At 45.0% G+C, this 266,277-nt stretch overlaps 5 protein-coding genes and 6 non-coding genes across 17 annotated transcripts; 3 read left to right on the forward strand and 8 right to left on the reverse strand.

The window, feature by feature from the left end:
• The first annotated feature begins 7,159 nt into the window (after nucleotides 1-7,159).
• MAP2K1 (mitogen-activated protein kinase kinase 1) lies at nucleotides 7,160-85,642 on the forward strand. Of its 2 annotated transcripts, none has more exons than XM_036305550.1 (11): nucleotides 7,160-7,678; nucleotides 50,391-50,601; nucleotides 52,292-52,438; nucleotides 56,072-56,149; nucleotides 56,913-56,964; nucleotides 74,173-74,297; nucleotides 76,666-76,867; nucleotides 78,113-78,177; nucleotides 82,199-82,260; nucleotides 83,854-83,899; nucleotides 84,616-85,642. In XM_036305550.1, exons 1-11 carry the CDS (start codon nucleotides 7,599-7,601, stop codon nucleotides 84,727-84,729), a joined length of 1,182 nt encoding a protein of 393 aa, XP_036161443.1. In that variant the 5' UTR covers nucleotides 7,160-7,598; the 3' UTR covers nucleotides 84,730-85,642. The 2 variants fall into 2 exon arrangements, with proteins under 2 accessions (XP_036161443.1, XP_036161454.1); XM_036305561.1 differs by lacking the exon at nucleotides 7,160-7,678 and adding an exon at nucleotides 50,224-50,264.
• Nucleotides 70,827-90,866, reverse strand: SNAPC5 (small nuclear RNA activating complex polypeptide 5). Of its 5 annotated transcripts, none has more exons than XM_036305584.1 (4): nucleotides 90,730-90,866; nucleotides 89,188-89,277; nucleotides 88,280-88,417; nucleotides 70,827-70,916 (listed from the first exon to the last, which is right to left on the reverse strand). In XM_036305584.1, exons 1-3 carry the CDS (start codon nucleotides 90,817-90,819, stop codon nucleotides 88,298-88,300), a joined length of 300 nt encoding a protein of 99 aa, XP_036161477.1. In that variant the 5' UTR covers nucleotides 90,820-90,866; the 3' UTR covers nucleotides 70,827-70,916; nucleotides 88,280-88,297. The 5 variants fall into 5 exon arrangements, with proteins under 5 accessions (XP_036161477.1, XP_036161478.1, XP_036161470.1 ...); XM_036305585.1 differs by lacking the exon at nucleotides 70,827-70,916 and adding an exon at nucleotides 71,797-71,961; XM_036305577.1 differs by lacking the exon at nucleotides 70,827-70,916 and adding an exon at nucleotides 85,632-86,279.
• Nucleotides 90,867-92,417: 1,551 nt separating this feature from the next.
• RPL4 (ribosomal protein L4) lies at nucleotides 92,418-97,584 on the reverse strand. The gene is made up of 10 exons (XM_036305539.1): nucleotides 97,445-97,584; nucleotides 95,800-95,971; nucleotides 95,494-95,600; nucleotides 94,999-95,137; nucleotides 94,442-94,566; nucleotides 93,849-93,978; nucleotides 93,420-93,576; nucleotides 93,037-93,120; nucleotides 92,816-92,936; nucleotides 92,418-92,734 (listed from the first exon to the last, which is right to left on the reverse strand). Exons 1-10 carry the CDS (start codon nucleotides 97,445-97,447, stop codon nucleotides 92,504-92,506), a joined length of 1,269 nt encoding a protein of 422 aa, XP_036161432.1. The 5' UTR covers nucleotides 97,448-97,584; the 3' UTR covers nucleotides 92,418-92,503.
• On the reverse strand, nucleotides 93,720-93,789 carry LOC118661620. The gene has a single exon (XR_004969409.1). It is a non-coding gene; the product is annotated as a small nucleolar RNA SNORD18 (small nucleolar RNA).
• LOC118661616 lies at nucleotides 94,668-94,739 on the reverse strand. Its single transcript, XR_004969407.1, has one exon. It is a non-coding gene; the product is annotated as a small nucleolar RNA SNORD18 (small nucleolar RNA).
• On the reverse strand, nucleotides 95,194-95,292 carry LOC118661635. The gene has a single exon (XR_004969413.1). It is a non-coding gene; the product is annotated as a small nucleolar RNA SNORD16 (small nucleolar RNA).
• LOC118661625 lies at nucleotides 95,674-95,745 on the reverse strand. Its single transcript, XR_004969410.1, has one exon. It is a non-coding gene; the product is annotated as a small nucleolar RNA SNORD18 (small nucleolar RNA).
• Nucleotides 96,161-96,259, reverse strand: LOC118661640. Its single transcript, XR_004969414.1, has one exon. It is a non-coding gene; the product is annotated as a small nucleolar RNA SNORD16 (small nucleolar RNA).
• A 397-nt stretch (nucleotides 97,585-97,981) lies between the features above and the next one.
• ZWILCH (zwilch kinetochore protein) lies at nucleotides 97,982-142,390 on the forward strand. 2 transcript variants are annotated; one of them, XM_036305596.1, is made up of 20 exons: nucleotides 100,453-100,472; nucleotides 101,493-101,544; nucleotides 103,182-103,285; nucleotides 103,902-103,997; nucleotides 107,182-107,300; nucleotides 109,781-109,980; nucleotides 110,515-110,585; nucleotides 110,900-111,055; nucleotides 112,512-112,583; nucleotides 117,819-117,912; nucleotides 118,432-118,481; nucleotides 124,595-124,700; nucleotides 125,221-125,300; nucleotides 127,585-127,741; nucleotides 128,266-128,294; nucleotides 131,245-131,381; nucleotides 132,516-132,611; nucleotides 134,042-134,154; nucleotides 140,470-140,590; nucleotides 141,888-142,390. In XM_036305596.1, the coding sequence occupies exons 3-19, from the start codon at nucleotides 103,244-103,246 to the stop codon at nucleotides 140,562-140,564; spliced, it is 1,713 nt and encodes a 570-aa protein (XP_036161489.1). In that variant the 5' UTR covers nucleotides 100,453-100,472; nucleotides 101,493-101,544; nucleotides 103,182-103,243; the 3' UTR covers nucleotides 140,565-140,590; nucleotides 141,888-142,390. The 2 variants fall into 2 exon arrangements, with proteins under 2 accessions (XP_036161486.1, XP_036161489.1); XM_036305593.1 differs by lacking the exons at nucleotides 100,453-100,472; nucleotides 103,182-103,285 and adding an exon at nucleotides 97,982-98,071.
• LCTL (lactase like) lies at nucleotides 142,005-154,471 on the reverse strand. The gene is made up of 13 exons (XM_036305603.1): nucleotides 154,354-154,471; nucleotides 153,829-153,992; nucleotides 153,067-153,154; nucleotides 152,704-152,813; nucleotides 151,127-151,255; nucleotides 150,929-151,024; nucleotides 149,685-149,739; nucleotides 149,432-149,593; nucleotides 145,954-146,228; nucleotides 145,332-145,458; nucleotides 144,949-145,148; nucleotides 144,065-144,128; nucleotides 142,005-142,138 (listed from the first exon to the last, which is right to left on the reverse strand). Exons 1-13 carry the CDS (start codon nucleotides 154,469-154,471, stop codon nucleotides 142,023-142,025), a joined length of 1,704 nt encoding a protein of 567 aa, XP_036161496.1. The 3' UTR covers nucleotides 142,005-142,022.
• A 32,861-nt stretch (nucleotides 154,472-187,332) lies between these two features.
• Nucleotides 187,333-187,436, forward strand: LOC118661297. The gene has a single exon (XR_004969264.1). It is a non-coding gene; the product is annotated as a U6 spliceosomal RNA (small nuclear RNA).
• The last annotated feature ends 78,841 nt before the right edge of the window (nucleotides 187,437-266,277 follow it).

The raw sequence follows: 266,277 nt of genomic DNA on the forward strand, positions 1-266,277 counted from the left end.
ATACAAATTTTCCTCTAAAATAAAGCTCATAAATTGATAATATCATAAAATTAACTGATCCTGTAATATCAATAGTGTGTATGCCTAATATAAATACAGGACTCCATAAGTAAACAGAAGTTATCAGTGAGTAGTGTATCAAGAATGGTTTTTATGATCTTTTTTCTACTTTTCTAGTTTTTCCCCACAGAATAAGCTGGTATCTATATGTATAAAAGCCTAAGCAACTGTCTGACCATTCAACCATCTGACTGGTAGCTATAACACGCACTGACCACCAGGTGACTTGGCAGTTGCGGTTCTCAGGTGATGTACTCGGAACCAGAAAGGAGGAAGCCTGATTCTGGGCTGTGTCACCGGAGAACCACCCTCTTGCAATCCTGGACCCCTTGGGGGATGTCGGAGAGCCGGTTTGGGCCTCATACCTGCAGGCCAGGCTGAGGGATCCCACCAGTGCACGAATTCGTGCACTGGGCCTCTAATTAGTTATATATATATATTTAAAAATATATATATATTTAAAAACCCACAAAATTCTAAACAAAAACATAATGCTCAGAAAATGCAAATGTTTTAATGTAAGAAATACCTATATTATTCTTTCACTTTGAAAAGAAAAGCAGAACAAATAAAAATACATTTTGGTCATTCTGTCCTGTTTTCTGAGGGGAAAAAAGTCTTAGCATAAATTTCTTCTTCTTTTCTATAATAATTATTTTATTGAAAGGGTAACACATATCCAGAAAAGTGCATAAATCATAAATGGAAAACATACCTATATTTTTTTTAAATCCTCAACCGAGGACATACTTTCATTGATTTTAGAGAGAGAGAGGAAGGGAGAAAAAGAGAGAGAGAGAGGGAGAGAAACATTGATCAGTTGCTTCTTGTATGTGCCCCAACTGGGGATTGACCCTGCAACCTTGGTATGTGCCTTGACCAGGAATCAAACCTGCAAGGCAACCTTTTGGTGTATGGGATAATGCTCCAACCAATTGAACCACCTGGCCAGGGCAACACACCTGTATTTTATTGTATATAAAATTATAAAGTTGTTTTAGTTTCTTGCATGTAGTTTCTTCTACTCAAGAGGATGTATGTGAGATTCAATCATATTATTGAAAGTAGTTACTAAGTATTTTGCACAATGCTATGTATTCCATTTTATGAATTCACAACAATTTACATATCTATTTACTATTGATGGACATTTGGGTTGTTTTCCTAATAACTATTACAAATAGTGTTGCTATGAACATTCTTGTACATGTTTTCTGGAGAACATATATATTGATTCCTAGGAGTAGAATTGCTGAGTCTTGGGTAAATGTAAGTTAAACTTTAGTAAATATTGCCAATTTTCCTAACTAGCTGCATAAATTATACTTCCACCATAGTATGTGTGTTTTTTATTATAGTAAAATATACATAACAACAAAAATATACCACTGTGACCATTTTTCAATGTATAATTTAGTGGCAATAAGTACTCACATTGTAGCTCTAATTTGCATTTTCCTGATAAGTAGTTCAGCATCTTTTCAAGATTATTGACTCTTTGGATATCTTCTTTTATGAAATGCCTGTTCAAGCCTTTTGCCCATTTTTCTATTGGATTGTCTGCTTTGTTTTTCTTGTTAATATGTAGGAGTTCTTTCTACATTTTATTTGTGAGTTTTCCCCCCAATATATACATTGCAAATGTCTTTTCTCTTTTTACCTTTTTTTGAGGTCAGAAGTAATTAACTTTAATGTAGTCCAATTTATCACATTTTTCTTTTATTATTTGTTTGTTTTGTGTCTTGTTTAAGAAATCCTTGCCTACCCTAATGCCATGAAGATATTCAATATTTTCTTCTAAAAGTTTTACTTAGTTCCATAATCCATCTATTGTTGATTTGTTTTGTACGGTAAGAGGTCGGGTGCAATACTTATTTTATTCCTTATGGATATTTAATTGACCCAGCACCATTTATATAAAAGACCTTTCCTCCACTGTACTGTATTTTTGTCTTTGTCATAAATTGGGTGATAAAATACATATGGGTTTGTTTCCAGACTCTCAATTCTATTCCACTGGTCTGTTTGTGCTTGTGTCAGTGCCATATTGCCTTAAGTACTCAATCTTTAGATGGATTTTGATATCTGGTAGTGTAAGTCCTCCAGCTTTGTTCTTCAACACTGTCATGGCTATTCTATCTTCCCCTTTAATTTCCCTGTTCATGCTGTTGTGGTTGTTTTAATAACAGCTTAATTGACAGACAATTCACATACCATACAATTCACCCATTTATTTTTTTTTTAATATATTTTATTGATTTTTTACAGAGAGGAAGGGAGAGGGATAGAGAGTTAGAAACATCGATGAGAGAGAAACATCGATCAGCTGCCTCCTGCACACTCCCTACTGGGGATGTGCCCGCAACCAAGGTACATGCCCTTGACCGGAATCAAACCTGGGACCCTTCAGTCCGCAGGCCGACGCTCTATCCACTGAGCCAAACCAGCTAGGGCACAATTCACCCATTTAAAGTGTAAAATTCAATAGTTTTTTTTTGTTGTTGTTGTTGAAAGAAAGTGGCTTTCTTTTTCTTTTTAAAAAATATTTTAATTGATTTTTTTAGAGAGAGAGGATGGGAGAGGGAGAGAGAAAGAGAAACATCCATGTGAGAGTGGAACATTGATCAATTGCCTCCTGCATGGGATCAAGCTCACAACCTGGGCTGTGCCCTGACTGGGAAGCAAACTGAGCGCCTGGTGCATGGGTTGACACTCAACCACTGAACCACACCAGCCGGGCACAATTCAATAGTTGTAATGAATTCACAGAGATGTGCAATTATCACCACAGTCAATTTCATCACATCATAAAGGAACTTCATGCCCTTTAGCTATCATCCTTCTATCCCTCCTTTACCTGCCCCACCAAGCCCTAAGCAACCACTAATCTGCTTTTGGTCTCTATAGATTTGCCCATTTTGAACATTTCATGTAAATAAAATCATATAATATGTAGTCTTTTGTGACAGGCTTCTTTCACTTAGTATAACATTTTCAAGGTTCATCCATGCTGTAGCATGGGTCAGCACTTTATTCCTTTTCATGGTCTAGTAATATTCCATTTTATGGATAGGCCACATTTTGTTTATTCATTCATCAGTTGATGGACATTTGGGTTGTTTCCACTTTTTGGCTCTTCTGAGTAATGATGCTATAAACATTTGTGTATAGGTTTTTGTATGGATGTACATTTTCATTTCTCGAGTATATTGTTAGAAGTGGAATTTGCCAGGATATATGTTAACTGTACATTTAACAGTTTGAGAACTGCCAGAGTGTTTTCCAACTGTCTGCACTATTTTATATTCCCATGTTACTGTTTTCTTTTTTAATATATTTTTACTGATTTCAGAGAGGAAGGGAGAGGGAGAGAGAGATAGAAACATCGATGATGAGAATCATTGATTGGCTGCCTCATGCATACCCCCAACTGGGGACTGAACACGCAACCCGGGTATGTACCCTGACTGGGAATTGAACTGTAGCCTCCTGGTTCATAGACTGATGCTCAATCACTGAGCCACACCGGCTGGGCTTAATGTTTTCTTAAAATTTTTAAATTTTTTTTTAATCCTTACCTGAGAATATTTTTCTATTGATTTTCAGAGAGAATGGAAGAGAGAGGGAAAGACAGAGAAAAATATCGATGTGAGAGAAACATATTGATTGGCTGCCTTCTGCATGCATCCTGACCAGGGCCCAAGCCAGAGAGGAGCCTGCAACAGAGGTATGAGGTACACCCCTTTGACTACATTCAAACCCGGAACTCTTCAGTCTGCAGGTTGATGCTCTAGCCACTGAGCAAAACCAGCTTGGGTGAAAATTTTAATGTTTTTATTTATTTTATTTTTTAAAAATATATTTTTATTGATTTCAGAGAGGAAAGAAGAGGGAGAGAGAGATAGAAACATCCACGATGAGAGAGAATCATGGATCGGCTGCCTCCTGCAAGGCCCCCACTGGGGATCGAGCATGTACCCTTGACCGGAATTGAACCTGGGACCTTTCAGTTCTCAGGCCAACGCTCTATCCAGTGAGCCAAACTGGCTAGGGCAAATTTTAATGTTTTTAATTGAACATAATAAAAAATTACAACAATATTAAAGGCTAGCCCTAACTGGTTTGGCTCAATGGATAGAGTGTTGGCCTGCGGACTGAAGGGTCCCAGGTTCGATTCCAGTCAAGGGCATGCACCTTGGTTGTAGGCACATCCCCGGGAGGGGGTGTGCAGAAGGGAGCTGATCAATGTTTCTCTCTCATTGATGTTTCTGACTCTCAATCCCTCTCCCTTCCCCTCTGTAAAAAAACCAAAAATCAATAAAATATATTTTAAAAAAATACTAAATGCTACAAAATGAAAACTTATTCTGTCTCCAGATTTCTCAGGGCTCCTCCCAAAAGGTAAGTACTTTTAATAGTTTCTCTGTGTCTTTCCAGAAATTTTCTATTACATATAAGCATATATGCAGCTATATCAATTTTCCTATAACAAATAAGACCATTTTACACTGTTCTGCTCTTTTTTTGAAATTTCTTTATTGGTTAAGGTATTACAAATGTGTCCTCATCCCCTCTTTAACCCCCAACCTCCCCCCGCTCCACTCATGCGCTCATCCTCCTTCTGTTTTTTTTTTAACATTATACATTTTGGAACTCTTTCTATAACAGCATAGAAAAGCCTACCTAATTCTTTTAAAAGACTGTATAGTACTTCTTTCTATAAATGTATTATAACTTTTATATGTCATAATTTCCTTTCAATAGATCATTGCATTGATACCAGTTTTTAAAAATATTTTAAATATTGCTGGAGTGAACATGCTTTTAAAGATTTTTTTAAAAAAAATATTTTATTGATTTTTTTTACAGAGAGGAAGGGAGAGGGATAGAGAGTTAGAAACATCGATGAGAGAGAAACATCAATCAGCTGCCTCCTACACACCTCCTACTGGGGATGTGCCCGCAACCAAGGTACATGCCCTTGACCGGAATTGAACCTGGGAGCTTTCAGTCCACAGGCCAACGCTCCATCCACTTAGGCAAACCAGTTAGGGCAAGATTTTTTTGTATAAATGTCTAAGTAAATTTGTAGGAAAAATTCCTAACAATGGCATTTCTGGGTCAGAGAAGGAGAGAGAGGGAGAGAGGGAGAGAGGGAGAGAGAGAGAGATATCAATTTGTTGTACTTATTTATACACTAGAGGCTCAGTGCACGAAATTCGTGCATTTGGGGGGGCGTCCCTCAGCCCGGCCTGCACCCTCTCGCAGTCGGACATCCTTAGCACAGCCGTGGAGGCGGGAGGCTCCTGCCACCACAGCTGTGCTTGCCAGCCATGAGGCCTGCTCAGGGCTTCTGGCTGAGCGGCGCTCCCCCTGTGGGAGTGCACTGACCACCAGGGAGCAGCTCCTTTGTGGGTGTCTGCCTCCTGGTGGTCAGTGCACGACACAGCAACTGGTCGTTCCACCGTTCTGTCAATTTGCATATTAGCCTTTTATTATATAGAATTCCTTGGCCGATTCTTGCATATACCCTGATAGAGGACCAAACCCACAACCTTGGTGTAGCTAAGGCACTCTAACCAACTGAGCTATCCAGCCAGCGCCTCAATTAATTTTTCTTTTCAGTTCTCACCCGAAGATATGTTTTTATTGACTTTAGAGAGATAGGAAGGAAGGGAGAGAGAGAGAGAGAGAGAGAGAGAGAGAGAGATGGATGTGAGTGAAACATCCATCAGTTGCGTTTTGTATACCCCCTGATGGGCATTGTACCTGAAACCTAGGTATGTGTCCTGACTAGAGTCAAACCCATAACCTTTTGGTGTATGGGATAATGTTGCAACCAACTGAGCCACCCAGCCAGGACCTCGATTTTTAATGTTTATTATTGTACTCTGATATGAAGAATTTGCATGTTTAACATGCATAAATACAGGATCACACCTACCCACACACATTCACACATCTTTTTCTATATTTTGAAAACTATGAATTCACATCAATACCTTCAATTCCAATATAACATCACAGGATTTTCTTCATTTCCCTTTGCTTCCTTTCTTGATTTGAAACTTTTTATCACAGTGAGAAACCTGGCTCATATTATCCTTAATCACATTTAGGCTCCCATCTAAGCTGCCATGCTTCTCTCTCTGGAAGGCTTTGCCCTACCCACTTGGCTCTAGGGCTACAAGATCCAGTATAGGGCTGCCTCCTGGGTGGGCAAGCCCTCTTCACCCTCTGGGGTTTCTATAGCCTCCTTCTCTGCCCCTGACACCCTGCTCTGCATGGCCAGGTGCAGATGCTTACCTTGCTCTGCACACCTAATGCCCTTAGGACTGAATACTTGAGGAAGGGCAAAGGGGGTGAGGAAAACTGAATATATATATATATATATATATATATATATATATATATATATATATATATATATATATATATCAGGCTGAATGTGCATTTTGAATAGGCATTGTACCGCTCTTATTTTACTAAACTCCTTATTTACTAATACTTCAAGTTTCATAAGAGCTGGAATTATTGGATGAAATGGGTTTTTTTAAGGCTTCAAAAAATATTACTAATCTACTCTCAAAAATGGTTGCCCCAATTTACAATCTCATCAGCACTATCGTTCTCTCTGTACCCTCATCAGTCAATAGATCAGTAGTATTACCATTATAGGCAAGGAGTCTCTAAACAAGTTTTCTATTCCCTCACTCTGTCCTTCCTTAGGACAAGAGAAGGGGCCCTTTTCCTTATTTATTTTGTTATTTCACCTCCGGAGGACTCCAGTCACCACAGAGTGGGAGGCAGCGCGGTACCAGACCCGGACAAACTCTCAGCTCCTTGTGGCATCCAGGATGTACCACCTCCTCTCCCGGTGGGTCCACCTCGGCGCCTCCTGCCCGTAGAGGGCGCTGTGGAGCCCTCGCCGGACCCCGCCCCCAGGGCAGCGCGCCGCGCCCCCGTGACGTGTTTCCGCGTCATCTGCCGCGGAGGCCGGCTCGCATTGGCTGTCGGCGAGGCAAGCGGGCGGAGCCGAGTGGGCGTGTGGAAAAGGCCGCGCCCGGGGGAGGGAGCGAGGCATCCCCCTCCCCCGCCCCTCCCCCGCCCTGCAGCGCCTCCCGGGGACCGCTGCGCGGAGCGACTGGGAGCGCGGCGAGGAGGCAGCGGCACTTTCCCGGGCGGTGGCGGGAGCGGGGTTCTGTTTCGCGCGCTGCGGAGCCCGGAGCCTCGAGCCCGAGCCACCAGTTGACGGAGGGAGAGGGAGGGCGTCCTGGGCTGCCGAGCTGCGCCTGCTGGGAAACTCTGGGGTTCCCTGCGCGTGGAGCCCAGCCCCGGGCGAGTAGGGCGGGGGTCCCACGAGCCCTCCACCGCCCCGAGGCGCTAACGGGACCTCGCGGGGCGCGCCGTCCTCCGAAGGCAGCCCCCGGCCCGCGGCCCCCAGCTGGCCCCGCGCGGCGGGCTCGGGACTTGGCAGAGGGAGGAAGCCGAGGGGCCGCTTTCCCCGCGGAGTTGGAAGCGCCTTTCCCAGGTTCAAAATGCCCAAGAAGAAGCCGACGCCCATCCAGCTGAACCCGGCCCCGGACGGCTCCGCGGTTAACGGGACCAGCGCGGCGGAGTGAGTATGGGGGGCGGCGAGCGCGGGCCGGAGAGGGGAGGCCCCCGCGGGGCTGCCTGAGCCGAGTCGGGCGTGCGCCGCGCGCTGGGCTCCGCTCGAGTTCGTCACGTACGTCTCGGGCGGGCGGGCGGGCGGGCGGGCAGGAGCGGAGAAGTCCCGGCCGCCGCGATATCGGTGACTAAGCACTGATTGTGCTCCTGACTCAGGCCCGTCAGTGGACCCAGCAAGTCTGGAGTTTTACCCGCTTCCCGACCCTCTCGGTCATCCCAGGCCACAAGGAAAACCCCCCCCCACACACACACAAAAAACTGGTTCTTCCACTGCCCCTCCCCAGCGGGTTTCTAAGTGCGATCCTCTGGGATTCTGGCCCGAAGGGGACACAGGTCATGGAGAGAATTAAGACCGCATCTACTTGAGAGCGGCTCGAAATGCAGAGCGGAGTTGGGATCCACCGGCAGCATTCTCACCTGGTGCCTGACACCTGTGGGCCGGGAGCGCCTCGCTGCCGCCGCTGCCTGGCCAGCGGGGCGTGTGTGCACTGACTTCCAGGTGGCTCTTCCATTGCCGACTTGGGGGCTCCTTGTCCTTGCCCGTCTTCCTGGAGACTATCGGGTCTTATAAGGAGCGGCTCCTCTTCATCTGACTCCCTCCACCCCTCCATCCACCCATCCCTCCATCCCTCCATCCACCCACCCATCCATCCATCCATCCATCCATCCACCATCCATCCAGCCAGCCACCCAGCCATCCAGCCACCCATCCACCCACCCACCCATCCACCCACCCATCCACCCACCCATCCACCCCATCCACCCATTCATCCACCCATCCACCCATCCATCCATCCATCCATCCATCCATCCACCCACCCACCCACCCACCCACCCACCCATCCACCCACCCACCCACCCATCCATCCATCCACCCATCCACCCATCCATCCACCTACCCACCCACCCACCCATCCATCCATCCATCCATCCAATCTGATGAAATTGTTTCATGGGGGTTTCGGAGCTCTCACAATTCTTTTGGGCTTTGGGTAAGGGACAAAAAAGACTGTGAGGGAGAGAGACCCTCTGAAGAAATCACCGGAAAAGATTTGGCTCTTAATCTTTTACCTGAACACTGAAGACTTTAGGAAACTAACTAGCGGATGACGCGAATAGAGTAGGCCTGGATCTCCTGTCCTTTGGTGATTTCTCTGACCTTCCTCTCTCTGGATTTTAATATCCCAGGGACCTGTTGGCTTGGTGAATGTTCACCTCTGTAATGGTCATCAGGCCATTGTTGGACCTGTAGTGTGAGCTCAGACAAGTTCCTCACACCCGCTCCCAACAAAGGGTACCCTCTTCAATACTGTAGTGTCTGTTTTGCATGTTTTTGACTCGTACATTTGTTCAGTTTTAGTTTACAGAATTTTATCCCCTTAAAATAGACTGAAAAACCCCCAGAGGCAGAGATTCCTTAGTTACATCACTGCTTTCAGGTCAAATTTTTGACCTTTTGTTTTGACCACAGTGGATTCTGGCTGAATGTTGTGGCCTGGTCATCCTGCCCTGTTTGATTTGGAGGAAGGTACTAAGTGGAATTACCTGTGGTCGTTCTGTTGTTAATTGTAACACCACAGCTGTATTATCAAGGGGGAAATTTCATTAACAGAAAACAGTACAGGAAGGAAAAGAAGAAAGTACTCGAGTCGGTGGCAGAAAAATTTGGGTGGGACTAGGAGATTCTAAATAGTGGGGAAGAGGTTGGATTCTGAAGTCAGGCTAAGTTTGAAGCTTGGCTCTGTTACTTGTGGTTTTTGTGACTTGGGACAAATTTTTTAATCTCTCTAAGGCTTAGGCTTAGTTGTTTTTGTTGTGGTTTTTTTTTTTTTTCATCTGCAAAAATGGGGCTAATTATAGAACTGACTTAGGATAGTTATGAAGATTAAATAAGCTAATACATAGTAAGTTTCCCATAGAGATGTTAGCTCTTGGTGCCTTTGTTACTGGGTAAATGTTGAAAAGGCTGAAGGAAACTGGAAGGTAATTTTCATTCCTGGTGGGTATGTGTGTTAAGGTACCTTTGCTTCTGGGTAAATGAATCTCCCTTGCTTAGTTTTTGTGTGCCATATGCATCTACCTCCATCACACATTGCTGTGTTACAATAGGAGGCACCTTTATGTAGGCTGCCTGAGACAAGCAGGGACTGTCTCACTACGAACAGGAGTCCTGAAAGCTGTACACGTCTTCATCTTTCACCTTCCAGAGTGTTTCTCCAGCAAAGCTACAGTTCTCACCCGGCCCGCATGGCTCAGTGGTTGAGCATGGACCTGTGACCAGGAGGTCATGGTTCCATTTCCGGTCAGGGCACATGCTCGGGTTGTGGGCCCGATCCCCGGGGGCATGCAGGAGGCAGCTGATCAGTGATTTTCTCTCATCATTGATGTTTCTACCCTCTCCCTTCTTCTCTGAAATCAATAAAGATATATTTTTAAAAAAAAGCTACTGTTCTCATGATTTCTGTGATTTAGACCAGGTTACAGTTCTGAACATTATCATACAACAAGCATGTCAAACTCTCGGCCTGAAGGGCGCATGCGGCCCACAATGAATATTTTTGCAGCCCAGCCTATATAGCGGTATGTAAGAAACATTTTGATAAAAATGTTGTAACTTAATTTTTACAATATCCTGTTATATATAATTATTAATAACAAACTACAAATTCGCTGATGACTGATTACTGTAATCGTGTTGCATTCATTTCCCTTACTCGCCTTACCCGCAGGCACACCATTTCTCTCCACTAATACAAGCAGTGAATACTTTAGCAGCCAATGGCCATGTCATTAGTCTTGTACTGACTTGTTTGGTGTGCACAACAGGAAATATTTTGCTTTCGGAGAACAAGAAAAATAGGTTTATTTGTGTTACATTTACTAATTTGTTCAGTTATTCAGCGTCTGGTAAGTTAATGTTCAAGAAACAAATATTAATTTTTATTAAAATATTCTATTATTTTATGCTAATGATGACTCATTTATTTCAGCTCTTTGTATTCAGCATGTCTCTATTGAAATAAACCTATGTTTCTATGAAAATTGAAGTTTTTGTTTTTTTGTGGCCCACATAAACATAAACCTTGTTTATTTGGCCCGTGTTAACCATTGAGTTTGACATGCTTGTCATACAACGTAAACTAAAGAAAAAGGAACATTGACAGTAAAGAACTCTTGGTACTAAATTGGCAAGTTGATTCTCTTCTGTGGCTCCCTGGCACCTTGAGGTTTACCTCTAATGTATGGAGCTGGGTTATATGGGACCTGATGTTATGCAAGTTCTGGGAGGTTCCTTGAAGAAAACAAGTGCAAAAATACTTCTTTTTGCAAGTTTTGCAGAAACACGATCATATTGCAAGGATGCTAAGTGTTAGAATGAAATACATTGGAAATAAGATCATATTCTCCTGGTTTAAAATGTTTTTCATGGTCCTATTGCAGTTAGAATAAAACCCAAACTTCTTATATTGGGCTATGAGAATAGGAGTGATCTACCCACTGTGCCCCTCACCCCATCTCTTTAATCACATTTCCTGCCGCTTTTTTCTTCCTCCATACTAGTTGTCTTTCACTTCCTCCATAGGATGGTCCATACTCCCTGCAGGCTGTTCCTTTTCCTGGACTGACTCATCCCTCCCTCTTCCTTAGCTAGGAAGGAAGTAACCTTCACCTCTTAAATGTCATTTCCACAGAGATGTTCACAGACCATCTAATTCAGTGGTTCTCAACCTTCCTAATGCTGCGACCCTTTAATATAGTTCCTCATGTTGTGGTGACCCCCAATTTCATTGTTACAAATTGAACATAATTAAAGCATAGTGGTTAATCACAAAAACAATATGTAATTATATATGTGTTTTCTGATGGTCTTAGGCGACCCCTGTGAAAGGGTCGTTCGACCCCCAAAGGGGCCGCGACCCACAGGTTGAGAACTGCTGCTCTAATTTAAAGTAGATCCCTCTTTCTCATGTTACTTCCTTTTTTTTTTTTTTTTTTTTTTAATCCTCACCCGAGGATATTTTTCCATTGATTTTGCGAGAGAGTGGAAAAGAGAGGAAAGACAGAGAGAAATATTGATGTGGGAGAAACACATCAATTGGTTGCCTTCTGCACGTGCCCGACCAGGGCCTGGGCCAGGGAGGAGCCTACAACTGAGGTATGTGCCCTTGATTGGAATCAAACCCGGGGCCCTTCAGTCCACAGGCGGACACTATCCACTGAGGCAAACTGGCTAGGGCTTACCTCATTTTTAGATGACGCTCATTCACTTTCTATAATTTTTTACTAGGGTATTTAAAATATCTCTCTTCTGTACACCATAAACTATAAGCATAGTGCTGCCATTTTTTTATTTACTGCTCTGTAAATAGTTCCTAGAATACAGTACCTGGCACATAATAACTGCACCAGTGTTTGTTGAGTGAATCAGTGAGTGAATGAAGTTTCTAATATTTGTACAATGTGTTTAACAAACCTTTTTATATCTATTCATTATTTATTTTCCCTTTTACTCTCATTTCCCAATCCCCATCTTCTTTCACAGGCACCATTCACCCATTCTAGGATATTTAATATATGATCTTATAATTCCACCCATTATGTATATATGTGCTGTTGGGAATTAGATAGGTGTTTTGTGTGTTTCTGTGCTTAGAGCAGCCGTGGGCAAACTACGGCCCGCGGGCCGGATATGGCCCGTTTGAACTGAATAAAACTAAAAAAAAAAAAAGACCATACCCTTTTATGTAATGATGTTTACTTTGAATTTATATTAGTTCACACAAACACTCCATCCAGGCTTTTGTTCCGGCCCTCCGGTCCAGTTTAAGAACCCATTGTGGCCCTCGAGTCAAAAAGTTTGCCCACCCCTGGCTTAGAGTATAGCTGAATGCTATTGTGCTACTCTTCAGTCTTAAAAAGAAGGAGGTCCTGTCATTTGCGACAATGTGGAAAACCTGGAGGACATTATGCTAGCGAAATAAGCCAGACATAGAAAGAAAAATACTGCATGTTATCACATATATGGAATCTAAACAAGTGGAATACACAGATGTAGAGAGTAGAAAGGTGGTTATCAGGGGTGGAGATGTGGGGGAAATGGAGAGATGTTGGTCAAAGGGTACACAGTTGCAGTTATGTGGAATGAATAAGTCTAGAGATCTAATGTACATCATGATGACTATAGTTAATACTGTATTGACTACTGGGAATGTGCTATGAGTGGACTTTAAGTGTTCTTACCACATTAAAAAAATGGTAACTATTGCCTGATCTGTGTGGCTCAATGGTTGAGCGTCAACCCATGAAATAGGAGGTCATGGTTCGATTCTGAATCAGGATACAGGCCCAGGTTGCTGACTCCATCCCCAGTAGTGGGTGTGCAGGAGGCAGCTGATCCATGATTCTCTTTCATCATTGATGTTTCTCCCTTTCCCTTCCTCTCTCTCTGAAATCAATAAAAAATGTTTTTTAAAAAATGGTAACTATATGAGGAGATGGATATGTTAATTAACTTGACTGTGGTAATCATTTCACTGTATATGCATATATCAAATCATTATGTTGTACACTTTAAACATTCATTTTTATTGTGCTGTAACTCTGCATTAGTCAGGATAGACTAGGTTATATTGAGGTAACAGCACAAAAGTCTTAACTAATTTAACACACTTGCAGGTCAGTGGGAAGCTCTGTTGATCAGATTCCTTCAGGGACTAGACCAGTGGTCGGCAAACTCATTAGTCAGCAGTGCCAAATATCAACAGTACAACGATTGAAATTTCTTTTGAGAGCCAAATTTTTTAAACTTAAACTATATAGGTAGGTACATTGTTATTAACTTAATTAGGGTACTCCTAAGGCTTAGGAAGAGCCACACTCAAGGGGCCAAAGAGCCGCATGTGGCTCGAGAGCCGCAGTTTGCCGACCACGGGACTAGACTGATACGCTTATATGATAAGGGAATCTTGTGAACCACATTTTGGCTCTTAAGTTTCTGCCCACAAGTGATACATATCACTTTTGCCACCATTTCATTGGTTAAAGCATATCACATGGCCACACTGATCTTCAGGTGGGGGCCTTCTTGGAAGAGAACAAGAATATGTGAACAGACCAGATTTTTGAGTGCCGTATTTTTATTTATTTAGTTTAGTCCTACCTGGAGGATATTTTTTCCATTGATTTTTAGAGAGAGTGGAAGGGAGGGAGAGAGAGAGAGCCAGAGAAACATCGATGTGAGAGAGACTCATCGATTGGTTGCTTCCAGCATGTGCCCTCACCCGGGTTGGGAATCAAACCTGCAACCCTTGACCAGAATTGAACCTGCACCAAGCCATGCAAGCAGGGGCTTATCTTCTTATTTAAAAATCCAGACAGAATGTTTCTGAGCTCTATTCATGATGCTTTATGTGTATTTAGTTCATTATTTCTCTCATTTGCAGAGCAGTTAATCATGTGCATGTAATGCATTTTACTTACTCCTCCAGAATTAGACCACTTTGTTGTTTCCATTCCCTTGCTGCCTCAAATAGTTCGGCCAAGACTGTCTTTGTACCATAGCTTCTTTTGAATCCTTGTGAGAGTTCCCTGTGGAATGTACTAGTATTCAGAAATGGGATTGCTGGGTCTTAAGGTACCTTGCCTCTCCTTCCAAGATGAGGCACTTATTCTGTCTTTGTTTTTTAAAGAACACCTGTAGTCTCCACTGGGGAAGCTTGAGATCTGAGAAATCTCAGTGATAGCACAGGATACTTGTTAAAAACCTCACTTTTTAAAAAAAAATATATTATATTGATTTTTTACAGAGAGGAAGGGAGAGAGATAGAGAGTTAGAAACATCGATGAGAGAGAAACATCGATCAGCTGCCTCCTGCACATCTCCTACTGGGGATATGCCTGCAACCCAGGTACATGCCCTTGACCGGAATCGAACCTGGGACCTTTCAGTCCGCAGGCCGATGCTCTATCCACTGAGCCAAACCGGTTTCGGCTTTTTTTGTTTTTAACCTTAGCAAGTCCTTTATACCTTCTGACCTTTAGTTCCTTGTCTGTAAAGTGGAGATAATAATTGTTTACCAAATCTTTACCTTAATGGTTTACAAGGCCCTACCTAATCAGGTCCTTTGTTTTCTTCCACTGTCCCCTTTCACTCATGCACTCTAGCCACACTGTTTTCTGTGCTGTTCCACACTAGGGTTGGTCCATTCCCATCTCAGAGCCTTTTGTACTTGCCTTTCCCTCTACTTGGAATGCTCTCTCCCAGATACCCACATGACTTGCTTCCTCACTTCCTTCAGACCTCTGCTCAAATGTCTCCACACAGAGGACATCCTGATCACTCTAATATAACACTTCTTGTCATTTTTTTACTCCTTTGTTTTGCTCTATTTTTCTTCATAGCGTACCACTAAATATTATTGCCTTGTGTACAAGTATTTGTACCCTCCCACTAAAATATAAGCTTCAAGGGGGGGGGGGGCTTGGCTTTGTTTTTTGCTCAGTGTGTAGAACAGTATCTGGCCCCTAAGAAGGACTCAGTAGATACCTGTTGATTAAATACTCCTAACTTGAAGGAGTATTGTGAAGATTAAATACACCAAGTGCTTTGAAGGCTATAAGGTGCTGAATAAACAGGATGCATTGCTTGGCTTTGGTGGCATCCACAGATTTTGGATTTGGAACTGTTTCAAGGTAACCCTGAATCACTCAGACTTACTTAATTTTTGCATTCAGAGCACAGTTTGTAGCATCAGCAGTTCTGCCAGGTTTGTAAGGGACATACATCTGTTAGTGTGTGAGGCCTTTAAGGAAGGGACAGAAAAGTTGAGATAGACTAATGTTCTTTTTGGGGAGAGAGAGGCCTCTTAGGATCTTTTCAGGGCTGTGCACCATGATAACTAGGAGCCTTTGATGTGGTTGTAACTGATTTTGTAGTTTTGAACTTGGATGTTTCTACTAGTTTGTTGCTGCAATAACTAATGCTGGTGTTGTCTTTTGAGAACAGTTTCTGAAAAGTAAGACCAGCTGAAGCCCATGCCCTTGGGAAGACCATCTCTGCTTTTGATGCAGCAGGTACAGAAATGGCAATTGATTCATAAAGATGATTTAGCCCATGGCAAGGAGTTGTGTGTGGGGCTCTTGTTTGAACATAAACACAAAATTCTACTTTCACTTATTTATGCATATATATATATATATTTAAATATATTTTTATTGGTTTCAGAAAGAAAGGGATTGAGAGAGAGATAGAAACATCAATGATGAGAATCATTGATTGGCTGCCTCCTGCACTCCCCTAATGGGGACGGAGCCTGCAATCTGGGCATGTGCCCTGACCAGGAATCGAACTGTGATCTTCCAATTTATAGGTCGACACTCAACCACTGAGCCACACTGGCTGGGCTATTTACCCATATTTTAAAGAAAGGGAGAGGATACTTCAGTAGAGTAGCTGTTGGCCCTGCCTTACCCATCTAGTTTGATTTTCCTCCTTTTCCCAACTCACCTGCTTTGGTCCATCCTGATTCATCCTTTTACTGTCCTACCCCTGGCGGTAGCGTACTGCTTCTTGCCTCTGTCTAGTTTTGCTCACATGATTTCCTTTGTCTGGAATGCCCTCCTCTGCTTTCCTGTGTGACTTTATTTTTGTTTTGTACTTGCCACCACACTTTAGCTTCTGTGAGGGCAGGGACCGTGACTATTTTGTTTACTGAGATTTCTTCAGCATTTAGAAGAGTGTCTGGAATAAATGAATGTGACCCATCTTTAAAGACATAACATAAATCTCTTATGCCATCAGTAACTCCATGCTATTCGAGGATGTTGGTTCTAGACTTAATTATACCACTTAATTGTTGACCTTGTGCATATCATTTAACTTCACTGAATCTCAAGATTTCCTCATTAGTAAAGTAAGAATCTATAATAATAAAAGTGTAATATGCTAATTAGACCGGATGTCCTTCTGGACATCCTTCTGGACCAAGCCATGGCGGGCGGGGGCGGAGGCAGAGGCCACCGCCTACTGCGGTCAGGGGCCTTGGCAGCTGCAGAGGCAGAGGCAGAGGCCCCCAGCCTCCATGGTGGCTGAGGCAGAGGCAGAGGCAGAGGCAGAGGTCCCCGGCCGCCATGGTGGCTGAGGCAGAGGCAGAGATAGAGGCCTGGGTCCCGAGTGCCTGCTGGCGTCCGGAGGGGAGCCGGTGCCGACAGCCGGGGAAGGAAGGCCCACTCTTGCACGAATTTCGTGCATCAAGCCTCTAGTGATTAACAAACCTGTGAGGGAAGGTGGGCAGGTGAACATCATCCTATATAATAATCCTATATAATAAAGAGGTAATTTGCAAATTAACACTCCATCACACCATCACAAGATGGCTGCCTAGGAGGTGGAGCTTTTGATGCTGACTGGCATAGAAACCGACCAATCAGAACCAAATCTGGGTGAACTGTGAGGAGCCAATGACTGCCTAGGAGGCGGAGCTTTTGACACTGACTGGCATAGAAACCGACCAATCAGAACCAAATCTGGGTGAACTGCGGGGAGCCAGTGGCTGCCTAGGAGGTGGAGCTATTGACGCTTACTGGCATAGAAACCGACCATTCAGAACCTAATCTGGCCCTAGCCGGCTTGGCTCAGTGGACAAAGTGTCGGCCTGCGGACTGACGGGTCCCAGGTTCGATTCTGGCCAGGGGCACATGCCTGGGTTGCGGGCTTGATCCCCAGTGCGGGGTGTGCAGGAGGCAGCTGATCAATGATTCTCTCTCATCATTGATGTTTCTATCTGTCTCTCCTTCTCCCTTTCACTCTGAAATCAATAAAGAAATATATTAAAAAACAAAAAAAAAACAAAAACAACCTAATCTGGGTGAACTGCGAAGGCAGAACCTAAGGTGGGGGCTGAGGAGGGGTTTTAGGGCAACAGCTGTTTGGTGTAAGGTGTAAGAAAGCGGTTCAATTTTTTTAATGACCGGTTTGGCAGTATAGTGCATATGGCTATCAGTCCAGATATAGGGATTATGTATTTTTGTCTGCCAAGAGCAGCTCCTCCTGCAAAAAAAAGGCTCCCCCCACCATTTGAGCAATCCTATCCTATATAAACTATCTATCTATACTAATAAAAGGGTAATATGCTAATTAGACCGGGTCGACCAGCCATCTTCCTGATGTCCGACTTCCTTCTGGACAGAGCCGGAAGGTGGTGGGGGCCGAGGCAGAGGCAGTTAGGGGTGATCAGGCTGGCAGGAGAGGGCATTTGGGGGTGAGAACAGGCCTGCAGGGGAGGGCAGTTGGGGGCGATCAGGCAGGCAGGCAGAGGGTTTAGGGTCAATCAAGCAGGCAGGCAGAGACGGGTAGTGGCGATCAGGCAGGCAGGCAGGCGAGCAGTTAGGAGCCAGTGGTCCCAGATTGCGAGAGGGATGTCCGACTGCCGGTTTAGGCCTGATCCCACAGGATCCCGAAACCAGCAGTTGGACATCCCCCAAAGGGTCCCCGATTGGAGAGGGTGCAGGCTGGGCTGAGGGAACCCCTTCCCAGCCACACCCCCCCCGCCTCCCCCGTGATCTGTGCACGAATTTCGTGCACCGGGCCACTAGTCTGAAATAATGTTTATGAAAGCACTTTATGATTACTGGACTGCTATCTAAATCTGATTTCTTCTCAGAAAGCTGACTCCTACCCTTGTTCTTTTTTATTTTATTTATTTATTATTTTTTTAATCTTTATTGTTCAGATTATTACAGATGTCCCTTGTTTTTCCCCCCATAGCTCCCCTCCACCCAGTTTCCACCCCACCCCAGGCCCTTGCCACCCCACTGTCCGCGTCCATAGGTACTGCATACATGCATATGAGATCTTTGTCCAATCTCTTCCTGCACCACCCCCCACACCTTCTTCCCACTGAGAATTGTCAGTCCGCTCCATTTCCATGCCCCTGATTCTATTACATTCCCCAGTCTGTTCTGTTCATCAGCTTTTTTATTCATTTGATTTTTAGATTCACTTGTTGATAGATATATACTTGTTGTCACTTTGTTGCTCATAATTTTTTATCTTTATCTTCTTCTTCCTCTTCTTAGAGAATACCCTTCAGCATTTCATATAATACTGGTTTGGTGGTGATGAACTCCTTTAGCTTTTTCTTGTCTGTGAAGCTCTTTATCTGACCTTCAATTCTAAATGATAGCTTTGCTGGGTAGAGTAATCTTGGTTGTAGGTCCTTGCTATTCACCACTTTGAATATTTCTTGCCACTCCCTTCTCGCCTGCATAGCTTCTGTTGAGAAATCAGCTGACGGTTGTATGGGTACTCCCTTATAGTAACTACAGTGGGGCCTTGACTTACGAGTGTCCCGACTAACGAGGTTTTTTTGAGATACGAGCTGTCTCTCGGCCGATTTTTTGCTTTGAGTTGCAAGCTCAAAAAAACTCGGGTTATGAGCCAGCTTCAGATACCCCACCGCTAGTTGGCACAGCGAACTTCACAGTGATTTGACATGCGAGTAATTTGAGTTATGAGCTCCGTCACGGAACTGATTAAACTTGTAAGTCAAGGCCCCACTGTAACTGTTTTTCTCTTGCTGCTTTTCAGATTCTCTCTTTGTCCTTTGTCCTTGGCATTTTAATTATGATGTGTCCTGGGTGTGGTCCTTTTTGGATTCCTCTTGTTTGGGGTTCTCTATGCTTCCTGGACTTGTAAGTCTATTTATTTCACCAGGTAGGGGAAGTTTTCTGTCATTATTTCTTCAAATAGGTTTTCAATATCTTGCTCTCTGTCTTCTTCTGGCACCCCCATAATTCAGTTGTTGGTATGCTTGAAGTTGTCCTAGAGGCTCCTTACACTATCTTCATATTTTTGGATTCTTTTTTCTTTTTGCTCTTCCAGTTGTGTGTTTTTTTGCTTCCCCATTTTTCAAATCTTTGACTTGATTCTTGGGATCCTCTAGTCTACTGTTGAATCTCTGTATATTATTCTTTATTTCAGTCAGTGTATGTTTAATTTCTGACTGGTCCTTTTCCATTTTTTGGCATTCTCACTAAGATCCTTGAAGGTCTCATTAAGTTCCTCGGAAGTTTCTAGAAGATTCTTGAGTAACCTTATAACTGTGGTTTTGAACTCTATATCCAGTATTTTGCTTTCTTCCATTTCTTTCATTTGTGACTTGTTTCTTTGTCTCCGCATTTTGGCTGCTTCCCTGTGTTTGTTTCTATGTATTGTGTAGCTGCTAAGTCTCCTTGAGTTGATAGCGTGGCCTTGTGTGGTTGGTGTCCTATAGGGCCCAGTGGCTCAGCCTCCCCAATCACCTGAGGTGGATGCTCTTGGTGTACCCCTTTGTGGGCTTTGTGCACAGGCTTGTTGTAGTTGAGCCTTGATTGCTGTTATCACTGGGAGGAATTGACCTCCAAGCCAATTGGCTGGGAGGACCAGCTGTGTCTACAATGGAAGAACTGCTGTGCAGGAGACACCCTTATGGGGCAGGACTTGCTTCAATGGGGCTTTGGTGCTCACTGAGTCTGCTCCTTGAGTGTGTCTCTTATGGATGTGAAGAATTGTAATCTGGTGTGGTCTCACACTGACCACTGGGTACACTGGCTCTTGGATCTCCAAGGAGGTGCAAAGTCAGCCACTGCTTGGGGCCACCTAGCAGGAGCTACAGAGAGATCTGCAGATTCCTCCTCTTTGTATGGGGTTTGGAAGTGCCCAGATGAAGCCCAGCTGTGAAGCAAGGCAGGCTGCTGCTGCCGCCGGCCTTGGGCCTTCTTTTGCTAGCTTTGGGGCTTCCTGACCCAGCTGCAATTTATTTGACAGGTTTTAGGCTGAGAAAGGACAGACCATTCATATGCAAAAGCTGCTGCGCATAGCTTGGGTGGGGTGTAATTTGGTTTGGGCGGGGTCTCAGGGAATCTCTACGGTGGAGCAAACAGCAGTGGCTACCAGTCAGCCCTTCACCTGGGCGGTCCCAGCACAGGAACAATGACCATTGTGAGCACCTCTGTCTGGAAGAAAGCTGCTCCATGTTCCTGCCTCGATGCCAGACAGTCCAGTTTATCCCCATATGTGTCTGGGTTCCCCAGAGTCTCTCCCAGGACTGGAGCTCAGAGCAAGCGGCAGCTTGTATCTCCCTCCCGATTAAAAAAGCGGCACACCCGGGTGCCAGCCTGTTCCGCGCCTCCGCACCTCTTACCAGTCTCAATGCACTTTCTTCTTTACCCCTCTAGTTGTAGTACTTCCTCTCAGCCAACTTTCCCGCGGTTCTGGATGATAGTTCTGTATTGTAGTTGTAATTTTGATATGGTTGTGGGAGGCAGCAAGTACAGATAGGTGTTTACCTATGCTGCCATCTTGGTTCTCTTTATTTTATTTTTAATCCTCTCTTGAGAACATGCTTAGAGGAAGAGAGAGAGAAACATCGATCTAAGAAACATTGATTGGTTGCCTTCCGTATGTTCCCCTACCGGGAATTGAACCTGCAACCCAGCTATATGCCCTGCCTGGGAATCGAATCAGCAACCTTTCCATGCACAGGATGATACTCAACCAACTGAGCCACTCTAGCCAAGGCACCCTTTATTCTTAATACTAAATTGCAAATGTTGATAAATCATACAGATTTTGACATTAAAGATGCTGTCCATCCTTTAAAACGTAACCCAGTCCTGCATCTAAATAAGCCTTGAGACCTGACTTCCTATTTACAGCAAACACAGGGACAGAGGAACAAGTTAAATGACACCAAGAGGAAACAATCAGACAAATCCAGGATGCAGAACATTCTCCAGGACAACTGGTCCAGTCTATTTAAAAAGTCAAAGTCATAGGAAAAAAGGGGTGGGTGGGGGATGGGTAGTGGTGCTGTTCTGGAATAGAGACTAAGGAACATGCCAACTAAATGGAATGCATGAATCTCAATTGGGTACTGAGTCAAAAAATGAAACAGCTATAAAATGCATTCTTGGGTCAATTGGGGAAATTTGAATAGAGAGTTATTATTTTTTTTAGACATAGTAGTAGTATGATTATGTAGGAGAGTGTTGTGACTCATAGATGATGCATGAAACTTATTTTGAAATGGTTTCAGCAAAAAATACACATAGACACATAGTGGAAAAAGCAAATGGGGCAAATGTTCACAATTATTTAGTTAATTTATGAGTTTCGCTGTTTTTGTTTTTCCATTTTTCTGTATGTTTGGAAAAATTCATAATACATTTTTTTAAAGTACCCAAAGAACAAAATTCATCCTAAGTTTTATGCTCTTTGTATTTTTATTAACAAAAAATTTTTTAAAAAATTGATTTCAGAGAAGAAAGGAGGGGGAGAGATAGAAACATCAATGATGAGAGAGAATGCCCGCTTCTGGTGATCATGCCCACAGTTTGAGCATTTGCCCTGTTCGCACTGCAATCTCCCCCAGTCCATAGATTGATGTTCAACCACTTATGCCCTTTTTAATGTTAACTTGCATTTCTCTCCTTCTGAACTATTTGTGTAATATCACATTAAATGCAATATCATTTTTAATCATAACACTCTTTATTATTAGGGACCATACCATTTCGGACCCCTGAATCTTATAACACTGTTGATACCAATTAAAATTTTGGTTGAGTGGACAAAGCCAAAATAATCTTTAAGCAAACAGACTTCTTGCTAGCTTTAGTCTATATAAATTGATAGTTATTTCCAGCATATCCACAGGAAGCACAGGTCAAGCAATAGTGAATCTTTCTGACATGTTGAGAAAACAAATCCAGAGAACCCACAGGCTGGGAAGAGGAGGTGAGCCTCAGAAGAAAACTTAGGGTTTTGTTTCTGTTGTTTCCTTGCAGAAGTTGCCAGTTTTGAAAAATCATCCTTGATTCTTACTGACACTTGATTGTGGTTTTACTTTATGTCCTGTGTCCTGGTTCTGTTGCCTGAAAGCCCAGGAGACTGGAGGCTCACAAACCTGTTTATAAAGTTAACACCTCCCACAATGAATGGCGTTTTGTTTTAAAGTAGCAGGTGTTCTCTGAATCCTGGTGCAAGGCCGACTGCTAAAAATGCTGATCCTGCCTCCAATTTCTTTGGTGTAGATCCCAAGGGCATCGTGCTTTGATGTCAGCAAGGGCGTCAGTTTAAGAAGAGGTTACATGGGAGTTGAACAAAAAGTGCACAAGGATAGAGTGACCTCTTTTTCCCTCACTCCTTCTTTGAACCTGCTTAAGCACAACTTTCAAAAAACTTGAATGTATAAATACCTTTTAAAGAAAGAACCTACAGACATTAAGTTTTCCAGTTTAATTTGGTTTTTCCATTAATATACATATTTAGATAGTTGTGATCAGTTGATGAGTCCCCCCCACTCCATTTTTACACAGGGACATAATCCTCATACTTGTTTATTTTTGGCTGAAGAGTAGTATTTGATAGGGTCTGGCTTCACAAATGACACTTTGTTAATTATTTAGGTGGCTTTCAGATTTTATCAATATCAGTATTGTTTATTGATATTCTTCTAAATGTTCTGAACCAGTTTATGTTGTTCTGCTTTAGTTTTTACTTCATACACAGAATCAGAGGCAATGAACCATGTTACCGCTGTTGTAATTACCGCCTTACACATTAATAGAATATGTCCCCAGAAAAGATAGAACTGAAATTTACAATTAATTTCAACTGTTTCCTCCAGATTCAGGAAGTGTTTTGTGTGTGTGTGTGTGTGTGTGTGTGTGTGTGTGTGTGTGTGTGTTTTAAGTTTAGTGGTTTTTGATAGTTTAGTAGGCAGTACAAGGGCTCCTTTAAAGGTCAGTCTGCTTTTTGTTAATAGTTAGCCAGGCTGTATTTTTGAAATGGGATTATTTTTCTGTATTTCATCAATTCAGTTTCATATGTTTTGACTGTTTACTGAATGTAATTCACTATGCTAGAAACTGTAGGTCGGTGAGTAAGGCTGTCTTTGCCTCCCAAGATCTTAAAAATCCCATCTAGGTGGAAGAGGTTGCCAGGGGCACAAGAAGGAAACAAATGGCTGCAGAGTAAGAAAGGTGCCCTAAGAGAAGAGGCACAAAGAAAGTACTGTAGGAGCTATTGAGAAGAGGAAGACTCACGTCCAGTGGAGGAGATTAGGAGAGCCTTCTTGGAGGAGAGGACATTTGAGCTGGGTCTTGAAGGATGGCTAGGATTTCCATGGGAATGGGGGTGGGGGAAGCATGAAGAGAGAGAAGGATGAGCCACTTCACACAAGTGGGAAAGCTTGGGATGGGTGGAGGAGCCGGCAAGTAGTTTAGTGTGACCGGTGCATCGGTGCAGGTCACAGGAGATGAAGCTGGAGAGGTAGGTGGGACGGATTTTTGGTGCTAGCTGGACATTTTGAAAAGTCATGGGCAAACTTTTCTTCCCCTCTGTTTTTTAAAATATGTTTGAATAGTTTTTATTTGCTTTGTATTTTATTTATTTTTTCTTAGTTCATGTCTTTTATTAACCCATACACAATTGCTTGTCTTCTGACTTTGAAGCAATAGGTCAGTGTGCTTTGTGTTTTAAAGTTTTATAAATTATGTGGTTACTACATTGCCCTGTTGTGATGTTTTCCTTTTATGTTGTATTGCTTCAGAAAAAAATTATTTATTTTTCTCTTCAGAAGCATTCCTTTTTTATGGTATAGCTTCCTTTTCTTCATTTAGGCATCTGTTATCTCTTCATAACTAGCAGGAGTATGTGGCTTCATTTTCTTCCAGCTTTTTCTCTCCCTTATATGGTTAACTTTTTGTCCCATGTGGAATTAATGAATTAATGTATTTGACTTGAGGTATGGGGTCTAAGTTAATTTTCCTCCACAATGAGTTCTGGTATCTTACTGGAGTTAATTAAATACGATTTAATTATCCATTTGTTATATTTTCAGTTTACCTTTATTTGGTCTTTGTGGTAATTTGTTCTATTTATAAAATTGCCTTTTAACTCACTCTTATAGTTTTGGTACTTTTTTAATTTGGTAAGGTTATAGAAAACTTTAAGTTTTCATTGTATACTTTTCATTTATTAATGTTTCCTGTGATGGTGTTATAGTTTCTTCTGAATAATTCTCTTGTGTCCTGAGTTAATATATTTCAGATACTTAACACTTTGATGCTGTTGTGATTGAACCTTTTAAAATTTGTATTTCCAGCTTAACTATGGTTTGATTTGTATGAGTTGTTTTGCGGCTTTGTTAAATATACTTATTATATCTAGTAATATTTTGATTTGGATATATGTGCATTTCTAGATCTAGTGTCATCTGCAAAACATGAATTTTCCCTCTCAACATCTTTTATATTTTATAGCCATCTCATCTTTCATTGCTCTCATTAGCAGTTCTTGTGTCCCAAGGGAACACTAGTAAGTATGATGAAGCTTCCCAAGAACCTTCTGGCTCAGGGACTTTTCTACTCTTTCCAAGGAGCCATGAAAATAGGAAGCAGTGGCCCAGCTTTAGAGAAGTAGAGCCTGTTAGAGCTGGATGGGACCTTACAGATTCTCTAGCCCAGTGCCTTCGTTTATGAGACTAGGGAAACCCTTCTCACGGAGGGGAAGGAACTTCCAGGCAGTTCACACAGCTGGAGTGGAAAGAGGTGGCTGAGTTTTCATTCCCACTCATTTTCCTATGGTGTATATATTACATGTTGTCATTTGGTTTGAAAAATTTTCAAGTTTTTACTCAACCCTGAATTTTGGTAACTTTGTCCAATATCCTAAAAAATTTTTTAAAAACTCCTTTTCAAGTAGTAATCTGAAGCTCTGGAGAAGATACCTCTCTATAGTATCACTCTCCTAGGTGTTTGAGAGAAAAGGGAAATAAGGAAATGGGGGAAGGAAAGGGTATTTTAGGCCAAGATCCTTATTAAGAGGCCTATTTTTAAGCTTCATAATGTCAGTTTTAAAAGCAGTGGTTTTCAAAATAACCGCAGACAAAAATCCCTTAAAATGAATGCCTTTCTGGAATTGACCTATTTTGAGTTTAACTGTTACCAGGAAAAGTTCAGAATCTTTTGAATGCTCTTAAGTGCATTAACTTTTAGACAAAGTGGAACAATTGAGTGAATGAGCTACTTGGGTTCTAGATTCAGGTTAAATCTTGAAAATTTGGATGATGTAAGAAGGCATGACTAGCCAATCATATTGCTGTATTCACAGGTTTGTCTGGATCCAGGTTATGTTTCCTTCATTATTGAGTTATATACAGGTTAGTTTTAAATAATTAAATGAGACCTTCACTATATTTGAGAGTCCAGAGTCAAAATTATTTGTCTTATTTGATTTCATACCATCCTTCAGTAACTGATCCTTCAAGAATGTCTTTATTGGGGGAGGCCTTAGAAGTTAGCATGAATCCAAGCTGACTGTAAACCTTTGTCTAATGGCTTACTCAAATCCAGATGGAAATCCATCTAAAATGCCAGCCTGTATTTCAGCGTACCTCTTCCGTAGCCCCTCTTCTCCATCCCCTCTCCTCCAGTCTGAGGAATGAGGGTGGGAGGAGTGGGGGGAGGGGAAGGGAATAAGAGAGCAGCTTAACATTCTAAGAGTTATTAATAATAGATAATTTTTTAATATATATTTTTATTGATTTCAGAGAGGAAGGGAGAGGGGGAGAGAGATAGAAACATCAATGATGAGAGAGAATCATTGATTGGCTGCCTCCTGCACACCCCACACTGGGGATCGAGCAGGCATCCCAGGTATATGCCCTTACCGGGAATCGAACCGGTAACCTCTTGGTTCCTGGTTCGATGCTCAACCGCTGAGCCACACCCGGCTGGGCAGATAATTTATCCTGCTTACCTTGGTCATTTGTGTAAACTTGGTCATTTAAACCATGTAAAGGTTCCATTTACCAAAGGACGGACCAGTGGGATATTTGGAACAAGCCCTTAACACATTATATTAATTTAGATAAGAGATTTGCAACACTTTTACTATTTTAGTGGAACACTCTTTCTAAAACAGTCTCCTGTACCTTGTTTTATTTTGGTAACTAGACTAATGCTGGATTAGACATAAATGTAGTTTGCAGCATTTCTATTTCTGAGTATACTGAACAATTGCAAAAAAAAGATAGTCATAAGCTTTTCTAAATTTTAAAAAGGCCATAAAATATTTATTAGGGGAAGTCAAGGGGAGAGTTCATGAGGAAAGTACCGGAAACCAGCAACAGGTGCTTTAGTTACACTGAACAAAGTTTCAGCTTGATATGCAATCACAGGGAGGAGTTTTGTGAATTCCTGAATGCTGGTGTGAGCTGGAGGGGATACAGGATAAGCGGAAATCAGCAGTTCCGGAGGCACAGAGGATTTGAGTTACAGAGGGCTCGCCCATAGCTGAGGACCTGGAATAATTCCTGAGCATATTGTATTCTTGAAAGACAAGGGCTGCATCTGTAGGGGAAGCCTGGCTAGTGTGGCTCAGTGGTTGAACATTGACCCATGAACCAGAAGTCACGGTTCAATTCCCTGGGTTGCTGGCTCGATCCCCAATGTGGGGGGGGGGGGGTGGGGGGGGGACCGTGCAGGGACAGCCAATCGATGATTCTCATCATTAATGTTTTCATCTCCCTCTCCCTCCCTCTCCAAAATCAATAAAATATGTAGGGTAATAATTAAGTATGGGTCCTAGCTCAGGAAGGAACAGTAGGATGAAGTCAGAAGACATGAAACTTTTATCCCTGAAGGACATCATAACTGGAAAAATAACTACTGTTATGTAGAGTTTATCTGGTCCATTTACATCATTATCTTGAATTCGCTCTAAAATTCTGCAAGAAAGGTCATACTATTCTATTGTACAAAGAAGGAAAATGAAGTTAAGTATTTGTGCAAGGTTATACAAGTAGTAAGTGGTAGAACTAAGTTTAGAACCCGGGTCTGTCCTACTCTTAACACCCAGGCTTTTCCCACCACCCTCCAAAGATTGCATAAAATGTTAGAGGTCTTTTTAGAGCTTCACTCTCCAAAACTGTAGCTAGCCATATGTAGCTATATAAGTTTAAATTAATTAAAATTAAAGTTTAAAAATCAGTTCCTAAGTTGCACTAGGTGGCCCCATGTGGCTAGTAGCTACTGTATTGGAGAGCACAGATTAGAACATTTCCATCATTGCAGAAAATTCTGTTAGTGCCTAGAGGTTATACAGTTTTACCCTTTTATTAATTTATTTGATTTTTGTTTATTTTGTGAAGGAGAAAATGATGGACAAAGGCAGGAAGTAACTTGTTCATTGTCATATACCTAATTAATCCGGGCCTTTGGACTGGTGGCTTTTCCGTTGCTCCACACTCTCCCTTAAAGAAAAATTAACAAAATGGAGATAATGCAAAAGGAGTGACTCCCTGCTCTCACAGCTTTGCCTGGCCTTCAAACTAGGTTCTTCCCAAAGTACAGCCCTATGTTTTTCTAAGTTCAAAGGGCATGCTTAGATTGGGTTTCCCTGGGGAAATGAAAGATATTTGTTGGAAAGAAATTCCACACTTAATATGTGAAAGAACACATTGATTCCTCCGGTTCTTTCTCTGCCTTCCTACCAAGCACTTTGTAATTGAACTTGCAGCTGCTAAACCATTTGTCTTCCAAACAAGAAGACAACTTCAAAACAGGTCAAATGACAGAGGTATGTATACTTTGAATGCAAGCAGCTGCTTGTTACTTGCTGTTGACTCGAATGGCATTTATGTTGAGGTTAGATAGATTTAGATTATGACTAAAATTACAATAGATGTCTGACTTGTGTGTTAAGAGGATAAAGATGTATTAACATTGATTTAACTGATATTTAGTATGTATTTTATATATACCAGGCACTGGGCTGAGAGATGGATATAAAGGACTTTTGCTGAAAATTGAAAAAGATGCCATTGTTAATGGGTGAATTGAATGCATTTTAAAATCTTGTCAGAATTTTGTCAGCATTTGCCATCCACATATTTTCCTATTTAGTAAAAGCTGCAGTTTTCATCAGCGCTTTGAAGTAAAGTGAAGAATCATGTGCAAATGTCCTTTGAGTAGATGCTATTAAAGACATTTAAATTATACACTCCAGTGTCTAAATGACAGTCTAAAGTATATGTGTGTGCATTTGGGTGATGGGCATGTGGGAACAAAAAGACATTGTGCTGGGGTAATATTTTTAGGAAGACAAAATGTGATGTTTGATTTCATTATAATAGACTCATGGTTTAGAAAGTTGTCTTTCAGAAACTGAGTAATTAAAGTTTGGGGTTTTTTCCTAAAGAAATGTTAAAGGCACATGCATGAATATGCTCAGAGAGATTAAAAACAGAGAAATGGGAATGATGGCAGGGTGTCCAGGAAAGTGCCTGTGTTCCCTGCGAGCACAAAGGCAGGAGTGGAGAGGACTTCAGAGATGGTGGAGACAGCTGGGAGGGATCTGAAGGAGCTTGACCTCTATCTGGTCTTTCTAGCTGAGATTCTGTAGTGGTGGGGTGGGGCCGAGCACCCAGATGAATCCACGTGTTGTTTTGTAGAGGGGGGTCTAATTTCTAGGAAGTTGGATATAGGCTACGAGAGTTTTGGAGTGGACAGGCCAAATGCAGGATTACCGGAGGACATACTGTTCACGTCTCAGAGTGGTACTTGTTTTGGGTGTTAACAGTGCAGTGAAAAGAGCTCAGCTTCCTGATCAGATTTTGAATGAATGTTTCTGCCTCTCCAAGTGTTTCATTTGAATCCAGAGACTATCCTCTCTTCCACAGGGATCTGAGCGTCTGCAGGCTTCAGAATTTCAAGCTGCACTGCTTTTGAATAACAGTGCCTTGTGTAGAGGAAAAGTGTGCGATCTGAGCTGCTTCCCCGGTGCAACTGTTCACTCACCACATGGCCACTCTGTGCCTGCTGCTTCTCTGCAAAGTGGTGGTCATGGCAATGCCTTGCTACCATTTGAGGTTTATACAGTGAACTTCACATGATCATATAGTTCACCACTGGGCACGCATTCGAGCGCCAAGATATTAAGTAGATTAAATTTTATTGTTGAAAGGGATCTTGGAGATCTTTGTTGCTATCCTATCTTTTGGCAGAGAAAAGAACCCAGGGCTACAAAGAAGGGTTAGGGGAAGTTGGCCTCATTACACAGCAGGCTCTATTTTGAATCTTGAGTGTGACTTTTGAGAAAACATAGCCTGAGACAGTGTGGTATAGCGGAAAAGCTTTGGAGTCAGCAGACTTGGGTTTGTTTTTCGACCCTTTCTCTCACAATCTGAGTTATCTTATGTAAATTCTTTCAGATCTTTGGGTTTATTTCCACATTTGTAAAATGGGCATAATAACACCCGCCCAGGATTCATAGACACCACTTTCTAGGATTCATAGACACTGTAAACTTTTTATGATTAACAGGACTAATAGTAAGGGCCAGTACCAGATTCCCAACGTAGAGTGCCTTATTCTCTATCAGGTAAGAAGGAGAGAAAATTCTCACTTCCCAAAGAACTTCTGATGGGTTTTTTTTGCCTGTTCTTTATCTACACAGACTGAGAATGGAGACAGTGCCGGCCATACTTGCAATTTTGGGGGATGTGCAGGAAGCAAAAGAATTATTTTCAGTGCACAGGAGGCTGCAAATTCAGCTTCCTCCGAGTTTAAAGAGGGTTTCCTGGGTGGTGTGTGTGTGTGTGTGTGTGTGTGTGTGTGTAGGAAGGAATAGGGAGGGGTGGTCATTGACATAAAGGGAAGGTAACACACTCTTCCTGTGACCCTAGCCAGATGTTGGGAGTCAGGTCTAGGTAGATTTTGGATTCAACTTCTCCATGGTTCATCCACCCCTCTTTCCCAGTGGGCTCTGGCCTCTGCTCAGACTGCATTTTCTCCTGGGATTCCCTCCTCCATTCTCAGTGCATGTTGAAATCCTAATCTTACGTCAGAGCTTAACTTGTAAGTCACCGATTCTGTAAATCATCACAGACCTCTCCACCCCATTCCAGGCAGTGGTCATCTGCTCTGCCTTTAAGAGCTCTCTGTACATATCCCACTTAAATTGTTTGTGTGACTCTGTCTAGTTGGGCTGGACTTGGGGAAGTCTGGGGCTGGGTCTTATTCATCATTATCTCCAGTGCATAACATGTTCCTTGGCATCTAGTTTGGTAAAATTTTGTTGAATGACTAACCAAGCCTTGAGATGGCAGTAAAGGCAGAGGGCAGAAAATGCTGCGCTCCCAAAATCAAGGCTTTGCTAATCCCTGTGAAGGCTTTGACTTTATTGATGGTTGATTATTTTCAGTTTATAGTATCTTGGTACAAGAGGGTCACAGTGTTGGTAGTAATCATAGTATTTGTTTTGCAAGGCTCTGTATACTGTTCATTGTTTTTATATCCATTTACTTCCTAATTCAACAACATGAGGCATGCGGGATATGTGTTATCTCTACTCTGTAGGTAGGAAACGGATTCTGGTTAAGGGCCTCGTGCAAGTCATGCAGACAGCTAAGAATGCCGGTAGGCCTCTGTACTGCCCTTCCAGCCCAGGGCTCCTGCTAGTGCAGTGGCATTCTGTGGCGTTCCCTCTGCCCCATGCCTGGCACAGAAGAAGGCTCAGGGAATGTTTGGAGCCGGAAGGATTGACAAGCCCTTTTTGCATGCTGAGCTGAATGCTTATCCTCAACAAATGCAGGGCTCCTTGATAGATATGTGACATCATGGCTGAATATACATGGCACCTGTGGCTTTTCACACTTTCCCCCCACGCCTCTCCAGGGACTCGATAGGACAGATGGCCAGAGACATAGGATTCTCAGCGCTGCATCCTCTCTGCAAATCACATTTGGGGAAAAGTTAAGTTTGTGCAGTAACACAATTTCAGTACCACGGTTTCATACTGCTGGTAGTTGTTTAACACTCTGGATAAATCACACTTCAGCAGAACTCATTTGGGAACAGTTTAATTTCACTGTAGGTGGCTGTGATTCCCACCCACCAGTCCTCCTATAACCCTCCCTCTTCCCAATAAATCTAGGCTGATAAGGTGAATGTAGCTCTAAGCCAGGCTATTTCTGGACCCAGGATAGCATTACAATATGTTAATCATCATTTTCACCACCAACACCTTTCATGCTTTCTGCCCTGAGTATAAAGTGCCTGCTTGTCCTTAAATGCTAGGGATAGATCTTGATAGTTGAACCTGCTGGAAGTATGAAGAGATTAAGACCCAGAGAGGCTAGGCATTTTACTCAGTAAATGCTGCTGAAGGCCTGGATTGAGGTCCAGGGCCCTGACTTTCTAGCTAGGCTTCTGTTTTTTGCCCTGCCCTACTGCCTGCTTTTTGATCTGTCTTACCAAAAAGGTAGAATTTAATGTGTGCAGTTTAAAATGAATAAAGGTGACCAGTTCTTTGTTTGTTTGTTTGTTTTATTCAGTTGTTCATTGTTAAAGGCCACCAGCAGCTTTTCTGTTAACCCTTACAGCCTCTCTTTGACATATCTATAATAATAAAAGCATAATATGCTAATTAGATTGGATGCCTTCCGGACCTCCTTCCTTCCTTTCGGACAAAGCCACAGCAGGCAGAGGCGGCAGAGGCCCTGGCCACAGCTGCGGTGGGCAGGGACCAGGGTCAGGCCCTTGCACGAATTTCGTGCATTGGGCCTCTGGTCTTTAATAAGGGCCATTAAAGTCTTGACATGTTTCTATACAGTCAGCTGCAGCCTAAGGGTAACCCTGTGTGAATTTGATAAGATTTAACTTCTAGGTAAAAAAGAAATGGAAGTATAATAAGTATATGTAGAGGAAGAGAACAAGTATTGTTAATTTTTTTTCTTAGCTGTACTTTTAGATATAAAAATCATCAGATTTTGATGTTTCAAATAAGGCAGGTGTCCAGACTGCGATAGATTATTAAAATGTAACAATAGGTCCAAGTTTGAAGCTTGAAAAAATAATACTTCTCATTTGTCTTAGAAGCTTCAGTGTCCTATGTTCTCTAGCTAATGGGCTTGGGAGCTAAGCAACTGGGGTGCCATGAATGGTCTCTGGCTCTCTCCTGTTGGGCGTGGGCGTACTCTTCGTTCAGGTGCGAACTTTTGGGAGGGACACACATGCCTGGCCAGCCAGAAGGAGCATGATTAACCTACACTAGGGTGATATCTGTAACAAGAAGTCCAGTTGTAACACAGCAGATGATAACAATTCTTTGCACAGGATCTTACAGATAATATTTTAAAAAATATTCCTTTTCTTTCTTGACTACAAAAATTTCAAGTCTCTTTAATTAAGGGGGAAAAAGGAGCTAATTATGCCCGGTTCCTCTTCTAGTACCATGACCAATTCCCCCACAGATATAAACTCTGTTCTGGATCTTAGTGATATAGGAATGATCTGCGGAGGCAGACAGCTGAGGTTGGAGTCCTGGCTTCACCCCTAAACAAGTTGTGTCAATAGGGCTAGTTATTTAACTTCTCTCACACGTAACTTCCTCATTAGTAAATTAGAGGTTGATAATACCTAACTTGTAGGGTTGTTTTGAGAATTAAAGGTCTTGTAAATAACACCTAAATCACTCACGCAAGTTCCCAAAAGTTCCCACCTGAACAAAGAATACGCCCACCCCCAACAGGAGAGAGCCAGAGATCATGCATGGCACCCCGGTAAGCATTCAATAAAATTATTTATGTTTCATTTGGGGTTTCTCCTTCAAGTTTGTTGCCTATGTTTGGGAGTGTAGTTCTCCTTAATTTTTTTTTTTGACTGATTAAGCAAAAGCTGGGCTCGTGGAAGCCCAGATGGGACTAAGAGGTGTGGCTTCTACCTGACTCTGTCGTAGGTAAATTCTTAATTCAGTGCCTGGCATGAAGGAGTTGGGAGTATTATTTGGTCAAGTAGAGAGAGTCTAGTTCAGGGGTGGGCACACTTTTTGACTCGAGGGCCACAATGGGTTCTTAAACTGGACCGGAGGGCCGGAACAAAAGCCTGGATGGAGTGTTTGTGTGAACTAATATAAATTCAAAGTAAACATCATTACATAAAAAGGTACGGTCTTTTTTTTTTTTTTAGTTTTATTCATTTCAAACGGGCCGGATCCAGCCCGCGGGCCGTAGTTTGCCCACGGCTAGTCTAGTTACTAGACTGTATAAGTATGTTGGTTAGGGATGTCATAAATATACTTGTGGTCCAGGGTAGCGATTTTCAGTTTTTTAAAAAAAAATCTCATGGCACACATAAACGAATTACTAAAATTCTGTGGCACGCCAAAATACATATTTTTTGCTGATCTGACACACACAAAAAAAGGGGTATGCTCCAAAGTGACTTTTAAAAAAAACAGGTGCTGCCCTGCCTGGCATGGCTCAGTGGTTAGGGTGTTGGCCTGCAAATCAAAGAGCCACAGGTTTGATTCCCAGTCAGAGGCATGTACCTGAGTTATCCCTAAGCCCAGTTGGGGCTTGTGCGGGAGGCAATCGATGTGTCTCTTTCACTTTGATGTTTCTCTTTCTCCCTCCCCCCCCTTCCCCTCTCTCTAAAAATCAGTGGAAAAAATATCCTTAGGTGAGGGTTAACAAAACAAAACAAGAAAATCCAGTGCCTATACTTGTATATAAGGATTTTTGGTACTAAGAATTAACCAATCAGATGCAACCTTATGCAACATAATCAATAAGATACAACTCTAAAAATATGACCTATATATTTATGGTTCACAACAGGGCATTCACACCAGATGGCTATTGTGTTGGCTGTGTGTTTTGTTTTGTTTTGTTTGTTTTTTGACAGTCTAAGGGAAAAGAGGTTAGTGGCCCTAAGTAGTCAGATATTGCATGTTTTAAAAATTCTTGCAACCCACCAGTTGAAAATCGCTGGTCTAGGGGCATGAAGGTGTTAAAGCTTCTCTCAGAATAGCCCAAGCAGCTCCTAGGAAATAGCTTCACAGGCAGGATGTGGCAAACCAGTGCGAAAATGAGAGCCTTTCTCCTTTGGAAGAAGAGGAAGTGGGTGGGGAGAAGTGAAGAGGAAGAGCTTGGTGGACAGATCTTTTTATCTGCTGCTGTAAGAACATGCATCCCTTTTGAATACCAGGCAGAGCATGTAGAATTTTGACCCAAAGTGACCAAGGTCCAGTGGATGCTTAATAATGCTGGTTTTGCAAGTTTTCTTGTTTTTTCTCTACAGCTCAAGTTTAATAAACTCATTTAATGTGCAGTGGAATATTGTTTTGGTAGATTTTGTTTGTAATCTTGATCATTAGTATATTCTTTAATGCTCTTTGAGGACTCACAGTTAATGTGAAGTGTCATCCACAATCACACTCTTTTGTAACCAAGAATAAGTTAGAAGAAATGCTTTTTTTTTTTTTAGAAAAGTGTCTCTTCAGTGTGTGTACCTGCTTTCCTGTTTTAGAACATATTCTCACCCATTCTCTGACCAGGTGTTCATAACAGTCCTTTGTGATACAGGACAAGAGTCTGCTTCTATCTATCTATCTATCTATCTATCTATCTATCTATCTATCTATCTATCTATCTATCTATTTATTATTTATTTATTTTCCCAGTATTTCAAAGACAATTTTTGCTTTATTTATACTCTTCCCCTGCTTTTGTGGGACGATCTCAACAAATTTCAGAAGAATTGAGAAGACCAATTTCTACATCATCTGGAGTAATTAATTCTAGTGGTTGGAGTTAATCATGATGAGGTAATTCATGAAGTACACAGTAGAAAAAAAGCAGTTGATGAGACTTCATCCGCAGTGGGATTTTTTTAGAGGCATTCTTCTGGCAATGCCTTTCAAAGTTAAACATGGACTTTAATGGTGGGAAAAATTGTGAGGTTATCATTTGGTATGGTGTCAATTATGTGCAAGTGGCCCTAGGTATATTTTTGCAGATAGGATATAGACTTAATAGGTGTATTAACACAGGAGACTTAGTGACTGTAACAGACCTCAACTCCGTCATTTTTTTAAATACATAAACTATCATATATTTACAAAAATCCATTAGTAAAACAGCATAATATGAAAAATTAATATTATTATAAAAAATTAACAGGAACATAATGAATATAAAAATGGCAATTTGGGAAGAAGTGCACTTCCATTTAATGCAGATGAGGGATGTTCAGGGTAAGATGCTCAGTTATCAGCAGAACTCCTGACTTCAGGTTCAGGGTTATTTCTTTGACCAGGTAATGATAGGTTAATTATCTAAAAGATACCTGGGCTTCCAAGGATCTGGAAAGCTGAGCTCAGCAGTTTTTACACTTCAGATTTCTATATACTTTTTGTCTCAAAAAAGGCAGTAATTCCTGAGTTGTACACCTCTTGACTCCATCCCTATGAAGGTTCCAAATTGGAATTTGTTCACTTATCAAATGTCTGCATCGCATAAGCACATTTTAGGTGATTTGACCCCAAAACTGCATGCTTAAATTGCATCCCAGTCAAATTGTGATATCTTGCATGTATTTTAGATGTTTAAATATAGGGGTGGGAAAAAAGTAGCTTTGTTGTTGTGAGTATGTGAAACATGGAGTTTATTCTTGTATTATTATTTATTATTGTATTGTTTTCCATATGAACAATTGTAAACCTACTTTTGCCCACCCGTGTATTAAAACAAGTATTTTTATGGCATTTTTTAGAAGCTAAGATGTCAGGCTGCTCTTTGCTGAGCCTTAACCCTCCTGAGGCATTCTAGGCTGGTGTGCTATGGCCATCTTTTGTTTGTTTGTTTATTTGTTTTCCTTAAGATTTTAATTTATTTTGTATTAAGATATAATTGACATATAACACTGTGTGAGTTCAAAGTGTACAATGTGTTGATTTGACACTTTTTTCTGTTAATCCTCACATGAGGATATTTTTTTCCATTGCTTTTCAGAGAGAGTGGAAAGGAGGGAAGGAGAGAGAGGAGAGAAAGAGAGAGAGAAAGAGAAACATCAATGTGAGAGAGGCACATCAACTGGTTGCCTCCCGTATGTACCCTGACATGGGCGCAGGGAGCAAACCCAAAATCCAGGTACATGCCCTTGACTGGGAATCGAATCCTTGACCCTTCAGTGTGCCCACTAATGCTCTGACCACTGAGCACAGTGGCCAGGGCTGATTTGACACATTTATGTACTGCAGTAGGATTACCGCCATAGCATTAACTAACGCCTCTATCATGTTGCATAATTATCATTTTTCTTTTGTGGTGAGAACATTTAAGGCTCAGTCTCTTAGCACTTTGAAGTATATAATTCAGTATTGTTGACTATAATTGCTATGCTGTGCATTAGATCTCCAGAGCCTATCAGTATTCTAACTGCAAGTTTGTACCCTTTGATCAACATTTCATCAAAACCTAATTTCTTGGCATGGTGTACTGTGCCCTTAGTAGTACCCCGGCTTACCCACCAGCTCTCTCAAATGGGCTCTCTTCTGGATGCGTCTGCTCTCTGGCCACTTGGAACAGCTTGTAACTTTCAGTACCTTTTTGTTCATACTGAGGCCCAAGCCAGGGTGCCTTTTTCTCTGCTGCAAAAACTGATATCCTTCAGGTCTAAACTTGGGCATTACATATTCTAACTTTTACTTTCCCTTCCTCATCTTAGATGGAACTGGAGTCTTTTTTTTTTTTCTGTTCCCATAGCTCACTATGCCAACCTCTCTTTCAGCATTATGATCTACCTTACTCTGCAGTTGTTGCTGTACTTGATAGTATCTTTCCCTGTTTTTCTCTTTTTCATCTCTGTCTGTCTCCCTGTCTATTATACACACATAAACTGAGATTGCCTAGTGAGGGCAGGGACTGCATCTTTCTCATCTACAACTTCCTAGCCTCTAGCATAGATAGTGCCTCTTGCACAGTGGATGCTCCATAATAAATCTGCATTGCGTTTCCACAGCTGTAGGCATAAATGGGTGTAAGCCAGATGTCTGCTCAAGTTCCCCATCTCTTGTCCTCTTCTGATTTGGAGCAGTTTTAGAGGTTTACATTCTCATGGTTGCTTCTGCTTCTGTGGGACTCACGTTTCCCTTTCTGGGGTTTTTCTCTTCTTTTTTGCTCTGTGTTTGGAGTTTGGCCCCCTTTCCCTGCTTTCCACCAAACAACAGTAAGAACAAAATATACACAAAGCTATTCGTGTGCATGGCAGATTGGATTTGAAGTCTGGGGTGGGGAGAATTATTATAACAATAAAGACAACTTAAAATCTAGTATTAGATATTTTCGGTCTTAAATGACCTATGCCATTCTGCCATGCTGCATCCTTTCTTCCTCTCTTGCTACCTCATAGCCACTTCTAAAACAAGCTTCTCCCATTTTATTCTGCAGCATAATTTAGCTCTCCAGCTCTAACTCTACGTGCTGCTGCTCAGGCCTGCTTCTGCTTATGCCAAGACTCAGGGGCAAGCCCTTCTTAACTATGGACAAGCTTTCTGGCCCTTTGGTAGCCTCTGCTATGAGGTGGTTGGTTAGCACAAACATTCTCTACCTTGCACCTTCTTTCAGAAGATAGAAGCAAGCACTGTCAGTTTGGGTTTTAATTAAATTTTGTTTTCTCTGGTTCATGGTATTACTTCTGTTAGGTAGGTTTTGACCCTACCAAGCCAACTACTATTAATTTGAGGGCCTGACTAGTAGTTTTCCACGCACTAGAGTGAGGAGGTGAATTGCCTAGGTGAGCACTTATATGGATTTCTAGCCCTGATCCTGAGATCAGGACTCCCTGCCCATTGCTAGAGAGTGATCTAGGGAGTGGGATTTTCCCTAGAGATGAGGTTTGTTCACCCGTGTACTTTGGGCAAGGAGAAGGACCAAACGTGTTTTTGTATTTAAGGGAGTAAACAGTCCTGGGGAATTAAGATTCCTCAATACGGACTAGAATTGGATAGGTTTTGAGTGCTGTGATTCTTCTGACTGTATCTTCCTGCCCTTAGCTGTGCTTCTGGGCACCTACTGGGTATTGATCTTTTTGTCCTAGGGACTTGATTTTTCTCATAGTTTTGGATTATGAGGTCTAAGATTGTGGTCACATCGGGTCCTCTACCTCTTCCATCTGCATCTTTGATTCACAGAGCAGTATGGGCCATAATTACATAAGGTATTTCTAAAAGGTCGGATTCTCAAGAACAGGGAATGGGTGGGGTCAAGTACAGCATATTCCTAAGGCCTCAGTGAACCAGCTTGTTCTTTCAGGAGTAGCCAGCCGTGCTCATTCTGTGGCACCACCAGACCCAAGGCTCCCTTTGTCTTTCTGATGGTGACCACATATTTATTGTATTTTCTATCTAGGTTTTCCTTGGTGCTTTCTTCCTTTCAACACTCCCTGCCCTTCCTTTCTATCCTTCTCTCCCTCAGTAGTGCCCTGTTTTTTTATGGCCAGCAGAATTTTTATTGCTTTTACAAGTGCTTTTACCTGGGCAGTGTCCTGTCTCTTCCCTTTCTACCCTAATCAAAATATGTCAGCCTTGCTTGTTCCTCTGAAGGGAGTTCTTCTTTGAGTAGATTTAATTTGCTATCCTTACGGGAACTTTGACCTTTTAGTAGAACACAGTCCTTTACCTCAAAGACATAAGTCACTAATGGGTAAATACCTGGTTTTAGGGATGAGCTGGTGGGGGATTTGTTTGAAGAAGGTGAACTCTTCAGCAAGGTATAGAGAAAAGATCAAGCTTTGGAGTTCCAGCCCTCACCTTGGGTAAATTACTTAATTGCTTCTGGTCTCCATTTCCATATTTGTGAAATGGGAACGACATACCTATTTTTAAAAAAAGATTTTAAATTGATTTTTAGAGCAGTAGAAAAGGAGAGGGAAGGATGAAGGGAGGGGGAGGAAAGTAGAGAAAGAGAGATAAAGGGAGAAAGAGAAAGAAACACTGATGTGAGAGTGAAATATCAATCAATTGCCTCCTGCACGCCCCCTACCTGGGATAGAGTGCACAACCCGGACATGTGCCCTGACCAGGAATCAAACCGACAACCTTTCAGTGCACAGGATGATGCCCAACAAACAGCCACACTGGCCAAGGTACAACATACCTATTTTTTAATGTTTTGAGGTTTAAACAAGTTAAGTTCACCTCTTAATTATATCTCAATTTCATTACCAGACTGTTATGTCCCTCTTTGCCTCTGTTAGGTCTGATCAAATAATTGAATGGATACCCCCTCCCCTGGGAATTGACCTTTAGACCACTTCACAACCGACATTCCCTTTTGCTTAGACCACATTCCACTTGCTAAGACCATTATCTTTCCCTTCAGGACCTCCCCAGAGAATTCTCCACCTAGAAAAAGCCCACCTAGAGTCCTTTAAAATCTCTGATTCCCTGTCCCTGGGTTCTAGTGTCATTTTGGGGCTCACTCTATCTGGTTTTCCAGATGACTTAATAAATTCATAATTCTTTACCCCTTTTGGCCTCATGTGTTCCTACAGCGACCATAATAGCCCCTATCAAGTAAATGTGACATTCCATTTTGTCCTCTATCTTCTGATCTTTCCCCCCGCTCGTCAAAACTCCATTACTTTTCTTTTTTGTATTTCTAGGAAGACTGATCCTTTAGGAATTAATTCATAGGTGGCTAATGGGAAACAAGTTATGACCACTGGGGCAAAAGGAACCGTAGGATGTTGGTTCTTTCAAGTAACAATATGACACCCCCTCTCTGACTCAGGTTGTTGTTTAATATTTAAGAGGAGTCTATGTGAGTGGGTAGTCCTATCACTCCAGAGGTTTCTTTGTGTGTGTGTATGTGTGTGTATGGGTGTGTTTTTCAGTGAGTCTGTCTGCAGAAACATACTGTGGGAAGGTAATTTATTTGATTTCAGAAGGCTGTTTGATTCCAAGGGGTAAGTTGATTTTTATTTTTAAGGCTATTTTTATTCTTATTTATCTCTTTTTAATTAAACTGGTTTTCTTGACTTTTAATTTGTTTATTGTTTGGAAGCCATTTGATCTAAAGTGAAATTAAAGATAACCATCTGTCTTAAATTCTCATTTTTTCCTTTACTTTTGTTTTATTTCTCCAACACTTACTCTTTGCTTATAATATTCTTAATTCCAGTTGTATACCATTGTCTACAGAGTGGACCTTATTAGAATGACCTTTTTCCTTTTGAAAAATTTTTAAATTTTAAATTAAACTTACTGGGGTAACTGGTTAATAAAATATAATTTTCAGTTGTACAAGATTATAATTCAACATCTATCTAAAGTTTATGTATTGTTCTACACCAATTCAGGTTTAATTTCCCTACAAAACTTACTCTGATTACTCTAGCATATCCTGAATTACAGAGCCATCTGTCTCCTAGGCACTTTGTGAGAATTAGTGGACCTCTGGGACAATCTTTGTTCCATAGTCTTTTTTTGGGGGGGGGGGGGTGGTGGTGAAACCAATTAAAGGCAATAAAAGTAGTATTTAATAAAATTATACATTTTTTCAAATATTTATTGCATGAAAATGAAATTGTAGGAATTTCATCAGTAAATTGGGGCTAACAGTGGTACTCACATCATGTGAGTTGCCGGTTTGATTCCTGGTCAGGGCACATGTCTGGGTTGTGGTTGTAGGAGATTAAAGGAGCTCATCCCCATTTAAGAGAATACCTGGCACAGAGCAGGTATTTTATTAACGTTTGATTTAACTGTCAAATGTTATTCTTAACTAATAATTAGCTGACAGTAGAATAACTATTAAGTATTCGTTTAGCACTTTAAATGATTCTTTTTTTTTTACATTATACTCTGTCTCTATGTTCACTTTTTATTGATCATCACATCATTTCCCTCACTACCTCTCCTCTTCCCCATGTACATTTAAAAATATATATATTTTTATTGATTTCAGAAAGGATGGGAGAGGGAGAAAGAGATAGAAACATCAATGATGAGAGGGAATTATTGATTGGCGGCCTCCTACACACCCCCTACTGGGGATCGAGCCCTTGACTGGAATAGAATCCGGGACCCTTCAGTCCGCAGGCCGCCGCTCTATCCATTGAGTCAATCCAACTAGGGCCCTCAAGTACATTTTTAATGGGTGTGGAAATAGGACCAGAAAGGGAGGTAACTTGCCCAAGATATCACAAATGGGGAGTGGTATAAGATGTGGATCAAGAGTTTGCAGCCTTAGTCTTAGGTGCTGTTACCTCTTAGCTTGGGTCTTTCTGCCTTTACTTTCCTCTTTCTGCCTGAAGAACATTCCTACTTGTCAAATGCCCCAGGGGAGAGAGAACTTTATAACTCCCTGGGCTCTCTGGTGAGGATAACCACCTGCACTGGGGCCCTTTCTTTCCTTCCAGCACAGTGATTGGTTGTCATCCTCTATGCTCTCTCCTGGCAGAGACAGGGCTTGCCAGGCTAGAGCAAGGCTCAGGTTGGCGACAGCTGGCTTGTGTTTGGCATGCAATTATGGCCCATTCCTGTTTCGAGTTTGGCTGTTTGAGGACCCCATTCCTTTGTCTGACACCACCACCCTCCCCCTTCAGTCATTTCTTTAGTTCAGCTTTCCATTTCAGTGACTGTCAGGGTTGGAGGTGGCAGTGTGGGGCCTTGAAAGGAGTCTGTTCTGGGAGTTGGAAGATCTATCACCATTAAGCTGTATGACCTTGTCCTCTCTGGACCTGTTCTCTTTCCTGTAAAATGTGTTGAATCATGTTGTCTTTAAGGTCCCTGCCGATGCTACTGCTTTTTTATTTAAACCACTGAGCCACAAATAAAGGAATCCAGTTGTGGTAGAGTAATTAGGCTTAGCAGATGGGCAAGCTGAGAGGGGAGGAGATACTCTAGCCCATAGGATTTTCTTCTCCCCACCCACTTCCTTGTGCTTCCCTGGTGTTTTTAGAACACAAATGACAACCCTTGTTTTTTTTCATGTTCCTTCTTTTATTCTGTGTTCCCATTTCAAACCTATAATCTCCTTGTATCTCGATGAACTTGTGTAAGACAGCCATGGTGCAGAATTCACGGTACAGTGTGTGGTTTTCTCTCTGCTGTGGTGAACTTGATGGGGCCAGAGCTCATCACAGCTGGTCCCTGGAAAGGGCTGTATGTGTGTGTGTCAGAGATTTATTGTGCTGGGCTCCAGTGTCGTTTCTCAATCCCTAGTTCTGTTTGCTGTTTTTCACTTATACCCAAAAATTATGAAGGAGGCAGGCTCTTGCCCTCTGAGTTTTGGAGATTTGTGGTGTAGTTGAGGGGTGAGGGGCCCCTCTCTTTCTGTTTCCTTTGCTTGAGACATTTCACCTTAGAACGGTAGAAATAAGCCATATTGAATATCATCAACTCCCTGTGCCAGAGGAAGCAATACTGAATACTGTTAAATTATTGAGTGATTTCTTTATAATAAGTACTGAAAGCCATTTTGATTTCAGAATTTTCTTTTCGCCTTCAGCAAAAATCTTGTCTTTCACTCTATGAAACAGTTTTTAAAGACTTTTAGAGGATTTTAAGAATTATTAAAGGAAAGGCAGTATTTCTGGATCCTGCTATTGCTGCCTTGGTTCCTGCTCCTTATCCTCCAACCTACCCCCACCTGTCCTAACAGTGGTGTAGAAATGTGTCGAAACTCCAGTGTTTCTTCCCATTAGTTTTCTGTTTTGATCCTCTGCTGCTGATGTAAGCATAGAGTTGTTACTCTCTTTTACAGAAGAGAAATTGGAGATGCGACAAGGGTAAATGACCTGTGCATGGTCACCCAGCCCGTTAATGACCACCTGTGGGATAAGGATCCAGGATCCCAGATTACTAATGACTTGTTTGTCTGACAGTACTATCCCACCCTGGTCATTATGAGGGTCTTGTCACCACAGCTTACAATACAGTCTTTGCGTGTTTCTCCGTGCTTCACCTTCTGAAAGCACAAAGCAGGAGTCAGTGCCTTATTGGAAGGTTAGGTGGTTAGACAGTACAGCATAGGAGGTAGAAGAGGGAGGAAGGTGGCACAATGCCCAGATTTAGTTTTCTTTTCCTGAAGGTGGGGGAATTACTTATTTCTACAGAGAATTGGGAAAATGAACAGTCAGCATTCCCCCCCCCCCACACCTTTTTTTTTAAACCAAGTGGGTGGTGTCCCACAGTGGGACAAAAGTGTAATGAACACTGTAATGAGAAGGTATCTTAAGACTGACAAAACAAGCAGACAACTCCATAGAATGTAACAGGATTTATGATAGGGTAATTTACTTACAGGAAGATTGGGTCAGAATGCAGATTATTCTCCCCTAACAGACCCTAGTTACAATACTTTTTTTTGGCAGATTTATAACTTTATTGGACAATCGGCAGTTAGTTCTCATCCACATTAACTGTTTGTAGATTTGTAGATTTTTAAAAGTAGTGACAGGCATATAGATGACCAACGTATAGAGCTTGTTTGGTGAATCTTCATCCTCATTACATTTTCTGGACAAACATACCAGGATACGATAAGGGACATTCCTTGTTCCTTTGGCCCAGACAGCTTTGTTCAGCCCGGTGTCAGTGCGCATGTCAGGAGTCCCCATCTCTTTATGGCAAATTTCCGGGTCTCCTTGAGTACCCGAGGGGCACGCTTCTTGAAACCCATGCTATGGATGTGCTTGTGGATGTTGATGGTGTGCCCCTGGTCACCACCTTGTTGATGGTGGAGCAGCCCTTCTTCTCGCTACCCTTCTTTTTTTCTTTTCTTTTTTAAAAAAATCTTTATTCAGATTATTACAGATGTTCCTCTCTCCCCCCCCCCCATAGCTCCCCTCCACCCAGTTCCCACCCTACTCCAGTCCTTCCCCACCCCCATTGACCTTTTCCATAGGTGTAAGCTCTTTGTCCAATCTCTTCCCGCACTCCCTACAACTCCTTCCCCCCAAGAATTGTCAGCCCCTGATTCTCTTACATTCACCAGTCTGTTCTGTTCATCAGCTTTTTTATTCATTTGATTTTTAGGTTCACTTGTTGATAGATATGTATTTGTTGTCACTTTGTTCATAATTTTTTCTCTTTACCTTTTTCTTCTTCTTCTTCCTCTTCTTAGAGAATACCCTTCAGCATTTCATATAATACTGGTTTGGTGGTTATGAACTCCTTTAGCTTTTTCTTGTCTGTGAAGCTCTTTATCTGACCTTCAATTCTAAATGATAGCTTTGCTGGGTAGAGTAATCTTGGTTGTAGGTTCTTGCTATTCATCACTTTGTATATTTCTTGCCACTCCCTTCTGGCCTGCATAGTTTCTGTTGAGAAATCAGCTGATAGTCGTATGGGTACTCCCTTGTACGTAACTGACTGTTTTTCTCTTGCTGCTTTTAAGATTCTCTCTGTCTTTTGCTCTTGGCATTTTAATTATGATGTGTCTTGGTGTGGTCCTCTTTGGATTCCTCTTGTTTGGGGTTCTCTGCTTCCTGGACTTGTAAGTCAATTTCTTTCACCAGTTAGGGGAAGTTTTCTGTCATTATTTCTTCAAATAGGTTTTCAATATCTTGCTCTCTGTCTTCTTCTGGCACCCCCATAATTCAGATGTTGGTATGCTTGAAGTTGTTCCAGAGGCTCCTTACACTATCTTCATATTTTTGGATTCTTTTTGCTTCTTCGTATTTCAAATCTTTGACTTGATTCTTGGGATCCTGTAGTCTGCTGTTGGATCTCTGTATATTATTCTTTATTTCAGTCAGTGTATGCTTAATTTCTGATTGGTCTTTTTTCATATCTTTGAGGGTCTCACTAAATTTCTCGGAGGTTTCTAGAAGATTCTTGAGTAACCTTATAACCGTGGTTTTGAACTCTATATCCAGTAGTTTGCTTTCATCCATTTCTTTCATTTGTGACTTGTTTCTTTGTCTCAGCATTTTGGCTGCTTCCCTGTGTTTGTTTCTATGTACTGGGTAGCTGCTAAGTCTCCTTGAGTTGATAGTGTGGCCTTGTGTGGTAGGTGTCCTATAGGGCCCAGTGGCTCAGCCTCCCCAGTCACCTGAGGTCGACGCTCTTGGTGCACCCCCTTTGTGGGCTGTGTGCACAGTCTTGTTGTAGTTGAGCCTTGATTGCTGTTGGTATCACTGGGAGGAATTGACCTCCAGGTCAATTGTCTGTGAGAATCAGCTGTGTCTATACTGGAAGATCTGTTGCGCAGGAGATATGCTTATGGGGCAGGACTTGCTTCTGTGGTACTTTGGTGCTCACTGAGTCTGCCCCTTGAGTGTGTCTCTTATGGATGTGAAGAGTTGTAATCTGGTATGGTCTCACTCTGACCACTGAGTACATTCGCTCTTGGATCTCCAAGGAGGTGCAAGGTCAGCCACTGTCTGGGGCCGCCCAACAGGAGCTACAGAGAGATCTGCGTATTCCTCCTCTTTGTATGGGGTTTGGAAGTGCCCAGACGAGGCTGAGCTGTGAAGCAAGGCAGGCTGCTGCTGCCGCCGGCCTTGGGCCTTCTTTTGGAAGCTCTGGGGCTCTCCGACCCAGCTGCAATTTGGCAGGTTTTAGGTGGAGAAAGGACAGGCCATTCATATGCAAAAGCTGCTGGGCACAGCTTGGGTGGGGTTGTAAATTGGGTTGGGCAGGGTCTCTGGGAATCACCAGGGCAGAGCAAACAGCAATGGCTGCCAGTCAGCCCTGCACCAGAGAGGTCCCCACGTCTCAGCATTCTGCACCCCCGCGCAGGAACAATGATCGCTGCGAGCACCTCTGAGAGAAAGCCGCCCTCGCGTTCCTGTCCCAATGCTAGACAGTCCAGTTTCTCCCCGTATGTGTCTGGGTCCCCCAGAGTCTCACCTGGAACTGGAGTTCAGAGCAAGCAGGAGCTTGTATCTCCCTCCCGATTAAAAGAGCAGCACATCCAGGTGCCAGCACTTTCCGTGCTTCCCCACCTCTTACCAGTCTCAGTGCGCTTTCTTCATCTCTCTAGCTGTGGAACTTCCACTCAGCCAGCTTTCCCGCAGTTCTGGGTGATAGTTGTTTTGTCTTTTAGTTGTAATTTTGATGTGGTTGTGAGAGGCAACAAGTATAGGTGTTTACTTAGACTGCCATTTTGGTTCTTCTCCTTGCCACCCTTCTTTGCAGGAGCCATCATGCCCAGCAAGTTGGAAAGAAAGAGCCTACAATAGTTTTTTGATAGTGTAACTCTAATGATTGACAAGACAAAGGGGCAAAGAATGCAGTAATACCAGGGGCCATCCTTCCTGGTGGTCTTATGATAGATGATTGTTTATAATTGATTAGAGGCCTGATGCATGAAAATTCGTGCAAGAGTAGGCCTTCCCCCGGCTGCCGGCACCGGCTTCCCTCCAGCACCCGGGACCCGGGCTTCCTTCCTCCGGCCACTGGCAGTCACTCAGGACCCAGACTGGTTTTCCTCTGGCTGCCCGCAGGTACCCAGACTGGGGCTGGCTTCCCTCCGCCCTGGCTTTGTCAGGAAGGACTTCTGGTCCAGTCAATTAGCATATTTATTAGCCCTTTTATTATTATAGGTACTATAATCAGTTTTGTTATTTATTCCAGTTGTCATGCTGTAACTGGACAAGTAATGAGTCTGTGCTGCCTGTCACTACTTGAGCCAATTAAGCAGAGACAGGGTTGAATCATATCTGAGCGTTTATTCCTATATTCCCGGCAGCATGGGAGAGCAGCAGGTTATCCACAAAAATCTGCTCTGCACCCCACCGTAAGTCAGCTGCTTATATAGGCATAAGTACAAAGGAAAGTGGGCAAAAGGGTAGTTTACAGATATGCAAAAGGACTAGGGGTCTTCAAAGGGCTTAGTGATATGCAAGGGCTGGAGTTACAAGGGGAAATAGCCAGAGGGAGTGCCAAAATTAATAGGTAAGCAGGCTGGAGATTTGCAAAGGCCTGCAGGTATGCAAAAAGGGCTGAGGATCTTCAAAGGGCTGGCAATTCTGGTTTCTGTAACAAATGTTTGCTAATCTTTTTTTGATAATAGGCAGCTCCAAATGGGGAGGAAGGATTGCATCTCCAGGTCAGGTCCAGCCAGGGTGGAATGTACCTTCTTTAATCAGAATAAAACAATCATGGTTAACAGAGCATGGTTAATATTTCTTACAATACTAGCTGGTTCCCCAACATTCTGTTTCTGCCCCATTTCAATGCCACTGTGGCTCTTACTAATGAAAATATGTATGGCTACATCTTAAGGAGCACAGATAATCATCAATCTTTGATATGCTTTACTAAGGACAGTGAGGTTGGTCAAAGGTCACATGAAACAAAAAATGAAGTTGAATCCAGGACACAGAGATGGAGTTAGTTTTGTTCACACCTACATCTATACAGGTGGAAATTCTTGTGGCCATTGGTACTTGCAAGGCAGTGTTCAGATTGATGTGCAGGGGAAACAGGATTGCATCTGGGGCAATGGGCTCTTCATGTAGGGAAACCATCTTCATGTCTAATTGAGCCTGGTGTGTTAAATGCCTACACTAGGAACTTACCTATGTTTGCAAGTTGCCTCCCTTGAAAGCATATTGAATATTTTGAAGAGGTTACACAGCATCATGGTTAAGGTTAGAGATTCTTTCTGCCCAGGTTTGAATCCTGGCTCTGCCATGTACTCTCTTTGTGACTTTGGACAAGTTATTTCACCTGCCTGTGCTTGAGTGTGCTGTCTGTTGTAATTTTGGGGTTGTGGATTAAATGCATGAATGCATATGAAACAGAAGAATACACAGCCCTCCTTCCCTCTCTCCCCCGCATATCCACTCAGTGGATGTGTGTTTGACAGGACCTTTTGGAGTTGCATTTCTAGCTGGCCTGATGAGCCCTCCAGGCAACTGTAACAGCAACTAAGTTTTAGATAATGGGGTCAGCATTTGACACGTGTTTCTAAATGTTGTCATCAGTGGGCTCCTTTGTGGAGAGACCTGAAAGAAAGGAAACCAGAGGGTGTGCACAGTGCAGTCCAGTCACACTATCCCAAGTCCTACCTGAGGGTCTGACCTGAGGGCAGCTGAGACTTAGTTGAGCCTTTTAGTAGGATGAGAATATTGACCAGCCGTCCTTGCCTGCTTGGGCTTCATAATAAAATACTACAGACTGGGTGGCTTAAACAACAGAAATTTGTTTCCTTACAGTTCTGGAGGCTTGAATTCTAAGATAAGAGTGCCAATGTCAATGTGTGCAAGAGTGTAAGGCGGCCACCAATTCTGTCTGATTATGACTCCACTTATATAACCTTATTTAATCTTAATTACCTCCTAAAAGTCCCATCTCTAAACATAGTTAGGGTTTCAACATATGAATGGGGGGGCGGGGGGCACAATTCAATCCATAACATCAGCTTTCTTTCCCCAGAGTTTCCCAGTGAGGAAAATTGGTAAGTTCAGCCTTGTGTCCTCTTTGGCTCCATGTGCTGTGTTATTTGTAAAGCAGTGTTGGATCTTCCCATACACTGGGGAGGCATTAGGTCTCCATCTTCCTGCCTTCTTGAGGATTGGAATAGAGTGTGAATAAAGAAAGGAAATCATGCTTGCTTCTACCCTCCAAGCTCAGAAGTGGTGTGTCTCTGAGTGTGTGTGTGTGTGGGGCGGGGGGGGGGGGGGGGGGCACACAAACATTCTGGTGTGTGATGATGGCCTGTCTTGTCACCTGTGGTGTTTGTTTAGACTAGGACTGAAATAAAATGAAACACAGTGGAAGCTCTCTTTACCACCCTCCTCACCACCCTCTTATCGAACTCCCAGGAGTAATGAACATTTTTCAGTTCTCTCTGTAAAACAGTGATGCCCACAGCATGCTGAATGCACAGCTAGCAGGCTGCTCTCTGCCTTGCCCACTCACTTTAGCACCCACTGGTTGAATTATGTGCTTACCAAGAGCCAGTTTGTTCCCAAAGCCATTTGTACAGTTTTAGCTGGTATTTGTAATTAAGTAATATATTTAAATATTGGAAAAACTGATGAAATGTGGCTGCAAAGGAGGTGACTTTCTTTCTTTTTCTCCCTCCTGTGAACACTAGTTAAAAGCTATGGAAAGACTCAAGTTCAAGTCACTAAAAAACATTATTACTCTCCAATTAGTTGAACATTAAGATTGGGGAAATCATAAAACTGTTAGAATTTTATTCCAATATTACTCTGTGTCTGCATTTTTATTTCTTTTTAAAGAACCAGGAATTGGAAATGATAGACATTGTTCTGCTTCATGTGAGAAAGATGATGTCAGACTCTTACTCAAAGAGAGGGCCTTGCCCTATGTTAAAATATGTGTGAACAAATGTATATTTATATATATTGTGCAAAAATAAAAAAAAATTAGGTATATCTTTTTATGATTTCTTGCTTTATTTTGATTAACCTGGTTTCTGACTTGATCCCATTGGAAAAGAGAATGTCTACTGCTCTGGTTCAGTTTAGAGCCTCTTTTGATGATTTGGTTTGATTTCAGTTTAGTGGTTTTAGGAAATAGATTTTACTTTGTACATGGTGTCAATTTAATACAACCAACACTAGTGGGGCTTTTGAAATTGGGCTTATGAAGCAAATTAAGATGGCTCATTCTGGAGTCACCTTCAGTTCAGTAGTTTCCTTGGTTCCTCTTGCAGGCTCACAGCGTATCGAGAGAGACCTAATTCCCGTGTTTTACAAATGAGGAAACCGAGGCCTTGTCAGTGGTAAATTGTGTAGGGTGGCAGAGTGAAGAGGGCAGAGGCACAGTGATGGAACCTTCCCCCCAGCCTCTTCCATTGGGTGGACTTCTCCGGTGACAGTATTGACCTGTGCTCTCCCCTTTGTGACAGGACCAACCTGGAGGCTTTGCAGAAGAAGTTGGAGGAGCTGGAGCTCGATGAGCAGCAGCGGAAGCGCCTTGAGGCCTTTCTTACCCAGAAGCAGAAGGTGGGGGAACTGAAGGATGATGACTTTGAGAAGATCAGTGAGCTGGGTGCCGGCAATGGTGGTGTGGTGTTCAAGGTCTCCCACCAGCCGTCCGGCCTGGTTATGGCCAGAAAGGTGAGGCTGCCTTTAAAAAATGAAATGACTGAATCAAGTTTGCTGGGTAAACATGTAATTGATTTATCTCTTAGAAGACCTGGGGGCCTGGGGCAAGGGTAGAAGGAAGACTGACTTTTCACTCAGTACCTTTTGTGCTATTTGAATTTCAAACTCGTGTTATCTATCAGATTATAGGTAAACACATTAATGGTGTGTTAGTGTATCCCATCCCCAGACTGGAAAATAATAGCAAAGGATCCTTCGTGTGTGCTATTTATTAAGTGCGGGAGAAGCTGCTTTCATTTACCCTGCTCCAGTGATGCACAAAGCACTCACTTTAAGTTGTTTCCCCTTGCTTCAGCCCTGCCTGCCAGTGGTTCCCCTCATTTCCCTTCAGTGTAACATCTCTGCTTCCCACCATATGGCATGCAGTCTTCCCTTCCTATCTACCCTGGGTGGTCCTCTTTCTGAACACAGCCTCTTGCTCCAGTGCAGTTGGACTCTTCCATGTTTTTAGCACATAGTCCTTCCTGTCCATATATTTTTGCTTGTGCTATTCATCATTTCAAAGAGTCTGCATATTCAAGGCCCACCTCTTGTCTAGCTTGCACTAGCTGCTGCAGCCCACTGATAACCACTGCTTACCTCCATGTCCTCTGGCACTCCTGGTCTGTGGCTCTTTTTAGAAGTTCAGCCTTATTCGGAAACCATTTCATGTTTCTGTCACCTGTCTCCCTGGCTGAAACGGGACAAATTAGGGGGATATAAGGTGGCACCTGAGGACTTGACTAAATCTCAACCACATTAGGCTTCTGAGGTCAAAGAGAAATCTCTTGGGCAGCTTAGGTCAGCATACCCAGTTCCTCATTTCTTTCTACTCCTACAACCCTTGAGAATCAACCAAGTTCTCAAGGCCACTTTCCTTTCATCCCTCAGCTTCACAGGTCGTTTTGGGAGAAACCTGTCCTTCAGCTTTGTTCTTGGGAGGGTGAGTCCTTCTTTCTCAGTTTTGGCTCCTAGCACATTGTTTGCGGGTAGTTTTTATCGTGCGCTAACAGGTGACGTGGGCCATTTTTGCTAATTTTTTGCGCAAATGGCAACGTACAGTAAAACTACGATAACTTTAGTTTACGTATTTATACGTTACCCGCATTCTACCGCTAGTCTATAAAAAACGTATTAATACGTGTCCTGCGTTCTACTACACTGGTAGAACGTATAAATACGTAAAACGTATAAATACGTTTCCCGCATACAATGTGCTAGGAGCAGGGGCGCAGCTGGCCCTCCCCTGGTTACAGGTCCTCTAGTGCTAGCATCTGCCTTGGTATGTTGGCACTCAGTGCTTTGGTTGAGAGGAAACTTGTTTGTTAAAACTTGCCTATTTCCTCTTATCCTACTTTAAGAGCTTAAGCATTTAAGAAAATTGCATCCATCCATCCATTGATAATGTTTTTAAAGTATATTTTATTGATTTTTTACAGAGAGGAAGGGAGAGGGATAGAGAGTTAGAAACATTGATGAGAGAGAAACATCGATCAGCTGCCTCCTACTGGGGATGTGCCTGCAACCAAGGTACATGCCCTTGACCCGAATCGAACCTGGGACCCTTGAGTCCGCAGGCCGACACTCTATCCACTGAGCCAAACCGGTTAGGGCCATTTATATGTTTTTAAAATCTCTCTTCCTCGCACCTTTTTTTCTCTAGCTAATTCACCTGGAGATCAAACCTGCGATCCGGAACCAGATAATAAGGGAGCTGCAGGTTCTACATGAGTGTAACTCCCCATACATTGTGGGCTTCTATGGTGCATTCTACAGCGATGGAGAGATCAGCATCTGCATGGAGCATATGGTATGTGACCACCTGTTGGCCTCTGAGGCCTGGGAGTTGGGTAGCTTTGGTCTGATATTTAGTCTGAGAGGTTCTGGGGCTATGAAGATGAGTGAGACAGTCCTGCCCTCAGAGAGTTTATAATCTGCTTTAAGGGGAGCCTGAAGGAGTCTTTGAACATGTAGAGAGGTAGTCCCACCTGATGTATGACAGAGGATGTGAGAGGGCGTTTATGGGCTAATCATATATTTGTGAACTGCCAGTTTTTTTTTGCCACTAACAGCCTGGACCTTTTTTCTCTTCCCACTGACTAACAATAATAGTGTTAGCAACACTAATAATGATAAACTAATTTTTATTGGGTATACTATATCAAGCACTATCCTGAGCAAATTAATATTTTATTACATTTTCATAACAATCTTATTGTGTGCATGTTACAAATGAGGAAACAAGCTCAGAGAAATGGAATAATTTACCCAAGGTCATGCAGCTAGTAAGTGTTATTGGTAGAATTTAAACTGATGTAGTCTGACCTCAGTGCCTGTGCCTTGAGGAATCTACTGGATAGTGATTGGAGCTGTTTCCTTCTTGCTGCCTAGAACTTCAAAGAGAGAGAGGCTGGCTTCATGGTTGCTATTTTCTTCTGTCCCCATTAGGCAGGCAGCATGGCACAGGAGACTTCAACACAACAATCCAATAGACAGTTTGTTTTGTTTGCCACTGTGTCTCTAAAGCCCAGAGTAGTCCTGGCACCAGCAGGTGCTCAATAATTATTTGTTTACTGGTTGTCACTCTCTCATCATGACCTTGGGCACATTTCTTTATCTTTTTGATTCTTAGTTTTTTCATCTGTAAAATGGCCATTAGTACCCCAAACTAACATTTTGTGTTTCTATGGTTTTTGGCATTTACAGCCTGTCAAGGATTTATATTAGTTAATCAACGTGGGTTCAGCCTCACAAACAATTATTTATAGTGCCAGTTAGATACAAGGGGCCACATGAGCTGAGAGGTAGAGACATTGTGAGTAGCATCTCTGCCCCTAGAGCTGCCACACTCTGATACTCCTCATTGATGCTCACGTGAGGAGTATCAGTGTGGACATGAGGGCTTTTGAGCACCAAGTATGTGTCATTTCATGCCTGCTGTCTTCTGATCCATCCGAAATTCTTTACTCCAAATTTTCCACCCAGAATTCTTCCTTTAATAGGGCAAACAGGAGGCAATTTGTGGAGTGAGCATGGTTGAACTTCAGGGTGCTTGCTTTAGAGGTTAGGATTAGGTTCAAATATTGATAGGCAGTGGCCTATTCATTTATTCAGACCTTGCTGGAACCTCTTGTAATAGCTTTACATGGCTTCTTGCCATGTAGAGGACAGTCTCTTCAATTTACCATAAATTGACCTGCTTTGAGGCTTCCTCATTCTGGAATCCTTCATTTCTAAAACCCTTGGCCAGGGTCTGCATTTCCTAGAGATAAGCTGCGTGTGCACTGCCCCATCTGAATCCTGATACCCCAGGGGTAAATGAGTGCTCCCTGATCAAAACAGGAATGCTCTTGTCTTTGGGGAAGTAGATTTCTACTCTGCTGGTAGCTGGGCAACCAGAGGACTGGGGACTCAGGGTTGATGGTTCTCATGCAGTAGCAAAGCTTTTGAGCTCTTTTTTTTCTCTCCATAAATCATTTATCTCTTCTATAGAAAAGCTTCACAAAAGCACCATTGACTTGGTTAATAATCAGCTTCTAAAAATAAGCACAGTTTCAGCAGCTTTAGTTAGTGAAGGCAAGTCCTTGGCAACAGTGAAGCAGAATTAAAAGGTTGTGAGGTGAGTTGCAGGCAATTCTGGGTAATCCTGACTGTGGTTCATGCTTCTTAAATCTTGCTAATTCCATTGTTCACACTGTAACTCTGAGTATAGCTCAGACGGAGGTGAAAGGAAATATTTCCTTTTTATTAGAAATATTTATCACAACTCCCAGGGAAAGTGTAAACCAAGACAGTTAGCTACCCTCTATGCTAGGCGGTAGAACCTGAGCACCACAGGGCTAGCTTTTCTACTCTATTCAAACCAGATTTTGACAGAGTTGTCTTGTTACCTTGTTTTAAGTCCTCCCTGAGAATTAGGCAGAGCCATTCAAACAGAGGATCTGAAACCACATTCAGTTGGAAGCAAAATAGAAATGGCTGGGAAACTTTCTGCACTGGGATTCCTCTTCCCATCAGTAAAGGAAATTGAGAGGTGCCAGCTGACTTGGGAGTGGTTACTTGGGCTATTTGTGTTGTCTTGGTTTGGACACCAGGAGCCTGTGGCATTATGAAGGCAGCCAGGCTCACAGGATGACTTCCACTTCACCTTGAGTAGGGCTCTTGGAAAATAAGCGTGTTCACAGGGGAGTTCTGCTTGGTTCTAGACTCATAATGCCATCCTTAAGTGAAATATATTCAGGGTTGTTAGTGTGCTTTTGAGAATCCACACCTGTACTATTTCTTTCTTTTTTATCCTCACCCAAGGAGTGAGGATATTTTTTCCATTGTTTTAGAGAGAGTAGAAGGGAGGGGGGAAAGGGATGCAGTTGTTTCCAACTTAAAATACCCTGGTGGGATTCCCATCCTTCTGCCTATATAAAGTCAAGTCTTGGTTCCTTGGTGGGGCTCTGTGATGTGGCCACAGCCGGCCATTTCCAGCCTGATCCATCACTGCATTTCTTCATGTATCCACAGTGAAATGAACCACTTGTCATTCCATGCAATTTAATGCTTCTGTGCTTTTGATCTTAGTGAAATACCCTCTTCTTTTCTCCCCTTGCTCCTCTCCTGTTCCAGGTGGGGAAATCATATTCATTCTTTGAGTAAGATTATAGCTCAAATGCCATTCTTAAGTCAGAATTACTTTTCCCTTCTTCTGCATGTCTACAACACTTCTATATTTATATTTTTTATATTTTATTAAGAGATGTATATTTTCCATGTTAGTTTGTAAAGTTATTGAGAGCAGAAACTAGGTCCTTTTCATATCTTTGTCTGCCATAGAACCTGACATAGCCCATGGCACTTGGTAGGATTTGTGGAACGAATGTGTTGATTTCTATGACATTTTAAACATTTTCATTAATATGATTTGTTAGGATAATACCAAATGTAAGTTGTGACTTCTATGATGGTGATAAAATGGCTAACATTGATTGAGCACTTACTGTGTGCTAGACATTGTTCTTCATGCTTTCTCTGATTAGCTTCTTTAATACTTATAATAGCCCTATGATTATTATAATAGCCTTATAATTATCATCACCACCAATTTATAAGTTGTTTAACTTGGTGGGCAAAGCCCCCTAGATAGTAAGCAGCAGAGTTGGGATTCAGATTTAGACAGTTTATCTCTAGAGGCTGCACTACTAATCATTACACTATAGTGTCAGTACAGTGCAAATCAAGTTGTTATTTTGACTACTGAATTAGTAATTTAATGATTATTCACAGGATTTGAGTAACTATTTATTTGATAACCCCCCCCCCCAATGTTTTGCATTCATATAATATTTGATATCTGGATTTGCCATGTATGTGACTCACTTTCCTCATGAAGTTTAACACTTGAATGAATAGTTAGAAACATTCTCACTAAATGGGCTGGTATTTTTATTCTTAGGATGGGGGTTCCTTGGATCAAGTCCTGAAGAAAGCTGGAAGAATTCCTGAACAAATTTTAGGAAAAGTTAGCATTGCTGTGAGTATATTGTGAAGTTTTTCTTCCAAGTCCCCTCATTGATAAGTTAATGACATGGTAGGAAATAGACAAAAGAGGAAGCTAGGAAGTCAGCAGGGTAAAGTTTGTAAGAAAATGGGGTTTACTCATTAGAATATTCCCTATACAATTCACTCTCTCAAATTAAAATTAGAAAAGTGACCCTATGTTAAAATCTGTGTCTTGAAAAATACAATAAGGAATTCAAAAGAATTCTCATTTGTGTCATCAGAAAGCCTCTTTTTCATTGCTGATTTTAAAAGAAATGAATTCAAGTAAAGTGGTTTTTAAAAATAAATATATTTTTTATTGATTTTAGAGAGGAAGGGAGAGGGAGACAGAAACATCAATGATGAGAGAGAATCATTGATCGACTGCCTCCTGCATGTCCCCCACTGGGGATTGAGCCCACAAGCTGGGTGTGTGTCCTGACCAGAATCGAACTGTGACCTTCTGGTTCATAGGTGGATGCTTAACCACTGAACCACACTGGCTGGGCCAAGTAAAGTGGTTTTTAATGTTGTTTAAACTTGCAATAATCAATTTTACTTAAAAATAATACTCTATATGCCATGTAAAAAGATGGTTTCTTGATAGGGCAGGTTGAAAAAAAACAAAAGAAAGAATAAAAAAATTTGTGATGTTAGATAAAATATTTTCTAGGTCATTTTAAAATAGAGACATTGAGTATTTTCTAAACACCACCATTTCCATTTGCTATCTTTTTACATTCTCTTTCCTCTAGGTAATAAAAGGTCTGACATATCTGAGGGAGAAACACAAGATTATGCATAGAGGTAAGAACTTACTTGCTAGTTGTTATTTTTAAAATTTTAGCTGAAATCTAAAAGTTGTTGCATCCTCTTTTGTGTTTTGGTGTATATGCCATTTAATAACATTTTTAATTTTTATTACAAGTCTTTGGCTATTTAGCTTGATGGCTGGAACAGCAAGTTCCACCCTCTTCTTGGTCTGTTGTACACCTGTTACCTGAAGCTGTAACGGGCATAAAGGGCAGCAAGCTCATCACAGAGACTCTGCTAGAATTTAGTTACCCAGCCCCCAGTGTCACTGACTGCTTCCTGGACTAGATTGTGCATAGGCCCAAAGCCATGACTAGATCTGAGTTTGACTGCAATGAGATTGTGGTTTTAATTACATCATAAAACACCGACATTCTAAAGACACTGATGACTGTATGCTATTGAGGATGTGGAGCAGTTGGAACTCTCAGATACTGCTGGGTAGGAATGTAAAATGGTACAGTTATGTTGGAAAACAGCTTATCAGTTTCATAAATGTTAAGCATGTACCTACTATTCATATATATTCAGCTATCTCATTCCCAGGATTTACCCTAAAGAAATGAAAGTAGCCCAGCTGGTGTGGCTCAGTGGTTAAACATTGACCTATGATCCAAGAGGTCATGGTTTGATTCCCAGTCAGGGCACATGCCTTAGTTTCAGGCTTGTGCCCTGGGAGGTATGCAGGAGGCAGCTGATCGATGATTCTCTCTCATCATTTCTCTCTCTCTCTTCCTTTTCCTTCCTCCCTCTGAAATCAATAAAAATATATTTTAAAACAAACAAACAAAAGCATATGTCCAGTCATATGAATGGACTTTTACATGAATATTCATATTGATTTTATTTGTAATAGCCAAAAACTAGAAACAACCCAAATGCCCATCAGTGGTTGAATGGATAAACAAATTGTGTTATATCCATAAAGAGGGTACTACTTAGCAATAAAAAGAATAAACCATTGGTACGTGGAACAATATGGATGAATCTTAAAAGAATGGTGCCGAGTGAAAGAGACAAAAAACATATACTATATGTTAGAAATAAGGCGAGCCCCCCTAGTCAGGGGTCCTGGTAGAACACAGACCAGACTCGGGAGCCAGGCAGCAGGCAAACATCTTTACTTCTACGGAGAAGGGTGCACACACGTGGTCTGGAAGCACGTGCACACCTGCTCGGCTTTATAATCCCTGAAGCATGTGACCTGTCCCTCGCTCTTGATTGGAGCTCAGGTGCACAGTCTTTCCCGATTGGCTAATTCAAAGGGAGGGGTTGGCGGTTGCTGTTTCAAGACAGCGGCCCCCAGGAAGCTGCAAGCCATGCGGACAGCATGACGGCTGCCAAGTCACGCAGCCCAAAATGAGGCTGTCTAAACTGTTCTTTGACAGAAAAGATGATTTGTTTATTCTCACATATGTGATTCCATTTATATAATTCCACAAGTTGCAAACTAATCTGTAGTGACAAAATGCAAATCAATTGTTGTGTAGGGAATGAGGGAGGGGGAGGACAGGAAGAATTATAAAGGAACATAAAGAAACTTCTTGGGGTATAGATATGTTTATAATCTAGATTGTGGTGATGGTCACATATATTCATCAAATGATAACACTTTAAGTATATGGATTTATTATATTAAAATTATATACCAGTAAAGCTATAAAAAAGAAGCAAAGAAGTAAGTCAAGTTGCTGAAAACCAGTAATAGAGAGTCTTAAAAACATTCAGGAAAAGGACAACCACTTTGGAAAACAGTTTGGTAGTTTCTTTAAAAATTAAACCATACAATTCAACCGCACTTTTCAATATTGACCTAAGAGCAATGAAAACATTTGTTCACACAAAGGCTTGTATACAGATGTTCATAGCATCTTTATTCCTGATAGACCCAAACTAGAAACAAACAAATTTTGATATATTCAAACAACAGAAAATAACTCAACAATAAAAATGAACACTTTTGATAAACACAACTTGGATGACTCTCAAAAACATTCTATGTGAAAGAGACCTGACACAAAAGAGTACATATTGTATGAATCCATTTATATGAAATTCTAGAACAGAGAGAATTAATCCACAGTAACAAAGTAAATCAGTGATTACCTGAGGGTCTGGGGGGTAGGGATGGTAGCATGGGATTAACTTCAGAGGGGCATGAGGGAACTTTCTGGAGTAATTAAAATATTAAATGCTTTTGGTGGTGGGTTTATAGATATGTACATTTTTTTTTTTTCAAAATGCATCAAATTATACACTTAAAATGCAGAAATATAAGAAAACCTTCTGCTTTCTACTTGCACTGGCTACCATTTTGTCCTCTTTCCACTGATAGGAGTTATGTTATGGCTTAAGGGGAAAGCAGTTTTCCAGCAGTTTATGGCCGTTAATCTGTGGTTAAGATCTGAATTCCATGTTAGAATATTTTAGTGTATTCCAGGAAATAGCAGCTGAAAGAAGAGGAGAACTGAGCATTTCTTGAGCATGGGGCTGTGTTCTAGGGCAGCTATTGACATACATCATCTCACTGAGAAGAACCTAGGAGGTTGGTGTTAGAGGGATCTGGTGGAGGAAAGCCATTACATTGCCTATAAAATGGAATCCTCATGCCCACTCCTACGGTGCTATGAGAATTAATGATATTACAAAACGAAGCAACTGGAAGAGGGTTTTGTATATAGAAGGGCCTAACACATGCTAATTGCCTTCCTTATTCCTTTATTTAATTAGTGAGGAAATTGAGACCCAGTGAAATTAAATTCCTTTTATGAGCTGTACCTTTGTTTGCCCCTCACCTTTGCTCTACTACTGCCTTTCCAGGGAGCACTCCACATCTCCACCCTACTTCTTCATACTCATACCTTTGCTAGACTGAGTCTGCTTATCCTTTATTTATTAATTTTTAGAAGATTTTAAACAGATTTTTAAAAATTGATTTTGAGAGAGAGAGAGAGGAAGGGAGAATGTGAGACAGAGAGGAACATCGATGTGAGAGCACAACATTGATCAGCGGCCTCTTGTACACCTCCTACTGGGGATTGAGCCTACAACCTGGGCATGTGCCCTGACTAGGAATCAATCCAGCAACCTTTTGGTGCACAGGATGGTGCTCAACTAACTGAGCCACACTAACCAGGGCTGCTCATCCTTTAAATACAGCACTGAGGTTGGGGAATCAGCCAGTTAAAGTTCAAATCCTGACTCATAAATGTATATAAAAGGGTGTATAAACTCTGTTATTTATTCATCTGTAAAATGAGGATAATTCATGCCAAAGAACAATAATTGCATGTTACATACTTATTTCATATAGTTGTGGGAATTAGTCTTCCTCATAAGTCAATAAATTTTAGCAAATAGTAAAATTATTTAGTTCAGACGTCTCTTCTTCTGAGAAGCTTTCCCATGGACCATCTCCTTCCTTGAATGGATTAAATACTCTGTCTCTATATTCCTTTGGCACAGTGTCCATTTCTTTCTTATTGTAATAAATAATGATCATTATTTATTGAGGACATGTTGTATACCAAGTGCCGTATTATGTGCTCTATGCTACTTATTTGTTATTCACAGTAACCTTGTGAAATAGGTATATTTTTCCTATTTTACACTTATAGAAACCAAAGCTCACAGAGTTTACAGGGCTTTCTCACTAGTCTTTGAGTTTCTTTAAATCAGGAAACATCTCTAATTTATCTAACATAATTGCAGAAAATAGCTTCTCTTAGGGAGTTATTATAGGTGTTTGTGTGATTGGGTTTTGTTGGAACACACAAGAATCAACAGTGAAACTGGGCCAAAAACCCATGTCTTCTCCTTTTAACACAGTCATTAATCTAGTCCTGTGTTTTTTTCTACCCCTGCGCCTTCTCTGTGGTTTTGACAAAAAGCTCTAGCTTTATTTCCATTCTGGAGAGAGGAAGATTTCAGCTCATTCCTGGAATAACCAGCTTGCTTTCCCCTTCAGCCTGGTGCTGCCCCCACTTTCCTAGGAATTTCTTTTCTGGCTTCACCAGTTAATGCTCTTTAGCATGAAGAGCTGCTTTGTGGGCCAGATAGGTCTCTGGATAGATGTCTTTGGTGAAGAGTTCACTATTTGCCAAAAAGGAGAAGTCACTAGAAGGCCTTCTGCCTTAATGTGCAGTGTGTGTGCAGGCTGGCCTGGCCTGACTGTTGAGCTCTACAGACTCCTGCTGTTTGTGGGTCTTCTCAGCTCTTCAGATTCCTGCTGGGAGGCCTGGCCTTTAGAATAGCACTCTTTGCACAGGATTCCAGAGCAGGAAGTGCAGAGTGGATGATTCCTGGAAATCTAAGTTAGGGTGAGAATGAGAGAGTCTGCCTGCCTCTGTCTTTACGTAGGTCTCCTTGCTGCCAGTTAGTTCTTTCTCTGGTCTAAATACTATATTCTTTCTTGATGAAATTTAAAATTCTGTTCTTCGCATTCTGTCTGTGAAGAAAAGGAAGAATAAAGAAGCTTTTTCTCTGCCTCAAATTTTCACTAACTCCTACTTGTTGATACTGAGTTGCTGGTGATAGCTTAATCATGATTTCAGTTAGTTTTTGCTGTGAAATGAACCACCCTTAAATTTAGTAGTTTAAAAAAAACCCACCATTTATTACTTTCTGTAATCCTGTGGGTTGGCAGGACCTATCTCCCCATATTTTTACTCATCCTCTGGGAGGTTAAAGCCCTTGCTTCTTCCCATAATGGCCTTAGGGTTTTAGTAGCAAGAGGGGGTCACCCCAATAGTCAACCACCGTGTAAGCCTCTGATTATGTCAGGTTTGTTACTGCCCTGTAGGCTAAAGCAAGTCACATGGTCAAGACAAGATTCAGCATAGTGGGATAGACTCTGTCTTGTTGGGAGGAGCTACAAAATATCATGGCCAATATTTTTTCACTCTGTCACAGTGATAAAAGCTCACGGTTTGAATCCTCGTTGTGCTACTTACTGTGTAACCTTGGACAAATTATTTAATTTTTCCAAACCTCAGAAAAATGGGGAAAATAGTGCCTATCTAAAGGGTTGTGAGGATTATTTGAGATAATGCCTACAAAGTACTTAGAGTAGTGCTTGACACATAGTAGACACTTAATAAAGATTAGCTGCTGTTTAGCAGATGAATTGGTATAGCTTTTTATGATTACCAGCAACAGAAACCAGCCTAACTTGGTTTAAGCTTTTCAAAACTTACTCATTAGAAGGATTTGGGGAAAGCTCAGAGAATCCTTTGAAAAGCTGAACCATAGACTTTGGTAGGACCGGGACCAGGGCTACTGTGGTTGGGAAGGTGGGTCACTCAAGCAGAACAGCAGCTGCCCCCAGTCCATACCTACTGCTGGGCCTCTGGGGGCGGGGGGGGGGGTGTGCTGGGGGGGGGGGTAGGGGGAGGGTTGTGGGCTCAGTCACCTCCCAGAGGGACCAGTGCCTGTGAAGCATACACTCCCAACAATCATGCAGGTATCAAGGGAACCAGCCCTCCCGTTGTTGAGTGTTGGAGGCAGTTGGCATCCTGTTACCTAATCTAGCATACAGAGACGACACTCAGGATTTTAAATTACTAGGTTGAAAGTGATTTCTCTAGTGTGCCCTGCTCTAAGTAAAACTAATGTACAAAAATAACTTACAACACAAGTTGCTCCAGGGGCAATTCTTTACTTTTTTAAAAACATTCAGTACAGGATCTTTCAACTGTTAAATTTTCACAGAATCTTCACAAAGGCAAGCAAATCACAATTTGATTAAAACATTTATTTTTAGGAATGTGTCAGTGATACAAAACTAGGCATGCCTGTACTTACAAATTACTTTTTAAGTGAGAAGTAAATGTTATTGCGGGGGGGGGGGGGGGGACCAACTGTTTCAGGCACCATTTATGTAGTGTTCTATATTTTTCCAACTAGGTGAGTGTGTCTTAGGCCTATTGAGGATTACCGCCTTGGGTGTGCACATGCTAATTTCCCTACCTTTCAAATGTCTTTATGCTGGTTGAGAATTTAGAGAAAGGGTTCCCCACCCCCCTCAACTCTCCCCATCCTCCAGATCAGTGCTTGACCACTGATTGGCTCTGATTCGAGTGCCTGCCCACTCATGGGCCAATCATTGTGTCAGGGGACTAGAGTAGTTTGGCTGGCTGTCCTAGGTTATAAACCCACCTCAGTGGCCGAATAGATGGGGCTTAGTTGAAACCCTAACACAGTGGTGGCGAACCTTTTGAGCTCGGCGTGTCAGCATTTTGAAAAACCCTAACTTAACTCTGGTGCCGTGTCACATATAGAAATTTTTTTTGATATTTGCAACCACAGTAAAACAAAGACTTATATTTTTGATATTTATTTTATATATTTAAATGCCATTTAACAAAGAAAAATCAACCCAAAAAATGAGTTCATGTGTCACCTCTGACACGCGTGTCATAGGTTCGCCATCACTGGACTAACAGTTAGGGTCTAACTGAAACACTTGCTGTTGGGGAGGGGCATATCCCAAGTGGAAAAGAGGACTTCTCCTACTAGAAGATGGGGAGGAGAAATGGATGCTGAAAGCAGGCAAATTAGAAAAAAAGTTTTCCACTGTAATATTGTTAAGCATTGGGTCAGAAAGACAAAAACTTAACATAAATCAAAACAATAATTGAGCCTTTAAGGCAAGAGTGGGCAGACTGGCGGCCTGCAGGCCAGATGTGGCCCGCTGCCTATTTTTATGTGGTTGCAAGCTAAGAATTGCTTTTCAGAATTTTGTGACGTGATCATTGTGTGAAATTCACATTCGGTGTTTGCAAATTAAGTTTTATTGGAACACAGGCATGTTTATTTGTATAAGTGTTGTCTGTGGCTGCTTTTGTGCTAATGAGAAAGTTTGTGAAAGAGGCCAAGTGGCCCTCAAAGCCTAAAATATTTGCTCTCTGATTGTTTACAGAAAAAGCTTCCTGACCACTGAGTTAAGGGGAAGAAGAATCCTATGACTGAGCAAACTAGAATTTAATCACAAACTTAGATTTAAGTTTATCAGCTTTAAGTTCTTAATGAGTCCTAGCTGGTTTTGCTCAGCGGATAGGCAGTGATAGCGAACCTATGACACGCATGTCAGAGGTGACACGCGAACTCATTTTTTTGGTTGATTTTTCTTTGTTAAATGGCATTTAAATATATAAAATAAATATCAAAAATATAAGTCTTGGTTCACCATCACTGGGATAGAGCGTCAACCTTTGGACTAAAGGATCCCAGGTTCGATTCCAGTCAAGGGCACATGCCCAGGTGTGGGCTCGATCTCCACTGGGGAGTGTGCAGGAGGCAGCCAACCAATGATTCTCTCTCATCACTGATGTTTCTATCTCTCTCTCCCTCTTCCTTCCTCTCTGAAATTAATAAAAATATTTTTAAAAAGAAAAAAAGTTCTTAATGAAAACATGATGGATGACATAGGTAGGAAAGGGTTTTTTTCCCCCTGACTCTGGAGCTCTGAAATGAATTAGCTAACAAGTTTTCTGTGCAGTCTTTCCTCTTACTATGGCAGGAGGTCGAAGGTCCACTTCATCCAAAGCTGACCCCCACATGTTTAGGTTAAACTGTGTGTATGGGAGAGGGGAGTAGGATACAGCCCTGTTTCCTACCATTTAAAGCAGTGATTTGCACTGTTAGCCTGCCATTCTTCTTAGCCCACCCTAATTACCAAGGTTTTATTTTGATCAAGACCCTAAAGAAGCATTACATGATTTAGATCAATACGGAGTTCATACAACTTAGCTCATAAATTATTTCTGCCTTGGAGTTGCTGGCTGATGATCAATAAAATGGCCAAGAACAGTGTTAAATTATGCCTCAACTTGTTTTTCTTTCCCTTCTATCAGATGAAACAGTGTGTAACCTGTCTGATCTTTATGCCCAGTATTGAATTAGTGGCTCGAGCCTGCCACGTACTGGAAAGCCAGCCTAGAGTTTTGAGCCATGAGCCAGACTGCAATTGGAACAAGCCAGATGACTCTTTAGAGGTAGAGCAGTTTTTACCTTGAGGCTATTCTGCTTGGAGTCCGCTCTAGAAGAGTTCCTTATTGCTCAGGGTAAAGTTTTATAAAAACAGGAATGTCTTGAGTCAGAATGAAATTTAAAGTTTCTTTGGAGACTATAAGAGTTTTTTGGACCCTGTTCCTGGGGACAGATGGGCGTCCAGAGCGCCTCCTGGGTGGGTATCCCAGCAGCAGCTTCCAGAGAAACTGGGTCCTCAGCCTCAGCCAGGATTTCAACTTCCGAATCTTCTTCTCACTTCAGTCAGACTTGCTGTTAGCAGATAGGCAAGATCTGCAGTGGCCTGAGATTTTTTTGTTTTGTTATTGTTTTACAGGCTGTTTGGTTATCAGATTCACATGTAATGAGTTTCTGCGACCTGTGCAAGTTATTTCCCTGCCTGCCAGGCTTTTTCTGGGATGTTGCCAGGCTTATCTGAGCAGAAACTCAGAGTTGCCCCTGAGGCTGCACATAGGATTCTGTCCTGAGTACAATCCCTGTGTGTGAGTGAGCGTGTGTGCGTGTGTGTGCCCGCGCACGTGCGTGTAGATATTGTCTGTGTCTTGATTCATAAGTTGGTCCATGTGTCCAAGAGGCAGTCCTGGCTGCTCCTCTTCTTCCTTTCCCCACCTGTCTCATCCCCCAGCCATGTGGTGACAGCCTTAAGGTGGCAGTGAATCTATAGGGATATCAATTTCTCTGGACTCGGTCTACACCGCTCCACCTTACAGATGGAGAGAAACAGTGGCTAATGAGAAGCTGGTATCCAGTATGCTGGTCCCTTAGTTAGAAATAGAGTCACGTTCTCTCTAGAATTATCTCAGCTGCTAGACCCACAGCAGTGATTATGGCTCCAGATGAGTTTGTCTTTCTCGCTCCTGAAGCGACGCAATGGGAAGCTGGAGGAGGGAGAGTGCTTCCTCGGGGCCTTTTAGGGGAGGTGGTGGAGGAGGTGGTCAGTTTCCACCTTAGGCCTTGGCTAGAGTGGAGAAGGAGCACTTTTTCCAGAGAAGTGTGTGTGGTGGGGAGAGGATTTCTCGGTAGACTACACCAGGAATGTCTGTTACTTTTTGCTTGTATTTGTCCTTAAATAGGCAAACACACTCTTCTAGTGCTTTTCTTTAGGGGCTTGTCCCAAGGTAGAAATTCCCGTGTCCGCTCCAGAGCTGTGAATGACTGGCGAGTGGCCTCTTGACCTCCTTTCCAGACTTTTTGGTGAATCACGCTGAGCTGTGATCCAGGCACAAATGATAAAGCCTTATTTTGGTGGAGCTTGGGTTTCCATAATGGAGTAGGAATTTTCTCCTAATCCATTTAAAAATCAACAAACCTCCAGCCTGCCTCTACTTTAAGGCATGTTCTTTTAATGGAAAGGTTGTTTTATGATCTTTGGCAAGGAACTTCACTTGAGCCTTAATTTCCCTATCTGTAAAATGGGGCTGCTCTGCCAAATATTATGGGTTATTAGAAATGAGAGGTCAGGAATCTAGGACCCATAAGCATTTTCCTTTACTGTCCCTTGTTCCTTTTCTTCTCCCCTTTGCTTTTCTTCTCCTCATTCTCTCTGTTTCTCTCTTTAGTGTAACCCCTATTTGTGTTGGTCTGGCTTTTGTTACATCCTATTTTAAAAATTTAGATCATTTCTTAGAATGGTGTGTGCTAGTGAAAGCCAAGTTCTGACTCTTGCAGCACCCTCTCCTGTCTAATTGTCAGCATTTGTGTGCTTTTGGGTCAGAAATGCTGTAGTGAATTTGCAGAGGGGGGTGCACAAAGGCCGAGAATAATGCATTTCAGAATCAATGGGTCTTGGGAGGGAAGAAAGTTCAACACAGCTACTGGGCTTGGCTGCAAAACTCCTGAAAGTGCTGAGAGATGAACAGCTGCTGTCAGGACCTGGACTGCGCTTCCTGGCTCCCTGTTGAACCCGGTTGTCAATCAGAAGGAGGTGGGAGGGAAACAACCTCTAGTCCCTGCTGCTTCCTGCCGTTAAGCTTGTCAAGGTGGATAAGGAGCTGGAGCTCAGAAGGAAGCATGCACTCGCTAAGCCAGAGCAGAGAGTTATTTTCTCTCACAACCAGATGTCACCCTACCCCAAGTCAGATCCTATTCCAGCTAAAGCTTGCTATGTGAGTGACCCTTTCCCCAACCACAGTGTTTAGAAATTGAGATTTTTTTTGGTGTACAACATAATGATTTGATATATTTATATATTGTGGAATGATTATCATAATAAGTTTAGTTAATATCTATCACCATACATAGTTTTTTTTCTTGTGATGAGAACTTTTAAGATCTATTCTCTTAGCAACTCTCAAATAGACAATACAGTATTTATTAACTATAGCACTGTTACATCTCCGGGACTCACTTATCTTATAACTGGAAATTTCTACCTTTTGACCACCTTCAACTACAACTTAGTCATGGCTTTTCTGAAACTTTGGAGTACAACTCACTAGGATTTGCCATTTGATCTGTTGTCTAGAACCAGATTACCTAGGCTCTGGACAATCACTCGAGAGTCTATCGGTTCTATTCTAGTCTCTGCCATTAATTAGTTCACTGTGTAATTTTGTTGGGTAACTCCTGGACTCTGGACCTCATTGTTTCTCATCTCCACACAAGGTTTTTTAATGCTTACTTCTCATTGTTGTGAGAATTAAAGGAGACGCTATATTTAAAAGGCCTGGGGGACAGGGGAGGGGAAGACCTGGCATAGTAGGTGCTCTTTGACCCAGAGCTATTGTGGCATTTTCCCAGGTCTGCTGGGCTTCCTGGCCTCCCATCCTCCCACCCTACTTTCAGCTCTGTTCATTTTGCTTAGCCTCAGGAACAAAATGGGAAAGAGGGGGAGAGGGGAGGAGGGAGGCAATGAAGGGAGAAGGCTGGAGCCACTTTTCAGTGCTCTTGGGGAAGGTTGAGTGGGATAAAGAGGTTATAGGTCATGGCTAATTGAAGGGTTTGGGATTTTCTCTGAATTTTAATTAACTTTGCTGCTTAATTAGCTCCCTGAGGCTATAGATAACTGGAGGTGGCTCTGTGGAGGCTGTTACTTGACTTATGAGGGTCAGCTACCTTTCCCTTCTATTTCTTCATCTTTAGAGAAGGGTTATTAAGGGTCTGCAGGGTTGCTAAGAAGAGGTCATTTTAAGCCACGAGACATAATTTTAAAATCTCATTTGCCTTTTTTCTTTAACCTTTAACTCTCACTTATCCAAGATTATCTTACTTTTGGATTCAACCATTGTCACAGATGAGCCAGAGTCTGGTGTCCAGCTGTCCTCAGATTGCTTCCCTGGGGCCCCCATTTCTTCCCTCCATGTCTTTTCTCCTGTTCTCCCGCTCCCCATTGCCTGCCCTGCTCCTCTGCCTTTCCATTCCTCCATGCTCTACCTTCTTCCATCTTGCCTCCCCCCTCTAATAGGTAATGCATCTTGTGATATTAGCCTTAGCCTAAACCAAACATAATGTGGTTACTCAAACGTAGCACCCTGTGGGGGCTGATACTCACCTGCTTTATCTGCCTGATGGGGCCTTGCCACCTTGGCATCGGTCCTGGCTGGTTAGAAGGATTTAGACTAGCTGAGTCCATAGTGCCCTGGCCATTGCTCTTACTGTCACACATGTGTGCATGCATTCTGGATATATGCTTGATTATGTCTCTAGTGGCAGTGGCCTTAAGACAGGGACAGGGACTGTGTCCTTTTCACTCACAGCTCAGTGCAGGCATTCTATAGGTGTTTATAGAATAAAAAAATGACCTGCTAACTTCCTTAATTCAAATCTCTTGTTGTAGAGAGGTAGAAAATGCTTAGAAATTAAGTTTAAGTCATATGTTCTTGGGGGAGGGGGAGGGCGCAAGGGGCTTTGGTTATTTCTGGGACAGAAAATATCAGAGAAAAACATATTTTCTTCCTCTTAGTTTTCCCTAAACCTTCCTGGTTCGTTTTTGGAGAAAGGGTGATTACCCATCCTCATTGTTGCAGAGTCTGAACAGGATGAGAATATCAAACTTTAGCATCTGGTGGGTTTCCTAGGGAGGCTTGTCAGCCCGGGAGCCTAGCGGGGTGGTGGATGCTTCCTTCAGAATGCAGCCTAGCCCACCAGGTGCTGAGGCTTATCCTAGCCTCACTCTCTTTTTAAAAATTATTATTATTATTTTATTGATTTCAGAGTGGAAGGGAGAGGGAGATATAGAAACATCAATGATGAGAGAGACTCATTGATTGGCTGCCTCCTGTACGCTCCCTCCTGGGGATTGAGCCCGCCACCCGGGCATGTGCCCTTGACAGGAATCAAACCCAGGGACCCTTCAGTCTGCAGGCCAATGCTCTATCCACTGAGCCAAACCAACTAAGGCCCTAGCCTCACTCTTTTGATATTGAAGGGTCAGAAAGAGAACCCAAGGCCTGGAGAACCCAAGTAGGGAGAGACTGGGCCTATGATTTGAACAATATTTAAGGTTGCTGCTAGGAGATATATGGGAGGAAGCCAATTAAACCCTGGGCTCCAGAAGCAGGAAAGTATTCCACATTGGGAAGGGGACTGGGAAGAACGAGGCATCTAGAAGTAGAAGTGAGAAGGGTGGGTGGTAGAGGAGGGTGCTTTAGATGCAGGTGCCAGGAAAAAACAGCACATTAGAGAGGCAGGCAAGCCTGAGCCCAGAGGAGATGGACGTGAGATGTGGAGAAGTAAGGAGGGTCAATGAAAGACTTGGAAAGGCAGGCCAAGGGGCTTGGACTGCACTCTAAGGCAGACAGGAGCATCTGTAGGTGCTGTCCTGCTGGAGGGGGAAGATACGAGGAGCGGGAACAGAGGAAGGAGGTGATTGTAGAAAGCAAACGTGGATGCTGACAGAGGGAACCTCTCTCTCTGATCTTGTCTAATATGTACCTCTTTTATGCCTTCAGAGAAGAGCCCCATTTGGCTGGGGCTGCAGGGAGGAGCTTGCTCCAACTTGGCTGCTCCAGCCACATGCTCTGGAGTTGAGGGATTTAGTGTGCCCAGGTCTTCAAGCACCTTCTTGTCAGGCTTCCGGGTCACCAGGAGGGGCCATGTGTAGTGCATCTGGCTCCTAGGACAGACGTGGTCCAAGCAGGAAAACGCCCCTCAGGGTTTCGCTCTGCTCCTTTCTGACCCTACCCCCATCAGGGATCTTTGCAGCCTCCCAAGCAATGCTGTTCCCTGGGGCAGGTGGGGGAAAGCTGTTGTTGACAGCCAGGGATGGAGGAAAATGTGTTACATAACTTTGAAAAAAAGGAGGCTTGCTTGCCATGTGAATAGAAATCAGACACAAGGCCAGCTACAGCTACAGCTACAGCTACAGCTGCAGTGCAGTCACTCCTAAGAGCAGCTACAGCCTGGAGGGAAGTGTCTGAGCCAGCAGAGGAAGGAGTCCTGGGCATTGGGGATGGGAGGAGCTGGGGCTGTCTTGTCTTGGAGGGCAGCCTGTGGAAGAATCATTCTTTGTGTTCCTGTAGCATTTTAAATGCCCACACCTCATTAGATTGATCCTGGTCTCCATTTGGTGAGGTGGCAAGAGCTGTGATTGCACTTTACTGATGGGCAAATCACAGACTAGAGAAGTGAATGAAGTGGCTTGCTCAAGTCCGCATGTATGGTAGGTGGCAGGGGCAGGCTTTGCATACAAGTTATCTTGTCTCTTTAGCCAGTGCCGCTCTTATGCTTTAAAACAAGGTCTAGTAGGCCATTCCTAAATAGGCCATGGAGTATTTGGAAGGTGAGGGAGCTGAGGGCTGGTCCAGATAAAGGGCTGTGGCATTCGGTGGGAGTGGGGGAGAGAGGCCCATGCTTCCCATGTGCTTTCCCCACAGGGCCCCAGCAAATACCTCACACGCCTCGCTCTTCCAGTTCTGTCCAGGTACTCAGCGTCACTCTCCACACACTGAACACCAACTCTAGGGGTTAGTCATCGTCCTCTGTGTTAACATAAAAACATTCAAACCTGTAAAGAATTTTTGTGAGTTTATTTGAGCCAAACTGTCAACATAAGCCAGGAAGCAGAACCTCAACGAATTGAAATAATGCTCTGGAGAATGGCGGGTTACATCTATATTTATACACTAGCGGCCCAGTGCACAAAATTTGTGCACTCGGGTGGTGGAAGGGGTGGCGGAGGAGGGTCCCCTCAGCCTGGCCTGTGGGCCTAAGCTGGCAGTCGGATATCCTTAGTGCTGCCCCAGAGGTGGGACAGGCTCCCACCACCGCCGCTGCGCTCGCCAGCCATGAGCCCAGCTTCTGGCTGAGTGGCGCTCCCCCTGTGGGAGCATACTGACCACCAGGGGGCAGCTTCTGCGTTGAGCATCTGCCCCCTGGTGGTCAGTGTGTGTCATAGTGACTGGTTGTTCCGCCATTCAGTCGATTTGCATATTAGCCTTTTATTATATAGGATTGCAATCAAAGGAAGGGACGTAGGTGGGTTACATGAAATCCATTGGTGATAGACTAGAGAGGCGGGAGAAAACAAAGCGGGGGAAACCCCTGGGATTGGATAAAAGGTAAAATGATAGACACATACTTAGGTGGGTGCAGGAACAATTAACATGATAACAATGAAGGAATTTGTGGTATCTGTCCTGGCACCCAGGCACGTTAGGTTGTGCCCCAAGGGGTCCAGAAAAAGGGAAGTTCCACGTTACCCAGACATTTCAAGGATATGTTATTATAGATGCAAAAAGACAGATAGGCTCAGTTAAGGTAAAGGTTGACCTTGTTAGTGAAGATACCGGCCTAGGATGTAACTACCCACCATAACTGCTTTTAGTTAAAGTTTAATTTCAGGCCATCTTTTGTGGTTACTTTAGGTCTCTGAGTTTGCAAGACCATCATGCAGACCTCCCCTGAGCTTGTCAGGTTAGCATGTGGCCCCTTTCGTCCACATCTGTTTAAGAAGGGCGACAGTCCTGTGGAGAGGAGGACCTCCGTGGTTGAAAGTGTTTGTCTGGGCTTGCCCTAATGTTAGGCCTGGGAAAAAAAGAAAGGTTAGTCCCTGACCTAACGTTTATAACCTCCCCTTGTGCTTGAAGTAATTCCCCAGCAGCCAGCACAAGTCCCTCACTTCATCCAGGTTGTTGTCTTCAGGGATCATCTCCACAGCGAGACTTTCCCTCATTGCCCTGTCACAACAGCACCCCATCTCCACTGTCTGTGCCTTTTCATGGTTTTGTTATTTTTCTTTCCTTCGTGGTACTTGAGACTATCTGACGTGACACATTGTTTCCTCAAGTACTAAAATGCATACTTCATTTTACACTAGACGTGCTCAGTTTGCTCGCTGTTGTCGTCCTGGTTCCTGCATGGTGCCTGGCATGTAGTAGGTGCTCAGTGACCGTATGTGAATAAGTGGAACCGTTGGGTAATGTGGCAGTACGGTAGGTGGGGAGAGGACAGGTCTAGGTATCAGAAGGTCTGAGTTCTGATTCCAACTTATTCAGTATTTTGCTGTGTGACCTCAGCCAAGTCCCTGGACTCCTTTGGGCCTTAGATATTTCATCGCCACCATGAAGGGGAGGAGCCAGGTGATCTCTAAGGCCACTTCTGATGCCTACGTCCTGAAAGTCTGTATGTAGGAGCCACAGGGTTGCAGAGGAGTTTGGAAAGGTCTTGTTTCCTATGACATTATGAGGGCTGGGTCTTAGAAAGACTGCTCAGATGGCTTGGAGTGTGTGCATTGGTACATTGTGAATTTAAATATTTCATTCACTGTGTTTTGGAGCACCTGGTGTGTGCCAGGGTCTTGTCCTGACGCTGGGGTTACAGTGGTGAGACAGACAGCCAACATTCCTCTCTCGGAGCTGATGATGGTAGGTGGAGAGGGGTGCTGTGGTTATGACCCCACCTGAGCTGAAGATGATGGGCTAGGCAGGGGTGGGGTAGGGGAAGGACTTACTGGGATATGAAAGGGTGATCTTTTTTTCCAATTTATTCTTGGAAAAATACTTAAATAGAGGTGTTAGAATCTGTTTAAAAATAAATACATTCATGTGAGAGTATTAAAGGGAAAAATAAAATATTAATAGCAGTTCTGGTAGGTTGGAATTATGGGGATTTGGTTTTTACCCTGATTCTCTGATGTTTTATATAGTGTCTCTATTACTTCTGACAAAGATTCCCTGTCATGGTTTATGACTTTGTCCCTGGGTGTGGCCTGCTCTTGAGTGGGTCTCATGTTTGCTGATGTCTGCCCACAAAGTCCCAGCCTCAGTTTTCCCACCTGTAAATGAGAATAATACTTGGCCCTGGTCTGCCCACTTTACAGGTCAGCTGCTTGAATTAGAGGAGACGGTGGAAGAAAACAAAGGGAAGGGCCAGTGCACTAGCAGTGGTGGTGACCAGGGCAGCGAGGGCAGGAAGTGGGAAGGTCTGTGTGCAGGGAAGAGGGATGGGGTTGGTCCAGGGGGCACTGCCTTGACCACAGCGAGGAGCAGTTTTCCAGGCCTTCCTAGTTCTCCAGCTCTCCTTGACTAACAGGTAGATACCGCTGTGTAAGCTGTTAGGGAAATGACTTTAGTGAAAGAATCATGATAGCTCCTAACCACTGCCACACATATTCCTAAAACCCACGTGCTCTGCTAAAAGGGACGGTTGAAGCAACAGACTTTGAAATCATGATTATTCATGGTGACTGACTCCTTCTAATGGTCATCTGGCCAAGTCAGGATTCTCAAAGAGTTGAAATATCCTGGCTTTCTGCTCTGCTTCTATAGCAGCTTGCCATTTCCTCTCCTGACAGTTTTTACTCGAACCCTGAATGGGGGGAATAGGAGGTCTTGGTATCAAGTGTTTGCAGTCTGAGGGCTGACTCTGATGGGGGCAGGGGTATGTCCTGAGACTCATGGTCAGGGCTGGTCTCTCTGTGGAATGCTGACTCTTCTTCTCCCCAACCTACCTGTGTCAATTTCATACTTTGCTTTTTCTTTTCTACTTTAAAAAAAAAAGTTTTTATTGATTTTAGAGAGAGAAGAAGGGAGAGAGAGAGAGAAACATTAATGTGAGAGAGAAACATTGATCGGTTGCCTCCTGTGTGCACCCAGACAGGGGACTGAACCTGCAACCTGAGCATGTGCCCTGACTGGGAATTGAACCGGTGATCTTATGGTGCACAGGACTACACTCAGCCAACCGAGCCACATGCTCAGGGCAGTTGCCTACTTTTCAATTTTCTTTTCCCTGCAGATGTCAAGCCTTCTAACATCCTAGTCAACTCCCGTGGGGAGATCAAGCTCTGTGACTTTGGAGTCAGCGGGCAGCTCATCGACTCCATGGCCAACTCCTTCGTGGGCACAAGGTCCTACATGTCGGTATGAGCAATGGGTTCCATTTCTCGAGCTTCTGGTCTGGTCAGGGATAGGAACTAAGTGGGTGTCTTTTCCTGTGGAGCCAGAACCTGGTGATGGGGGGTTTGGGGGAGAAATGAGTGGTGAAGCATTATGGTCCCTTCCTGAGGAGATTTCAGTCTAACAGGGAGATAGATGGTCTTAGCCTTTCATAGGCCTTGAGCATAATTGGGGTACTGGGCCTGGTCATGAAGGTCTTCCCTCCCGTTTCCAACTCCGCGGTTCCCACTGCCACCAGAGCTCTGTGTCAGGCTGTGCCCACGACCATGGCAGCACCAGCTCTTCTCCTCCCTCCTCCATACAGCAAGCTCTTGGGGCAGGGATACGACTGTAGGTGTCTGTGTTGTCCCCAGGCTCTGGCTCAGGGCCTGGCACAGGGTGGGTGCTGAGGGGGGATGGTTGGTGAGTGGGTGAATGTTTGGTTGACTGAATGGGTGGGAAGTGGCTAGCACGCTCCTTCGGATGACTCAGAAAGGGGAGGCTTGACTGGGTGAGTGCTGAGTGGAGCAGAGCGAGGAGCATTAGAGTGAGCGGGAGGCGAACACGAGTGCAGGCTGATTGGAGGGCCAGGCAGAGGCTCGGGCGTCTTTGAACAGAGAGTGTTTTAGGAGTTATCTGTCAGGCACTTTTACATCGTTGGGTGATCTCATTTGATCCATGTGATGTTCCCATTTTAGAGCTGAGGAAATCAGATTGAGGGAGGTTAAGTGACCTGCTTGCTTTCCCTTGCCGAGCCCGGATTGAAAGCTAGATCTCTTTCTTGCTAGTCAGTCTCCCTTTGCACGCATTCCCTCACTTGCTTCTTAGGTAGGATTTGTAAGCTGTCCCAGGCCTCCCTGGTGGAAGTTCATGTTCACATCTTCATTTCTTCTCGCCTGCCCCCTCCCCCTCCACAACTCCAGTCATTGCTGACATCGCCCAACCAGGGCTGACCCACATCTCCACCCTCCACTCCAGTGGCCCGCAGTCTTAAACATGAAACCCATGGCCCTTCAGAACGCTTTCTCTGCCATCCCCTCATTGCTTAGTCCTTACATGTCTAAAAACTGGGCCACTCAACTGCCAACTCTCAAATTCAAAATTAATTAGCAGGCCCTGGGACTTATTGATCCAAGGGTTTGTTTAGTGGTTTGAGTTTTTGTGGTTATGTGGTCAATTCCAAAGTAGTCCAGTGTTGGAGTTGGGGAAAAATCCTATGGGAGAAGTTAATTTGTTGTCTAAATAAATGTGTGATGGCTCTGGCTGGTGTGGCTCAGTTGGTTGGGTGTCGGCCAGTGCACTGAAAGGTTGCCTGTTCAATTCCCAGTCAGGGCACATGCTTGGGTTTCGGGCTTGATCCCCGAAAGGGGCCATGCAGGAGGAAGCCGTTCGATGTTCCACTCTCACATCAGTGTTTTTTCCCCTCTCTCTTTCGCTAAAAATCAATTTTAAAAATCTTAAAAAAAAAAGTATGATGGTCAGAATAGGATTTTTATACAGTTTTTGAAATACATGTGCTATTTCAAATAATGCTTTTGTATAGCACTATATTCTTTTTCTTTGCCTCTTCCCACTAGTAACAACTCATATAATACTTTGCAACATACAACATGTATTTTCATTTGCTTTGAACTCCCTGATCACCCTAGTAAGTAGGGCGCATATTTTATGTTGTTACTGTTGTTACCATCATCGCCAGCCCCCATTTTATAGATGTGGGAATGGAGGCTCAGGGTCATGTAGCTTAGAAGTCCTAGAGTGGGCTTTGAACCCATGTCTTCTGAACCCAGATCGTTTTGCTTTTCTGCCATTCCAAAAGCAGTGAGTCATTGGTAGAGCTGGGCTTCGAACTTCTTTCCACTCACTGCACCATCTCATTCATGACCCATGTTCCAGAAGCTTCATGTTTCAGACTCGGGTAACAAGGTTAGCCTCGCATGCTGGGCTCTGGACAGAGTGCCCACCCATGCAAGACGGTGGCCAGGCTGGGCAGCGCTGGAACCACAGCTGGGCTGGATGCGGTTCTGGGCAGGTTACAGGGGAGACAGAGAATTGAGGAGGGGTCAGAGCCATGAGAGCTGGCTAGGACTTGGTAAGCACAGTATTTGGGGCAGGCAGAAGGCCAAATTCAGTAGGTTAGTGGAAGTATTAACATGACATGTGAATTCTGGAGAGGAAAGGGCAAAAGAAAATGAAATGTATCAGCAGACCCAGGGGAAGCCCACGCTCCTGCAGTGCAGGCAAGTCTCACGGGGGCAGGAAGTCCTGAGGCTCCCACTGAGGGACTCCAGCCCTCTTCTGCATGGGCCCAGGCTGGCTCACAGGTGTTTGTAACGGTTTGTCTCTCCTGCAGCCAGAGAGACTCCAGGGGACTCATTACTCGGTGCAGTCGGACATCTGGAGCATGGGGCTCTCTCTGGTTGAGATGGCGGTTGGGAGGTATCCCATCCCTCCTCCGGATGCCAAGGAGCTGGAGCTGATGTTTGGGTGCCAGGTGGAGGGAGATGCGGCTGAGACACCACCCCGGCCAAGGACCCCTGGGAGGCCCCTTAGCTGTGAGTGTCATGGTGTGCTCCAGTTTGGAGTGTGGGGGTCGCTTACTGTCGGTCATTTCTGGAGGGCTGGTTCCCTGTCTCAGGATGCCAGGCTGGGGCTAGGGGGAGCAGGGCAGAAGTCCTCAGGTAAGTGTAGAAAATTACTGTTATAACCAACAACTTCCTACCATTTATTGAATGCTGCTATGTTCCCAGCACTGCACTTTGCACCTATGTGCATTATCTAACTTTTAAGTCATGACATTTTCTTCTTTTTATTTTAGGTAGATTATTTTTCTGAGATAAAATTCATATAACATAAAACACACATTTTAAAGTGTTCAGTTCAGTGGTGTTTAGTATATTCCTCCATGTAGTGCAGCTGTCTCCACTGTGTAATTCCGGAACATTTCCGTCACTGCAGAAAGAAACCTCATCTCCATTAGCCTTCACTCCCAACTCCCCCCACCTCATCCCCAGCAATCTATTTTCTGTCTCCATGGATTTACCTACCATTGTCTAATTTTAATAACAGCTGTGTGTAAGCACTATTATAATCTCTATTTTAGATATGAGGAAACTGAGGCACAGAGTGCTTGACTTGCAAAGGCCACATACACTTGGGATTGGCCAGTTCTGACTCCGAGGTGATGAGCCCTGTGCAGCACTGCCTGCCTCTTTGAACCTGAATAGTGTGAAGTAAAGCTGGTACTCAGAAGATCCTGGCCCAGCCATCTTCTAATAGAGGTCTGACCAGGGAGACCTGGTCTTTATCCTCATAAGGCCCACATGGGAGAGGGCATGTATGAAGGGAGAAGCATTGGAGAGGCTGGTGGCTGCAGCCCCTCAGGCTGGTCTGTGACTCGGGAATAAAAAGGAAAAAAAAAAAAAACAAGTTCAGGGAGAATTAAAACTAAGTTTTTTAGTTGTTTAGTATTATCTCATTTGCTCCTCTCTCAATATAAGGAAGGGCAGACATTAATATTATCCAAAGCTCAAAACTAGGCTCAGTGACAATTAATTTGCCCAAAGTAAAAAACCTTTGATGTGGCAGAGCCGACACTCATACCATGGCTGGCCTGGCTCTGTGACCTTTGCTGGTCCCCTGTGTGTTCAGGCCTGATCATGGCTGTTGTGTCTCTTTACTGTCCACTACCCTATACTGGTCCCCGGGATCCATGACCAACACCTAGCCTCTTACTGGCAAAGACTTCTCCCGTCTGTTTCTGAGAAGTGTTTTCTTCTTTCTTTTTATAAAATCTGTAGCTTATGGAATGGACAGCCGACCGCCCATGGCAATTTTTGAGTTATTGGATTACATAGTCAACGAGGTAAGTACTGCATAGTTTCCTTGACCATGGAATCTACTTGGTCCTCTTAAGAAAAACTCACAGTTGAATTGACTGGGAAACCCATGAGTCGTTCCCACAATATGGGCTGCTTGGGACCCAGGATCATGGGTTCTGCTTTGTGCATCATGCTTTTGGAATGGAGTTGCTGGTTTAGAGGCTGCAGGAATCCCTTCCCCAGGGAACATCTTCAGGTAAGTTTGAGTCCCTCCTCTCTTCTCAGATTCAGGAGCCTCCACCTTACCCATTTACATTCTCATGTCTTCATTTCTTGTGCATGTTCTATGTGCTAAAGACTGTGGGATGGCAGGAATGTGGTGAAGATCCAAAGATGGGAAAATCCAAAGTCCCTGGTCTTAAAGACTGTTAGATTGTGTAGGGGAGGCAAACAGATGCATTTATAATTGCAATGTAATGTTTGTCTTGTGCCATTTAAAAGCAATGAACAGCCCGGGCAGAGTGGCTCAGTTGGTTGAGCCTGTCCCATCACTAAAAGATTGCCTGTTCGATTCCCAGTCAGGCACATACCTGGATTGCTGGGTCTATCCCCAGTCCAGGAGCATATGGGAGACAACTGATCAATGTTTCTTTATATTTTTTCTTTCAGTGTTTCTAACATTGCTGTTTCTCTCCCTCCCTCCTTCCCTCCTTCCCTCCTTTCCTTCTTCCCTCCTTCCCTCTTCCCCTCCCCCCTCCCTCCCTCCTTTTCTCTCCCTCTCTGTCCCTTTTCCTTTCCCTGCTTCCTCTCTCTAAGCATGTCCTGAGTGAGGATTAAAACAATAAAATAAAATAAATTAAGAAATGAACATAAAAAATTACAGCATAGAAATATGGAGAATATTCACTATAAATTGTTGCATGCAAAAAAGATTATAAAATAGTATGTATATTATAATCACTCTCTCCTTTCCTCTCTCTAAAAATCAATTTTAAAAATAGTATATATGCATATATGTGCATATAAAGTCTAGAAAATCAATACAATACAGATAGAATTATAGATGATTAAAGGTTTCTTTTTGTTTGTCGCTGTTAGCTGACTTTAATACAAGGAATACATATTATTTGTAAATATGTATACCAGTATGTTTAAATGAAAAAAAAGTGATAGCTCTGGCTAGGTAGCTCAGTTTGTTAGAGTTTTGTCCCGAAACGCCAGGTTATGGGTTCGATCCCCAGTCAGGGCACATAAAAGAATCAGCCAGTGAGTGCATAAATAAGTGGAACAACAAATCGATGTTTCTCTTTCCCTTTAAAAATCAATAAAAAATTTTAAATGGTTAAATAAAGAAAAAGAGGGATGAAGGAAGGAAGAGATTGATAAGCATTCATCAAATTTGGGTGGGTTTGGGAGGTACGGGAAGCTATGGACTAGCACCATGGTTGCGTAGAAGGGGTGGGGCAGGGCTGGAGGAGCTGGGCTGGGGCTGAGGACAGGGCCAGCGCTCCTGGCCTCCAGGAGCAGGGTAGTGGACAGTATGCACAAGCTCTGGTGTGTTTGGAAGGCAGTTGAAGGCCCCCATTCAGCTGGGTGTAGAGGAAAGGGCATCATCCTGTTTTCTTCTTCCTCAAGAGACTAGTGGAGTAACTTCATACTTTGTTACTGCTCTCTAAAACCAGATCCCAAAAGGCTCATAAAGGCCCCCTTATCTATGACAAACCCAACAGGGAAGATCCTGGTACACCCTAGCAGTTAATAAATCCCTGACTCTGGCTCAGTCTAGTGAGGTTAACTGACCTCTCTTTCCTGACTGCCCAGCTTTAAGCTCAGCACCATGGGACATAGAAAAGAAGTCCAGGATCTGATTTTGGCTGCTTGAGGACGCAGAAAAGGCCATGTGCATTGCATTTGTGGTAGTCAGGAAAGCCATCCTCTGCTGGGACCTAAGCTGAGAGTGGTGCTTGGGAGCCATGATAAGGGAAGAGAGGGCCTGAGGTTATACATGAGCTGCCAGTTGCCTAGTACGTACTGCTTTCGTCCATATTTTCACATTTTCCTAATCATTCTCCAAGCACTGCTTGGGCGGGTCCAGTAGGTTTTGTTGTCTTTTCATATAGGTGAGGAAACGGCTCCAGGATGAAAGTGGCTCAGATTCCTCCCACCTAGTGCTGTTCCTCCCTTAGCACCTACTCCTCCCAACCCCCAGACCCCCATAACTTCCCAGGAGGCTGGGCTGCGTGGCGACAGGTGCATGCACCTCACGCTCTGCTGGTGCGCATTCCCTCCCTTGCCTGGCCCACTCCTACTCAGCACTGGCCTGGCCTCTGGAGGCCAAGCTCTGGTTTCACCCGTGAATGCTCCCTTCATATTTCCCTCAGCGGCAGTCTGCAGGGCGGGTCTAAGAGCTGGGTTTTAGTCCTTGACCTCAGATTAGGCTTATTCACCTGCTGTTCATATATAAATATATAAATATATAAATATATAAATATATATATATAAATATATATATTTTTTATTGTTTCAGAGAGGAAGGGAGAGGGAGAGAGAAATAGAAACATCGATGAGAGAGAATCACTGATCGGCTGCCTCCTGCACCCACCCCCCCCACCCCCACCCCCCGCCACTGGGGATGGAGCCCACAACCTGGGCATATGCCCTGACCGAGAATTGAACCGGTGACCTCTTGGTTCCTGGGTCGATGCTCAACCGCTGAGCTACACCTGGCTGGGCGACCTGCTGTTGTTTTTAAAAAATATATTTTCCTGATTTTTTTTACAGAGAGGAAGGGAGAAGGAGAGGGATAGAGTTAGAAACATCGATGAGAGAGAAACGATTCAGCTGCTTCCTGCATACTCCCTACTGGGTATGTGCCCACAATCAAGGTACATGCCCTTGACCGGAATCGAACCTGGGACCCTTCAGTCCGCAGGCCAATGCTCTATCCACTGAGCCAAACCGGTCAGGGCTCACCTGCTGTTCTTATAAGGCATTCAGGGGAAGAGGTCTAGGCTAGAATTTTTGGTAGTGTTATTATTTAACTTTTAGCCTTGAACCACCTGTTTATTTGGGCAACCCAACAGAACAATGGCATCCTGGGTTGGGTCTGGGTGTCATCTCACAAGGAAGCTGCACACAGCCCAATGCAGGTCACATGGGTGGGTCATGTTTTCTGAGCTGTGTGGTGCATAGGAGCAGGGTGCTGCAGGGCCTTGTCCTGGTAGCCCTGAGTGATGTCCACCATGCACCCTTGGAAAATGAGCTGTGGCCAGTGTTCTTGCTCTGGTGACTGCAAACAGCTTTATTCCCGGAGTGAGCATGCAGCTAACATTCTTCCAGACGCAGCCTCTGCCAGTTAATGTTTTATTAACCTTTCTCTGCTCCTTCAGGGCTTAGAAGGGGGATATACATTTTGTTTAGCTAGTTAGCCTTCAGTGACTTTCACAGGTGCTGCCTGAGCTGGAGTGTGCCTGGTGGCTGCACATGCCCCTAGCTGCTGCTATTAATTGCTGGCTATTCCCACGCCACATTCCAAGATTTACTGTCGTAGAGTGTGAGGTGGGAAAGGCCATGAGGCCCTCCTCGTTTTATAAAAGGGTAAACTGAAACTCAAGAGGAACAGTGATTTGTTCAGTAACTAAACAGGTGAGTGGTTCTAACTGGTTTGAGACCAGTGGTTCCACCAGTGACCCAGCAGCCAGCCATTGGCCCTGACCCTTGACCTTTCCTTGACTGGATAAAGGCAGCACTGCCCAGAGACAGGGTTGGAGAGGAGAGATGCCTGGGGCAGAAAGCCAAACATTTATTATTTTATTAAAGATTTGTTTTATTTATGCCTCACCTGAGGATATGCCATTTGTTTTGAGATAGAGGAAGGGAGAAACATCGATTGGTTGTCTCCTATATGCACTCTTACCAGGGATTGAACCCAAAACCCGTGTAAATGTCCTGACTGGGAATTGAACCCGCCTCCTTTCGGTGTATGGGATAACACTCCAAGCAACTAAGCCACACTGGCTAGGGCAGCAGGCCTGACATTTCTTATGTGTTGACATGTATTTGCAGCCTCCTCCAAAACTGCCCAGTGGAGTATTCAGTCTGGAATTTCAAGATTTTGTGAATAAATGGTAAGTTGGCTCCCTGTTATCTGGAAGAGTACCCATTTTTGTAAGGTTCTCCACCCCACCTGACAATTGCAGTCCGTTAAATAGCCACTACTTTTGGCACTTGCTCTACATGGATTGGCATAGTGCCTTTTGACCTTAGTTCAGCACGCCTTTATTAACTAGAGGCCCAGTGCACAAAAATTTGTGCACTCGGGGGGGGGGCGGGGGGGATCCCTCAGCCTGGCCTGTGCCCTCTCGCAGTCTGGGACCCCTCGGGAGATAACGACCCGCTGGCTTAGGCCTGTTTCCGGGTGGCAGAGGGCAGGCCCAATCCCTAGGTGCAGCCCCTGGTCGGGCTCAGAGCAGGGCCGATTGGGGAGTTGAGGCGCCGCCCCCTGAAATGCACAGAGCAGGGCGATTGGGAGGTTGTGATGCCACCCTCAGTCACGATCAGGGTAGGGCCGATTGGGGGGTTGGGGCACCGCCCCCTGTCACACTCAAGGCAGGGTCTGATGGGAAGGTTGCGGCGCCACCCTCGGTCACGCACAGAGCAGGGCCAATCAGGGGGGTTGGGGCTCTGTACCTTGTCACGCACAGAGCAGGGCCAATCAGGGGGTTAGGGAGCTCCCCCCTATCAGGCACAGAGCAGGGCTGATCAGGGGGTTGGGGCGTCTTCCCCTGTCACGAACAGAGCAGGGTGGATAGTGAGGTTGTGGCCCCACCCCGTCACACACAGAGCCACAGGGCGATCAGGGGGTTTGGGCGCTGCCTCCTGTCACGCTGACCCCGGTGCTGGGAGGACTCACGGCTCCGCTGATCCCGGTGCTGGGAGGCATATTACCCTTTTACTATATAGGATAGAGGCCTGGTGCAAGGGTGGGGCCGGCTGGTTTGCCCTGAAGGGTGTCCTGGATCAGGGTGGGGGTCCCCACTGGGGTGCCTGGCCAGCCTGGGTGAGGGGATGATGGCTGTTTGCAGCTGGTCACACACCCTTCAGGGTGGGGGTCCCCACTGGGGTGCCTGGCCAGCCTGGGTGAGGGGCTGAGGGCTGTTTTCAGGCTGGGGGTGACTGAAGCTCCGAACTGCTCCTTTTTTTCTTTTTCTTTTTTTTTAATTCTGGGCCAGCTTTAGCTTTGAGGCTTGGCTCCAGCTCTTAGGCCTCGGCTGAAAGTAGGTTTCTGGCCTTTGCTTACACTGTTGCTATACTGCTGGCTGAAGTCCGGCGGTATTTGTTACAATGTTTCTTAAACTGCCCGCTCAGAGGCCTGCAGCCGCAGGCGGGGAACTTTGGTTTCCTCCGTCACTGAGGCAGCCAAGCCTCATGTTAGTTTCAAGCTGCCTGGCTGCCGGCCGCCATCTTGGCTGACAGTTAATTTGCATATCTCGCTGATTAGCCAATGAAAAGGGTAGCGGTCGTATGCCAATTACCATGTTTCTCTTTTATTAGTGTAGATGTTCTGTGGGCATGATATTGTGCTACAAACAGGAAGGTGAGAAAGGCTCAGGCCCTCCTCAGCGCCTATGGGGTGTGGGGAGCACAGGCGGCAAACATAAGTAATTGGAGTTAGAAGCAGCTCTAGGCAGCAGCTCTCATGTTCTCTTTCTCCTTTTAAGCTTAATAAAAAACCCTGCAGAGAGAGCAGATTTGAAGCAACTCATGGTAAGTCCATTTATTTCAGATTCTTATACTACCTGTTTATTCATCTGTTCTGTCAGTCATCCATCCAGTACTTCCTGAGCCCATTCTCTGCTCTGCCTTGATCACGGCAGTGCAGCTGGCCCTGCTGCAGGATACCAGATCGCAGTCCCCTCTGTCCTCCCTCCCATCAGTTTAAAGGAGAAACTGGGGTGGCCCTGCAGACCCGGGAGTCCAGGAGTCACGGGGACAGTCTTTTTCTTCCACTGTCTCACCTTATATTCAGCACCCTCCCCGATGCTCCTCCCCATCTGCACTTGCCTCCTCCTGTTTGGTGGTGGTGGGAGCCGGAGGAGTTGGGAAGGACTAACACTAATATGAGCTTACATGGCTGTAGAGCCTGTACAGTGTAATACACCCTTTCAAGTCCATCAGTTCCTTTGTTCCCTCTAACAGTGGAGTGAGACACTGAAGGCAGAGCTATTATCCCGATGTTACAGCTCAGAGAGCGGGCTCAGGGAAGTGAGCAAAGTGCCCCAGGCCTCACAGCTGGTGTGACTGGCAGAGCCAGGCAGGGCTGGACCTTTGTTCTTCAGCTGGCCCTGCTTTTCTGGCCCCCACCGTTGCTCAAGGGCAGGCTTTGGGAGCTCCTTCCAGATGTGGCATAAGCTCTAGACCTACCAGGACTCTTGAATTCTTGGTGTTTTTTTTAACAACACTTCCTTTTTCCTCACATGCAGGTTCATGCTTTTATCAAGAGATCTGATGCTGAGGAAGTGGATTTTGCAGGTTGGCTCTGCTCCACCATCGGCCTTAACCAGCCCAGCACACCAACCCATGCGGCTGGTGTCTAAGCATTTAGGGAACAGCAAAGAGCGAGTCCCTGCCCAGTGGCATGTCATGTTGCTTTCGGGCCTTTCCCATGCCTCTGTTCAGATTGCATTTCACATACGACAAAGGATGAACTCAGCATGTGCCAAAATTCTATTTGTGTCATTTTTAATATTACCATCCTTATTGTTATTATTCCCTAAGTGGATTGGCTTTGTGCTTGGGGCTATTTTGTGTGTGTCAATGTTCAAAACATGTGCAACGCTGAATTACAGTGAAACCTTGGCGACTGTGAGTAGTCTTTCTTACTGAATATTGCACTGCTCTCCCCTCACCATGATTGGCTGGCCACCTGTATTTTGGGGGATTCTTTTGATACTTGGTGGTACTTCATTCTTGCTGGGCGTACCTTCTTTCTACTTGAGGAAGGAGCCCCGTGAGAGCCTTCACAGGCAGTGCATGTGAAGCATGCTTTGCTGCTATGAAAATAAGCATCAGAACGTGTATGTCATGGTATTTTACTATGTTTTTGCTTTTGGTATAGAATTCAGCAATTTCCATCAAAATCTAGTCAGAGCCCTTCACTGCCATGATAATTGGGGCTTCACCAGTCTGTCTATTCTGATAATTTATAGACTTCTGGTTATATTTCTATATTTATTTTTAAATATACTATGTGGATACTTAGTGGTATCTATCTCTTTAAGTTTGGATTAGTGTTTCTAAAATGGAGTTACTTTGAACGTTACAAGTGTATCAAGGCATTAAAATGTATGCGATTTACCTTTCCCCAAATCCAAGTAATGATGCTATTGTAAACAAGTGTGTACAGTGCCTACAAATTGTACGAAAATCCTTTTAACCATTTTAATGCAAATGTTTAACAAATCTAATCTCTTACTCTAATAAATATACTATCAAGTTAAAAGGCTGAAAGATATATTTCTACTTTTGTGGTGTCTCTAATACATAAGAAATCAGGTGATTTAGCCAAGCATTCTTTGTGAGGGGAAAGATAAAGAGAGAAAGGGGGTCTGAAAGGTGAAAATGCCACCCTGAGGACGTCTCCGCTTTGGACTAAACTAATAGGGCTTCCTGAAATTCCAATCTTTGGACTTTGTCCAACTCTTCTCAGCAAACACCCTAATCTGCGAATCTTCCAGCCACCTTTCCTGTGGACCCGTGAATAGATCCCGTCTGCTCCTTCTGTCTCTTTATGTAAGGGAAAAGCAGTAGGTGGGCGGGCTGGGAGGGTTGCCAGCATGCTCGCAGGAGCGCCTTGCTGGTGGTGAACAGTGCCTGGCTGGCATTGGAGCCTCCACTGGGATGGTCTGTCCGTGCTGCTTTGCTCCACTGAGCAATGGTTTTCCTCTTTCTCTAGTTACACTTTACACCTTCTGAAGAGGAGGACTATCTGGCGTTAGTTTTGTTATGTCTGTGAGGTGGCAGTGAGGTCACAAAAAAAGCTGTGTCCGAGCTGGCCGCTGGTACCCATTCCTTCTTCGGAAAGTCACTTTTGGAACGTGAGGTCCACGTGAGGCTGCCTGGTCAGCACCTCTTCAGGCCTCATTTTCTTTTTTGACAGGGCAGAAAAAGAAAACCAAAAAATATAGAAAACCAAAGTGAATATACAGGTGGGCAAAAGTAGGTTTATAGTTGCGAGTACGCAAGTTTATTCAGATGTTCATTGTTTTTCCATACAAATAACTGTAAACCTACTTTTGCCACACCCTGTATATTTAAAAACAAAAAGCCTATTTTGTTTTCAAATTAAAAACAGAATTTGGGTAAATCTCCTGAGCAGATAGTTCCACTCCAGATCTATCAGAGCTTGGAACTCGGCCAGGATTTTAAAAACTGGTCATGGTTGTATCCTGCTGCCTTAGCTAGTCAATATTTTTTTCTTGCTATGAGGCTAATATCTGTTCTAAGTCAACAGTCTACCGTATAATTTTTGACATATAAATATTCAGGCTGAGGTTTAAGACCCACACCTTCCTCATACTGTCGTTTGCTAACAGGTAAAATGCAACCACTACTGAGAATGTCTCATTAAAGCGGGTAAGTTCTGTCTGAGATGGAAGGAGTGATGTAACCTGTATCTTTTGAGGGGTGTTTTTAAATTCTCTATTCATATCCAAAGGTACTACATTTTGAGAGGTAAAGGATTATTTTCCAGTAATTACTAAGATCTCATTCTCAAGAATGATGCTCCCTGCATCAGTCTTGCTATGTTGAGTTCTGCATGCCAAATTCCTTCCTCAAACTTCTTCCTGCAACACCAACAGTAGTTGGGTTTTTCAGTATATTATTAGCATCTCACAGGAACCTGTGAAAGTCGCGAGAGCAGGTACAAATACCCTCATTTTACAGATGGGAAAGGGAGAGTTGCAAAGATGTGAGAGGGCAAGCGATCAGATTTTCTAGCTTAGAAACCCATGCTCATATTTTAAGTTAGACCCCCCAAATGTATGCCTTGAGGCTTTTTATTGAAAAACTATCTTCACATTGTGTTTTCTGAGAAGCATGTTCATTTAAACTTCCTGCTACTTCCTATAAGAGTAGCTCAAAATAACTTTAATGAAATGTTGATTAACAAACATATCCATGTTCTCTCTTCTGGAACAGTTACATAAGACGTCCTGCTTGAGGAGGTTCTTTGTGTTTTGTTTGGCTTTTCTGTTGCATGGCCAGGGCAAATAACTTTTATAAAGTTAAGTAACTATTTAACTGTACATTTGATGGGAAAGGGACAGTATGCAGAAATAAATCTCAACTTCCAACGCTAAGTTTTAACAAACACTTTTTCTGTAACTAACATCTCTTTATTATAAAAATCCAATATCCCAAGCATAGTGATTCCTGCTTAACGGCACATTTCTTCCCAAGTTCAGAAATGGGTTTTAAACCATCCTGCTGGCTGGCCTGTTTTCCCCAGAGGAGGGACTGATCCGCTCCCCTGTTGCTATGGAAACCAGCTAGCTGCAAGACGGCTACTCATCTACAATTTATTTCTATGCACATTTTATCATTGTGATGTCTCAACCTAGAAGTGATTACAGCCACACAAAACAGTCCGTAGTGGCAGTACGTTGCGATGTCACTGAGAGGTGGCAACATCTGGTGCTCTCAAGTGGTGTTCTGTCCTCCTCGTCATCTTTCTCTCCTAGACTCTGGCTATGTTTACAAGCGTTCAATGGTATGCAAACAGCCTTTAATTGGTTTGCTTAAAAGAGGCATTGTTGATTGAAAAGGCTGCCTTGTACTTACACTCTGCCCTTCTGGCAAATGCCAAACTTGCTCAATAGCATTTCAGAGGAAATCTTCTGTTTTGAACACAACTACTGGATCTGACCAGAATACAGACACGGCACCACCCATATTGCTCAATGCTAAGACATTGCATCTTTGCTTTTCTGTATGTCACTAATTTTTGTTAAAGCATTCTGAAACTTGAATTATTATACACATCCTCCTAAAGGTCTTGCTTCCTTTTAAAGCAGGCCATAGGGCCCAGGGCAAGAATACTTTAGAAAGTTTCTGCGACTTAGAAATTTAATTTGTGTAACTAACCCTGGCTCTTTCCCCACTTCACGAATCTGATTCTTCTTCTTCCTCCTCCTCCTCCTCTTCTGGTGCATGGCTCCTTGTGCTCAACTCCAGTGCAGTTTGGTTGATTGATGCTTCATTGTCTACATGCACCACCATCTGCTTTAGCCAAGGACATTATGAATTAGGAGAACACTAGTCTCAAAACAGCAAATTCTTAAAAATGGTTTAAAACCAAATATCAATTGTGTATTCATTCCCAGTATTTACCACTAAGAGGTATGGCCACTTTCTTGTTTCTCCAAATTCTACCCTGTCCGCCCTCCACCCCAACCGGCATTGCCAAAATGGGAGGATAAATGCCCTAGATTTGACAGAATGTTACCTGATTTACAACAGTGTTTCTTATGTAAGAATTATGCTGCTTTCAAATGGGTTTAAGTGGCTTCACACACAACTGAGAGAGCTGCTAAACTATGGTATATTTAGAAAGATGATTTTACTGATTTAAAGTGGGCATTTGGTAAGAGGAGGACACAATGAGGACTAGAACTCACTTTTTAGCACTATGCTTTGTAGTTGAAGCTACATTATTTTTGAACCCAAACTTATTCGTGGAGCAGCAAGAGGTTTGACATATCCTGCAAAGATCTCCACTCTCCCTGGGTTCATTAGAGTAACTAGACTCGAGGATGGATGACTAGGATGTGGAGGCAATACAAGTACCTAATTAATAAGTCAATATTAAATCAATCAAGGTGTAACCAGCAAGGCTGTTCCCTGACTGAAACAGCAATATCGAATAGCCAGTTTATCAAACTAGAATATTCTTATCTACTTCCCAGAGTCCTTTTGTCTTGATAATGTAATTTACACCTGCAGCAGAATGGACTTTGCATTTGCTCCCTAGGCCCGAACTTGGTTAAGCTTACATCCTGTGGTTGTTCCTGTGCAGCTGGAGAAGACGGCATCTCATCCTCTCTTCTAGAACTAATCATTGATTGGAGGGCCAATTCTTCAACCTAGAAAAGAAGAATTAACATTTGCCTTACTACTTCACCGGTGTGGAAAAATTTACTATCCGTGCTGTAAAAAGTTGGCATCATAAGTGGAAACAGTGGAATCTACCTGCAGCTCCCGGGAGAAGGGTGGGGGGGTCTTAAGCTTTCCCTGCCTTTTAAGAAAATGACCAAAGCAAGCCTCCAGCCCCATCCTCTGGGGTGCACAGGTGTTCTGACTGAGCAGTGATCCACTAGCCCAGATCAAGTGATTCGGGGGAAAAAACACAAGCGAGCCCTTTAAAAAGCCAAGTGTCATCTTCTGATGCCACTGAGGGCAGATTCCTTAGGCTTGAGCTTCTCTGCCTAGTACTGAGACACTGAAGGCAAGAAAAATGGAAGTGTTTCCAGGAGCATAAAGAAATTCAGGCTTTGGAGATCATCAACACACACACACACACACACACACACACACTTTAGGTGCCTTGCAGGTCTTGTGGTGCTTTGAGAACGTAAATAACTGTGCGCTATCACAACTGTCCTGAGGAAAAGTGTGTATTATTTTGATTTATGTCACAGTGTGTACAAAGCTTTTCAGTTTACAAAGGGCTTTCATTTGGACTTAAAAATCCTGAAGAAGCCCTAACTGGTTTGGCTCAGTGGATAGAGCGTCAGCCTGCAGACTGAAGGGTCCCAGGTTCGATTCCGGTCAAGGGCATGTACCTTGGTTGCGGGCACATCCCCAGTAGGGAGTGTGCAGGAGGCAGCTGATCGATGTTTCTCTCTCATCGATGTTTCTCTCTGTCCCTCTCCCTTCCTCTCTGTAAAAATCAATGAAATATATATAAAAAAATTCTGAAGAAGGGTGCAGGAGTTATCAGGATCATTGTACTGAGCTGAATTACGCAAAGATCTGGGAAGAGGTCCTGGTGGGCCTAAATCTCTCCTCCCAGTCAAAGCCGTGTATTCAATAACCAGATCCAGGAAGAAAAGCTACTGGGAACTCTGCGACAAGTCTTTTCTCTCGGGCCTCGTTGTCCTTTTTCGCACAATGGGAGAATGTGCGAGTCTCTTCTAGCTTTGCAGTAGTAGAGCTGTTTCAAGCGGCAATACGAGCGAGGAAATAGCGGCTAGTAAATGCCTTGCGAGCCCCGGGGAAGAGGCCGGTGGGCGGGGAACATCAACACGAGCCTTCGGGAGGTGGCACTTCCGAAGCTCCCTGCACTTCTGGAGTGTCGGTGTGGGAATGAACTCGCCAAACGTGCAGACTGCTGGGCCTCAACCTAGACCTACAGGGTCAAGACTCTGAGGTGGGCCTTCATCTTAAAAACAAGCCTGCCGGGCTGGCAAGCCACCAGATCAGCGCCCCAACCGCCTGGTGAGGGAGGATCACCAGCCGCAGGGGGCCGCTGCAGACACCCGGGGCTCGCGCAGAGCCGGGCTGGGGTGGCGGGGCGGTGGGGGCCGCGGGGTCACCTTGAGCCGGTTCAGCTGGTCGTGCAGTGCCGCCTTCAACCGGAGCAGCGTCTCCTCCTCCTTGCGCAGCTCCTGGAGCCGGCTCAGCATCGCGTCTCCACACGCCCTGGCGGCTGGGCGCTCTGTGATGACGTCACCGAGCCCGCGTTACCGGAAACGGAACCGCAGGCCGGCTGCACGTGCGCCCGAGCGCTTCCTGCCCGCCTCACCCAGCGTAAAGTGGGGGTTTTAAGGTTATAAAAACTAGGCTGGAGTAATGAGCAGGATTCCTAAAGCACAGGCCGTTGGAGCCATAAAGAATCTGAAGGTAAAAATGCTGAAGTATCGCCCTAGCCCGTTTTGCTCAGTGGATAGTGGCGGCCTGCAGACCAGAGTCCTCAGTTTGATTCTGGTCAAGGGCTTGTACCTTGGTTGCAGGCTCCTCCCTGATCTCACGTTTGTCTTTCTCTCTCTTCCACTCTCCCTAAAAATCAATGCAAAAACATCCTCCGTGAGGATTAACTAAATAAAAGCTCAAGTAGCGCCCTTGACCTGGTTCTGTTGCTTGAAGCATTTTCCAATACACCAAAAGGTCGTGGGTTCGATTCAGGTCAGGGCATACCTAGGTTGCTGTTTGGTCCCCCGTCGGGGGGGGGGTGCTTATGGGAGGCAACCCATCCATGTTTCTCAAATTGATAAACATCGTAGGGTAAGGATTAACAAAATACTAAAGCCCGTGTCTAGCTGCAAATGCTTCAGGTGGGACAGTACTCCCACTTCCAACGTGGATGTTACAATGAAGTGGTTAATGAAAACGCACAAATCCTACAATGCATCTTTTAAAGCAGGGACTAACATCACCAGCATTTAGCACAGGTGCAAGTGCCCTACAGCTTTTGTAGACCAAGATTCCATTTTTAAATGTTTCCCAGTATGTCAGTGCAAATTAGACCATGAACATAAAGCAGCTAACAGTATTGGGGGTGGTGTCTTTAAATACTAGGAAACTATCTCTTGAATATGCAAATTGGGAGTATCATACATCAACCTTGCTATGGATCTTGATTCCAATGGGAGAAAAATCAAGATCCAGCCATGAGGCAACTTTAGAGTGGTAAGACATTCAGTGACAAACTGAAAGGTTTAGAAAAATAACATGCTTGTGTGTACATTATTTTTTTGCTCCATGCTTATCAAATCAATGTATTCATTCCTTAGTAAAACTGAATACACAAGTGGTTCTGAAAAATACTTCTGGCACTTTCCCAAGAGCCAAAATATAAGAGGGTGGCAAACACCCTCCAACAGTATTCTATCATAGTGGGTTGCAACAAGAACACTTCTGAGAACATGCTTCTTACCACTGCACCTCAAAACATATTCTGATTCTGCCCTCTTGTGGTTACTGAAAGTGTCCTAACTTTATGTAATTTTTTAAGTTTTTTTTTTGGTGGTGAGGGATGGCTAAATCTTAACAGCTTCTATATATTTAAGACAAGTTTCTCAACTATCGCTTTCTCAAGACATCACTTAAAAAATGGATTTTACATCTGGAATATCCCTCTTTTCATTCAACAGCATAGATTTTGTATAAACCCAATGCTCCGTTGTAGACCAGACTAACAAATGAAAGGCTGAAATTACGGAGAACAAAATGTCAATTAAAAAAAAAAAACTGTAACCAAGATTCATAAAACAAATGCAACAAGTTATGTTTCTCATTGCCTTTGATCATTTTTATTCAAAATTAGCTGTCCAAAGTGATTTGACCGCTATGGAATAAACAAATGTAAGTTTATGCCACAGGCTTCTTTTCTTCTGTGGTGGGTTTCTTTTCTGCGGGCTTCTTCTCAGCTGCTGGCTTCTTGGTAGCTGCAGCCTTTTTCCCCACCAAAGGCTTCTTCTGCTTCTTAAGGCCAACAGCCTTCTTTCCTTTCTTCCCGACCACAGGCTTCTTGCCTGGAACCCCCTTCTCATCTGATTTGGCTTCTAGGGCTGCTGCTGCTCTATCCACCCGAAGCTTGTGCTGCAACAAATTAAGAAGAAAATCTAAGAATCAAATTCTCTAAAAAGGTATCCTCTATGCAAAAGCCAAATCATCGCTTACATTCTTGGCGTGACGAAGAATGGTGTTCCGGCGCATAGTCTTTGCATATGGGTTTAGCTTCAACATGATTCTCAGGTTTTTCAGTGGATTCTTCTTCAGGACTCTGCGGTGAATCTTCTTGCTATAAAAAGGTAGACACTATATTAACATTTTATTTACATTAAAAATAACCAAGTATATTGAGGTTGGGGCAAGAATTACTATAAATATCACAACTTTACCGTGGTGCTCTGAGGGCTCTTTGGATCTCTGGGCTTTTCAAGATTCTGCTCAGGTCTGTATTGAGCATCTTGTGCATGGGAAGGCTGAAAGAAAAACCAAGGTGTTGAAAATAGATGCCCAATCTTATTTCTCATGTGATTAACATGAACCTCAACAGAAGATAAAGTTTTAACCATTTAAAAGCTCTCCAGAATTCAACTGAAATTTCCAACTACACTACCACTTCTCAGAGTATCTTACCATTTCAGTATATTACATCTGTATATAAAGGGAAATAGCAACAAAGCAATCCATTATTTAGAAAACAAGAAAACCAATTATGAATGTAAATACCCATAATATAAAAATTTATGTTCAGTTTATAAACGTTAAGAACACTCACTTGTAGTTACTCTTGAGGGAGGCAGCTCTACGCCAAGTGCCATACAGCTCATCTAACTTGCGGAAAGCACTTTCAGTCCAAATGCAGAAACGGCCCACATGCCCTCCAGGTGCAAGTTTCAAAATGTTCAGTTTGCTTACATTAAGCAGAGTAATTCCTTTTAAAGGGAAAGGAGAATTAGGAGGCATATATTTAAGAAGAAACATAAATCATCCTTATGGCTTATGTGCTAGATAAGATACCTTAGAACTATCAACTATGAAGTTTCAACCATTAACTGTACACTCACTCATTCAGCCAAGAATCAGACATTCCACAAAATCATGTGCTTCAGAAACACGGACCATTAAGTGGAATCTCATCATAATAAAAGCTGAGTAAGCATGTATAGTATAGGCAATCAAAACACGAAGGCAATACAAGAATTACCAGGGATGTTTCTGAAGGCTTTGATGATACCGTTGTCCTCATTATAGATGATACAAGGTCCCCTGCGCTGGATACGACGACGGTTTCTCATTTTGCCCTTGCCAGCCCTCATTCGCTGAGAGGCATAGACCTACAAAGTGACAAGCTTTAGTATTCTGATTAAGATGATCCCAGTAACAGATATTTTGTTACAAAACACCATTTTATAAATAAAACTGAGATAAAAATGACTTCTGTAACACCAAAACACAGCTACAAATAGCAGAATCCAAACTCCAGTACCGTGACCCACTGTGTAACATCTCCATCAATGACAGACCACATATAGGCAATGGTACACCACATTGCCTAACTGTGTAATAAGCGGGCTACGTACCATCTAGGTTTGTGTAAATGCTTTATGATAATCACATAACAATGCATTTCTCAAACGGTGTCCTTGTTAAGCAGTATCCGACTATAATATGGTTCCAGAGTCCCTGTTCCCATATCCAGGATGTATAGTTAATACTGTCCTTCAGCAATCTTTTCAAAAAAATTCTGACAAATTTGTGAGGACTACCAAAACCTATAAATGTGTTCATTAAACCTACCTTTTTTATATCATTCCAGGCCTTAAGTTTCTTAAGAAGCAAAACAGCCTCCTTGGTTTTCTTGTAGCCTTCAACTTTATCTTCAACCACCAAAGGAAGTTCAGGAACTTCCTCAATACGGTGACCTGACAAAGCCAATTAACACTGACCTGGTTACCCTGAACCTTTTGAAAAAAATGAGCAGCACTTTATATAACCCACAGAAGCAAAACAGTATACAAATTGCCAAATCAGAACTTCCACAAATATCATGTGTTTCAGAAACACGGACCAATGAAGTGGAATCTCATCATTTTGACAGGTAAAAGCAGAATAGGCAACATGAAGTTAAAATGGTAAGTTTCTAATATGCTAAATCACTGTATTTAAAGCACTTCGCCAATTACATAGCACTCACCAAGGACCGATTTGTTAGAATTAGTATGTAATAATAAACTTAGTCAGGCACTCTGGGATGAATAGTTTACATGTTGTTATTAACACAATGAAGAGGTACAGGCGAAGGATGGGAAAAGTGGGTATTTGTTATCACTCCTACAATACAAAACATCACAAACCTTTAGACATGACCAGTGCTGGTAAGGCCGAGGCAGCAAGGGCAGAGCAGATGGCATATCGTTTCTGTGTTGTGTTTACTCTGCGGTGCCAACGGCGCCAGGTTTTGGTTGGTGCAAACATGCGGCCCCCACGACACATCTATTTTTCCCAGTTAAGAATCACATTTCTCAAATATTAGGGGGAAGAGATTGTCTTGCTCAGTAAGAATTTTCGTCACCCTTCTGAACCAGCTGACTGACAGCAGGCAACTGTCGCTGAGAACAGAGTAGGACGCAAATTACGACATCATTGCAAGGAAAACTTTCTCTAATGTCCAGCACTTATTGTCTTTAGTATTTAACAAAAACCCTTCCAGATTCCAAACCTGTGTAGAGTTATCTGGATGCTATTAGTTTCTTGGACAAAAATATCTTCAAACTAGCATGAACAAACCAGGTCTAGTCTGCTGGATTCCATGATGGCTGACCGGTCTAGGCAGTGACCACAAAGGATACATTTCCAAAAGCACCCTGGCCAGAACGATGAGTTCCACCACCTCGGACTCTGGGAATTCGAGCCACAGCTCTGCCAGTACCCCAGGACTCGGCACTGGTTTGATGACCTGAAATTGGGAAATAAATGAAAGTTTTAGCTACCCAACCATACCACTGTGACTATTATGCATAACAGCAAACAGCATCAGAACATCCAGGAAAATCATCTGATTCAGAAACACGGACCAATGGAGTGGAATGTCATCACTACTGTTTAAGCAGCTCTTAAAGTATCAACCAATAATGATAAAAGACCTAAATCCATACCTGCCAATTCACTGACAGCATAGGGCTGTCTATTGTTTTTGCGCAAGTTGGTGTGAACAAAATTCACAATATCTGGTCGAATGGGAGCCTTGAACACAGCAGGCAAAGTGACATTTTTGCCAGATGTTTCCCCCTTTTCAGAGTACACAGATATCAGTGGACGAGCACACGCCTGGGGAAAAGGAAAAGATATTTATACCAACAAGCAATGTCAGAAGCACCCCTCTTATGTGCCAACAATTCCATTAACTGCTCAGTTACAAAAAACGAGTTTGGTGGGGCAGGCATCCCTTACAGCTAAAACAAAGGCTACGTCGCCACTGTACCAAGTCTGCTAACTCGAAGAAAGGTTAGTATGTCTTGCTCAGGAAGAATTTTCGTCACCCTTCTGAACCAGCTGACTGACAGCAGGCAACTGTCGCTGAGAACAGAGTAGGACGCAAATTACAACATCATTGCAAGGAAAACTCTTAACAACGATTAGAATCAAGTTCTGCCACATATAAGAGAATGGCTTATCGTCGAACTTTCCAACCAAGGTTTACAAAGCAAAATGACCAAAACTCTATTTTAAGGCTTGAAAACGTTAAAACCGCTATCTAAACTCTTTCACCCCAGATGGTAACAAACCTTGTCTACCACAACTCTACTCTCCCTGTCCCATCCTTGCCCTCTTCATCCCGCTCTAAGCACCTCTCCCAAAATTTACCGGAGTATACACTGGTTGTTCCGTTTTGCTCCACCTTCTCCCAAGACTTATCACCTAGCTCTGAGGTTGGCCCCTAGACAATATGCTCAGCCTCACCCCATCTTCTCTTCAGAGTAATGATCCCCCTCCTACCTGCGTCGTCTCCCCAGACATTAGCAGGAGGCCCCACCTCCCTCGGATGCCTGTTTAAAGCCCAACGACCGCCTCCTTCCCCGTTCCCCATGCCCACAGGTCTCACTACCACCGATCGGTGCTGTATTTACAGCCAACTCAATCACGGTCCAAACATCAGACCGATAGTTTTTTTGCCCATTTTGTTCACTCAACTCCCCATGCCCAGCACACTACACAGTATATATAAAAACATTCTTTGTGGAAACGCGGTACATTTAACACTTGCCGTGCAACGAGCTGGCTGACAGCGAAAACATTTAGGGGACACCGAATAGGAAAAACTAATTTTTAAGGTAAGAGGATCAGAATGCTTCTGATAATGGCGATTCTTAAGGAGAACATACGGGAATTCAGAAAAACTCTCTCAACAAAATCTCAAGCCGGAACATTCCTTACTAATCAGCACACGGAGATCTAGGGCCTAAAATTGACTCCCCACCGTCCGTCTTAGGGCCCAACAACTTCCAAATCTTCCGCGGATCTCGTGCTTTCTAAGAACAGAAAGCAAGAATGCCCAAGTCCTCCGCGTCCGAGAACGCCTGGTGGCCTGGGCCGCTTCCAGGGCGCCCGCGCCGGAGGCCCACGTTGCCTCCAAGATGGCTGCCCTAGAGCCGCACTACCCGGCTCCCCGCAACACACAGGCGCATTCGGTCCTCTCCTTTCCCTTGCGTTACCTCCTGAAAACTTATGTTCGGAACCCCCAACCCATTCCTGCCAGGCCCGACAGCAGGGGAAAGCCCAGCCGAGAGAACATGCACTCACCATGGCGGGGAGAGGAGAAGGCCACGCTCCTCTCTACCCGGCGGCTCCCACAGGAAAAGGAAGTGCCTAGCACTCCCTCGTTCTATATGTCACCTTCGACTCGTTCCCCACCCGGCTCCGCCTCAGGGCCAATCCAGAGACACACATACCTCTCTACCACTCCGAAAAATTAAAAAATAGCACGTTATTTGTTAATCTGAGTCAAATGACGGTATCTATTGACTTCTAGAGTCAACAATAGCGTTTAGAAACGGGGGACTCCTTTTGGCGGAATAATTCCGAAGTGGGCGTGGCCAAATCTCGCGAGATGAGGTGTCTTCCTTGCAACTACTGTACCGTATTTTAACTTTTTCTTAGGGAAATGAAAAGTTATTGGGAAAATTTTTTTAAAAATAGCTACTGGGAAGAAGAAACCCGCTGTGTGCTTGAAAGCAATAATTTCACTTGTGAACTAAGGGGACCTGCGGCGGGTGGTGGAAGTAGTCCCGGCGGGGGCGGGGTCAGGCGCCGGGCTTCCGCCTCCCGCGCGAAGTTTGGTTTGGAGGCCTGGACTCTGCTGTTAGACGGAGGCGGGATGTGGTCGCGAATAAACCGGGCCGCCGAGGAGTTTCACAAGCGTCTCCTGCAGTGAGTCGTAGCTCCTGCTGTTGGCTAGGTTGCGAGGACAGCGCTACTCCCTCGGGGTATCTGTATGCCCCCCAAGCCTCTTGGCGCAGCCATGGGCATCAGCGCCTTGTCCGTTCTCGGTGGCGCGTACGTTAGCCTGAGCTTCCCTGGGCTCCGGGGGTTACCCGCCCAGTGTGGCCCGGTGGTGTCGTTTAGGAGAAAATAGCTGTGCGTTATCGATCGTGGTGGGAAGTGACAAGTTTTCCAGGAGGCACCTTATTCATTCGGGTAATGCACACGCCTTGCAGGATGGTGGAGGCACTTTTCCTGTGTATGGAAAACCAGGTGTTGGCACCCTTCACCCGTGCAAAGCCTGGCCGGTGTGAAACTTACTGCTGTGTAGCCTCTTCGAGATAGTTAGCATGTGAGCCACGGTTATGATAACGTGATGGTGTGTTGGCTTTTTAACGTACCTTTATGTCACTGTGCTCTAAGATAGCATTTTATTCTTTTTTAAAAATATGTTTTCATTTATTTCAGAGAGGGAATCATTGATCGGCTGCCTCCTCCTCGCCCCCTACTGGGGATTGAGCCGGTAACCTGGGCCTGTGCCCTGACGGGGGCATTGAACCCTGACCTCCTGGTTTATAGGTCAACGCTCAACCACTGAGCCACACCGGCCGGCGGCATTTTATCCTTATAGTGAAGTGATAGTACCCAAGGGGACTCCGTCTAGTCCTGCGTCCGACCCAAAAACGGAATCCAGGAGCCCTCAGATTGGAGCGTGCATCAGACTCACCTGGCGGGTTGTCAAGACAGCTCGCTGGGCCCCAGCTCCAGGGTTTCTTATTTACATAGTAGGTCTGGGTGGGCCGAAGAATTTGCCTTTCTAGCACATCACAGGTGAAGCAGGTGCTGCTGGCCTCACACCCTTTGAGAACCTCTGGTATAATCTCGCCCCTTGATTTCTAAATTTTATACATTTTCATTGTTTATTGCTTTTTTCTGCTTACAAAAGTGGTTATTGTTGTCAGTTTTTTGATCGTTACAGAAAGAACACTAGCTTTTTAAAACTAACAATGTCTTGGATAGCTTCCAGTAGGAGCGTCTCTAGATCTCTTTGTTCTTATTAATGGCTATATACTATTTCATTCTGTGGTTAGAGAAATACACACATGCTTGAGAAATTATGGCTGAATGATTGATGATCATCTCTGAGTTGTACATTAAAGACAGACATCTTTAAGTCACAGTCTTGTCCAAGTGGCAAAAGTGAATCAGTCTCAAGCTTGTATTTCCCATTTTATTTCAGTAAATCATAGAGTAGATCAAATAATAAATGGTGTCCTGAAACAATTCCACTGGGTTCCTTTAGGACACTAACGATTCTTTGCTCACTCGAGTCAGTGTGACGCGGTTGGTTGCGTGTCCTCCTGTGCACTGAAGGGTTGCCTGTTTGATTCCTGGTCTGGGCGCATGCCCAGGTTTAGGGCTCGATCCCTGGTGGGGGGTGTGCAGGAGGCAGCCAAGGATCCATGTCTCACTCTCAAATCGATGTTTCTCTCTCTCTCTTCCTTTTCCTTTTTCTCTGTAAAAATCAATTAAAAATCTTAACACAAAAGAATCTTTCCTCTTTCAGAGCATGTAGCGGGCTGATGTGCATTTTGGTATGTTAATAGTTTATAGTTTTACGTGCTTTGAGATCACTATTTTAAAATTCTCTTGACTGATTAACAAAAACATTTTTTTATTACAAAAATACAAAAAACCCTGGCCAGCTTGACTCAGTGGTTGCAGCCGTGGGCAAACTACGGCCCGCGGGCCGGATCCGGCCCGTTTGAAATGAATAAAACTAAAAAAAAAAAAAAAAGACTGTACCCTTTTATGTAATGATGTTTACTTTGAATTTATATTAGTTCACACAAACACTCCATCCATGCTTTTGTTCCGGCCCTCCGGTCCAGTTTAAGAACCCATTGTGGCCCTCGAGTCAAAAAGTTTGCCCACCCCTGGGTTAGAGTGTCAGCTGAGCACAAACAGCCATGGGTTCAATTCCTGGTCAAGGGCACGTACCTGGGTTGCAGTTTTGATCCCCAGCCCTGGTTGGGGTGCATGCGGGAGGCAACCAATCAATGTATCTCTCACATCAATGTCTGTCTGTTTGTCTCTTTCCTCCCTCCCTTCCACTCTCCAAATATCAGTGGACAAAATATCCTCTGGTGAGGAATAACAAAACCAAAAATGTTAAATTCTCTTGACTGAAATGATAGAGTTTTGTGCTTACATTGTTATTTTATTATTACTATTGTTTTTGTTGTTAATCCAAAAATTTCCATTGGTTTTTAGGGAGAGTGGAAGAGGGAGAGAGACACATTGATTGGTTGCCTCCCACATGTGGCCATGGATCTAGCCTGCAACTGAGGTATATGCCCTAGACTGGAATTGAACCTGAGACCCTTCAGTTTGTGGGCCAATGCTCTAACCCAGTGGTTCTCAACCTTCCTAATGCCGCGACCCTTTAATGCAGTTCCTCATATTGTGGTGACCCCCAATTTCATTGTTACAAATTAAACATAATTAAAGCATAGTGATTAGCCACAAAAGCAATATATAATTATATATGTGTTTTCCGATGGTCTTAGGCGACCCCTGTGAAAGGGTCGTTCGACCCCCAAAGGGGTCGCGACCCACAGGTTGAGAACCGCTGCTCTAACCATTGAGCAACCAGCTAGAGCTAATGTGATCAAATTTACTAATTTTTTGTAAATTTTTTTGTAACAGCTCATAAAATTAGAGGGAGGATAGATGTTACCATTTTAGCTGTAGAAATCTAAGTCCTGGGTCCCTTAAAATAACTTTTCTGTGGTGGCCCACTGATTCATTGGCAGGTCAAAATCCAGTCATTTTTACTTCCCAAAAGTCATGTGGTAAATTACATTTTAATAGTAACTAGTCATGTATTTTTAAAAAGAGTAGAGCTGCCTCTTAGAAGCATTTGTGCCCAATTGTGGGCAGCAGTCTATTAATCTCTACTATATCTCTTTTTTCTATTTCTTCTTTTTTTAAAAAAATATATTTTATTGGTTTTTTACAGAGAGGAAGGGAGAGAGATAGTCAGAAACATCGATCAGCCGCCTCCTGCACATCCCCCACTGGGGATGCACCCCCAACCCAGGTACATGCCCTTGCCTGGAATCGAACCCGGGACCCTTCAGTCCGCAGGCCGACGCTCTATCCACTGAGCCAAACCGATTTCGGCTCTATTTCTTCTTAACCTAAAACTCTTTTCTGCTTTTTCCCCCTCTTCCCAACTATGCCTTAAGGCTGCCATGTCTACTTTGCATTTTGCTTTTCTCACTGTTGTCACACATGATGACTAACTCTTGAGTTGAAATGACAGAATTCTGTAACTCTATTTTTCACATGTGGTTCTGTATCACAGGGAATTTGATGAAGAAAAGAAAGGAATCTGTAAAGACCCATTTATCTATGAGGTATGAAAAATTTATTTGGTTTTTAAACACAACTCAATAATCCTAAAATTGTGTTTTAAAAGTTGGGTTTATTGAAGTTAATTTAAATAGAGTAAATTTCATTCTTGTGGAGTGCAGTTCTAGGAGTTGTTATAAATGCGTTCAGTCACATAACCATCCCCGTCAAGATAGAGAACATTTCTGTCACTTCCAAAAGTTTCCTCATGTCCCTTTATAGTCAACCCTCTCTCCTGTTCCCAGTGCCTGGAAACCACTAATCTGTTTTCTATCTCATTTTCTGTCTTTTCTTTTGCCCTTTCCATAATTTCATGTAAATAAAATCATACAGTATGTAGCCTTTTGGGTTTGACTTCATTAATGAGTATAATGCATTTTGGATTCATCTTTGTTGTTGCGTGTATTAGTCCATTCCTTTATATTGCAGAACAGCTTTCCATTGTGTGGATGCACTACTGTTTGGTTATCCATTTACCACTTGGATTGTGTCTAGTTTGTGATAGTTATGAGCAAAGCTGCTATAAATATGTATTGATTTATTAAGCATCCAATATATGCCAACCGTTCTATAAGTAAACTCCCCATAGAGTTTAATCCTTAAAGTAATGAGTAAACTAAGGTAAATTACTTACTAAAAGACAAATGAGCTCGGGAAAAATAGTCATAAGTGATCAAGGTTAATATCCATATTTTAAAAATATATTAAAAACTCTTTAAAATCAATTAAGAAAAAAGACAACTATAATAGAAGGACACAAATAAGTAATCACAGGGGAAAAAAGCAAATATAGGTATCTTACACTATCTGAATTCTCACTAACCAAACTCAGAAACTCAGTATATCCAGGTAAATGTATTAATCCCTCCCTGAATTCTTGCCACTTGACATCTATATTAGTTTCCTAGGGCGACTGTAACAAAGTACCACAGATTGGTTTGCTTAAAACATCAGAAATGCATTCTCTCACAGTCCTGGAGACTAGGGGTGTGAAATCAAAGTGCCTATAGGGCCATGTTCCCACTGAGGCTCTGGGAAAGGTTCTTTCCTTGCCTCCTCCTATCTTTTGATTTCTAACAAATCCTTGGCTCTCTGAACTTGGTATCTAAATGCTTCAATAGCTAAAATAAGAAATAAAACATTTAAATAATGAGAGATACTTGTCAATAATAAGCATATTAGAGACTGTTCATCTTCATTTAGTGATCAAATAAATGAAAATTAGAACAGTAACAAGATACTGTTTTCTTTTTTAAATATATTTTTATTGATTTCAGAGAGGAAAGGAGTGGGAGAGAGAGATAGAAACATCAGTGATGAGAGAGAATCATTAATCATCTGCCTCCTGCATGCCTCCCACTGGGGATAGAGCTTATAAACCGGGCATGACCGAGAATCGAGCTGTGACCTCTTGGTTCATAGGTCGGCGCTCAACCACTGAGCCATGCCAGCTGGGCAGGATACTATATTCTTGCTACGAGACAGTAAAAATAATGAAAATGCTCAGACAATACTCACCGTGTTGACATAAGTGACAGGAATACAAATGTGTGGCTATGGTATATTTAAATGGCAAATTGACAATATCGATATGATTTTATATATCCATCTTAAGAAAGTAATCCAATTGTTCTTTTAATAGGGAATAACTTGAAACTACCTAAATGTCAAACAATGTGAAATTATTTATATGATGATAGAGCCATGATACCAGACAAAGAACATTTAATGGCATGGAATTTCATGGTATAAAAACTATTAGAATATTCTATTTTTATTAAGCAAAATCTTATCTATATCTAAATAATAAGGTACATTTTAATTTAAATAGATTTATTTATATGCCTGGAAAAAGAGCTGGCAAAATACGTACCAGTAAGGCTAATAACAGTAATGATTACCCTGGCTAGTAGAATTATAGGTGAGTTTTTTAAAATCTCTTTCAGCTATCTATTTTCAAACTTTTCTACAATAAACATGTATTGTGACTGGAATGAAAGACTGCATTTCCTATAAACTGATAAAGTTCTAAATTCCATAGTTCTATCAGAAGAAAGGATAACATTTTATAAAGGGTTAATTTTGTGGTACTTAAAAATAAATACCGTGTGATTAGAGGAAAAGGTTGTCAGCGTGATCCTAATTAAAAGGCAGGGTGCATTTTAGTTGGGCCTTGAAGTGTGTGTAGATATAGATATGAACTACATTTTCTACACAGGAAAAATAATGTGGGCAAAGAGTAAATGAAATCTTTTAAAACATTGTGTCTGTTCAAATTCTCCTTTCTAGTTACTTGCATGAAACTTGTCTTTATATATTTGTACAAATATTAATCACATAAAACATTATCTGTTTTTAATAGGCGGATGTCCAAGTGCAGTTGATTGGCAAAGGCCAACCAAATCCTTTGAAAAATATTCTAAATGAAAATGATGTTGTATTCATCTTGGAAAAAGTGGTAAGTAGTGCTTGGGCTTTGTGGTTGTTCTATTCTTGATAGCCAGATTAGGTTTAATGGGAATAATCTCAAGTGTATACATTTTTTTATCAGCATTTTTTTTGTTAATCCTCACCTGAGGATATTTTTCTCATTGACCTTTAGAGAGAGTGTGGAAGAGATGGAGTAGGGGTGGGAGAGACAGAGAAACATTGACGTGAGATAGAGACATTGATTGGTTGCCTCTCACATATGCCCCTACTGGCGATTGGGAACCTGCAACCGAGGTACATGCTCTTGACTGGGAATCAAACCTACGACCCTTTGGTCAGTGGGTCGGCGCTCTAACCAGTTAGCCAAACCAGCCAGGGCAACATGTTTTAAAAAATGGATTCTAATTCTTTTAGGAATAAGTAAGTACAGTGTTGTCCAATAGAAATATAATGTGAACCACATATGTAATTTAAATTTTCTGGTAACTCATTAAAATATAAATGAGTGAAATTATCATACAGTAAAATGTACTTTTAAGAATGTTATTAATAGAAAAAAAAGAATGTTATGAATAGAATCATACAGTATGTCTTTCACTGTTTAATGCTTTTGAGATTCTTCCAAGTTGTGTGTGTATCAGTGATTCATTTCTCTTAATTGTTGAGTGGTGTCTCATGGTATGGATATACCACAGCTTATTTACTCATTCACCCTTTGAAGGACAATTGGGTTGTTTTCAGCAATCATGAAAAGAGCTCCTATAATCATTTTTGTACAAATTTTTGTGTGCACATAACTTCTTTTAAAATTATTAATGTATTTTTATTGATTTCAGAGAGGAAGGGAGAGGGAGAGAGACTGAAACATCAATGATGAGAGTGAATCATTGATTGGCTGCCTCCTTCACACCCCCAGAGCCTTGCAACCCTGGCCTGTGCCCTGACCAGGAATTGAACTGTGACCTCTTGGTTCATAGGTCATCGCTCAACCACTGAGCCATGCCAGCCGGGCTGCACATAACTTTTCCTTACAGTAAATACCCAGGAGTGGGATTGCTGGGTCTGAAATTAGGTGTAGTAATTTTTAAAAATTTAACCTAATATATCTGAAATTATAATTTCAAAACCTAATTAATTTAGAAATCATTAATCAGATATTTTAAGTTCTCTTTCCATACTACGTCTTTAAAATATGGTGTGTATTTTACACTTACATCTCAATTTGGTCTGGCCACATTTCAAGTGCTCAATAGCCACATGTGGCTAGTGGCTACTGTGTTGAACAGCACAGCATAAGTAGCTATGACACATGGAAATTCTTCTTTAATTTTGTTAACTGTAACAAGAGGGAACTTCTTATTGTTTGTATCATTTTATAATTACAACCTTAATCCTTTTTGTTTTAATTATGTAACTATTTTGGCAGTTGTGGTTTTTATTGAGTGCTGTTAATGGTTGCTTGGAGCAACCATTCCTTTGCTTACATCATTTCCTGAAGTAGTTAGGAACAGGCTCTAAAAGGGAAAGTGAACATTTCTTTAGAAGGAACACCTCTGTCTGCTTTACGACCCTCATGCAGTCTGGATAGACATTGTGGTGAATGAACTAGGAGCTCTTTATTTTAAATGCACACACAAGAAAACTAACTTTCTTTCTTCCTTTCTTTCTTTCTTTCTTTCTTTCTTTCTTTCTTTCTTTCTTTCTTTCTTTCTTTCTTTCCTTCCTTCCTTCCTTCCTTCCTTCCTTCCTTCCTTCCTTCCTTCCTTCCTTCCTTCTTTCTTTTTAAATATATTTTTATTGATTTCAGAGAGGAAGGGAAAGGAAGAGAGATAGAAACATCAATGATGAGAGGGAATCATTGATTGGCTGCCTCCTGCACAGCCCCCACTGGGGACGGAGCCCTCAACCCAGGCATGTGCCCTGACTGGAATCGAGCCCGGGACCCTTGAGTCCACAGGCCAATACTCTATCCACTGAGCCAAACCAGCCGGGGCAAGAAAACTCCTTTCTGAGGAGGGGAACTTCATTGTCTTTTAAGTTAATGAATGGGTGTTATTAGTGCTTATCTATGATGGGCAAATGCTTGGAAAATAATTATAGGTGAATTATGTGGTTGAATTTAGACTTTTGTTATGGGGAGAATGGGAAATGTATGTATGTAGGAGAAAAGCTGAAAAAGTTAAATTATCTTGGAAATGGTAAAGATGAACAGAGGGCATTTGTGGAAATCTGGGTTAGGATTCTAGGGAGAATGCAGCTTTGAGTTTTAAAGAGTTACCTGTAATTCATTGAGGCCCTGGCATTTTTGGACGAAGAACAATTAAAATGGCCTTTGTTTCTGCAAAGATCAGTGGAGCTTAATGCATGATTGTTGAAAAGTAGAGTAGAGGGAAAAATGGTATTTCTTGGGAGCTCTAGCTTAAGGAACTTTTTGGAAAGCCAGACCTGCAAGGGAATGAAATCTGAAATCTTGCAAAAGAAATTCAAAGTTGAGGAAACATGTAGGTCTGATACCTATTAACTCTGCAGAGGATTTACTGCTAGGAGAGGCTGCCTAGATTCAAATGTTGGCTTTGCACTCAGCAGCTGTGTTATTATCCTAGACAAGTTATTTAACCATTCACTATCTCAGTTCTTCCGTCTTTAAAACAGAGTTAACAATAGTATCAGTCTCAGGGCTTTTATGAAGAATAAAAGAAAACGTAGAACAGTAACTGGTACCTAGTAATGCTCAGAAAATGTTAACTCATAATTATTATTATTGGCAATTCTGAGCTAGTTAAGTAGTTAAACACATAGATATCAGAACCCTGTAACACAGAGACTTGATAGCCCTAAGAGGAATAACTTTAAGGAATCTTCACATTTGGGAAATGAAGAATCTGACAAAATCAGGGAGTATCAGGGAGTCTCCGATGTTTTTTCCCCTTGGTATTTTGTCTTTAGCATTTTGTGCAATGTTGGGACACTTTTTTCTCTAATGACATCAGATGCTTCCTTTATTAGTAGGAACTTGATAGGACAGTGGAAATGCTTCTGGATGGCAAGATGAGTTGGTACCAAACTGGTGTGTAGCTATGATTCTTGCCATAGCCCAGTCATTTATGCTCAAAGTTTTGGAATCAGTGCATTATGTTTTAGCATAGTGAACAGTTGACTGTTTTCTTTTGTGTTCTTTTACCTGGTTAAATAATTTTAAAAAAATTTTAAAGCCTTTGGAAAAGGAAGAAACAAGTCATGTTGAAGAGCTACAGTCTGAAGAAACTGCTATTTCTGATTTCTCTACTGGTGAGAATGTTGGGCCACTTGCTTTACCAGTTGAGAGGGCAAGGTAAGTTTTTTCTTAGTATTGGGATAGGAATAGGGGTGGAGGGTAGGAATTTAAATTGAAGCATTCTTATAAACATTAGAAAACAAATATGTATTTAGCGCAGATCTGTCCCTCATTTCTTCCCCCTGCCCCTACATATGTACACCCAACTCTCTACTGAATGTCCCATTGATATCTCAGACATGACCAAGAAGGTTGTTGTGATTGTCCTTTTCTCCAGTCTCCTATACTGTTTGTTGTTGCTTCTTAAATGTTTTCCTTGTGTCTAATCTGGTTCCCCTCCAATCTTTCCTCCTCACTGTTGCCAAGAAAGTCCCTCAGCGATTCTTACTGCCTCATGATAACATCCAAATTCCTTTTGAGTGATACATAGGAGCCTTCCCTGTCTGGTTCAGTGGTCTTCTACCAAGGGTACCATGCCTAGTGGGCATTTGGAAATTGCAGGGGTACTTTTTGCCGTCATGAAGACTGAGGGGAGCTATTGGCCTGGTCCATGGATTGTAAACGTCCTGCCATGCATAGGGCTCTGCAGCCCAATGAGGAATGATCTTCCCCTGTTAGAAACCCTGCTGCCTCGCTCTGCCTTGCCAGTTCCACTTCCTGCTTCTTCCCTGTGTAGCCACATGCAGTTCCCTCTGCCTGGCCTCCCCCACCGCCCAAACAAGAAAATCCTAGCTATCAGGATTAAATGTTATTATTTATATTGTGCTCTCCAGCCAGTGTGTGTTGGGATTTACCCATATGCTTATCATTTCTTTGCTCTCCATTTCTTCTTGCATTTCAGACCATCCTTCTGGGATTATTGTATTTCCTTTTTGAAGTACAGTCCCTTAGAAATTCCTTTCCTGAACATCTGTTGATAATAAATTCAGTTTTCATCTCTTTAAAAAAAAAACTTAAGCCACATTTTTGGTAACTTAATTTTGATATGCTTTCAAATTTACAGAACAGTTACAAGAATAATAGAGGAACTTCTGTATGTCCTTAACCCAGATTCAACAATTGTTTACATTTTGCTATATCTGCTTTGTCATTCTTTCTTTTAATCCTTTTCTTCCTTTTCCTCTCCCACTGCCACTGTCTATATAATATACACATATCACACACACAAATTTTTTTTTTTTTTTTATAAATATATTTTATTGATTTTTTACAGAGAGGAAGGGAGAGAGATAGAGAGTTAGAAACATCGATGAGAGAGAAACATCGATCAGCTGCCTCCTGCACATCTCCTACTGGGGATATGCCCGCAACCCAGGCACATGCCCCCAACCGGAATCGAACCCGGGACCTTTCAGTCCGCAGGCCGACGCTCTATCCACTGAGCCAAACCGGTTTTGGCCACACAAATTTTTTTAATGTTGGAGACATTGTACCCCTAAGTACTTTACCCCTAAGTACTTTACTATATATTTCTTGAGAACAAGTACATTCTCTTGTATAACCCAGAACAATGATCAGAATCTGGAAATTTAACATTGTTACAATACTATTATCTAATTCACAGTTCATATTCTAATTTCTTTAAGTGTCCCAATGACTATTAACTTCAAGCATCTTTTCATGTGCTTATTGGATCCTACTTTCTTCCCTCCGTCCCCAGCTTTATTGAGATACTAGTAGTGGCCTAGTGCACAAAATTCATGCATGGGGAGGGTGGGGGAAGTGGGGGGTGTCCCTCAGCCCGGCCTGCACCCTCTCCAATCTGGGACCGCTCGGGGGATGTCTGACTGCCCACAGGGATCAGGCCTAGACCGGCAGTCGGACATCCCTCTCGCAATCTGGGACTGCTGGTTCCTAACTGCTCACCTGCCTGCCTGCCTGATTGCCCCTAACTACTCTGCCTGCGGCCTGCTTGCCCCCAACTGCCTCCCCGCCAGCCTGATCACCCCCAACTCTCCCCCTTGCCAGCCTGCTCACCCCCACCTGCCCTCCCCGCCAGTCTGATCGCCCCCAGCTGACCCCCACTGACGGCCTGCTCGCCCCCAACTGGCCCGCCCACCGGCCTGCTCACCCCCCCCCCACACACACACACACTGGCCTGATCACCCACAACTGCCCTCCCCTCTTGGCCCCTAACCACCTCTACCTCTGCCCCGCCACCATTGCTTTGTCCAGAAGAATGTCTGGAAGGTCTCCCAGTCTAATTAGCATATTACCCTTAGTATAGATAGTTGATATATCCTACTTATTTCCTTAGCCTGAACTCAACCCTACTTCCACTCTCACTGAACCTTTACCGTCACTGTATTGAACTCCCTGCTCGTAGTAGCTCTGAACCTGTCGTTGTCATTTTTTGATGAGTGAGTCTTGATCTGCCTTGTGTGCTTGTCTCTCACTTCTACATTGGGTGAAATATTTATGTGCATTTTTCAGATTTTTGTTTCTGGGAGACACTTCATGATATCTTTGGAAAAGAAAATTCTTGACTGAATGGCAATTTCTAACTATAATTTATTCTTTCTATTCTTATTTTCAAGGCAGTTAATTGGACTTTACACCATGGCTCACAATCCTAACATGACCCACATAAAGATTAATCGGCCAGTTACTGCCCTTCCTCCCCTTTGGGTAAGGTGTGACAGTTCAGATCCTGAAGCGACCTGCTGGCTAGGAGCTGAGCTTATCACAACAAGTAACAGCATCACAGGAATTGTCTTATATGCGGTCAATTGTAAAGGTGAGAGCTGGCTCTTACTACTTGTATGGGTGTGTGTATATATGTTTATTTATTTGATAGTTACTGTTTTGTGGTTTTACTGAAAGTGTATATTGTTACAAGGGAAGTGCACACAATGGAATTCATGTTAGCCGCCAGGAATCTAGTCTACTGTATAAACTTGCAGCATGTAGGTGATATTCCAGAAACACCAGAAACAGATCTCCAAAAGTCTGGATAGGAGTTTATAGCTGTTTTGTTTGTGTTTCATTTTATTTGTATGGGTATATTTTTTGGAATTTTCATTAGAGGATCAAAAATTGAATATAATGACAATATAATTCCAGTTTCATAGTAGGCATACAGTTATATTTTTTATGATAGTATTGAGCTTTGTTCCACTTTCATTTTTTTATAAACATCCCATTCAACTGTGATTTAAAACTTCAAGTATTATTAGTGTTAAACTACGGTACCCTCAGAATTTGAATTTTCTAGCATTAAGATGTAATTTTGAATTGTATATTTAAATGTTTTTTTTTTCATGTCCCATAGCTGATAAAAATTATTCTATAAATCTTGAAGACTTAAAAAATTCACATAAGAAAAGACATCAATTGTCTGCTGTAAGTATTTCTCTTCTCATATTATTTTCTTCTAACTGTATTGACCTGCCTTTCACTTCTAATATGACTACATATTTTTCTGTAATATCAAAATGTTTGTATTTATTTTCCTATCAGCTAATGACTGAAATTAAAATATATGCCCTCTTGCCTTTTAGCTAATCTTTGTGATTAAGAATAATTGTCTTATTTTTCCATTTGGGATAAAGTATGCTACTTTTTTTTCTTTTGAGGAAAGAATCAAAGTAGTTTTGAAAATGGCCTTTGGTCATGTGAAAGCATAGCTGCTGGTGTGCTGGGTGCCCTCTTTTCAGGTTACAGCCAGGGGCTTTGCCCAGTATGAGCTCTTGAAGTCCACTACCTTGGATGATACAGTCCCCACATCACAAACTATGATCACTTTGGATATTTCCTGGAGTCCTGTGGATGAGATTCTTCAAATCCCTCCACTCTCTTCAACTGCAACTCTGGTAGGAGTAAGCCCTGTTTTCTGTTGCGTTTACTCGTTGTGGGTTTACTTTTAACTTGCTTGTTGCTGGGGTTGCATGCCTCCTGTCCCACCCCCAGCCTCTGCCCTCCCTGAGCTCTGACAGCTTACCCCTGAAGTAGCTAGAGAAGCCAGTGGAGGTTTTACAGGTGATCTGATCTATCAATTGCTCACAGCACTGGAAGTATATAACTTAAGATTTTCCAGTGATTAATAGTCTCTTGAGTTGGGACTCAAGTGAAATTATCAAAGTGACATTATCTCTGCTATCCTTTTTATAGTTTTTTAATTTTTTTTTTATTTTTCATTATAGCTGCCATTTAAATTATATTAATTTCAGGTGTACAGCATAGTAGTTAGACATTCATATAACTTACGAAGCGATCCCCCTGGTAAGTCTAATACCCACCTGGCACCATACACAGTTATTGCAATATTATTGACTGTGTTCCTATGCTGTACTTCACATCCCTGTCATCTGCTAGTCTTAAAATAGAGAGTGCATGTATTGGCAATACGTCAAGAATTATTATATTACTAAGCCTTTCACCTTTTAACATTTCTACGAATCTGTCTTAGGAAGTTAATTAGAATTGCTAACAAAAATATATGTACAAAGCTATTTGCAGTGATATAGCTGTGTTTCCAAAATATTCAAAACAAGTAGGATAATCACTAAAATAGATTTCCATGATGAAATATTACACATTCTTTAAAAATCTTTAAAGTGTCTTTAATAATAATAGGAAATGCTTATTATTAAGCAGACAAAAGCAGAAAAGTACAAAATTGAACATTTAGTAGAATCTCAACTATGTTTTTTAAAAATGGGTACACAGAAGCCTGGGTAGGGTTAATAGTGATTCCGCAGGGTGGTGGGATTATGGATAATCATATTCTTAATGCTTTTCCTTCAATAGAAATTTACATACAACAGAATTTTTTAATCCCCCCCCCCTTTTTTTAAATAATATCTTGCAATTGTAAAACCTTACCTCCAGGTAGGACAGCATACTTACTGGTTTAGTTAGTTTGTTTCTAAGGAGCATATATATAGGGGAGGCTGGGTTATTTTTGGTGTGTAGTAATGCTAAGTTTATCATTGAGTCCTGAGCTGTATTTATATTTCTCCTACTTGTCCTTTGAAAATTCAGTAGGAGAGAGCAGGAGGGCGTGTAAGAACAGTTAGTTCCATGTAGGTACAATTGTGGTATAGAAATGGAGTGTGATGGCCTGAATTTAAGTTACTATATCAGGATGGGCAGGATCTGTGGTATCTCTGAGATGTTCTAAATGAAGTTTTGCACTACTTTTTCAATCTATTAGTGCTTTATAAAATATATTTTTTAATGTGTGGGTAGTTTGAAATGCAAGTAACTCTGACCCTTACGCCAGAAAGATGGGATTACCAGTGAAAACTGACTTTGAGAACTTTTTAGAATATTAAAGTGGAATCAGGAGATCCCAGAAGTCCTTTGAATCATCTTCACAGAGAACTGAAATTTCTCCTTGTGAGTATCCTTCTGGAATTTGTGTTACTTGCATTAAATCTCATGTTTTCATAAGAATATTTGTTAATATCATTGTTATTTAGTTTTGTGTTCTTCAAAAATTGTTCCAAATGTTATATATGCATTGGATACTCTTGGCAATTTGGGCAGCTTAATTTTACTAGTACTATGTGGTAGTGGTTCTTACATTTAAAGGGAGCATTAGTTAGATAATTAATAGCTACCATTCTTCTGCCTTTTTTACTGGAGTGTTTGGTTTTTATTTATATGATGGATTTCTCGCTTTCCAGGTGGGTTAGATGCCAATTTATTTCAAATGCATATATAATCTGCTTGTTAATAACTTGGGTTTTGATTGATGCAAAAGAATAATGAGCATGTGTTTCAAGAATTTTATGTTTCAGTAATTTTAGCTCCACTCTACAAATTGAATCTCAAGGGGGTGCCTCATTTTAATGCAGTAGAAATTCCAAGTGTTTTAGCCTGGCATACAAAGTCAGTTATATCCAATCACTGCTCTACCTTTTTCTTTTTTCTAGCAGCTTTTTTGAGATATAAGTTACATTTCATAAAATTCACTTGTTTAGTGGTTTTTAATATACTTATAGAGTTGTACAGCCATGACCATCTTTAATTTTAGATCATTTTCATCACTCCCAAAAGAAACCCTATACCCATTTAGCAGTCACCTCTCACCCCCATCAGCCCCTAGCAACCACCAATGTACTTTCTGTAGTACTTTGTTCCTTTTTATTGTTGAATAGCATTACATTGTATAGATATACCACATTTTGTTTATCCATTTATCAGCTGATGAACATTTTAGTTGTTTCTACTTTTTGATTATTCTGAGTAATGCTGCCATGAATAGTCGCGTACGTGTTTTTGTGTGACATGTCTTTTCACGTCTCTTGGGTGGAATTGCTATGTCATGTGGTAACTCTAATCTTTTGAGGAACTGCCAAACTATTTTCTAAAGTGGCTACACCACTTTACATTCCTACCAGCAGTGTATGAGGGCTCAATTTCTCCATATCCTTGCCAACACTTTGATATTTTCTGCTTTTGTTTTTGTTCATAGTCATCCTACTGGAGATGAAGTAGTATCTTGTTATGTAGCATTGCCCTGATGGCTAATGACGTTTAGTATCTTTTCATGTTCCTATTGGTGCCTACTTATTTCTTTAGCTTAATCTAACACCCTACTTTCGCTCCCACTGAACCCCCAACCCTGCCTATATTGAGTTCCCTGCTTGTAAATTAGTAGCTTGATTCTGTCACACTTAGTCACTTTCTGGTGTGTGTGTGTTGATCTGGTATGCCCTTCCACCTCTTTTCTGGGTGAGCTCTCTGTGACATCTTTTGCTTAGGATGATTGCACTGACCTCTCAGAATGGCTTATGGTACCTGTGCTTTGTGCTGTTAGAGAACTCAACACACACCTCTTGTTAGAGTGATTATCAATCACAGTGATTTGCTTACTTATCTCTTTTCCTTACTGGACTTCAGTGCCAGGTACCCTGCTGTACCTTCAACATCTAGTATAGTACCAAGCATTCTAATACATTTCCTTCATATTATTTTTGTGTAAAACTTGGTACTTTTTCTACCTTTCTCACTTTTCTTCTTAAAAGTTCCTCTTCCAAGATCATTACTGTGGGCTGCCATCATACTTCTACCCTTATGTCTCTCTGCCCTTCTCTGTCCACCCTGGCAGAGAGCTTACACATTCAGTGATTTGACTAATGCCTTTATGAGGGAACTCCAGATCCCTTCTTTCCCTTTTTCTTTTTAATCCTCACCTGAGAATATGTTTTATTAATTTTTAGAGAGAGAGGAAGAGAGAGAGAAACATCGATCAGAAGCCTCTCGTGCATGCCTTGATCAGGGATCAAACCCTAACCAAGGTATGTGCCCTGACCAGGAATTGAACCCACAACCTTTTGGTGTACAGGATGATGTTCTAATCACCTGAGCCACCCAGCCAGGGCCAGATCCCTTCTTTAAGCTGATACTAATTCCCATCTTTCCTACTTCCACCAAATTATTTCTAACTTGAGTACAGGCTGTGGCCTCAAACTCAGTACAGTATATCAAAATGAAACATGAAATCTTCTCCAGACTAGAAACCCGTATATGATCCCACCATTCCTTCATTTCTCTTGACCCCTGAACAATGTGGGGGTTAGGGGCACATACCCCCTGCATGGTTAGCAATTCATGTATAACTTTTTACTCCCACAAAACTGCTGATAGCCTTCTGTTGCCTGGAAGCCTTACTGATAACATAAACTGTTGATTAACACATATTTTTTATGTTACATATATTATACTATATTCTTATAATAAAGTAAGCTAGAGAAAAGAAAATTTTTAGAAAATCATAAGGAAGAAAATATACTTTTACTGTATTTATTGGGGGTGGGGGGGAATCTGCATATAAGTGGACCTGAGCAGTTCAAACCCATATTGTTCACTGGTCAGCTGTGTTTTACTTTAGTAAGAACTGTTTCTACCACCACCACTTACTACCACAGCCGGAAGCTGCCACTCTGCTGTGTGCCAAACATGTGCTAGGTGGCTTAGTTATTTTGCCTAAGGCATCAGCAACTGGTAAGTGGGAGAGCTGGTTCAAAACTCATTCAAATACAGGTCTGTCTAACTTGAAAGTCCATGCTTTGTGGCCCTGACCAGGCAGTTCAGTTGGTTAGAGCATCATCCCCATATGCCAAGTTTTACTTGATCCCCAGTGAGGGCACATACAAAACTCAACCAATGACTCTGGCCAGTGTGGCTCAATTGGTTGAGTGTTGTCCCATGCACTGGAAGGTCACCCACCGGTTAGATTCCCTATTGGGGCACATGCCTGGGTTGCAGGTTCAGTCCCAGTCAGGGTGCATACTAGAGGCAATAGATGGATGTTTCTCTCTCTTTCTCTTAAAATCAATAAAAAATTTTTTTGAAAAAATCAACTGATGAATGCATAAATAAGTGGAACAACAAATTGATGTTTCTCTCCCTCTCTATAAAATTTAAAAAAAAAAGAAGGGAAGTCCATGCTTTGTTGTAATCTCCCTTAAATTCACAGAATCTTAGATATGCACAGGGACATAGGCTCTCCAATTTTAGTCCTCTGTATTTTTATAAATGGGTAGGATTTTTTTCTTTTGTTTTATTCCACGTATATACCTCTATACCTACCTACCTACCTCTCTCTCTCTGAAATATAGTGTTCTTTTCTTCCTTTGAAGTTTCTCTCACTGTGCCCATCTTAGTTAAAGCTCTTATCTCCCTCTTGGACCACTCTAATGATCATTTATTGTTTCTCAACAGGGACAGTATCAGCATTTCAGCATTTTGGGCAGGACCATGCTTTGTGGTTTGGGACTTTGTACATGTTGCAAAATATTTAGCATCCTTGGCCTCTACCAAATTAAATGCTCCTGTACCCCCAGATATTGTGACACCAAAACTTACCTGCACATTTTTTCAAGTATCCCCTGGGGGTCGAGGGTGAGATCACTTTTGTTGAGAAATATTATATTTTCTCTTTTCCTTAAAATCCTAGGTATTTCTGATGGAGGAATTCTTAACTACTTGATCATGTCATTTTCTTGCCAAAAAATCAACAATGGCTGTTGTCTTCCATGTGAAATAAAAAGTCCTTTTAAGTTTTAACATCACTATTCCTGTGTAGCTCCCATTCCTTGTAATCTTCTAGTGTCCTCTAGGTGTTATACTCCACTGGTTGGAATCACCCCACCCTCTTCATCTCCTTCTCTGCTCTGTAGCCGACAGTTCTCACATTTGGATTGGAGTTGAGTTGAGGTTTCACATTGTTCCCCTGGCTATTCCAGGACATCTTGACCTCCTTTCTTCAGTTTAAATTATTGTATGTATAGGCACATGCATTTATATTATTACTAGAGGTCTGGTGCATGAAATTCGTGCACTGGGGGAGATTCCCTCAGCCCAGCCTGTGCCCTCTTGCGGTCCAGGACCCCTTGGGGGATGTAGCATTGGGCCAAGCGGCAAGTGGCCAGGGAGGAGCCCAAACCGGGGCCAGGCACCATGCTGCTTACACTCATACTGGCCTGCTGCGCCTGCTGCCGCCACTCAGTGCTGCTACGGAGACGGTAGAGGCTCCCGCCGCCACAGCTGTGCTCACCAGCCATGAACCCAACTTCTGGCTGAGTGGTGCTCCCCCGTGGGAGCACACTGACCACCAGGAGACAGCTTCTGCATTGAGTATCTGCCCCCTGGTGGTCAGTGCGCATCCTAGCAACCAATCATTCTGGTCATTCCACTGTAATGGTCACTTAGGCTAATATATATATATATATATATATATATATATATATATATATATATATATATAGACTAGAGTCCCGGTGCACAAAATTTGTGCACAGGTAGGGTCCCTAGGCCTGGCCCACGATCAGGGCCGATCAGGGCCTCCTTTCTCCTGGTTGGCAGCTGCCGACCGCCGGCTGGGGCCTTTCTTCATTCCACGCCGCCCCCTCCCCCCGGTGGTCAGTACATGTCATAGCAAGCAAGCTATCGAACTCCCAGTCTCTCAGTCAAACTCCCGAAGGGACACTTTGCATATTAGCCTTTTATATGTATAGATTATTTTATTAATTTTTTAAAATAGATTTGAGAGAAAGAAACATCAGTTTGTTGTTCCATTTATTTATGCATTCATTGGTTGATTTTTATATGTTCCCTCACTGGGGATTGAACCTTCAACCTTGACATATTGGAATGATGCTCTAACCAACTGAGCAACCCAGCCAGGGCCTATATTATTTTTATGTAAATTTCCAACTTGTTTTAATTTGTTGTTCCCAATTATTTCATCTGCATTACTAGTCCTTAACCAAAATAACAAGCATCTTTAGGGCAGGCTCATCAGTCTTGAATCCTGTAGCATTTATACACATGGCATCATAGTTCAGAACACCATCTTTGCGTGTATGTCCTGGTACTGTCAGTTACTAATTGTATGACCTTAAGCAGGTTATCTTAGCCTCTTCTTAGTAAAATGAAGGTAGATAGTAATATCTGCCTCGTAGAGATTTTTGTGAGGATTAAATAACATACTACATATGAAACACTAGGACAGTCCTGGCATGTGAGTAAATACTCAAGAAATAACAATATTATTAAATATATTCTTATTGATTAAACTGTGCTTTCTGCTAATAAGCTTTTGGGTTTTTTAATCTCCTATAGGTTTTGGCTATTGGTTTGAGGACTGGTGTAACCGAATGGCCTGCACCTCTGGAAGCAAAATCTGCTGTTGAACTTGTGCAGGAGTTTCTAAATGGTGTTTGTTTTCCTAATCTACGCTTCTACAGTGTTTATTTTTCTTAATTGGGAATTTATACTTGCTATTTTTAAATGAAGTTGTCTTTTTAGGCTTGGTATTCTTTTTGGTTGGGATATATACTAGTAAACTATGAAGTCTGTCATGGTCAAAGGATGGCTTTCATTCTGAATTGCTAATGGTAATAGCCTAAGTAATTTTAAGAATAAGATTTAATTTAAAATTAATATACCACAACCATATTTGAGATTGTCGTAGAAGAGGGGTGCAACAGTAACCTCGAGCACCTACCAGATGCCCAGCATTGTGTTGGAGCTTTCACTCTACCTCAGTTCATCCTCACACCCCTACCCAGGGGTTATCTATTATGACTTCCAATGGAGAATTAAGTAATTTGCTAAAATCCCCAGTTATGCTTTTATTGTCCTCATTTGTCATTTGAAAATAGGATTAGGATGGAAATAATTTTGAAAGCAGAAAAATGAAATCCAGAATTAATAAGTTGTTGCCACTTTCTAGACTTAAATAAGCTGGATGGATTTGGTGATTCTACAAAAAAAGACACAGAGGTAAGTGATAGCATTTACATTGTACACTCACTGAAATCTAAATATTTTTTAAAAAACACTTTCCACAAAGATAGTCCTTTGTCATTACATTATTTACTCATGTGTTTGTACATATTGTATGTTAATTTATTAATGATATTTTTCAGCAAAAAATACATATTCAAGAACAAAAAAGAAATGTACACTGAAATAGCTTTTAAATGTGGTTGTATTATCTTTCATGCTGTACCATCCATGTCAAATGGATCTGGTACATACAGCATGGGCAGTCTTTTTTTTTTTTTTTTTAAACATTTTTTTTTATTATTATTATTATTAGTTAAGGTATTACAAATGTGTCCTCATCCCCCCCATTAACCCCCAACCTCCCCCCACACACACAAACTCATGCTCCCATCCCCCTGTTGTCCATGTCCATTGGTTTGGCTTATATACATGTATACAAGTCCTTCCGTTGATCTCTTCCCCTTACCCCCGCCCTCCCCTACTTTCCTTCTGGGGATTGATAGCCTGATTGCTGTTTCTCAGTCTTTGGGTCTGTCCCTTTTCATCAGTCTATGTTGTTCTCTATAATCCACAAATGAGTGAGATCATGTGGTATTTATCTTTCTCTGACTGGCTTATTTCACTTAGCATAATGCTCTCCAGTTCCATCCATGCTGTTGCAAAAGGCAAGAGTTCCTTTTTTTTTACCGCAGCATAGTATTCCATTGTGTATATGTACCACAGTTTTCTAATCCACTCATCTGCTGATGGGCACTTAGGCTGTTTCCAAATCTTAGCTATGGTGAATTGTGCTGCTATGAACATAGGGGTGCATATATCCTTTCTGATTGGCGTTTCTGGTTTCTTGGGATATATTCCTAGTAGTGGGATCACTGGGTCAAATGGGAGTTCCATTTTTAGTCTTCTGAGGTAGCTCCATACTGTTCTCCACAGTGGCTGCACCAGTCTGCATTCCCACCAGCAGTGCAGAAGGGTTCCTTTTTCTCCACATCCTCTCCAACACTTGTTGTTTGTTGATTTGTTGATGATAGCCATTCTGACAGGTGTGAGATGATAACGCATTGTCGTTTTGATTTGCATCTCTCGTATAAGTAGTGACTTTGAGCAGGTTTTCATATGTCTTTCGGCCTTCTGTATGTCCTCTTTCAAAAAGTGTCTATCTAGGTCCGTTGCCCATTTTTTTATTGGATTGTTTATCTTCCTTTTGTTAAGTTTCATGAGATCCCTGTAAATGTTGGAAATTAAACCCTTATCGGTGGTATCATTGGCAAATATGTTCTCCCATGTAGTGGGTCTTCTTGTTGTTTTGTTGATGGTTTCCTTTGCTGTGCAAAAGCTTTTTATTTTGATGTAGTCCCATTTGTTTATTTTCTCTTTAGTTTCCATTGCCCTAGGAGCATTATCAGAGAAGAAATTTCTTCGGCATATGTTTGCGATTTCGCTGCCTGTGGATTCCTCTAGTATTTTTATGGTTTCCCGTCTTACGTTTAAGTCTTTTATCCATTTTGAGTTTATTTTTGTGTATGGTGTGAGTTGGTGATCTAGTTTCATCCTTTTGCATGTATCTGTCCAATTTTCCCAACACCATTTCTTGAAAAGACTGTCTTGACTCCATTGTATGCTCTTGCCTCCTTTGTCGAATATTAATTGGGCATAGTGGTTTGGGTTGATTTCTGGGGTCTCTATTCTATTCCATTGATCTATATGTCTGTTCTTGTGCCAGTACCAAGCTGTTTTAAGAACAGTGGCTTTGTAATACAGTTTGATATCTGGTATTGAGATCCCACCTACTTTGTTCTTTCTCAGGATTGCTGCGGCTATTCGGGGTCTTTTTTTATTCCAGATGAATTTTTGGAACGTTCGTTCTAGATCCGTGAAATATGCTGTTGGTAATTTAATGGGGATTGCATTGAATCTATAAATTGCTTTGGGTAGTATGGACATTTTGATGATGTTGATTCTACCAATCCATGAACACGGTATATTCTTCCATCTGTTTATGTCTTCCTCTATCTCTTTTTTCAGTGTCCTGTAGTTTTCAGCATATAAGTCTTTTACCTCCTTAGTTAAGTTTATTCCTAGGTATTTTAATTTTTTTGGTGCAATGGTAAATGGGATTGCTTCTGTAGTTTCACTTTCTGTAAGTTCACTATTGGTGTAAAGAAATGCCATGGATTTCTTAGCATTAATTTTGTATCCTGCTACATTGCTGAATTCATTTATTAGGTCTAATAATTTTTTGATGGAGTCTTTAGGGTTCTGTATGTACAGTATCATGTCATCTGCAAATAAGGACAGTTTTACTTCTTCTTTTCCAATCTGGATGCCTTTTATTTCTTCTTCGTGTCTGATCGCAATGGCTAGTACTTCCAGTACTATGTTGAACAGGAGTGGTGAGAGGGGGCATCCCTGTCTTGTTCCTGTTTTTAGGGGGAATGGTTTTAGTTTTTGCCCATTGATTATGATGTTCGCTGTGGGTTTGTCATATATGGCTTTTATTATGTTGAGGTATGATCCCTCAATTCCTATCTTGCTGAGAGTTTTTATCAAGAAAGGGTGTTGGATTTTGTCAAATGCTTTTTCCGCATCAATTGATATGACTATGTGGTTTTTCTCTCTCAATTTGTTTATGTGATGTATCACATTTATTGATTTGCAGATATTGTACCATCCTTGCATCCCTGGGATAAATCCTACTTGGTCATGGTGTATGATCTTTTTGATGTACTGCTGGATCCGATTTGCTAGGATTTTGTTGAGGATTTTGGCATCTATGTTCATGAGGGATATTGGCCTATAATTCTCTTTCATTGTATTGTCTTTATCTGGTTTTGGGATTAGGGTGATGTTGGCTTCATAGAATGAGCTGGGAAGTGCTCCTTCCTCTTGGATCTTTTGACATAGTCTGAGGAGGATAGGTTTTAGGTCTTCCTTGAATGTTTGGTAAAACTCCCCTGTGAAGCCATCTGGCCCCGGGCTTTTGTTTGCTGGAAGCTTTTTGATTACTGCTTCGATTTCCTCCATAGTTATTGGCCTATTGAGATTTTTAGATTCTTCCTGGTTAAATTTTGGAAGGTGTATTTATCTAGGAATATGTCCATTTCCTCCAGGTTGTCTAGTGTGTTGGAGTAGAGTTGTTCATAGTATTTTCTAACAATCCTTTGTATTTCTATGGGGTCTGTTGTTATTTCTCCTCTTTCATTTCTGATTTTGTTTATTTGGGTCCTCTCTCTTTGTTTCTTGGTGAGCCTGGCTAGAGGTGTATCAATCTTGTTTATCCTTTCAAAGAACCAGCTCTTGGTTTTGTTGATCTTTTGTATTGTTTTTTTGGTCTCTATGTCGTTTATCTCCGCTCTGATCTTTGTTATTTCCTTCCTTCTGCTTACAGTGGGCTTTTTTGTTGCTCTCTTTCTAATTCTTCGAGTTGTAGAGTTAGGTCATTTATTCTCATTGTTTCTTGTTTCTTGCAGTAGGCTTGTAGAGCTATGAACTTCCCTCTCAAGACTGCTTTTGCTGTGTCCCATAGGTTTTGGATTGTTGTGTTTTCATTGTCATTTGTTGCCATGATGTTTTTTATTTCTTCTTTGATCTCACTGGTGACCCAGTCGTTGTTTAATAGCATGCTATTTAGTCTCCATGTGTTTGATTTTTTTGGATTGTTTTTGTTGTAGTTGATTTCCAGTTTTATGCCTTTGTGGTCTGAGAAGATACTTGATATGATTTCAATTTTCTTGAATTTGAAGAGACTTTGCCTGTGACCCAATATATGGTCTATCTTTGAAGATGACAAATGTGCACCCGAGGAGAATGTATATTCTGTGACTTTGGGGTGAAATGTTCTGAAGATGTCAATTAATTCCATCTGATCTAGTGAGTCATTTAGGATTGATGTTTCTTTGCTGAGTTTCTGTTTAGAGGATTTGTCCAGTGGAGATAATGGGGTGTTAAGATCCCCTACTATGATTGTATTGCTGTCAATCTCTCCCTTGATCTTCTCCAGAAGATTTCTTACGTATTTGGGTGCTCCTATATTGGGTGCATATATATTTACCAGAGTTATTTCTTCTTGTTGGACTGCTCCCTTTAGTATTATGAAGTGGCCTTCTTGATCTCTTTTTATGTCCTTCACTTTGAGATCTAATTTGTCAGATATAAGTATTGCTACCCCGGCTTTTTTTTCACTTCCATTGGCCTGAAAAACCTTTTTCCATCCCTTCACCATCAGTCTGTGTGCGTCTTTTTTTCTGAGGTGGGTTTCCTGTAGACAGCAGATATATGGGTCATGTTTCCTTATCCACTCATTTACCCTATGCCTTTTGACTGGGGAATTTAATCCATTTACATTTAAAGTTATTATTGATAGAAACTTGTTAGTCGCCATTTTTGTTCTTTACCGCTGCGTTCCTTCTTTGTTTCCTGTTTTTTCTATTTACAGCAGACCCTTTAGCATTTCTTGCATTGCTGGTTTGGTTGTAATAAACTCCCGTAGACCGTTTTTGTCTGTGAAGCTCCTGATTTGACCCTCAATTTTGATTGATAGCCTCGCTGGGTATAGTATTCTTGGATTCAGACCCTTCCTTTGCATGACTTTGTATATTTCATTCCATTCCCTTCTTGCCTGATGTGTTTCTGTTGAGAAATCGGTCGCTAGTCTGATGGGGGATCCTTTGTAGGTAACTTTCTGTCTCTCTCTGGCTGCTTTTAAGATTCTTGCTTTGTCGTTGGTGTTTGCCAATTTAATTATTATGTGCCTTGGTGTCGGTCTTTTCGGGTTCATTTTGTTTGGGACTCTGTGAGCTTCTTGGATTTGTGTGAGTTTTTTCCTCCCTATATCAGGGAAATTTTCTGTTACTATTTTTTCAAACAGGTTTTCTATTCCTTGCTCAGTTTCCTCTCCTTCTGGCACCCCTATTATTCGGATGTTGTTTCGTTTAGCATTGTCCCATAGTTCTCTTAGGCTCTCCTCCTGCTTTTTAATTTTTTTTTCTAGAAGCTGTTCTGTTTGGGTATTTTTTTCTACCTTGTCTTCTAGCTCGCTGATGCGTTCCTCTGCTTCTTCTAGTCTACTGTTGATGCTTTCTATTGAGTTCTTTATGGCAGTGATGCCGTTTTTCATTTCTTCTTGGTTTCTCTTCATTTCCTCTTGGTTCTTCTTCATTTCCTCTTGGTTCCTACACATATTGTTGAATTGGTCTTCCATTCTTTTCATCCACCTTATGGCCATTACTCGGAATTCTTTCTCTGACAGGTTGCTTGCCTCCATTGCCTCCATTTCGTTTACTTCCTTTTCTGATGATGCCTGCTTTTCTTTCATATTTGGGTTGGTTCTTTGTTTCACCATGATTTCTCTTCTCAAGGTGTTTGGTTATGTAGTTCTCTCTCTGCTGCACTGATTCAAAGGCACAAAATACAACACAACAAGGCACAACATACAAGGCAACAAACTAAATGCATTCACGATATTAATAACCCCAAATAAAGGTGACCCCCCGAGCGAAGAGAATTAGGGGATAAAGAAGAAAAAAGAGAAAAAGATTAAAGAGAAAAATAAAAAACAAAAAGGAGTGCATGGGCAGTCTTTTGAAGATAGTCTTGTTTTGGTCTTTAATGTCAGCATTGTTTTCCTTAAGGCAGCGGTTCTCAACCTGTGGGTCGCGACCCCTTTGGGGGTTGAACGACCCTTTCACAGGGGTCGCCTAATATCAGATATTTACATTACGATTCATAACAGTAGCAACATTACAGTTATGAAGTAGCAGCGAAAATAATTTTATGGTTGGGTCACAACACGAAGAACTGTATTAAAAGGGCCAGAAGGTTGAGAACCACTGCCTTAAGGGCTAATAGTTTTAAATAGAACCAATACATATGTATTATTAATTCTCAACTGTAGAGAAGTAGAAATGAATATGTTAATATACTGTAACATGGTATACCTTTAGTATATTAACATAAGACAGCATGTTAATATGCCAGATGCTCTCTCTCTTCTCTCTCTCTCTCCTCCCTCCCTCCCTCCCATCCTCTCTGAAATCAATAAAAATATATTAAAAATTAAATAAAATAAAAAAAACTAAACTGAGTATTCTCTGGCACTTCTTTTTCAGACAGTGAAGCCCGACAGTACTGCATTTGATCGTTCCATCGAGTGTCTTTTCACAGTACGGGGCGACCTGGATTTTGCTGAGCAGCTGTGGTGCAAAATGAGTAGTAGTAGGTGTTCATCGTGGTTGTACAATAAAACTTCTTCCTGTTACTCCTTAGGCTTACCTTTAACTAAGTCTTTTGGAAATAACACAGTACGTTCTACTAGTTTTGTGTGCAAGTTTAGTTCCTGTTTTACAAATTCATTTCTAGTAACGCACCGGCACATTCTACTCAAGAATTGTACTAATAATATAAAGCTGTTCATAGAATATCCTTTTCTTCTGCTAAGATTTACCAGGTAGATGGTTTTTAAGCTGTGTTTATATGAATCAAAACATATACCTTAGTGAAATTATAATTATTAGAGAAAGGAAAAGATATTCCTTAATATTTTACTAAGTGTGTTATTTTGTGGCAGTTTAAGTTCTTTCTTTAGAAATACATTGTCTTTTGCCTTTTTCTTTCCTCTTCCTCCATCCATAAAATACAGATTCTTGTCTTCCTCTTTGTGTGTCCTTAAGATTAATGACATACATCATCTGCAGAAATACCATGAACATAATGTTAGACTGACTTGTTTTTCAAGGTGTGATATCATATCAAGACTTGGTGAAGTGTTTCACATTGATCATTCAGAGTCTACAACGTGGTGACATACAGCCATGGGTAGGTTTAGTAGTGTGTGTTGAATGTTTTCTCAACATCATGGTTAAAGACATAGGCTCTGGAGCATACTACCTGAGCTTGAATTCTAGCCCTGTGACTCACTAGCTGGGCAGATTCCTTTATTTCTCTGTGCCAGTTTCCTCATCTATAAAGCAGGAGTAGGAATAATACTTACCTCATAGTGTTGTTTTAGGATTAAATAATTTAATTCATGTAAAGCTCTTAGCACCTAGCTCATAGGTAAGTACTTGGTATTTGTAAGCTACCAATATTGTCATTGTTACTATTGCTATGAATGATAATTCTCATATACTAATGAGGGTACAATTTGGAACACTCTTAAAAGCAATTTTCATAACGATCCTGCAAATGTGTCATGCCCTTTGAATTAATAATTCTTTTGTTAAGATCCATCCTAAGCTCATACAGAAATGTGTATCAAGATTCTATGTATTAGAATAGGCATTAGAGCTTCATTTATGGTAGAAAAAAATGTAAGTAACCTAAATTTCCACTATAAATGAAATGACTAAGTAAATAATAATACAACCACATGTGGCACATGTAATAGTTGCTAAAAATGATGCTGACAGATATGGAGAAATTCTTATAATGAGCAGTAAAAAGACAAGAATATACACTATTGTATTAAAGAATGTAAATTTTGGAGACGAAAACATAGAAGCAAGTAAATGTTTTAGCAGTACTTTTGGTATTAGGGTTACAAGTGAGTTTTTCTAACTGCATTATACATTTCTATACTTTATGAATTTTCCATAATGAATTTGTGCTTTTACAATCAAGAAGAGATTATATAAAAAGCTAGAAACAAAAAGAGTCCTTATTTAATAGGAATTATCTATACTAATAAAAGGGTAATATGCTAATTAGGGCAGACATCTTCCAGACTTCCATCCAGACAAAGCCACAGCGGCTGTGAGGCCTGGGGCTCGCAGCAGCTGTGGGCTCAGGCAGTTGTGAGGCCCAGGGCTTACGGCAGCCGTGGGCTCAGGCAGTTGTGAGGCCTGGGACTCACAGCAGCCGTGGGCTCAGGCAGTTGTGAGGCCTGGGGCTCACAGCAGCTGTGGGCTCAGGCAGTTGTGGGGCCTGGGGCTCACAGCAGCCGTGGGCTCAGGCAGTTGTGGGGCCTGGGGCTTGCGGCAGCTGTGGGCTCAGGCAGCCGTGAGGCCCAGGGCTCAGGCAGCTGTGCGCCCTGGCGGCTGCGAGGCCCAGGGCTCAGACCTCCCAGCTGCCACAGCCCAGCAGTGGCAGCAGCAGCAGTGGGGTGATGGGGGTGGTGCCTCTCCCTGATCAGCTGGGTTGCCTCCTGCAGAGGGAGGCCAGACCATGGGGAGCGGGCCTAAGCTGTCAGTAGGACATCCCCTGAGGGCTCCTGGACTGTGAGAGGGGGCAGGTTGGGCTGAGGGACCCCCCACCAGTGCACAGATTTTCATGCACCGGGTCTCTAGTTTTAAATAATGTCACAGCTAATTCATGCCTATAAAGCTTTGAAACTCATAAGTGTGAACAAATGTACACTCCAGAGCAAAGACATGCAAACTCTAATTAATTGGGCATTAGTGATTCTAGACAGTGTAGTCTTGGCCATTGGATTTTTTCCTTGAGACTTTTTTTGTGAAGTGTTTACCAGTATATCCCTGCCAGGTCCAATGAGTACAAAGTGAAAGTAGTTTTCAAAAAGAAAATGCAAAAAATTGTGGTGAAAATTAGAGATCATAAGAAGATAGTAGTGAGAAAATACTTTAGATATGTTTAAAATTAATTGTTTAACATTTGGAACATATGTCAGATCTGTAAGTTTGCAGCTCTTTTTAATTTGCAAGTGATCAAGTTAGTATGTTGGATATCGTAGTCAATAAGGAGTTCCTTATGGCATGTTCATGGACCATTGAGAGAGTTTTCTGCTACAGTAGATTTTTAGTGTAGTTGAAAATGTTTGATTTGGGCAAAGATGCTCAATAGCACTTAGCCAGGAGAAGAGAATTCCTAGTTATAAAGCTTCAAAGGCCCAGCTCTGCCTTCTCTTTGGTGGAATTGCAGCTGGGAGTAATAAGTTTAAGCCCTTTTTAATGGCTTTGGACTTGAACAAATGAGGCAGGAAAGGCACCTTAGAAAGCAACTTGGGGGCTTTTATTCAAACAATTTATAGTACCAAGAGATTAAAGATGCAAGTTAATAATTTTTAGCTTGTAGCTAATGTAGTTTGCTTCTCTTTTGCTTATTGGATTTATTTATGGCTTTATAAAATTTTCTTGATTTCTAGCTCCATAGTGGAAGTAACAGTTTGCTAAGTAAGCTCATTCATCAGTCTTACCATGGAGCCATGGACACAGTTTCTCTCAGTGGGACTCTTCCAGTTCAGATGCTTTTGGAAATTGGTTTGGACAAACTAAAGAAAGATTATATCAGTTTTTTCATAGGTAAGTACCTGCCCAGCTCAAAAAATTAAAAAGTACACCACAGTTGTCAGCCCATAGGTATTCTCAGATTTTATCTTTCTACTTGTCCCTAGTCATTTGTAGTTCTGGCTTTGCCCCTGGTTCACTGTGAGACAGACACTTTCATTCTCTGGCCCTTTAGTTTCTCCCTTGATAAAGGTATTAAATTAAAGATACTTATAATGCTTGCTTGATTGTTTTTAGTTGAGATTCTACTCATTTTGAGATTCTATGAGTATAATGTAATTAATAAAAACGATTTTATGGGATGCTGTTTTAATACCCAACACTTCGTTGTTTTTATTAGGGCAAACTGCGATCATTCTTAGAATAAGTAATAGTATGTCTTTATGGTGTAATGTGCCAGAAAATTTGACTATTTTTGAGAAACTATTTAGCTTGAGCTTCTCTTTTATATATTAACTATGAAAATTTTTACTTAGGTTCTTTAACATGCAACAGATAATACCTAAATCTTATTTGCATGTATGTTTTTTTCATAATAGGTCAAGAACTTGCATCTTTGAATCATTTGGTGAGTTTATTTTTTTAATCAAAATGTGGTTTTTCTTTTATTTATTCACTCTATATATAATTATCAAGTGCCTAATCTGTGTCCCTCTATCCTAAGTCCTAGGAAACAGATAAATGAGACAGTCAATGCCCTTAATTACTACTGTCTAGTAACTAGACAGACAAAAAAGTAGCCCTTTTAGTATCATTTATCATTTCTTTAAATTTATCTTACTGACATACAGTTGTATCCTGCTGAAGCCAGTGTACTCTCACAACTCCCATTTATCTAAATTGGTAAGGGCCCGGCCGGTGTTGCTCAGTGGTTCAAGATCGACCCACAAACCAAGAGGTCACCAGTTTAATTCCTGGTCAGGGCACATGCTTGGGGTGCAGGCCTGATCCACAGTAAGGGGACATGCAGAAGGCAGCCAATCAATGTTTCTCTCTCATTGATGTTTCTATCTCTCTATCCTTCTCCCTTCTTCTCTCTCTAAAATCAATAAAAACATATTTTAAAAAACATATACAAGTAAAATGGTTAGGGAATGCCTTTCTTTATAGGCCCTATAAAGGAATTTTTGCTTTATATTCTCGACTCATTTCTATTACACACAAATTCCAAAAAATTTACAATATTCTTTAATATATTGATTCAAAAGAGACTTCTGGGCTTCAGGGTCATGATTACAAACTTCTGTATTTTTCTAGTGTCTTTATTTAGGAAGTTTAGGAAATTAAACAGCATCTGTACTGACCCTTGACATTCGATGGAAGATCTTTTTAAATATGTTTTTATTGACTTCAGAGAGAGGAAGAGAGAGAGAGAGAGAGAGAGAGAGAAACATCAATGATGAGAGAGAATCATTGATCAACTGCCTCCCACACACTCCCTACTGGGGATCGAGCTATAACCCCTGGCATGAGCCCTGACCGGGAATCAAACTATGACCTCCTAGTTCCTAGGTCAACAGTCAACCATCGAACCACACCAGTGGGGCTTAGAAATGAATCTATAGTACCAGCTCATTTGTCATTTGTCTCAGAAAAATACAAGATAAAAAACTCTAGCTGGTCTGTTGTGCAAAGTAAGATTCAACTGGATTCTTTAGAGATTTAATTTTTGCTTTTCAAATTTTAAACATTTTATATATCTTTTTAGTGGAAACATACGTGTGTGTGTGTGTGTGTGTGTGTGTGTGTATGTATGTATATACATATGTATATACGTTAATGGGGGGCCCAGATGGGAATGGTTTGATAAATTTTTTTAAACTTAGAAAAGTAATAACACTATTAAAAGTTAGAATACTTATAGGACAAATACACCCTTAATCTCACCACCCAAATATTATTACTCTAATTTTTATGAATTCCCCTCTAGTCATTTCATATGCCTGTTTTTTAAAAATATGGTTTTGACTCCAAACTTTTGACATAATAGTCCTTAAACTTGAAAATCTCCTAGAAGGATTGTTAAAATGCTAATTTCTAGGCCCCAGTAACTGGGTAAGTCCAGGGCTCAGTAACTGTCTTTTTAAACAAGCCATCTCCTATTCCAAATAACTGATGTTTTCCCTTACTATGTTAGTTCTCTATTCTGCATAACAAATTACCACAAACTTAAACGCTTAAATGAACACAAATTTATCTTATAGTTTCCAAGGGTTGGGAGTTGGGCACATTTTAGCTGAGTCTTCTCTGCTCCGGTCTTCACAAGGCTGAAATCAAGGTGTCAGCTGCATTTTCAGAGGCTTAAGGGCGAGATCTACTTTCAAGTTCCTTCATTTGTTGTTGATAGAATTCTTTTCCTTGTGACTTATGACAAAGGTCCCATTTTCTTGCTAACTGTTAGCTCAGGATCAGTCTTAGGTCCCAAAGGTTGTTTGTGGGTCCTTGCCATGTGACCCTCTCCAAACATGACAGGCAGTTTGTTTCTTCAGAGCCTGTGGGAGATATCACTAATGCATCTTCACCTTTTAAAGGGCTCACCTGATTAGGCCGTAGTAATGACTGTGATCTGTCTCTTGATTGATTAAATGTCCATCAGTTAGGAACCTATTCACAGGAGTGACATTCCATCATATTCAGAGGTCCTGGCTCACTCAAGGGTAAGGGATTATACAAGATGTGTACTCCGAGGGGTGAGAACCTTGGGAACCATTGTAGAATTCCACCTACCATATTTGCCAAGGGCTATTTCCTTAGGATGGGTTCTCAGAAATAATATTAGCCTGAGCATTTTATGATGCTTGGCATACATTGCCAAATTTCTAAAGGGTTGTACCAATTTACCAGTGATATATGTGAGTGGAATCTTACCCATACACTTGCTTAATTTCTTGGTATTTCAGGTTTACTACCTATTTTAGAGGTGGACACTTCCATCAACATAGCAAGAGTATTGAAGTTAAGAATTATCTGGATTTGCCATTTAGTCCATCTGGAGAGGTTAGTCGGTAGAGTAGCCACCCTCTTGGGCCTCCTTGAGTGAAGGAGTTCTGTGATTTGCCTTCACCAGAGAATATGTAGGATGGTTTGCTGAGAACATCCTCAGTGAAGACTTTACTTACAGATTAATTAGAGAAATACTATTGAAAGGTGGTATATTCTATCTAGCTGCCTCCTGTCTTTTTTCCCACCTATGAATTAAGCATCTAGACCAGCCGTGGGCAAACTACGGCCCGCAGGCCGGATCCGGCCTGTTTGAAATGAATAAAACTATTGAAAAAAAAGACCGTACCCTTTTATGTAATGATGTTTACTTTGAATTTATATTAGTTCACACAAACACTCCATCCATGCTTTTTTTCCGGCCCTCCGGTCCAGTTTAAGAACCCATTGTGGCCCTCGAGTCAAAAAGTTTGCCCACCCCTGATCTAGACTTAGGTTTAGCAGGCATACCCATATTCTTTCTAAAGATTTCCCTTAACTAACTCCCTGTTTTGCTTATACTTTTTTTTTCATTCTAGGAATATTTCGTTTCTCCATCAGTAGATATACAAGAGCAAGTTTGTCGTGTTCAAAAACTCCACCATATTCTAGAAATAATAGTCAGTTGCAAGCTTTTCATTAAACCTCAACATGAGCTTCTCTTTTCTTTAACACAGTAAGTATTTCTCTGTTGTTTTTACTAACATAACATTCTCTTCTGAAATAGTTGCAGCCAAAATATGTGCCTTTTTATTATTGGTTAGGATAGAATCTGCACATCCTGTCTTCACGGTAGCAGAATGGTTCTAAGTCACTGTCATAGGAAGAAAAGTCTTTGAGTTCAGAAGGAATACGTTTAACACTCGGCTCTAGCACTTCCTAATTTCCAGAGGAAGTTTCCTTTCACTGCATCTTATTTTCTCATCTATAAAAGGATCTAATAACCTCATGTGTTTGTTGTCAGGATTAAGTGATATAATGTATATACAGTACCTGTCACTTAATAGGTGCTTAATAAATATTAGTTCCTTGTCTTTTTTTTACATTTTTATACATTTGGGCCAAACTAGTTGCTAGCCATTTATATGGTAACTAAATGGAATTAAATATTACCAGACCTCTGTCAACAGCATAACTGTAATTTAGAGATTTCTGTCCATCAGTTTGACTAAAATTAGTTCGAAATAATTCTCATACATGGATTGCTGGTGTCTTGTGTGTATTGGAGTCTCAAACCAGAAGTAAGTGAACCATCCAGTGGCAGAATTGAGGTGTTTTTTTTCCTTTTGAAAGGAAATGTACCTCTCCCTTTTCCAAAATTAGAATTTGCCTCAGTTGTGAAGGGAAAAGTACTAAGAAATTGTTATTGTTTTTTTCTCCATTAAAGATAAGTATATAAATAAGTTAATTCTTTAATTCCCCAGACTCTGAAAACCATGGAGGTTGTATCTTTCTCTTTTGCCTCTTTGTTTTTTTCTTGCTCCCACCCCCACCCCCCCGCCACTTAAGCCTTATTTGGGCTCAATTTAAATGTATTTTATATTTACGAGAAATATGTCTACTACTAATTTTTTAAAAGCAAATGATATTTCCATCGAAAAAGAAAAAAGAGAAATAACCAGTGTTTTGTTGGGAGTAGAGGTATTGTATGTTTGTTTTTTACTTTTGTGTCCCTGAAATTATTCTGTTGTTGACGTTATGGTTAGTAGCATTCAATAAAATGGTTCCCTTATGCATTTTAGACTACCAGAAAGCCTTTATCTCCACGTGGCATTTTTTTCCAAAATAGGGTCTCTTTTTACTTTTATAGATCCTGCATAAAATATTATAAACAAAATCTTCTTGATGAGCAACACATTTTTCAGCTGCCAGTCAGACCAACTGCTGTAAAAAATTTGTATCAAAGGTAAGCAATTTAATAATTAAATTGTACTTTAAGTCCAGTCATGATTCCAGGCAGTTTTGGTGTCTGTTCCCCAGGACCCAGAGCTGCTTCTCCTCTGAAACCTTCATCATCTTACCCCCTCTCTGCTCATAGTCTGATAGTTCCCCCTCTGCCCTGCCTTCTCCCAGACCTTTTGTCTACTCTCTTTCAGCCATTGAGCCTCTAGTCTTTCATTTTTCTCTCAATTTGTGATTTCTTTGCTGAACAGGGTAGAAAGTATAACCAGAAAGGAAATGACAGTGGAAAAAGAGTGATCAGGGTAATGATAAAGTCAAAGGTATGGCAGTGGGAGTGAGAGAAGAGTATGGATTGAGGAGGTAGAGAACTGTGAGGCTAAGAAGACACATTAGCCATCCCTGTGAACACTTGAGTTTGCCTCAAATGATGGTCTCCCCTTAGCATATAATACACTTAACTTTCTCTTGTACTAAAGTCACTCTCATTTATACCCTCCCTCTATTTAGTTCCCTCTGATGGAAACCCCAGCACTCCCATGAAACTGCTCTGGCAGGGGCCATCAGTGGCCTTTTTTCTTTTAAGATTTATTTTATTTTATTTATTTTATTTTTTTTAAGATTTATTTTATTTTATTTAGGTTTTAGGAGGAGATAGAGGAAGGGAGAGAGAGAGAGTGAAGGAGAGAGAGAAACATCAATTTGTTTTTCTACCTATTTATGCGTATTTGTTGATTCTTGTATGTGCCCTGACCGGGGATCAAACCTGCAACCTTGGTATATCAGGGCAGTGCTCTAACCAACTGAGCTACCCAGCCAGGGCTTATTATTGTCTTTATAATTACCATATTCAGTGGACACTTTCCAATGTGACAATGTTTTTTAGCTCCTTGTGCAATTAGCTGGCCCACCAATTCTTTCTCCTTCAGTAAGCACAAGGCAGTTTGGCGTTTAACACAATTGCTTTCTCGAACCTTTCCCTTCCTCTGTTTCTGTGACATTAGGTTCTGTCTTAATTTTAATTCTAACTCTCTGGTCCACCTCTTAGACTGAGAATAGTTCCCTATCAATTTCTCCCTCCTCTGTCTGCTTTTTATATGTGAGTTTTCACCAGAACTCTATATTCTCTGACTTATTTTGTTTTTACTTTCTCTCTTCCCTGGGTAATTACATTCATACTCAAGGTTTCAATTCCTCTGGGCTAATAATTCACAACCCATATCTCCAGCTTCTCCTGAGTTTCAGACCCATGTTTCTAAATGCCTTTTAGAAGTGAACCCCCAACTTCAGCATCCTCTAAAATCTGAAATTTAGAATTCTGACTTGTTTGTCTCTTCTTCCTTAGTGCTTATCACATAAGGATTTCACAAATGACTGTAGAAGGAAGAAAGAAAGGAAATAACTACTTTTTCCCTTGGATGTTTTTTATTTCCTTAGGGAGAAGCCACAGAAATGGAGAGTGGAAATAAATAGTGGTCAAAAAAAGGTGAAAACAGTTTGGCAACTGAGTGACAGTCTACCTGTAGACCATCTGAATTGCCACAAATCTGGTAAATATGGTTTGTAATCTATTTAGAGAAATTGAAAATGAAAATAAAATTTTACTGGTAGAGATTATTATTATAGGTCTTCTCAATTTTAATATTTTTAAAATGTTTTTATTGATTTCAGAGAGAAGAAGAAAGATGGGGGAGAGAGATAGAAACATCGATGAGAGAGAATCATTGATTGGCTGCCTCCTGTATGTCCCCTACTGGGGATCAAGCCAGCAACCCCAGGAATCGAACCATGACCTCCTGGTACATGAGTCAGTGCTCAACCACTAAGCCACACCTGCTGGGTTCTTGTGCCCATTTAAATGATTTTCCTAAACTCTACATGTAAACATATTTATTCTGAAAAAAGGAATCATGAAAGAGTGCTTTTTTTTGTTAACCTGGATAAAGGAGCTTTTATTAAGTGAGATCAAGTAGTAGGAATAAAAATAAGTTAAAAGATTGAAATGCCATACTTCACACTTCTGTGCACTGTTTAAAATAGTGATATTTCTGCCCAAATGTCTTCTGTGTCTGGAATAAGGGTTGAGGTTTCTAGTATTCTATCAAAGAATGTTCTTTAGCCCCTGGTATAATTAGCTGGCCTATAAAGTCTGCCTCCTTTGTTAAACACATATAAAACTGTCATCTTCACACATGTGGATTGTGTGGTGCTGTAGTCTTCTACTTGTATCTGTCTTAAATGACTGAATTCAAATATTGCAAGTATTATCCAAAATCAGATCTAGTGGTTGTAAGAAAAAAATCCAAGATTTCAAAAGCCTATAGGTAACTACGGCTGGGAATACAAATAGTCCTATTTAAGTGATTAATACCTTGCAAAATTATTTCCAGAAAATGTTTATCCTTCTCCCCAAAATATATTTTAATTGAAGCATAATGGAAACTTCTCTCAACTAGAATGGAAATATCTCTATTTATATGGCTGAACTGTATAAATCCTAAAGAAACAGAAAGAATTTTCTTGAAAATCATCAGTTAGAATCATGCTGTCTTTTCTAAGTGTGATAGAAAACATGGAATCTATATAAACGATTGAAAATAAACTATATTAAAAATAAAATAATTTCTGCATGGCAAAAAATACTGGAGGCAAAACAACAGACAAATGACAAATTAGGAAAAGAAATTTGTAGCTCAAGTTCAGAAAAGGGGCTACATTCCCTAGTAAAATAATCAAGTAATATGGACAGTTCAACAGAAAGAAATTCAAATGTCATTTAAAAAATAAAAGGTGATGCCTGGCCGGTGTTGCTCAGTGGTTGAGTGTCTACCTATGAACTAGGAGGTTCAATTCCCAGTCAGGGCACATGCTCAGGGTTCAGGCTTGATCCCCAGTAGGGGGCGTGCAGGAGGCAGCTGACCAATGATTCACTTTCATCATTGATGTTTCTATCTCTCCTCCTTTTTGCTCTGAAATCAATAAAAATATTTTTTTAAAAATAGAAAGTGCTGCCCTACCCAGTTTGGCTCAGTGAACAGTGTGTCGGCCCTTGGACTGAAGGGACACAGGTTCGATTGTGGTCAAGGGCATGTACCTCAATTTTAAGCTCAATTCCCACCCTGGTTGGGGTACATGTGGGAGGCAACCAATCGATGTGTCTCTCTCATGTAGATGTTTCTCTCTCTCTCTCTGTCTCTCCCCCTCCCTTTCACTTTATCTAAAAAAAAATAGTGGAAAATATCCTTGGGTGAGTATTAACAACAAAAAAAAGTAAAAATAAAAGGTGCTCAGCCTAGCCAGCATGGCTCAGTGGTTGAGCATCGACCTATGAACCAGGAGGTCACGGTTTGATTCCCGGTCAGGGCACATGCCCAGGTTGCAGGCTTGATCCCCAGTGTGGGATGTGCAGGAGGCAGCCAATCCATGATTCTCATCACTGATGTTTCTATCTCTTTCTCCTTTTCCCTTCCTGTCTGAAATCAATAAAAATATTTAAAAATAAATAAGTAAAAGGTGCTCAACTCTGTATAATCAGAGAAATGCAAATTTATGTTATATGTCATGTTACCTACCTTCACTAATCAGTTTAGCAAAGATCAAAAAGTTAGGTGTCAGTGCTGGCAAGGACATGGGGGAACAGGCAGTCAGTCATCTTCACACATTGCTGTGTGGAGTGTAAAGTTGTACAGCTTCTTTGGAGGGCAATATCCACCAAAATTTTACAAGAATACATTTTTGTTTGTTTGTTTGTTTTTTTGTTTTTAAATATATTTTTATTGATTAAGATATTACATATGTGTCCTTGTCCCCACGTTACCCTCTACCCCCACCCCCCGCTCATGCCCTCACCCCCCCCGCCCCCCCCCCCCCGCCCCCGTTGTCCGTGTCCATTGGTTAGGCCTATATGCCTGCATGTAAGTCCTTTGGTTGATCTTTCCCCCTTACCCCCACCCTCCCCTACCCTCCCTCCAAAGCCCGACAGTCCAATCAATGCCTCTCCGTCTCTGGATCAGTCCTTGTTCATCAGTTTATGTTGTTCATTATATTCCACAAATGAGTGAGATCATGTGGTATTTATCTGCTCTCCAGTTCCATCCATGCTGTGGCAAATGGTAAGAGTTCCTTTTTCTTCTTCCTCTTCTTAAAGAATACCTTTCAGCATTTCATATAATGCTGGTTTGGTGGTGATGAACTCCTTTAGCTTTTTCTTATCCGTGAAGCTCTTTCTCTGACCTTCTATTCTGAATGATAGCTTTGCTGGATAAAGTAATCTTGGTTGCAGGTTCATGCTATTCATCACTTTGAATATTTCTTGCCACTCCCTTCTGGCCTGCATGGTTTCTGTTGAGAAATCAGCTGACAGTCGTATGGGTACTCCCTTGTAGGTAACTGACTGTCTTTCTCTTGCTGCTTTTAAGATTCTCTCTTTGTCTTTTGCTCTTGGCATTTTAATTATGATGTGTCTTGGTGTGGTCCTCTTTGGATTCCTTTTGTTTGGGGTTCTCTGCGCTTCCTGGACTTGGAAGTCTATTTCTTTCACCAGGTGGGGGAAGTTTTCTGTCATTATTTCTTCAAATAGGTTTTCAATATCTTGCCCTCTCTCTTCTTCTGGTACACCTATAATTCTGATGTTGGTACGCTTGAAGTTGTCCCAGAGGCTCCTTACACTATCTTCATATTTTTGGAATCTCTTTTCTTTTTTCTTTTTCAGTTGGGTATTTTTTGTTTCTTTGTATTTCAAATCTTTGACTTGATTTTTGGGATCCTCTTGTCTGCTGTTGGATCTCCGTATATTATTCTTTATTTCAGTCAGTGTATGCTTAATTTCTAGTTGGTCCTTTTTCATGTCCTCCATGGTCTCACTATACTTATTGAGGGACTCATTAAATTTACCGGCGGTTTCCATAAAATTCTTGAAAAACCTTATAAACGTGGCCTTGAACTCTATATCCAGTCGTTTGCTTTCCTCCATTTCTGCCATTTGTGACCTGTTTCTTTGTCTCCGCATTTTGGCTGCTTCCCTGTGTTGATAGAGTGGCTTTGTGTGCTAGGTGTCCTGTAGGGCCCAGTGGCTCAGCCTCCCCAGTTACCTGAGGTGGACACTCTTGGTGCACCCCCTCGTGGGCTTTGTGCACAGTCTTGTTGTAGCTATGCCTTGGTTGTTGTAGGATCACTGGGAGGAATTGACCTCCAGGGCAATTGGCAGCGAGAATCAGCTGTGTCTGCAGTGGGAGAACTTCTGTGCTGGAGACACCCTTCTGGGGCAAGACTTGCTTCAGTGGGGCTTTGGTGCTCACTGAGACTGCACCCTGAGTGTGTCCCTTATGGATGTGAGGAGTTGTGATCTGGATGGTTCCCCTCTGACCACTGGGTACAGTGGCTCTTGGATCTAAGGAGGTGCTAATTTAGCCTCTGCCTGAGGTTACACAGCAGGAACTACGAAGAGAACTGCAGATTCCCCTTCCTTTTTTTTGGAGTTTGGAAGTGCCCTGATGATGCTCAGCTGTGTAGGAATGCAAGCCGCTGTGGGGCCTTGGGCCTTCTCTTGGAAGCTCTGGGTCTATCTGGCCCGGCTGCGGTTAGGTAATTACAGGTTGCAAATGGCCGGGGCATTCATATGCAAAAGCCTCTGCTGCAGCCTGGGCGGGGCGGGGTCTCAAGAAATCAAAGGGCGGAGAAAGCAGCTATGGCGGAGCCTCAGCCCTGCCCTAAGGAGTCGCGAGTCCCAGTGTCCCGGCAATGGCTGCAAGCACCTCTGAGGGAAAGCCGCTCTCAAGCTCGCCCGCTGCCAGACAGTCCAGTATCTCCCCGTATGAGTCCTGGGTCCCCAGAGACTTCCCAGAACCGGATTTCAGAGCCGTCGGGAGCTTGTGTCTCCCTCCGGATTCAAAAAGACAGCCGCGTCCTCAGGTGCCAGACCCTTTCCGCGCGCGAGCCCCCGTACCTCTGCACTCCACCTCCGCAGCTCCTCCCGCTCGCAGTGTGCTTTTCTTTCCTTCTAGTTGTAGAATTTACACTCAGCCAGCCCTCCTGTAGTTCTGGATGATGTCCACCTTGTGTTTTTGATGCATTTATCGATTGTTGTGGGAAGCAGCAATTTCCCGGTGTTTATCTATGCCGCCATCTTAGTTTCTCCCTATTTATTTAAGAATACATTTTTTTGATCAAGCAGTTTCTTTAATAGGAACTTATTCCACACATATAACCAGATGTGCAAAAAGACCTATGAACAAGATTATTGATTGCAGTACATAATGTTTACAGTAGCAAAATACTGGAGAAAACATAAAGATGGGCATAGACGAAGGTCTGGAAGGATACACCCAAATTCCTGAGGTGTAGCAAGGTGAGGGCAGGAGTGATTCTCATCTTTGGCTGAATGTTAGAATCATCTGGGGAATTTTTAAAGTTTAAAGTTCTTATACCCAGACCAAGTAAATTAGAATCTCTGGAAGAAGAGCCTGGAAATCAGTAATATTTAAAGTTCTCCAGGTAATTCCCTTGTGCAACTTAAGGTTGAGAACCACCAATTTAAACATTTTATTTTATTTACTATGTTGTTTCTGGTGTGTGTGTGTGTGTGTGTGTGTGTGTGTGTGTGTGTGTGTTTTAAGATATATATTACTTTTATGATTAAAAAGTAAGTTTTAAACACATGAACATATGTGATGTATTTTTGAAAATGCCGTTTTAAAATTTTACTACATAATGATTAAATGACCTCTGTCATGAGGAAATTCATGCAACATTAAACACCTTTTTCCAATGATGCTGAATAAGTGAAGGATACTGAACATATCTTTCAGTCTTTTTGATGCGTTCGTTTGAAAAAAAGAGTGAAAGTGATTTTTAATGTTAGAGTTAAAACAATTTGTTAATGCATTGGTGTAATGAGTCCTATGAAAATAAAATCTAAATGACATTGTATGTAAATAAATGAAATTGTGTGCTTAGAAATACATGCAAACTTCATTTTGGCTTGGATAATATAACCTCTTCTACCCATCATATATTCTTGATGTGTTTGTGTAGAAATTTTTCAGTGACCTTTGGCCCAAAACAAGACCCACTATTGAAGGACCTCATTTATATTCAAAAAAAGCACTGATTGTAAATATTAAAGCCCAGTAATGATTTTTTTTTCTAAAGGTCATATGTATTAAGAAGTTAGACTTTCTATTTCATTGGACTAAACACTTTGGTTGAATACTAGTTTTTCAAGATATCTAGTGGTATACTCTGGAGTAGAACAGTTGATATCAAAAGCAGGAAGACTTAAGAGAGAAAAATGTACCTTTATCTGCCATGGGAAGAGAGAATAATGATTTGGAGTTAATGGGGGACAAGACAGTGTCCAGTAGACTGTTGCTCACCCAGAGGGTGTTCAGGAAATTATTGTTGGTAATGGTGAGAATATGGAACCAAAATGTTGACCCTCAAGAAAGTGCACACAATCTCATCTAAATGTTAATTGTACCATTTATTTTGAAATACAACAGACTTCAGGAGGAAAAAACAGGTATGTGTAACCCTAAAACTACAAATCCTAGGTAGAATATTTTTTCTGAGATACATATTTAAGATTGGAAAAAATTATTTAACTGTAGTGGATGAGGCACAAACATAAAAAATACGTAATTTTTTTAAAAATCTGCTTTATATTTTAATTTGTTTAGTCATGTTTTCAATGCACCAAGAGTGTTTACTACTTAAAGGAATTGTTCTTGCTGCTTTTAGTCTAACAAATTCTCTTAAAGTAGAAGACACATCATTCAGGCTACCCCTCTATTATTGTAAAATTCAGCAGTGTATATGGTAGAAAAGTCAGCAGGGTGCAAACAATTCTGATCTCACTGTCTTTCTAGTTACAGATTTTTCTGAATCCATATTAAACAGTAGCCTGGAAGAAAGGATATCCTATACTGTCATGGTTACCTGCAGCCAGGTGCATTTCAAGTGAAGTGTGCTGATGGGCTCCTCTATCAGGTAGTATGTTCACTTTTTGTTCTCTCTGAATACTTTGTAATGTGTTATGTTTTTCCCCTACAACATAAATGCTGACTTAATACATTAGGAATATAGATTACTTATCAGTAATCATATAAAAGACTTACCAGATGCTACTGAGCAGTGTAAGTCTTTAATTTCCTGTCTACTTTCTGTAGTCAACTTACTAGGTCAGTTTAATTCTAAAACCAGGGAAACAAAAACAATTTTTTTTTTTTTGAGTGGAAATATTGTACCTTAAAGCTGGATATAGCCGAAACTGGTTTGGCTCAGTGGATAGAGTGTCAGCCTGCGGACTGAAAGGTCTCAGATTCGATTCCGGTCAAGAGCATGTACCTGGGTTGTGGGCACATCCCCAGTAGGAGATGTGCAGGAGGCAGCTGATTGATGTTTCTCTCTCATCGATGTTTCTAACTCTCTATCTCTCTCCCTTCCTCTCTGTAAAAAAATCAATAAAATATATTTTTTTAAAAAAAGCTGGATATAGAGTAGAAAGAGTTTGATTTTAAAAATATTAATGGGAAAGAAAAACATTGGACAGGTGCATCAGTTTGACATGGAAAACAAAGATTTGTTAAAAGCAATTTTACCCCAGCCCAATTGTAAGACTAAATAAACCCCATTTAAAAAAAGTTTAATTTGAGAGTATTAACCAACCAAAAGAATTAATGGAATAGCATTCCTACTATCTTAATGTTTTTGTGTTTCAGAAACATTAAATGAGTAATCAGATAATGAGTAAAATACCTGATATTATGCCTTCTTAAGCCATGTTTTGTCCTCAGATAAATGGAGACTAATTTTAGCATAGTTAAGAATAAAATGAATTCTAATTTTAAAAAGCAAATTAACTAGTTAAAGAAAAGATATATAAATTAATTATATTTTTTCGAGATACTGAAATTAGGAAAGTGTATGTGCTCATTTGCTTGGTACCCACCTAAGCTTTCTCTGGTTGCCTTATAGGATTTATAAACTGAAAGGATTGTTATTTATAGATGATTGACTATCCATCATGTGTAAGACAGTGCTTAGATGGCATTTATTTCTACATTAAAGTTATGTTTCTGGACAGACTTAAAAATAAAATCAAGTTATAAAAGTTTGTACATTGTGATCCCTTTTTGCAAAATGAAAATAGGTTCCAAAAAAAGAAAATAGGTGCATATTAGACAGCAAAATATTAACTTTGACTTTGAGAATGGTAAAATAACAGGTGATTTTTATTTTATTTATTAAATGCTTATTTTTTATTTTTTTAATTCTTAAATCCCAGCATAAGCCCAAAAAAGCAAAAAGAAAAACATTTCTATGGAGCCTGAAACAGAGATATGTAAATTTTTGAAGCAGAAAATGGAGGAAGAGCCGGAAGATTACTGAAAGATGAAGCTGCAAAATGGGTAACCCTGTCTCAGCTCTGGCTCCGCAGGAGGGACATTAGGAGAACTGCAGCGATTAGTACACAGAGGGTACAGACTGTGGGTACCACGATCTCCGTCACCATCTGCATATGACTTAGCAAAGGCTCTGGAAAGGAATACCACCACAAATGGGAATGTGATCATTTCAGCAAGTATAGTTCATCCTGAAAGCTTTAGCTGTATTGGAAAACCTTGGAAAATGGCATCACACTGTCTAATTATTCTCACTTGCTATTAAAGAATTAAATGTTATAAAAAGTTATGTGAGGTATTTGGAAATATTTCAGAAAACAGGACAAAGAATGCCTAAATTTGATTCTTCCATAGGTACTGTAATAAAGACTTAAGTGTGTATGAATCCTTGTGCTGACCATAATTAATCTCAGATTATTAGCAGCTATATCCCACGGTTTTATAATTTTCACTGGGGGAATTTGTGAAAGAAAAATCCTTAGGAAACATTTCCAGCCTTTCAAAGATGTTATTGTGTATCTTAAAAGGTATAGGAGTTTCTTTATTGTGACATAGTTAACATAGTTACTCCTGAAGAGTTAAATGTTAAGCATATTTCATGTATGTGAATATAGTAGAGGACATTGATACAATACCAGCCTTTAGGTTTTGTGTAGTCACCCTGGTTACCAAGGTGAATAAGGCACAGGCCCTGCTCTTAAAGAGCTTATAAGCTCAACAAATTCCCCATCATGTCTGTTCATGATAAAAGTTTATTTTTGTTGAATGGCATATGTATCCTTAATATTGCCTGGTTATTTAGATGTGGGAAGGGGGATAGGCACAGTGGTATATTGGCCTATAAAAAATAGCTGAATTGGTAGGGTTTGGTCTAGCACTTTCCACCTCTGATACCACATTAAAGATATGTTCATTAAAACACATCTTTAGCCTGGCTAGTGTGGATCAGTGGTTGAGCATCGACTTATTAACCAGGAGGTCACGGTTCAATTCCTGGTGAGGGCACATGCCCAAGTTGGCTCAATCCCCAGGGGGGTGTGCAGGAGGCAGCCGATCAATGATTCTCTCTCATCATTAATGTTTTTATCTCTTCTTCCTTCCTCTCTGAAATCAATAAAAATTTATTTTTTATATATATATATATAAATTTATATATAATTATATATATAATTATATATATTTTTAAATATATATATATAAATATATATATATTTATATATATATATATATATATATATATATATATATATATTTAAAAATCAGGAAGTGTATTTCTCTGCCCTTGTAAAGAGATGACAAAATTCAAAGAAACAAATGATATGTGTTGGCATTTCTTATTATTCTACATCTCTGAGCTTTTAAAATCCCATTGCATAAGAAATGATGCCTTCTGCCCAGCCAGTGTGGTTCAGTGGTTGAGCATCAACCCATGAAGCAAGAGATCACAGTTCAATTCCCTGTGAGGGCACATTCCTGGGTTGCAGGCTCGTTCCCCAGTAGGAGGCATACAGGAGGCAGCTGATCAATGATTCTTTCTCATTGATGTTTCTATCTCCCTCTCCCTTCCTGTCTCTCAAATCAATAAAAACATGAAGGGGGGGAAAAAAAGCCTTTTATGAGGTCAGGGACCTTGTTTTGTTCATTGCTGTATCCCCAGAGGTTAAAACACCCCCTTCCTAAAAGTGAGTACTTAACAATTACTTTCTGAATGAGTGAATAAAATATATAGTGTTCTTTGACTTTATTTCATTTGGTATAATGGTTGAATTTTCCCCTCTTTCCACAAAGCCTACTATAACAAAACTTAAAGATGTATAAGTTTACATTATGATTCAGGGAGAATAAGAATAAAGTGGATAAATTTCTCTTTCTGGTAAGTTTTTAAAATATGATTTTAAATGCTTATAAAATAGACATTTGTAATTAAAATAAATTACTGTTAATTATGTGATTTGGAAGATTGACATAGGGTAGGTCCACATTTTGAGATTTTGGTAATGTTATTATCTATGTAATTATGTAGTTTAATTCTCAAAGGGGAGAGTTAAAATATACTCACCTGCAGCAAGCATCTGATTGTTGATTGAGCAAGTTTCCAAGGCTTTGAAGTACCAACTTTCCACCTAAAAAAAGCCGCTTGGTAATTAATGTTTTTAATCCACTTGTAGATTAAATTAGTTAACACTTATTAAATACCTATGTGCGTCATTGTGAGGGGGTCAAAATGCAGTCTTTATTCTTAAGGAGCTTATAACCTAGTGCTTTCCTAGAAATGCAAGACTAGAGGATGCCCGATCGCTGTCCGTCACTGTTTCCACGTCTCACTGGGGTCCCCCTAAAAGAATTGGGAACTAAGTGAAATCTGTAAAAATGACTTTCATTAAGACATTCTAAATTACATTTTCTATTCCCTGCCATTAGGTACAGCAACATAAAGAGCTGCTAGAAAAAAATTATGTTATTGAAAATGTTTGGTATGTTTTAAAGGATTATTACATTTAATTATTTTTAATCTCATTTGGAGCCAGTGCATCTGTATGACTCTGCCATTTGGTGGGAAGAGAAATGAACGTTTGACTTCCTTGACTTTTCATGTCTCTTAAAGAATTTGCAATATTTATTTACATTAAGATATAACATTTAGAAGAACATTGAACTTAAAGTCTTTATTGACTAATACAGCCTAAAGCGAACAGGACTCCTGCATTATCATAGTCTGCCCTTAATGTTCTGCATGTTAGGATTGATTTTAATGTGTGCATACCCTGTTCTAAGCAAATGAGCAAAGAGGTTGTGTGAGGTAGGGTCAGAGACGAAAGGCCATGCTCCCACAGACCCCTGTCCTTTCAGGGAGGAAAGGGGAAAGAGGTGTTTGCCGAACTCTGTGTGCCCAGCTGCCCAGGTCTTCTAAAGTCCAGAATGAGTAACAGGGATTAGTCCTACCTCTCTTGGGTTGGGAAAGCCATTGGCAGTGACAATCTTCTTGTAATATTGAACTGAAGCTTTTGGATACCGAGGCTTATTTCTGTTGTTAAATTCGACATAGTAGAATCCGTATCTATTTGAATATCCTTTCTCCCATTCAAACTGATCCAACAGAGACCAGGAAGTATACCCTTTTATGTTAGCACCATCTTTTATAGCTGCAAAGACATTTTATTCCATTTTTAATGCAGTACATTTTCTTGGAAAAATAATATGAAGATAATCTTAAATGTTTTCATTTATGAGATTTAGAAACAAGTTTTAGTCAACCATGTGTATTATCAAATTTTGTTCAAGTTAAATAGAAACATATGTGAAGACAGTCTTGGTTTGTATCTCACCTTTTAACATTTCATTTATATATCCTTTAAGGTATTTAATTCTCCACTTGTCACATAATTGAGTACAGTGTAATGTTTGCGATGCTCCATTTTCCATCACATATATGGGAGGATCACCATATTGAGTCTGAAAGTGAGTCATAGTAACAAATATCTTTAAAAATCCAACTTACAGGTGGGTTTCTGAGTCTGAGGTACCTATAGACACACATGTTCAAGCCTGCCATATTTTAATCGAGTGTGTTTAGGGTTTAGTAAATTCCAGTTCACACATTTAAATATATTTAGAGATGAATGCAGGCAAGAGGCAGGTTCATTTAAAAGAATATGTTTCTCAGTAAATCAGCATCATTGTAGAGAGAATATATTCATATCTTGTTCTTTCCGCATATTCCATTTCAGGTGAGAAGGGCAGCAGAATAACAAAGTGGGATAAGACTTTTAGCTACAGGGTATATACATTGAAATACTTATTTATAGTAGGCATTAGACTGTAAGGTCTATATTAGCCTTTGAAGTATGAGTAACTGCATTTGTTTTAAATGTAAGCACCTGTGCTTAAGCTCTAAGACCATGAATTCAGGTCAAAAATGCCTTTTAAATAGCTTAATGTAATAGTCACCTGAGCAAAGTTGAGGAGCCTCCTAAATCCCCATGGCACAGAATAGAGCCACTGAGACCCCAGATCAGGCCAGTTTGGGTCAACCAGTTCTACTAAGTCACGATCGTTCTGGTAGCTGGGCCCCCGGCGGGCAGGGTAGTTCCTTTCTGTGATGTACCGGGTTGTAAAATGACCTAATCCTAAGAAATCAGATGTGCCTTTAATGTAGCTCTTTTCTTGGAGTGAGAACACAGGTAACCTCGACACATCCAGGCCTTGCTCTGCACTCTTTCTTCCTATTGAGAGAGAAAAATAGAAGTTAACAGTGATTCTCACAATCATTTTATGTACCATGATGATACTGGCATGTTGGACATAAAACCTTTTATCCAGATCATGGGCTTTGGGATTCATTTGTATGGAAAATGTAACCTTAGCTTTTCAAACTGGAATTTTGACATTTGAATATGATCCAAAAATGTAAACGTTTGTATTGTTTAAAAGTAATACTTTCATAGGTTATTCAGTAAGTGGTATGTTGACAAGTGTGTAGCCATCTGGAAAATAGTAGTGTTGGATTCCTATATTATTCCTTACATCAAAAATTGGTAATTTTAATTGCCCCTGGGAAAGGAACAGGAAGGCCAGTGGGAGGTGGGGGCATATGGTCATGTTCATGCTGGGTAAGCTGGTACATCTCTATGTTAGAAATTTTTTTAATTGATTTTTTTTTGAGAGAGAGATACATTGGTTTGTTGTTCCACTTATTTATGCATTTTGGTCTCTTCTTGTATGTGCCCTGACTGGGTATTAAACCCACAACCTTGGCATACATATTGGGACATCACTCTAATCAACTGAGCTACCTGGCCAGGGCTGGACATTTTATAAAGGTATATGTCCTTTCACTGATCAATCACAAATCTGTTTATCCTACCTTTTATTCACTCTTGTAAAAAGATGTATGTACATGGACCTTCATTGTAGATTGAGTAGCAAAAGGTTAGAAACAATCTGAATGTCTATCAGGAGAGAATGGTTAAATAAATGGGGTATCTATCAGTACACCTGCAGCCATTGGAATGAATGAGGCAGTACTTTGTATACCAACATGGAAAGAATGCCCAGGTACATGTTTAAATGGAACAAAGCTGCAGAACGTTGCCTATGATACCAGGTACCACCTCACAGCAGTGCTTTTGCTCACACATGTACAATCCATGCCTGGAGTGTGCTTCCTCCCGGGAGGATGAGAGTGGTGGGGAGGGGGAGGGAGGGACAGAAGCTTGACTTTTCACTTTGTACTATCTTGTACTTAGAAAAATTTGAAACACCCTGGCCAGGTAGCTCAGTTGGTTAGAACATTGTCCTGATATGCCAAGGTTGTGGGTTCCATCTCTGGTCAGGACACATACATTGAGTTTTTTTCTTTTTAAGAGAGAGTGGAAGGGAGGGAGAGGGGGAAAGAGAGAATGAAACATCGATGTGAGAGAGACACATGGATTGGTTGCCAACCCCATGGGCCCTGACTGGGGCTGGGACTGAACCTGCAACCCTTTGATGCACAGGCCAACACTCTACTGAGCAACACTGACCAGGTTGTGACTGCATCTTTAATTCAGTCACACTGAAGGACTGAATTTTTAATTTTAGTAGACAAATGGCTATAGGCTGTCATTGGATAGCATAGACATACATTGTGTGTGTGTGTGTGTAATGTGTATCTGTATATATCATTCTATATCTGTGTATAAATATATATACATTATTCATAACATTTCTGTCATCACCAAAAGTTCTATTGGTCAGCGCTGGTGTAGAATTACTTTTGCCCATATGTTTATTGTGAGTAAAAAGGTGCTGGAGGAGCCTGGAAGTAATTTGTGAACAAGATTTCAAGCAGATGCTTTCACTCCTAAAGAAAATATCAACTGCTCAGAGGACCCTTCTTTCCACATTGTGTAAAGGAAAACCTCAGCCCAGTTCTACTTATCACAGAGTGGGAGTTGGTAGGGTCTGGGATGATTGGCCTTAAGCCCAAGAAAACTGCTCTATGACAAATCATCAGTTTGGCTTTCGGTGCAGTCCTGCGTGGCTCCTGTGATGCCCTCAGGGTCATGAAAGAGTGAGTGCGCCTGTGAATGATGGACGTGCCGCAGGAACACGGGCGCTGTGGCCATGGCGCTTCTTCCTTGTGCATCTTGAAGAAATCATTCCCAAGATTTTGCGTGTATGTGTACAGGCGTGCCACAGAACTGTTACTGCCAAGAGATTTTTAGAGATTATTTTGTCTGATCCTTCATTGCATATGATAAAACTGACACTCAAAGAAGTGAAGCACCTCGTCCAGTCACTCACTGGTTAGTTGCAGAGTTGGAATCAGATAAGTCTGATGACTGGTGCTGTAGAAAGGGAAAGTTTTTGATATGTTGGCTGTTCTCAAACATCCAGAATAGCCTTATTACATGTGAGATTGTAACCTATTTCAATGCCATCCTTGTCTCTTTTTTTGTAGTGGAGTGTGGGCTGAGGCCTCTAAATCACACAGAGATAATACGTTTACATTCCTATGGCCAGGCGCTGCGGGTTGCCTGCCCTTTAGTCCCAGGCCTGTCTTCCTTGCCCTCTTCCCAGGTGCCATGTCCTTTATGGTCCCTCCCTAGCCTCTGAGGTCCTACCTCTGGTGGCCTAGGGCACTCTAAGGCACGTGGTTCTGTCCTTTAAGGCACGAAGTGAAAGCAGCTTTGGGTGGAAGCTATTTCCTGGGAAGATTCTTGTTCTTAAAAACATATGACAGAGCTATTTCCTTTTTCCTGCCCCTGCGTGTTGACGTGTAAAGATGTGATGCCTGGAGCTGCTGCAGCGTCTGTGGCATTGGGAGTAGTTGATGGTGCCGAGGGGAAAGGTGGAATGAGCTGAGTCTTCAAAGATTAACCTAGCCCTGGATCATCCTCCTCTAGACTCGGGATGATAAATTCCCTACTTTCCAAGTGGCGTTAGTTGGAGTTTTCTGTTATGTGGCACTTAAAAGCATCCAAACTGATAAGGCCATGTGCGCTGTACCTATCTTCATTCTCTTCTCTGACACTGGAAACCAGAGCTTGGGAAGTATTTCTCAAGTGACAGAAAAAACTGGCAATAGAACTGACACCACCCATGACTGTGTCTTTGATTTCTCTCTTCTACTTCCCTGCAGTTAAAAAGGAGTGGATTGGGGAGGAAAAGGCAGGACAGCAGGACACAAAAGAGCAGCCCAGAGAACTGCTACATTTTTCTCCTGGGTTTTGAACTTCTTGTGATTTGTTTGGGTGTTGTCATCCGCGCCGCCCTCCACCCCCACCCCCCATACACACACTGGCCTAATTTAAACAACCAGTTCTCAGTTCTTGACAGCCACACCCAACCCCAGGGTGTTCTACCCTCCTGCCTTTTGCTTATTTCACCTAAGTTCAGTACTGTCGCTGTGGCATCTGCAGTTTTAAAATGGGTCTTGGCTCACCGATGCGCTCCTTCATGACTTGGGGGTAGTCACCAGCATAAATGGGGTTGGCAAACCAGCCCAGGCAGAACTGTAGATATCTCTCGGCAGCTTCTATGTCCTTGGGATTACTAGTGTCCACTGGTTCCCCCCAGTCGCAGTTTAATGAAATCCCCACCAGCCCTTAAAGGAAAAGAAAGAAGGGGTGGCAGTCAGGAGTGACCATCACTCTTCCGGACACGTGATTCTCAGCACGTGTGGCGGTGCAGCTCACCTTGCTGCCTGCTGCGCCATGTGCTGTTGTAAGAATGCCAGGCTTGGGCATGGGCCTGAAAGAGGAAGGACTTCATCAGGGGGCCTGACCCATCCATTTCTCTCCTCCCTTTCCTTCCTAACTCTAGAGATCCAGATGGAGTCCCATCATTCTCATGAGTCTAGCCTTGATTATCACAATCCATAGTCTCCCATCCTCTGACCTCCAGAGGCACTTATTTTCTTTGTACGATACAGGAAACTTGGTCTAAATCTGGCATAAACACATAAACCACCACTACGTGTCTTTTTTTTCTAAGGTTTTTGCTAAAGCTTCTCATGTTCCTGGTTGTCCACTGCAGTGATAGGCAGTACTTTTCCCCTACCGAGCTCAGGAAGCTAGGAAAATACCAAGCACCTGGCACATCCTTGAGAAATGGGATTCAAAATGTGCCAGCCTACCTTCTTTTCATATTCTCTCCCAGTGACCCACTGATGTCTCCAGAGCTCTGGCCTTTAAATATTCACAGTTGCTCTTCATTGCTGCTTCTAAACCATCTCTCCTTCCTCCTTCAAAAACCCTAGGTCTTGTCAGGCTGGCGTGGCTCAGTGGTTGAGCATCGACCTATGAACCAGGAGGTCATGGTTCGATTCCCGGTTGGGGCATATGCCTGGGTTGTGGGCTGGATCCCCAGTGTGGGGTATGCAGGAGGCAGCTGATTGATGATTCTCTCTCATCATTGATGTTTCTATCTCTCTCTCCCTCTCCCTTCCTCTCTGAAATCAATTAAAATATATTTAAGAAAAAAACAAAACCCTAGGCTATCAGAGGAGTACTCTTAAATTACTACTGTCCTTCACCAACTGTCCTCCAGTTACTTCTGCTCATTCATTGAAGTTTTCAGCCTCTAGTTCACTGTCATTCCCCCGCTCCTGTCACCATTCCACACAAGACAGTTTAGACCTACAGGGGACAAGTTTTCCCATGCGCGCCCTCTACCCCTTGGCTGGATTGTAAGCCCTAGCGAGCGGCCAGGAAACACCATCTCAGCCTCAGTGTCCCGCAGAGCACCGGATGACAGGACACTCCGGTCAGTCTTCATGGAAGGAAAGTGGACGGTGAGAAAGGGCTCTGGAAGATGCTGGCTCTGAGGTGGGGCCACAGAGGACAGAGCTCAGGCTCGGACCCCTGGGCATGCAGAGCGGACACTGGGGCTTGTCCCTCCACCCTGAACCCAGACTTCCCTCCCAGAAAGCCCGCCTCACCTTAATGATGTGGTGAGCCGCCTTGTACAAGCCTGTGCCGTGGAGCTTCAGGCCTGGTGCGTGGTGGCCCGTCTCATAGCCCTTTTCTGCCATTGTCTACAGGGATGGCAAACGGGGACCGATAGGGCCTGTGAGAAGTGGCAGGGACGCTCTGGCCTGGGAAGTGGGTTTTCTCACCTGGAGAGGGGCCCTGCTTACCCGCGGATCACTGAAAGTGACCCAGTACTTCACCCGGTCCCCAAAGGCCTCGAAGCACAGGTCGGCGTAATCGCTGAAGTAGCTGGTCATGCTCGCGTTCTGCCAGCCGCCGTACCTGACCTGGAGCAGCTGCGAACAGAGGGCGCAGAGAGGAGCTGGTGCCCAAGGGTCTGTCTGCAGAAAAGACTCGGAGCTGATCGGCCCAGTGTGTGGGAGACGCAGGCGAGTACAGCTACAGAGGATGCTGGGAGGAGAGGGCGGCAAAGACGCAGCGCGTTGAGCATTTAAGACTGAAGATGATGGCAGTGATGGACCATGACGCGTAAATGTGGGGACGAACTGTGTTAGGGACCTTGGGAGCAGGGAAGGTTTGAGATTCATGCTTCAAAGGAACTGGATAGAGTGCATATTTAAGAAAATTTGCCAAGGGAAAGAAGCGTGATCATGGGGAAATAATCTTAAATATAAATTCCGAAGAAATAAGGCACTGGGCAGGAAAGCTCTGTTTGGGATTCTGAGGGCCGTGCCGCTGTCAGAACCGCAGAGGAGCCTGTTATGAGAGAGAGGACTCCGCTTCCTTCAGTACAGGGCTCTCTCCCAGCCAGAGGATCTGCTCACGAGGGCCGGCTTTCCCGGGTTCAGCATTCCATCAATATTACCTACCAGCTCTCCTTGGGGGGTTTGAGGGGATGCTAAAGGGTAGGTAAGTGAAGGCAACCAACCAAGGACGAAGCTGGGGGATGGTTTCCAGTTCATCTGCTTAAAGGCTGCTCTCTGCCCCCAGCCCCAGCTTAGAGACTTCCCTTCCCATAGAACAAACCCTGTTACCTCAGCTCAGCGGTTGAAGCCTTGCAAGTTGCCCCTCCCATCTCTATCCTGCCCCCTCCAGCCTGCTCCCCAAACTCTAACCGAATCACTTGCCCAGCTGCTCCCTGCTCCTTGCCATGCTCCCTCCAGCCAGAACACCGCTCCTCCCACTTCATGTCCCAGCTTGCAAAGCACTGACCAGACTCATTCTCCTCCCAGCACCTCCCTGAGGCCATGTCCCTATCCTCTGCCTTCCCACCACCCTGTGTCACAGGGTCACATACATGGCTCCTCCCCTGGCTGGGCTGTGAGCTCTGTGTGGTCCTGTTGAAGGAACAGTGATGTCTCACGGTGATGTTCTTAAGTGTGTTCACACTTCATGGAAACTGCTTGGGGAGGAGGTGGGGCTCGTATGTGAGCACATATGGCCGCTGGCTCAAACAAACTGGGGAAAAGGCTAAACAAACTTGTTAATTATAGCATGTCATCAGATCTTACTCAAAAAGATGTTTTCCTCTTTATAGTTTGATTTGCTGTTTTTAGGACAAATGTTCTGGAAAACCTCAAAATCCGCAGTTAATCACTTACTACAAACATCAGTTAAACCAGCGACCTCCCAGCCACGAGTGAGTCAGATTTCTTCTTGACTCCTTCCCATCTTTGTGTCTGGACCCCAGGCTTGGCCCCCACCTTGGCGTCCTAGGGCCCAGATCAGGCCCCCTGCTGCCGAGCTGAGCTCCCATGGGCCTCTGCGCCTGCACAGCCCTCACCTGCGGGAGGTCCCAGTGGTGCAAGGTCACGATGGGGGTGATGTTGCTCTTCAGAAGGGCATCGATGACGTCGCTGTAGAATTTGATTCCCTTCTCGTTCACCTGGTCACCTGAAGGTGAGATGAAAGGGGGCTTGACAAGAAAGGACCGCGGCCTGGGCCTTCTGAAATGCTGCACTCGTAGGGCTGACCACCAGCACGTGAACCTCAAAGGGGTGGTATAGACTCCTGGGAGCCCAGCTGCCTGCAGAGCCTGTGAAAGCTGCTGCCAGAAGAAACTGTCCGTGGTCTCCGTCCCCAGGACTCTCCCTCTCCGTGGCCTAAAGGGGCCACGCTGGGGCCGGGAAGGGGCTGCCTAGCTTACCTCGGACACCAGTGGGTAGGAGCCTGGGCCAAGACAGGGAGAAGCGGTAGTGGTTCACGTGCAGCTCCCTCAGCAGAATGATGTCCTCCTGTGCAGACAGGGCGGGAGGCAGGGCAGGTGGCCTGGGCCCTGCGGTGGGCAGGTAGGGGCACCCTGAGGGGCCCCAGGCCAAGGCTCACTCATGCCTAGGTTCCTCGTGGGTGAGGAAGCAGCTGTTTCCTCATCTATATAATAGGTGTGATACATACCACCCGCCCCTGCTTCCTCCTGGGATAGAGTCAAATAAATGCAGGATATGGGGCGCTTTGCGAGGGCCGTAGGGTATTCCTAATAAACGTGGGTGATGAGTTCCCCAAAAACGTCAGTCCAGAGAAGGAGAGTGGATGCTGAGCAGAGGGATTGAGGATGAGCTGGTCCCACTCCCTCCACAGGGGCTGATTCACATGCAGGGATCAGGGATTCAGGCCACTGTGGCCTATGGGCCCTGGGCCATAACATCTGCCCTTCGGCTACCCCTCACTCGGGTACCACAGCAGGGCCCTGAGTCAGCTGGCACCCTGCTCTCCTTTCCTCCTACATCTACCGTCCTACATCCTGCCCACATGCCAGTCCCCATCCCCACTCGCCCCATCCCCTTTGGTGGGGAGTGTTTAGCAGAGCACTGGGTTGATATTGTCACTTGGGCTCCCTCAGGATGTCACTTCCCACCTCTCAGCTAGCTGCGTGCTCCAGCACCCACCCACACGCACACCCTTCACTCACCTGGACCCTGTAGTAGCCATTACAGGCCACATCTGCTGTCTCCTCCCCGAGCACTTTCCCCTTCCCGCTGTGCGTGAAGGCATCCCAGATGCTGGGCCCCTTCCCATCCTGGTCCCAGGCACCCTCTGTCTGGAAGGCGGAGCTGCCCACACCCCAGGAGAATCCTGCAAGTAGAGACCCCAGGCTGGGCTCAGGGGGCTCCCACCACTGTCCAGCTGGGGACTAGGGTTGTGCTCCCAGCCGCAGGGCAGCCCCTCCCCATCTCTAGGAGAGGGAGTGGGTGGGTAGATGGGGGGGAGACAGAATGCATTAAAAACATTCTTGACAGTGTTAGCTCTCACAGCATGCTATCTGTAGAGTAACTAAACAAATCTGTTAGGAACTTCTTTTATTTGAGAACACTACAGAGAGTTATTTTCTACATTCTACCTGTCGGGAAGCTAAAACACCAAATCCCCTGGCAAAGCCAGCCAAGGTGGACAAGCCGACAGACAGACAGACAGACCAACAGAGGGATGGACATACCAGGTGGAAAGGTTCCGTAGTAGAAGGAGGCCTCTTCTGGGGATCCCTTCCTGGTGGCCCCCAGCCCAGACACCAGAAGCAGCACCCACCAAAGGGTGACAAATGGCACTGCCTTCATGGCACCTGGCCCGCCCCCATTCCTGCAAAAGCGCACCTGGCAGGTGTAGGCCCGCACAGCCAGGGATGGGGGGCCGGACCCCAGCTTGGGGCCAAGGCCAGGAGGGGAGGAGGAGGGGAGGTAGGCGCGCTTTATCCAGAGCAGCGTTGGCTTAGCTGGGGCCCAGCAGCGGAGGCTGAGGCTGGGCACCAGATGTAATTCCTGCAGATGTGAAGCACTAAGGAGGAGATGGATGCTGGGCTTGGGGAGCTCTGGGTCTGATGGGGAAGGCCCCCATCAACCCCACTCCCTGCGTGATAGGGGACCCAGCCCACACCCTGTGAGAGACCCGGTCTAATGGGAAACCACCTCTCCCTAGAGAAATGTGTGATGGGGCAGGCAGGACAACCAGAGCGCCTCTGCAGCACCCCCACCTACACACTGTGCATGCAGAGGGATGGACCCCCCCATTTTCAAGCCGGGGACGGTGAGCAGGGTCACCACCCTGAGGGTCAGGGCAATTCCCTCCCACTGGGATCCCCTCTCTGATGCCTGGCCAGCTTACCTAGGACTGTTCCTGGTCCCAGATACCCCCAGAGCAGTACCTGGTGGCCACAGGGCTCTCAGACTGGCCCCTTCACAGCAGAGCCCACAGCCCTGCCGAAGGTTCTGGTTGGGGGCGTGGTCAGTGGCCTACTCCCCCCCCCCCCCCCCCGCCCCCTACAAAGAGCTTCAATAACCCCATTCAGTGGGGGGTTGGGAATGCTGAGCTGGCTAGTGGGGCCTGAGTCAGCAGCTGGGCAGCTTGGCTCTGGGTCCAGGGGAATCCAGGCCGCCCCCTCCCAGGGCAGAGGGCAGTGACCTGGTCCCGCTGACCCTTTCTGAGCCTGATGTGCCACACTTTAGCCTGCTGAGCTTAGGGAAGAGGTATCAGAGTGGGAATCTGTGTGTGTGTGTGTGTGTGTGTGTGTGTGTGTCGCGGGGGGGGGGGGGGGGGGTACATATGTCTCCGTGTCTACCCTTTCCTGCTACCAGAGAGAGCTCACTATTGAAGGTAAAGTTGGTTTTTCCACCTTGCCCTCCTCTCCGTGGACTCCTCACTTATTACTTCACTCACTCATTCGCCAGGCCTGCTGCTCCCTGCACCTCACTCGGCCCACATTCTTCTTGCCTTTAGCTGAGCCCTCATGGTGGCTCTCTCAGCTGGGAAGGGTTTACCTCTATATAGTTGATTCATTTCTTTCTACTCATCCTTCAGCTCCTCTACGGGCAGCAGCACCTCCTCCCCCAGGAAGCCTTCCCTGACCCACCCACCCCAGGTCAGGTTAGGAGCCGTGGGTTTACCTCCAGTCCTGCACGTCCATGTCTGCTGCTTGTGTATCTGTGCCCCTGCCCCCTTGTAGGCCCCTGGGAGGTGAGGGCGTGCCGGCCTTGTTCACCCAGCATTCCCAGCGCCAGCACTTACTTGATGCTCAGTCCTGTGAGTTCAATCTAAATAACACAGTAATTATTCTAAAAACACTTACGGGGTGCTTCCTGCAGTCCAGGTCTTCTCACATGTTGATCCATGTCATCCTCCCAGCACCCCGTGCAACAGCAGCACCTCAGCCTTGATGGGGGGAGCGGGTGTGGATTTCCCGGCCCCCGCAAGGGCAGGATTGTTGCCTGACACCAGTCCGGGGGTGACTGTGCTCTGGGGCTGGTACCACTACTGGACCTGTTCTGAACGCCTCCACCATTTCCCGCCGGAGCTCCTCCAGGCCTTCCCGCCCCGGCAATTTTCCAGAGATTTGCTGAGGGAGGCCTAGGGGCAGGTGCCTGGACATAGGCAGGGGCTACTCACAACCCCCCACCCCAGGGGCCCAGCTAGGGGCTAGAGCTGGCTCCCTTGGGCTTCCACTGCCAAAGGGGATGAGGGCTTTCTCCTCCTGGACTCAGAGGTGCCCAGGCAGATTCATGGGGCAGAAACTGCTTCTTGGAGTGGATGCCAGGGCTGGTCCCTCAGCAAATATGCAATGAAGGGGTGGGGGTTGCTGAGTAACCCCACCACCTCCATCCTTTCCCTCACACTTCCTGAGTCCCCATCAAGTGCTAACAGAGGCCCTGGGGACCAGAGTGAACTGGGACTTGGCCTGTGCCCTCCAGGGGCTCTGGTCTGATGGGGAGGGGCGGCGGGTAGAGAGGAAGGGAGGTGGTTGTAAACATGGCTCAGAGTGATCAGGCCTCTAATGGGAGGATGGACAGGTCACTGAGGAGTCTGGGGAGGTGGGGCTGCTTCACAGGGGAGGGAACACTGGACATGCTACTTGAAGGATGGGGAGGCTTTTGCTAGAGGGCAGAGTACGTGATAAAGGGAACACATGACCAAAGACCCCAGGGCGTGTCTGGGACCTGGGAGACCTCTCCTCTGGCATCTGTCCTGGGAGGCAGGGCTGTGTCCTCAGGGTGAGCTGGCCGTGGGGTTGCTCAAGTGCCCAGGGCTAGGGATGTGCTGTTTGCTCTGGAGCTGGTGCCTGCCTCTCCAGGCTCACAGGCTCTGGGGACTCTGCTCTCTGGGCTGAGCAGGCAGGAAACATAAAACTTTAAGAGCTGATGTCACCTCTGAAAAATGCCCCCTTCTCCTCCCAGAGCCAGAGCCAGGGGCCCAGTGTTTGTGTTGGAGGGTCTGCTGGTTGGCCTGGCATAGCCGGGGCTGCTTGGGGTCTGTCTGTGCACTCGGTCTCCACTGTCTGATCCTGTTCTTCCATGACTCTGAGCCTGGCTCTGGCTGGAAGGACGTGGGCCTCACAGCTGGGTGACCCCCCTACAGACTCCCTCCCCCACGTGTACACACTCTGGGGGCTGCCTGGGCCCTGAAGCCTGAGCAAGCAGGGCAGGCCTCCTCTCTTGGGTGGGGGTCTGACGTCCCTGGGCCAGGCCTGGCTGAAGAGCAAGTGTGTTGCTGGAGGGGGCGCTCTTGAGCCCCTGTAACTTCCTCTTCCCTCCCTGCCAGGGGCTGCAGAGCTGGGGGCCCTTCTGCCAACAGTCCCTGTGGGGCCCAGGCCTGTGAGTTTACTGAAGGGACCTGGTAAAAGCCAAAGGTCTGGTCTTGGGTCCTGGGGAGCACTAATGGGTGCAAGTGTGGACACAGGGGAGGTGCAGATCCGGGTCTCACCGGGCCACCCGAGCCTGCTCTGTGCCTCAGGATCCCTCAGAGGGAACCTAGGGGCAAAGTGGGAAGGACACTGGGGATTCAGGAAAATGAATTCCTACCTCCATGTGGCTAGGAACTGGCGGTGGGATCCAGGATAGGCACTTCCTCTCTGGAATGGAATCTCCCATCTATGAATGAAAGTTGCTCTTTCAGGGACCTCCCGGCTGACATTGTAGGGCCCAGTAATGCTCTTCCCTGGCCCTAGGAGCTAGTCTTGCCCTTTCCAGGGGGGTTTCTAGGCCCCATCTACACCTCCCTTCACCCTGCTCCCCTACCCCCGCCTCCACCAGCCCTGCAGCTCAACTCAGCCCTGCCCAGCCCTGAGCTAAGGGGACAAAAGCCAGGAGACAAAGTTCAGTCCTGGCATGCTGTGTGACATCAGGCCCACCACTGCCCCTCTCTGGGCTTTCTTTGCCTCCTCTGCAAAATCGAAGGAGCCTGGCTCAGCTCTGGGATTCTATTAAAGAGGGAACAGGCTATTTCAAGTGTCTAGGTTTTGATTCTGTGGTAGCAGGGAAACTGGTCAGAGCAGCTTCCTGGGGATCAAAGGTTCAGGGGCAGGAGGGGGTGTTTGGTTTATAAGGAGCACCCTGGGCCCAAGCCAGACTTTGTCCTGCGCTTTCTTCTGAGGCCAGAGCAGAGACAGTCTGTGACAGGCCTTTGGGGGTGGGGGTGGGGGTGAGAAAGAAAGTGGAAGGGATGGGGCAGCAGCTTGTGGAGAAGAGGGCAGATGGAAGTCTCTGGAGTCAAATAGAACTTTGAATCCCAGCTTAGCATTTGCCAGCTGAGCGTTACATTAAGTTACTGAACTCTTCTAAGTCATTTTTCACATATAAATGGGAATGACAATGGTACCTGTGTCCTAGGGTCACTTAAACATTACATGACATGTAAATGCTTAATGCAGTGCCAGCAGAGACAAGCCCCATTAAATGACCCCTGTCATCCACGCCACCCTATTGTCAAGGCTAAAATCCAACTCTGCCCTTTATGAGGGCGCTCTGGCGAGGCACAGGCCTCCAAGGGGAGCTGCTCCTTGATGCCTGACAAGCAGTTTCCATGATCTGAGTGCTCTGTCTGGGAGATGACAAAATCCCGCCATGCTGTGGGCTGTGCAGGAGCCAAGCCTCTGTCCCTGCTGAAGCCAGAGCTCTGCACCCGAGAGCCCCAACTCTGCCCACGGCCCCCGTGCCCAGGGCTCAGCCGCTGGCTCTGGCTCTGGGAACAAAACTCAGGCCCTCTCTCCTTTGAGGTGTTGATGGCAACTTCCAAAGTCCCCTTCAGTTTTTCCTCGTCACCATTTATCCCCCTCTGTACTCTCCTCCACCTCCACCTTCCCCCGCTATCACCACTCTGTGTCCACTTCATTTCTTAGAGCCTCCAACCTTTTATTAAGAAAATGTTCGAACACAGAAAGTTGAAAAAATTGTACAGCCCACACTGTGTGCCCACCACCGTTTTACTACACGTGCTTCATTGCATGTCAATCCCTCTAGTCTTCCTTCCACCCAGCAATTCATCTGACTTTTTTTTTATATATATATATATTTTATTGATTTTTTACAGAGAGGAAGGGAGAGAGATAGAGAGTTAGAAACATCGATGAGAGAGAAACATCGATCAGCTGCCTCCTGCACATCTCCTACTGGGGATGTGCCCGCAACCCAGGTACATGCCGTTGACCGGAATCGAACCTGGGACCCTTCAGTCCGCAGGCCGAAGCTCTATCCACTGAGCCAAACCGGTTTCGGCTCATCTGACTTTTTTTGATGCATTTCAAAGTAAGCTGCGATGTCCGTTCACCCCTAAACACTTCAGCCGGCATATCATTAACTACACCTGTTTATAATTCTTTTCTTTTTGAGGTAAAGTTTGCTGAGTAAAATGCACAAATCTTAAGTGCACTCTTCGGTGAGTTTTGACAAATGCAGTCATTTGTGTAACCAAAGCACTATTAAGAGATGGACATTGCATTTATTCCTTTCTAACTCTGAGTGACACTGCATCTTTCTGAGGACTTTTGAGGGAAACTCCTGCAGGTCAAAACGGCAGGGATCCACGCTGTCTTGTCTCCCTCTTAGCTCTGGCTGCTTGGAAGTTCCGAGATCCGCTGCAGCCTGCTTCCGGCACGCACTTAGGACTTGAGCAAAGCCTTTCTGTGTGTCATCTTACTCTCTCTTCTCCCCAATTCCCTTGTCTGTTATTTTTAAGTCCTCTGAACTATATACAACTCTGCAAGCTGGTTCTCAAATCCTTTTTTTTTTTTTTTGGAAGAAACTGAAGGAGTGCTGCCTAAATAATCATATTGGAATTTTCAGGATGTTTCAATGGTTTGTGGTGCCCAAATATGTGAAAATGGAAGCTGTCCCAGTAAATCTGGAATGAATTGACACCCTATGCACAGAGAACGGACCTGTGTGTATAGTATGCAGTGTACACATACACAATTCTTTTCTCAGTCCAGACACTGGCATAGGCAGTGACACCATCCATTCCAAACTGAAAGATCCCACTCAGCAGGGGTCTTGCTGGGGAGGGGATGGTTTGAGCAGCAGCCTTGGATGGCCTCAGGGTGGCGCCTGTGAACGGGAGATGATGATGGTGACAGGTCTGGAACCAGCCTGCCATGTTGGACAGCACAACCCCACCAGGCTCTTTGGTCTGAGTTCAGTTGCTGTGATTTCCTGGGTCCTGACTTACATTCCCTTCCCCCATCTCCACTCGTGGGGAGTCCCTGGGGCGGCGGCTGAAGACCCCAGTCAAGCCTTCTGGTTCCAGTTCATGAAAGGTGGGCAGGATGGAGATGTCAGGTGGGGAGAGGGGAAAAGCTGCCTCCGCAGCGTGTCTCTCCTCAGGACATGCTCTGGATCCGGCTTAGCATCCATCACAGGCCTCATTTCACTTTGATTTAGGAGGCTGTTTGATTAGTCTGTCCCCTCACTAGATTCTAATCTTGTCTGTTGTTATTCACCATCGAATCCCCGTGGCTTTGCCCAGACAATACTATTTATTTAAGGAAGGAAGGAAGGAAGGGATTAAGGTTTTTTTGTTTTTACTAGTATTTCATCCCTGCACAGTGGATGTGAGAACAAGCTCAAGGGATCCTACCTGGACAGGGAGTGGGGGTTCTGGGGTCCCAGTCTGACAACCCTCACAGGTGCATACAGCACCTCACCTGGTAAGGGGCACCATCTTGGAAGAGGGGAGCCGGGGTTCTTCTAGAGAGGTGACTCCATCCTCGGGAATAAGTACCCATAGGCCCAATGATGATCTCAGAAGTTCTCTGAAACAACAGGTAGGGATTTAAAAATTTTATTGATTGATTGACTTTTAGAGAGAGAGAAGAAAGGAGAGAGAAACATCAATTTGTTGTTCCACTTACTTATGCAAGCATTGATTGCTTCTTGTATATGTCCTGACTGGGGAATCAAACTCACAACCTTGGCGTATCTGGACAACACTCTAACCAAGTGAGCTACCTGGCCAGGGCCAGGGATTTAAAATTTTAAAAACAGTGATTTTATATAATTCTATAAAACTCAACTATTACTAAAGTACAAACATAACTACATAAAATTAAAAATATAAAAGTAAAATTACATTTTGTTTTAAGAATTACATGGAAAATATATTAATATATTCACATCACAGAGAAATGGCAACCCCTTTCCATGCTACCCAGAGAGACTGTCCACAGCGTGTCTTTCTGCTTTTCCTTCCTCATTTAAAGGGAAACTTGCACGATGACTCGAGCCCCTGAAGTCCTGAAAACGAAGTAGGAGGATGTCCTCACATTTCTCGCGAGAGGAACTCACTTAGGTGGCACCAACCCTGACTTTCAAATAGAACAATTCATCACAAGAGGAAAACTGAGGGCACTTGCATCATAGACCGGAGGCTCTGCCATTGTTGCCGTGGAAAACCGCTGGAGTCCGTGTCCTGCCCTGCAGCAATGCCGGCCGGCGGCCAGGCGTGCTACCGCTCGCTGCGGCCCTGGAGCCGCTCGGACTGCTGGTGGCCTCACCCCTGTAACGCGCTAACCAGCTCCAGGCGGCCTGCCAGGAGCCGCTGCTCCGGTGGTCACTGATGCCCCGCTGGCCACCAGCCTCCCACAGAGGCATGTTAGGTTAACCTGCCCGCCATCGCCCTGTGAAACAGACTCTCCTCCGCGCGTGTGGACCTGGCCATCCCCGCGCAACAGGGGACTCACGCCTCCGGCCTGCGGTGGATGCTGGCCCAGGAGGCTCTGCGCGGAGGATGCTGGCCCAGGAGGCTCTGCGCACGCGCGCACCATCTCCCGTGAGCACCCGCGGGAGGCCCCGCCTGAGCTCTACTTCTACAGAGAAGGAGCAGGCCGCTGCAGAAAGGCTGTGGCAGAGGGCAAGTCTCAGGGTGAACGGACCGCTCCAGCCCCCAAACTTACTGCTGCTCGACCCGAGGCCGCCCACAGTCCGGAGGCACAGAGGTGCTGGTGCGTGTGCAGCTGGTCCCGCCTAAGCCCCCACTGCGCAGGCGCGGAATGGGGAGGAAGCCCACCGAGGGGCCTTAGGCCGTTAAATGAAAATAAGGTTGACAGAAACGAAATAGTTTCTTTAACCAAAAAAAGGGGGTGGGAGGGTGGGGGAGGAGAAGAAAGCAAGAAAAGAAAGAAATGGCAACCGTACCTGAAGTCTATGGAGTACAAAAGGGTAAGGCCCTTGTCCCCCGTCACCTTCCCTTCCCCAGGTGCCCTCTGACAGCTGGCCGAACCCCTCCTGAATGGCCTCTGTATTTTCCTACAAATCAGGTAATATACACATATGCAGTTTGGTTTGCCTTTCTACATGGGTGGAGATGGGTAATATTTCATGTTATATATTAGAGATCTTTCTGGATCAGTTCGCCCAGCGCGGCCTCATTCATTTTAATGGCTTCACAGCATTTTACTGGATGGATGGGTGTCCCGTAATTGGCCTCGCTGGTCTCCTGTGGAGGGACATTTTTTTTCTTTTCAGTGCTTTGCTCTCAGAAAGAACGCCGCAGTGATGTGATTTCATACCCGTGTGTGTGTGTGTATCTATTCTTTTTTAAAAGTGGAATTGCTGAGTCAGTTCTGATTGTAATGGATGTTGCCAAATCATCTTTCTTTAGAGGTATCTTCATTCTTTTTAACCAGAATATAGTCAATATCAACATCTAACCGACATAATCAGTTAGAAATGATAATGGGCCTGTGGCTCAGGATGTGGGAGCCAACAGGGCGCCTGCTGGTGGCTGGGGAAGGGAGCTCAGTAGTTAATCCCAGAAGAAATCGCTACTGGTCCAGAGCATTATAGTTTACAGAGTTTTTTTAGTTCATTTAACCCAACTGAACTTCCGAGGGAGGCAATATTATTTATTTTCATCCCATTCTATGGATGAGGAAACAGCCTTGAATGAGTCCCACCCTCAAGTGACTGGCAGGCCCGGACTTCAACTTCCAGCCGCTTTCCCCTTTCTCCCTGGGTGACTTCCTGTCTCCCCATTCCTTGCCACCTCCTCTACAACCAGATCCTCCCCAAGCAATGCTTTCCTCAGAGTCAACCCCAAAGCCCACTCCTCGGGCTCCACGGAACCCAGGAATATGCAATGAGAATTAGAGGCGGTTAGGATTTGCCTGGAACACATCCCCTGCGGCTGCCCCAGTAAGAGAATTTGTAGCTTCCTGTTGCTCCACAGGCTCAAGAACCGAAGGTGGGACTGGACTGGACTCCTTCCTGCACGGCCCCTTGGCACCCAGGGCCAGAAAAGGAGTTACAAACTTAAGTTTGGAGAACAAATAATTGCGAGGACAGTCGGGGGAGGAGTGCATAAATGAGTACATGTGTGGAAAAGCAAAAGACCCAATGTATGAAGGTGCTTTATCATCCAGACCCCATTTGATTTTGGTTTCTGGGAGGGTCTTGGAATCAATCCCCCACAGATAGATACCAAGGGACGATAGTACAGCAAAAATTAGGGGGTGGGGTGGCTTCCAAGATCAGGTTACAGAAGGACTGAGAGCCTGCGGGTGGCTCCCTTGCCCTGAGGGGAGCCAGCTGCCATGTTGTGGCTGCTCTATCAAGGAGCCCACAAGTTGAGGAACTGACTCAAGAGCCAACGAGGACCAGAGGCTGCCAAGAGCCCTGTGAGTGAACTTGGAAGTGGATCCCTTCCCAGTCAAACTTTGAGATGCCTGTAGCCCCTGCCCACACCCAGATTGCGGCCTCCGGAGAGACCTTCAGCCACAGGCACCCAGCCAAGCTGTACCTGGCTTCCTGGTCCACAGAAACTGGGAGATAATGATAAGTGCTTGTTAAGCCACTAAGTTTGAGGGTAACTTATTACTCAGGAATAGGAAGCTAAAACACGTTCTGTGGTCTACATTTTCCCATCGCTGAATGCCTGGGCTGTGTTTAACTTTTCACTAATACAAAATTATTTCGTGAACATCTTCCGGTCCAACAAGCCTTTTCTGAATGTAAGATCATTTCCGGAGGGTGACCCCAACAGGGAGATGACTGAAGCTAAGGTTCAAGCATGCAAGCTATTTCATAAACATCTCCAAAGTGCTGTCCTCCAAGGATGGGTGTGGCCGAGTCGGGTCACCAGGAGTGTCCAGGCCCTCATTTTCACATACCCTTGGCCAGCATTTTTCTTAGTCTTCCTGATTATTAATGTCTCCAACAGCAATTAGGTAATTCTAGTACTTCCCTTGCCTACCTCTCAGGGTTACTGTTGGACTTGAAATCAAAATCACGTAAATGAAAAGTCCCCTAGAGGCTGTGCTGTGTTCTGTAAGGCTGGGAGAGGTTGTGGTTTTTCTTAGAATCACAGGGCTTCTCAGTGCTCAGTTTATTCCAGTGCCTCCCTATCTCATAGGAGAGGAAGCAGGGGCTCAGAGATGAGCAGCGCTTACTCAGGGTCACACGGTAATTCATGGCAGGGCTTGGATAAGGTAACAAGGATCCTTTGCCCCCAGTGTAGAGCTCTTCCCTCTGACCCGCACAGCCTCCCAGCTTGCAGCTTTGCCTCAACCAAATATCCAGGCGGAACTGCAGATCTCTCCTTCAACCTGAGAACTTAGAAAATCCCTAATTTTTAAGAAAAACTGGCCCCAAATCCTCCCTTCTTTTACTGACCTGGCCACCCAACAAACCACCCTTGTCTCCACCAACCAGGCCAGTAAACACCCCGTGTGACTTTGCCTAGCTCACTTCTCCCACATCTCAGGGCAGGCTGGCCCCACTGCTCAGCCTCCTTCTCTCTCCAGGGCCCCTCTCTTAGGCCATGAACCCAAGCCATGCTGTTTCCATCCCCCTGTCACTGTGGCCAAGAAAACAGGAAGCATCTGAGTCACCCATTGTCCCCTGGGCCTTGGCTGTCTGGGCCTGAGTTTTGGAGTCAAGGAAGGACAAGGAGGGAAGAGGTTGGTCTCACAGAAGCCAGGATTTCTGTAGAGCCCACTCTTCTAACACTGCCTTCCAGCGTGTGGGACCCCAAATAGCCAACGGTCTAGGAACCTCCCAAATTCTTCTTGGGATAAAGGAAGAGCACTGTCTTGAGATTTGGAATTCTAGAGTTGGCTCTGCTTCCCACTGGCTGTGGGCCTTGAGCTTGTCTGATGGTCCTCAAGAGTGGTTAAATGTTAGAATTGCCTGAGAGCTTTAAAAAATACTGACATCTGGGCTCTACCCCAAGTGATTCTGACTTAATTTTTAAAAGCTCCCAGGTGATTCCAAAGTACATCCAGGCTTGAGATCCACTGGGCTAGTCATCCCCAAGCCTCAGTCTCTTGCCTGTCAAATGGGGCTAATGATGCCTATTCTCCACAGCTGCTGAGAAACAACCGGGGCCCTGGGTTTATTCAGGCTCATTGAAAATGTAGCGCTAGGGTAATAAGTGGTACATGTCCACCTGTGGTAGGGCTGGGGTGGACGTGAGATACTCTGAGGGCCTTTAGAGCCATGGCCAGAATGACAGTGGTAGACATTAACGGGATATTGATGAGCATGTTGAACGAGCCTGTCTACTGTCCCCCTGTGGTCGTCCTCTAAAGTGCCCAGCCCTGAGCAGAGTAAGTACAAGGTGAAAGCAGCCGGGGCACCCCAGATCCATGCCCCAAAGAGCTCTTGGACTGTTGGGGAGAGGGGCAGGAATACAACAGCTCAAACTACAAGGCAGAAGGATAAAAAGGTGCCACATTGGAGGGAGTAGGGAAGGCTTCTTGTAGGAAATGGCATTCATCCTGGGGGCTCCAATAGGACCTGGGAACCCCTGGAACAAAGGCATAAAGGCAGGAATGAAAGTTCAATCAAGACTTCCCAGGGTGTGAATTGTGAGTGGAGGGGATGGGAGAGGAAGGAGGCCGAAGTGCAGGAGGCCGGCATTCCCTTCCAGCCCTTTCCTCTTGGGAACATATATATATGAGGACATACTGGATGATGCCTTTTATGAAAAATTACAAACACATTTGTTTTACAGCATGGATCTGTTTTTGACATTTATTGTTTTAGCCAACTCTTGGTTATGTTGTCTTGCTGCCTGTATGCCTGGTTATCTTTGATTGTAAAATAGACATTTGTTTGAAACATGACCTTCAGTAATTACTAGAGACCAAAAACGATGTCATCTTCCTTCAGTTAGGAGTTTAATTAGCTTCTGCCAGGCATCTGGGGTACTAGCAATTCAGGACCACCTTGGTCCAATTTTAAGGCTTGTGGCTTACCCAGATTATTCAAAGCCAGAGCATAGGCCTTGCTGGAACCAGTTTACTTCTGGTTCACCGTTACTCTTAGAATGCAGCCCCTTGGATTTCCCAGTCCTGAATGTGGGGCAATTTCCCAGTTCTGCCCTAAATTCTGTTCTTGACCCCCTCAAGGCTCTCGGAGGTTCTGCTCAGCTTCTCAGCTTCTTCTTCTTCTTCTTCTTTTTTTTTTTTTTTAATACATTTTATTGAGTTTTTACAGAGAGGAAAGGAGAGAGATAGTTAGAAACATCGATGAGAGAGAAACATCGACCAGCCGCCTCCTGCACACTCCCCACTGGGGATGTGCCCGCAACCAAGGTACATGCCCTTGACTGGAATCGAACCTGGGACCTCCCAGTCTGCAGGCCGATGCTCTATCCACTGAGCCAAACTGGTTTTGGCCTTCTCAGCTTCTTCACCCTGATTGGCCAACTCTACTGCAGAAGTGCCTCCCAATGCTAGGCTTGCTGGCCAGGCAATTTCTTTGTATCCTGTCAGTTTTTTGATGCTTTTTAGATTATTAAAATACTAGAGGCCTGATGCATGAAATTCGTGCAAGAGTAGGCCTTCCTTCCCCTGGCTGCCGGCACCTGCTTCCCTTCGGCACCTGGGACCCCGGCTTCCCGAGCAGCCCCGGCTTTGCCTGGAAGGTTATCCGGAAGGACGTCAGGTCTAATTAGCATATTGCGCTTTTATTATAGATTGTGGCCAGTTTTTTAAAGTTGCTTTCAGTAGTAAGGTTGGTCTGAATCATCTAAGTCTGTCTTTACTGAAAGTAGAGGTTCTCTCCAATTTGATTCTAACATGATAGTGTTCTTTTTTTTTTAAAATATATTTTATTGATTTTTTACAGAGAGGAAGGGAGAGAGATAGAGCGTTAGAAACATCGATGGGAGAGAAACATCGATCAGCCACCTCCTGCACATCTCCTACTGGGGATGTGCCCGCAACCCAGGTACATGCCCTTGACCAGAATCGAACCTGGGACCTTTCAGTCCTCAGGCCAACGCTCTATCCACTGAGCCAAACCGGTTTCGGCTAGTGTTCTTACTTAATGTGTTTTTTTCTCACCCAAGGATATGTTTTTTTATTGATTTTAGAGTAAGAGAGAAAGAGAGAGAAAGAAAGAGAGAAAGAGAAATCAACCTGTTGCCTCCTGTACCTGCCCCAACCAGAGATGGAGCCTGAAAGCTGGGTAGGTGACCTTATCAGGAATCAAACCCACGACGCTTGGGTACACAGGATGATGTTCCAACCAACCGAGCCACACTGGTCAGGGCTTAATTTTTTATCTTAAAATTATACCCCTTTTTCTTTTAAATTGAAACTATATAAAAAAATAAGTATTTATTTATTTTTTCTGACAACACACACAAAAGTTCAAAGCAACAATACCAATATGAACAATAAAAAACCCAGCATCCATCTAGATGTAATTTGTCCTGAGTCTGTGCAGTTCTGTGGGATCTCATTCCAGCTTTTTTTTTTTTTTTTTAATGTATTTTATTGATTTTTTACAGAGAGGAAAGGAGAGGGATAGAGAGTTAGAAACATCAATGAGAGAGAAACGTCAATCAGCTGCCTCCTGCACACCTTCTACTGGGGATGTGCCCACAACCAAGGTACATGCCCTTGACTGGAATCGAACCTGGGACCTTTCAGTCCGCAGGCCGATGCTCTATCTACTGAGCCAAACTGGTTAGGGCCTCCCTCCAGCTTTTCCTTAGGGCAACACTTTTCCCCTCTAGGCTAATGCTTCCAGGGGTAGTAAAACTGGGGGTTCCCTTTCAGACTTTAAATTCAGCTTGAAAATCTTACTATTCTCTTTATGTGCCGCAAATTTTAACAATCTCCTTTGACAACTCTTTGAATAATGTTTGATCAGTTTATAAAGTTAGTTAATCAAATACCAGGTATCTTAAAATATTTTAAACTTCAATAGTTAGGCGTCCTGCACTGGCCACTGTGGCTCAGTTGTTTGAAGTGTTGTCCTGTGCATTGAAAGGTAGGTTAGTCCTAGCTGGCTTGGCTCAGTGGAAAGAGCATTGGTCTGTGGACTGGAGGGACCCAGGTTCGATTCCAGTCAGGGCACATGCTCGGGTTGCGGGCTCGATCCCCAGTAGGGGGTGTGCAGGAGGCAGCCAATCAATGATTCTCTCTCATCATTGATGTTTCTATCTCTATCTCCCTCTCCCTTCCTCTCTGACATCAATAGAAAAATGTAATGATGTTATTTTTTCTTTTTAAAAAGGAGGAAAGGTAGGTTAGATTCCCAGTCAGGGCACATACCCAGGTTGTGAGTTCAATACCCAGTATGGGTGCATGTGGGAGGCAAATTGATTGATGTTTCACTCTTACATCGATGTTTCTCTTTCTCTTCCTTTCCTTTCCTCTCTCTCTCAAATCAATAAAAGCATGTCCTTGGATGAGGATTGAAAAATAGTGAAAATTAAAATATGGTAAATTTAAAGTTCTCTTATATGTTCTAACTAGAGGCCTGGTGCATGAAATTTGTGCACGGGGGAGGGAGGGTCCCCTGCACCCTCTCTAACCCAGGACCCCTCGGGGGATGTCCAACTGCCAGTTTAGGCCTGATCCTGGGCCTAAACCGGCTCACCTGCCTGCCTGCCTGACTACCTGTAATTGCCCCCCCCCCCACCAGTCTGATCACCCCTAACCGCCTCTGCCTGCTGGCCTGATCACTCCTCATTGTCTCCCCCCCCCCCCCCGCTGTCCTGGTAGCCCCTAACTGCCCCCCTGCCAGCCTGATCACTCCTAACTGCCTCTGCCTGCCAGCTGATCGCCCCCAACTCCCTCTCCCCTCCCCCTGCTGACCTGGTCGCCCCACACAGCCTGCTGCTTGGTCACTTGGTTCCCCTCACTAACCCCCCTGCCAGCTGGGTCTCCCCACATAGCCCACTGCTTGGTTGTTTGGTTGCCCCTCACTAACCCCCCTGATGGCTTGGCCACCCCACACAGCCTACTGCTCAGTTGTTTAGTCGCCCCTCTTGAACCCCCCTGCCAACCGGGTTGCTCCACGCAGCCTGCTGCTCGGTCGTTTGGTCGCCCCTCACCCCCCTGCCGGCCTGGTCACCCCACGCAGTCTGTTTGGTCGTCCGTTTGGTTGCGATGGTTGCTTAGGCTTTTATATAGATAGATATTGTGTATAAATTCAGTAAGAGTTCAATATAAAATCCTCAGTTTAAATTATTTAATTATACACTTTCAATAATTAGTTAAAAAGCCATCACTCTAAAAGACCAAATTATATTATACATTACAAGCATTATAGAGTACCAAATATATAAAGATCGTCTCTTAATAAAAAAATCAGGGTCACACAATACAATATGCAGATGATGTATTATTATAGAACTAGTGGCCCAGTGCACAGATTCGTGCACAATGAAAGGAAATTAATTAGAAGAAATATTTTAATATTGCTATTCACTCTTTCTCTATAATAGAAGTGTCAACCAAATTCATGATTGACAATGACAGACGGAAACACATGCGTGCGATTGGCACCAGTGAGAGCTTTATATGTATTGCGCATGTATGAGTCAACTTAGCCTTTTATTTTTTTATTTTTATTTTTATTTATATTTATTTATTTATTTTTATTGCTTAAAGTATTACAAAGGGTATTACATATGTGTCCATTTTATCCCCCCGCCCTAGACAGTCCCCCAGCCTCCCCTATCCCTCAGTGTCAACTTAGCCTTTTATATATATAGACTATACTTGCTTAATTAGACCTGCTTTCTGATTTAGCTAAACTTTTTCCAGTCCAGTGAAGCACCCCAACTTCTCTTTCAGGTAATTGTCAGCAACACAGCAGTAAATATCAACATGAAGCAGATTATTATTGTAGATTACGCAGGGAGAACAAAGGGTAAAATACTTAACTGCAGCAGTGTTTGACTATATTCTGCACAGTGAGAAAACCTGAAGTCATTATCAAGGTCCACCATTTCTTACTTCTTTTTAGTCAGGTCAAGTTTCTAAACTTTCTAAATCTCCGTTTTCCAGCTAATGAAAAGAAAATAGGATTCTACCGAGTCTCCTATCTACCTACTCCAAGACTTCTGTGAGGATCAAATGAGATGAGGCACAGGAAAATGCTTCATGGACATTTGGTTAAAGTATAAAATATAAAATGTTTGCACCTGGCTATACAGTTGTGTTCCTGGGCTGAAGAAACTCCAAGGAGGCTAGTCCAGCTGTGGGCAAACTTGAAATGAATAAAACTAAAACTAAAAAAAAAGACCATACCCTTTTATGTAATGATGTTTACTTTGAATTTATATTAGTTCACACAAACACTCCATCCATGCTTTTGTTCCGGCCCTCCGGTCCAGTTTAAGAACCCATTGTGGCCCTCGAGTCAAAAAGTTTGCCCACCCCTGGGCTGGTCGCTAGGGAGAGGAAGCCAGGCATTGCTACATGACATCATTACCCGGCACCCACAGCCACCGTTTCTGGGCTGGGCTGGGCTGTGGGCCGCATTTTGCGCCATGGGGTCTTGGCTGTGTTGGCTGCAGTTTGGTGGGCTGTCGCTCGGGGGTGGTGGTGGGGCCTGTGTCCCACTTGGGGGAAGCCCAGCGTTACTTTGTTGGTGCCAGGTCTGCAGTGCTGTTTCTTTGTAAATGGCCAGTGCGTGTCATGGCAGCTCCTGCATTGAGCGTCTGCCCCCTGATGGTCAGTGCACATCATAGCGACCAGTCGGACAGTTGGAGGGACACTTAGTATAATAGACTTTTATATATATAGACTAGAGGCCCGGTGCACAAAAATTTGTGCACTCGAGGGGGAGGGGAATCCCCCAGCCCGGCCTGTGTCCTCTCGCAGTCTGGGACCCCTCGGGAGATAACGACTTGCTGGCTTAGGCCTGTTTCCGGGTGGCAGAGGGCAGGCCCAATCCCTAGGTGCAGCCCCTGGTCGGGCTCAGAGCAGGGCAGATTGGGGAGTTGGGGCGCCGCCCTGTCATGCACAGAGCAGGGCAGATTGGGAGGTTGTGATGTCACCTTCAGTCACGCTCAGGGTAAGGCCAATTGGGGGATTGGGGCACCATTCCCTGTCACACTCAAGGCAGGGTCGATGGGGAGGTTGCGGCGCCACCCCCTGTCACACACAGCAGGGCCAATCGGGATTGGGGCGCCACCCTCTATTACCCACAGAGCAGGGCCGATCACGGGGTTGGGGTGCTGCCCCCGTCACACACAGAGCAGGGCCCATCAGGGGATTGGGGCGCCGCCCTCTATCACCCACAGAGCAGGGCCGATCAGGGGGTTGGGGCGCCGCCACTCTCACACTCAGGGCAGGGCCGATGGGGAGGTTATGGCTCTACCCCATCACACACAGAGCAGGGCCCGCCGGGGTGGGGGGGGGTTGGGGAGCTCCCCCCTATCAGGCACAGAGCAGGGCTGCTCAGGGGGTTGGGGCCCCGCCCCCTGTCACACACAGAGCCTCAGGGCAATCAGGGGGTTTGGGCGCTGCCCCCTGTCATGCTGATCCCGGTGCCGGGAGGCATATTACCCTTTTACTATATAGGGTAGAGGCCTGGTGCATGGGTGGGGCCGGCTGGTTTGCCCTGAAGGGTGTCCTAGATCAGGGTGGGGGTCCCCACTGGGGTGCCTGGCCAGTCTGGGTGAGGGGCTGAGGGCTGTTTTCAGGCTGGGAGTGACTGAAGCTCCCAACCGCTCCTTTTTTTCTTTTTTTTTTTTTTTTTATTCTGGGCCAGCTTTACCTTGAGGCTTGGCTCCAGCTCTTAGGCCTCCGCTCGCGGCTGAAAGTAGGTTTCTGGCCTTTGTTTACAATGTTGCGAATATGCTGGCTGAAGTCCAGCGGTATTTGTTACAATGTTTCTTAAACTGCCTGCTCAGAGGCCTGCAGCCCCAGGCAGGGAACGTTGGTTTCCTCCGTCACTGAGGCAAGCAAGCCTCATGTCAGTTTCAAGCTGCCTGGCTGCCGGCCGCCATCTTGGCTGACAGTTAATTTGCATATCATCCTGATTAGCCAATGAAAAGGGTAGCGGTCGTACGCCAATTACCATGTTTCTCTTTTATTAGTGTAGATTGTACACTTGAAACCTATATATGGTTTTACTAACCCATGTCACCCCAATAAATTAAATAAATTCAATAAATAAGTATAAAAATTTAGCCTGGCTAGTGTGGCTCAATGGTTGAGCATTGACCTATAAACCAGAACATCATGATTAGATTCCCAGTCAGGGCACATGCTTGGATTGCAGGCTCGATCCCCAGTGTGGAGGGTGCCGGAGGCAGCCAATCAATGATTCTCTCTCATCATTGATGTTTCTATCTCTCTATCCCTCTCTGAAGTCAATAAAATGTATTTTTTTAAAAAACCCTGAAAAATAAAATCAAGTAGCCCACTTCTTTGGTGCCAAATTTTCTACATACTTCCCAGTTCTTCTGGTGCAGCTCCCTCTCTCGCTGATAACCTGATTGGATTTTGAACCTTAAACTAGGTGTTAATAACCCCCACCCCCTTAAAGATGTCCACATCCTAATTCCTGTGAATGTGTTTGTTATTTTACATGGCAAAAGGGACTTTGCAGATGTGATTGAGTTAAGGGTCTTGAAATGGGGAGATGAGCCTGCATTATCCAGGTGGCCCAATGTAATCACAGGGCCCTATGAGGGAGGGGGAGGCAGGAGAGTCACAGAGAGAGATGTGGTAGCAGAAGCAGAGGCTGGAGTGCTGGGATTGCTGACTGAAAGGGAGCCAGGAGCCAAGAAATGAGAGCAGCTTTATTTAGAAGCTGGAGAAGGTAAGGAAACTGATTCCCCCCTGGAGCCACTAGCAGGAGTTCAGTCCTGCTCACACCTAGATTTTTGCCAAGTGGGGCCCATTTGGGACTTCTGTTCTCCAGGACTGTAAGATAATGAATTTGTGTTGTTTTAAGCCATTAAATTTGTGGTAATTTGTTACAGCAGCAGTAGGAAATTAATACACTATATAAATAGAATTTTTTACTTAGCCCTAGGACTTCTGAATTCCATGTGATCCTAAGATGTGTAAATTTCCATTCCATTGAATTTTAAGGACTTTTGCATGACCACAACAACAAAATTAATGGAAGTTCCATGTTTTCTACACAGTGTGTTTGCCCAGCACACTGTTCTGAAGACATGGAGTTATATTCTTCACAATTCCTCCTGTGTGGCTATGTAAGCACTTGCTCACAGGAGTGTTTTGGTTCGTTTCTAACCAGGCAGTGTTCACTTTCTACAGCTGGCAGTCCTGGGTTCCTAGAAGGTGGTGTCTGAAGCTACTGGGCTCCCTGATAATATTCTGGCAACTGAGTACAGTTGTGGAAGTCAGTTCTGTAGGCTGCTTATGAGACAGCTGCCCCATTCATTCTCCAAGAACTCCCAGAACACCAGGCAGAGGGACACAGCAGTGAATGGGAATGGTCTGCACCCTCAAAGCACTCACCTGTAGGGGGAGCCAGAGATAATCATGATATGGTGCAGTAAGAGCAGGGACAGCAGAGAGGAGGAGGGTAGGGAGGAAGATGTAGTCAGGAACTTGAAATGCATGGGCTGAGAAGGGACAGCACACAAACTATTTGAAATTGGACCTGGCCAGGCTGAGAAATATGAATGAATGGTTGCCAGGCCTGAGGGCCCTTGGTGAGGAGGCAGGGAGGGAGACCTGATCTGGTGCTGGCTGGTAGGCACCCTCGGGAACCTGGACCTTCTGTCAGCCTGGGCTCAGGCAGGCTGAGTTCCAGGCCCAGCCCTGTCTTGTGACTTCAGTATCTTCATCTGAACAATGTCATTCATACTAGAACCTTCCTCTCTACAGGGAAGCAGGAGACGGAGAGCAGGGAGAATGGACTATGTTTAGGAGGTTGGACTGCTGACATCAGAAGGTAAGCTGGGCTCCAGCCAGTGCATCTACTGGTGGTCTGAGCCCACTCACCTTTGAGGAAGTCCCCTGGGTGCTCCCCATTCCTTGAGGCCCAGATCTAGGCCTTAAATTGCACTGAGGACATAACTGTAAACCAACCCAGTAAAGGGTATGTGAGAAACAGGGGCCAGGCTCCAGCCTAGACCAAACAAACCAGAATCCGAGTATATGTGTGTGGAGAGGCACTTCTGGGAATCTGAACCCTAGGGGAACCTGGAGCCCTGCTGGGATTGAGAACTGCCGGGTTATAGGCCCAGGACTCAAGGCTGGGTCCACATGGGCTGTTCCTGAACACCCTCGTTTCCTTAACAGGTGCATACCTCAGGCTTGGCATTCACTGTAATATCATTCTCTAAGTCCACCTTCCCATGTGCCTTTGGGATTTGTACCAGCAGCTTTCCTCCCGCACACACAATGTCCCCATACTCACTCACACTGACAGTGTTGGGTCACACACAAACATGTAGATGTGGTTCCTGAGTAGGGCTGCGGATTTAGCAAATAAAAATACAGAAAGCCCAGTTAAATTTCAATTTCAGGTGAGCAATTTATACTTGTTTAGTATAAGTATGTTCCAAGGATTGCATGGGACATACTTATATGAAAACTAGAGGCCCGGTGCACGAGATTCGTGCACGGGGGGTTGGGCGGTGTCCTTCAGCCCAGCCTGCGCCCTCTTGCAGTCTGGGGCCCTTCACGCCTTACTGCCCACCTGCAGCAGAGGCAGGAGAGGCTCCTGCCACCCCCCACTGTGCTTGCCAGCTGTGAGCTGGCTTCTGGCTGAGCCGCACTCCCCCTGTGAGAGCGCACTGACCACCAGGGGGAAGCTCCTGCATTGAGTTTCTGGCCCATGGTGGTCAGTACACATCACAGCGACCGGTTGTTCTGCTGTTCGGTTGATTTGTATATAATGCTTTTATTATATAGGTTTATTATTTGTTGTTTATCTGAAATTCAATGAATTGGGCATCCTGTATTTTACCTGGTAACCTTACTTCTTAGTCCTGAGGCACTTTCCTGGGAAAGCCTTGAGTTAAAGAAATGAAGCTTGGAAGTTGCCCCCATTAAAGGGCTAGGCCTGAAGAGGGCACCCTCCCTCCACGGGTTTCAAAGCCCATCTGCCCGGTGTTGGTGGTGGTGTACTGGAGATAGGTTAGGCCCATAAGGAAGACACTCACCCAGGTCAGAGACTCTTAGCCTGTCAGACCTATCACCTTCCTTCTAATAGATAATATTCTGGATTCCCTTTTACCATCCTGAAATAAAATTCACAGATATTACCACCAATCAAGAGACAGAATGAAAAAACAAATATACTACCTTAATTGTAATATAGAAGGAGAAATAGAAAGAAATCAGTTGAGAATAAAATACAAAGTATTTCAGCTGTAAATGTTTAAGCATTGCTATACTAGAAAACCTTGTAATTTTTCACTACCCCTGGCTTTTAGCTATAAATAGAAGCACTGACCACGTGACTGGTGAAATGCAGGTGAATACAGGGGTGTTGTTCTTGTGAATCAAATACCTGACATGCTTTTCTGAAAGAGGAATATTTCTTGATAAAATGCCAAACTAAACAAAGTACCTATCTTTCTTTGATTTACAGAGTGGTTGAATTCCAGTGTATGCTTTTTAAAGTCATACAACAAAATACTTGTGTTTATATATAAAATAGGTTCTAGACTTAGAGATTTATAAACAAGTTTCTCCCCAATATGGGACTTGGGACAATTTTCATGCCCCCAGTGATACCCTATTCCCCATCATTGTGACAACTAACACACATACCCACAAACTCTATAAAATATGTCCTGGGGCAGTATCTGCTCTTTGAGGATCAGCATTGAGAGGCCACACAGGGAACCCAGAGTTTCTGACTTCCTGCTTGGCCCCAGTTCAGAGGCACCCTCTGAACTTGGCCAGCACAGGGGTTTTTACTAAAGATGACAGCCTTGTAGATTGAGGTGGGAGGCGGGAGGCAAAGGATAAAGAATTGACTCAGCGTCTAGCCCAGCTGGCAGCGTGGCTCAGTGGTTGAGCGTCGACCTATGAACCAGGAGGTCATGGTTCAATTCCTGGTCAGGGCACATCCCTGGGTTACAGGCTCAACTCCCAGTGTGGAGCATGTAGGAGGTAGCTGATCAGTGATTGTCTCTCATCATTGATATTTCTCTCTCTCTCTTCCTCTCCCCTCCCATCTGAAATGTAAATAAATAAATAAATAAATAAATAATATATGTATAATTGACTCAGCTTTTAGATTCGCTCCCCTCCAGGGACTTTGGAGTAGGTGGGGGAAGTGACAGCCACATGACAAATTGTGGTGGACAAGGAGGTATAGGAAGGACTAGGAAGGACTTGCTGCCCCAGCTTTTGGGCACGCTGGCAGGTCTTCAGGGATGGCCCCAGCGACTAAGAGCTGCTTCACTATAGCATGTGTGAGATCTGTATGGCCATGTGTGATGTGGCATTTGTGTGCTAATGATGTCCCTTTGTGGTAGGTTACACCCCTTCTCCAGGTGGCCCACAACCTCTGACTTACTGAGGCAGGAATATAAAGGCCTGGTCATCTCAGTCCCACTCAAGACACCCCTGAAGGGCACATGTGCTCCAGAGCTCCCATAGGGTTGGACCTGCACCACAGCTCAACGTCTCTCGCTCTGCCCACTCCTGCTTCTTTACCTCCCTTCCACAGGTATTGATCCCAAGGGCCTCCTTAATAAACATCCTGCACCATAAACTCTATCTTAGAGTCTTCTCAGAGAACCCAACCTGTGACACATGGGCAGTGCTGGTGAATTGTGTGACCCAAGTGCTGGAAAGGGGGAATCATGATTCCTGGGAGCACTTGGGAGGGCCCTGTATGAGTCAGCATTCTTCAGAGAAAAGGAAATGTATAGATTTATAGAAAAAGATTTATTATGAGGGATTGGCTCATGCAAGTAGGGAGATTGAGAGGTCCCATGATCTGTCATCTGCAAGCTGGAGGCCCAGGGAAGCCATTAGTGTAGTTCTAGTCCACACCTAAAGGCCTGAGAACTGGGGGAACCAATGGTATAAGTCCCAGTTCGAGTCTGAAGGCCCAAGACCAGGAGCTCTGATGTCCAAGGGTAGGGAAGGATGGATGTCCAGCTCAAACAACAAATTGGCCCTTCCTTTGCCTTTTTATCTGTTCAGACCCAGTGGACTGGATGAGGCCCAATCTTATTGGTAAGGGCAGCCTTCTTCACTCAGTCTTCTGATTTGAATGCTAATCTCTTTTGGACACTCCCTAATACACCCTGAAATAATGTTTTACCAGTTATCCAGGCACTCTTAAGCTTAATCAAGTTGACACAAAATTAATCATCACAGGCTCCCTAGAGATGTCTCCTGGGTCATTGTGAAGGATAGGGAGGTATTTTACAATCTGAGATTGGGAGGAGGAGAAGGTCATTTCAGCTGATCTCTATCATTATCATTACTAATGATGTGCCTCTGTGGTAGGTACTTTATTTACACATTTCACATGAGCACTGAGGCCAGTGAGGGAAATGGTGAGATGTGGGCCATCTCTGAGGCTCTGATGAAGGAGAAGGCTGGATTGAGTGGGGAGCTATAGCATGCGTGAGATCGTTACACACCATGTGTGATGTGGCATTTGTGTGCTCTATGTGTTGTGTATAGGGCTGTATTCATCTTCTATTGCTGTTTAACAAATTATTACAAACTTAGCAGCTAAACTGACGTGCATTGATTAGTTCTCAATTCTGTAGGTCAGAAATCCAGTTGGGTTCTCTGCTTAGATTCTAAGCCTTAGAGTCTTCTTACAAGGTCAAAATCAAGTCGTGGCTGGCTCTTCTCCGGAGGTGCTAGGGAAGAATACACTTCCAGGCTCAGTCAGGTTGTTGGCAGAATTCTGTTCCTTGTGGTTGTAAGACTGAAGTCCCATTTCCTTGATGGCTGTCAGCTGGGGGTAGTTAGCAACTAGAAGCCACTCTCTGGCCTTATGTGTAGCCCCTCCATCTTCAAGGCCAGCAACAGTGCATTGAATTCTTCTGGTGCTTCAAATCTCTGACTTTTCCTCCACCAGCTGGAGAAATCTCTGCTTTTAAAGAACTCACATGATGAGACTAGACCAGTGATGGCGAACCTTTTGAGCTCGGTGTGTCAGCATTTTGAAAAACCCTAACTTAACTCTGGTGCCGTGTCACATATAGAAATTTTTGATATTTGCAACCATAGTAAAACAAAGATTTATATTTTTGATATTTATTTTATTGATTTTTTACAGAGAAGAAGGGAGAGGGACAGAGAGTTAGAAACATTGATGAGAGAGATCGATCAGCTGCCTCCTGCACACCCCCCCACAGGGGATGTGCCCGCAACCAAGGTACATGCCCTTGACCGGAATCGAACCTGGGACCCTTGAGTCCGCAGGCGGATGCTCTATCCACTGAGCCAAACCGGTTCTTGATATTTATTTTATACTAGAGGCCCGGTGCACAAAAATTTGTGCACTCGGGGCGGGAGGGGGGTTCCTCACCCCGGCCTGTGCCCTCACGCAGTCTGGGACCCCTCGGGAGATAACGACCTGCTGGCTTAGGCCTGCTCCTGGGTGGCAGAGGGCAGGCCCAATCCCTAGGTGCAGCCCCTGGTCAGGCTCAGAGCAGGGCTGATTGGGGAGTTGGGGCGCCGCCCCGTCATGCACAGAGCAGGGCAGATTGGGAGGTTGTGATGCCACCCTGTCACGCTCAGGGTAGGGCCAATTGGGGGGTTGGGGCACCATTCCCTGTCACACTCAAGGCAGGGTCGATGGGGAGGTTGGGGTGCCATCCCCTGTCACACACACAGCAGGGCTGATCAGGGGGTTGGGGCGCCGCCCTCTATCACCCACAGAGCAGGGCCGATCAGGGGGTTGGGGCGCCGCCACTCTCACACTCAGGGCAGGGCCGATGGGGAGGTTATGGCTCTACCCCATCACACACAGAGCAGGGCCCGCCGGGGGGGGGGGGGGTTGGGGAGCTCCCCCCTATCAGGCACAGAGCAGGGCTGCTCAGGGGGTTGGGGCCCCGCCCCCTGTCACACACAGAGCCGCAGGGTAATCAGGGGGTTTGGACGCTGCCTCCTGTCATGCTGATCCCGGTGCCGGGAGGCATATTACCCTTTTACTATATAGGGTAGAGGCCTGGTGCATGGGTGGGGCCGGCTGGTTTGCCCTGAAGGGTGTCCTGGATCAGGGTGGGGGTCCCCACTGGGGTGCCTGGCCAGTCTGGGTGAGGGGCTGAGGGCTGTTTTCAGGCTGGGAGTGACTGAAGTTCCCAACCGCTCCTTTTTTTCTTTTTCTTTTTTATTCTGGGCCAGCTTTACCTTGAGGCTTGGCTCCAGCTCTTAGGCCTCCGCTCGCGGCTGAAAGTAGGTTTCTGGCCTCTGCTTACAATGTTGCGAATCTGCTGGCTGAAGTCCGGTGGTATTTGTTACAATGTTTCTTAAACTGCCTGCTCAGAGGCCTGCAGCCCCAGGCGGGGAACGTTGGTTTCCTCCAACGATCCTCCGATCCTCCGTCACTGAGGCAAGCAAGCCTCATGTCAGTTTCAAGCTGCCTGGCTGCTGGCCACCATCTTGGCTGACAGTTAATTTGCATATCTCGCTGATTAGCCAATGAAAAGGGTAGCGGTCGTATGCCAATTACCATGTTTCTCTTTTCTTTTTTTTTTTCTTTTTTTTTTTTTTATTATTAGTTAAGGTATTACAAATGTGTCCTCATCCCCCCCATTAACCCCCAACCTCCCCCCCATGTTTCTCTTTTATTAGTGTAGATATTTAAATGCCATTTAACCATACCAGTTCTGAGGCCCTGAACCTAACTGTCCCCTATACCTGGGCTCCTGAGCATTAAAGATAAAAAAACCAACATGATATAGAAAAATGTTAGTTACATGCAAACAAGTGGTTAGAATAAGATGGAACTTAGAGACATTGTAGAAAATAGGTCTAGGCAAAGTACCGAAAATTAGGGGCAGCGGTATAGCGGCAGATTCAGAAATTACTGAAAAATCGGTACAGCGGTCTGGTAGGGTTAACAAAGAAAAATCAACCAAAAAAATGAGTTCGTGTGTCACCTCTGACACGCGTGTCATAGGTTCGCCATCACTGGACTAGACCCACCCAGATAATCTCCCTTTTGTCATATAATACAACATAACTATGGGAATATCTCATCATATTCATAAGTACCACCCACACTCAAAGGGGTAGGGATTCTACAAGGTCAAGGGTCATTGGGTGTCATGCTTAGAATTCTGCCTCCCACAAAAGCTGGATCTGAATACTTTTGGACTCTAGTCCCTCCTCTGCAAAATATGGATAATTATATTCACACAAGGGTATTGTGAGGATTATATTTCTTAGTTTAGAGACCTAACAAGTATTTGTTGAGCACCCACTCTGTGCCATGTGCAGTTCTGGGCTCTGGACACACAGCCTCAAACACGACAGGCACAGAAGACATGTGCATGAAGGGCCTTGCAGCACATTGACATCCCGCCTGTGCTCGGGCAGTCATCACGGAGTTGCTGGCTTTAGAGTGACATTTAAGGCCCTTATCCTGAGGCCATTTCGTTCCCCTAGTCTCCATGCCTTTACCATCCCTCTGCTCTTTGCTGCCTGGTACGGACAGCTTCCTGCACCTTCCCTCAGGCTGAGGACAGACATCTCCCTGCCGCTGGGAGGACATAGTTGCTTCTCTGAGCTCAGGAATGCAAAGTAATGGCAGTGGCAGCCTCTCCGCCATTAGCTCCATTCAGGGATTCAGAGAATTAGTCCACAGATGTCTCCTGGGACATTTAAAGAAATTAAGAAAAATATTTATTGCCTGCCCACTATGGACTGGGTCTCTTTCCTCCGGGCAGCCTTTCCTTATGCCTGCACCAGGGCATGATCCTTCTGGGCATCCACAGTCTGACCTGCCCCTCTCTTGCAGCACTTTAACTGTGCCAAATCTGTATATTGAAAACTAAAAAATGATGAAAGAAATCAAAGGAGACCTAAACAAATGGAGAGATATACTATGTCCATGGATTGGTGGACTCAAGGTTGGCAAGATGTCAAATTTTCCTAAACTGGTCTATTGATTAAATACAATTCCAATTAAAGTTCTGATGGGATATTTTCAGTAGAAATTACAAGCTGATTCTAAAATTTATAGAGAAAATCAAGAAAATTAGAAAAGCCAGAATAATTGAAATCACATTGAGTATGCTTTGGGAACCTAAGACATAGTTAGGAGAACTTGGCAGGGGATTGTTCAGGTGGCCTTGGCAGGTGGGGGCCACAGCCTGTGAAATGGATGGGTTATACACAGATTTGAGCTTTGAATGACACGATGTCACCAATACTGGCCTCTCTCTGGGGAGCAGGGGCTATTGCTTCTCCCTGTTCATGGGTCCTGTAAGATCCAGCTAAGTATATAGCCCATAGTGGACATTCCTGGTTACAGATAAAGGAGATACATGCACATGCATACTATGTTTGTGTTTGTGTGTGTGTGTGTGTGTGTGTGTGTGTGTATGTGTATGTGCTGATCATTGCTTTTCCTTTGGCCTAGATAGTAGAGAGTTGGCCCAGCTGAATGGACCACTGAGTATGTAGATTCTCAGTGACTGCTTAGAGTGAGAGGCTGCTGACTTCAGGGAGGAGGAATGCAGGCTGCCTGAAAGCACAGTGATGATGGATGAAAGGGAAATGGCTGCATTCTTTCCTAGCAGAGAGCTGCCAGGTGTGAGCATGTGCATTCGTGCATGCGCGTGTGTGTGAGGAACCCAAGAGAATGACATTTCAATGGCTGAGTTCCAAGTCAAATCCCAAGAAATTTTTAAATTAAAAGACACTTACAGTATTGATTCCTTCCGTATCCCTGCTGGCTGGCTGGCTGGCTCTCAGGCACTGAGGCAGGGTGGACAGTGCCGCTGGTACATCAGCCAGGACTCCTGCCTGGAGTGTCCCTGTCAGGTGCCCTGCCCTTTGCCCAGAGGCCTCCCAAGGCTCCTTCTAGTTTGTGGCTCTGTCATCCTCAAAGCCAAGCCTCCATCTCAAGGTCCAAGTTGACTGTTCATCAAGTCCCAGCAGTGGGGAGGGTCGAGGGGGATGGAAAGTGTGCCTTTCCCCTTTAAGGGCAGATGGAAGCCCTGCCTGTCTTAGTGCTCATACCAGGAAGCCAGAGCTCAGTCACATGGTCCCACCTAGCTACAAGGCAGGCTGGGAAAGGTGCCCAGCCAAAACACAGGGGTTCTGTTAATAAAGAAAGGGAGGCTGGATATTAGAGAACAGTTAGCAGTTTTGTCCATAAAGCAAGAGATGTGGAGAGTGGATTGGAAAGCCTGCCTCCTGCATGGAGGCAGAAAGACCAGGTGAGAGGCTGTTAGAATAATCCAAGTTAGAAATGAAGATGGTCCGGACTGTGAAGGGTCAGCTCGGATGAGACAAGTGGAAGGATTCAAGAACTATTTAAGAGGTAGAACCAATATTATTTGGCATCAGTTAAATATTGAGGGAGGAGGAGGAGGAAACAGGGACAACTTCCAGGCATCTGGATTAAAAACTGGACTCATTTATTCAGCAAACATTTATTGAATCCATCCCACATGGCAGGTACCTTGTCTGAAGATGTGTGGCACCACCTCTCTCCTCAGGACACAAGGAGAGAGCTGTAGATGCTTGGAAATCAGTTAGGACTGAGTGGGTGGCCAGGGTTTCAGGGGAAGTAGAGTTCACCTTCAGGCCGGGGGGTGGGGGGCATTTGGTAGGACTGAGTGCTCCTGGAGGAGGAGCCTGACATTCCAGGTGAGTGAGCAAGAGGACCCAAGACTTGGAGGTGGCCTGTTATCAAGAGAAAGTTTCTTGTGATGGCATTGATGGTCACGCTGCAGCAGAACAAGCACTGGCTTTGGAACCAGATGGACCTGGATTCAAATCCTGACTCTGTGCTCACCTGTTGCTGAAGGAATTGTAAATTGGGTCAATCTCTATTGCAGGTTATTTGACATTATCTATCAAAACTACAAACACACATATGCCTTAACTCAACAATTCAACTTCTAGGAATTTATCCTACAGATATACTCACACATATATGAAGCAACAAATATATAAGGCTATTCATTGCAGCATTACTTTGTTTTAAAATATGTTTTTAATTGACTTTTTAAAGAGAGAGGGAGTGGGAGAGAGAGAGAAACATCAATGAGAGAGAAACTTCACTGATGGGCTGCCTCCTGCACTCCCCTTACTGGGTATCCAGCTCAAAACCCAGGCATATGCCCTGATTGGAATTGAACCAGTGATCTCTTGGTTCCTGGGTCAATCAGTACTCAACTGCTGAACCACACCAGTTGGGCTGCAGCATTACTTTTGTAATTGCAAAAGATTGGAAACAACCCAACTGTCCATCATTATTGGATTAGGTAAATAAACTGACATTTATGCAATGGAATCCTGTGCGAAACAGAATGAAATTACTCTTTATCTACACTAATAAAAGACAAAGATGCAAATTGACCATACCTTCACTATGCCTTAAGCCACGCCCACCAGCCAATCAGAGTGACTATATGCAAATTAACCCAACCAAGATGGCAGCCGGCAGCCATGGAGCTGGAGCAAGCAGGAGGCTTGGTTGTCCCAATGATGGAGGAAGCCATGCTTCCCAGCCTGCCGCGGCGGCTCTGAGCTCCACTCAAAGCAACAAGGTTTCAATTATAGAAGGTAAATAAACCCCAGACATCTGCTTTCAGCCGGCTGTGGCCACAGAGCTGGAGTGAGCAGGAGACTTCCCTCCCGCCTGCTGTGGGCAGCTCTGAGCTCCACCCAAAGCAACAAAGTTTCAATTATAGAAGGTGAATAAATCCCAGAATAAAAAAAAGAAAAAAAAAAGAAAAAAAGGAGAGGCTGGGAGCTTCCGTTGCCGGGGGGTTTGGCCAGCCTGAAAACGGCCCTCAGCCCCTCACCCAGAATGGCCAGGCACCCCAGTGGGGACCCCCACCCTGAAGGGGGTGTGACCAGCCTGCAAACACCCATCATCCCCTCACCCAGGCTGGCCAGGCACCCCAGCGGGATCCCCCACCCTGATCCGGGACACCCTTTAGGGCAAACCAGCCGGCCCCCACCCATGAAGCAGGCCTCTATCCTATATAATAAAAGGGTAATATGCAAACTGACCCTAACAGCAGAACGACTGGGAATGACTGGTCACTATGACACACACTGACCACCAGGGGGCAGATGCTCAATGCAGAAGCTGCCCCCTGGTGGTCAGTGTGCTCCCACAGGGGGAGCTCTGCTCAGCCACAAGTCAGGCTGATGACTGCCAGTACAGCGGTGTTGGTGGGAGCCTCTCCCGCCTCCTCAGCAGCACTAAGGATGTCCAACTGCAGCTTAGGCCTGTGCCCTGCTGGCAAGTGGACATCCCCCGAGGGCTGCCGGGCTGCCAAAGGGATGTCTGACTGCCAGCTTGGGCCCGATCTCCCAGGGAGTGGGCCTAAGCCAGCAGGTGGACATCCTTCGAGGGGTCCCAGACTGCAAGAGGGCATAGGCCGGGCTGAGGGACCCCCCTGAGTGCACAAACTTTTGTGCACTGGGCGTCTAGTGTAGTAATATGGAAAGATCTTTAGATATGTTGTAGGTGTTAAAGCAATACATTGATCAGTGAATATAGTTTATTGTAAAAATGGAGAGGGAAGGATATCTATACTTATTTATCTAAATATGTATGTGTATATTTTTTTCATAGCTTTTATATGAGTAGAATATTTTTGGAAGGACACACGAGGCCAGTTGCTTCCTGAACAGAGAACTTGGTGGCTGGGAGTCAGAGTTGGAGGTCAGACTTTTTACTGTATTATTTTCTACATTTGGAATTTCAAATTAAGTCAATGTTTTATACACACACACACACACACACACACACACACCCCAGTCTTGCCATTTTGTAGCTGTGTGATTTTAGGCAAGTCACCTGGCTTCTCTGAGCCTTAGTTTCCTTTTCTGTAAAATGGTGATAACACCACTGGCCTTGTAAGGATGATCAAGGTTGCCTAGCACAGGGCAATGCCATACACATCCCTCTCATCTCTTCTTTCCTTCATCATCCAGCTGCCAAGCCTTGCCTGGTTCACCTGCTTGCAGATGTGAGCTGCCCACCCCAGATTTGCTGGTGTTGGGAGTCAAAGTCAGGGGCACTTGACATGATTTCCAGCCAAGATGGGAGATGCTGAGGAGGAGAACAAGAGGAGCAGACTTGGGGGCACAGAGCATCAATCCTACAGAACTCAATATCTGGGATGGGGATCGATATTTGAGGGCCTTCAGACACTTCCACTTAAAAGGAATCATAATTATAATAATATTTGCTAACAATTATTGAGCATGACATGCACTATCTCACTTAAACCTCTCAGCAACCCTTCAAGGTTGACTTATTATCTCCAAAGTTATCCCATTAGGAAAAGGCTTTCAACCCAGGTCTGTCTGACTAGAACCTGGGACCCAGATTTACAGCAGATCCTCAAAATCAGTGACTTTTGGGTTGGCAACTATTTTCTATAAAGGGCCAGAAAGTAAATATTTTAGACTTTGTGGGCCACACATTGTCATAACTGCTCAAATCTGTGATTGTATTGTGAAAGTAGCCATAGACAATCCATAAATGAATTTCAGTGTCCCAATAAAACTTTATTTAGGGACACTGAAATTTGAATTTGATATAATTTTCACGTCACGAAATATTAATTATCTTATGATTCCTCCCACTATTAAAATACATAAACTATTCTTAGCTCACAGTCTCTACAAACACCTCCCTAAGTCCTCTGATAACCAGAAAAGGTACCACTGGCACCAGTGCCTTCTTAGGTCTGGGATTTTGCCTCTCAGAGGCCAGTGGCCATGATACTATACTTGTCCCTTTGTCGGGATGCTTGTCTTCAGAATAGAGGCGTAAGGGGCATATGGTACTGGATTTATGAGAACCTCTTCCAAGACTCAGTGCTGAGAAGGCAACTCCAGACCCCTAGGCTTGGATTTCAAGACCTTTCAGGATCTGTTCATGAACTGAGCCATGTTCCCTAAGTCCAAGTCCTTTGAAGACCCAGCTCCTTCTTAAACAGGTCTTCTCTAGGGCCTGGCTCTGCCACGTCTGACATCTGTCTTGGGGCAGGAAGCAGGGGCAAAAGTTGGCCCCAAAGCTGCCCCTCTTCTGCCCTGTTCTCCACCAGTTCCAAGCCTGCCTTTGGGCCCGTGTGGGATGGGGCTGCAGGCTCAGAGAGGGTGGGGAGAGAGATGGCCAGGGCTGTTAGGGGAGGCCACGGGTGTTAGCTGGGGCCTTGCTTCCTCTGGGAAATAGGCGGTTGGGAGATTTTCTTTGAAAACCAACTTCATAGTGTGGAGAGCTCAGATGAGCAGGACTGCACTGACTTCCCCTTGAGAGATAGCTACTCTTTTCTTCTCTGTTCTCTACTGTTAGCTGGTCTCCTCTTCCCACCCTCTATTCTTCTCTTTCTCTCTTGACCTCTCTATGTTCCCTTCTCTCTGGCCCCTCCCAGTATGACCTGACTCTGCTGCCACTGAGCCTTTGTTCAGACAGCTGCCTTCTCCTGGAAGTCCTGTCTTCTTTCCTCTCTTTTCAAATACCACTTCCTCCTCTCCCTAGTGGGGTAGGATTTGGGGCTGGGAGTCTACCTTCCTGGTATATGGCGCTGGCCTTATGAGAACCTCTTCCAAGACTCAGTGCTGAGAAGGCAACTCCAGACCCCTAGGCCTGGCTTTCAGGCCTTTCATGATCTGTCTCAGGCTTTGTCCCTCCCACAACCCCCTCTCCCCCCATCCCCATGCTGCCCTCACTGTCCTTGCTGCCCTCAGAGAACTCAGTCTTGAAGGGAGGAAATATTCAGCCCAATGCCATCCAAATAGAAATGTAATTGTGTAATTTAATTGTTTTAGTAGCCATATTAAAAAAGTAAAACAGTGCTGTTTTGGCAGCACATATACTAAAATTGGAATGATAGAGAAGATTAGCATGGCCCCTGGGCAAGGATGACATGCAAATTTGTGAAGCATTCCATATTAAAAAAAAAAGAAAAGTAAAAAGAAACAGGTAGAACCAATTTTCATACCCATTATATCCAAAATGTTATCTTGACATGTAATCCATATAAACATTATTAATGAGATTTTTATATTCTTTTCTTTAACTTAGTCTTCGAGATCTCATGTGCATTTTACACTAACAGCACATCTCTACTCAGACTGGCCAGATCAGGTTCACACAAGGCAGGTTGCCTCCATATTGAACAGCTCAGGCCTAACCCAAACTCCCAACTGTTAGCCCTAAAAACTGCATAAGTAACTACGAAGCAAGTGTAATAGAAGGCCCTGTTGGAGAATAAACCTGTGGATTTACTTTGCTCTTCTCTCAGGGAAGAGGTAAGTGGTGCCTATCAGAAGCTTCGTGTGCGTCTCAGAGTTGTGGGTCCCCTAGGGGACAGCCAGTTCTTGTCCAGGAAGTGAGGAATGGGCAGCCCTTTGTGTTCAAAGGTAAAAAAGGAGAAGCGGGCCGTTGACCTATGAACCAGGAGGTCACGGTTTGATTCCCGGTCAGGGCACATGCCTGGGTTTCGGGCTCCATCTCCAGTAGGGGGTGTGCAGGAGGCAGCCGATTAATGATTCTCTCTCATCATTGATGTTTTTCTCTCTCTCTCTCCCTCTCCCTTCCTCTCTGAAATAAATTAAAATATATATTCAAAAATAAAAAAGGAGAAGCTGTGATGTGGGTCCCCAGAAGAGGACCAGCTGGCTGCACTGGGGTGGGGTTGGCATTGTTAGGGCAGCTCATTACCCAGGAGGACAGGGCAGTGGGCTCTTGTCAGTGCCAAGCTCTGGATCCCTGTGGAGTCCTGGCTGGGGCAGCCACGTCCTCTTTTGAGTAGCAGGCAGTGTTTCTAGAAGAGGGCCGTGTCTAAGCCCTTCCCTTCTCCTTTCAGTACCTCCCTCTGTTCTTTTCTCTCATGTCCCCTTCGTCTCCTTGCACCAGAATTAATGAGGTGGGTGCCCAGTGAAAAGGCTGTATCTGCCTGTTCCTTCTCTGAACGCCCAGGCTCTGTTGGCTCTAGAACAGGGGTGGGCAAACTTTTTGACTCGAGGGCCACAATGGGTTCTTAAACTGGACCGGAGGGCCGGAACAAAAGCATGGATGGAGTGTTTGTGTGAACTAATACATGTTAACACTGCTGCTGGTGAAGGAGCGGAGGGGAGAGCAAGAGAACCCTCCGCTCTTTCGGCTCTGCGGGCCGGATAGAACAGCCAAACAGGCCGGATCCGGCCCGCGGGCCGTAGTTTGCCCACGGCTGTTCTAGAGGAACATGCTGGGAGAAGAGACTGGCAGATGCTAGATTCGGTCCACCTGGAGGCCTGACCGCACCTGTGGGCGGCCCCTCCCCCATCTGTGCATTGTGATTGGGAAGGCAGCCCAGCCCACCTGTCTGTGGCTTCAAACACTAGCCCTTCCATTCAGAATCACTCCTAAATGAATGTGAGTGTGTGAAGGAGGACTCCCAGACAGAGTGGGCTGTCTGGGGTGCAGGGTTGATGGCTGGGGTCTGTAGGACAGCTCTCGTATAAAGGGTCATTCATTCCTGACAGGTGTGTGCTGGGTGCTGGGCCTGGCCAGGGCCAACCAGAGCTTTCAGCAGGATTTAATCAGGGCTGAGGTGGCCCCTCCCCCTGAAAGCTGGGACTGTGCTCTGGCAGAGGTCACTATTTCATGCTGGAACCCTCTGTAGGTCACAGCCAGTCTGAGCCAACTGACCCTAGAGCCAGAGGCTACCTGGGTGACCAGCTGGTGCAGCCTGCTCATGGTACAGGTGGGCAAAGTCCCCAGGTAGAAGGAGGAAATGAATACTGAATCAGGGTCACTCTATGGCAGCGGTTCTCAACCTGTGGGTCGCGACCATCGGAAAACACATATAGCATATCAGATATTTACATTACGATTCATAACAGTAGCAAAATTACAGTTATGAAGTAGCAATGAAAGTAATTTTATGGTTGGGGGCCACCACAACATGAGGAACTGTATTACAGGGTCGTGGCATTAGGAAGGTTGAGAACCACTGGTCTATGGGAATTAGCTTATTTATAAGTCCCTGACATGGAGGTTGGTATCCCTATTTTATAGATGGGAAAATTGAGGTTCAGAAGCTTTATGAGCTTGGCAGAGACTCATGGCTGGTAAGTGGCAGAGCAGGTATTTGAACCCTAGTATAGTTGCATCTGTGCCTCCTGCTGGGGTTCATCTTTCCCTCAGCTCCTCTATCCTCTCCTTATGTTTGAGGGGGGTTGGGAACAGGGAGGGAGGATTTCAGGGTGTGAAGGGGCAGTGTAGCAGGAGTAAGCCTCAGGCCAGTGATTCAGGTAAGCAAGAAATAGAAAAGAGGTTGTTCCGTCATTCCACTTACTGTTACTTTAAGCCCTCCTTGAGGAGGGGAAGCGGAAGGGGGAAGTGGTGCAAAGTTATTCTTCAGCTGTTTGGGTTTTTCCTCTTTTTCCCAAAGGATGGTCTCAATTCTGCAGGCAGCTCTCTCCCAACTCAGTGCCACTGTTATGGACCTGGGAATCCTCAGACCGTTCTGAGGCCTTGCTGGGACCCAGAAACGTCTGTGATGTGCTAACCGTGCTGTCTGTCTAGACATGCTGCCCCCAGAGATTCCCCTTCTAAGGGAGGCTTCCTTGGTGCCTGGACCCTCAAATGTACCTTGAGCTCAGCCGCTTCCCAGGGTTCCATCATCTACCTACCCTGCAACCCAGGGGGCTGGGGGCTGCAGGCTGGGTGAGCAGCAAGGGAGGTGGGCCTCTGGGCTCCTGGAGACTGACCACTAGTGTGGGCAGAGCACCCACCCTAGTTCCTGGCAACTCTGCTGATGGGAGTAAAGCAGCAGTGTTCTGAGGGTCAAGGTGGTCTTCCACTGTCTTTCTTGGGGAGCAGGTCACATACTACTCTGACATCATTAATCAACCATGAGTTGCCAGGACCATGGGGTCTGTGGCCCAGCTAGGCTCTAAAAGCCCTCTGGGCTTCGTTTCCCTGATCAAGTCAAGGGAGGAGGTGTAGGCTGGCTTCCCTGAAGGGGAGAGAGTGGTCCTGGCTTGTCTGTTCCTGGTTTGCAGTTCCTGGGAGTCTTAGGTAAATTGAGTCGAGCTATCACCATATCTTTTTCCCTCCCTCACTTCCCTTTTCTCAGCCTGGAGGCTGGCCAGCGGGGAGAGGAGAACAGGGTCGAACCTCCTTCACTTCTATGTTCTATGCTTGGGCAGGATGCCACAGCCCTCCCCACTCCCAGTGAAGGTGTAAGGGTTGTTTTTGGTGCCCTGTGCCTCCATGCTAGGCCGCTGCCAAGCTGGCCTCCTTGGAAGGTTGTCCCAGGGGCTTATGAATCAACAGGATCCGGAAGCAGAGCCCTTGGGCCCATCGAGTCACACTCTGTGACTTTGGGCAGGTCACTGAATTTCCCTCAGACCCCAGTCTCCTTGGCTGTGAAATGGAGGGTTGGATTTAGAGGATGGACTGAGCCCCCTCCAGTGCTCACAACTTATTTGAGCCCACACAGATGAGAACCTTGATACTCTCCCCATATTTAGCCCTGGAAAATATAACAGGAGGCCAAGCTTGAGCTATTAGGCTTTGAGGAGCACAGGCCAAGAACACTGCCCTACAGGTCTGGACAAAGAGATAAATTAGTCCCATGCCAAGTGGCTAGAGTCAGGACTCTGCTAGGACTTGGAGTCATCCAGTGAGTTCAACTCTCCTCACTGCTGGAAGCAAACAGGCCCAGAGAGGGAACGTGAATTATCCAAGGTAACACAGCAAGTGGGTGACCCAGTGGCCATTAGATGCCTAGTCTCCTGGCTCCTCACCAGGGCTGTCTCGGGCCCTTCTCAGGGTCATGAGTATTACTAAGTGCTTTTCACACGGAGTGTCTCCTCCTTCTTGTCCTCATTTTGCCCAGCATGTCCTATCCCTCAGCTTCCTGGACCTGTAGCACCTAGATCTAGACCCACAAACATGGGGCCATGGTTCGCCTCTGAGCTGCTGGAGGAGCTGTGTTGGAACTGGTGCCCTGATAGAATGGGGGAGCTGGGAAGTGGGGAGCAGCTGGGGGAGTTGGGGGTGTGTGGAGCCTGGGTTCCTAATGGGTGTGGGGTCTGAAGCTTAGTCCTTCTGTTTAGCAGGAGCTTGGCTCCAGCAGAGGTTCTTAGACTTTAGCACCTAAGAACTTTAATAATAATAATAAAAGTAGTAACAGTAATAAAAGACTCCATTTACCAGGAGTTAGCTCTATTCTGGGTGCTTCATGCGCATTTAACCCTCACAGAAGCCCTGTGGGAGAGGGAGTATTATTATGACTTAAAAAAAAAAAAAATCTCCCAAGGATATTTTTCCATTGATTTTTAGAGAGAGTGGAAGAGAGAGGGAGAGACAGAGAAAGATACATTGAGGCGAGAGAGACATCCATTGGTTGCCTCCTGCATGTGCCCCAACCAAAGGGGGATTGAGCCTGCAACTGAAGTACGTGCCCTTGACTGGGAATCGAACATAGGACCCTTCAGTCCGAGGGCCGATGCTCTATCCACTGAGCCAAACCATTTTAAAGATGAGAAAACTTGGCAGAAAGAGGTAAATACTATCACATGGTCACACCACTGAAGACAGGGGAAGGCAGGTTGAAGTAGGTTGATAAGTTTTGTCCTACATTTAAACAGAGTTTGCCTTCTAACACCCCCTGTGACAATTTTAATTTAAAAACAGTGTTTTAAATGACAACTTTTATTGACCAAATCTTGGCATAAAATTAAACACTAGTAGGGAAGTGGATAGCTTCATATTTCCTGGGACACTTGGATGAGCTGCCCCCAGGGGGCACTCACGTCCCATCTGGGCAGCACAATCTGGCCAGAGATACCTCTCATAATGACTGCAGGCCCCTCAATTAATGAGGGACAGGAGATGGAGGGGTGTTAAACTTTCAACTCCAGAAGATGATTTGTCCCCATTAGGAGAGCTCCACTGAGGGTCCACCTTGCCCAGCGTGGTGCAAGGATAGGGCCTCAGGGAATTTGTGTGTGAAATGATGTGAGGGGTATGTATAGAATGTTTCTACGGAGAGGGCCTCTGGTGCTCCCTCATGGTTAGGAACTCTGCTCTGGGTACCAGAGTCCCAGGACAGGGTGCTACCTCCTGAACCACGGCCGGTCACTTTGGTATGCCCCAGGCAGGGCAGGCAACTTGAATTTTTCGGAGCACACTGAGAAAATGCCAACAGAGCCCCCCACTCCCCTCTCCAAAAGTGGGAGGCTGACAGAAAATCGGTCTGTTACCCCTGCAGAGCTGGGCCCTGGGGGGCCTTTGGGGCCACTCCTGGATGATGATCCTTTTTCTCTAGGGACAAGGACCTCTGTCCTACAGAACAGAGACGTGGGCAGAGCATTTTTTGCTGACTAGGACTTCCCGCTGCACAATCCCAAAAAGGTAACAGGTAGGTAGTGTAATTAAGCTAGAATGTAAACTCCATAAGGGTGGAAGTTTTGTCTGTTTTATTCACTGCTGTGTCCTAAGGCCTAGAACACTCTCTGGCACATAGCAGGTGCTCAGTAAGCATTTGCTCCATAACAGATGGAGCCATGGAAAAGGGCAGCCAAGCATATCCAGGAAAAGGGCAGCCAAGCATATCCAGGAAAGCCAAGCATAGGAAGGGGCTGTGACATTCTCACTCAGTAGCCAGTTTTAGCTCTGCCACCAACTTTCTGGGTGACCTTGGGCAAGTCTCATCTCCTCCCGGGCCTGTTTTCCATCTAGAAAAGGAGGGAATTGTCCCAAGGAGTCTCCAGGCTCTATCCAGTTCTAACACCCTTTGCATTTGTGGGAAGCATGACCCCTGCCCCAGAGTGCTGGGCATGAGAAGTCCAGGGGGTCTGAAAGAGACAGGAAGGGGCTGCCATGTCGTGGGGGCATGGCAGGCAGGCACTCATTCTATGGAGAGACCCAGACCCAGGCCCAGACCTTGGCTGCTGTGGACTGTGGCCAACTTTCTGCTGCCACCCACAAGGGGCAGCCTTCCTATCCCACCCCTCCCCTTGCCTCAGCCCTTCACCTGCTCGGCAGAAGGAGCTGCAGGCACTTGCTTCTCCTCAGTTTGCAAATTAGGCAAACACCAAGATGCTGCCCTGTTCCAAGCCCTGGGGGAAAGAGGTTCGGTCTTTAGCTGGGCCATTGCTCCACCCCTTGGGCCCTTCATATCCCCCGTGACCCTGGAGAGACGGGATTGACATAATGGAGTTTTCATTTAGCTTTGTGCTATCAAAAGCCATGAAATACTAATGCCCACCACCACTCCCCTTTCTCTGTATTCTCTCCCTGAACTACTTCTTCGAGTGAGCTGATAATTACTTTTATCCTATAGTCTGATATAAAGACATATCCAGGCATATAATTAGACATATTGTATCACTTAATTTAAACAATGGACTGATGACTATTAAAATGAGATTTCCATGTGTCCTGAGAAAGTTCTAGCATTGTTGCCTCCACCTTAAACCAGCACTATCTCCAGCAACCACTGAACTGGTACTAAGTATAACCCAATTGCATCACAAATTACTTATAACAAAAACTAGAGGCCCAGTACACGAAATTCGTGCACGGGGGGGCAGGGGGGGGGAGGGGTCCCTCAGCCTGGCCTGCACCCTCTCCAATCTGGGACCCCTCGGGGGATGTTTGACTGCCTCTCGCAATCTGGGACCGTTGACTTCTAACCACTCGCCTGCCTGCCTGATCGCCCCTAACCACCTCTGCCTGCCCGCCTGCCTGATTGCCCCTAACTGCTCCCCTACTAGCCTGATCGCCCCTAACCACCTCTGCCTCACCCCGTACCCAGGACCCAGGCTTCCCTCCCTTTGGCCAGCCGCAGGCACCCAGGACCCAGGCCGGTTTCGTCTGGGCCAGCCGCAGTCGCAGGGGTCCATGGGTGGGCAGCTTCGTCTGGGCCACAGGTGCCCGGGACTGTGGGGCGAGTGGCTTGTCCCTTTCCCGGGCTGGGCTGCAGGCGCAGGTACAGGCACTGGTGCCCGGGACTGTGAGACAGGCGGCTTGTCCCTCTCCCGGGCCTCAGCCTGGCTGGTCCCCATTCCCCTCTCACGAGCTCATTTGTGCCTGTCTGGTCCCCATTCCTCTCTCCCCAGTATTGAGTGTCTAAGCCGTTCCGGTGTGAGGGCGTGAGGGTGTGATGACCATTTGCATATTAGCTCTTTATTATATAGGATAGTATGTTCTTTGGGTGAACATTGCAGAATTATGAGATTTTTTTAAAAAGTGAAAACTCTCCCTCGCCCTCCATGTCATTTGTTTAATATTAACAGTTCAGTGTACCAACCCAGACTATGCATTGCATAGTGCAATGCATATATGCACTATGTAAATATTTATATATGTTTTTTGTACAAACAAAATCATAGCCTACATGCTGTTCTGTAACATATATACCCTTCCAAGTTGGAACACGAGTCTCCTTCATTGTTTGAATGACCACATTAATGGGCATTTGGGTCATTTCCAATTTTCCATTATTGCAAACAATGCTGATATGACACTTTGTATGTAATCTTTGTGCATGCATATGAATTTATCTGCAAGGTAGCTTTCTAGAAGGGGAATTTTTACTGAGTCAAAGAATATACAAGTTTAAGACGTTCATAGATGTCACCACAATGCAAAAATCAAATTTTGTACATTTAAATGTTCACAAACCGTGTATGTAATTGCCTGTTTCCCCATGCCATTACCAAGTCATTTCTTTAAAAATCTTTATTTACCCGATGGGTGAGGATTGTATCTCAGTGTTTTAATTTGCATTTCTTCAACTGTAAGTGAAATTGAATGCCTCTTCTTATATTTATGGGCCTTTTTATAACTTTTCTGATATCCATTACTCACTTTTAAAAAAATGTATTTTTATTGATTTCAGAGAAGAAAGGACAGGTGAAGAGAGAGCTAGAAACATCAATGATGAGAGAGAATCATTGATTGCCTTCCTCCTGCATGCCCCACACTGGGGATTGAACCCACAACCCAGACATGTGCCCTGACTGGGAATCAAACTGTGACCTCCTGGTTCATGGGCCGATGCTCAACCACTGAGCTATGCCATCCGGGCATACTTTTGAGTTCTGTTTCTTATTAATTGTAAAGTGCTTTACACATGAAGGACATCATTAAATTACACTTTGGCTTGTCATAATTATTGGCAAATATTTTTCTTAATTTTTTTGTTTATTCCTCAAATCTCTGTAATACCAGTTATCAGTATTCCCTTAATGGAGTTTTGATTTCTTGCCAAGTTATATTTTCTTTTTTTGTTAGTCCTCACCTGAGGACATCTTTCCACTGATTTTTAGAGAGAATGGAAGGGAGAGGGAAAGACACACAGAGAGAAATATCGATTTGAGAGATACACACTGGTGTGTCTGTAAAAAGCAGCTAGCCAGCCCTAGCCAGTTTGGCTCAGTGGATAGAGCGTCAGCCTTTGGACTGAAAGGTCCCAGGTTTGATTCCGGTCAAGAGCATGTACCTTGGTTGCAGGCACATCCCCAGTGGGAGATGTGCAGGAGGCAGCTGATCGATGTTTCTCTCTCATCGATGTTTCTAACTCTCTATCCCTCTCCCTTCCTCTCTGTAAAAAAATCAATAAAATATATATATTTTTAAAAAGCAGCTAGCCAGGCACATGGTAGGTACACAAGGTGATCCAAGTCAGCCCTTGCTGGGGGCTTACAATGAAACAGATTATGGGCCTGGCCAGAGTGGCTCAGTGGTAGAGTGTTGGCCTGCACACTGAAGGGTCTCGGGTTCGATTCCTAGTCAACGGCACATACCAGGGTTGCAGGTTTGTTCCCAGGCCCTGGTCAGGGTGCTTGTGGAAGGCAACCAATCAATGTGTCTCTCTCACATCAATGTTTCTCTTTCTCCTCCTCCCTCCCTTCCACTCTCTCTAAAAATTAATGGGAAAAATATCCCTGGATGAGGATAAATAAAAACAACAACAAAAAAGAAGCTTTAGCCTGGCTGTGGTGGGTCAGTGGATTGAGCGTTGTCCCATGGACCAAGAGGTCCCAGGTTCAATTCCCAGTCAGGGCATATGCCTGGGTTGCTGGCTTGATCCCCAGTAGGGGGCATGCAGGGGGTAGCCAATCAATGAGTCTCTGTCATCATTGATGTTTCTATCTCTCTCTCTCTCTCCCTTCCTCTCTGAAATCAATTATATATATTTTAAGAAGCTTAAAAAAAGAAAAGAAAAAAAGAAAAAGAAACAGGTTATGACCAGATCTTGGTGCTGGGGCCATATATTGTGCCAAGTAGGGTCAGACGGACCTGGTTTGCTCCTCATTAGCAGTGGGACCATAGATGAGTCATCTCATCCTTGCACCTCCGTTTGCTTGTCTGTTCAATGCAAATAGTCAAACCACTTTGGCAGGGTTGTCATAGGATTAAATGAGGTCATGCGTGTGAAAAATGGAGGCCTGTGCCAGGCCCAGAGCCGGCAATTCTGAGTTCAGGCTGTGGGTAGCTGTCTCCCTTCTACCCTGGGGGAGTCCTGGCTTCAGAGAACAGAGTCCCCTTTGACTCTGCCGGCCACCGAGGTCATTATACCACAATCGCTGAGCCCTGGACAGCAAATATCCCCTGTCAGGCCCAGCCTTTTTCTTGGCTCCAGCCCCTCCAGCCAGCCAGGTTTGGGTTTGGCAGGGTGAGTGGCTGGGCTTTGATGTGAGCGGTGCTGAGACTGGGAGATGGAGGTGTGGGCTCCCAGCCTGCCTTGGTGGCTTAGGGCCAGCTCCTTCTTTTAAACCCCAGAACCTGGAAGGTACCAGCTGCCTTGAGCCAGGGCAGAGAGGCTATTTGGCACAGTAGGTCTTCACACCATCCCCTGAGAGCATGATTGCTATTCCCATTTTATAGATGGAGAAACTGAGGAAATTGCTCTCTAGTTATGGTGACCACCAGAGCATATGGGGAGGCAGAAGTGCCTCCTGATTTGGTCCTGCTGTGGGTCTGAAGGTCCCACCCACTCCCTGGGCAGGGCTCCCTCTCCAGAAGACCCTCATTTCAATGGGCAGACTGGCCTGGAAGGGCTAATGATGCCCACACAGGCTTATTGGGCATCTGGTTTGTGCCTGGCAGAGCTCATGCCCAGGGAACAGGGAAGATGAGTCAGACACAGCCCCTGCAGGCACAGGTTCAAACCTAGGTCTGCCACTGACCAGCTATAGGGGCAGCCCCTCTGAGGGGCCTCAGTTTCTTCATTTGTAAAATGGAGTGTAGGAAAAATTAAAAAGTATTGTATGTGAAAGTGATTTTTAAAACTGTACTGATATAGGCAAGTGAGGGATTGCTAACACTGCTGAGCTGTACCCAAGTCTCTGTCACTGAAGCAGGAAAAGCACAAAAGAGGATGGCTGAGGGGCCTTGGTGAATTGCACAAGAGGGGGTACGGGTGGGCTTGTTGGGGGAGGGAGAATGTACTTCTAGTCAGAAGGCTGGAAGGGGCAGAAGGCTGGCTTGTCCAACCCTTCCTGCTCATTTCTCAAAGGAGGAAGAAGAGGCCCAGAGGAGGATTTTGCTCAAAGACTGTGGAGAAGCAGGAGCCAGTCCCGGCTCTTGGCAGGAGTTCCCTCTCGACTTCTGGTCAGTCCTGGACAACTGTTTGAACCTCTAGGGGCCTCAGTTTGACCCTCTGTCAGCCACAGGGAGGGCTGTTATGCTTTTGAAGCACCTGGGCATCATTTGCATAATGTGGCCCCCTTGTCTCATGGATAACACAAAGATCCATTGAAGTGTTGCCCCAGGGCCAGGCTTAGGCTGTACGGGTCAATTTGGGGAGCCTCTCCCAGTGGGGTCCCAGGGCCTCTAAGGAAGGAGGTGGCCTTGTAGAGGACAGCAGCTTTGTCTCCTCTGACCCAGTGGTGGTCCTGGGTCCTTAGGAGGGAGGAGGGAGGTAAGGATCTCAGGTGACTCACAGGCATTACAATCTCAGGGTGGGACTTGAGACTAGGAGAGAAGCCAGTTTGGGGCCAGGCCTGGGGGCCAGTGGGGAGGAGGAGGAAGAGATAGGGGGCTGTGGCCAGTCAGGAAATGTCTGCCGGCTGGCATCAGGCGTTCTTGAGCTAGCATGCTTCCTGTAAGCAGTGCACACAAGCCAGTGACCTCACCACTCAGACATTCCAGGACAGCCCCCCATTCAAAATAGGCCATCCCATTGTCCCCTGGAACAGCGAATGGGTGGCGGTGGACCTTCGGCATCCAAACAACATCCATCCATTCATGCAGCGATGTTTACCAAGCACCCACTTAGTGTGGGCACTGTGCCAGGCACCGCCAGCACAGAGAGAAACTTTGGAGCTCAGCGGCTAATGAGTCTATGTTTTCCAGCCAAGCCCCTCCACCTGGAGTTGGTGCAAACCTCCTTACGGCTCTTTGGTTGGGACGCTGAGGTCATCATTGACAAGGAAGATTTCCCTAGAGAACTCCAGGGGCGGGAGTGGGGGTGAAGGTGAGGGGATGGCCCACGAACATAAATTTGATCCCATGTGGGCCAAGTGCTACATTGGGGCATCTACACCTATTGTGTCATTTAAATTTCTTCACAACCAGTAGCGTGGCATCATCCTATTTACGGACAGTCTTCGGCGAGTGAACTTGTTCCAGGCCACAGAGTTCATAACAGTCAGGGCCAGGATTTAGACCCAGGCCTTTCCTAGTCACCAAGGCTCAACTACTGAAACTAGTACAACAGCCCCTGCCCTCCGTTTGAAACCACCTAGTAGCCTAGTGACTTTGGGCAAGTCCCTTAGCCTCTCTGAGCCTCGTTTTTCTCATCTGTAAAATGGGGCTCATGGTGTCTAATCAGTAGGATTACTGTGAATTAAGTGGGACAATGGATATAAAAGCCCTGCTCATTGGCTGAGGCAAGAGGCTTTAGGAGATCTTCAGCTCCCAGAATTCTCTGGTCAGACAGGACCTGGAGAAGTCCTGAGCCCATTCCTATATCTCCGGGTCTAATCACTCTGGTCATCAGTAAGAATTGATAGGGTGCATACCATTTTGCTTGGTATAACGGGCAAGGACAGGCAGAAACAAGAGGAGGGAAAAGTACAGATAAAAGACAGGAGGACACAGCATCCCTGTCACCCTTTCTGTCCTCCTTCAGGTACTTTAGGAGGTTGTGTGAAATAATGAGACCATGCAGGCCATCATCTCTTTGCTGACGCTTTGCTTTATGAAGATATTTCATGTCTTAACTCATTTCATCCCAAAGACAGCTTTGTGAGGCTAATATTACCCCCATTTTTCAGGTGAAGAAATAAGGAAACTGACCCTTGAATAGATTTACCAGAGGCCCCTGAGCTAGTAAGTAAGTGGGATTTAAGCCTTGGCGGTAAACCTGTCTCCTCTGGGAGAGGCTTCTAGAGCCAGGCAGTGCAGGGAGTAGGTTCCCATTGAGAAAAGGAGAAGACCGTGCTCTTGGCAGCTGTGCAGGACTCCTGCCCAAGCCTTGAGGCAGGTAAAACAGAAGCCACTGTAATAAAGACCCATCAGGTGTTTGCCTATCCCCCACACTCTCCATCATAAGGAAGCTCTGCGTCACATCCACCCTAAAGCCCTCTCGCTGCAGGTCATTCTGTCCAGTGCCCTGGCCATCAGGTGACTTTTCCATGGAATTGCACCAACCCCAGGATCTCCAGACAGTGTTGGGGGCCTGGTAAGGTTCCTGGCTGCCATCATCAGCTTGACGCTGAGCTCATCCCATCCTCTCCAAGCCTCAGTTTTGCCCTCTGTTAAATGGGGATATCGATAAATGGGGTGATGAGAAGACTGCACTGGGCATAGCCTGGAATGGTTGGCATAGCAAGCTTTTGGACTTGACTTTCATTCTTCCCTCCATCTAAGGAGATGTAGTTTTCCTCCTTTCCTCCTGCTTAAAGATGGCATCAGATAAAGGGGAGGTAAGGTAGTTTGACTCTGTGTGAAGAATCCCTGGCATTGGCTGTAGAGAGCTAAGCTCAAAACCTGACAATTTTTGCATCAGCCCTGATAAGTATGTCAGTTCTCTAAGCCACAGTTCTCTCATCTGTAAAATGGGGATACAATGCCAACAACCCGGAGTGAACTGCCTTCATTCACCCAGAGATGCTACCCACCAGAGGAGAGATGTACCATCAGGTTGATGACTCTGGAGAGGGGGCAATGCTCAACTCAGAAAATGCCTCAATGTTGGTGACATCTCAGAGCAGTGGGGATCTTTCAGGGTGAGGTGAGGTGAGGGTTTCTGGCACTTCCTAAAACCAAATCACCTACATGATTATTTATTCAGATAGAAACCTGGTTCAGATATTTATAAAGGGGCCCTGGCCGGTTTGGCTCAGTGGGTTGAGCGTCGTCCCTTGCATGGAGAGGTCACCGTTCAATTCCCGGGTTCCGGGGTTGATCCTCGGTAGGGGGCATGCAGGAGGCAGCTGATCTCTGTCTCTCTCACTTTCTATTTCTCCTTTTGTCTCTCCCTAAAACAAATAAAAACACATTTAAAACAAGGTATTCATAAAGGGAAACCAAGTTGCTCTAAGGAGGAATAGGTCACAGAATGCCAAGGCAGGGTGGGGACAGAGGCCCTGAAAGGGGAGTGGGCTGGGCTCCTTCTGGTTTACCTGCCCTGGTTTAATCCAGGTCAGTGCAACTTTTCAAGCTTCTACTATGTGTGGGTACCATGCTAGGCACTTTTTAGGATCAGATGAATCATAAATCAAGATAAACTCTTCCCTTCATAATTTACAATAGCTAAGATCTGGAAACAGCCAAAATGCCTATCAGTAGATGAGTGAATAAAAAAGCTGGGTTACATTTATACCATGGAATACTATGCAGCAGTAAAAAAAAAAAAAAAAAAAAAAGAATCTCTTACCCTTTGAGACAGCATGGAGGGACTTGGAGCATATCATGCTAAGTGAAATAAGTCAGTCAGAGAAAGACAAGTATCACATGATCACACTCATATGTGGAATCTAAGGAACAAAATAAACTGATGATCCAGAGACAGGGAAGCATGGAACAGAGTGTGGAATCTCAGAGGGAAGACAGGAGAGGTTGCGTGGGTGGGTGGGAGGTAATCAACCAAAGACCTTGTATGCATATAAACATAACCCATGGACACAGACAGTAGGGTGCTGAAGGTCTGGGGCGGGGCAGAGGGGGAGGAGGTGGGCTGGAGAGGGTCAGTGGGGGGGAAAAAGGGGACATATGTAATACTTTCATCATAAATAATTATTTAAAAAATGATAAAAAAAGATTAACTCTGCCCTTAATAAGCTTACAGTTGAGTGAACAGAATTAATGATGATATGAATAAGATATCTCCATGCTCCCCTGCCTCACAGGCACCTTACTCAGAGCCTGGTACATACTAGGTGCTCAGTACGTGTTCACTGAATGAACTAAACTGTGAACTATAATAGGGAGCAGACGGGGCGTGGGCGGTTGGTTCTGCTCCTCCATTTGTCTATTGACCCTTCGTCAAGTCTGATGAAGACCACAGAGGGCAAAACCCCAGCTTCTCCTTGCTCCTACCCAAGAGCCCTCATCTGAACTCTGAGGAGTCTCCGGATGTGAGGAGGAAGGCAGGCTCATTTCCAGTGTGGGGCCGGGCCGCCATCCCTGGGTCCTGTTTACACAGCAAGGCGGACAGCCCGACAGGACTTCTGCCTCTGAGAACAGAAGGGGCTGGCAGAGTCTGGCCCGGCCCGGCGTGGGGAGGCCTGTGCCAAAGGGAAAGTCGAATGTAAAGAGTGTTTCCTCTTGGCCAGGCGGCCCCAGACTTTTGTCTCCAGTCTGCAAGCAGTTCCTCCAGTGATTCATAATCAGCGGGAACTTATAAATAAACCCCACCTCAGCCTTGCACCACAGCCTGGCTGGGACCTGGGGGGGAGGGGGGGCGCTGGGAGACAGGAGGTTGGGAGAGGCCCTGAGGAAGCTTGGCTGCCCGGCAGGGTGCCTCTGGCTTTCCACGAGGGATTGCAGGGCTGTTGCCAGCAGTCACGTTTTCCACCAGACGACTGGGGAACTGGTCTGGAGCAAAGATCTCGGAGAGACCTGGGTTCATCTGCTCCCCAGGAGTGCGAGGAGGAAACTAGGTAGAGCTTTGAAATAGCAGGGCTTTAAAACATTTTTTTGATATAATTTCAAATTTATGAAAAAGTTGCAAAATGAAAACAGAGCACTCCCCTATAACCTGTATAGCCAGATTCACCAATTGTTTACATTCTGTCCCATTTTGCTTCATTATTCTCATTTGCCCATATTATTTCTTTTCTTGGAACCAGACGGAAGTAGTCTTCTAGCATCACACCTCAGTGCCCCTCTGTCTTCAGTGTGCATTTCCTGAAATAGCCGGTGTTTGAATTCCTGACTGACCACTTACTAAACGTACTCCAGAGCAAGCTGTTCAAGTGTCCTGTGTCCTATTCCGGGAAGTGGTGCTAGGAGGGCCCCTCACCAGAGAGGATGAGGAGTAACAGTGGAAATATCTACTGGAAAAATAATTATTAAGCACAGCTCATTATCATGATGTGCAAAGCCGCTTGCACACATGATGTTATCTGATCTGCACAACATACCTCCTTTTCTAATGAAACAGGCTCAGAGATGGTGTGTCATTTGTACAAAGTCACACAGCAAGCTAGGCTTTGCTGTACACATTAAATACTGAATTACTCCTGGGGCCTGTCCTCTTCCCTATTATCTATGTGTCTGCAGCCAAAGACTGGACTTTCTAGCACCTCAGTCTCCCCATCGTGCTATGGTACAGGGATCTCTGGGGTGGGATGCAGATGTTTCCACAGCAGCCTGGCACTCCGGATCCCTGGAGACCAGGTAGGAAGAAGCCCTTCCTGTGTCAGAGACAGAGTGGAAGCTGCTCCAGCAGCCAACTCGGCTTCCTCTGAGTTCCGGCTGCATCATGATCAGGGCTAAAAATTCTTTCAGATTGTTTCTGGAAACTCTGGGAAATCAAACTAGAAAACTCTGAGCCTCCCAGCCTTTGGAGCTCTGTAGTGATGAGGCCTGGCCACCAGATGGCCCCACTCAGGCCATTGCACTCAAGGAAGAGGAGCTGGTTTCATCTTGTATTTTAGAGTGGCCTCTCTCCTCCAATGTGTCCTCACAACCTTCCCATTAGCCAAGGGTCGCAGCCAGGGAAACTGAGTCATGATCACTCAACTTGTACTTTGTGCTTCCCAAGGCCCTGGGATTGTGACAGAGTTGATTTCCCTAGACCAGAGATTTTCAATCTTTTTAATTTCATGGCACACATAAACTAATCACTGAAATTCTGTGGCACATCCACAAATATAATTTTTGCCGATCTGACCCCCCAAAAAGGCATAATTTTGATTCATTCACACCAGACATTACTGTGTTGGCTGTTGTCATTTTTAAATTTGACAGTCTAAGGGAAAAGAGGTCAGTGCCTCTGATTAAATGGTCTGGTATGGCATGTTTTAAAAATTCTCGCGGCACACTGGTTGAAAATCACTGCTCTAGACCTCAGTTTCCAAATTTGCAGAAAGGTATGATTCACTTCTGCTAGGCTTTCTTCACAGGGCCTGGTGGTCAGCACTGAGCCTCAGTTTATGTGTCTGGAATATTGGTAGAAAGGGAGAGGCTGTTTTGTGTTGTCATGAGGTTAAAACCCACATCTGCCTATATGTCCAAGTCCAGCCACCTGCAGGTGAGCTCTGGGTCTGCCTTCAGCTGCTAGAACAGCCTCTGAATGGCAGCCCAGGACTTTAGTGTTGTAGGAGACCCCAAGGCTCATCTCACCTGCCCTTTCCATCCCTCAGATGGAGAAAAGTCCAGAGAGAGCAGTGATCTGACCTCACCAGAACCGGGCCCACTAGACCTGGAGCCCGCTGTGACTAACTCTTCTCTCACCTCTGCCCAGAGCCCAGCAAAGAAACCCATGTGGAGAGAGGCTGGTACAGCTGGGCAGGAAGGAGCACACAGAGGGCCACTATGAGCTGGGGCCATGCTGCAAAAGGGCCCAGCTCAGAGCCCACCGAAGTCCCTTCTCCTAAGGGACAGCCACTCCCCCCCCCGCCCCCAGGTCTTTCATGGAAAAACCCCTCAGGGCTCACCTACCCAGACCCTTGGGGGAATATTTTTAAAAGTTTAAACATTCTCCAGGGAACATTCTGCATTTCTACTCATACAGTGTATCTATGTTTTTATTTATGAAATAAAAAGGCTTCTGTTCTCTGTTAATTAGCGGGCTCATATAAACCCTCTTTCCCAGCTCAGGATGTGGAGGGAGGGAGGGGGGAAAAAACCCAATAAAAATATAAAAATATGGAATTCCAGATTCACTGGGCAGGACCAGCCTTCCTGCCTGGGGAGAGGGAGGGGCCTACTACCCCCAAATTAGTAACTGTCCCGAGTCCCAGGCTGATAACATGCCTCTTTGGGGAAGAGCTTCCTGGTAACTGGAGTCATACTCGATGGCCTGTAACTGACTGATGAGTGGCTTATCCTGGAGCAAGTTTGAATGGGGAGGAGAGGGGAGCAGGGCCCTGAGCGTCTGGGGGAAGAGAGGAGGGAGGAACAGGACCAGGCACAGAGAATGGAAGCTGAGGGCCCAGAGACTGATGGTGTTGTATTACCCACGTGCCAGAAGGAAATGGGAGACTTGTTTCCAGGAGAGGCCTGCCTGGGTTGCAGGGGACACAGATAACTCAGTTTCCATGCGTCAGTGCCTAAAAGCTAGCGGGGAAGGGGCATGCCTATAAACCAGACTTCTCCAGGAGAAGGGGTTGGCCTGTGGGCCCAGCCCCACATCCTTCTCTGCAGAGCCCACAACTGCCCTGGGAAGGAGGCACTCTCATCGTCTCCACTTCTCTCCCAGGAGACTGAGGCCCAGAGAAAGGGAGGGACTTGTCCAAGAGGAGTCATACCGAGTTAGTGCCAGATACCTAGTAGAACAAAGGTCTCCTAGTCAGGTGCCTTTTACTCATGTTCTGTCTGAACCTGGAGTTAAGCCAACCCAATTCCTGGCTCTGTGACCCTGGACAAGTTAATGAACCAGTTTTTCCTTATGTGTCAATGGGAGTGATATCACCTATCTCCTGGGGTTGTTGACAAGGTTTGATAGTGTATGAAAGGGCCTGGCACACAGTAGGCACGCTATCAACCATAGCTGTGTTACAGTGAATATGGTTCTTTTCTTTTTAATCCTCACCCGAGGATGTTTTTCCATTAATTTTTAGGGAGAGTGGAAGAGAGAGGGAAAGACAGAGAGAAACATCAATGTGAGAGAAATCCATCGATTGGTTGCCTCCTGCACCAGCCTCGACCAGGGCCCAGGTTGGGGAGGAGTCTGCAACCAAGGTACCTGCCCTTGACCGGAATCAAACCTGGGACCCTTTGGTCCACAGGCCTATGATCTATCCACTGAGCCAAACCAGCTAGGTAGGGCCCAGACAGTATGATTCTTAAGGCAGTTTAATGCAAAACAAACAAAAACAACAAAAATACTTGAAAATCTCTTAGGAAAGTACCATGAAGAGTTAAACCCTTTAGGATTGCCAAGGAACCAAGAGGGCCAGCGAGCGAGACATTGCAGCAGGCAAATTGTGTGCGGTGGAAGGGGTGCTATGGAGGCCTGGCAGGTACAGGACAGTCAGTGCCAGGATGGGCAGGGCCTTGAATGCCAGGCAGAGAAGTCAGGATGGTTTGCTGTTGTCTCCAGACGTTTGGTTTTGGCAGTGGGGTGATTAAAGGGAGGCTCTGTGTGTGTGTGTGTGTGTGTGTGTGTGTGAGAGAGAGAGAGAGAGAGAGAGAGAGAATTTCTACCCACCCCCTCTCTGTGCAGAGGGCTGGGGCCAGTTTATGGCTCCTGGCTGCCCCTGTGCGCTCTCCCTGCCCTCCTCCTCCCTGGCTATCTGGCCGCCAGCTGAATTTTATGTTGGGAATTTGAGGAATCTGAAAAGGCAGAATACAAATGCTACTGTTAGAGACTTCCCATCAGCCTTGAAGGGGGAGAAGCCCCTCGTGGAGGGGCTGTGAGAGAGAAGGGCATTCTGGGTTCTGGACCCTGTCCCCACCTAACCCATCTGTGGGGAGGGGTCACGTCACCACCGCCTTCCTCTGGAGCCCTAGGAGGGCCACGCTCGGTGACAGAGGGGCCCTTGCACACTCAAAGCGCCCACCACACGCCCTGCATTGAGGGGTTATTGACTGATGTCCCAGGAGAAAACTTTTGTCTGGGTCACTGGGGCGTACCGGCGGGGCCAGGATCCCGCGCGGATGGGGGCAGGTCGGTGGTCTGGCTGCGGCGGCCCTGCACGTGGGCGGCCAGGAGACCGGCCGTGGGCCCCGGAGCCCCGCCCGGGCCAGGGCGACTCTATCTCCCGGGGCCGCGGCGTCTCTGAGTCTCGGCGGGGCGGCCGGAGCTGCTGGCGCGTTATCTCCTCTCGCCGGCCGGGCCTCTTCCCGCCTTCCCGCCCGCCCAGCCGGGCCGCTCCCCACTCATCGCCTCCCCCGCCAGGGCCTAAGGCCCCGCGGGCGCCGGGATGGGGGCAGAGCCGGGTCCAGGCCCTGCCCCCCACCCCCCTTTCCCCACCGGGCCCTACACCCTGGGCTGGCCCTTCCCCTGGCTTCCCCCATTCCCGGCCCAGCTGATGGGAGCGCTTTCCCCAAGGGGTACGCATCAGTAATGGTTTTTTTGGGTCAGATTTGCCCTTTAGTTAAAAGACGGCCTTTCCCCCCCAGTTCGCTCTAAAATGCTTATGCTAGGGGCTCAATGAGTTAAATGTGGCACCTTCTTGGAAGCTCAGTTTCCCACCTGAATGTTTGAGTCTGTGGGACACGAAGCCCCCCATCGTGCTGGTGGAGAGAAGGAGGGGCAGCTCTTTGTGATAACAATTTGGCAGTACAGGTGGAAAGCCCTTCAAGCAGTCATACTCTCTGACTCGGAGCGTATCCCAAGGAAATGGTGCAGCAGTAGCAAAAGGAAAAACAAAGCTATGGGTTCATCAATGTGTTGTTTGTAAAGCTGGCGAACATCTTTCTAAGTGAACATTGGAAGACTCGAGTAGCATAGAACTGGGCTTGAACCCACCACAGTCACCTACAGAGCTTGGTGAGTGGCGTAACCTCGCTGAGTTTCGGCTTTGAAGCGGATAACCCACCACTTAAAGGACTTTTGTGAGAACTCCAGGAGACAACCTGTGAAAGTCTCTAATACAGAGCTTGGGGTAGAGGAAGGACATAAGAAATGTTTGTTTCCCCCTTCCTCTGTCCTTACAGAAGCCAAAGTATGGGATATTTCAGGTCATATTTGTAAATACTAGCGAAAGTGCATATGGTGGTTAAGAGTGGGATTTTTGAGTCTTTTCACCTTGGATTGGATCAGAATCCTAGATTTACCACTTATTTCTCAGCTGTGTGAGCTTGACAAGATGTATTTCCTCATTTATAAAAAGAGATGGTAGGACCTACCCCACACTTGATGTGAAGGTTAAATAAGCTAAGTGCAATGTAGTTATGTCTGCGCCGCTATGTATGAGCACTCAATAATGGTAGCTGTTATTAAAGAGTATTTAAAACCGGAAATAACTTCAGTATCCAAAAATACCCCAAATTAAATAAGTTAGTGTATCTTTCAGTGGAATAGGATGCAGCATTTAAAAAGAGCGAGATAAACAGTGTAAGCTAATTAGGAAGGTTGCCCATCATAAGATAGAAAGTAGTATCATTCTGGGTAAATTTCTTAAATATGAAAAATTAGAAGTATAATGCTTGGTAAATATTTAGGAAAAGTTTTGTATAATTGTGGGGGCAGGGAGTATCTTCTCAAGCAAGCCCGGAAACCAGGACCATAAAGGAAAAGGCAGATTAGATCATATAAAATTTTAAAATGTCAACATGGTGAGAGACTCCACAAACAAGTCTAGAGACAATAATAGATGGGGAGAAATATTTGTTGTGCATTGGATAGATAGTGTCCTCATATCCCTCATAATTCGTCATACAGAATTCCTACAGATAAATTAGAAAAGCCAAACAATAGAAAAATGGACAAAGCACGAAACAGAAGAGAAAATACAAACATGAGAAAAACACATGACTACTCCAGTTGCTGGGGAGATGCAAATAAAAATATAAACAAAATACCGTTCTCCACCAAGCACTATTAAAATAGAAATGGGGCCCAGCCAGTGTGGCTCAGCGGTTGAGCATCAACCCATCACTGGTTTGACTCCTGGTCAGGGCACATGCTCGGGTTGCGGGCTCGATCCCCAGTAGGGGACATGCAGGAGGCAGCTGTTCAGTAATTCTCATAATTGATGTTTCTCTCTCCCTCTCCTTTCTCCCTCTAAAATAGATAAACACATACTAAAAAAAATAAAAAGGAAAGAAAAAAAGAAATGGGCATGCCCTTTGCTCCACCAATCCCACTTTCAGAACTTTATCCATAAAAAGACTTTTTCAATTGTGAAGTTCTTCACAGTGACAATCTCAGTGTCCACCGCTAGGGGTATGGGTGGATACATTTGGTTACATCTGTCCTGGGGAATATTGGGACCACTAGAATGAGCTGGTAGGTTCTTTGCATCTACATGCAGTGACTTTCGGGGTTGTCTGTGATATTCTGTTACGCAACAAAAGGTGGTTATGCAGTAGTGTGTAAAGTATGATTCCATTTTGTGTTAAGAAAAGTGTGTGTGTGTGTGTGTGATAGAAGGAAGCCTCCAAGCCTTCCCGAGGGTAAATATGTTGGTTATGCTTGTCTGAGCTTAAAGAAAATGGGTGCATATATTGAAAAAAGTGGCAAGTGATTTTTTTCACTTTTATTTTTATTGAGATATAATTGACATATAACATTGTATAAATTTTAGGTATACAACATGATTTGATATATGTATACATTGTGAAGTGATTACCACAATAAATTTAGTTAATGTCTATCATCTCATATAGTTACAGATTTTTTTCTGTATTGAGAACATTTTAGATGTACTGTCTTAGCAACTTTCAAATATGCAATACAGTATTATTATTAACTACAGTCACTATGTTCTACATTACATCCCCAGGACTTCTTTTTTTTAATATGTTTTTATTGATTTCAGAGAGAAAGGAAGAGGGAGGGAGGGAGCGGGAGAGAGAGAGAGAGAGAGAGAGAGAGAGAGAAACATCATTGATGAGAGATTCTGTAATCAGCGGCCTCTTGCATGCCCCCCACTGGGGATCAATCCCAAAACCCAGGCATGTGCCTTGACTAGGAATTAACCGTAACCTCCTGGTTCATAGGTCGACACTCAACCACTGAGCCATGCCAGCTGGACCCCAGGACTTCTTTATCTTATAATGGAAGTTTGTACCTTTGGACCTCCTTCACCCACTTCTCCCACCACCTCTGGTAACCACCAATCTATTTGCCCATTCTTGATAGTTTGACTTTTTCCATTTCATTTGTAGGAATTTTACATATGAGGGGAGTAAACCCTTTCTTCCCTGCATATGAACCTAAGGAAAGGTTTCTACCAGCCTGTTCTCGATAGTTGCTGGTGATGGGAAGAGAGAGGCGTGGCATTTTCCTGCTTCCCATCTCTGTGACTTTTGGCTTGTTCCAGCACATGCAATTCTGGAGAATTGCAGTTAAGTAATATTGATCACATACAACAAAAGAAGAAAAGTTGTTGCCCGGCTGGTGTGGCTCAGTGGTTGAGCATCAACCTATAAACCAGGGGGTCATGGTTTGATTCCTGGTCAGGGCACATGACCCAGTAGGGGGCGTGCAGGAGGCAGCTGATCAATGATTCTCTGTCATCATTGATGTTTCTATCTCTCTCCTTCACCCTTCCTCTCCGAAATCAAGAAAAATATATTTAAACAAAAGAAGAAGAAAAGTTGCAAGGCAATAACTAAGCCCTGTGGTTCCATTGTGTGAAAACAAAGAGCCTGTGTTTGTAAGTATGTAAAAGAAGGCTGGGAAAGGACATGGCTGACTATGGGAGGTCACTTCTGAGCTGTAGGGTGTGCTGAAGTGGGTTTTTATTTTTACATGTCACTATTGTTTGCATTTTTCACAATGAACATTATTACTTTTGCAGTGAAAAAACAATAGAGTATTTTTTCCCCTGAACTATACAGTGGTGTTTGTGTACTGTGATTGCAAGGAGGAAGTATGGACAAGAACCAGAAATTGAGGTAGAATGGTGGCACTCTCTCCCTAGTGTGTGTGTGTGTGTGTGTGTGTATGATTAGATTTGTGCTTTTTATTTTTTTTATTGTGATAAGAAACACATAACATAAAATTACCATCCTAATCACTGTTAAATGCACAGTACCTAGTGTTAGCTCTATGCATATTGTGCAGCAGATCTCTAGAACTTTTTCATCTTATATGACTGAAACTCTGTACCCATTGAACAACCCCCTCCTCTCAGCCCCTGGACACCATATTCTTTCTGTTTCTATGAATTTGACTACTTTAGAGAGCTCATATTAAAGGAATCATGAAGTGTTTGTATTTTTGTGATGGATGTTTCACTTAACATAACGTTCTCAGGGTTCATCCATGTTATAACATGACAAATTTCCTTCTTTTTAAAGGTGGAATGACATTCCACTGCCTGTGTATACTACATTTTGTTGATTCTCCAGTGGACATTTAGGCTGCTTTCACCTCTTGGTGATTGTGACTAATTCTACAATGAACATGGATGTGAAAATATAGCTTTGAGAGCTTGTTTTCAGTTCTTTTGACTACATACTGCTATGGATTGAATATTTGTGTCTTCAAATTCAGATGTTGAGACCCTAATCTTAATGTGATGATACTTGGAGGTGGGGCCTTTGGGTGGTGATGAGTGTGGAGCCCTCAGCAGTGTTACTAGTGCCCTCGGAAGAAGAGACCAAAGCACTAGCTAGCTCTCTGCTTCCCAGTGGGTGAGGATATAGTGAGAAGTCAATGGCCTGCAACCCAGAAATGGGCTCTCACCAGAACCTGGTTATGCTGGCACCCTGACCTAAGACTCCCAGCCTTTAGAACTGTGAGGAGTAAACTTCTGTTGTTTATAAGCCGCTCAGTCTAGACTACTTCCTTACGCAGCCATATATGGACCAAGATACAAGAAGTGGAATTGCTGGATCTTACGTTATTTTATTTTATTTTATTTTGAATTTTTATGAGTTTATTTGAGTCCAGACTGATGACAATTGCTGGGCCGCAGATTGGAAACACTCCTGTTATTTTATTGTTTTAACTCATCCCCTTGTTGAGACCCTTTAAGTTATTAGAAAATGCTCCCTTACATTGAGCTGAAATCTGTCTTCATGTAGCTCCCCCACCCCCTCATTAATCTTGATTATTTGCACTGGCTGTAATTTTATTTTTAATTTTTGAGGACCCACCCTCCTGTTTTCCACAGTGGCTATGCTCTCTTACATTCCCTCCAGCGGTGCACAGGGTTCCAGTTTCTCCACATCCTCACCAGCCCTTGTTGTTTTGTTTCTCTGATAGTGACCACCCTAACGGGTGTGAGGTGACATCTCATTGTGGTTTTGACTTGCCTTTCTCTGATGATTAGTGGTGTTGTGTATCTTTTCATATGCTCGTTGGCCATGTGTATGTCTTCTTTGGAGAAATGTCTATTCAAGTCCTTTGCCCATTTTTAAATCGAGTTATTTGTTTTTTTTGTGTGTGCTATTGAGTTATAGGAGTTCTTTATATATTCTGGATATTAACCCCTTACTAGATATATGGTTTGCATTCTGTAGGTTGCCTCTTCACCCCGTTGATTATTTTCTTTGCTGTGTGAAACTTTCCAAGTGTGATGTAGTCCCCTTTGTTATATTTGCTTCTGTTGCCTGTGTCATATCCAAGAAATCATTGCCAAGTTCAATGTTAAGAAGCTTCTTCCCTATGCTTTATACTAGTAGTTTTATATTTTCAGGTCTTACATGGGTCATAAACCCATTTTGATTTGGTGTTTGTATATGGTGAAATGTAAGGATCTTTATTCTTTTGCTTGTGGTTACCCTATTTTCCCAGCACCATTTGTTGAAGTCATTATCCTTTTCCCATTATGCAGCCTTGGTATCCTTGTCCAAGATCATCTGACCATATATGCGAAGGTTTGCTCTGGGGTCTCTATTCCATGCCATTGGTGTATGTCGGTCGTTAGCTAGTACCATATTGTTTTGATTAGTGTAGATTTGTAATATATTTTGAAATCAGGAAGTGTGAGGCATCCAACTTTGTTCCTTTTTTCTACCCCATATTTTAATGTGGCAGATTTCTGTCAAGGAAATTTTGAACTGGTATCCCTGCATGGCTGGCTGGGAAGATCTAGGGGAAGAAGATGGAGTTTGATTCCCAATTTGGGAAGCTCATGTTAGTACAGATTGAACAGATAACATTATTTGCCCTCCCAGCCCTCCACCCTTATGTCTCTTGGTCTGCTGGGCTTGCAGCAGCCCTATGTTGGATGACTGATGTGGGTGATGTTACTTTCTGGTTTTCTTTCTTAATTACTTTCTTTTTTTTCCTTCTCTCTCTCTTTCTTCCTTCTCTCCTTCCTCCCATCCTTCTTTCCTTCCCCCTTACCTCCTACCATCTCTTCCTCCCTCTTTTCCTCACTCCCTTATTTCTCCCCCTCTCTCCTTCCTCTCCCTTTCCAGTCCAGCTGAACTGGGTGACTTGCCTAACGCAGCTTAGGAGTGTCACATGACCCAGTCTTCCCCACCTGTGTCTCTCCCCTCAGGGAGGAGAGGAAGGAAGGAAGCACCTTGTCTGCAGCATCTACCATTGTCCAGATGCCCTGATAGGTACTTTGCTCTCAACCATGGTGTGAGCTAGGTTTACTGCCTCCATTTCTTCCTCAGCAGATCTGTAGGTGAGGAAACTGATACTTAGAGGGCTAGTTCCTCTCTAAAGATACACAGCTGCACATAGCATGGCCATTCATGGTCCTGAGGAAGTGCCTCCGTGGATTACCGAAACGCATCTTCCTCATAGCACTGTGAGGATGGGGCTTGTACCACATTTTCCAGATGAAGAACAGGAGTCTCTGAGCACAGAGTCACACTGTTAACTAATAAAGGAGCTGGGACCCAACCCCTGACCATGGCAACTCCTAGTCACCACACCCTCCCCTTCCCCACTCATACCCCAAATCTCCTGACAGAAGCCACTCAGCCAGGTCTCCACAATCCTGGGATTGCCTTGTGATGGCCGGTTTATTGTAACTGGTTAGGTTAAAGGTCTGGTTGTGTTACTTGTTTTTTTTTTTTTTTCTTTATGACAAATGATAGATGAGTCAGTAGCTTGCAAGGTGCAGAGTGTTCCCTGATCTCAGACACACAGGAGCAGGTGTGAGTCACAGGCAGGAGAAGCTTGAAGAGCATTGGATTTCACCGTATTGTGGGGAAGGGCATTTTAGGAAGATGGCACAGCATAAAAATGAAATAGCAGTCACCAATCTTCTAAGGACTTTACATTAGTAATTCACTGAATCCACAAACAATTTTATGAGATAGGTATTATTATTCTCACTTGACAGTTGAGGAAAGAGACTCAGAGAGGTTCAGAAACCTACCCAAGGACACACGGACACACAGCCAGAGTAAAAAGAAAGCCAAGCCCTCGCTGGTTTGGCTCAGTGGATAGAGCGTCAGCCTGTGGACTGAAGGCTCCTGGGTTTGATTCCGGTCATGTACCTTGGTTGCAGGCTCTTCCCCGGCCTGGGCTTTGGTCAGGGCGCATGCAGGAGGCAACCAATCAGTGTGTTTCTTTCACATTGATATTTCTCTCTGTCTTTCCATCTCCCACTCTCTCTAAAAATCAATGGAAAAATATCCTCAGGTGAGGATTAAAAAAAAGAAAAAGAAAGCTGAGCCAGGGCTGAGGCCTTAGGACTCCATGTTGAAGAGGAGGCTCCTTCCTTCCTTCCTTCCTTCCTTCCTTCCTTCCTTCCTTCCTTCCTTCCTTCCTTCCTCCCTCCCTCCTCCTCCCTCCCTCCCTCCCTCCCTCCCTCCCTCTCTCTCCCCCTCCCTTTTCTCCTCCTCCTCCTCCTCCTCCTCCTCCTCCTCCTCCTCCTCCTCCTCCTCCTCCTCCTCCTCTTCCTCCTCTTCCTCCTCCAGCAAAAGGGGTCCTTTGTTGAAGGGGCAGCTTTGCAGAGCCCTTAGGCCTTTAGAAACCAGGTAATGAGCGCTCTGTAAGCATGCCTGTAAAATGGGGACAATGATTGTTGTTCCCCTAATTTCCCTTGCTGAGCCTGCCTCCTCTGCTGTCAGCAGAGAGAATTCTCAACTTTGTAGCAAAGCTCTGGGGCATGAGGGGTGAACACCAGCAGTGCAGGTCTAAGCAAGGTTTCTCCTCAGGTCCCGGCCAGTCCTGTGTCCCTGGAATCCTGCACACTGCAGGGTGTGGGAGCCTGGGGCTTGTTCCTCTGCAGGAGCCCCTGCCTGTCAGCCTGGGTGACCCAGAGTGGCCTCGGTAAAGACCCTGAATCCTCACTCTACTCCTCACTCACGGTGTGACCTTGGGCAAGTGCCTTAACCTACTGGAGCCTTCTTTTGCTTCCCTGGGTTGTTGTGAAGATTATATGAGTTTATGTGTATAGGGTACTCAGAACAGTGCCCAGCATAGAGTAACTGCTACGTAAGTGGGCTGTTCTTTTTATGATGCATCAAATACTTATGGAGCCTGTAGGTTCTGGAGAGACTGGGATGGATAAGGCAGAGTCCTTCCTGGCCCTCACGAAGCTTTGTGTCTGCGCGGGTGACCAACTGTCCTCATTTGTCAGAGCCGAGGGCTGTCCTGCGTTGTGGTCTTATCAGTCCCCAAACTGGGAACGTCTATAGTAAAGTGGGACAAGTTGGCCACCCTACTGTGAGAGTGCTATTCCCGGTGGGCGTGGTCAAAAAGCGTTTGGGGTGTCAGGGAAGTCCCCAGCAGGGGAGGACTAAAGCCTGGGAATCAGGGAGGGCTTCCAGAGGGAGGGCATTTAAGCTGATACTTAAAGGATGAGGAAGAATAAGCTGAGCAGCACAATTTACAATAGCTAAGATCTGGAAACAGCCCAAGTGCCCGTCAGTAGATGAGTGGACTAAAAAACTGGTACATTTATACCGTGGAATACTACACAGCAGTAAAAAAGAAGAATTTCTTACCCTTTGAAATAGCATGGAGGGACCTGGAGCGTATCATGCTAAGTGAAATAAGCCAGTCACAGAAAGACAAGTATCACATGATCACACTCATATGTGGAATCTAAGTATCAAAATAAACTGATGAACGGAGTGGATCCAGAGACATGGAAGCATGGAACAGAGTGCAGAATCTCTGAGGGAGAGGGTGGGTGTGTGGGAGGTAATCAACCAAGAACCTTGTATGCATATATGCATGGCCCATGGACACAGACAACCAGGTGGTGAGGGCCTAGGGTTGGGCGGAGGGTGGGCTGGAGGGGTCAATGGGGGAAAAATGGGACATACGTAATATTTTCAACAATAAAGAATTATTAAAAAAAGAATAAGCGGAGCAAAGAAGGAAAGAAGGGGTGTAGGGAGTGATGGGTGGGGGAAAAGAGAGGAAAGTGTGCCAGGAAGAAGAATGGCATGTGAGCAGAGCTGGTGGCCAATGAGAATGTGGCACATGTGGACCAGGGCTTGTCCAGAAACACAGCACATGCACCCAGGACACCCTCGTGCAAGGGCTGGAGGGAAGAGGCAGGGGCAGCAAGGCAAGGACATACGTATATAGTTGCTTGTCCATCTGCAAGTCTTACCCCAGTGGTGGCCTCTAGAGAGAGAGCACCGAGGGTGGAGATGCTGAAAATAAGGGAGGGAAACCCTATGGAGCTTTTTGAATTCAGAGAATGTAACACTTACACCAAATATAAAATAATCTAAACCAACAGCCATGCATGCCTGTGCTCACCCCTACACCTTGCTCATTCTAAACAGGGGCCTGGCAAGGGCTGCTCCAGTCTGGGGGGCACCACACTGGCCCAGGAAGGGGAAGAGGCCACAGCCACACTGTCTGCCGCCTGGGCCTCCCCCCAGGCCTGCGGCAGACAGAACTAAACAGGCCTTATCAGCTGTCGCCACTGTGTCCCACCCGGCTGAGCTGGGCTCAGTGCTGGGAAAGTGGCCCCCAGCCCTTTGCCAGGGGCAGCACTGGCCCAGGGTGGGGAACAAAGGGGGGTGTTTTCCAGGGGTCAGGCTGGGGTTGAGGGGTGTCTGGTGAGTGTGTAGAGCCAGGCCTGGTGCTCAGGAGTTGCTCTGCTACAGACTTGCTGTGGGATTTTAAGAATGAATTTTTGGTGCTATTTTAAAATTATACAAGTAATCCAAAAATGCATTCTCCTTATGAAATAATCAGTATGTGAATTACAAGTTCCCCCTCTCTGGAGACAGACCTGTTGTGTGTGGGTTTGAAATATACTTTGTAACTTCCGTGCACTCATTCAGCCCTCTTGGCCCCTGGGGAGGTGGGCACCTGGTGCTCATTTTCTTGAGCAGATTGAGGCCCAGGTGGGTTCAGGTGGGTTCTAGACCTCAGGGCAGAGCAGCGGCAGAACCTGCTCCAAGACACCTTCCTAGTCTCTTCCGGGAGCCCACGGGGCCTCCTCATTGAGAGGTGGACACAGAGGCCAAAGGGGAAGGTGATCAGAAAAACATCATCAGCCCAACTGGTGTGGCTCAGTGGTTGAGCGTCAACCTATGAACCAGGAGGTAATGGTTTGATTCCTGGTCAGGGCACATGCCCAGGTTGTAGGCTCAGTCCTGCGGCCGGGGTGGGGGGTGGGATGGGGAGAGAAGTTGGGGGGGAAGGGGCATGCAGGAGGCAGCCAATCAACGATTCTCATCATTAATTTTCTCTCTCTCTCCCTCTCCCTTTTTCTCTCTGAAATCAATAAAAATATATTAAAAAGAAAATAAATAAAAGCATCATTGGGCCTCTCTGGGCCTCAGTGTCCTCATCTCAGCAATGGGGTCCGGCATTCTGGCCCTGCTCTCAGGGTTGGTGTGAGGATGGGCAGGGACTCTGTGTCTGTGTGCCGAGGGAGGAAGGGGTAGAGGCTCCTCCTCTGTTCACCTCTCCTCCAGGGTTCCCACCTGGGGCCGATGGGGGATTGCCCCCAACCACTGCCTTTGTCGCACAAGGTGTGTCAATCCCCATTGGGTTTGGTGCCCAGACACAGCACGCCTGGCATCCCCTGGCTTATTGCACAGGAAGACCATACTTCAGCCTAACTGGCCTGGCTGGGCCAAACCCACATCTGGGGGCGGGAGGAGGAGAGAGGGGAGGAGGAGGGGCCTTCAAAGCCCCCTAGAGATGTGGGATATTTTGGACTGAGACTGATGGAGCCTGGAGGTAGGAGGTGGGGTTTGGGGTTGGGAAAGTAGAGTCAGGGCAGAGGGGGGACTGGGGCTGGGCCTCACTACTTCAAGGTCTCCCATAGGCATCCCCACGAGGCTGGTCCAACACCGTACTAATCACCTCTCCAGACCTGCCCCAGCTCGTGTGGAGGTGCACCATCCATTGGACCCAGCAACGGGGTCAGGCATTCTGGGTGTCCTGCTGGCCCCTGCTCCCCAGAAACAGTCGGTCACCAAGTCCTGTGACTCTGCCTCCCTAATATCTCCTCAGGCTGGGCCTGCTCTCCCTTCCTGAGGGGCTCAGCCTCTTTTCCTCCTATTAGGGCCCATTCCCGAATAAGCCCCCTGTCCCAGCCTTGCCCACCCCCACTCATTCATACTTCTCCCCAGAATTTCCCAAGTTCCAGCTCCATAATGCACATCTGACCCCTTTGCCCCCCTGTTTAAAATCCTTTAACAGCTCTCAGTTGCCTAGAGGGACTGTCTAAGCTCCTTAGCATGGCCTTTGAGGAACCCCTGCCCGCCCACTCAACTGCTGTATCAGCGCTCCCCTCCCCACCCTGACTGTCTCGGTCTTGCTGATGTTCTCTAACCTGGGGTGGGAGGGCCTGTTTCAGGCCCCCATGCCTGTGCCCCTGCTATTTTCTCCCATGGGGCTCCTCATTGCCCTGCTCTTGACCCTCTTCCCAGGCTCTGGTTGCTCCCCTGACTCCTGCACAGTCTGGGCCCACATATACAGGCGTACATGGCCAGGCAGTGTGGAAGGGCTCTGGTTTATAAGTATGTGTCTGTCTCCTCTGTGGGCGGAGCTGGTCTTTCATCTCAGTATTCCCTGCACCCAGCATGTGCTTGGACAATGGCCTGTCCTCCTCACAAAGTGGGGTTGGGGACAGGTTCTGTCCTGGGGGTCAGAACAACTGGGCCCTAAAAAGTATGTGGCCTTGGCCTCCCTTCTTCTCTCTGGCTTCCAGGTGAGGAAGGGCCTGGGTCACAGCTCTGTGCCCATGTGCTCTGTTCCAGGTTCTGAGCCTAGTCCTGGGCCACCAAGCCCTGCCTCCCTCCCAATTGTAGGGGGCTGGCCTTCAATTCTGGGGCCTGGGCTCTGCCCCCTGGAGGGTTTTTTTTGTGTGATTTTGGAAAGGAAAAAGAGCCCCTTTTGTCAATAGGGTAGAAATTATATGGTGGGTATTCCTGGCATGCACACTGGAGTGTGATGTTGGCCTTAGGTCTGGTGTGGGCACCACTGAGCCGCAGAAATGTGCTTCTAATTATAGCATGGATGTGGCTGACTGGACCCAAGCATTTTATAGGCTCCTAGTGGAAGGAATACTAACCAATTCCTCTATGGTGGTCGGTCAGGGGGTGGACTGGGAGATGCTGACAGCCAGATTGGAAAGGAAGGCAGGGAAGAAGTGAGGTGGTGATGTGTGTAATGTGGAGGGGAGGGGGGAGGGGGGAGGGGGGAAGGAGCAGTCTCAGGGAGAGAGCCCTGATTGGGGCCTGAGACATGAGTTTGAACCCAGACTGGGTGACTTCCCCACCTTAGTGACCCTGGGCAGGTCACTTACCCTTGTAGCTGCTCAGCTCCTCCACTAAAAGATGGAGATGAGATCTTTTTTTTTGGCAAGGGTATTATATGTGTACTAGAGGCCTGGTGGGGGGAGGTCCCTCAGCCTGGCCTATACCCTCTATAATCTGGGACCCCTCAGGGGATGTCCGACTGCCGGTAAAACTGGCAGTCGGACATCTCTCTCGCAATCCGGGACCACTGGCTCCTAACCGCTCACCTGCCTGCCTACCTGATCGCCCCTAATCGCCTCTGCCTGCCAGCCTGGTCGCCCCTAACTGCCCTCTCCTGCCAGCCTGGTTGCCCTAACTGCCCTCCCCTGCCGGCCTGATCACCCCTAACCGCCTCTGCCTTGGCCCCCGCCACAGTGGCTTTGTCCGGAAGGATGTCCGGAAGATGTCCAGTCTAATTAGCATATTACCCTTTTATTAGTATAGATATCCCTGAGGACTATAGATAATGTGTGTAAAGTGTATATAGCATAGAGCCTTTACACTGGAGATGTGAAAAATAAGAAAACCTTTATGTTCCGGGGCAAGGATCAAAACTTGGAGTTCTGCCAAAACCGGTTTGGCTCAGTGGATAGAGCGTCAGCCTGCGGACTGAAGGGTCCCAGGTTCGATTCCGGTCAAGGGCATGTACCTGGGTTGCGGGCACATCCCCGGTGGAGGATGTGCAGGAGGCGGCTGATCGATGTTTCTCTCTCATCGATGTTTCTGACTATCTCTCTCCCTTCCTCTCTGTAAAAAATCAATAAAATATATTAAAAAAAAAACACAAAAAACAAACAAAAAAAACAAAAAACTTGGAGTTCTGCTAATTTTATAATTTTGAAAAAATTATTTTTTCTTACTATAAAGCAATATAAGATCGTTGTCAAAATATTAGTATATAGCGATAAGGGGAAAGCCACTGGTAGCTCCTTTGCCAATTATTAATTCTTGTTATTTATTATTAAGTGTTAGTGATGAGATTGAAGGCACTGGAAGTGGGCTGATGGCATAAATATTATCAGAGTGCCTCAAATTACTTTGTTTAGGCTGAATGCATAAGCTCCCACCCTCCTCCAAAGGAGGGCAGCCTGCGGGGTGGCTGATCCTTGACATGGTGATGTTGGAAGCTGGCTCTGCTGCAGGAGGACCCCCAGCCTCAGCCTGCAGGAATGGCCTGCCGGACCACCTCCCAGCAGCATTACAGTGAAGTGTGACAGACAGGATCAAAGTATTAAGGGTTTGGCCCTGGCCGGTGTAGTTAAGTGGTTCGAGCATTGGCCTGTGCACTGAAGGGTCACGGGTACAATTCTTGGTCAAGGACATGTACTTGGGTTGCAATTTCGATTCCCAGCCCCAGTCAGGAATTGTGCTGGAGGCAACCAATGGATGTCTCATCAATGTCTCTCTCTCTCTCTCTGTTTTTCTCTCTTCCCCCATCCTCCCTCCCTTCTACTCTCTCTAAAAATTAGTGGAAAAATATCCTCAGGTGAGGATATTAACAAACAAAAAATAACTGAGGGGTTGGAGCCCCACAGACCTGGGTTCCAACCTGGCTTTGGCCCCAAGATACTTTATTAAAACTTTTAAAAAATTATTTTGAAAGACATGATGTAAGTGATTGTAAAATATATTTTTAAGTATAGGAAAGTATAAAGAGAGACCTACAAACCCTACCACCCAGAGGTAACCACTTTTGTCTCATGGGAGAGCATCCTTCCTGTCATGTCTCTATGCAGATAGAGGGAGCGTTTATTCAGTTTCACATGAACAAGGTCAATGATAGATGCTGTTTGAACAATATGTCATGGCACTCACCTAATTCAGCTTCACAGAGCCACCTGGAGGCGGGTTAACAATGGAATGCTGGTCTTATATTCCTAATGTGTCCCCCTCTGTTGTGTCCCAGGCATGGGCTGGGAAGTTCTTCCTGTATCGAGGCGGAGACAGGAGCAGCAGGAAGGCTTGCAGCTGAGACGGGACCATTCTCCTGGAAGCCAGTGAAACACGCTGGTTAAAGAGAGCCAATGCTGGGGCCAGGCTGCCTGGGTTCAAGTCCCAGCTCTGCTGCTTGCTAGCTGCCTCGCCTTGGGCGTGTTACTTGATCTCCCTGTGCTTTAGTTTCCTCATCTGCAAACCAGGGGATGCTAATAGAACCTCTCTTGTAGGGTTGCCTGAAGTTTAAATGTGTTCATTCAAGTAAAGCACTTACCATTCCTGGCACAAGCTGAGTGATTTGTAACTGTTAGTTGTTGTTGATGCCGCTGTTACTGTTCTGTGGTCACGTTGCTCAGTCTGTGGAGCTAGAGGGCAGCTCTAGGGCCACAGGGGCCAAACTAGTCTGGGGCCAGATGCTTTAGGCTCCCACACGGCTCTGCGCCTCCCTCCTTGACACGTACCCTCTCTGGATCTGTTCACCAGAAGCACCCACTCTCTGGCAAGCCTGGGGAGGCAGCGATCACACTGGGTATTTGGGAATCCAGTATAACCTATAAAGTCCTGGGTCCATGGAAGCCCACTGTTATTCTTGGCTACCTCTGGCTTTCCATCTCACAGGCCAGAGCAGAGCCAGAAACACTGTTGTTCTTGTGGTGGTGGTTTTAAAAAATTGGCTGTTCCGGGCCCTTTCAGTTGACCTCCCATTTTACATAGAGGAAACCTGAGGCCTAGAGAAGTGAAGAACCATCACCCACTCACTGTTCAGTGGAAAGTGCAGGCTAAGAGCACTTTTCCATTCACTGGGCAGTGATCTGCCTGCAGACACGTCTCTGGGTCCATCGTGCTGCGGTGGTGCTGCCAGCACTTAGTTCGAAATTCTTTTATCATAGCTCCGTGCGCAGCTAATGCTTGTTCAGCAAGGACTGTGGAGGTGTGGCTTTCACTCTCCTTGAACAGAGGCCCAGAGAGGAAGACTGGCTGACTGGTTTGGGTCTCATGATAAGCCAGGACTGGGGCAGGGGCACAGAGCCTAGTGCCTGGGCCAGTGCTGTGCCGCCTTTTCCTCCCTGCCTTTCCGTTCAGTCAGTGCACTTGTTGAGCACCTCCATGAGGGAGCCAGGGCCTTGTGAGGAGAATGTGGGAGCCAAGAAGAGCGGGGGGTGAGGGTGGGGAGGATGGCTCTTGGGGCCAGGTCTGAGGCATAAAATAGAGAACAAGATGTGGCTCAGCCTCAGATAATATTCCAGGAGGGGATCCCTCTAGCCACCTCAGGATGGAGGGGCCAACAGGGAGAAGGCCAGGTTTGTTCTTCCTGCAATTGAGGAACTGCTTGCTCTTCTGCAGTTGAGGAAACTGAGGCAGAAAACTTCAGAGCAAGTTGGTGATTCATATTCTAAGCCAAGCATGTCAAACTCAAAGGCTAACACGGGCCAAATAAACGAGGCATGCGACCCACGGGCCATGAGTTTGACATGCTTGTTCTAAGCAATCTCCTCTCCAAATTTTTCTCCTCTTAAGTAATTCACACCCACATCTCCAATCATTACCCCTGCGCTGCTGCTGAGTCCCAAATAGGGATCTCTGGCTCAGAGTAACAAACCCGTGCATCCATCTGAACATTGGACATTTGGACTCTCAGTTTACAAGAACTTCAAACTCAATATGTATAAAACAGAATTCCTGTTATTCTTCATCTAGCTCAGTGAATCACACCACCATCTAGCTATTTGCTCAAGCCAGAAACCTAAATGTCAACCTTGATATGACCTTTTCTGTCACTTACCCTGTGCTGTCAGATTATTCACGTATCCCCACTATCACCACAACGACCTCATTTCATACCGCCTTCATTTTTCACCTCATGCAAAGCAGTACTCCTACCTGTTCTCCATGCTGCCAATCAGCTCAGAGTGAGCCTTCTAAAGTCAAAGCTGGTCATGCAGCTTCCCCGCTAGTGCTTTCCCACCAGCCTTTGGGTAAAATCCAAACTCCTTAATGTGACTTAATTTTCCTATCTGTCTAGCTTTTGCTTAACTTTGCAATCCTCGTCATTCCTTTCAATGTCACCACACCCCAACACATTTTCTCTGCTTATATTCTCCTTAAAAAAAATTTTTATTGATTTTATAGAGAGGAAGGGAGAGGGAGAGAGAGAGAGAAACATCAATGATGAGAGAGAATCATTGATCGGCTGCCCCCTGCACGCCTCCTACTGGGGATCGAGCCCGCAACCAAGGTACATGCCCTTGACCTGAATGGAACCCGGAACCCTTCAGTCTGAGGGCCAATGCTCTACCTACTAAGCCAAACCGGTTAGGGCTAAATTCTGCTTTTTTTACTTTGTGTCAACTGTGCTTCTTTTGCCTCTAAGTCTCTCTTGCTTCTCTCTCTCAAAAACAAAACAGTAATTCATTTGGGTCCAGAAGAATCCATCCCACCTGACTGCCAAAGCTCTGGCTCAGTTACTCCAAATTCCTGAGGGCACCCCAAGACAAGAGGGATCTAGAGGCAGGGCTGAAGCCCACTCTGCCTCAGACTTGTAGGGTGACTTTGGAATAAGTCACAACCCTTCTCTGGGCCTCAGTTTCCTCATCTGCATAATGTGTTAATGGCAATCACTGGCCTCACCCATGCCCTGAAGACTGATACAATTTTTTTTTTAATTACAGAATGAATGGCATGTGTGAGGTTTGTGAAGAGAACTCAGAAAAATTAGAGGGCCGGGGGCTGTAATCATCTAAGGAGAGAGGTTATTACAGGAGGTATCCGAAGTCTGAATGCTTTTATCATTACTGCTCTATTTTTCACACTTGCTTATATAGTTAGTTAATTTGTCTTTTTATTGCTTCCAAAATGGACTTTACCACAAGTGTAAGGAGATAGAGAGAAACAGAGGGAGGGGGGCGGGGGGGTGGAGAAACGGGAGGGAGGGAGGAAGAAAGGAAGGAAGAGAATCCATGTGCCAACTCTCAGGGAAACCACTATAATGTTTTGGTAGAACTCCCTTTTTTCATGCATGTGTTTCAAAATATCTGTATGTACATGTGTGTTAAAGACTATAGAGTAATATTGTATATGTTTTATTTTTATTTTTTAAATATATTTTTTATTGATTAAGATATTACATATGTGTCCTTATTTCCACATTACCCCCCTCTCATATATGTTGTTTTATAAAGTTTCCTTTTTTTCACTTATCAATATTTTCATAATATTTCACCTTGTCAACAAGTGTCTATCTCTAGCACCCATTTCCCCCTCATGGCTGTGGAGAATTTTGGATGGGTACATTGTAGAGAATTTTGGATGGGTACACTGTGGAGAATTTTGGATGGGTACATGTAGAGAATTTTGGATGGGTACACTGTAGAGAATTTTGGATGGGTACACTGTAGAGAATTTTGGATGGGTACACTGTGGAGAATTTTGGATGGGTACACGTAGAGAATTTTAGATGGGTACACTGTGGAGAATTTTGGATGGGTACACTGTGGAGAATTTTGGATGGGTACACTGTAGAGAATTTTGGATGGGTACACTGTGGAGAATTTTGTATGGGTACACTGTGGAGAATTTTGGATGGGTACACTGTAGAGAATTTTGGATGGGTACACTGTAGAGAATTTTGGATGGGTACACGTAGAGAATTTTGGATGGGTACACTGTGGAGAATTTTGGATGGGTACACGTAGAGAATTTTGGATGGGTACACTGTGGAGAATTTTGGATGGGTACACGTAGAGAATTTTGGATGGGTACACTGTGGAGAATTTTGGATGGGTACACTGTGGAGAATTTTGGATGGGTACACGTAGAGAATTTTGGATGGGTACACTGTGGAGAATTTTGGATGGGTACACGTAGAGAATTTTGGATGGGTACACTGTGGAGAATTTTGGATGGGTACACGTAGAGAATTTTGGATGGGTACACTGTAGAGAATTTTGGATGGGTACACTGTGGAGAATTTTGGATGGGTACACTGTGGAGAATTTTGGATGGGAACACGTAGAGAATTTTGGATGGGTACACTGTGGAGAATTTTGGATGGGTACACGTAGAGAATTTTGGATGGGTACACTGTAGAGAATTTTGGATGGGTACACTGTGGAGAATTTTGGATGGGTACACTGTGGAGAATTTTGGATGGGTACACTGTAGAGAATTTTGGATGGGTACACTGTGGAGAATTTTAGATGGGCACACTGTAGAGAATTTTGGATGGGTACACTGTGGAGAATTTTGGATGGGTACACTGTGGTTTGGTGAGCCCACGTGGTTTAAGTGACAGTAACTCTCAAAGGTTCCTACCTCCAGGCCTCTGCCCTGGGTAGTGAGTCTGGGAGTGGAGAGAGAAAGGCCAAGGAGGCCTTTAGGAGGTGAGGTCTGTCTCCTGACAACTCAGGCTGAGAGGGGACTTGCAGTGGCCGGGGAGGGAGAAGGGCCAGCTCCTAAACCCTCCTCTGCTGGCTCATAGGGCCTCTTGCAGAGCTAGAGATGGAGTCCCCAGAATAGAATTTACCACTTTGCTGAGTCAGTAGAGTGCTACTCCTTGGCCAGGGCCACCCCAGTGTGGGCAAGCAGCTATGGGGGGTGCACAGAGGCAGACGTTGCCTAGGACTTGTCTTGTTCCATGCTCTGCCCATCCAGACCCTGAGTGGCAACTTTATTCCATGGCAATGAGGCCAGAGACAGATTTCTGCACCTGGGGAGGCCTCAAAGGGCAAGGAAGAGGGAAGGGATAGCTTGCTTTGGACTCAAGGGTCATCTGTTCTTACCGTCCTATGGCAGATGGGGACACTGAGGGCAACATCCCGGCCAGATACCTAGTTTAGGGTTCATTCCATGCCACCTCACCTGCAGTAAAGCATTGCCAATGAGATCACAGTCCCTGGACAGGCTCCCGGGATTGAACTCTGGAGCTCTCGCACACAATCATTGTCAGATGGGTGGCAATGGGCAAGTCACTTAACTCCTCTGTGTCTCAGTTTCCTCTTCCCTAAAGTGGTCATACAAATAGTCACATATAGACTATAGGACTGATGTGAAGCTAAAACAAGTCAATACATGTAAAGTGCTTTGAACAGTTGCCAGCACACAGTAGGTGCTCATAAACACAAGCTGTTTTATTCCTGGCATTCTGGAAAAGTTGTAGGCTGACTTGTGTTCCCTTCTCTACCCTCACCAAAGTCTTCAATTCCAAAGTTTCCTGAGCTGGCAGATTGCACAGACATGAGGACGTCACCTTTTGGGTGCCCTCAGCTGAGGGACTCAAGATTATCTTCGTTGGATGGTCTTCTCCCCAGACCTGCCCTCTTCCAGGAGCCTGGAATTTATGGACATTTTTCTTTGTGTGTCACCTGGGATGGTCACTTGCCCTTTCTTGGAAAACAAGAATTGGACTTCAGGATGGTTATAGCTAATTCCAGTGTCAATGCAGAGGATTCTGGGATGGAGCCCGGAGAAGGGCAACTTAACAGATGGGGACTTGGTGAGTGTTATGGACTGAATTTTGTCCTTACCAAAATTCGTATGATGGAGTCCTAACCCCCAGTACCTCAGAAAGTAGCTGAGGATACAGGATCTTTAAAGAGGTAACAGTTAAAATGAGGTCACTAGGATGGGCCCTGGTGTCCTTATGAAAAGAGGAGACAGGAAAGATATACAGAGGAAAGACCAAGTGAAGACACAGGGAAAAGACAGCCATCTACAAGCCAAGGAGAGAGGCCTCAAAAGAAACCAGCCCTGTTGACACCTTGATCTTGGAATCATAGCCTCCAGAATTGTGAGAAAATAAATTTCTGTTTTTTAAGCCACCAGCTGTGGCTCTTCGTTATGGCAGCCCTAGCAGGCTATGGGTTAGATGTTGTCTGCCTGGTCCTAGAAGGACTGTCTTTGATACCAGGCTGCCAGGACTTGTCGGAGGGCAAGAATCGTGTGCCCCAGTGCCTCCAGAAAAGCCGAGAGGCCTTACTTGTTGGACCTGTGGACTCTGGGGTCTGCAAGATAATAAAAATAATCCCTATTGTGTGCCCACCCCTGGCCATTCCTGTTTCCCTTAGTTCTCACTACACTTCAAGGTAAGTATTCCTAATCACATTTTTCAGAGAGGGAAACAGGCTCATAAGTCACCTGCCCAAGGACCCCAGCCTTGGGGACCAGGCTTTTTCCTGCATACCCTGTGCCCCTCTAAGGAGGCCTTCTATCGTGCCTCGGGTGAGCCTGTGTCCTTGCCACGGCATAGCAGCTGGCACCTCAGCACCCCTGCACCCTGGGTACGAGGGAGACCTGGGAAGGTTCCAGGCTCCAGGCAGGAACCCTCCCCTTTCTGCACCCTACCCTCCTCTCCCCCCAGCTTTCTCAGTTGTTTTTTTTTTTTTTTTTCTGTTGTTTCTTTGCTCAGCCGGGCCCTGTTATCTTCCTCTGACTCTGACGCCTAGTTCTTCCTGTTTAAAATTCAGACTCTGGACTTTTCCTCTGGGGGCGGTTATGAGTTTGTTTTGTGTTTTGGATTGCCCCCCAGCCCCTATCTCTGGCACTTTAGGTCACCCTAGCAGCCTCAGCACCAACCCCATTTTCAGTTCTGCCGTGCCTGAGTGAGTGAGGGGTTCTCTCTGCCCTGTGTGCTGTCTGGGGCACTTGGGTAGCAGGGGAGGGAGGAGCCTGTCACTCTTTCCCTGGCTGTAATATCCAGGGTCCCTTAGTCCTTCCCTGCTGCCCTCTTTTCACTCATGGCCCCTCTTCACCCCGGTCCAAGCGGAGGTTCTCAGGCTCCCTTTAGCACTCTGCTTTGAGCCCCGCACACCCCAGGAAGGAGATTCAGCCATAGAAGAGCATGAATGTGAGTCACCCTGATGAGCTCTACTCCTGAGAGTGGAGACAGGACCCTAGAGAACCTAGCATGTGCTACCTGCACAGGAGAGAGCACTGAGCCAGCAGTCAGGAGACCTGGGCTCCCATCTTGGCTTTCCATCCCATGCTGTGTGAGCTGGGCCTCGGTTTTGTCACAGGAAGGTGGCTGAGGAATTGAGTCAACTGGCCCCCGAGGGCCTTCCAGCCGGATAAGCTGTGATTTTGGGTCTTGGTGAGAAGCTCTTGGGGACTCCAGGTGGGGTGATTGTGGGAAGACACAGGGGATAGAGAACAGGCAGGGGGTGAGGAGTGCTTGGCCTCCAAGTGCAGACCCACCTCCTCCAGGCAGCCTCTTTTCTCTAAGGACCTCCGCTACTTCCTGTCCCACGGGAAACACTAGGAAGGCTTCAGGCTTGGAGTGAGACTTTGGGACGGTCCTTAACCTCTCAGAGCCAGTGTGCTCTTTTGTCAAATGGAGATATCTGTCTTGTAGGCTGCCGATGGTGCCTGGCACATAGGAGGTGCTGAGTGAACGGTGGGTCTGATTGTCATTATCTCCTGTGGGAGAATGTATGTGAGGGCTCCTCACTGGCTGTAAGCTCCTGGAGGGGAGGCGTCAGATCTGACCCTGGCCTGGGGACCACTGACTGAGAAGGGCTGTGTCTCACTGGACATAGTATCAGGTACCTCTCAGGCCCACTTTATATAATCTCAGCTCATCTTTGCCTTTAAAAAAGTGAATTTATTTGAGTCCAGCTGGCGTGGCTTAGCGGTTGAGTGTCGACCTATGAACCATGATTTGATTCCTGGTCAGGGCACAAGCTCAATCTCCAGTGGTGGGCGTGCAGGAGGCAGCCAATCAATGACTCTCTCATCATTGGTGTTTCTATTTCTCTCTCCCTCTCCCTTCCTCTCTGAAATCAATAAAAATACTTTTAAAAAATTGATTTGAGAGAGAGAAAGTGGGCAGGCAGAGAGAAAGGGAGAGATTGATTTGTTGGTCCACCTGTTTATGCTCTCATTGGTTGCTTCTTGTATGTGCCCTGACCGCAGATCGAAGCTCTAACCTGCAACCCTGGTGTAACAGGACGATGTTCTGACCAACTGAGCTACTCAGCCAGGACTTCAGCTCACCTTTGTATGCCAGCTCTTGCTAAGCAACTACCTCTGTGCAAGTGTATACTGATGGCCCCTGGCCTTGCAGCCCAGCTTTGTGCTTGCTTTCTGCCCCAGGTGATGAGAACTAATGGGTAATGATCCCCAGTAGGGGACTGATTCTGAGTGCATTCTACACAGCTCCTCCCAGGCCCCAGCAGGATGGAGCCCCAGTTGTCCACAGGAGTGACTTGCTCAGTAATGCCCCATATTGGCTTTCCTTCCTCCCCAGTTCCACTCATTCCAGTCCTCATTTCTGACTTTGGCGGGGGGGGGGGGGGGGGGGGGGGGCATCTGGGAGAGGCCGGAGTCTTTGAGAAAGATCCCCAGAGATCATGGTCCGTGTGGGAGCTGTAGCAGGAGTGCCTGAAAACCTCAGGCTGAGCCCAGTGGGCTGGAGCTGGGGCCTGCAGGCAAAGCCCAGTCCTGCAGACAGCCTGCACCCAGACTCTGCTCCTCTCATCAGCCCAGGGAGCTAGGGATGCATGGCCCTAACAGCTGGAGCAGCCGGAGGTAGGGGCAGAGCAGGGCGCTGAACCCCCACCTGCCCATTCCCAGTGCACTCAGGCATCATCCATCCCATCGGGACCCTAAGGAAGGGCCAGAGCCAAGCTAGGCTTCACCTCTCTTCTTAGTCTGTTCACAAGTTTTAGAGTATGTTTTCTGGTTCCTAATTTTAGAAAAAAAAGTGTAGCTATTCTTCCCCATCTCTTAGCCCTCCCCCTCCAGCCCTCAGAGAAGGTCCTATAGCTCCAGGGCAGGGGCCTAAAAGGCTATCTTCCCTCTTCCCAGGGCCCTGGAGCCTCCCTCCCATCCCTGGCCCCAGACCAGGGGAAAGCTGGCTGCTCTAAGAGGGCCTTGCAGAAGCCCAGCCATTAGGGCTCAGATTCCAAGCTCAGTTCCCTGGGCATTTTCCTTAACCTCTCTGGTCTCAGTTTCCTCATTTGTAAAGTAGGAATAATAACATAGCTGACCTCACAGGGCCCTTGTGAAGATTAAGTCAATGCCTGGTACATCGTGAACTAGGTCTATTCGATCTCTATGTTCTGAGTGGTTCCCTGCCTCCTCAAACAAGAGAATCAGGTTCTGGTGAGATATGGGGTGGGAAAGATCCTGGGATCTGGAGCCAGAGACCCAACCTGGCTTTGCCAATGACTGGCTGTGTGACTTTGGCCCCATCAAAGGCTCCAAGACATGGGGATATTTGTGGGGATGGTCCAGGGAGACCCTGTGCTGGATGGAGCCCGGTCTCAGTCCCCACCCCAGCCAGCTTGGGCACTAGCATAGGCAGGCATAGTGATCACGGGCAGCCGGCTCCCAGCATCCTGCCGCCAGCTCCCCAGGCCACCCGTCTGCACGTCCTGCCCTGCCCAGCCCGCCAGGGTGGCTGAGGGCTTGGAGCCGATGGAATCAGTGTGCCCTTCCCTCCTTTGTCTGCTGGTGCTTCCTTCCCTTCACAGTGTGCTTTCTTTTTTTCTGGTTTATCAGGCCCTGGGGAAAGCTGGGGCCAGCCAGGCTCCCAGCCGAGCACCCCTGGGAGGCCGCCAGCTCATGTCTAAGTCTCTGGGGCTGGCGGCTCAGCCCTCCCTTCCCTCCACCTGACCCCAGGAGCTCCAGCCAGGCAGCCAGGCCCTCTCCTAGCATGGGGGAGGCCACCAAGGCGGTGCTGAGGATACACTGAGGCCCCCTCCTCACTTTAAGAGAAAAGAAACTGAGGCCTAAAGCAGGAAGCGCATGGAAGGTCCTGACTCCTAGCTTAGGACTGCTTCCCCATCCCACTCAGATGCCTGTGTCCCAGCCCTGTCACTCACTGGGCAAGTTCACCAACACCTGTGCCTCAGTTTACAAATCTGTACAAAAGGAATAACGTGCCTGCCTCGCGGGCTGGTTTGAAGGCTGGAGGAGACGACGTGAATAACTTTCTACCTTTGAACAGGCATCCTTTTGGGGTGATATTGTCCCTCAAGGGGCAAAAATTAGTTCACGGAGAAGGCATGAAAAAAATCATAAATCTTGGCTATAAATAGACATATAGTGTACCTGGAGTATTAGAATTTTGTACTGGGAGTAGGAAAAAAACTGTCTCTAAAGGCTCTTGGGGAGGGGCAATATATGACATTTAGACAAAAGGTTGAGAATCACGGCTCTTGAGTTAGAGCTCAGTTGGTTCATCCCTCTTCCTCACTTCCCTGGAATCGGGAATCAGGTTATGCTTACCTTGAAAACTCCTAGGAATGGTTTGTGGGATCACCTGGGTTTTGACAGAGAAACATTCATTCCTTTGACATTTGCCCATTGTCACAGAACTACTCCTCAGACCAGGGTACAAGGTGGAAAATGACAACCTTGGTCCCAGCTCTCAGCAAGTGGCCAGGACAGATGGCAGGGAAATGTGACAAACCTGTGCCAGAGGTGGGAGCAAAGCCCTGTGGGCAGACGAGGTGTCCAACTCAGAGAGGAGAGGATCTTTGGGGTGGGTTTTGATGGCTGGAACTTTCTTAGGTGAAAAAGACAGAAGGAAGTGCCAGGTAGAGGAAATCACCTGAACAAAGATACAGAAGTGTGTCTGAGGGCTGTGAGTGGGACAGGTGCCATGGTGAGGCGGTAGGAGGTGAGAGGACCCTGTGCAGTCACAGGGCAGCCTTATTCATACTTCCTTTTTGGTCCTGTTGTCCCCTGTAATGTTCTTTCTATTTACAAGTCATGCGTATTCTTTGTAAAAAGGTTGGGAAGCCTTGAGAAGTGAACAGAAGCCCCAGCCTTCCACTTCGGAGGTAATTTTTGAAGGAGTTTCTGTCTTTTTAATTTGTATCTCCCGCTATCTCTGATGAGCCTGTCCTTCAGGAGGGAGGGAAGGACACACAGAGGTATCCTCACTCAGTGCCCCGCGCTGTGCTCGCTGCTTCGCATACATTAATTAATTTCTTGCCAAACGCTGTGGAAACTGAGGCCCAGAGCTGCTAGGTGATGCTAAGTCACATAGCTGGTGAGTGGTGGGGCCTGCCTTGGAACTAGGCCTGTCAGTCTTCTGAGCCTCCTCACACACTGGAGAGCACAGACAGGCTGTGGGAGCTCCGGGGACTGCTGAAACTGCAGGCGGAATCTGGACGGATGGAGAGGTTTTGGAGACAGGTTGACACTCTTTGCTAGACTCCTAAATGGGTCTGTGTCCCAAATCTGATCCACTGTGGGCCCTAAAGAGCCTCAAGAACACAGGGCCCTTCTCATGGGAATCTCAGACGCACAGCTTCCTTGGGGGAACCAGGGTGGGCACCACTGTGGGACAGGAGAGAGAGCTCAAGCTGGGAGAAAACTGGGTCCCAGGGGCCTCTTCTCTGGCCTTAGTTCCTATGCCTGACTTGGCCCACTTTTAGAATGTTCTTCCTCAGATCTACCTAAAACACTCTTGCGGAAGCCCAAGCATATTTTATCCTGCCCTCTGTGCTACCTAAAAGTATATAGTAGAAAGAGCCCCAGGTTCTTGGCTGCTTATTATAATAGTAATGACAACTAACCAAATAAAGGTGGGGCATAAAAACAACTCTTTGCAGGTTCCTTGGGAAGAGACAGGCTTTGCCTGGGACGCCTGTCTTCAGTTGTCCCTGAACCTCAAACCTTTGGACAGCTAAGCCTAGTGACTCATAACACTTGTAGCAAAGTTTTCAGGTTGCTCCTCCTGCAAGGCAATGCTGGCTGCACGTGGGCTCTGCCCGGCCCACAGCCTCCCCACCTGTAACATGAGGGGATGGGACAGGTTGATCTCTTTGGCTTTTTCCAGTGCTCACTCTGTGATTTCTATGATCAACTCACCAATCACAGCTTTTGTTCATGCTGTACCCTCTGCCAGGATGTCCTCTCTTTTCTGTGTGGCCCACCCCTGCTCACTCTTCTTCAAGGCCTGCTTCAAAGACCACTGCTCTGGGAAGTCTTCCCTGATCTCAAAAACTGGAAGAGCTCATGCTCTATTCTGGATCTCACCTCGCAGTGCTTGTTATCTTGACAGCACCTTGGGGAATTGTGTCCTTGCCAGCCCAGGGCAAACTAAAATTGTTTTGCTCAATCTAAATCCTCAGCACTAGCACAATGCATGACATTTAGACAATGCTCTGAATTTATTGAATGAATGAACCAGTGAATAAGTGAGTCAATGAGTAGATGAATCTCTATGTACCTCCTTCCACACCCCTAAGAGTCAGCGGCCTCCTTCCACATCCCTGAGACAGTGGCCTGGAACGCCTTCCCCATTGCCTGTGTCTCAGCGTCTTGGTGTAATTGGCCTGTAGTTAGTATTTGATGTGGCTCAGCTGGGAAGGCTGGGTGAAGTACATGCACCTGTTTATTTGGCTTGGTTGGCCTGTCACAGTACACAATGCTGCCTTAGTCTGGGTTAACTCAAAGGGACCGTGGGGAGTGGGAAAGGGAAGGCTTGCCATGGTCTAAAGCAGAGGTTCTCAACCTGTGGGTCGCGACCCCTTTGGCAGTCGAATGACCCTTTGACAGGGGTCGCCTAAGACCATCCTGCATATCAGATATTTACATGACGATTCATAACAGTAGCAACATTACAGTTATGAAGTAGCAACGAAAATAATTTTATGGCTGGGTCACAACATGAGGAACTGTATTTAAAGGGCCAGAAGGTTGAGAACCACTGGTCTAAAGATTCTGACTGCACCGGTCACCAGCCGCCTGGACCGGCCTCCTGGCCATCGGCACATCTTTAAGGGCCAGGGCACAGAGATGGTCCAGCCAGTGCTGGAGGCCATCAGGGCTGGCCAGTAGATGGAAATGGCTCTTGAGAGTAACTGTTCCAGCCCTGAGCTTAGAATACAGACAGAGAAACTGAGGCCTGGAGGCAACAAAGGCCCCTGTCCCAGAGCCCATTATCAATGTGATAGAATTATAGAAGCTGAGTGGGGTGGAAACACAAAGGTTATGTAATCCAATTCTGTGAATTGTTTTTCTCTGCATTTGTCCTCAAAAATGGGTGTAGTTTCTGGAAGACCACACACCAAGTAACTGCCTTTTGCCTTGTGGTTGTTACATGTCAGACATAAGGCTAAGTGCTCCACTTCTAGAATAGTGTATATCTTATAAATGAGGGAACTGTGGCTCAGAGAAGTTAAGAAACCTGATGAAGCTCACACAGCTGCTAAGCAGTACAATCAGGACTGGATTCATGACCAGGTGCTCTTGTGTTTGCACTCCTGACTACTTGGCAATACTGCCTCTTTGTTGCTGAAGGTAGACTTGTGGATGAATTACATCATTTTTGTTTATCTGTATTTTCTAATTTTCTTCAATGACTATGGAATACTTATATTGTGTAATCAGCTAAATGAAAATAGCAGTTGTATGTGAGTTTGTATGTATAAGTGTTTTAGTGATTTTAAACTAATCACAGGCCATTTAGGCATCTCTAAGTGCCTCTAAGCATCTCTGAACACCCTCCCCCAAGCCAGCTGTGTCGTTCTTTAAGCAGCAGTCCACCTCCAAAACTTATTAAGAGAGGCTCCTCAGTCTCCCCTCCCCATAGCCAACTGCAAAGTCACTGGTGCCTTTAGAAAACACAGCTCCCACCAAATTCAAAGTGTTTTCATGCCTAGGCACCAAGGCAACAGGGAGAGCACTGGCCTGGGAGTCTGGGATCTTGAGGTTTATTGCCCTGTTCTGTAGCCCTGAGCAAACCCTTGCCCTGCTCTGGGCCTCAGATTCTCCATCTGCAATGAGGGGTTGTACCTGGTGAGCACAGAAGGCCCTTCCCGCCCTCCTGGTCCTGTTTGTGAGTGTTCTGTCAGCTGCAGGGCTGAGGCAGAGTTGAAGGCACCTTGAATTAGCTCATGTCTCTGTAACAGTAGGAATTTCAAATGACTTTATGTGCCAAGCTATCGGCAGAGCAAAGCAGGCCACCCACTCTGGTAATCAAATCAGTCTTCTAGGTAATCCCTCCAATGTGTGTTTGTGAACACAGAGTTCATCAGGGTCTGCTTTTGTGTACACGGAGTGTTTAAACATAAATACCCTCCTATGACACAGCCCTAGACTGCCTGCCGGCTTATCAGGTTTGGATGGTTGATCTCTAGGGGAGATCTAGCAAGAAGTGGCTGTTCAATGTATAAAGTCCTCCTTGGAGCATTTTCGGTTGATCAGGGAAGATGGGAGGATAATGCTTATCAGAAAGGAGTAGAGATCTGAGGGGATTTTCAGGATGGGAGAGGGGCAACGTGAGATGTCTTCCTGAGGCCTCCCACAGCACCTTCATGTAAGTCAAGTCCAGTTGGTATGAAGGGTTCTGGGCCAATGGGATGTTCCCATCTTTAAACAGGCTCCCCCTGTGATCATCCTGCTGGTCTAGCCTGGGGCTGCATTTTCTGTCTGTCCCTGATGTCTTTCTGTGGCCATGACTGTTGGAGTCAGGTCTGTTAGGCCAGACCTTTTCCCCAGGTAGTTTTGATCATATAGGAAGGGCAAAGTCTGTCTTTCTCACCCGTCGCCAACACCAAGTGGGAGAAATACAGGGGGCAAGCAGAACCAGGGGCCAGGAGAGGTGTCTGGGAGGAGAAGGCCTCTGAGCAGAGTCTGCAGATCACCAGGCAGAAGAAATAGCCTGTGCAGAAGTGTGCTTAGAGAGAGGCATTGTGGGGCCAGACGGCTGGCGGGACTTGAGACTGTAAATCTCATCTCCGAGGCCAGGGAAGCTGTGCCAGGAAACCTGGGCTTGTTCTGAAACTGATTGAGAACCAGAGAACTAACATGGAGGAGAGCTGAGGACAGATCTGTGTTTCAGAAAAGCAGTTGATTGGAGAGGGAGAAGAGTGGATGCATTTGAGATATGAAGTGGGACTGGTGGGGTCAGGTGTGTGAGGGAGTGGGCGTGGTCAGGAGGGCTCTATGTTTCTGGCTGGGGCATACAGGGGAATCTAAACATGTCCTTTCGGGGAGGATGCTTTCAGGGAGCCCAAGGAAAGCCAGGTGGGGTGACCAGAGTGCAGCGGACACAGGCATTTGGAGTAGAGGGGAAGATATTTGAAAGTCATCTGCGTCCAGGCAGTGGTTGAATCTGGGAGTATGGGTGAGTCTGTCTTCAGAGAGTGAGGACAGAAAGGTGAGCCTGAAGCCAGTGTGTCCTGACATTAGCGGTAGAGTGGAAGGAAAGAATTCTGTTCAGTGGCCGAGCAAGAAGTGGTTGGAAGGCACAGGGGGAGGTACTGAAGAGCATGAGACCCAGGATGTCAGGACAGGGACAGTTTAGTGAGGGAGTAGCCAGCCGGCCCAACAGCACAAAGGATCATGGGGATTTGGTCACATGGAGATCACTGATGAACCTATCAAATGCAGGTCACCAGATGAGGCCAAACCCTGGCATCTCTTTCACAGGCAGCTGCCACAGCCTCTTGTGTGGTGTCCTGTTCGGTCCTCAACCCTAGAGTTCATTCACAACACAGTGGCTGGAGGGGGCTCTTAAAAACACACCCAGGTCATGGTGTGCCCAGGTTTCTAACGGTCTTTTGCCTTCCACCACCCTCCTTACCATGGACCGCCACTCTCGATGCCTTCTGGGCTCTGCCCCATCTCCATTCATATTTTGGGCCCCTGCTCTGAACAAGGCCTCATTTCCAGCTTCTCTGATCTGCGGGGATCCCTTCTAACCTTAGTACCTCCACATGGGATACCCCCATGGTCCACACCCTCATCCCCTTCACCTGGTTCTACCTCGCTGTCAGATCATAGACAAACTGCCTTCTAAGCAGCGGTTCTCAACCTGTGGGTCGCGACCATCGGAAAACACATATAGCATATCAGATATTTACATTACGATTCATAACAGTAGCAAAATTACAGTTATGAAGTAGCAACGAAAATAATTTTATGGTTGGGGGTCACCACAATGTGAGGACCTGTATTACAGGGTCGCGGCATTAGGAAGGCTGAGAACCACTAGAATCTAAAGGAAAGTCCCTGAAACCACCCCCACCCCACTCCAAAGCAGGTCAGTCCTCGTTTTGTACACACTGTACCTGATAAGGAATACTTCCCACAGCTGACAATAACTTTTTAATTGTGCTTCTTATCTTTTTAGAATGTGAAGCACTGTGAGGGGCAGAGGCCGGTTCTGCTATGTCCTCCATAAATTGCAACACCAGGTGTGGTGCCTGGCATGGAGTAAGGGCCTACTGAATTTTAATGAGTGAGTATTAATGAATGAAAACACAGATGCAAAAGGATTAAAGGACATGCATGGAGCAAGTGCAGACTATTTGAGAAGTTTGAGTCAGAAGTTGTAAAAGGAGAGAGTATGATACTTGCAGGGGCAGGGGCCTTAGTCAAGCTGAGCCATTCCCTCTCAGTCTTTCAGTTTTAAAGGATTCTAATGATAATTATTGTTCGGCACACAGTATGTGGTCAGGAAATTATGGTACCCAGACCTCACCCACTTCCGGAGTCTTACTAGTAAAGTGCAGTCCCTGTTGGGCTGGGGGTTAGGTCCCAGGCACCATCATCTCAGGGTGGATGGTCCCCAGGACAGGAAGCGCCCACTCCTGACGCCCACCCCAATGGGAAAACTCTCCAGCCCTGCTGAGGAAAGCCTGCCTGTGGCTGCAGGGTGCGCCATTCCCAAGTTCCTAGTCACCCCTGCCTGCCTCCTTCTGGGCCCCGAAGCCCCCAAGGGTGAGAGAAGGGAGAGTTGACTTCCCAACCCCCAGCCTCCTGGAGATGGGGTGGGGGCGGAGTGGAGGCAGTGTAAAACCCTAACAGGGTAAAACCACGCAGGGAATACGGTGCACCCGCCCGCCCGAGTGGACCCCCCTTCCCGCCCTGCCCCTCCTCTCTCCGAGCCGCCGGATGTTTGAGTTCGGGTTTTGTGACCCAGCAGGACGGGAGGGGCCGCCCCGGAGCCGGCGGCTTATCGCGCCTGTCTCCGCGCTGTCTCCTGCCGGCCGGCCTCCCAGAAGGGCGGCCTCTCCCCCCACCCGGCTCCCACTCGGCTCCACGCTGGCGGGCTGGTCCCTCCGGACTCTTCCAGGGCAGAGCTGGGGTGGGGGTGCCCCGCAGAGCAGAGAGGAGGCCTGCCTCCAGTCCCTAGGGCCTGGGGAGGGTGTGGGAGAGAGGCGGGTGGAGACACTCGGGTAGGCCCTCGGAGGGGGCGGGGAGGCCCTCACCACCCCCTTGGCAGCTGATGTGGGAGGAACGGACCAACTTGGAGCCAGGAGGACCTTTGTGGGAGATTGCCCCGTCCCCATTTTATAGAAGACACACTTGGGGTTCAGAGAAGGCCGTAACTGACTAAAGTCACCCCCTCCCCCAACCTCCCATCAAGATCGCCCCATCCTGGGTCTAGAAGGCTTTCCTTTCCCAAAGCTGGGGTGCCAGAGGCGAGGCAGGGGCCAGTGGAGCCCCAGAATGTGCCGACCTCCAGTGAGCCTGTGGGGGCCCAGGCCCTGACCCAGCAAATGACTGGGCTCCTCTGCAGTGGCCATTGTCTCATTCTAAGCCAGCGGTTCTCAACCTTCCTAATGCCGCGACCCTTTCATACAGCTCCTCATGTTGTGGCGACCCCCAACCATAAAATTATTTTCGTTGCTACTTCATAACTGTAATGTTGCTACTGTTATGAATCATAATGTATGATATGCAGGATGTATTTTCATTGTTACAAATTGAACATAATTAAAGCATAGTGATTAACCACAAAAACAATATGTAATTATATATGTGTTTTCCGATGGTCTTAGGCGACCCCCGTGAAAGGGTCGTTCGACCCCCAAAGGGATCACGACCCACAGGTTGAGAACCGCTGTTCTAAGCCATACTGGCCCCTGGGCTCTGCTGTTCCTCTCCGTAGAGTGCCTGCTCTCTTCACCTCAGCTTATAGGGATCCTCCTCTCTCTGAGGTGCCATCCAAAGACCACTTCAGCCCCCAGGTGATGGGGGGACTAGAACCTAAACATGAAAAAAGGACAAAAGCCACCTCTCCTCCCTCCAGCTGCAGGTGGTCTGAAGTAACCCAGGAAGTTACAGGTGAAGACACTTGGCATGGGGGGAGGGATCTAAGGGGGTCAGTCCTGCAGGGGATACCTGCAGGTGAGTCAGCCCAGATTTCATGCAGCCGACCAACAGCTTCTCCCCACACCCTCCCCCCACACCCTCCCCCGCCCTCTGGCAGTGCCATGTATGTGGGGGGGCGCTGCTGAGTTGAGAGTGGGTGGTGAAGAGCTTGGGCAGGGAGGGAGCAGGCTTTGTGGAGTCCTGGGAGAGGAGAGAAGCCAGGAAACACCCAGGAGGGGATGACTGAGTTGTCCTGGGTGGTTAAAAGGACGAAGGCAGAGAGGCCAGAATGGGCAAAGGCCTGGGGACCCCTGTGAGAATCGGGGGTATAGCAGAAGGATGTAGGGTGGTTGGAGGAGGTGGAGATAAAAGGTAAGCTGGGGCCAGACTGAGAAGCTCTTGCAGCTCAAGGCAAGGACAGAAGAACAGGTTTCATATTACATGTTACTTCACCACATTAATAAGATGATAAATAATAATAATAGGTGTTATACCCATCTTACAGTTGAGCAGACTGAGGCTTGAGGAAATGCCCTGACCAAGACTACGTCAGTAACTGGGAGAACTGGAATTTGAGCCCAGATCATCCTGTTGCAGAAGCCCAGGCTGCTGCCTTCCTGCCACAGCCCCCAGGGAGTGGAGCTGTGGAGAGGCCTTTGGTGACATTTGCTCCACCCTCCTCCCACCCTGTTTTTATGGATGAAGACACCCAGGTCCCAAGAGGGGCCAGGCTTGACCTCATTTTCCTTCTTTCTAATTTGACACCCTTGGTGTCTTTCCAATGTTCCCAGGCCAGGAACTGGTTAATAACAGATTTTCACCATCACCACCCCTTGCCCAATCTCCTGCCCTCCCACTTGGTGGGTCCCAGGCAGGGCCTGGGAATCTGTAGTTTTGCAAGCATTTTGGTGGTTCTGAGTCTACTGTTTGCCCTCAGTCATTTGGGGACCACAAACTTTTCCCTCAAGCCTCTCACTGAGCCCCTTCCTGACTGGCTTCCTTCCTACCCTTCCCCCTCAGCCTGCCCCCCAAGGGCACACATTCCCCCCACTCCCCTCCACTTGTATGTACCCCAGGCCCTTCCTCTTCAGGCTCCCCAGCTCAGAAAAGTGAAAACACATGGTTTCCTAGGCAACCCCATCCCTCCTCCCAGTTTGCCCTGAGACCTCCCAGCGTCTCTCAACCACTCAGAAGAATATTTCAAATACCAGCCTCACCAGGCGGGTGCTGACAAAGGCTGAGTTCCCCCCAAAGCCTTCTCTCTGAGGGGCAAGGGCTCTGCTCCCTGGAACCTGGAGGCCTGGAGTCTCAGGGGCAAGTTCCAGGCCATCACTGTGGTTACCACCTGGGCCCACTCTCCACACCAGCCCTCAGCCGAGAAGCTTAATTGCTGCTGGCTTTAGAGGTCTCTTCTGATGGCTTCCCCGGCTCACATGGCAAACCTGTGGCCCGAGTAAGGGACAGAGGGAAAAGGAAGGAGGATTGTTTGAGTACCTGCTACCCCTGCTGGGCACAGTGCTGGATGCTCTGGAGACATTAACTTGCTCTCCCTCCCCACAATCCTGTGAGGTCAGTTTTATTCCCATTTTATAGCTGAGAAAATTGAGGTTCAGAGAGATGAAGGACCTTACTGTGGGTCATCCAGCATGCGAATGGCAGAGCCAAGTTTCAGGAAGCCTGAGCTGTCTCCCCAATGAGGCCATGGTCTCTCCACTTAGACTGTGCTGTTTTCAAGGCCAGGCAGAGGGTGGGGGAATTATGGCGCTCTATGGAAGCCTTCCTGATTATTATTTTTACATTTCCGTATTAGAAGATTGGACTGAAGTTCTTTAGGGGCTGGGCTCCAGATGAGTTCCTCTCTCTCACCTTCTCTCTGCCCCGAATTCCCTGGTCAATATTTCTCATTCCAAGACATCTTTAACTGGGTGGGTAAGGATGGAGAGGTGCCATTTGTGCAATTCATGCCTTCTCTCTGTACCTCAGTTTCTCCACTGGTAATGAGAGGAGGGGTTGGAATTGAAGACTTTTAAGATCCATCCTAGCTCAAATATCCTTGAATTCTCACATTAAATATGTGTGTGTGATTGTGTGTGCAATTCTAGGCAGTTAGGTGTGTGATTATGTGAGTAACTGTATGATTAGGTATGTGATTCTTTGTGGGGGATGGTGAGTATAGGGTATAATTACATGTGTGAGAGTATATGTGTGTGGATTATGTGTGAATAATTGTATATGTGAATGTGTATGATTGGAGTGTGTGATTATATATGTGTATGGAGAAGGGTAATTGCATATATGTGTGTTTGGGGGTGAGTGTGAGTATGTGTGTAATTGTATGTGTGCATATACTAGTATGTGAGTTGTGATATGTGGGCCTGTGGGCAATTTGGGCTGTCTGCAAATGTTATTGTGAGAGATTATATGTGTATGTGTGGACATGTGTGTGTGATTACGCGTGGGTACTTCGGAGTGACTGTGTGTATGTGTTGGAGGGCCATGAAGCCTCGTCTCAGCCTGGTGGATTGGGACCGAGGTGGGCACGACCCCTCCTCCTTGACCCTTCATGGGTGTGGCCAGGTCAGGCATAGCTGCCAGGATGCCAGCAGGGCACTGGAGCATATTCCTCTGGTAATCAGCTCCAGACGCAGCTGCGTTGCCCCCCTCTGATGGCAGGATGCTGGAAATGCCTCTGGCCCCAGCCAGGTCTCTTTGGGGGGAAAAATTAAAGGGAAAGGAAAAAATCCCCGAAAGGCAGATCTTTATTGAAGCATTTCGTGACACGCACACCAACTAATTGATTTCCTTATTAGTAGCAGATTTTCTCCCGGCCTTTTCTCCTGCTTGAACTTATAAAAATGAAGGGTGGAGAGCCAGCTCAGTACATTGACTGGGCCAAGTTTTTCCCTGGATCCTCCCAGGGCCAGGGAGTCAGCAAGAGCACAGCGTTTGTTTGCTTTTCTAGGTCTAACTATAGGTAGAGGAGGCAGGATCACCTGTGGGATCAGGTTTCAAAAGCCTGGGGAAAGCCCCTCGCCATTCCTCAATTTCCTCTTCTACTCCATTGAACTAACTGCTGCCTGAAACCCCCATTAGTGAGCATGCTGTGGGACGCTTAGAACCTCATCTGTACAGAGGCTCCTGTTACTGATGTTACAGGGTGCTTATAACAGGGAGGTTAGTTAGGACCAGGTGTGCGATGCCCAGAGCCCTTTGTAAATGGAAGTTATTCCCATTACAATGACAGTGACTCTTTCGTATGTAGTACATATGTCAGTGCGCAACTCAAGGCCTGACCATTAACAAGGCGGGATGGCCCTTGCATTTAGCAGAGTTAGGAGGGGGTGGGCAGCAGCCGGGTTCACGTGCACTCTTGGGAGGTCTTCCCCTTCCAACCAGAATGTCAAAGCGACCCCTCTGTCTGGACCTCTGACAGACGGTGGCTCCAGCTTCATCTCAAGGTTAGTGAAAAGAGAGGGAAGACACTGTCCAAATGGTTCCAGATGACACTTGGTTATAGGAGGAAACTGAGGCACTGGGGGTTTACAAATATACCAAAGATGGCATAACTATGAAAGGGAAAGCAGACGTTTGAACCCAGGCCTGACTGGCTCTGAACCTATATGATTCAGACTGCCTGGCCCTTCCCCTAACCCCTGGACCTTCCCGTATCCAGAAACCTTAATGGCACGTCCAGGACCCTGTTAGGATGGTGGGTGAACATTGTGACTATAAAAGGCACAGGAGGGGCCCCAAGGCTAGGCTGGTGTCTGTAATTCTGATCTTGTTATTGCCCTTTCCCATGGGTGAGTGGGGGTGGAGGGAAAGGGCTATAAAGTGGCTGAAAGCTGGAGTCCGGGCTGGGCAGACAGGCCTGCCGCTTGACACGTTCCCTTCCATTCCACGTGAACTTCCTGGAAATGGCCAGGGGCCTCTATGCAGTTCCTGTTCCCAGCAGCTCACAGTCGCCAGACTGAGGGAGACAAAACGTCCCTGACTGTGGTGGGGCAGGGAACAATATGGGGCGGGCGGAGGAGGGCCACAGGAAGTGTGGTAGGGACAGCCAAGGAGCTGGTCCCCGGGCTGGGGGTGACTCAGGGACTTGTGACTTGATAAGGTAAGATAACTCCAAAGGAAAACAGTATAAGTCAGGGGTGGGGGTGGGGGTGAGGGGCACGCTGAAATGGCCCACAGGACGGGATTTCCAGCACCTCCTCAGACCTTAGTTCTTGAGTCTTCACATGTCTCTGCACAGCAAAGGACCTTAAACACTGTCGAACTAAACATGCTATAGTCACTGACCCTATTGGGTAGGTATTAAAATCCTAGTTTCACAGAAGAAGAAACTGAGTCTCAGAGAGGTGAGGTAATGTGCTCGAGCTGTGTGCTAAGCCAGGCTTCCCAGCAAGGTTTCCCACTGTCCCCAGGAACGAAGCATACCTGTATTTGAGCCCAGGGCCTCTTACTAGGTCTTCACATCCTTGTCCACAAAGCCAGGGCTCCAATCACACCCCCCGAAAAGATCTTCAACAAATAGGACCATTTTGCCATTAGAACTTAGAGCCTAAGAAAATGTTTGAAACCGGGGGAAAGGACATGTCTTGGTTCCCAAATATAACAAGTCCACTGCAATTAAATGAATAATCGCAGCAAAAATCATATTTACTATACAGAGTGGGGTGGTATCTCCAAAATAAGAACGCCCAGAGTGAGAAAAGTCTTAAAACTGCCTTGCCAGCCTGGCTGGTGTTGCTCAGTGGTTGAGCATCGACCTATGAACCTGGAGGTCAGGGTTTGATTCCTGGTCAGGGCACATACCCGGGTTGCAGGCTAGGTCCCCAGCGGGGGATGTGCAGGAGGCAGCCGATTGGTGATTCTCTTTCTATCTCTCTCTCCCTCTCCCTTCCTGTCTGAAATCAATAAAAATATATTTAAAAAGAAAACAAAACACAAAACTGCCTTGCCAACCACTGGTCCTCTAGCTGTGTGAACATTCCCAAGGGCGAGCTATGGCTGAGAGGCTGTCAGCGCTTGTCCTCGGATCAGTCATGTCACTTTTCTCAGCCTCCATTTTTATGCCCCCCTCCTTCCCCATCCTCAGTTTATTAGCAAAACGGGGCCACGATAATAGCTCCTACTGGGGTGATGGGAGGGTTAAATACAATAATGTGCACAGAGAGCCTGGCCCCATAGTTGGGGCTCTACTATTGTTCTTGCCTCCTCAGGCTGCCCTGCCCAATTTCAGGAAGTCTTTTTTGGCTGGAAAGTTCTTAGGATGAAAGAATGTTGGAGAGAGAAGGCCATTTGAGATAAGGCAGAGCCAGCCTCTCATGTGGGAGGGTGACTTCAGGATCTCAGAAGGCTCGTGCCTTCAGCCTGTTCTCAGCCTCGCTCTGTGCCCAGACTCCGCCCTTCCAGCCTCAGGCTCTGATTATGTTATAATGCACAGCCCCCCTCCCCTTCTCCTCGAGGGTGCTGGAAGCAGAGTCCAGGTCAGATTTATCTCTGTGTTTCTTTCTTTCATGTTTTAAAAACAGCTCTGTGAAATGTGGTTGACATACAATAAATTGTACATATTTACAGTGTATAACATGATAAGTTTTGACATATGTTTATGCTCATGGAACCATCACCATAATCAAGAGAATGAACATGTCCATCACTGCCAAGTTTTTTTGTGCGGCTCTGTACTCCTTCTCTCTCTCCCTCTCTCCCCACCCCTCACCTCAGTCCCTAGGCAACCACTGATCTGCTTTAGGTTACTATATATTAGTTTGCATTTTCAAGAATTTTATGTACCTAAATGGAGTCACACAGAATGTATTCTTGTGTATAAGGCTTTTTTCACTCAGCACAATTATTTGAGACTGATGCATATCCTATGTATATCAATCGTTCATTCCTTTTTATTGGTCAGTAGTATTCCATTGAATGGATGTCCCATAATTTGTTTTTCCATCTACCTGTTGATGGGCATTTGGAATGTGTTCAGTTTTTTACTATCCTATATAATAAAGAGCTAATATGCAAATGGTTGTCATGGCCTCATGCCCTCACATCGTAACGGCTCAGATACTCAACACTGGGGAGAGAGGAATGGGGACCAGCCAAGCACAAATGAGCTTGCGAGAGAGGAATGGGGACCAGCCAGGCTGCGGCCCCGGAGCGGGACAAGTCGCATGCCCTGAGGGACCCCCCCCAACCCATGCATGAATTTCGTGCACTGGGCCTCTAGTTTATAAATAAAGCTGCTATGGCCCTAGCTGGTTTGGCTCAGTGGACAGAGCGTCAGCCTGTGGGCTGAAGGATGCTGGGTTCGATTCCAGTCAAGGGCACATGCCTGGGTTGCGAGCTTGATCCTCAGTAGGGGGCGTGTAGGAGGCAGCCAATCAATGATTCGCTCTCATCATTGATGTTTCTATCTCTTTCTCCCTCTCCCTTCCTCTCTGAAATCCATAAAAATATATTTAAAAAAATAAAATAAAAAATAAAGCTGCTATGAACATGTGTATACAAGTTTTTGTATGAACATAAGTTTTCATTTACTCTCATGTAAATACTTAGAAATGGTAGGATGGGTCATATAGTAGATGTATGTTTAACTTTTTAAAGAAACTGCTAGACTGTTTTCCAAGGTGGTTCTACCATTTTCATTCCAACCAGCAGTATAAGAAAATTCGTGATGATTCCCAGTCAGGGCACATGCCAGGTTTGCAGGCTCAATCCCCAGTGTGGGGCATGCAATGATTCTCTGTCATCACTGATGTTTTTATCTTTCTCTCCCTATCCCTTCCTTTCTGAAATATATATGTTTGTTTTAAATTTCAAATTCTCATTATTGATACTTTCAGGTACCAGGAACTGGATTTACCTTGCCACCCAAAAACAACTGAAAAACTGGACAAAATATAAGAAATAATGACTCTCAATACATTGGATATATATATATATATATATATATATATATATAGAGAGAGAGAGAGAGAGAGAGAGAGAGAGAGAGAGAGAGAGAGAGACAGACTTTTGTTTCCCCATTGAGCTATTTGGGAAGATTTGCAAAAATCAATTGACTGTTTACTCCTGGGTCTATTTCTAGACTCTCTATTCTGTTTCATTGATCTATTTGCCTATTGGCAGGGCAATGTCACACTGTCTTGATTACTGTAGCTTTATAAAAAGTCTTGAGGGCAGGTGGTGTAAGTCCTCCAACTTTGATTTTTATTTTGGCTATTTTAGGTTCTTTGCATTCCCATGTGGATTTTATATTCAGCGTGTCAACTTCAACAAAAAGTGCCTGCTGGAATATTGACTGGGATTGCATTGAATGTACATGTCAATTTGAACAGAATTGACATCTTAGCTATATTGAGTCTTCTGATACATGAAGATGGTACATCTATCTTCATGTTTTATTAATTTCCTTTTAGCAATGTTTTGTAGTTCTCACTGTATAGGTTTTGCACATCTTTGGTCAGATAGATCTGATATATATATATATATATATATAGTTTGTTTTTGTTTTGTTTTGTTTTGTTTTTGTTAATCCTCACCTGAGGATATATTCCCATTGATTTTTTAGGAAGAGTTGAAGAGAGGGGAAAAGACAGAGAGAAACATCCATGTGAGAGAAACAATCAATTGGTTGCCTCCTGCATGAGCCCCGACCACGGCCTGGGCCAGGGAGGAGCCTGCAGCCAAGGTACATGTCCTTGACTGGAACTGAACCCGGGACCCTTTGGTCTGCAGGCTGACGGTCTATCCACTGAGCCAAACCAGCTAGGGCTGTACTTAATATTTTAAAATGCTATTTTAAATGTACAGTATTTGTTTTAAGTTTCAAATTCTCATTATTGATACTTTAAGGTACCAGGAACTGGATGTACCCTGCCATCTAAAAACAACTGAAAAACTGGACAAAATATAAGAAACAATGACTCTCAAGACACTGGACATCAGGCAATCGAGGACAGTGATGAAAAACAAATGAGATGAATTATAATTGCCTCAGATTACTTCCGGGAGGGCATTTCCAGGCCACAGCAAATGACACTGAGTGACCTAGGAAGAGCCCAGCAGTCATCTTGAGTTGAGAAGATGAAGCTGGGAATCCAAGGAAGCCAGAGTAGCTAGAATTCACGGGATAGTAGAGAGCCACATCAGAAAAGTCAGAGTTCCCGCTGGTATTTAGTTGAGTACCGATTAGCACATATATGTGAGAAAAATACCCACGGCCAGAAAAGAACCCCAAAAGATTAGAAAGAATAGTACCTGGAGCTCTACAGGGCTCAGACTAGTCTCTGTTCCAAATAACCAGAGTGTAAAACATCATACATAGCGGGGAGGCTTGACCCTAGACTAAATGTGACTCTTGTTTTGCTCATTAAAGCTTAAGATCAAAACCTGAAAGGGTCACACTCTTTCCAAGTAGCTTAACCATGTCCTAGAACTAATCTCAAGAATAATTTTGGAAATACAAAAAGATTTTATCCAGCAGGTCACAATGCTTAGCATCTAAGAAAAAATCACTAGGCATGCAAAGGAAAATGAAAATGCAACACTCATTAAAGAGAGGGTCATTAACACATAATGAATAAAGCGTATAAAAATAGCTATTAAATTGTATACCATAAGTTCAAGAAGCTAAAGATTGAACATGTTAAGTTGAAATATATAAGACATAAAAAAGATCCAAGTCAAACTTCTAAAGATGAAAAGCACAATGTCTAAGATGAAAAATATACTGAATAGAATTAATGATGGATTGAATGTTATGGAAGAATATGAATTTGAAGACAGAACTAATGAAACTGCCCAAAATGAAACACAGCATTTTGAAAAAAGCATTGAGAAAAATGAACAGAGCATCAGTGAACTTTGGGACAACTTCAAGAGGCCAAATACACGTCATTGGAATTACTGAAGGAAAAGAGGTGAGATTGAGAAAAGATTTAAAGAAATAATGGCTGGCCCTGGCCGATTTTGCTCAGTGGTTAGAATGTTGGCCAGAGGACTGAAGGGTTGCAGGTTTGATTCTAGTGAAGGGCATGTTCCTTAGTTGCAGGCTCGATCCTCACCCTGGTTGGGGTGCATGCGGGAGGCAATGGATGTATCTCTCTCACCTCTTTCTCTCTCTCCCTGCCCCCATCCACTGTCTCTAAAAATCAATGTAAAACAATATCCTCGGGTGAGGATTTAAAAAAAAACAAAAAAAACCCAAAAAAGAAATACGGCTGAAAAATTTCCCAATTTGATGAACACTAGAAACCTATAGATCTGGGAAGTGCAACAAAGTCCAACAAGAAAACATAAAGAAAACTAAACCAAAGCACACCCTAACCAAATTGCTTAATACTAGTGCTTAAAAGACAAATGTATAAGTGGCCAGAGGGGAAAAGACACATTACATTTTGACAAACATAGCTAAGGATGGCAGCAGATCTCTCATTGTAATAAACGAAACATAGAAGACTGGGACATTCTCAAAGTATCAAAAGAAAAAAGTGAAAAATCTTTAACCAGCAAAAGCCTCCTTCAAAAATAAAAGTGAAGGAAAGGCTTTTTTTTTTTTTAATATAGGGAAAGTGGAAAGAATTCATCACTAGCATATCTGCCCTACAAGAATTTTTTATTCTTGCAGATTCAAGAAGAAAATTCAAGCTGAAGTAAAATGTAAATTCAAGCAGAAGGAAAATGATGCCCAATGGAAACCTAATCTGCACAAAGGATAAAGAGCAATGGAAATGGTAACTACATTGATAATGTTAAGACTATTTTCTTTTTTTTTTTTAAATATATATTTTATTGATTTTTTACAGAGAGGAAGGGAGAGAGATAGAGAGTTAGAAACATCGATGAGAGAGAAACATCGATCAGCTGCCTCCTGCACATCTCCTACTGGGGATGTGCCCGCAACCCAGGTACATGCCCTTGACCGGAATCGAACCTGGGACCTTTCAGTCCACAGGCCGACGCTCTATCCACTGAGCCAAACCGGTTTCGGCAAGACTATTTTCTTATTACTTAATATATTTAAAATATAATTGATTGGAAAGAGAAAAAATAATAATAATGTATTGTTGAATTTATTACAAGGGTTAAAAATGTAAAATGTCTGACAATAATAGCACAAAGGCTGTGAGGAGACAAATGTAAGAATCTATATATATAAAAGCCTAAGTAACTGGGACGACGGTCGACAGGTTGACCAGTCGCTATGACGTGCACCAACCACCATGGGGCAGATGCTCAGCGCAGGAGCTGCCCCCTGGTGGTCAGTGCGCTCCCACAGCCAACCTCCTGTGGCCTGTTCCCCCCAGCTGGTTAGCCAACCTCCCACGGCCTCTCCCCCTGGCCGGCCAACCTCATGTGATCCCTTTCCCTCGCCCCCCTACCGCTGGCCAGCCAAACTCCCGCAGTCCTTCCCCCCAGGCCCTGATCGGGGAGGCCAGCCAGCCAACCACCTGGGGTCCCTCCCCCACCGCCGGCTGATAGGCCTTGATCGCTGGCCAGGCCGAGGGACCCCATCCATGCACAAATTCGTGCACCAGGCTTCTAGTACTATTACAAGATTCTTGTACTCTCTTAAATGTTATAGTATCATTTGAAGGTGGACTATAATAACTTAAAGAGGCATACTAAAGAAACCACTAAACAACATACACACACAAAGAGTTATAGCCAATAGGCTGACAAAGGAGATAAAATAGAATCATAAGAAAGTACTCAGTTAATTTTTTTTTCAGTCAGAAAAAGGTGAAAAAGGGAACAAATGACAGATGGGACAACCAGAAAACAGATAGCAAAATAATAGATTTAAATCCAACCCTATCAATAGTCACATTAAATGTGAACACCCTGCCCTAGCTGGTTTGGCTCAGTGGATAGAGCATTAGCCTGTGGACTGAAGGGTCGGTCCTAGGTTTGATTCTGGTCAAGGGCACATACCCAGGTTGCAGGCTGGATCCCCAGTAAGGGGGGCAGGGTGCAGGAGGCAGCCAATCAATGATTCTCCCTCATCATTGATGTTTCTCTCCCTCTCTCTCCCTTCCTCTCTGAAATCAATAATATATATATATATATTAAAGTTAAAAAAAACAACAACAGCAAGATCCCACCCTATGCTACCTATAAAAAACCCACTTTATTCATTTTTAAAATTTTTATTGGCTGGTGTGGCTCACTCAGTTGGTTGGGCTTTGTCCTGTGTACCAGGAGGTTGCTGGTTCAATTCCCGGTCAAAGGCACATACCTGTGTTGCAGGTTGTGGGTTGATCTCTGGTTGGGGGCATGCAAGAGCCGGCCAATGGATGTTTAGCCCAATTGATGTGTTCTCTCTCTCTCTCTTTCTCTGTCTTTCCCTTCCTCTCTCTATAAAAATCAATGAACTATTTAAAAAAAAAACCAAACCACCGAGGTTAAGGGGTGCTTTGCATAGGGAGGGACTTTATGCTGGATGGTGAAGGATAGGGTAAGACACTCAGAGAGTAAGGGTTGAATCCCAGCTCGGCTAGCATTGTGAGGCCTTCTCTCTATGCCCCAGCTTGCTCACCAGCACACGCACAAGAGGGACAATAATAGGATCTGCATATACAGCTGTGAAGAGGATTACCTGAGTAAGTGTCTGTGAAGTGCTTAGATGGTGCCTGGCACATTCGTAAGGGCTAGCAGTGCTTGTTTCTTCTACTTTTCTAGCAAAGGAAATAGCAGGGCTGTGCGGTGGGGAAGAGCATGGAGATCAGGAGTAAACATGGGAGTGTGTCAAGCGATGGAGCTAGGAAGGCAAGGATATAGGTGGGTTGAGGCAGCTTCCTGCCCCTTCTGCATGGCCGGACCTCGTCCAGGTTCGTTGGCCCCCTCCACTGCTCAGAAGCTTTGGGTGGCCCAGCCAGTGTGGCTCAGTGGTTGAGTGTCAACCTATGAACCAGGAGGTCATGGTTTGATCCCTGGTCAGGGCATATGCCCAGGTTTCAGGCTTGATCCCTGGTGTGGGGGCATGCTGGAGGCAGCCGATCAGTGATTCCCGTTCATCATTGATGTTTCTATTTCTCTCTCCATCTCTCTTCCTCTGTGAAATATATAGCCTTGGATGACAGGAGAAGAGCTAGGACTTGATTCTATGGCAGTACGGAGCCATGTATGATATTTTGAACACAAGAAAGATGGCAGTTGTGCTTAAGGCTAGAATCAGGGAAATTACAGATTACAGCGGTGGTTCTCAAACTTGAGCACGCATCATAATCACTAGGAGGGCTGGTTAAACCAGATTGCTGGACGCTGCCTCCAGAGTTCCTATTCAGTGGGTTGGAGATGGGGCTCAAGAATTTGCATTTCTGACAAGTTTTCAGGGGATCCTGCTAGCGCTGGTCTGTGTATTGGGAAACCACTGGAAGCTTTGCTAGAGGACAAGAGTGGGGGTGGGTAGACATCTCCCTAGGCCTCCCAGGCACTAGCAGTGGAGAGAACTCCTCGCCCAACTCTTGTAGGTCTCCCAAAGTTTTTGAAGGGCAGGACAGCGAGATCAGACACAGCTCAAGGACAGTTGGCCCCAACCCATCACAGGTCCCACCTCCCCACACCGTGTTGGTTTCAGCCGGGTCATGTGTATGTGGCCACCAGCCTGGCTCTGCTGGTCTGGCTGAGTCAGGCTGCGGCTGCCGGCATAGTGACTGGGGACAGCTGGGAATGGAGACAGTGAGAGGATCAAGAGAGGGAGGAAGGGTGCAGCCGGGTTGGGGAAGGAGCACTGAACCAGGAGCCTGCCAACCAGGCTTCCCTGAGGGCCCAATCTTGAAGGGCTGTTTGACCTAATGGAACTTGCTGAACCTCTCAGGGCTTCATTCATTCAATGAAAACGACTGTAGTCGTGACTGTGCCATGTGCTGGGGATGTGGTAGTGAATGGGACCCGAGTGGCAGTACAAGTCCTGAATCCCAGCCTTCCATCCTACTGACTGGGTGACCTTGGGCAAGACACTGAACTTCTCTATTTTAGTGTCCTCACCTATAATTTGGAAGTAAAACACCTACCTCACAGGGTTGTGAGGATTAAATGAATGTATACGTCTAAAGTCCTAGGAAGAGTGCCTATTAAGCATTATTATTAAGTGCATAATAAGCGTCAGTATTAGTTGTTATCATTGTTATCTTCACCCTCTTGGAGCTTATATTCACGGACATATCTTATTTAAAATTTCATTTCCATTATGAGCTGACATAAGAAATATAAACATTGTGTCTCCATCACCTTATTTAAGAAATCTTATATAATAAAAGCCTAATATGCAAATTGACCAAATGGCAGAACGACCAACCTGTGGAATGACCAGTCACTGTGATACGCACTGTCCACCAGGGGGCAGATGCTCAATGCAGGAGCTGCCCCCAGCCCACAGGCCCAGCGAGTGGGCGGTGCCAAGCCAGCCAAGGTGGGTGCCAGCGCCCGGGGGGGGGGGGGGGGAGCCCTCCCCCATCGCCCTGCTGGTTGCCCCACAGATTGGCCCTGATCGCCGGCCAGGCCTAGGAACCCTACCTGTGCAGGAATTTTCTGTACTGGGCCTCTAGTAAGTATTATAAATACATTTCTCTCTGCTTGACTTTAGTCAGGCCTTGATACATGCCCTGGGAACCTCTAGAATCTCCTGCCTCCAACCCATTCTCTACTGGGCTCACGGTCTGTGAGAGCTCCAGATAAACACAAACTGGATCCTGCCATAACCCTGCTTGAAAATCTCCACCTATAAGATAAAGCCCCCTCCCCCCATGACATCCAAGCCCTTCACTTCTGACCCCTATTGACTCTTCCTGGCTCTTTGCATATGTCATCCCCCCTGCCTGGGATCCTGTGTATTTCTTGTTCTCTCTTCTTCACTCACTCCAGGAACCATCCTTTGGTTCCACCAGGCTCCCTGAGCACTGTCCCAGTGGTGTGTGCGTATGTGTGTGTGTACGTGCGTCCTCCCCTACACTGCTAGCTCCTGACCGCAGGCCATGGCTGACTCATTTTCATCTGCTCCTAGGGAAGGAGAGGCAGGCACTACTAGCACATAGTCGCAGCTGAGTGTGCTTGGGGCACTGTGCTGGGTGTGGTGGGGTAGTCATCCAGTGACTCCAACACCGTCCTTTTCACAGGGAGCTCACAGTTCATTATCTGTAAAACACATATGTGTTGGGGAAGAACACAAAGGTCATTAAATGGGTTTCTCATCTTAAAGACACTCCAGCCCAGTATGACTTCCTCCACAGTGCCTGCCTCCCCCTTGCAAGCCCCTCCCTGCCCCTGCCCCCTTCTCCTTTTCCTCATGAGGACTGAATCTTCCCCGGGGACTATGATGTGGGACATGCAGTGACCATGTCATGGCTCCAAGAGGCTTGTGGTTTTGGAGAAACCAAGTGGATGCCAAGCCTGGCTCCAGACAGCCTAGCCTCTAGGAGCAAAGAGGAGGTGTTTCCAGAGTCAGGGCTCCCAGCCTGTTTTCATCCTGTCAGATGTATATGCCAGGCAGATTCTCTTCACAGAGAGCGAGGAGCCCAAGTCTCCATTTAAGTAAATTGGAATAAACTGTGTGCTCAGATTCCAGGGAGACAGCTGGGTGCCTAGGGCAGGGGTCAGGGTCGGGGAAGAGGGACACTTACCTCTCTGGACATTTTGAATTTTGTACTATGTTCACATCTGACCTATATATATTTTTTTAAATGAAAACATATACTGGATGGTAATCAAAAGAATTGGGTTCCAGTATTGCAAATACCAATTACCAACCTGCTCACCTTGGTCTCTCGGAGCCTCACTTTAATAACCACCCAGTTCTTAAGCTCAAAGAGTAGGCACAAGGGAGACCTTTGTAAACTAGACAGGCTGGGCGCACTTAATTATTATTTACTCTTCATTCAGTTCATCTCGGTAGACAATAACTGAGGCCTCTCTATTGGCCACAGTGTGTGGGTCTCTGTGCAAGTGTGGGTGTGTATGTCTGGGCATGTGGGTCTGGGTGTGTGAGTGTCTGGACATGTCAGGGTGAGGTATGGGGTGACTATGAAGCTGACCATTGTAGGGTCCTTGCTCCAAGGAGCTCCTGATAGAGCAGGACAGGTAGCCAAGTGAACAACTTCCTCTCTCTCACTCTTGAATTCTGCTAAGGGACACATCAAGGAATGAAAACTGTGGCTGCACAGAGGAGGGAACATGAATTTAAAGAGGGGCCTTTGCACTAGCTGTTTCCTCAGCTTGGAATGCTCTTCCCTCAGGATCCCCAAGACCCACCCCCTTGCCTCCTCCAGCTGTTTGGACAAATGTCACCTTCTCAAGCTGGCCTCCTTGGCCACCCCATAATAATAAACAGCAGCTCCATCCACAATCCCCAAGCCCGTCCTGGCTTTAATTTTAGCCCAAACCCTTATTTTCAATCATAGTAATTACCTATAATAAAACTAAATTAAAATGCTATATATTTTGCTCATTTGTTTTGTCTGTTTTTCTCATTTCCTTCATTAGAATGAAAGTTCCATGAGGGAAGGGACCAGGCCTGTTGTGTTTACTGCTATGTCCCAGTGCCTAAACAATACCTGGCACAGAGTGTACACTCAGTAAGTATTTGTAAATATGGAGGTGGGAGGGTGGGTGTTCAGGGGCGGATGGCAGCAAGGCCATGGCCATGCCTGGGGAGGTAGCCAGAGGGCCGCGGCTGCAGTGTGGATGGGGGGGGGGTACTCTGTGATGTGGCATCTGAAGGCGATGTGGAGGCAGGAACACGTCACTGGGCACAGGGAGGAAGATGTGGCCTAGAGAAAACCTCAGACATTTTGGGGGCTGTTCTACGAGAAATTCCAGCTCTGCCCATCCTTTCCCACTGGTGCTCTGAGACAGAGCCAGTTGATATGGGGGAGGGAGAGTCAGGGGCCCCGTTGCTTTGTTGGATGAAGTGAAGGTGGACCCATTCATGAGAACTAAAGGCCATCCATCAGAACTGGAGGTCCCTTGGTTAGGAGAGAGTGTCTACAGCAGTGATGGCGAACCTATGACACGTGAACTCATTTTTTTGGTTGATTTTTCTTTGTTAAATGGCATTTAAATATATAAAATAAATATCAAAAATATAAGTCTTTGTTTTACTATGGTTGCAAATATCAAAAAATTTCTATATGTGACACGGCACCAGAGTTAAGTTAGGGTTTTTCAAAATGCTGACATGCCGAGCTCAAAAGGTTCGCCATCACTGGTCTACAGTGTGTTTGTTTGTGTGCGCGCGCGCGTGCATGCGCACACATTTAGAAGGGAAGAGGCAGCAGAAGTCCCTTTGATGATAGAGGCTGAGCAGAGATGTTGTGTGAGTCCAGGAGGACAGATAGCAAGATCCAGAAACAGAGAACTCTCAGGACCAGGGTCCAGAGAAGAGGTGGAGCAGGCATTGAGGCCTGTCTGGGAAGGGCCTCGAAGACCAGTCCAAGGAGTCAGCATAGAATCCTGGGGGCCCTGGGGAGCACACCAGGATCTGGAGCTGAGAATAGGGGGTGGCAAAGCCAAGCAGCTATATTCAGGAAGACTTGCCACTCAGGGGACTTTGCCAGTGTGAGCTGCCCAAAGGGGAGGAGGAGGCATGCTCTCTGAGTCTTGTAGACAGAGGAGGGGGACAGAATGGCCATTTCACTAATTTTTTTTCACTCATAATTAATTCATTCACTTTATTAAGCACTTAATGTGTGCTGGACTCTGTGCTGGGATCTGGGGATGCCATGAGGAGTTAGTCCTGAACTTTGACCCCATGCAAAGGAAAGGGTACCCTAGGAGAGAAGTGACAGCTTCTGGGAGGCTGCAGTTGTGCCCAGCTGAGAGACCAGAGAGGGCTCCCTGGAAGAGGAGGCATATGAGCTGGGCACTGATTGATGGCCAGGGGTTTGAAAGTCAGCTAATCAGGAGGGGAAGATTTACTCAGGAGCGCCTAACTAGGGGTTTTTAATTCACCCAGCAAGTCTGAGAGAAGGTAGCGAAGGCAATGGCAGCGACATTTTACAGATAAGGAAATAAAGATCTTGGGAACAAGCCCAGAGAGGATAAGGGCCCAGCCCCAGGTCACCAGCTTAAAAACAGCAGAGTTGGGACTGGAGCTCAGGGCTGTTGGACTCCCAACCAAGTGCTCATCCTGCAGGCTCACAGTGGCCACTGGTTATTTTGAGTTCCATTCACTGCTGTTTACTAGGGTGCTGAGGAAGAGCTGTTAGCCAGTTCCTAACCCCCAGGATCTTAATCTGCCCTTGCCTGACCCCTGAGATGATCCAGGACATGGACCAGTGACCCAGCCCAGGCTCCATGGTGGTTGGCTGAGGGCAGGCAGTGGCCAAGGTAGAAAAGGATGCATCAGACTTTGAGTGCGAGGGCTGGGGCTGGTCTCAGCTATGTTATGTCCTGGCTGTGCAGCATTGGGCAAAGCATTTCATCTCTCTGTGCCCTTCAGTTTCCTCCTCAAATGTGAACTCTGTGCACACCAGTGTTTCCCACCTCCAGTCAGTTGAGAAACTGGGGACATAATGGGCGTGACCCTCCCACAAAAAAAAGTTAGCTGTTATTATTTTAAGGGACTGGGTCAGTTGTGCCACTAAAACAATGACAAGGATGTTCCTACCCTGCACCTACTGCAAGCTAACCATCACTGAGCCCGTGCCAGGCCCAGTGCTAAGTGCTTTATGTGCACTCATTTATTGAATGAAGTGCGGATTGAAAATATTGGAGGGAGGACGATCATCCATATATACGGTCTGTAAAGATGATGATGATATCTTGCAAAGCAATGTTAACTAAAGGATTCACAGGTCTTTGAGAGCAACTGGGAGCTTCGCAGACAGTGTGCCCTGGCCCCTTGGCACAAATCTGGGCCTTTGCTTCTTTCAGTGGAGTGGCCAGCATCCTCAGCACAGGCAGCCAGCCCCCACTCGCAGCCCCCAGCCCCGGGATGAGGTGTTTGGGCTCCAAGCCAGGCCAGCCCCAGATTCCTATTCCGGAGCAGCTCTGCTGCAGCCCCAGGAGGGCAGCCAACAAGGGGCCCAGCAGCTTATCGCTCCACAGAGACTCTCCAGCGGGCAGACTGTCTCTGCTGCTGCTGAGCCGAGCTGATAAAGAGGACAGACCCTTGTGTTTACTGTGGCTGGGAGAGTGGGGCCTCCTGGGGGCGGCCCCGCTCCTCTGGGAACAAACTGTCTGTTTGCGGAGATACCATCGCATTCCTGCAGCCAGGGCCACCCCAGGATGGATGGGGCGGGGGTGGGTGTGGAGATGGGAGAGGAGGAGGAACTATGACAGCTGCTGGCCCTCTGTTTCCCTGGGGCCCACACTGAAAAGGGCTGCACTGGATCCTCCAAGGAGTCCATGGTTTTTAGGCCTGGTTGTCAAGCACTTCATAACGGTCATTAATAGCCAACATGGGCACTTCACTCTAGTTTACAAAGCCTTTTCTCAACATTTATCTCTTTTGCTCTCCTAGATAACCTTCCATTTAGGTAGTCTGGGTTAATGAAGTTTCACAGGAGAGAGATGCCAAGAAGCTGGAGCAGAGGCCAAATGGCATGGCCAGACTTTGGGGCAGAGACCCTGAATGAGCTTCAGTGAACCGGTGGCAAATACTTACAGAGTACTCACTGTGTAGCAATCACTGTCGAAAACATGTTAAATATATTAGCTCATTTAAAAAATGTTTTTAAATTTATTTCAGAGAGGAAAGGAGAGGGAGAGAGATAGAAAGATCAATGATGAGAGAGAATCATTGACCAACTGCCTCCCGCACACCCCACACTGGGGATCTAGCCCACAACCTCGGCATGTGTCCTGACCAGGAATCGAACCGTGACCTCCTGGTTCATAGGTTGACACTCAACCACTGAGCCACACCAGCCTGGCATACATATTAGCTCATTTAATCTTCACAGCAGCCCTTCTGAGTTAGGTGCTATTATTATACCCATTTTACAGATGAAGAAATTGAGACAAACACGGATTAAGTAACTTGCCTAACTCACATAGGCAGAAAATGGGAGGGCTTGGATTTGAACCCTAGCAAGTAAGACTTCAGAAGCTCCAATTGAACTACTGTGCTACATTGCCAGCCTAAAGTTAGGTACTAATGTAAATATTTCTACCCTGCTTACAACTACAGAGGCAGCCTAGCAAAGGGAAAGAGCTGGCTTTGGAATTTGGCTTGGGTTCAACTCCCAGGACTGATGCTAATGAATGCTAAGGCTGAACCTCACCTTTCTGAGCCTCAGTTTCCTCCTTTAGAAAGAATAGCATCTGCTTTAGAAGCTGTGGTGGGCACAGGGGCGGGTCTCGGCCCATCCTCCCCATCCCTACACGGCCCCCTCCCGCCGTGGCCCCCCCCCCCCCGGGTCCCCATCTGCCGGCAGCCCCCACTCCTACCACCACCACTCCCACAGGCTGATGACACTGGCGCAGAGCAATTGGGGCCGGGCAGCAGCAGGTGCGAGCGCCGGGCAGGAGCAGAGAATTTTCATTAACCACCAGAAGCTCACCCCAATGACAGCAACTGGCAGCCTTCCTTGGTCAGCGCCCCTGCTCACCTGCTCCACCATCCCGCCATGGCCGACGCCTGCCATATTCCACGCTCTGCCGCCTGGTGGTCAGCGCACATCATAGCGACCGGTTGTTCGGTTGTTTGATTGTTCTGCTGTTCGGTCTATTTGCATATTAGCCTTTTATTATATAGGATGGTGGTGGGAGTGGGAGTGTGATAGACAGAATAATGACCCTCCCCCAAGATGTCCATGTCCTAGTTCCTGGAACCTGTAGTTATGTTAGATTACTGGGAATTAAGGTTGCTAATCAGTCAACCTTGAGATGGGAGATTATCCTGGATTATCTGGGTGGCACAAACTAATCATAAGGGTCCTTAAGTTTATAAGTGGAAGAAGGAGGCTGAGTCAGTCAGAGTGATGAGTGAGAAGGACTCTACCAGCCATTCCTGACGTTGAAGATGGATGAAGGGGCCAAGAGTCGAGGCTTGCTGGCTGCCTCTAGAAGCTGGAAAAGGCAAGGAAACGGCTTCTCCCTAGAGCCTCCAGGAAGGTATGCAGCCCTGCCAGTGCTCTCACTTTAGCCCAGTGACACCCATTTTGGACTTCAGACTTTCAGATCTATAAGGTAATACAATTTGAATTGTTTTAAGCCATGGAATTCGTGGTAATTTGTGACAGCAACAAAAGGAAAACTAAGTGTAGTAATTTGTTATAGCAGCAAAAAAGGATGTGAGTTGGTCCCTTTAGACTGGCAGGATAACAGGCAGAGATGGGGCCAGAACACACAGGAAGAGGGAACTGTGTACCCAAAGGCCCTTAGGTTAGAAAGCACTAGGCATTTGGGGGACCAGTGGGAAACACTGTGGGTCTTTGCAAAAAATGGACATGATTCTCCACCCTTTCCAGTAGCCTCTTTACAATGTAACTGGGCAGCTCTTCGGGTTAAGGGATGGAGTCTATTTCCCCATCCCTTGAATCTGCATTTGGACCTATAGCTTGCTTTTGCCAAACATATGCCAAGTTCTGAGCCTGGGCCTCAAGAAGCATTGCACAATTCTACACTCACCGACGCTCTTCTTAGAACCCTGCCGCCAGTGTATGACCCAGCCCAGGTGTGACAGGCAGCCTCTGAAATGGCCCCAGTGATCCCTACCTTCTGCGATGAACATCCTATGTAATCCTTTCCCGCCGAGTGCTGGCTTGGACTTAATGCCTTGCTTCTAACGAATAGAAAAGACACGGGCTGGCACTTCGGATATTAAGTTATGAAAAGACTGTGATATCTCTCTCTCCCCCCGGCAGCCTTTGAGGAACTCCGGTTGCCATGCTGTGAGTGGGCTATGGAGAGGCGCAGGTGGCACGGAGATGATGGCTCTGGTCCACAGCCAGCGAGCGCCTGAGACCTGCCAAAAGCCACACGAGTGATCTTTAGAAGCAGATCCTCCCCATCTGAGCCCTGAGATGACTGAAGCCTAGTCAGTTCCTTGATTGTGCCCTGTGAGAGGCTCTGACCCAGAGATACCCAACTAAATGGCACTTGGATACCGGACCCACAGAAACAGAAAATAAGTTTGTTGTTTTTAGCTCTGTAATTTGTTACACAGCAATAGATAACCAATACATCACCAGACTAGTCTGCCAGATGATTAGTGACATGTGACCCGTCTTTCACCCAGCCAACAGTCCGACAACCACCAGACATGTGAGTGAGGCCATCCTAGACCACCCAACCCCAGTTAACCTGTTAGCTGCTTGTAGACATGTGAGTGAGCCAAGTCAAGGTCTGCCGAGACTGGTTCAGATCAAAACTTTTGGCTGACCTTAGACTTGTTAGCAATACTATGTTGTTGTTTTAAGCTACTGAGACTTGGGGTGTTATTTTTAACCCAGAAATAGCTGATATAACCTGCATAGCCAGAGGGTTTTATGTGCAGTATGAAGTGAGCCTGGGTAGCAGGGTAGGGGCCTGAATGTGGAGGGCTTTCATGCCAGATTAAGGCATTAATTTGCTGGCGATGGGAGGAGGTACTTGAGCAGGAGACTAAGATCATGATCAGAGCTGTGGTTAAGGATTTTCCTGTGGCAGCATGGAGGCAGCATGGCATGACTCAGAGGCTGGGAAATCATTTCGGAGGTTGCTGTCATGAGGCAGATAAGCAGTGATGAAGTCCTAGACTTGTGTAGGGGGTGAGGAATGGAATAGAGAGAGTAGAGGTGAAATCAGTGGAACTTGTTCTGGATTGAGTTGAGGGCAGGGGAGTGGGAATGTGGAAGCTGACACCCAAGTTTTGATCCTGAGAGGCTGAATGGTTGGTGATGCTGGTGATGGAGATGGGGAAGTCAGCATGTGGGGAGGGGGAGTAAAGAGATACATGGTACTTGGGACAGATTGAGGGTTAAGTGCTGAAGGGACCTTCTGGAAAGAGGCCCAAGAGACAGTGATTCAGGACTGCAAAGGGAGTTTTATATCAGTCAGGTCTGGGGAAGGGTAGAGAATAGCACATTCAGACTGGGCAATTGAGAAGGGTGGATAAAGAACTACTTACAAAGGTGCCTGAAGAATTTGGGCATTTCAGGAGGGGCAGTGGAGTAGCTTGGGGCTAGCAATGGGAGGAACTATTACCCCATAGGACTGAGAGGCCCCAAGGGAGGGAGCAGGAACCAAAACCAAGAGAGGGTATGGTCTGGAGAGTCTGGCTGCCATACAGGAACTCTGGCCTACAGCAGAAAATGCAGATAATCCATGACAACCCAGCAAGGAGGACACAGGGAAATCAATACCCTGACTGCTCCCTCTTTCTGATCTCCCCCATTGGCTGACTCCGACCTGAAGTTAGAGAGCAAGGTGACCTATTGCTACAGATACATGGCAGCCTCACAGGACACAGAGAGGGTGGAGAAGGGGAGGGATGAACAGACGATGCCTAGCCCCTAACAAATGACATTTCCTTAGCTTAAGTCCATCAGTGGCCCTGTTCTGGCAAATGAGACTTGAGTTTCTGAGGAAAGGCTCTTCACTCTTAGGAAGGAGACAGCAGGAAAGGTGTTCTTATTGTGTTTGATTTGATGCCTGAAACGGAAGCAGCCATTTTGCACCTGTGAGGAAAACCAGCCCAAGGCAACACCAACCCACTGAGGATGGACAAGAGACAGAAAGAACTGGGTCCTTAAGGACTTTGGGGAACTTCTCCAAGAACCTGTCCTACCTATAAGTTATTTTTTAATGAAATAATAAAGGTTCTTATTTTTGAACCACTTTGAGTTACACTACTTGTAGCCCACAGCTTCTAAATGGGCACAAGTGCCATCCACCATCTCCAAGCCCATGGGCAAGTATTCTTGGCTCCCACAGACTCCCACTGACCCAACCCTCCTGCTGACCGTGAGCTTGAATAGACTGCATCAAATTGAGTGCAGAGTTTTAAATGCTTTTCTGATCTGTGATGAAAGAATCAAAAAGGGGAGACGGACCCTCCACTAGGCTGCCCTGTAGCCAGAGATGGCTTCTGGTGGTGGCACTGACCACAGTAAAGAGACTTCCATGGAGGCAGGTGGTATAAAGTAGTTGTAGGGCACAGGCCTGCTGCTTGCTGACTGTGTGACTTGGGGCAAGTTAGTTAATCTCTCTGAACCATGGTTTTCTTACTGGAGGAGGTAAGGGTTGACTTAGGTAAAAGAAACAAACCCTGACGCAAGTCCTAGTCCTGAGAGGCTGCCCTCAAAGGGTTTCATCCCTCTCTCCTTATTCCTTTCTCCTGCTGGGTTGGATGTGAGGGAGGCTAGGAAGGGTCCAATGGGATATCAGAAAGAGAAACAATGTAATCGGAAGCAGGGCATGAGCTCCCAGATAGCAGTGATTTGACTTAACTCATAGAAGGGCCCTCCATGGGTTTGATGTAAGAATGTATGAATGTATGAATGAAAGAATGAGTAAGAGGGCTAGAAACATGGAGAAATTTTACCCCAGAGAAAAAGGCTGAAGGAAGGCTTCATAAAATTCCACTGATCAATATTCAGGGTGCAGATGGCAGGCCAGTCAGGACAGGCTAGGTAATGTGGCAACGGACATCCTCAAGGCTCATGGCTTCACATTCATCTTTACTTGTTTATACACTAGTTGGTGGGTTATCAGGGTGCTCTGTTCTTCACAATCACTCAAAGATCTAGATGAAGGAACCGCCATGTTTACATGCTTCCCTAATAACAGCAGCAGGGAAAAGAGTATGTTGCAAACCCAACACTGTTTCTTAAATCACCTGCCCAGGAGTGCTTCACACCACTTCTGCTCATGTTTCATTGACCAGAGCAAGTCACATGGCCACGCTTGAGTTTGGGCGGGGGTGGGTAGAAAAGTACATAGAATCCTACTATGTTCCCAGTAGGACTGGTCGCTTGTCAACAGTCCTAATAACCGCCATCGATGGAACAGGCCAGACAGGCGCTTGGGCTGGGTGTGCCTCAGATGTGGTTTGTTTGGCCTGTTCAGTATTTTAAATCTTTTTATAAGGTTTCCAACATTTATGACATTAGGTATGTCACCAGCAAATCTGTATAAAAAGTTGGATAATCTGGTGATAGTGAGCCCAGTTGTATTAAGATCAAGTCGAGCAGATGATAACAGAAAAACACCAAATAACAGTAGCTTAAATAAAATAGATGCCTCTTTTTTATATGAAAGGATCCAGGAGATAAATAGGCAGTCCAGGTCTAGGGTGGTGGATTAAAAAAGGTCATCAGGGGCACCCTGGCCAGTGTTGCTCGGTGGTTAGAACGTCAGCTTGAGGACTGAAGGGCCTCAGGTTTGATTCCTGGTCAAGGGCACGTACTTGGGTTGCAGGTTCAATCCTGGCCCCAGTCAGGACGCGTGTGGGAGGTAACCAATTGGTGTATGTCTCTCACATCGAAGTTTCTCTCCCCCCCCCCCACTCTCTCTGAAAAGCAATGGGAAAAATAGCCTCAGGTGAGGATTAGCAAAAACAAACAAATAAAATTTGCCCAGCTGAAAATATATCCTCATTCTACTATTAAAGAGAAAGAGGGACAGCTGAGGTCGCCATAAACAGTCTCTGTATGTGGGAAGCCGCCCATTGTCTTCTCTGGAAGAGGTGTGGACACGGAACCCGGAATGCCGGTGACCACTGAAGCCCTGGCAAAGGTAAGGGCTATGCACCCACTGTTTAGTGGAGACAATGGTAGCTGAAGCAACTTCCCCATCAGATAGTCATGTAAATCCTTACTGATCAGATAGTTTGTCTGTTGCTGGAACTTGCCTGCCTAAGGGCTATAGGTGTATCCCAAACTGAATAAAAGGATGGCAAGGCCTGAGTACAAGGGAGTCCATCCTCTTGGGATAGGCTCTCGCCTGGCCCCCCAATTTCCAAATTATTTCTTGTCTCGTCTCTTTCATTTGCGTGCGGCCCCTCTTCCAGATCCTGAGCCCTGAACCATGCGGGACGTGGGGAACATTCACATCTGTCGTCCTGATTGTCTGGAGTGAAGTAATAGATGCCTTGCTTACAGTGGGCCTGATTCACCAACTTGCCACAGACCCCACCACTTCCTAATGCCTCTTCAGCACTCAGTGTCAGTAACTGTTTCCCATTGGGTTTGCGCTGGCTTTTTTATTTCTTAGTGAAATTAAAAAGAGGAAAAAACGTCTATACCTATGTCTCTATTAAAAAATCAAAAGAACAAAAGATATACCAAGAGAGTCATGTGTTTTAAGAAAAGTGAGAGTGGAAGTATATTTATTTGGGGAAGAGAAAATATTCCTAGCTGTATATCATGCAAACAATGTATTGAGAAAAAAAATGCACCTTAACACACCATTATGAAACAGCGTCACTCATCACTCTGGCCTGGCAGGTATTTTACTGGTTGTTCAGCTCCCTGGGAGACAGTGGGACTCCCTGGTTCGGCACAGCTCACCCCTCTTCCTAGGAAAACAGTCTCATTTTATCCAACCTTTCTTACCCCTCATTTGAAATGATCTTGCCCTTCTTTGTATTCAGGGCTTTTTTTTTTTTTTTTTTAGCAAGTTCAAAACCATCTTGCAAAGTTCAAGATCATTATAACAGGCAAAAATGCAGTGAAATAGCACACCACTGTCAGTTAATTACCAAAAATCCTTTAATAGCTGACATTATTATAAATTATATACCCATTATGACAGGGACAATTGGGCTCTCTGTTTTTCTTGCCCTGCATTGGAACCCCAAACAATGCCGTCTTGTTGGGGAGAATGACCTGGATGCACTTGGAAGCAAGTGGGGAGTTTACATGGGCTACCTATGCTGACCACGGCAGCCTGCGGGCCTCTGGGGACACCCTGTTCCTGGGTGGGAGTGAGGTAGTGGCCTGACAAGGCCTCAGAACCACCCTTCTCTCCATCCCCCCTGCCTCCCCACTGCCATGTCTACAAGAGTCTCTTCCCCCTGGGCCTCCCAACTCTCTCCACCCTGTTCTCTGCTCCTCTCCCTGTCTAGGCCCAGCTCAAAGAGCCCCTCTTCCAGGCAGCCTCCATTGACTCTCCTTCAAGTTCCAGACACATGGTAGGTTGGTTCTCTTTTGTTTCGTTTTCATTTTTTTTTTTATCCTCACCTGAGGATATTTTTCCATTGATTTTTAGTGGAAGTGAGGAAGTGAGAGGGAAAGACAGAAATATTGATGTGAGAGAAACACATTGATTGGTTGTCTCCTGCATGAGCCCCAACCAGGGCCTGGGCTGGGGAGGAGCCTACAACTGAGGTACATGCCCTTGACCGAATCGAACCTAGGATGCTTAGGTCCACAGGCCAACTCTCTATCCACTGAACCAAACTGGCCAGGGCTGTTTTCATTTGTTTTTGAATCAGATACATAAAGTATACATTTTAAATGTAAACCTTGATGACTACTGACTTAACAGTATGTGTATACTAGAGGCCCGGTGCATGAAAATCGTTTTTTTTTTTTTTTTAGCAAGTTTAAAACCATCTCGCAAAGTTTTGAGATGGCCTGTGCCCTCTTGCAGTCCAGGAGCCCTCAGGGGATGTCCAACTGCTGCATTGAGCATCTGCCCCCTGTTGGTCAGTGTGTGTCATAGCGACCGGTCGTTCTGCTGTTCGTTCTATTTGCATATTAGCCTTTTATTATGTAGGATTGCGTAATCCCCCTTCCTAACCAAGATGTAAAACATGGGTTAACTCAAAAATGTTTCTGTGCATAGGAATCTCTGGTTTAGTGGGTCTGGGATAGCCCAGGAGGACAGGTTAACTGCATCCAGATCTTCAGGCTGAGTGGCCCGCAGCCTACCCTTGCTGGGGTAGGTCCTGTATCTTCTTCGTTATTGCCCCCTTAGGTGAGGGTATAAACCTTAGAGGCCATCTG

The sequence above is a fragment of the Myotis myotis genome, unplaced genomic scaffold, assembly GCF_014108235.1.
Source record: "Myotis myotis isolate mMyoMyo1 unplaced genomic scaffold, mMyoMyo1.p scaffold_m19_p_1, whole genome shotgun sequence".
Lineage (NCBI taxonomy): Eukaryota > Metazoa > Chordata > Mammalia > Chiroptera > Vespertilionidae > Myotis > Myotis myotis.

Excerpts from the sequence above, each read along its gene's own strand:
- MAP2K1 (XM_036305550.1), top strand. The coding sequence starts at position 7,599 with ATGCCCAAGAAGAAGCCGACGCCCATCCAGCTGAACCCGGCCCCGGAC. Across the intron at positions 56,150-56,912 it reads TAGGAAAAGTTAGCATTGCT|GTAATAAAAGGTCTGACATA; the intron begins GTGAGTATATTG and ends TCTTTCCTCTAG. Across the intron at positions 82,261-83,853 it reads CAAGATTTTGTGAATAAATG|CTTAATAAAAAACCCTGCAG; the intron begins GTAAGTTGGCTC and ends TCTCCTTTTAAG.
- SNAPC5 (XM_036305584.1), bottom strand. The coding sequence starts at position 90,819 with ATGCTGAGCCGGCTCCAGGAGCTGCGCAAGGAGGAGGAGACGCTGCTC. Across the intron at positions 89,278-90,729 it reads ACCAGCTGAACCGGCTCAAG|GTTGAAGAATTGGCCCTCCA; the intron begins GTGACCCCGCGG and ends CTTCTTTTCTAG. Across the intron at positions 88,418-89,187 it reads CACAGGAACAACCACAGGAT|CAGATGGTGGTGCATGTAGA; the intron begins GTAAGCTTAACC and ends CCTTGGCTAAAG.
- RPL4 (XM_036305539.1), bottom strand. Across the intron at positions 94,567-94,998 it reads AGCACTGGTCATGTCTAAAG|GTCACCGTATTGAGGAAGTT; the intron begins GTTTGTGATGTT and ends TGGCTTTGTCAG. Across the intron at positions 92,937-93,036 it reads AGAGCCCTCAGAGCACCACG|CAAGAAGATTCACCGCAGAG; the intron begins GTAAAGTTGTGA and ends ACCTTTTTATAG.
- ZWILCH (XM_036305593.1), top strand. The coding sequence starts at position 98,019 with ATGTGGTCGCGAATAAACCGGGCCGCCGAGGAGTTTCACAAGCGTCTC. Across the intron at positions 103,998-107,181 it reads TATTCATCTTGGAAAAAGTG|CCTTTGGAAAAGGAAGAAAC; the intron begins GTAAGTAGTGCT and ends AAAATTTTAAAG. Across the intron at positions 110,586-110,899 it reads AAAGACATCAATTGTCTGCT|GTTACAGCCAGGGGCTTTGC; the intron begins GTAAGTATTTCT and ends CCCTCTTTTCAG.
- LCTL (XM_036305603.1), bottom strand. The coding sequence starts at position 154,471 with ATGAAGGCAGTGCCATTTGTCACCCTTTGGTGGGTGCTGCTTCTGGTG. Across the intron at positions 152,814-153,066 it reads CCTACCCACTGGTGTCCGAG|GTGACCAGGTGAACGAGAAG; the intron begins GTAAGCTAGGCA and ends TCTCACCTTCAG. Across the intron at positions 146,229-149,431 it reads AGTCATGAAGGAGCGCATCG|GAAGAAAGAGTGCAGAGCAA; the intron begins GTGAGCCAAGAC and ends CTCTCTCAATAG.